This window comes from Carcharhinus amblyrhynchos, chromosome 30 (genome assembly GCF_965287045.1).
Source record: "Carcharhinus amblyrhynchos chromosome 30, sCarAmb.v2.hapA, whole genome shotgun sequence".
Lineage (NCBI taxonomy): Eukaryota > Metazoa > Chordata > Chondrichthyes > Carcharhiniformes > Carcharhinidae > Carcharhinus > Carcharhinus amblyrhynchos.
The window spans coordinates 7,113,490-7,379,727 of record NC_137353.1 but is presented as its reverse complement, the minus strand read 5'-3'; the positions used below and the strand labels follow the sequence as shown (position 1 = coordinate 7,379,727).

At 45.1% G+C, this 266,238-nt stretch overlaps 2 protein-coding genes across 3 annotated transcripts; both read left to right on the top strand.

The window, feature by feature from the left end:
• Positions 1-24,028: 24,028 nt before the first annotated feature.
• h6pd (hexose-6-phosphate dehydrogenase (glucose 1-dehydrogenase)) lies at positions 24,029-72,945 on the top strand. Its single transcript, XM_080215276.1, has 4 exons — positions 24,029-24,665; positions 26,358-26,475; positions 54,441-54,710; positions 69,229-72,945. Exons 1-4 carry the CDS (start codon positions 24,042-24,044, stop codon positions 70,590-70,592), a joined length of 2,376 nt encoding a protein of 791 aa, XP_080071402.1. The 5' UTR covers positions 24,029-24,041; the 3' UTR covers positions 70,593-72,945.
• Positions 72,946-95,620: 22,675 nt separating this feature from the next.
• Positions 95,621-177,973, top strand: spsb1 (splA/ryanodine receptor domain and SOCS box containing 1). Of its 2 annotated transcripts, none has more exons than XM_080215103.1 (4): positions 95,621-95,783; positions 147,177-147,238; positions 152,241-153,077; positions 177,778-177,973. In XM_080215103.1, the coding sequence occupies exons 3-4, from the start codon at positions 152,384-152,386 to the stop codon at positions 177,903-177,905; spliced, it is 822 nt and encodes a 273-aa protein (XP_080071229.1). In that variant the 5' UTR covers positions 95,621-95,783; positions 147,177-147,238; positions 152,241-152,383; the 3' UTR covers positions 177,906-177,973. The 2 variants fall into 2 exon arrangements, with proteins under 2 accessions (XP_080071229.1, XP_080071230.1); XM_080215104.1 differs by lacking the exon at positions 95,621-95,783 and adding an exon at positions 96,438-96,457.
• Positions 177,974-266,238: the final 88,265 nt, after the last annotated feature.

Genomic DNA, 266,238 nt, shown 5'->3' with positions numbered 1-266,238 from the left:
AGTGGTTAGCACTGCTGCCTCACAGCGCCAGGGCTGTGTTTCAGTTGTGTTTCTGCCTGGCTTCAGTTCCGGCCTTGGGTCACTGTCTGTATGGAGTCTGCGTGCTCCCCCCGTGTCCACATGGGTTTCCTCTGGGCGCTCCAGTTTCCTCCAGAGATATGCAGGTTAGGTGCATTAACCATGCTAAATTAAAGTTAATTTATTAATCACAAGTCAGGCTTACATTAACGCTGCAATGAAGTTACTGTGAAATTCCCCTAGTCACCACAGCCTGGTGCCTGTTTGGATCAATGCACCTAACCAGCATGTCTTTCAGAATGTGGGAAGAAACCGGAGTACCCGGACGAAACCCACACAGACATGGGGAGAACGTGCAAACTCCACACAGAGAGTGACACAAGCTGAGAATCGAACCTGGGTCCCTGGTGCTGTGAAGCAGTAGTGCTAACCACTGTGCTACTGTTCCGCCCCTTAGTTTCAGAGGGGTTATCAGGGTGAATATGTGAGGTTACGGGGATAGGGAGTGAGTGGAGTTGTCAATGCAGACCCAATGGGCTGAATGGCCTCCTTCTGCATTGTAAGGGTTCTACGATTCCCAAAGACTCAGCTAGACACAGGGATTAGGATGCGAGCTCAGGTCTGTGGTTCTTAGAGGGGGATTTCCAATCTGAACTTGGGCTTTAAATAATGGATCCACAAGAGTAACAGGCTGACGACACTCACATCAAATCCTCCCACTGCAGGATAATACTACTTAGAATGGAATGCAACCGCACAGCTCAAGAGTGTCATTGGCCAAAGGTTGTTTTCATACTTAGACAGCTGCAGCTTTAGGTTTGTGTGGACATACTGCCGACACTATGAAAAAACGGCTAATTTAAGCATGGGAAATGTCGTTAGAGATGGTTTACTGTGTCACACAATGAAGAACATGCTCTGTTCTCAAATCTGAAAGTTAAGTTTGAATCCACAATCTTGTTTCTCAGAGGTACTGTTTTCACCACTGAAGCAAGCCTAATAATCAACTGGTAACACTGATACCCATGGTACACGGTCATTTCTTGGTGTGATACACTAATGTACTCTCCGAGAGTAACAGACAGATAAATTAATAGTGAAGAAGAAGGTTGAAGGTTACAGGAAGATATAGATGGGTTGATCAGATGGACAGAGCAGTGGCAGACTGTATTTAATCCTAATAAGTGAAAGGTGATGCATTTTGGAAGAAGTAACAAAACAGGAGGATATTTAATGAATTGCAAGACACCAGGAAGCTCAGAGGAACAGAGAGATGTTGGGATACTTATTCGCAGATCCCTGAGGATGGCAGAGCAGGTGAATAGGAGAGGCATACGGGACTCTTGCTTTTATCAGCCATGGTAAAAAGTATAAGAGCAAGGAGGTGATGTTGGAGCTGTACACAGCGTTGGTTAGGCCACAGCTGGAATACTGTGTGCAGTTCTGGCCACCTCACTATAAGACGGATGTGATAGCATTACCTGTGGGCCGAAGGGCCTGTTTGTGCTGTAGAAGGGGTACAGAGAAGGTTCACTAGGATTCTGCCGGGGATGGAGCATTTGAGCTATAAGGAGAGACTGGATAGACTTGGACTGTTCTTTTTAGAGAAGAAAAGGATGAGGGGGACATGATTGAGATGTATAAGATTGTGAGGGGTATGGACAGGGCGAGCAGCTGTTCCCCTTGGTTGAGGGGTCAATCATGACTCTGTGGGCGGGATTTCACAGCCTCGCTCGTCCCAAAACCGTAAAAGCCCAAGGTCATCCCATTGTCCGCCTCTCGCCCACTCCGATTCCCGAGGCAGGCAGGGTGGTAAAATTCCAGCCAACGACCATCATTCATCCTTGTGGCGATCCACCTTGTTTCCATTTCAGACACATTTTCTTTTTGGTTTTAATTATTGGTCAATGATATTTTTTAAAAAATTCCTCCCCCTTTGGACAAACCTAAGTTGTACTGATGTTAGATTGTACCCAAATTCTCAAACCACTACTCAAGAGTTAATAAAGCGGAACTTACATTTGTTAAAAATATTTGTCAACCTCAAGGCAGTTGTAAATGTGTAAATCTGGTGAACATTAATCGGATTGTCCCCTTCCTTAAGAGGGTAAAGCTGTAAGAAGTGGTTCAACTTAATTTGGCTGGTTTCTGAGAGATTAGCTTTGATAATTTATCAAGGTATTACCATGGAAACTAAACAGCCTGATTTCCATTCCCCCCAGAACAGAACGAATAACCTAAAATTGAATTGTTCAAAGTTTGTTGACTCAGGCTTGCTACAGTTTAAAGTCACACACAACCCCATACTTAAAGGCTGATGTACCATATCACAGCCCGACCTCCTGGCAGGGAATAATCATTAGTTAAAAACTTCCACCTTGCACGTCAAACGTATATAGCAACTGAACTAACTTAATAATTCCAGCTGCAACAAAAATAAAGCAATGATTAGCACGCTATATTGGCAGAGAATCATTTAGCGGAATCAGCTTTGATGGCCGACTTTACCCTGATTGATTGAGAAAACAGAAAGAAAAGCTGGCATTTACATACTGCCTTTCTTGAAGTGTCGTCATTGTTGTAGTGTAGGAAAGGCAGAGGCCTATTTGTGCACAGCAAGCTCCCACAAGCAGTGACAATGACCAAATTATCTGCTTTTGTGATGTTAATTGAGGGACAAATATTGCCCAGGGCACAGTAATAGGATCATAGAATCCATACAGTGCAGATGGAGGCCATTTGGTCCATTGAGTCTGCACTGATTCTCCAACAGATCATTTAACCGAGCCCTTTCCCCCAGCCCCAGATATTTACCCCAATAATCCTCCCAAATTCACACATCATGGGACACCAAAGGGGCAAGTTAGCATAGGCAATCCACTTAACCTGCATATCTTTGGAGTGTGGGTGGAAATGGGAGCACCCAGTGGAAAGCAACGCAGACACGGGGAGAACGTGCAAACTCCACACAGTCTCCCAAGGCTAGAGTCGTACCTGAGGCCCTGATGCTGTGAGGCAGCAGTGCTGACCACTGCGCCACCATGCCGCCCTTCTCTTAGAATAATTCCATTGCATATTTTACGTCTGCATTAGGGCCCCAGTTTAATATTTCCATCTGAAAATGCGCCTTTGACAGTGCAGCACTCCTACAGTACTGCACTGCAGTGTCAACCTAGACTGCTGAATTTGAGTGCCGGGATGGGGATTGAACTTGGATCGATGTGACTCAGAGAGTTACCAACTGAGCAACCGCTATTTTTAATGTAAATTGTAAGTCTGCTCGAAACAAACTAACAGAGCAAATATTTCCTTTTGTTTCAAAATTAAAATCTAGAAGATGGATCAGGCGGTGAAGATTTTTTGTATGAGAGGCAGCGGGTGACTCATAGGGTCTGTGGGAGGATGAAATTCCCCCTCAAGGAATGGCACCAATTCTACCAGGAGTTGATGGTTTGAATTATAAGGGGAGGTTGGATAGTCTGGGACTTTGTTCCCTGGTGCATAGGAGGCTTAGGGGTGATCTTATAGAGATCAATAAAATAATGAGAGGCATAGATCAGATAGACAGTCAACATCTTACCCTAAAGGTAGGGGAATGTACTTGGAATATTCTGTACAGTTCTGGTCACCCTATTAAAGAAAGGATACTATTAAACTAAAACGAGTGCAGAAAAGATTTACTAAGATGCTACTTGGACTTGATGGTTTGAGTTATAAGGAGAGGCTTGGATAGATTGGGACTTTTTTTCCTTTAGAACATAGAAGGCTGAGGGGTGATCTTATAGGGGCCTATAAAATAATGAGGGGCATACATCAGCTAGATATCCTATCCCAAAGGTAGGGGAGTCTAAAACCAGAGAGCACAGGTTTAAGGTGAGAGGGGAGAGATACAAAAGGGTCCAGACAGGCATTTTTTTTATTCCAGACACTCACCGCAGAGGGAACAAGCTGCCAGAGGTAGTTGTAGAGGCAGGTACAATTTTGTCTTTTAAAAAGCGTTGAGACATTTACATGGGTAAGATGGGTATAGAGGGATATGGGCCAATACTAATCAACTGGGACGAGCTTAGTGGTTGAAAAACGGGGCAGCATGGACAAGTTGGGCCAAAGGGCCTGCTTCCATGCTGTAAACCTCTATGACTCTATTCAAAAGAAAAATCCAAGAACAAAATGCTGGAAATCTGAAATAAAAAGAGAGACGTTCAGGAGGTCAGTCAGCCTGAGTGAACAGAGAGGAACAAGGTTAATCTTTTCAGGTGAATGACCTTTCCTCAGAATACTGCAAAAACCTCCCCAGTCTAATTTTGGACACTGTTTCTCTTACACCTGTTCTGTCTGCAGTTGGAATTTTGTCTCATTTCCTCCATTTGTTAAAGGACGTTAGTCATCGCCAAAAATTATTTGGTGAACACGTTTCCCTGAGTGTTATTTTCAGTACAGTGTCATTGCATGCAAGGGGCATAATGATGATATTTTTTGCCAATTTATGTAACCGCCTTATGTTCTGTGAAAAAAACAAACTCTGGGAAAAAAAACGAAGATCTTATCCCTTTAAGTCCACATTAAATTGTATTTTCCACAATACCTTGCTATAGATTTCAAGAAAACATAGATCTCAAAGATTTAGTGCAATAATTTGGCATTGTTATCCCCTCTGGTGTCCTTAATAACCAGAATTGATTAGCCAATTTTGAAACCTTAACAGGAATCTGAAATGTTCTTATGATTAGATAGGTAGTAAATATCGAATGCTGCCATATTTCATCACATGTCCATCTACTCCGGAACAGTTCGAATACAGTTTAATGCACTTCCTTATGGTTCAAGGCACTGTGCCTGGGTTTTATTACTACTATTTCTGGACCCAACATACATTTCCTGTCTCCTGCATAAACATAAATTTATTTTATTAATTTACTCATTAAGAGTACTGTACTCTACTGGAAACTTTCCCCTTCTTTGTGACTGCAGTTAGAAGATGAGTGAAGGCAATGCAGAGAGTTCCAAACCTGCGATGGAGTTAAACTCGTAACCCCAAAACGCCATCTACTGCACCAATCTGACATTTCCATCTCCACCTTGTGATTCTCTGTGGGATTGCTAAATTAGTACCACGTAAAACCAATTAGGACAAGTTTTGGGCGATTGAATAGAATTCCCACCCAGGCATCTCCCCTTCCCCCCACACATTTAACATTACTAACCCACCTAACCTCCATATTTTGGGACACTAAGGGGCAATTTAGCATGGCCAATCCACCTAACCTGCACATCTTTGGGGCAATTTACCATGGCCAATCCACCTAACCCATCTTTAGGCTGTGGGAGGAAACCAGAGCACCTAGAGGAAACCAACACAGACACGGGGAGAATGTGCAAACTCCACACAGACAGTGATCCAAGGTCAGAATTGAATCTGGATCTCTGGCACTGTGAGGCAGCAGAGCTAACCACTGTGCCACTGTTCTGCCCTAGTTCTAGCTTTGCTTAAAAGATGACAGTTGATCTTGTCAGCAGAAATGCAGTTTAACTTAACTGATCATGATGAGGAGCTGAAAAAAATTAAACGATTGTTTAATCATATTTTGGAATGCATTCTTGCTAAAGGGATTTGGAGCAGGCTTTTAAAAATATTTTTGCTCCATTCTTAAAGTGACAAAGCCAATGTGCTAGAGTAGACCGGGCAAACTCTTAATCCATCTTCTTACTTGCTCTGAAAAGCAAATTCAAATTGAACGCAATTCATGGTCCCAGCAAGAGAGACAAACATGATCCAAGCTGACAAGATGAAGCATTTCACCTGAACTTGGGCTTAATCTGATGCTTGATCTTAGCCAAAAGGCCAAGAAGCGATCAGGGTGTGAATTGTCCAGATTTTCTGTGAGGTGATGCTACAGGAAGGCGAAAAATCCTTGAGAATATACCTCGGTGTCTTAGTGACCCCTGAGGATCACTCAGCATTCTCTTCCTGACACCCTGTATCCCAGTGCCTCGTAATATATTATTGCACATTTTTATTTGGTCCAGTAACTTTATAAAAGAGATCATGCAGCAGAGAAAGGATAACATGCTATAATGAGACAAATCTAAAATGAAATGAACTATAAAATGATACTGATGCACTTCTCAGCTCCAGGGTCAGAGATGGCACTTCCTATGTGTCTAAAGGCACATAGAAAGCATCCTATCTGGATGTACCAGAGCTTGGTATGGCTCCTGCACTTACCTTAACCGCACGAAACTACAAAGGGTTGTGAATGTGGCCCAATCCATCACGCAAACCAGCCTCCCATCCATTGACTCTGTCTACACTTCCTGCTGCCTCGGCGAAGCAGCCAGTATAATTAAGGACCCCACTCACCCTCCTTTCCACCTTCTTCTGTCGGGAAAAAGATACAAAAATCTGCGAAAACGTCCTAACTGACTCAAGAACAGCTTCTTCCTTGCAGCCATCAGATTTTTGAATGGGCCTACCTTGCCTTAAATTGATCTTTCTCTACACCCTAGCTATGACTGTAACATTACATTCTGCACCCTCTCCTTTCCTTCTACCTTATGTGCTCTATCAACTCTACGCTTTGTCTGTATAGCACACAAGGAACAATAGTTTTTACCATATCCCAATACATGTGACAATAATAAATCAAATCAAAAAGTTATTTTGCAGTATCTTCAATATAAACTATTATTAATTAAATCAATTAACTAAGAACATAGTATCAAGAGTAGACCATTCACCCTACGAGATTGTTCGGCCATTTATCTGTGACTTAACTCCATATACTCAACTTTACACCATGTCCTTCAATACCATTGGTGGCATAGTGGTAAGCACTGCTGTCTCATATACCAGGGATCCAGGTTCAATTCCAGCCTTGGGTCACTGTCTGTGTGGAGTCTGCACATTCTCTCCACGTCCGCAAGGATTTCCTCCGGGTGCTCCCGTTCCCTGGTTAGGTGCATTGGCCATGCTAAATTCTCCGTCAATGTACCCGAACAGGCGCTGGAGTGTGGCAACTAGGGGATTTTCACAGTAACTTCACTGCAGTGTTAATGTAAGCCCATTTGTAATTCTAATAAAAAATAACGGAAACCCACAATCTTAGATTTAAAATTAACAGTTGACCAGCATCAACCTTCCAGTTGAGGAAGAGAGTTCCAAACATCCACCACCCTTTGCATGGACAGGTGCGCACTAACTTTACTCCTCACAGTTGCAGTGAAAGGTTATTGACCTGAGATGTCGACTACTGTTTATGTTTCAACAAGAAAACCGGAGCAAGAATGGAGGCCCAAGTTCAGGTGATTTACTCCCCTATCTACTCCCAAGTAAATCACAATTGGCCATTGCCTAACTCAGCTGTCAAAACTGACGACCAAATGATTTCAGGTTAGATTTCCCAGTTGCTCTGGTTACCCCCCCGCCCTCCCCCCACCAAAGTGAAAAGCAGTTATTCCAGTTAAAAGTGGTTGCAGTTTTTGTACTAAGTCTACGAAGGCAGAAGTCCCTTCGCCAAACTCCCTTTATTTACAATTCCAACAGCAGTACACAGGGAGCTCACAGTCAGCAGTCTACCTTTGGGGGTGCCAGAAGTGTGCCATCTAATCTACACATCATTGGACACTAAGGGGCAAATTAGCATGGCCAATCCATCTAACCTACACATCATTGGACACTAAGGGACAATTTAATATGGCCAATCCACCTAACCTACACATCATTGGACACTAAGAGGCAAATTAATATGGCCAATCCACCTAACCTACACATTATTGGACACTAAGAGGCAAATTAGCATGGCCAATCCACCTAACCTACACATCATTGGACACTAAGAGGCAAATTAATATGGCCAATCCACCTAACCTACACATTATTGGACACTAAGAGGCAATTTAATATGGCCAATCCACCTAACCTACACATTATTGGACACTAAGGGACAATTTAATATGGCCAATCCACCTAACCTACACATCATTAGACATTAAGGGCCAATTAAGCATGGCCAATCCATCTAACCTACTCATCGTGAGACACTGAGAGTCAATTTAGCATAGCCAATCCACCTAACATACACATCTTTGACATTAAGGGACAACAAAGCATGGCCAATCCATCTAACCTACTCATCATTGGACAGTAAGGGGCAATTAAGTATGGCCAACCATGGCCAACCCATCTACCTACACACCTTTGGATGGATTAGTTTGTTCAGGCAATGATTGACTTCAATTTATGAATCACTGATTATTGAAGAAATTAGGAGCAGGAGTAGGCCACTTGGCCCCTCCAGCTTGTACAGAAGATCTCAGCTTCGTTCCCTGCTGCCAGGTACCTAAAGCTGAGCAATAGGAACGGGAATGGACTCAACTTCAGGTTCCTGATGATATTGACCGTGATTCCACCATCAATGATGATCGGAATTGGGGATGAGGCTCCAATCTCTTCTCTGATGATTACCGTTCAAGGATGTACATGATGACTAGGTGGAGTTTATTGGAAAGCACATCTCACCCCTGAATCTGTACCCAGCATGGAGTGAACATCTTCCCTGTCTATTGTACAATGGTAATTACACTTCACAAGCACTTCATTGGCTGGAGAGCACTTTGCAACAACCTGAGGTTATAAGAACATAAGAACATAAGAAATAGGAGCAGGAGCAGGCCATCTAGCCCTTCGAGCCTGCCCCGCCATTCAATAAGATCATGGCTGATCTGTCGTGGCTCAGTTCCACATTCCCGCCCTCTCCCCATAACCCTTAATCCCCTCTCTTATCAAAAACCCATCAACCCGCGTCTTAAAAATATTTAGCGAGGCAGCCTCCACCACTTCAACGGGCAGAGAATTCCAGAGATTCACCACCCTTTGAGTGAAGAAGTTCCTCCTCAACTCCATTCTAAACTACCCCCCTTTATCTTGAGGCTGTGCCCCCTAGTCCTACTGTCCTTTCTGAGCGGGAAGAGCCTCTCCACCTCTATCCTATCCATCCCATTCATCATCTTATACGTCTCAATGAGATCTCCCCTCATTCTTCTAAACTCTAACGAGTACAAGCCTAGTTTATTCAGCCTCTCCTCATAGCTCAACCCCCTCAACTCCGGCATCAGCCTAGTAAACCTCCTCTGCACTCCCTCCAAGGCCAAAATATCCTTGCGTAAGTATGGCGCCCAAAACTGCACACAGTACTCCAGCTGCAGCCTCACCAATGCCCTATACAGCCGCAGCAAGACCTGCCTACTTTTACATTCAATCCCCCTCGCTATGAAGGCCAGCATCCCATTCGCCTTCCTGACCACCTGCTGCACCTGCAAGCTGGGTTTTTGCGACTCATGTACAAGGACCCCGAGGTCCCTCTGCACCGTCGCCTGCTGCAGTTTTTCGCCACGTAAGTAATAATCCTTCCTACCATTATTCCTACCAAAGTGGACCACCTCGCACTTGCCAACATTAAATTCCATTTGCCAGTTCCTGGCCCATTCGCCCAGCCTATCTAGATCCTTCTGCAGACTCTCCACACCCTCCACACAATTTGCTGTTCCACCAATCTTGGTGTCATCAGCAAATTTCGACACCATACACTCGGTTCCCTCCTCCAGATCATCTATATAAATGGTAAATAGCTGAGGCCCCAGCACCGACCCCTGAGGCACTCCACTAGTCACCATCCGCCAATCCGAATAGCACCCATTGACCCCCACTCTCTGCCTCCTATTTGACAACCAATCCTCTATCGAAAGATGCTACAGAAATGCAAGTCTTTCTAAAAGGTGAACTTTAAAAAAAGATATGAGTGAGTGAAGGGTGGAACGGTGGCACAGTGTTTAGCATTGCTGCCTCACAGTGCCAGAGAGCCAGGGTGATTCCCAGCTTGGGTAAATGCCTGTGTGGAGTTTGCACATACTCCCCATGTCTGTGTGGGTTTCCTCCGAGTGCTCTGGTTTCCTCCCACAGTCCAAAGATGTGCAGGTTAGATGGATTGGCCATGCTAAATTGCCCCTTAGGGTCAGGGGGACTAGCTAGGGTAAATAAATGCATGGGGTTAGGAGCTGGGTGGGATTATGGTCGGTCAGACCCAATGGGTTGGACGGCCTCCTTTTGCACTGTAGAATTCCATGATCCTATACCTTAGGAAACACCCAACTCCAGAAAACAAAGGGGCATAAGACATTGATTCATAATAAGCTCGGGATCCTTGCATCCTGGCCAACAATACCCAGGACAGATAAACTAATGGCTCAGGACTTTTTTTGAGGGATCTTGCTGTGCACAGGCTGGATGGCATCAATGTTTGTGAAGTATTTTGGATGGATCTCAAAGACTGGATAAAGACAGTGTATAGAGGTATTGCAATTCTACAAATGGCTGCCTCTTGCACTGTAAGTTGAACTCTAATCATCTCTGGGAGAGAGACAGGGAGATGTTGAGGGTGTAAAGAATAGTTCCACTCAGCTAGAATAGCGGAAACCTCAGTGCAAATGTCCACATAAGCAGAGATGCAAGTGTGAAAGTGAAACACTTGTTAAGTGCAACATTGAGGCAGAAACAGGCTCTCTATTTCCCCTATTGGCCGGAAGCAGTAATCGGATGGCAGTTCCCCTCCCACCAATCCCTGATGAGTGTTACACGGATAAGGAAGTGCAACATCTAGCAGGTTGGTGGAAGACTGTAACTTTAATTGTCCTGGCGTTTTGGGAGGGGTGGGTGACACCTGTCCAGATGTTGTATAGCGAAAGGCTTAGAGCGACTGTTAATGCAAAGACAGCGGGAGCTGTGTTGGAAATTCCCAATGAATGGGACCGGGGGCAGGGATACAGTAACCATTCAATGTAGCAGGTACTTACTGCTGTGCTTTTGGACTGGGGTTTGAAGCGTTGCGGTGCACTTGTAAAGGATTCAATTCAAATTCATCCAAGGTTTGAGTTTCTCTGAAACCTGCAGGAGACGCGGAGGTGTTTACCTTGCAGGTGTGACCGTGTCAACAGAACAGGATGTGTTAGACATGTTACACGTGTCTTTTCTGACCATGGATCTGAGTGTTTCTAGTCTTTACTGCTTTCCGTTTTTGAACACGTAAGAGGCAAGGAGTGTTCATGATTATGCGAGGGTCCTTTTTTAAAAAAAAACCTACACACACGTGGGTGCAACTGAAATTGTCAAACCCTTAATCCAACTTTGTCCCTATGTGAGATATTTCTGTATGTACAGTATTCCTTTGGAGGGACCTCTTCTGTCCCTTTAGATGTAGTGAGGGCTATACATGCCTAATCTTTGATTTATTATTGTCACATGTATTGGGATGTAGTGAAAAATATTGTTTCTTGTGCACCGTACAGACAAAACCTACTGTTCATTGAGTATATAGGGGAGAAGGAAAGGAGAGGGTGCAGAATGTAGTGTTACGTAGAAATCATAGAATCCTACAATGCAGAAGGAGGCCATTCGTCCCATCGAGTCTGTACCAACCACAATTGCACCCAGGCCCTATCCCCATTACCCCATAATCCCATGCATTTACCCTAGCTAATTTCCTTGGCAGTAAGGGGCAATTTTAACATGGCCACTCCTCCTAACGCACACATTTTTGGAATGTGGGAGGAAACCAGAGTACCTGGAGGAAACCCATGTGGACATGGGGAGAATGTGCAAACTCTACGCAGACAGTCACCCAAGCTAGGAATCGAACCTGGGTCCTTAGCACTGTGAGGCAGCAATGTTAACCACAGTGCCACTGTGCTGCCCCAGCCATAGCTAGGGTGTAGAGAAAGATCAACTTAGTACAAAATAGGTCCATTCAAAAGTGTGATGGTAGCAAAAAATTCTTGAGTCATTTGGTATGTGACCTAAGACTTTTGTGTCTTTTTCTTGATGGAAGAGAATGGCTAGAACATTACCACCTCGCCTGCCATGGAATCAGCAATGGAAATGTCCGGTAACCTCGGGCAGGAGTGAGACTGTAAAATTCCGCCCAGTGTGTCAGGGGTGCGTGGGGTCCTTGATTATGCTGACTGCTTTTCCGAGGCAACAGGAAAGTGTAGGTGAACCTCAGGACCCTATCCCCACGTTAGCATCACTGAAATCCTCCCCCATGTATTCATCACTTCCCCAACACTCTGCAGCTTGCTTCACTCTGCTCCGCCATCCATCAGTTGCTACACAAACACCCTGATCCACGTGAAGGTCTGGGCAAGGTTTTGAATGGGGATGATAGTGGGGGTGACCAGGTATGGATCTGGGCTAATTGTTCCTTGCCCCTAATACCTCCCCTTGGCCAACTTTCATTGACTCCATGATCTGCCCACAATGTAATGGATTCAAGACCCTTGTTAACAGATCCCTCCTTGGCTTTACCCCGAGATCTAAGCGTCCTCCCCTCTTTTCTGACCCTAGCCTTTGTGTGATTGGCAGTAAAACCCTCCACGGTCAAAACTGAGATGAGGAGGAATTTCTTCAGCCAGAGAGAGGGTGGCGAATGTGTGGAACTCATTGCCACAGAGGGGTGTGGAGGTCAGGCTATTGAGTGTATTTAAGATAGGTTCTTGAGCAGTACGGGGATCAAAGCGTTACAGGGAGAAGGCAGGAGAATGGGGATGGGAATCATATCAGCCATGACTGAATGGTGGAGCAGACTCGATGGGCCAGGTGGCCTAATTTTGCTCCTGTATTGTATAGTCTTATGGTGCCATTGTCCTTGGCTAGCAAGTCATATTTTCTGGAGTATTGAGTCTAAACCTTCCTGCCCCTTTTCCCCATCTTAATAAGAACTAGGAGCTGGAGTAGGCCATCTGACCCCTCGAGCCTGCTCCGCCATTCAATAAGACCATGGCTGATCTTCTTGTGGACTCAGCTCCATTACCCGCCCACTCACCATAACCCTTAATTCCTTTACTGTTCAAAAACGTATCCATTCTTGCCTTAAAACCATTCAATGAGGTGGCCTCAACTGCTTCACTGGGCAGGGAATTCCACAGATTCACAACCCTTTGTGTGAAGAAGTTCCTCCCCAACTCAATCCTAAATCTGCTTTCCCTTATTTTGAGGCCATGCCCCCCTAGTTCTAGTTTCACCCCCCCCAGTGGAAACAACTTCTCTGCTTCTATCTTATCGATCTTCAACATCTTCCTCAAAACACGTATCTTCAGCAATGCCTTTGGTGTTCTCATTATTTTACGAGGTTCCATCTCTGAGAAAGTTTTTGGAGAGCTCACTGAAGCAACTCATCTGATACAAGTTGCCTAAAGATCCTACCTGGGACTGGGACCGATGTGCCACTGTTTGTACGATACTGACGCAAATTTACATTTGAAAAACATGGATCTTGCAAAGTTTAAATTTCTCTCCTGTTCACACACAGTGCGTGCATTGATTTCACTGGCATGTTTGGTGGGTCAATTGGGTGTGAATTGCTTTCAGAAACTGCAAAGTTTAGAATTACTCCAGTATTATATTTCTCCAGGGTTTGCTTGCTGTTTTTTAAGATGGGTTGATTGAATCACGGAATTGTTACGGTGCACAAGGAGGCTATTCAGCCCATTGTGTTCGTACTGGCTCTCTGAGCATTTTTTTCTCATGCCATTTCCCCGTCTTCTCCCCATAACCCTGCGTATTCTTGCACCTTTTAGTTGGGCAATTTCTTTTGCTAAAACTGATGAGAGTCTTAACAATGCAAAGCGTTGCTGCACAATGCAAATCCTGTTTAAAATTTAAGTGTCGCAGGTAGACTTATATTAATATTGCAATGAAGTTACTGTCACAATCCCCTAGTTGCCAAATTGAATAGCCTCCCAATACTCATTTGAAACTTGCAGAATACTTAAGTTTATTTATTAGTGTCACAAGTAGGTTTATGTTAACACTGCATTGAAATTACTGTGAAAATCCCTTAGTTGCCTGTTTGGGTACACTGAGGGAGAATTTAGCATGGCCAATGCACCTAACCGCATGTCTTTTGGACTGTGGAAGGAAACCGGAGCATGCAGAAGAAACCCATGCAGACACGGGTAGAACACGGGCGGCACGGTAGCACAGTGGTTAGCACTGCTGCTTCACAGCTCCAGGGTCCTGGGTTCGATTCCCGGCCCAGGTCACTGTCTGTGTGGAGTTTGCACATTCTCCTCGTGTCTGCGTGGGCTTCCTCCCGGTACTCTGGTTTCCTCCCAAGGTCCAAAGATGTGCGGATTAGGTTGATTGGCCATGCTAAGAAATTGCCCCTTAGTGTCCAGGAATGCGTAGGTTAGAGGGATTATTGGGTATAATATATAGGGATATGGGGATAGGGCCTGGGTGGGATTGTGTTCAGTGCAAACTCAACGGGCTGAAGGGCCTCTTTCTGCTCTGTAGGGTTCTATGATTCTAGAACATGCAAACTCCACACAGACACCCAGGCAAACACTGGGTAGAACATGCAGACTCCACCCAGCCAGTGACCCAAGTTCTTCTGTCTGCGGCAGTCCATTGGGATTGACACTGACTTGCTTCTGGTGCCTAGCTCTGAGATAGCTGACGAGTCTATGATCTGCAGACTCTGCCACAACGTGGTGGAAAACATTTTGGCTTTTACAACCACTTTTAAGAGCCACTCAACGCATGAATTGGCGTGGTGTGGAGCTGTAACCAACAACGAGGCAATCCGTTCAGTTTGTGGGCGGTGCTGATCTTGTGAGCAGAATGTTGGAGGCTGCCTTTGACCTCAGCTACTCTTGACTTAGAGAAAACTCAGGCTCCCTTTCGGCTACAGGGAGTGTCAGCTCTGGAATAGATAAACGTCGATCGCAAGCGTTTAGTAATTTGATGATGCAGTGCCCCTATCTCTGTGTTTGTAACCCTGCTGAAGCTGGGTACCCTGGAATGGATCTGAGTGGGCATCTGGAGGGAGGTGGCAAGGGGTGGGGTGGATGTAGACAATGGGAGGAGCTGGGTTTCCAATGTTAGAATTAACGGGGTGAAGGAATGAGAAACAGATTGGTGTCGGAGGACCCCAGGCTTTTCTGCAGAGCAGAGCTGATAAGATCTGCTGCCATGGAAAGGTTGGCAGATGAGGATGGGAATCTTTAAAGTGTTTGTTTGGGAGCATTGCTAGGGCAGGGGCTTTGTGTTGCAGAACTTAAGATGAGTGAAGGCAGGAGATGGTATGTTCTGATTCACATGTAGCTTATGCTACAAGAAGCAGAAAGGTGATAAATGGTTAGAAGCAAAATACTGCAGATGCTGGAATCTGAAATCAAAAGAGAAAACGCTGGAAAACCTCAGCAGGTCTGGCAACATCTGTAAGGAGAGAGAAGAGCTGACGTTTTGAGTCCCTTTGTCAAAGTTCTGGACAAGAGCTCCAGCTTTGACAAAGTGTCATCTGAACTTGAAACGTCAGCTCTTTTCTCTCCCCACAGATGTTGCCAGACCTGCTGAGACTTTCCAGCATTTTCTCTTTTGGCCCCAGTGGTTAGCACTGCCGTCTCGCAGCTCCAGTGACCTGGTTTGTGTCGCTATCCGTGTGGAGTCTGCACGTTCTTCCTGTATCTGCATTGCTTTCCTCCGGGTGCTCCGGCTTCCTCCCACACCCCAAAGATGTGCGAATTAGGTGGATTGGCCGTGCTAAATCGCCCGTTAATATCCCTGGGTGCGTAGGTTAGTGGGATTAGCGGGGTAAATCTGTGGGGTTAAGAGAGTAGTGCCTGAGTGGGATTGCTGTTGGTGCAGACTCAATGGGCTGAATGGCCTCCTTCTACGCTGTAGGGATTCTACAATTCTGATATGGTTGTGTGTTGATACATTCATGATAAGGAATTTTTTTCTCCAGAAGTGGAGATGCAGATAAGTGATCTTAGTGATGGATGGGACTGTGGGAAAGATATTGAGCTGCCAGCGCTGAATCTCTGGGCTAGGCCTGAGATGATGGCCGGGGAATGTACTGGGAACAAGGCCAGGGCTTATGGCTGCTGCTCAGGCAGATGGGGATAGATAGCTAGACTTTTCCTAATTGGAAAAGATTTGGGCACATCCAGAGTTTGACGTTGAACTGGTAGTTGGGTATGATTGCGGCGGCTGTCACACTGTTGGAAGAGATAGAAAGATAGAAAATGGAAGCAGGAGAAGGCCATTCGGCCCTTTGAGTCTGTTCTGCCATTCATTTTGATCGTGGCTGATCATCAAATTCAATACCCCCCCCCCCGCCCCCCCCCGATATCACTTGCTTTCTTTAGCCCCAGGAGCTATAGAGGAAGAGGTAGAGGAATGATCTGAGTGCCACATGGATGGGAATGTTTATGCAAACGAAAATCTGCCTTCCTGTTTCAGGTGCTGACGTTGTTTCCTACGCTGTCGTCCATTTTTAATCGGAAAGTTGGATTCCCTGAACTTTGACCAGGAGTAATTAGGTATCCAGTCAAAGGGGGCGTGTCTCTGGCGCAGCAGGAAAAGCTGACAAGACAAGGGTGAAAGGTCGCAGGTGAGTGGTCAAACCTTACTGTTGCTAAGAGGGGAGTTTGTTGAGTTGGGTTTGCAGCTCCTCAGCACTGGAGGGTAAGTGTGCAGTTGAATTTTATGTGGTCGGGCGAGTGCAAGTTCTGTCCTGGAGCCGGACTTTGCCAATCGAGGAAATCAGACTGACCGATTGTTGTAACTCAGTGATATTCTCAAAACCTTTGGCACCAAGCCCGTACCTTTTACTGCAGAAAACATTGTTTTTATTTGAAATCTGGATTCAAGCGTTGCATTCCTGCCTCACGCTGTCAATAATCTTTCTGCCCCATTCTCTAATTTTAGTGTTTCTTCCTCCTGCTCTGTTGTAGGTTCCTGTCTCATATTCCCCTTTTCTGTATCTCTTGAGTTTCACACCCCTTCTTGTGGGATCTCTGTCTTTCTGTGTGTCTCCCTGTCTCATGCTCTGTCTGTGTAATGGTGTAATCTCTATTCCTCTTTTCCTGTCTTTCTGTCTCTCTCTGTCTGCTGCTTGCTTTCTCTCACATCTACCCCCCCTTCTCTCTCTGTCTCCCCCCAAACTTTCTTTTGCTATTTATTCAGCCTCTCTCTTCCCTCTCAAGGCTTTCCCCCTCCCTCTCTCCCCTTCCTTTCCAATCCCCTCTGCCCTTTTCTTTTCCTTCTGCCCACCTCTCCCCCTCCACGCCCTCTCTTTGCTCCCATCTCTGTCTCCCCATCCTGTTCCCTGGTCCCATCTCTCTCCCTCTCATTCTCCCCTCATCTCTCTCAATCACCCGCAGCAACTCCACCCCAGCTTATTACCATCTTTCCTGCCCCAGGAACTGGTAGCGCTGAAGGTATGTGTTTAGCTCAGCTATATCAGCACAGTGGTTAGCACTGCTGCCTCACAGCATCAGGAACCCAGGTTCGATTTCAGCCTTGGGTAACTGTGTGAAGTTTACACGTTCTCCCTGTGTCCGCTTGGGTTTCCTCTGGGTGCGCCAGTTCCTTCCCACCCAAACAGGCGCTGGAGTGTAGTGACTGGGGGATTTTCATAGCAACTTCATTGCAGTGTTATTGTAACCTACTTGTGACATTAATAAATAAAAAAACTTTTTGTGGCTACGACTCATCTTTCATTCCCTCCCCCTGCAGTGTAGATATCTCCCACTTCCTATGGGCTTTTAGCTTTGACAAAGGGTCATCTGGATTCGAAACGTCACCTCTTTTCTCTCCTTGCAGATGCTGCTGAGATTTTCCAGCGTTCTCTCTTTTGGTTTCCGATTCCAGCATCTGCAGTAATTTGCTTTTATTGAGTTTATCCGAAAGCTCATGCTACCAAATAAACCTGTTGGACTTTAACCAGCGAGAGTATTTTTCAGCAGAATAATATTGCCACGTTTATATTTTGAAAGTTACGGTGGCCTTTCCATAAAGAACAAAGAACAAAAATCAGGCCCTTCGGCCCAACGAGCCCGCGCCGCCATCTCAACACCACCAGTCCCCCTCTCCACCCACGACCCCTGTCTAATGTTTTATGGCCATCCAGATTGAGGGAATCGGATTTAGGGACAATTTATTCCTGCCAATCAGCCTAACAGCACATCTTTGGGGTGTGGGAGGAAACCGGAGCGCCCGGAGAAAACCCACGCAAGCACGGGGAGAATGCGCAAACTCCCACAGACACTGGCCCAAATCCATGTGTCTGCACGGCAATCAGTGATAGTCACTGAGCTGTCGTCTTGCCCAGTATCTGGTCCAGTTTAGGCACACACTAACGACACGAAGCACTAGGCCAATCTCGAACGACCAAGAGCAGCCCCAGTACGACCCATCGCGTGTATGCCCCTCGTTGGACACGAGGTGGACCGACTTAAAACCTGTGAATGAAAACCTTTGAATGTTTTCAGACGATGTGAGAGGTGAGATTGCTGTGTCAGTCCAATGACTTTAAGGAGTCTTCCTCTGCGATGAAGTTGCAAAAGAAATTTAGTATTGAGTGGCAAAACTGTGGGCTGCTATTGGGCAGGGAGTCCAAAGTTCTCTTGTTGTCATGGATTATGAGATCTCAGAGATGAGACGGGCAGAAGGGTGGGTCAGTGCAGTACAACTTTTCATTTGCATGGATCTCCAACCCATTGACTCAGTCTACACTTCCCACTGCCTTGGCAAAGCAGTCAGCATAATTAAGGATCCCACGCACCCCAGACATTCTCTCTTCCGTCGGGGAAAAAGATACAAAAGTCTGAGGTCACATACCAACTGACCCGAGAACAGCTTCTTCCCTGCTGCCATCTGACTTCTGAATGAACCCTACTCTTCATTAATTTGATCTTTCTCTACACCCTAGCTGTGATTGTAACACTACATTCTGCACTCTCTCCTTCTCTATGTACGGTACGCTTTGTATAGCACACAAGGAGCAATACTTTTCACTGTATACTAATACATGTGACAATAATAAATCAAATCAGTTACTGATACGGAAAGATTTTGGTGTTCTGGGTTGGGATCTACCACGTTAGAGGCACCAGCAGTGATTGCAAATCTCCAAACCCACTGCATTCTAACAGCCCCCTGAGTGGGAACATGCTTACAGAACTGAATCACCCAGCCTTCGATAAGGAAAGTAAAGAAAGTTTTGCCTTCATGTAGTGCATCTCACAAGCTGAAACCACCCCAAGCTTTGCAACCAGTGAAGTACGTTAGAGGTGTGGTCATTGTAGGGGAAACAGCAGCCAGTCGTCACACAGCAAGATCCCACAAACAGCAATAGCGGGTAATCTGATAATTGAGGAATAAATATTGGCCAGGACGTTGGAGATGCCTCCCCTACTCGTTTCCAACATAGTTCATGGGATTGTTTATCTCCATCTGAGAGAGATCACTGTTGGTTTAACATCCCAGCAGGAAGCAAGTTCTCCCAACAGTGCAGCACACCCTCAGTACTGTACTGGATGGTCAGGTTAGATTTTGGAGTGAAACTTGAATCCGCAGAGTTGTGACTCAAAGGCAAAGGAGAGAGAGGAGGACAGGTTGCCAAGGTTTGAGAGGAGGGGGCACGAGTTGGAGAAACCTGGTTTGTTCTCAGTGGAATGATGCAGGTTGAGAGGCGACGAGATAGAGGAGCATGGACGGAGTGGATAGTCAGAAACTTCTTCCCAGGGTGGAAGAGTTAATTACTAGGGGGCACGGGTTTAAGGTGCGAGGGGCAAGGTTTAAAGGAGATGTATGAGGCCAGTTTTTTACACAGAGGATGGTGGGTGTTTAGAACTCGCTGCCGGGGGAGGTAGTGGAAGCGGGTATGATAGTGACTTTTAAGGGACGTCTTGACAAAGACGTGTATAGTCATTGGATATGGGAGTAAATGAAGGATTAAGGCTGAGATGAATTGATGATCGAGCTGGGGAAGATTATAGGGGTTCAGTGTAAAGTTCAAAGAGGGAACCTAGAACATTACAGCGCAGTACAGGCCCTTCAGCCCTCGATGTTGCGCCGACCAGTGGAACCAATCTAATGACCCTCTAACCTAAACTATTCCAATGTTATCCATATGCCTATCCACTGACCATTTGAATGCCCTTAAAGTTGGAGAGTCCACAACTGCTGCAGGCAGGGCATTCCACGCCCTTACTACCCTCTGAGTAAAGAACAATAGGGTAATGTTGGGGGCCACAAAGGAGGGGATTAGTGGGTTGGGAGGTGTTAATTTCAATGTCAGTATATGATGGAGAAATAATACAGCAGTTTGTCTCTTACCTTCAGCAAGTTTTTCCTATGTACAAACGCCTTATGGATTCCCCCACACCAGGTATTGGGGCACCTGCGACATTGATGGGGGGGTGGGGGCACTTGGTGCGACATCGAAGGGCGCGGGGGCACCGGTGACATTGACAGGGGGTGGGGCACTTGCTGCGACATTGACAGGGGGTGGGGCACTTGCTGCGACATTGACAGGGGGTGGGGCACTTGCTGCGACATTGACAGGGGGTGGGGCACTTGCTGCGACATTGACAGGGGGTGGGGCACTTGCTGCAATATTGACAGGGGGTGGGGCACTTGCTGCAATATTGACAGGGGGTGGGGCACTTGCTGCAATATTGACAGGGGGTGGGGCACTTGCTGCAATATTGACAGGGGGTGGGGCACTTGCTGCAATATTGACAGGGGGTGGGGCACTTGCTGCAATATTGACAGGGGGTGGGGCACTTGCTGCAATATTGACAGGGGGTGGGGCACTTGCTGCAATATTGACAGGGGGTGGGGCACTTGCTGCAATATTGACAGGGGGTGGGGCACTTGCTGCAATATTGACAGGGGGTGGGGCACTTGCTGCAATATTGACAGGGGGTGGGGCACTTGCTGCGACATTGACAGGGGGTGGGGCACTTGCTGCGACATTGACAGGGGGTGGGGCACTTGCTGTGACATTGACAGGGGGTGGGGCACTTGCTGCGACATTGACAGGGGGTGGGGCACTTGCTGCGACATTGACAGGGGGTGGGGCACTTGCTGCGACATTGACAGGGGGTGGGGGCACGTGCTGCGACATTGACAGGGGGTGGGCCACTTGCTGCGACATTGACAGGGGGTGGGGCACTTGCTGCGACATTGACAGGGGGTGGGGCAGTTGCTGCAATATTGACAGGGGGTGGGGGCATCGCGATAATAGGAAGGTTTAGAGGAGGAAAGAGTGAAACATTCAGGAGGAGCGTGGGAAGGGAGCCATGAGAGTTACCTCTTCCTTTGAGTTCTCCCCCATGAGTGGAGCCTGCTGTTGTTATTAAATACTTTTACCTCCACGGTATACCATCTCCCACTGCAAAACCACAATGAGGACTGTAAAAGGACAGATAGAAAAGCAGAAGGGGAGTGGCACACTGGTTAGCATTGCTGCCTCACATCACCAGGGACCCAGGTTCAATCCCGGCCTTGGGTCACTGTCTGTGCAGAGTTTGCACATTCTCCCCGTCTCTGCGTGGGTTTCCTCTGAATGCTTCTGTTTCCTCCCACAGCCCAAAAATACGTGGGTTAGGTGGATTGGCCATGCTGAATTGCCCCTTAGTGTGAGGGGAATTAGGAGGGACAGTATGTGGGGTTACGGGGATAGGACCTGGGTGGGATTGTTGTCAGTGCAGACTCGATGGGCCAAATGGCCTCCTTCTGCACTGTGCAACCCAGTGGGAGATTTGATTGCTTTGTGGGGAAGGTGTTTCAGTGGAAACCTGTTTCGCCTCTAGGTGGTGCTGTGGTCTGCCTTTTCGTTATGTGTCACACTGTGTGACAGACAGGGTGGGATCTTGTGCTCTCACTCGGGGCTGGGGGTGTGACGGTGATGTGGGGTGGGGGGGGCGGAAACGCAGTTAATCAGGTAGGAAGGAGACGGGTGGGAACACCCTGATAAGTTCAGTCACGGGAAGGCCTGTGTTGACCACCTTGCCCTACCACTGCTGGCTTGACCTAGCATGTGGGGTGTGGATGGGGACGGGGACCCTTGTTTCAAGGCGTTCGGTGCCCGATCATTGGGAAAGGGGAGGGTCCTGCTGAGAGCCATGTCCTTGCTGTTGAACCCCCTCAACACCCCTCCCCCGCCGCCACCACTCCCCTACAGTTGCCTGGGACCCTCTTGGACTTCAGGTAGTTGTAGTACTGGCAGCGGCCTCCTCCTCCCCAGTGGCGCTGCTGAGTCCAAAATGGCCCCTGAGTGGCTGGCAGCTTTTCGTGGGTGGAACTTCTGGTTCCTTGATCCCAGGGAATGTTCCGCTGCCTTCCAGATGACTGAGTGGCACAAGATGTGACTGGTTTTCTCAGAAAGAAGTGACGCAGGGTCTAGCTAGCTATCCAGCCTGCGGCCAAGACCCCTGTCACCTCCATAAGACTCTGCCCCTGGTGGATATTTACGAGTGAGACAGCACAGTACCACAGTGGTTAGCACTGCTGCCTCACGGCGCCAGGGACCTGGGTTCAGTTCCGGCTTCGGGTGACTGTGTTGTGTGGAGTTGGCACATTCTCCCCACGTCTGCCTGGGTTTCCTCCGGGCGCTCTGGCTTCCTCCCACTGTCCAAAGATGTGTGGATTAGGTGGATTGGCCATGCTAAATTGACCCTTAGTGTCAGGCAGATTAGCAGGGGAAATATGAGGGGGTAGGGCCTGGGTGGGATTGTTGCCAGTGCAACCTCGATGGGCCGAATGGCCTCTTTCTGCACCATGGGTTCCTACAATGTCACCATAACGATCACACAATCTAGTGACTGAATTCCCACAAATCACTCCAGGCGGTCGATTCCAATTTTTCCGTCAATGAAATTTCTAACGTCCAAATGAAAGGTTTAGAGACAAAAATAATTGATGTTTTTCATGTAATGACAGGAATAACTGCATGGCTGAATTGTTTTCTGCGTGTTATAATTCCTCTATTGAAGTTTTTATTTGAAGGCCTAAGCCTCTCATTGAAGCCTAGGCTTTGATTTTGATATTTTTATCCAGTGTTGTGAGTTTGTTGGATTAATTTGGATGGTGCAGTGCCGTGTGCCAAATTTCTCTGGTACATTGGCTCTCCCGATGGGTTATTCCTTCTTCACTCTTGCTTAAAGAGCGTTTATCCCTGGTACGGTGATTGCCAATGTGTTATTGATAGATACAAGTGTAAAACACATTTCATTGTATTGATACTGCTTCCTAGCCCAGTGCTGAGACATCCGAGTTAGGAACTGCCTGAGGAAGGATGGAAATGATCAAAACTTTGTTCGCCATTCAAATGGATTGCAAATCACTTGGAGCCACATGGGATAGGTTCATGAACTGCTACTTTTTAATTTGTCTGCTTTTCTTTTAACTGAATTATTTATGGAACACCACTATGTATTAGTAGCTTAGTGATTATCCCAACTAGCAATTCAGAGACCTGGGCCACAATTCTCTGGTCTCGTGCACCCTATTACCGCTGCCAGCGAGAACGGAGTATTTGGAACTCAGCCAAATCTTCATTCGCAACAGCGGAATCGGATGATCCCAGCCGCGGACGAGGTGACTGCTGGTGCCCCGTTCTCCTGGTAAGGCAGCCATTAGAGATCTTAGAATCGCTACAGTGCCAAAGGAGGCCATTCAGCCCATCGAGCCTGCACCGACAAGAATCCCACCCAGGCCCTACCACCGTAACCCCATGTAGCTACCCTGCTAATCCCCGGACACTCAGGGCCAATTTAGCATGGCCAGTCATCTAACCCTGCACATCTTTGGAGTGTGGGAGGAAACTGGAGAACCCAAAGGAAACCCACGCAGACACGGGGAGAATGCGCAGACTGCGATCTGAGGCTGGAATCGAAGCTGGGCCCCTGGCGCTGTGAGGCAGCAATGCTAACCACTGTGCCACCCGAGATGTAAAGGATTACGATGAGGAACAGAGCGAGATGTTGCCAATCGGATGATAACAAGGGACACAAATTTTAAAATAAGTACGCAAGAATGAAATAAAATTTGTATTTCCTGTATATTGTCATTGGGTGTCGCAGAGGTGAAAGGTTTTCATTATTTTGGTCAGAGCTGAGATGGTAAACTGTTTGTTTTTATGTTTCTTTAAGGTGCCCAGATGACACCCGATGCAACAATGATCTCCGTTGTATACAGACTGCTCCTCTGTGCGTCATTGCAGGTGCTTACTACAGAATCCAAGTCCCACATTTCCGTTGTCTTGGTGGGGGCCACCGGTGACCTGGCTAGGAAGTACCTGTGGCAGGGCTTATTTCAATCCTACGTGGAGCAGGATGGGGGCGCGCACAGCCTGAGTTTTTACGGTGGCACTCGACTCAGTTCCTCCGAAGGCTCACCGGCGATGTACGAGATACTGAAGGGCCTGACGTGTTTACCAAACGTGCCGTCGGTCAGGTGTGCGCTGCTCAAGGACCAGTTTCTCAAATCGACCCAGTACCATCAGTTGGACACCCAGGAAGACTATTCCTCCCTGGATACGAAGATTAAGGAAGTGTTGGCGCAAGAAGAGCTCGAAGAGGGTGGCCGTCTTTTTTACCTTTCTGTTCCTGCTTTTGCCTACGCTGACATAGCGACCAAAATCAACGCAACCTGCCGCCCCAGAACAGGATCCTGGTTACGTGTTGTTCTAGAAAAACCCTTTGGACACGACCTTAATTCAGCTCAGCAGCTAGCTGAGGAACTGCAGAAGGTACTCCGAGAGGAAGAGATGTATCGAATCGACCATTATCTTGGTAAACAGGTGAGTCTTTTTACTTCTTTATTCATGGGACATGGGTGTCGCGACTGGCCAGCATTTATTGCCCATCCCTACATGCCCTTGGAGGGCAATTGAGAGTCAACCCCATTGCTGTGGTTCTGGACTCACGTGAAGACCAGGCTGGGAAAGGACGGCCTAAAAGTAGGCCTAAAAGTAGGCCGTCCTTACCTAGTCTGGCCTACATGTGACTCCAGAGCCTTCCTTCCCTAAAGAGCATGAGTGAACCAGACGTATTTCTCCGACAGTAGTTTCATGTTCATCCGTAGATTCTTAATTCCAGATAAAAGCAAATTACTGCAGGAATCTGAAACTAAAAGAGAAAATGCTGGAAAACCTCAGCGGGTCTGGCTTCTCTGTAAAGAGAGAAAAGAGCTGGCGTTTTGAGTCCCTATGTCAAAGCTAAAAGGCATAGAAAGTGGGAGACGTTTCCACTGCAGGGGGAGGGAACGAAAGGTGAGTCATAGACACAAAAGCCAGGGGAAAGGCTGCTAATGGCAGCCCAGAGAGAGAATAGAAGGTGTGAACGGCCAAAGGGCAGAGAAGCTGACATCAGAGGGTAAACTGTGACAGAGGAAGATGTGGGGGTGAGGGGGGAGATGGGAGAGAGGTAAAATTTGAGGAAAAGGGAAGCAAGGGAGGATAAAGTAGGGGGACAGACTGGGGGAGAGGAAAATAAAGCAAAACGATAAAGAAATAAAAGATATTTTTTACTGAATTCAAATTTCACAATCTGCCATGGTGGGATTTGAACCTGGATCCCCAGAACATTAGCTGAGCTTCTGGATCAATAGTCCAGTCATAATACCACTAGGCCATTGCCTCCCCAAGTTTCGTTTGTCATTCGTCTCCATTCTGGCTCCCGTCATCAAACAAACACATTGCAAATCACTTCTTGCAGCCACGTGGGAGAGGTTCATGAACTGCTGCTTTTTAATTTGTCTATTTTTCTTTTAGGTATGGTAGCTTAGTGATAATGTTAACTGCACTAATCATTCAGAGACCTGGGCTGCAATTCTCCAGTCTCTCGCACCCCGCTGCTTCTGCCAGTGAGGAAGGGAAGTATTTGGAACTCAGCCAAGTCTTCGCTCACAGCAGCGGGACCGGATAATCCTAGCTGTGGGCGAGGTTGGAGAATTCTGGCCCTGGGCTAGTATCCAGCGATGCAAGTTCAAATCCAAAGTTTATTAAATCTGGAATAAAAAGTCAGTTTATCAAAAAATCCAAAGCATATTTCTGGAGATATCTGAGTTTAACTCGCATCCCAATCATTCTTCACATTCCAATCTGTAATTATCTTGCGATTGTGTCTTTGCCTATATATGCCGTGTTTGAGAACCTACCTCCACTCACCTGATGAAGGGGCAGCGCTCCGAAAGCTCGTGATTTCAAATAAACCTGTTGAACTTTAACCTGGTGTTGTGAGAAGGACAGGGACAGTAGACAAATGGAAATGCCACCACCTGCAAGTTCCCCTTCAAGTCGCACACCGTCCTGACTTGGAAACATTCCATCACCAGGTCAGAATTGTTCCCCCACTTATCAAATCAGGCAGAGTATTATGTGAGTGACAAAAAAAAGCTGGAATCCCTTGGGGTGGGAAAAGAAATCGAGAGCGTTTGTGTGCCTCAATCTTTCCCTCCGTGACTTTTTTCTCCTTCTCAATCATGGTTTCAGGCAATTGCCCATATTTTACACTTCCGGCATGATAATCGGCATTCCCTGGATCCCATCTGGAACCAACATCACATCGAAAGGGTAGAAATTGTCATGAAGGAGACCATAGACTCCAAAGGTAAGGATAGCACCTGTGCAGGAAATTGTTCTGAACATAATGGACATCCCACTTGGTCAGTTCTCAACCTCACCCCCAATTTGTTTTGGAAAGCTTCGCCTGAAAATAGTCGCCTTTCGTCGTATTGCCTGCTGCGTCCACAACCCAGAACTAATCATCGTTTACTAACCTCGTTCAGAGATGCTTGCCATAGAATCATCAGCAGTGCAGATGGAGGCCATTCGGCCCATCGAGTCTGCGCCAACCGCAATCCCACCCAGACCCTATCCCCGTAACCCCAAACTTTTACCCCAGCCAGTGCCCCTGACACTAAGGGGCAATTTATCATGGCCAATCCACCTAACCTGCACGTCTTTGGGAGGAAACCGAAGTGCCTGGAGGAACCCCACGCAGACACGGGGAGAATGTACAAACTCCGCACAGACAGTGACCCAAGCCGGGAATCGAATCCTGGCCCCTGGCGCTGTGAGGCAGCAGCGCTAACCAGACCCCAGTGATCTTGATTGCTCTGGCCATGTTGTTGGGGCAAATCAGGAGCTTTATTCTGCATCTGACATCTTACCACCGAGCTAAATAACAGGGCAAGTTCTTGTTAGTTTTAGAGTGGCAACGGGGATGAACACTGATGGTTTCATCATCATTACTGCTCCAAATTTGCATGGAATCTCTAGCAGTGCTGAAATTTGGATATTGTTTGAGAGGGGAAATGTGAACATATAAATTAGGGCAGGAGTAGGCCGTTGGTGGCATGGTGGTTGGCGCTGCTGTCTCACAGCGCCAGGGACCCAGTATCGATTCCCAGCTTGGTGACTGTTGGTGTGGAGTTTGCACGCTCTCCCCGTGTTTGCATGGGTTTCCTCTGGGTGCTCCGGTTTTGTCCCACAGTCATTGGACTGAGGGTTAGGTGGATTAGTCGTGTTAAATTGCCCCTTATTGTCAGGCCACTTAGTCCATGCCCATCTCCAGCTTAATCTCACCTCACCATATCAGCGTGTTAGGAGGGCCATCTGCATCTTTCAACGTCGCTATGAACTAGTGGGATAGAACAGTGAATGGTGGAACAGACTCGAGGGGCCGAATAGTCACCGTGTGTTCCTTTTTCAAGTCCCTCTGTTATCTAGAGAGTGGTTAGAATGTAGAAGTGGCTGTTACTCCAGTGTAGTTGAGGTGGATGGCAAAAGATATGTTTAATGAGAGGCTAGGCAATTGTCCATGCTAAATTGACCCTAGTGTCAGGGGGATTAGCAGGGTAAATGTTACAGGGATAGGGTCTGGGTGGGATTGTGGTTGGTGTAGATTCGATGGGTCAGAGGGACAAGCGAGGCTAAATGCGTGGGGTAATGGGGATAGGGTCTGGATGGGACTCGATGGGCCGAATGGCCTCCCTTTGCACCGTAGGATTTTGTGATTTGGCCCCTGGGCCTCCTGGTATACTTTCAAGATTACTTCCAGTGAGAAAGGGATATAATGTAGAATGAACACGAGAGCAGAAGGAGATAGGTTAGAAGAAAGGCTCTCATTTCAAGGGTTGTTAGAGTAGAAAGGGCATTGAAGCCTCATCCATCAGAATATTTCAGAGGAAATTAGAGAGAATTATTTGAAGATGAGTATAAGGATGCTGACACGGTGTCAGAGTAGGCAGCTGTGATATCGAGCTAATACAGTCACAATGGGCTCCAACTGTGCTGGAATTGCTATGACAATATCTAGGACATTCTAACTCTCCGCATCTTACGGCAGAATTATCTGACAGGCAGGCTTTTACTTCATTCCATTCCATTCAGTGGAAAAAAAAAGAAATCTCAATCATTGCAGGAATCCCACCGAGAGGGTGATTGGAAAATCTTGATGCCATGTGGATGTCGGGACTTGCTGTCTGCTCGCGAATGAAACCTTTCTGTTTTAATATTTAATCTTTGCCAGTGAAAGCTTCAGTCCGTCTCTGACCGTATTAATTTCAATTCTCCAATAAATCTTTCACCTCGTCCTTCAAAAAAAGCAAACAGCTTAACTTCAAATCCTGTGTCCCTTGGGTTGCTGAGGATAGATTTACCTAGAAATTACAGTGCAGAAATAGGCCACTTAATCCGTGCCCAACTCCAGCTTAATCTCACCTCACCATTATCAGCGTGTTAGGAGGGCCATCTGCATCTTTCAACATCGCTATGAGCTAGTGGGATAGAACAGTGAATGGAGGAACAGACTCGATGGACCGAACAGTGATAGAACACAGTGATGGGATAGAACAGTGAATGGCGGAACAGACTCGATGGACCGAATAGTCACCGCCTGTTCCTGTTTCAGGTCCCGCTGTTATCTGTTAGAATGTAGAAGTGGCCGTTACTCCAGTGTAGCTGAGGTGGACGGCAAAAGATGTGCTGAATGAGAGGCTAGATAAGGATATGATTGGCCATGCTAAATTGACCCTCGGGGATTAGCAGGGTAAAATGTGTTACAGGGATAGGGCCTGGGTGGAATTGGGCCGAATGGCCTCCTTCTGCACTGTGGGGATTCCGTGAGGCAGAAAGAACGAGAAGGTTATGCTGATTGAGGTGGTGAAGTTCTTGGGGCTTCACATAGCAAGGGATGAGTCAGAATTCTAAGCGCGTGACCAAACATGTCTCCGGTATCCAACAGTCAGTGGGATTTTTGTTCATTTATGGCTATCGCTGGCTGGCCAGCATTTATTGTCCATCACTAGTTGCCCTTGAGAAGGTGCTGAGGTCAACAGACCTTTGTGTGGTCCGCCCTTGCCAGCTACAGTTCCTGATGGGAAAGTTCCACCCATCATCTCCCTCCCCTCCGCTTCTGTGTGCAGGCTCCCTCTGCTGGTACCATTCCATATGGCAGCTTCAGCTGAACCACATTACCCGTCCCGCGTTGCCATTGGCAAGGCCATTTCAGAGGGCAGCTGAGAGTCAACCCCATTGCTGTGGCTCTGGAGACGCCTGTAGGCCAGACCAAGTAAGGAAGGCAGATTTTCCATCCCTAAAGGACATTAGTGAACCAGTTGGGTTTTTTTTCAACAATGATTTCATGGTCATCGGTAGATTTCTTCGTTCCAGATATTTTTTATTGAATTGAAATTCCACCATCTGCCGTGGTGGGATTCGAACCCGGGTCCCCAGAACGTTAGCTGAGTTTCTGGATTAATAGTCTAGCGATAATACTGCTAGGCCATTGCCCCCCCTAAATTCCTAGTTTGATCTCGCATTGCACTTTTCAAAACACTACAGGATGGGATTTCTGTGGCTCATATAAACAATGGCATGGATTAGTGATGTGTTCCTATCCTGTGTTCTGTGTAGCTGTAGGCAATAAGCTGATACGAGTTCCATCATCTTGAACTGCCCAGCTTAGTTCAGTTTATTTTGTTAGTGTCACAAGTAGGCTTACATTAACACCGCAATGAACTGTGAAAACCCCTTAGTCGCCACACTCCGACGCCTGTTCGGGTACACTGAGGGAGAATTTAACATGGCCAATGCACCCTAACCAGCACATCTTTTGGACTGTGGGAGGAGGAAACCCACGCAGACACGGGGGGAACGCGCAGACTCCGCACAGACAGTGACCCAAGCCAGGAATCGAACCCGGGCCCCTGGTGCTGTGAGGCTGCAGTGTTAACCACTGTGCTGCCCTGGTAGCAGACAGACAGTTTCCAGGCCCATGGACACGCCTCAAGCATCAACCCAAAATTTCAACCTTTATAAGATGGGCGATATTAGGAAGAAAATTCACGCAGACTGAACGAGACGAGGAGTTGAGCATTAGAGGCTGCTGGGTAATGAAGCAGAAAAGCAATGTGACAGCTGGTTAGGAATTTTGGGGGTGAGGTGATGGCCTACTGGGATTATCGCTGGATTGTTAATCCAAAAACTCAGAAAACGTTCTGGAGACCTGGGTTCGAATCCCACCAGGGCAGATGGTGAATTTTGAATTCAATAAATAATATCTGGAATTAGGAATCTACGGACGACCATTGTTGAAAAAGCCCATCTGGTTCACTAATGTCCTTTAGGGAGGGAAATCTGCTGTCCTTAGCTGATCTGGCCTATATGTGACTCCAGAGCCACAGCAATGTGGTTGACTCTCAACTGCCCTCTGAAACCAAGGGTAATTAGAGATGGGCAATAAATGTTGACCAGTCAGCGACGCCTATGTCCCACAAATGAATAAAAAAAAATTTGTTTACGAGAAGCCAAGTGGATGCGAGAACGGAATTGCTTCCACACTGATTTTGGTTTGATTTATTATTATCACATGTATTAACATGCAGTGAAAAGCATTGTTTCTTGCGTGCTATACAGACAAAGCACACCGTTCATAGAGAAGGAAAGGAGAGAGTGCAGAATGTAGTGTTACAGTCATAGCTAGGCTGTAGAGAAAGACCAACTCAATGCAAGGTAAGTAAAGCATTATTGGAGAGCTTAAAAGAGAATAAAGTTTTAGAAGCATAGAACAAAAGTGAAAGATAGAATTAGAAGATATGCTGGGCACAGCTTGCAGGAAGTTGCCTCGCTCTGAATAACGCGTGTGTGTGTGTGTGTGTGTGTGTGTGTGTGTGTGTGTACGTGTGTAAAGAACCTCAGCTTATGACTACAAAACGGATAAAACAATCTAAACAGGAATAAACAAGGAACAAATTACTGTCAAAAATCAGCAAGTGTTAGCCTCTGTGAAGAATCATAGAATCCCAACAGTGCAGAATGAGGCCATTCGGCCTATCGAGTCAGCACTGACCCCAATCTCACCCAGGCCCTATCCCCATAACCCCGTGCCTTTACTCTAGCTAGTCCCCGTAAAACTAAGGGACAGTTTAGCATGGCCGCTGCGTCTAACCCGCACATCTTTGGACTGAGAGAGGAAACGAGAGCACCCAGAAGAAACCCACGCAGACACGGGGAGAACATGCAAGCTCCACACAGCGACCCAAGCCGGGAATCGAACCCAGGTCCCTGGCGCTGTGAGGCAGCAGTGCTAACCACTGTACCTCCCCTGGAGAGGGAGCAGTCAAATTCACGTTTTTGGGGCCCAGATTGGGAGATGTGAATAATGAAGAGGATTTAGAAAAGAAAGGGACGTAGCAAGGGGAATGATATTGTGGGGGGTTGGAGTGGAGGAAGAGAGTAGACATTGAGGAAAAGGATTCGAATTACCAGTAATGTGCTTAGGTAATGGATAAGGGATGATTATCAGGCTGAAGAGGCCAGCATGAGGAAGTAGGATGTATAATGATAGAAATGAATGAGATATATGCGAGATACAGAGTGCGTGCGGATGTCTGAAAGGGCAGGGATCAGCAAGTGGAAACGGCTCATATTGAGAAACTGCTTCAGTGGACAGGTATCCTGGGGTGGCACAGTGGTTAGCACTGCTGCCTCACAGCGCCAGGGACCCAGGTTCAATTCCCGGCTTGGGCCACTGTCTGCGTGGACTCTGCACATTCTCCCCGTGTCTGCGTGGGTTTCCTCCAGGTGCTCCGGTTTTCTCCCACAGTCTGAAAGGCGTGCTGGTTAGGGCGAACTGGCTGTGCTAAATTCTCCCGAATAGGTGCCAGAGGGTGGCGACTGCGGGATTTTCACAATAACTTCATTGCAGTGTTAAGGTAAGTCTACTTGTGACACTAATAAATAAATAGAAGTGAAAAGCAGATTGACGGAGATTGTACCAACTCTTCCGGCCGACACACTGACCTTGGGCGGGATAGAGTCACGGATATTGGCGTTAGGGACTGGGTAGGTAATGGAACCCTTGACGGAGCTTGAAACCACTCAGTAGCAGTTACCTGACACCTTGCCTATGATTCTGGCAACTTGGAGACGTGGAAATAAAAATTCAGCCCTTTTTTGCTTTACTTGTGATTTGCACGGTGCTGTCTCACAGCGCCAGGGACCCAGGTTCAATTCCAGCCTCGGGCCACTGTCCGTGTGGAGTCTGCACATTCTCCCCGTGTCTGCGTGGGTTTCCTCCAGATGCTCCGGTTTCCTCCCACAGTCTGAAGATGTGCGGATTAGGTGGATTGGCCGTGCTAAATTGCGCCTTAGTGTCAGGGGGACTAGCTCGGGTAAATGTGTGCGGTCCCCGGGGATAGAGCCCGGGTGAGAATGTTGTCGGTGCAAGCGCGATGGGCTGAATGGCCTCTTTCTGCACTGTCGGGATTCTATAATGAGTCAGGTATCATCGAGAAATGTTCTGGCTCCCTGGAGTATCAAACTGTACTAAAAAAAAAATTACAAGTTGTGTCCTTGAAGTCTAGCGCAGGATAATCACACTTTCCATTAAAATGGCTTCTCGGGAAGCACTTTGTGCACTGCTTTATTTCAGGGGACACATTGAACACTGGAAGTTCAGCCTGGCTGGCTGTGTCAGTGCTGAGTCAGTCTCTCTGCGTCTAATCAGCCTGCACTGGAGGATCCGCAGTATTGATTAATTTAATTAGTCTTTCAGGCATTGACACAGGGAAGCAGCGCAGACCTGCTGACGTGGATGAGTAGAGCCGAGTGCAGGAGGCACCGTATCAGCAGTCTGCTTGCAGAGCCCCGTCCACCTGGCTGGTCAGCTGTCACTGACTGTGATGTACGGACACCCCCTGTTCACGCACTCCCCCAGAGTGCTGCTTCACCCCTGTCCTTGACCACACAACCAATCTCCGATTCTTCCCCCCCCGAGTTAGGAATCGCCGGTTCCGAGTCGAGCTGACCTCTATTTCCCTTTCTCGGAACCCATTAGTCGACGAACGAGTGAGACATCAGTGTTGCTGCAGAACGGGAACTTCATAAAACTGGGCCAGAAAAAGTTCATTATTGCTGTGTGTGTGGGTGGGTGTGAGTTTTGTCCACTTTCCTCTCTTGGCTGCACACCGAATGAGAAGGTGGACATGCGCTCCCCAGCCTCTGCCACCGTGGCTGCAAACCAGCTTAGGAAACTCTGCCTGCTCCCAGATGTGGAGATGCCAGCGTTGGACTGGGGTAAAACAGAAAGAATTCCCACAACACCAGCTTAAAGTCCAACAAGTTTATTTGTAGCAAATGCCACAAGCTTTCGGAACAGGCTGTCCCTTCGTCAGGTGGCTGGGAGTTCTGATCATAAACAGGGCACAAAGACACAAACCCAATTTACATGCGTAATGATTGGAATGTGAGTCTTTACAGCTAATCAACTCTTAAAGGTACATCGCCCTCGAGGCGCCAGGGTATTTTCCCATTGACACCCTGTCCGCTCCCTAAAGTGACATGAAGCTTTCTGAGCCACAGCTGGAGCACTGTATCCACTGGCTGGGGAGGTACCTCTGGCATCAACCTCTCTACAGCCAGTTTTTATCCTGTTACTCCAGGGATTCAATTTTATCCCAGTGATGGGGCAACTTCAGCGAGCGATGGCTCTCCTTCATCTCAGCGGGCCCCAAGATTGAAATTGGACATTGAGGCTGGAATTTTACAGGCACGCCATCCCGATTCCGGCATTCTCCGTTGGTCTCGGGCAGGATCGTACAAACCTCGGGGCGGACGTGCCAGTAAAATTTTGCCTTAAGTATGATCCATGAATAATAAATCATTTAATGCACGCCAAATATTTCACAACGAGTTATGGAAAATGCTTCATCATTTATACATTAATAGAACGGTTATCAACTTTAAATAGGAAAAACAAGTGACATGTTGACACTTTGGACACAGAGGGAGCGCACGCTCTCACAGGCAGTGTTGTAAGCAATCAGCACCCACCTCAGTCAGGGAACCGTGGGCCTGTACTTGTTGGAGTTTAGAAGGCTGAGGGAAGATCTTATCAAGGCGTATTAGATAATGAAGGGGCTAGATAGGGTAGACATAATGTGGATGTGCCGGTGTTGGACTGGGGTAAACACAGTAAAAAGTCTGACAACACCAGGTTTAAGTCCAACCGATTTATTTGATAGTAAACTCACAGGCTTTCGAGGTTTCCCTCTTCTTCAGGTGAATGGAGAGTTCTGGCCTCAGACAGAGCATATAAAGCACAGACAGTTTACAGATTACTGATTAGAATGCAAATCTTTACACCTAACCTGCTGTTCAAGTCCTAAAGTGGCCGACAGTGTGAGTGGAAGGAGCACTGATTACAGGTTAAAGAGATGTGTATTGTCTCCAGACAGTACAGTAAGTGAGGCTTTGCAAACCCAGGCAAGTCACGGGGGTTACAGATAGTGCGACATGAACCCAAGAACCCTGTTGAGACCGTCCTCATGTGTGCGGAACTTGGCTATCAGTCTCTGCTCAGTGACTCAGAGCAGAGACTGATAGCTGCACACATGAGGACGGTCTCAACAGGGATCTTGGGTTCATGTCGCACTATCTGTAACCCCCGTGACTTGCCTGGGTTTGCAAAGCCTCACTTACTGTACTGTCTGGAGACAATACACATCTCTGTAACCTGTAATCAGTGCTCCTTCCACTCACACTGTCGGCCACTTTAGGACTTGAACAGCAGGTTAGGTGTAAGAATTCGCATTCTAATCAGTAATCTCTAAACTGTCTGTGCTTTATATGCTCTGTCTGAGGCCAGAACTCTCCATTCACCTGAAGAAGAGGGAAACCTCAAAAGCTTGTGCGTTTACTATCAAATAAATCGGTTGGACTTAAACCTGGTGTTGTCAGACTTTTTACTAGATAGGGTAGAGGCAGAGAGATTATTTCCACTTAGAAAGGAAACCAGAACTAGAGGGCACAGCCTCAAAATAAGGGGGAGTTAATTTAGAGCAGAGTTGAGGAGGAACTTCTTCTCCCAGAGGGCAGTGAATCTCTGGAATTCTCTGCCCATTGAAGCAGTGGAGGCTACCTCATTAGATGTGTTTAAGTCACAGGTAGATAGATTTCTGATTAATAAGGGAATTAAGGATTATGGGGAACAGGTGGGTAAATGGATCTGAACCACTATCAGATCAGCCATGATCTTATTGAATGGCGGGGCAGGCTCGTAGGGGCTAGATGGCCTACTCCTGCTCCTATTTCTTATGTTCTTACCTCACTTCACTCGCCCTTGCGTTACATAAAAATCACTTCAGTCGTAGGAAAGGAGTTACACAGGTAGAAATCAGTGGAATGTGGCAGCTCTGTGCATAGGCAACGGTCAACAAAATGTCTTGTGGGTTGCACTCAGAGCCCTGATGGGCTGCGTTTGTCCATTGGGGCACGAATTGCCCACCACTGTCTCATTCAAAACCAGCCACTAAAAGTAAAAAGTTTATTTATTAGTCACAAATAAGGTTTATATTAAAGCTGCAATGAAGTTACTGTGAAATTCCCCTAGTCGCCACACTCTGGCGCCTGTTTGGGTCAATGCACCCTAACCAGCACGTCTTTCAGACTGTGGGAGGAAACTGGAGCACCTGCAGGAAACCCACGCAGACACGGGAAGAATGTGTATACTTCATACAGACGGTGACCTGAGGCTGGAATTGAACCCGAGCCCCTGGTGCTATGAGGCAGCACTGTGCCACCCTGCTATCCCAGTGACTAGTTCAGTGCACCCAGGTCCGGAGGCCAGTTGACCCACATTATCAAGGCCTTCAGTTGTGTTGAACAGAAGGTCGAGACAAGAACTATGGGATCTATTTTGGGAATTTTTAGCCTGAAGCTTTCTCAGCTCTTCCTCACCCTCAATTGAAAGAATTTTTGGGGGAGTCTTGCAGTGTAGTTGAATTTAATTTAGATAATGTGGGAAACGCTCGTCGTTTAAACTGGGTCAGTTTGGCAGAATGTAACTGGGGACATGTTTCCTTCTCGGCATTTTGGCAAAGGTTTCTGACATCTTCAGAAAGGAGATGATTTATGGATGTGAAAGTTTACAATTGGTGGTGTTGCTGCAGTCATGAAGATTACAGTTTGGTGTTTTCTGCCTGCTGTGTAATTTGTGAATCAGTCAAGCCGGCCGTAACAACTTGTTCCAGGGTCCTCTTAAAGAGCTATCGGTGGTTAAAAATGACAACTTTATCATTGACTCCTTGAGTTTTTACTTCCTTCGCGCCATGTTTGCTGGGAGATAAGTTATGTGATTGGGCAGGCTGGTAAGGGATGCTAACTGGGCAAAGAGGTGGCTTGTGTTATTGAGTGAGCCTGTTTCTCACAGAGCCCCTCTCAATGTCATTTCTGAGTAGATACTGATCATACTTTTCTCACTGGATGTGTTGCTGCCATTTTATGTGTCCATTGACCTGGATGTGCTAAAGCTGTCTCATGACCATTTGAAACAGGTTAACTCTCTGGATGTAGAACTCTTATAGGGCAATGCCCATTCTTTGGGCTTATCAGATGAATAAGATTGAAGCCAGCCACTAGGTTTCTACTCCATGCTCAACTGTGCCAGACCCATTTCCTGCCCCCATCCCCTCCCTCCCAGAACTAAGATAGGGTCCCACACCTTTCACCCCACCAGCAAATGGGCCTTGCGATGGCATGGACTGTGAGCTTGTCAACAGGAAGGAAAGACTTGCCTTTATTCAGCATTTTCACAACCATAGTTTGTCGCAAAGTGCTTAACAGCCAGTGAAGCACTTTCTATGGTATAGTCACTGTTGTATCATCGCAGAATCCATAAGGTACAAAAGGAGGCCATTTGGCCCATCGAGTCTGCACTGACTACAATCCCATCAGGCCCTACTCCAATAACCCTGCATGTTTACCCTGCTAATCTCCCTGACAGTAGAGTCAATTCAGCATGGCCAATCCACACGTCTTTGGACTGTGGAAGGAAATGTGATAATGTGAGATGTGAATATGACTGGATCACCTGTTTTATTTTTGTGAGTTGATTGAGGGATAAATATTGGCCAGGACACTAGGGAGAAGTTTCCTCGCTCCTCTTTGGAATGGTGCTTAAGCATCATTTAGATAATGTGGGAATCGCGCGTTGTTTAAATTGGGTCATTTGTGGCAGAATGTAACTGGGGTCATATTTCCTCCTTGGCATTTTGGCAAAATTTTCTCAAATCTTTGGAAATGAGCACATGGAGGTGATTTACAGATGTGAAAGTTCACCCTTGGTAGGGTCGACGGGGCCTTTTACATCTACCCGAAACAATTAGGACCTCGGTTTAATGTCTCACCTGAAAGACAGCACCTCAGACAATGCAGCGCTCCCTCAGTAATGCACCAGCCTCGATCTTTGAATGCTGCTGTGCATGCAGCCTCCATGATGTCGAGCTGAGGTGAGATTGGCTTTTATCGTAAGGCCATGCCTTAGCAAGGTGAGTCACTCAATGAAGGAGCAGCGCTCCGAAAGCTCGTGGTTCCAAATAAACCTGTTGGACTTTAACCTGGTGTTGTGAGACTTCTTACTGTGTTTACCCCAGTTCAACGCCGGCATCTCCGCCTCATTCTCAACAACAGCAGTCCTGTTCCTCCCACACTCCTTTGCTGCCTCGCTCGAGTGCTCCAAGGAAGACCCAGAAATGGGGGGGAAAAAAATGTGAAGCTCATCTTTTGTTGTGCAGATCAGCTTTTTAAAAGTTGCTGAGTGGGTGGATTTCTTATCCTGCGCACGGAGAGATCACTTCCTGCAAATCAGCCAGCCTGTGTAGCAATGAGTTAGATAATTGCGGTTATCTGCGCACAACACTTGTACTCGGTCCTCACAGCCGTAATTCTGGGACACTGTAATCAGCCCCAAGATATTTGTGTCGCTGCCACAGACCCTCTTTAAAGGGGATGAATTATTTTGAGGTTTTATTTTTAAGTGGCCAAGTATTCAGAGTTAATGCATCACCAGTTTATTTCCTGCTAACTATTTGGATGAATCGCCCGTCGACTGAGTTTGCCAATCGTGCAGGCAATTGCAGTCTGAGGACAAGGAAACTCTCTTAACTCCGAGGCAGTTCCTGGGAGCAAATGCTACAAAACTGCCGACTCCGACACAGCTGCTTCCTTTAGTTGTGACAAGTTGAACACTGTAACCTTAATTCTTGCAACTCATTTTGAGATTATATCCACTACCACTGAGGAATGTGTCCTTTCCGAGAATTACTTCATTCCTGGTTCTGCAAGAAGAACTCCGATACCGCACACCGATTAACCTCAGAAATTATACAGTATTGGTGGAGTATTTCCCTTTTCCACTACTGCTCACTTCTGAGAATTTCCTGTAGGAATAAATTTGAGTAGTTTAGTTTGGTTAAAACATGTACCCAGTGGTGAGACAGTGAAATATGACATCTTGTAGAATGCTACAGTGCAGGAGAAGGCCTGTGCCAACCACAATCCCATCCAGACCCTATCCCCATAAACCCATGCATTTACCCTAGCTAGTCCCCCTCACACTAAGGGGCAATTTAACACGGCCAATCCACCTAACCCGCACATCTTCAGACTGTGGGAGGAAACCGGAGCACCCGGAGGAAACCCATGCAGACACGGGGAGAATGTGCAAGCTCCACACAGACAGTGACCCAAGTCGGGAATCAAACACGGGACCCTGGCGCTGTGAGACAGCAGTGCTAACCGCTGTGCCACGATAAAAAGGATTGTTTTCCCAGTTGGAACTATCTCCCGAAAACACATGAGATGAAGTTCCAGATTGAAGACAGTGTGGGCTTGCCAATGGAAATTGCTTTTTTTTTTGCAGGAAGAGCAATGGAATAGATTGGCCATGAACCGGGGATATTAAAGTGCCATTATTCAGAGGAAATGTTTGGCACATACATTGTAAGTTGCTTGGCAAATGGACAACATATTGATGCAGGTTGCATTAATTTGCAGTTTGCATGAACTGCGGTGGTGGATCAAAGTCTTCTGTTTCTCTTGTTCCCTGAGTAGATGAAGATTTGCTGAGTAACTTTCCATGTAGCTTCTTCCTTCTGAGACTGGCTAGACAGAGCCAGTTTACACTGAGGAACTGATGGTCCCATGACCAGAGTATGGAGGCTGACATCCCTTCCTCCTCCTCCTGGTCCTCCAATCCTTCTTCCCTCCGACTGTTCTTGATGGACACTGCCCCTCGATGGGACCAGTACATCACCAGCTGCCCTCTGGTATCTGTGCCAGGTATTCAATACTCATCTGTGATACAGCCAGGCTTGGAGGCGTTGAACTGGTTATTATTATTCAAGCTCAGTCCTTCTTTCATTGAATATCTACACTTTCAAGAGCTATAACCATGCTGGTTTTTCCTGTCTTATAAGTGCTGAGGCTAATTGTGGCTCCCCTGTTGTTGCTTTAGCTGAGGTTATTCACCTCAGTGCTTATCAAGGATTGAAAGAAGGGCTTTTCCAGCATGTGTGGGTCACTAGATAAACTGGATGAGCCATCAACAGAGCCTTTGCACCTTGCTCGTAGAAGAGGTTTTGACCCAGCCAATATATAATCCTGTCTATTCATTACTGATTCCATAGAATCCCTACAGTGCAGAAGGAGGCCATTTGACTGATTGGCTCTGTACCGACCACAATCCCATCCAGGACCTATTCCCATAACCCCACATATTTACCGTGCTAATCCCCCTGACACTAGGGCCAATCAACCTGACCCGCACATCTTTGGACTCTGGGAGGAAACCGGAGCACCTGGACACAGGGGAAATGTGCAAACTCCACACAGACAGTGACCTGAGGCTGGAATTGAACTCGGGTCTCTGGTGCTGTGAGGCAACAGTGCTAACCCACTGTGCCACCCCAAAACAGACTGCTCAAAACAGAGACTATAGTCGTGGGACACCAAGGAGCAGGGAGGAACAGCAACAGGATATGTTGGAGAGTGGGATATGATGTGGCTGGGAGATGATGGAGTGGTGGCAGTGTCAAAGGTGGACTGCAGCGATTCAAGAGTACAGCTCACCACCACCTTCTCAAGGGCAACTAGGGATAGGCAATAAATGCAGGCCAGCCAGCGATGCCCATGTCCCACAAATCAATTTTAAAAAAAGGGCTAGTAATCCAAAGGCCTGTGTAATACTTTGGGACATGGGTTCAAATCTCACCATGACAGCTGGTGGAATTTAAACTCAGCTAACTGGTGTGAAATTGCCAAGCAAGTCAGAGTAATGGTGACCATGAAACTATCATCAGTTGGTTTAAATATCCATCTGGTTCACCTACGTCCCTAGGGAAGGAAATCTGCCGTCCTTATCCGGTCTGGCTTACGTGTGACTCCAGACCCACAGCAACATGGTTGATTCTTAACTGCCCTCTGAAACATCTCGTGGGGAGGCAATGCCTAGTGGTATTATTGCTAGACTATTATCCAGAAACTCAGCTAATGTTCTGGGGACCCGGGTTCGAATCCCACCACGGCAGATGGTGAAATTTGAATTCAATAAAATATATCTGGAATTAAGAATCTACTGATGACCATGAAACCATTGTCGGAAAAACCCATCTGGTTCACTAATGTCCTTTAGGGAAGGAAATCTGCCATCCTTACCTGGTCTGGCCTACATGTGACTCCAGAGCCACAGCAATGTGGTTGATTCTCAACTGCGGTCCAATAGCAACTAGGAATGGGCAGTAAGAAATCTCACAACACCAGGTTAAAGTCGAACAAGTTTATTTGATAGTAAGCCCACTAGCTTTTGGGATTTGCCCCTTCGTCAGGTGAGTGGAGAGTTTAAATAAACGTATTGGACTTTAACCTAGTGTTGTGAGACTTCTTACTGCGTTTACCCCAGTCCAATGCCAGCATCTCCACACCAGTAAATGCTGGCCAGCCAGTGACGCCTGGGCCTCATGAATTAATGTTTTTAAAAAATGGTCTAGCAAGCCACTCCAAGGGCAGTTAGGGATGGGCAATAAATTCGGGACTCGCCACAACGCTCACATCCCACAAAAAGACAGATCCTGAACACTGGATCAAGGTGATGATTCCAATCGGATATTTGTAGCACCAGGAGTATGTTTCTGTGTCTCTGAGGAAAGAGTATTTTCCAGATTTCAGAGAAAGGTCTCCCATGATAAATGGCACTCTGTTCTGTTCAGTACAAAAGGTTACAGAGCAAGCACAAATGTTGAATTGGAAATGAAGACACTTCAGTGAAGCCATGGATGTTATGAATCAGTGTGGAGTTTGTGATTAGCCACACTGTAATAGGCAGTGACTTCAGATTCACACAAGGTGAACTGAGTCCAGAAAAACTAGGTGGTCGGCAAACCCCTAAAAGATAAAGACTAACGTGAGGTTAAATGTGGGATTACCCGTTCCACGTTTGTTTTTAGCAGACGTTACACAGAGACTCAACTCTTTAAAGACGGTTTCAGTCTTGGCACTGGAATTGGCCTCAGTGCCTCTGAATGGGTGGCGAGGGGTGGGGAGGTGGGCATTGGGAATGCAGGGGTGGAAATCAGCCAGAGATGGTGTTCCTCGTTGATGTATATCCTGATACTGGGGCCAACAGATGGGAACTGGGTCAAGCAATGGAAACCCACTCAGTTGAATAATCTCCCAATACTCATTGTAACTTACAGAATGTGGAAAGGACTGGGTAAAGTTTATTTATTAAGTTTAAATTTTTTTATTAGTGTCACAAGTGTGATCTGAATGCAAATGTATCCACCTGGTCCTTTTTTGCGCGCTAAAATCATTAAAATCCCTACAGTGCCGAAAGGGGCCATTCAACCCATCGAGTCTGCACCAACCACAATCCCACCCAGGCCCATAACCCCACATATTTACCTTCCTAATCCCCCTGACACTAGGGTCGGTTTAGCATGACCAATCAACCTAACCCGCGCATCTTTGGAGTGTGGGAGGAGACCGGAGCACCCGGAGGAAACCCACGCAGACCCAGGGAGAATGTGCGAACTCCACACAGACAGTGACCTGAGCTGGGAATGGAATGCAGGTTCCTGGCTTTGTGAGGCAGCAGTGCTAACCACCGTGTCGGAGTAAATAAGGGAGAAGATGTTTCCATTAGTCAGAGAGACTAGGACTTGGGGGCACACCTCAGAATAAAGGGACGATCCTTTAGAATGAGAAGGAATTTCTTTAGCCAGAAGGTGGTGAATCTGTGGAATTCATTGCCACGGAAGACTGTGGAGGCCAGGATATTGAGTGTATCTAAGACAGAGATAGATAGTTTCTTGATTAGTAGGGGGATCATGGGTTTAAATACTCATCAGCCATGGTTGATTGGCGGAGCAGTCTCAACGGGCTGACTGGCCTAATTCGGCTCCTATATCTATGGGCCTTACTCTCAGTCTAAGCTCACATGTTGACCCCTTGGGGTAATTAAGGTTTTATTTGGCTTCAGGTGATCATGGAACTTTCCCCCAGTGAAAGTCAACATCAGTGTCAGATTTTTGTATTTGAGGATATGAAGGATTTCCTGTTAAGGTGGGCCAAAGGATTTAATTGAACGGTGGAACAGGTTCTTGGGGTTGAATGACCCCCCTCCTCTTCCGAAGGTACAAAAGATCCTATATAGAGTGGTACAGTGGTTAGCAGCACCAGGGACACGGGTTCCTGTCATTATCTGTGTGGAGTTTGCACATTCTCCCCACGTTTCCTCCAGGTGCTCCAATTTCCTTCCACAATCCAAAAGATGTCTGGATTAGGTGGACTGGCCATGCTAAATTGCTCTTTAGTGTCCCAAGATGTGTAGGCTAGAATAATTAGCCACAGTAAGTGGGTGGGGATAGGGCAATGGAGAGGGCCTGTGTAAGATGTTCTATCAAAGAGTTGGTGCAGACTCGATGAGCCAAAATGGCCTCCTTTATGGAGGTCCTATGAGGAGAGACTGAGGGATTTGGGGTTGTTTTCACTGGAAAGAAGGCGGCTAAGAGGGGATCTTATAGAAACATATAAGATGATTAGAGGTTTAGATAGGGTGGATGGTGATAGCCTGTTTCCTCGGATGGAGAAATCTAGCATGAGGGGGCATGGCTTTAAATTAAGGGGGGGTAGTTATAGGACGGATGTCAGGGGCAGGTTCTTTACCCAGAGGGTGGTGAGGGACTGGAATGTCCTGCCTGCTGCAGTTGTAAATGCGCCTAGTTTGGGGGCGTTTAAGAGATTGGTGGATAGGTTTATGGACGAAAAGGGAGTGGTTTAGATTAGTGGGTCAATGTTTTTTTTTAAAAATAAGACTGGTCGGCGCAACGTTGTGGGCCGAAGGGCCTGTTCCGCGCTGTAATGTTCTATGTTCTATGTTCTGCACCGTAGGGATTCTATGATAAAATCTTCTACGAAGTTTCTGTACAAAAGATCAAAGAAATTGAGACGGGAACTGAAGAAGATAGAATCCAGTTCCTGATAGTAAGTAGTAGTCTTTAGATCAGAAGTTCCCAAACTTTGCGGACCAGTAGAACATCATCAAAAATTTTTGTGGACTACACATTTTGTTTTTAGCCTATGGTTGATGGGAGTCAAATTTGTCATAAGGCCATAGCATGGAAACAGACTCTTCAGCCCAACTTGTCAATGCTGCCTTTTTGTTTAAATCACTAAGCTAGTCCCAATTACCCACCTTTGGCCCATATCCCTCTACATCTGTCTTACCCACTTAACTGTCTAAATGCTTTTTAAAAGACAAAATTGTACCTGCCCCTACCACTACCTCTGGCAGCTTATTCCAGCCACTCATCACCCTCTCTGTTTAAAAAATTGCCCCTCTCGACACTTTTGTATCTCTCCCCTCTCACCTTAAACCTATACCCTCTAGTTTTAGACTCTCCCACCTTTGGGAAAAGATATTGACTATCTAGCTGATCTGTGCCCCTCATTATTTTATAGCTGTCTATAAGATCACCCCTCAGCCTCCTACACTCCAGAGAAAAGAGTCCCAGTCTATCCAGCCTCTCCTTATAACTCAATCAACGGGTGTCAAAAATACAGCTCTTTCTGATAGTATATGACTCGCACTCAGAAATGCATTGCACTGGTCACAGCACATTTATCTGCAGTATGCTTGCTAGTGGAAATAGATAATGCTTCTCTAATGAGAATCATAGCATCATACAGTGCACAAGGAGGCCATTTGGCCCATCGAGTCTGCACTGACCACAATCCCACCAAGGCCCTATCCCATACATTTACCCTAGCTAGTCCCCCCGATACGAAGAGACAATTTAGCATGGCCAGTGCACCTAACCCAGACATCTTTGGACTGTTGGAGGAAACCGGAGCACCCAGAGAAAACCCATGCAGACACGGGGAGAACGTGCAGACTCCACACAGACAGTGACTCAAGGCGGGAATAGAATCGGGTTCCTGGAGAAGACTGATTATTTTTTCCAACAACTCATTATAGGGCCATGGGTTGGGAGCCATTGCTTGAGATTCAACAGCGTCTTAAAACTGATAGAAGGAAGGTAGCGAGGAGCTGTTAACAGCGTTTAGGACATCATTAACTTGTTCGGTGCACTTTGCGTCTGAGTGCTGGTTAGGTTCCTCAGACAGGTTCAGGGAGGAAGCAGTTACACATTAACACATTCGGTGGTTCAGTTTTCCAGGGCTGTTCTCTGGCGTTTTATGAGCAGTTATGGCTCAAGAGGACGATTGCTGATTGGAAATTGGAGTGGATGTGAGCATGTCCTCACCATGCACCATTCCTCAGAATGGGCTGCTGTCCACAGGGAAGTCATGATGTGGGTATGCCGGCGTTGGACTGGCGTAAACACAGTAAAAAGTCTGACAACAAGGATTAAAACCTGGTGTTGTCAGACTTTTTACTGTCCACAGGGAACACAGACAATCAAACTCGCTCTGAAAAACATGTCCAAAGACCTCACATGAATTCAGTTCAATCCAGGCAGGTGAATTATGTCAGCTGATGGCTCGAGTGAAGTGAACTTTTCTTGACTGGATTACTCTGTTTCGAACCCAGAACTCTCCATTGCTTTTTATCTAACCTTTTTGCTATTTCCCAGCACACACCATAGTAATAGCAGGGTGGAAGATGTTTGTTTTTCCGGAAAGCCTTCCCGTTACAAGACGCAACTTAACAAGTTTGCAGTCGCGTTCTCTCTTTCACCTTCTTCCGTCAGGAAAAGGATACAAAAGTCTGAGGTCACGTACCAACCAACTCGAGAATAGCTTCTTCTCTCCTGCCACCAGACTTTTGAATGGTCCTATCATATATTAAGCTGATATTTTTCTTCGCCCTACTTATAACTGCAACACTATATTCTGCACCCTCTCCTTTACCTTTTCCCCTATGTACTCTACGAACGGTATGCTTTGTCTGTACAATGTGCAAGAAACAATACTTTTCACTGCATTCCAGTACATCTGACAATAATAATTCAAATCATCTCTGAACCCTTGATTATGAAATCTATTCCAGTGGAAAGTAGATTATTCAGCTGAATGTGTTGTCGTAGGACCCTGTGACAGAGACTTTCCTTAGTATTCAGGATGCAGCACGGTGGCACAGTGGTGAGCACTGCTGCCTCACAGTGCCAGGGACCCGGTTCGATTCCTGGCTTGGGTCACTGTCTGTGTGGAGTTTGCACACGCTCCCCATGTCTGCATGGGTTTCCTCCGGGTGCTCCGGTTTCCTCTCACAGGCCGAAAGACGTGCTGGTTAGGTGCGTTGGCCGTGCTAAATTTTCCCTCAGTGTATCCAAACAAGTGCCGGAGTGTGGCGACCAGGGGATTTTCACAGTAACTTCATTGCAGTGTTAATCTAAGCCTACTTGTGACACCAATAAATAAACTTTAAACTTCTAAAACTTCTTAAAAACCTTCAGATCGTGTCCTATGATTGCGCACTGTACAGATGAATCATACTGTTCAGAGAGTACATAGGGATAAAGATAAAGGAGAGGGTGCAGAATGTAGTGTTGATGGGCTTTCGTTATCAGACACTGGCTGGGTGAATATTGATTTGTGTTAAGAAGTTGTTCTGTAAGCAGAGCCGTTTCTACATGTTGCAATCCAGCCTTTAAACTTTATCAGATTCCCTCTCACTGGGTAGCACAGAGCTTCCTGTGAGCAAATCACTTACCATCTGTACTTCTCAGAAGGCACAGCCTTGAAATTGCCCGCAAAATCCCGGCCTAACAATCAGTGCGCTTGTGTTAGATTGCCAATTGCAGTTTACGTGGAATTACACAGTATCATCAGTTTAGCTGGAACGGTGGAAATATCAAAATGCAGAGAGTGCCTTGAGAAATAAAACATTTACAGATAAATCATTTTACAGCCTTCAGCCCATCGGATCTGCACGAGCCATCAAGCACGTGTTTATTCTAATCCCATTTTCCAGCACTTGATGCTAAATAAAATATAGAATTATAGAACGCTTACAGCACTGTGGGAGGCTGTTCAGCCCATTGATCCGTTGCCAGCTCCCGCAAGAGCAATCCAGCTGGCCTTCTCTATAACCCCTGCAATTTCTTTTCCTTTCAAGTATTGATCTAATTCCCCTTAGGTTTCCACAATTGATTTTCCTTTTTGATTTGATTTACTATTGTCACATATATCAGTGTACAGTGAAAAATATTATTTCTTGCACGCTATACAGACAAAGCATCCTCCACAGAGAGAAGGCAAGGAGAGGGTGCAGAATGTAGTGTTACAGTCACAACTAGGGTGTAGAGAAAGATCAACGTAATGCGAGGGAGGTCCATTCAAAAGTCTGATGGCAGCAGGGAAGAAGCTGTTCTTGAGTCGGTTAGAAGAGAGAGTGTCCAGGATGTGTGGTGTCTTGATTATGTTGGCTGATTTTCTAAGGGAGCAGGGAATGTAGACAGATTCAATGGGTGGGAAGCTGGTTTGTGTGATGGACCAGGTTTTGTTCATAGTCTCTTGCATCTTTGGTAGAGCAGAGACATACCAAGTTCTGATACAACCAGAAACAAGACTTTTTATAGTGCATCTGTAAAAGTTGGTGGGAGTTGTAGTGGACATGCCAAATTTCGTTAGTTTTTTGAGAAAGTAGAGGCATTGGTGGTCTTTCTTAACTATAGCGTCAGTGTGGAGGGACTGGGACAGGTTGTTGGCGATCTGAACATCTAAAATCTTGAGTCCGCCTCCACCACCTTTTCAGGTAGCGCAATTCAGATCATAACCAATCACTGTGGAAAAATGTTTTCATGTTCCCTCTGGTTCTTTAGCCGATCACCTTGAATCGGCATCCTCTCGCTCTGACCTTTCCCCCAGTGGGAACAGTTTCTCCCGATCTACTCTGTCTCGTTCCTTTACGATTTTGAACAGCTCTATCAAATCTCTTCTTAGCCTTCTCTCCGAGCAGAATGGCCCTTGCTTCTGGATTAATTAAACTGGGGTTAGCACTGCTGCCTCATAGCACCAGGGACCTGGGTTCGATTCGCGGCTTGGGTCACTGTGCGGAGTCTGCACATTCTCCCCGTGTCTGCGTGGGTACTCCCACAGTTTGAAAGACATGCTGGTTAGGGTGCAATGGCCATGCTAAATTCTCCTTCCGTGTACTCGAGCAGGTGCCGGAGTGTGGTAACTAGGGGATTTTCACAGTAACTTAATTACAGTGTTAATGTAAGTCTATTTGTGACTAATAAATAAACTTTATATCCAGCCCTTAATGAGACTCCTAATGAAGCCAAATGCCTTTCCGGTTTGTAGAGGTGGGTGGCCTTGCTGAGCCCTGAACCTACATCAGCCAAAATGAGAACACTGCGTGGAAACTGACACACTTATCACTTGTCCAGTTCACCTCCATCCCTGACCTTGGTGGGGCCGAGATTTCCAGCCTATATTTTGGTTTCCTGGCAAACCCTGAAATAACCGACCCTTTGACCAACCTTCAGGTCAGCATCTGGAGTGGCCCTGGATGGGCAGCCATGAGTGACCTGACCGCCCCACACAGGGCCTGTACGTCATAGTCATTGTCAGCTCTCCCTCAGTACAAGGATGTCTTCTGCTCAGGATGGCATAGAAGCAGGAATAGACCATTCAGCCCATCAGACCTGCTCTGCCACTCATTTCGATCATGGCTGATCTCAAATTCAATATCTTGATCCCACCTCCCCTCCATATCTCTAGATCCCTTTAGCTTCAAGAGCTATATCTAATTTCTTCTTGAAATCATGCAACATTTTGGCCTCAACTACTTTCTGTGGTAGTGAATTCCACACATTCACCACCCTCTGGGTGAAGAAATTTCTTCTCACCTCAGTGGCGAGTTTCTGCCCTCGGTCTTTGGGTGATTCGTCAGGGCACAGATGGTAGGATGGCCCACGACGCAGTGGGATTTGGAGCATAGGATCCGCTTCCTTGTCTTTTCTGCTGCAGCTCTGCCTTGTCATGGAGACGTCGGGACTCGATAGTGAGGCAGCTTGATAGACACTCCGAACTATTGTTAGCGAGTCATTAACATCAACTCTGCCACGCTGCGGAAAGCTTCAGTGTATCTTTGAAGCATTTGCTTTATCCTTTCCTGGAACACTGACTATTTGAGGCTTGAGAAAACAGGACCTTGTGGGGAAGGTAGTTTTCTAACCATTGGACACAGTCCAGTCCATCAGAGTTGATATTACAGGCCTGTTTTTTTTTCATTTATTCATTGATGGAGTGCGGATGTTGCTGGTTAGGCCAGAATTCATTGCCCATCCTTAATTGCCCTTGCGAAGATGATGGTAAGTCACTTTCTTGAACTGCTTCCTTCCATATGATGGCGGTACATTCTAGAGTAGCGAGGATAGATTCCAGGATTTTGATCCTGTGGCAGTGAAGGAGCAATGATGTATTTCCAAGTCAGGATGGTGAGTCACTTGAAGGTAGTGGTATTACTGGAGAAGCGACATAAGAACATAAGAAATAGGAGCAGGAGTAGGCCATCTAGCCCTTCGAGCCTGCCCCGCCATTCAATAAGATCATGGCTGATCTGAAGTGGCTCAGTTCCACTTTCCCGCTTTCTCCCCGTAACCCTTAATTCCCTTGCCTACCAAAAACCTATCTACCCGTGACTTAAATATATTTAGCGAGGTAGCCTCCACCACTTCAACGGGCAGAGAATTCCAGAGAGTCACCACCCTTTGAGTGAAGAAGTTCCTCCTCAACTCCATTCTAAACTGCTCCCCCCCCCCTTATCTTGAGGCTGTGCCTTCTAGTCCTTTCTGAGCGGGAAGAATCTCTCTACCTCTACCCTATCCATCCCCTTCATTATCTTATACGTCTCTATAAGATCCCCCCTCATCCTTCTAAATTCCAACGAGTACAGACCCAGTCTATTCAGCCTCTCTTCGTAGTCCAACCCCCTCATCTCCGGTATCAGCCTAGTGAACCTCCTCTGCACTCCCTCCAAGGCCAAAATATCCTTGCGCAAGTATTATGGCAAGTATTATGACACTTAGGCTAGACTGTTAATCCAGAAACTCAGCTGATGTTCTGGAGGTGTGGGTTCGAATCCGGCCACAGCACATGATGGAAAAAGAATCTGGAATTAAAAATCTACTAATGACCGTGAAACCATTGACGATTGTCGGAAAAAGCCATCTGGTTCACGAATGTCCTTTAGGGGAAGGAAATCTGCCATCCTTACCCGGTCTGGCCTACATGTGATTCCAGAGCCACAACAATGTGGTTGACTCTCAACTGCCCTCCAAGGGCAAGTTGGGATGGGCAATAAATGCTGGCCAGCCAGCGACGCCCATGTGCCATGAATGAATAAAAAGACCGTTGTCATTCCAGGGGGTAGTGTCTGTGAGGTTTGGAAGGTACAGTCGATGCTGTAGTGTACCTTGTAGATGTTGCGTGCTGCTGTCATTGTGGTGTGGGGAATGGTGAGTGTTTGACGTGGTGGATTTTCTGCCAATCAAGTGCGCTGCTTTGTCCTATTCGATACGATAAAGACACTCCTTGCATGTTCTTGGCATCCTGTTGACCTCCTGCCTTGTGGCGTGAATCTGCACTGTTCCCCTTTGTAGAATCCATCTCCCCTCGCGATTGTTAATTTTCTAACTCAGTTCAGCATTTTCTTGGACCTTTTCCTAATGAGGAACTCAGGTGATCATCACTGCCTGCTTGGCAAACAGACTACCCCGTGATTAACAGCGCTAATGTGCTCAACTGGGGATTATTACCCAAGCTGCCACTGTATTTTGGCTGTAATAAACCCTAATTAGGATGTAACGCTCTCTCAACCCTTCTCGTTTACTTGCTGAATGAAAGGAAAGAACTTGCATTTATATAGCACCTGACCCCAGGATATCCCAAAGTGCTTCACAGCCAATAAAGTGCAGTCCCGGTTGTAATGCGGGAAATGGCGCAGCCAACTTGTGCACAGCAAGCTCCCACAAACAAAACACCTAACTAAATTATTCATTCGTGGGACATGGGCATCGCTGGCTGGGTCAGCATTTATTGTCCATCTCTGGTTCAGAGGGCATTTGAGAGTCAACCACGTTGCTGTGGCTCTGGAGTCACTTGTTGACCAGGCCGACAAATGGGGGAGGCGGTGGCCTAGTGGTATTATCACTAGACTATTAATCCAGAAACTCAGCCAATGTTCTGGGGACCCGGGTTCGAATCCCACCACGGCAGATGGTGGAGTTTGAATTCAATAAAAAAAATCTGGAATTAAGAATCTACTGATGACCATGAAACAATTGTCGGAAAATTCATCTGGTTCACTAATGTCCTTTAGGGAAGGAAATCTGCCATCCTTACCCGGTCTGGCCTACATGTGACTCCAGAGTCACAGCAATGTGGTTGACTCTCAACTGCCCTCCAAGGGTAACTAGGAATGGGCAATAAATACTGGCCAGCCAGCGATGCCCACGTCCTATGGATGAGTAAAAAAGGACTGGATAAGGATGGCACATTTCTTTCCCTAAGGGACATTAGTGAAGCAGATGGATTTTCATGGTCATCAGTGAATTCTTAATTCCAGATATTGTTTATTAAATTCAAATTTCACCATCTGCTGTGGTGGGATTCGAACCCGGGTCCCCAGAGTATTAGCTGAATTTCTGGATTAATAGTCACGGTGGCACAGTGATTAGCATTGCTGTCTAACAGCACCAGAGACCGGGGTTTGATTCCTGGCTGGGGTCACTCTCTCTGTGTGGAGTCTTGCATGTTCTCCCCATATCTGCATGGGTTTCCTCCAGGTGCTTGATGTCCTCTCAAACTCCAACGATGTGTGGGTTAGGTTGATTGGCCATGATAAATTGCCCCTTAGTGTCTGGGGGACTAGCTACAGCAAGTGCACGGGGTTATGGGGATAGGTCCTGGGTGAGATTATCGTCGGTGCAAACTTGATGGGCCAAATGGCCTCCTATTACACTGTAGGGATCCAATGACTCTATTATCATAATACCACTAGGTTATTGCTGGCAGGTCAGGGGAATAAATGAGATTCTGGTTACCAGGAGATGTCTCCTGTTTTCCTCTGAATTTTTTTTATTCATTCAGGGGATGTGGGCTGTGTCAGCATTCATTGCCCATCCCTAATTGCCCTTGAACTGAGTGGCTTACTTGGCCGTTTCATAATGATCTGGAGGAGGGAACCGAGTGTAGGGTGTCGAAATTTGCTGATGACACCAAGATTGGTGGAACGGCAAATTGTGCAGAGGGTGTGGAGAGTCTGCAGAAGGATCTAGATAGGCTGGGCGAATGGGCCAGGAACTGGCAAATGGAATTTAATGTTGGCAAGTGCGAGATGGTCCACTTTGGTCGGAATAATGGTAGGAAGGACTATTACTTACGTGGCGAAAAACTGCAGCAGGCGACGGTGCAGAGGGACCTCGGGGTCCTTGTGCATGAGTCGCAAAAACCCAGCTTGCAGGTGCAGCAGGTGGTCAGGAAGGTGAATGGGATGCTGGCCTTCATAGCGAGGGGGATTGAATATAAAAGTAGGGAGGTCTTGCTGCAGCTGTATAGGGCACTGGTGAGGCCGCAGCTGGAGTACTGTGTGCAGTTTTGGTCGCCGCACTTACGCAAGGATATTTTGGCCTTGGAAGGAGTGCAGAGGAGGTTTACTAGGCTGATAACCGGGGTTGAGGGGGTTGAGCTATGAGGAGAGGCTGAATAAACTAGGCTTGTACTCGTTAGAGTTTAGAAGAATGAGGGGAGATCTCATTGAGACATATAAGATGATGAATGGGATGGATAGGATAGAGGTGGAGAGACTCTTTCCGCTCAGAAAGGACAGTAGGACTAGGGGACACAGCCTCAAGATAAAGGGGAGGCGGTTTAGAACGGAGTTGAGGAGGAACTTCTTCACTCAAAGGGTGGTGAATCTCTGGAATTCTCTGCCCGTTGAAGTGGTGGAGGCTGCCTCGCTAAATATTTTTAAGACGCGGGTTGATGGGTTTTTGATAAGCGATTAAGGGTTATGGGGAGAGGGCGGGAATGTGGAACTGAGCCACGTCAGATCAGCCATGATCTTATTGAATGGCGGGGCAGGCTCGAAGGGCTAGATGGCCTACTCCTGCTCCTATTTCTTATGTTCTTATAATGTCACATAGTGACCGACAGAATCTGTGTTTCAATGACTTATCTGGAGGGGCGCACCTTTGGCAGTGCAGCATACCCTCAGTACTGCGTCGAAATGTCAGTGACAGAGTATCCATTCTAATCTCTGCAGCGGGGTTCGAGTATTACAACCATCTGGCTGAAAGGTGTGAGTTGTAGCTCCGAGCACAGTTGACACCCCGATAGCCGGTTGAATTTCAGCTCAGTGCCAGGTCTGACGTTGACACTTCCTGTTGTACAAACGTCCCAACTGCAAGGAAAATGGTTAATTCAATCATTATATCCACCCCCTCCACCCCACCAATAAATTATTTGGTGGTCTATTCCAATAAGTGAACACTTCCTCCATGTCCTTCAAAGGTTAATGGCTTTGACCTTAACTCAATAAATATTCTCACATAAGTATCCTGTTACTAAATGAATCATTTCATAAGTACTCCTGTATCACTAAACACCAATAAATTGCTTGAATCATACCTTCAGAATCTTAATCAAATGCAATTTATTATCATGAATTATTCTCTCTGATCCGCCTCAGAAAATTAGTACTATAAATATTCTGCTAATAAATTACTAAATTGCAATAATCTCTCTGGCATCCAGGAGATGAGGATAAACTGGGACAATTTTAAATTCTCATCAAGAAAATAAATCTCTAAAGGAATCTTTGGATTGGAGGTTGAAAACCTGGAACTGTAAACTGGATTTCCAGTGCCAATACAATTCTGTTTCCTTTTTTAAACCAAGCTCTTTGTCCCGAACCGTGTGGTACAGTTAGAATATAGCTGGAATGTTGGCGTCAAACAAAGATTTAAGCCCAAAGGTGTATGGGTTAGGTGGATTGGCCGTGCTAAATTGCCCCTTAGTGTCAGGGGTAGGGTAAATGCATGGGGTTATGGGGATGGGACCTGGGTGGGATTGTGGTTGGTGTAGATTTGATGGACCAAATGGCCTCCTTCTGCACTGTAGGGATTCTATGATTATTTTTACGGCATCTGCACAGCCTCAGGTTTCCAGCCGCTGAAATACTTCTTTACACGTAGTCACCAGTGTAATGTAAAAATTAAGGCACCAATTTGCACACAGCAAACCCAACACACACATAATGACCATAAAGTCCATATTTTGTAGTCTGTACCCATTGGAGTTTAAATGAATGAGAGATAATACCTCCATGGAGGCGGAAGTCCCATCACCAAGTTACTTTATTTACACCATACATCTGTACACAGCCAGCTCTTCAGTCACTCCCTGCTGAATGCAGGCTGAGAGTCTGACAGACCTGCTTTAAATAGGGAGCAAGAGGCTCCCTGATTTAACCATCAGTTGGGACTCATCAGGCAGTTCATACTCCAACAAGCCAACCTCATTGGCCTGGCTGAAGTCATCACCGGGGTGATCCTATTATATTATTAACTATGACCCCCTAGTTCTGGACTCAATGTTGACGTGAGATGTTGAGTAGATTTTTCATCACCGCCCAACAACAGATTCTAAAGCAGCGAACCGCGAATGCCCCGAGTCCTCTGGCTGTTAAAATGTATCTTAATTGTAAATTGGCAGCCGCCTAATTCTGGATCATTAATGTCTCGCCTTGCTGCCTTCCTCCAGGTCGCACAAGCTTTTACGAGCAGTACGGCGTCATTTGTGACGTTATTCAGAACCACCTGACCGAAATTCTGACTTTTGTCACCATGGAGACCCCGGTGAACATCAGCGACTCGGAAGAGATTCACCGGAACAAAATGAAGGTGTACGCCAGCTTGGAAAAGCTGGATGGGAGGAGCGCGGTCATTGGCCAGTACCAAGCGTACAACGCTGAGGTCAGGCAAGAGCTCAAGAAGCCAGCTGACTACACAAGCAACGTCCCGACCTTTGCTGGTAAGTGTATTACTTACTCACCCTTGAACCTACCCCCACCTCACTGATTAACACAGCACACAACTGGGATGCAGCAACTCTCTTGCTGCTGTGAGGCATCAGAACAGAAACTCCAAGGTTGGTTATGAAGTTAGCCTAAACCCCAACCTCCATTCAATTTTGGCATTAGGGTGAGCGTAAGGTGTTTCTCTCAGTTGCAATTCTAAAGTTTATTTATTAGTGTCGTAAGTAGACTTACATCAACACTGCACTGTGAAAATGCCCTAGTCCGTCACACTCCAGCACCTGTTCTGGGACGTTGAGGGAGAATTTAGCATGGCCAGTGCACCTAACCATGTTAACCCACTAGGAAGCATTTATTAAAACAAACTTCATTTAACAACGCAGTTAGAATATAACAAAATGAATTAGCGTAACTTTTACCAATTAAAATACTTAAACGTGACAAAGTATAATTCTTAACTGCTAATTATCTATTGCATGTATCTCCAATTAAACATTATCCCCACAGACATATATCCTTCTTCAGAATCAGTTAACACCAAAAACAGATCTGTTCACATGGATGCTAGATTTCCAGTCTTTTAACCCCTCTAGACAGATACAGAAAGACGTCTACCTTCTGACTCCTGTATAGCAGTCTCCAGAGAGAGATTTAACTTCAAGCAGCAGACCTTCACAGAAAGAGATCTAGTTTCTGGCAGATCCCAGTTTCCAGATTCAGAGAGAGAAAGAGCTACCTCTCTTTAAAGATCCCTAACAGTAACTCAATTGGGTTTCTCTGTGACCTCATCAAACCCAACTCTGAAAAACTCCAGGGAAAAAGACTAAATAGTCCAGATTAAAACAAATATTCAAATAATTGTGAGCAATTATGCTGCTGCAGTATCAATGGGGGCCACCAGATGCAGACAAGACGTCACTGATAATACAACAAACTGCCAAAATATATCCTGCACAAGATACATGACCCAAATACATTTCTTAAAGGCACAGTATCGTCACACTGTTTGCCTGGATATGCTGCTGAACTTGGGGAGATAGAGTTGTTCGCATTCCAGCATTATTACGCCCAGTTTGCTGCAATACTGATGATGGTGGCTTTCTGCATCCAGCTGCCCTTGTTGTCAGACCCAATCCTCAGAGCCAGGACTGTGGGTTAGAAGCAGATCAACGTTAACAGCAGCGCCAACTTGCATTTATGTTGTGCCTTAATCCAGCAAAACCGTCACCAGGCTGTTCACAAAGAGCTTCATCTGATAAAGGTAACAGTAATGAAGAAGATATTAGAGCAGGTGATCTGAAGCTCAGTGAAGAGCCAGAACGTTTGATTTGAAAGAGCTATTCAATTATCCCATGTCCTTCCTAATTGAGGCATACAAGATGATCAGAGGGTTAGTTAGGGTAGACAGTGAGAGCCTTTTTCCTTGGATGGTGATGGCTAACACGAGGGGACATAGCTTTAAATTGAGGGGTGGCAATTATAGGACGGATGTCAGAGGTAGGCTCTTTACTCAGAGGGTAGTAAGGGCGTGGAATGCCCTGCCTGCAGCAGTTGTGGACTCGCCAACTTTAAGGGCGTTCAAATGGTCAGTGGATAGACATATGGATAACATTGGAATAGTTTAGGTTAGAGGGTCATTAGATTGGTTCCACTGGTCGGCGCAACATTGAGGGCTGAAGGGCCTGTACTGCGCTGTAATGTTCTATGTTCCTCATTTCCCACAGCTCTGAAATTTTCCCAGTTCAAGCATCTAACCACTTCCCTTTTGAAAGTTCCTGTTGAATCTGTGTATCTTCCTGGCCATGCATTCCAGATATGATGTGGAGACGCCGGCGTTGGACTGGGGTAAACATGGTAAGAAGTCTGACACCAGGTTTAAGTCCGACCGATTTATTTGATAGTAAACTCATAAGCTTTCGAGGTTCCCCTCTTCGCCAGGTGAATGGAGAGTCATGACGGAGAGGGGAACCTCGAAAGCTTGTGAGTTTACTATCAAATAAATCGGTTGGACTTAAACCTGGTGTTGTCAGACTTCTTACTGCATTCCAGATATAACAACTTGCTGCATTCAAAAATAATTCCCCTCTACTCTCCTCAATTCTCTGGCCAATTCTGCCCAATCTGTGGACACTGGATGCTGACTGCCCCAATGTTAGCCAGGGTGACTCTGAGTTGAGTCAACACAAAATGAAACACAAGGCTGAAGACAGTTGTCAAACTGCAGAGATCGCTCTTCCAAATCTATCGTAACGCAATCGGAAGGAAAGCCTAGGATATATTAAGACGTGTCTAACAGGAGGGTACGTAATAATGAAGCTCCAGCCCCTACCCCTGAGATGTGCTTCAAGGAGAGATCTAAAGGAGCAGAGAGAGAGGAGGTTTTGGGAGTGCATTCCACAGCCTGGGATCAAGGCAGCGCGGTCGTCAATGGGGGAGATGATGGCCTAGTGGCACTAATACTAGACTATTAATCCAGAAACTCAGCTAATGCTCTAGGGACCCGGGTTCAAATCCTCATAGCTAATGGTGGAATTTGAATTCAATAAAAAAAAATCTGGAATTAAGAATCTACTGATGACCAGGAAACCATTGTCAATTGTCGGAAAAACCCATCTGGTTTACTAATGTTCTTTAGGGAGGGAAATCTGCCATCCTTACCTGGTCTGGCCTACATGTGACTCCAGCAATGTGGTTGACTCTCAACTGCCCTCCAAGAGCAACTAGGGATGGGCAATAAATGCTGGACTAGCCAGCGACGCCCATGTCCCATAAATCAGTCCCAAAGAGCAAACTTTTGCAAAGTAACAAATATTTTAAATGATAAAATCATTGAATTCCTACAGTATAGGCTACAGTGCAGTAGGAGGCCATTCTGCCTATCAAATCTACACTGACTCTCCAACAGATTATCACAACCAGGCCCATCCCCCTGTCCTATCCCCGTAACCCCAGATATTTACACTGATAATCCCCCTAACATACACATCTTTGGACGTTAAGGGTCAATTTAGCAAGGTAAATCCACCTAAATTGCACATCTTTGGGCTGTGGGAGGAAACCCACGCAGACATAGTCAGTCACTGAAGGCTGGAATCGAACCTGGGTCCCTGGCGCTGGGAGGCAGCAGTGTTAATCACTGTGCCGCCATGCCTGCCCGTAATGCTCCCATCAGAAAAAACAAACTCTTGCCTGGAAGGTTTGGCGTACATACGTTGTCACATTGCCAGAAGATGAAGTGCAAGAGCTGAAATGGGGTTTGGGTGTTGCCAGTGTACAAAGAAAATTACAGCACAGAAACAGGCCCTTCGGCCCTCCAAGCCTGCACCGACTTAACTAAGATCCCCTACTGTTCCAGGGACCGTATCCCTCTATTCCCATCCTATTCATGTACTTGTCAAGACGCCCTTCAAAGTCACTAATGTATCCGCTTCCACTATCTCCCCTGGCAACGAATTTCAGGCATCCACTGTCCTCTGCGTAAACAAAAATCTGCCTCGTACATCTCCCTTAAACCTTGCCCCTCGCACCTGAAGTCTATGTCCCTGAGTAATTGACTCTTTCACCCTGGGAAAAAGCTTCTGACTATCCACTCTGTCCATGCCCCTCATAATCTTGTAGACTTCTATCAGGTCTCCCCTCAACCTCCATCGTTCCAGTGAGAACAAACCAAGTTTCTCCAACCTCTCCTCATAGCTAATGCCCTCCATGCCAGCCAACACCCTTGGCAAACTCTTTGTCAACTCAGGAGTGACTCAGCCTCAAGAGCCCTGGACGGAGCAGTTTACTTTCTACTGAGCTCTGGGCGTTATGCAGTGGTTAATGCACTCGCTTTAAATTTCTACTGCAGAATTTGGTGGAAAGTAGCACACAGAGACAGTGAATCTCCACCGCGACCTCCTTACAGCAGCTTGTCCGAGAGAGAGTGATGGAATGCCTTTCCGAGTGATCCCTCAGGGCGACGCTGATACCCCATCACTCACAACCCAAGGTATCAGCTCATTTCCTGTGCCAGAGCTGCTGCAGTTGGTCAAAGTGGTATGCGAGGCAGAACCAGGGGCAGCTGGAGCTGGCAAAGTCATCCCTTCACAAGTCATCCCTTCACTTAGAATGGACCCAGCTAAAAGAGGAACATGTTTCTTCCCAGCCACCACCCTTCCACACGAGCATTAGTGAAGCCAGATTGCCATAGAGTCCCTACAGTGCAGGAGGAGGCCATCGAGTCTGCACCGACCACAATCCCACCCAGGCTCTATCCTCATAACCCCACACCTTTGTTCCATTAATGCCCTGACACCAAGGGGCAATTTAGCACCGCCAATCCACCTAACCCACACATCTTTGGAGGTGGGAGGAAACCAGAGCGCCCAGAGGAAACCCACACAGACACGGGGAGAATGTGCACACTCCACACAGACAGTGACCCGAGGCCGGAATTGAGCCAGCGTCCCTGGCGCTGTGAGGCAGCAGTGCTAACCACTGTGCCACTCGAGTTACTTCTGCACAAGCTCACCAGTTACTGCATGAGTCAAATAAATCCTTGGGAACTGGGATACACTGCTAGCCGCGTTGTGCTGACATGTGGATGAACAGTTATTGGACCTCTGTGTAGGTTAACATTCATGTGGGATGGATTATTTGATCAACAGCAGAGTCTCACTGTTGGCGCCCAATCAGAATTGTACAAAGTTTTAAAGTTTGTTTATTTGTGTCACAGATAGGCTTACTTTAACACTGCAATGAAGTTACTGTGAAAACCCCCCAGTCGCCACACTCGGGCACACTGAGGGAGAATTTAGCGCGGCTAATGCATCTAACCAACACGCCTTTCGGAATGTAGGAGGAAACCAGAGCACCCGGAGGAAACCCACGCAGACACAGGGAGAAACTCCTCACAGACAGTGACCCAAGCTGGGAAGCAAATCCGGGTCCCTGACGCTGTGAGGCAGCAGGGCTAAGCATTACGACTCTATGACTATTAATGTGAAAGTGTATGCGATTGTCAAGGGAACACTTTGGGCCTACATCGCAAGGATGTGACGTGCTGTTTCATCGAGCTGTATAAATGGCAGCTTCACTGGGCACAGGGCAACCTGCTGAGGATAGAAACCTTGTAGGTAGACCTCTTGGCGTGGCAGGTCAAAGAACAAAGAACAACACAGCACGGGAAACAGGCCCTTCGGCCCAACGAGCCCGCGCCACCGTCCCATTGTCTCAGTGACCTATTCATGATTTTAGTCTACGCCTAATGTGCGAGGATCAGGGAGGTCCAATATAGGGACAATTTGTTACCCAATCAATCAGCCTAAAAGCGCATCTTTGGGATGTGGGAGGAAACCGGAGCACCCGGAGGAAACCCACGCAACCACGGGGAGAACGCGCAAACTCCCACAGACACAGGCCCAAATCCATGTGTCCGCACAGCAACTTGCTTGCTTATTGGTGCCCGTTTTGCTGGTTGGCCTAAGGTGATGGCTGTCTCTCCAACACTGAGCTCTTCACCATGAGACCAGCTGTCTGTCACCATTAATCCCGAACTTGCTGACTGCTCCCAGCAGTGTGCTGCTTAGTTTGATGGTAGGCAGAGGAGACACAGTGCTGTAACCCATCACTACACATAGACTCATCATCATTTACCATCTCTTCTGGAAATTACTTCCAGGTTTGCTGGGATGATTGTTAATTACCCCACCAGCTTACAAAGCAGTTACTGGTTGGGCACTTATTATGTACATGGTTTTGGCTGGGATGGAGTGGGGGATCTGTGGAAGGTGACGTCAGTGTTACTGATCGAGTGGCAAATTCTTCAAGCACAAGGACGTGCATCAATCTTCAGCGGGATTTGTGCTGTGTCTACCAGAATTTAGGTCAGTTGATTTGTGTAAGTAAAAGTCTTATAGGTCGCACATGTGCGAATGTAGAATTACAGAATCCCTACAGTGTTGGGGGGGGCCATTCAGCCCATCGAGTCTGCACCGACAACAATCCCATCCAGGCTCTATGCCTGCAATATTTACCCTGCTAATCCCTCTAACCTACGCATCTCAGGACACTAAGGGGCAATTTAGCATGGCCAATCCACCTAACCTACACATCTTTGGACTGTAAGAAGTCTCACAACACCAGGCTAAAATCCACCAGGTTTATCTGGTAGCAGGAACTTTTGGAGCGCTGCCCCTTCATGAGTGGCTCACCTGATGGTGCTCCAAAAGCTTGTCCCGCCAGGTAAACCTGTTGGGGACTTTAATCTGGTGTTGTGTGAGGCTTCTTACTGTGCCCACCCCAATCCAGCATCTCCACGTCATCTTTGGGCTGTGGGAGGCTGCCTTCAAAGAAACCAATCGGATCCCAGCGGTTCAAGATGGCGGCTCACCTCGGGAGAGTTCAAGAATGGGCAGCAAGTGCTGCTTTGCCAGCGATGCCCATATCCCATGGAAGAATAAAAGAAATGGAATGCTGAAACAGCTGACTCTGAGATGTGTTTGGTAACCAGGGGCTGGGTTTAATGCTCTCCCGCTGGTGGGTTTGATGCCAGGGTGGGTGGCTTGTGAAATCCAGCAAGTATCTGCCCACCACCTACTTGCTTTCCCCCTTGTGACCCATCGCAACTAGGCCACCAGTGGGGGTGGTATCAGACAGGCCAACCACCAGTGGGCTTCATCGTGCCGCCATTGGGATTTAACCGGCAGTTAAAGAGAGAGGCCCACAGCGAGTGAGCAGCCCTGCCTTGCCAGCTTGGCACGGAGCTGGGATTCCCTAAACAATTCTTATATTGGCCGCAAGCCTCTGTCGCAAAGTGTCGCAGAGCTGCTGGCCTCTGATTGGCCGGCCTATCTCTGAGGCGAGACTTCCTGGTCCATAAAGATGGAAATCCCGCTTCCAGCTTGTTGATGGTCAGTTGACGGCAGATTACCCTTTAGCAGAATTCTGTGCCTTGTATAATTAAACCCAATGTTGGGCCACAGTAGAGAGCTCCAAAAGGCACATTGACAATCCAGCACACTCAACACCACACCATGAAATCATTGGGAAGAATTCACTCAATTCAGTTTCTTTTCCTTTGACCTACACTTCCCGCCCGAGACCAGAGTCTGTTCAGTCCTGGGTTTCCTCCTGATCTGCAAACCTAAAGATTGAGGCTGGGTGGGTAAAGGCTCTTAAGGGTCTTAATTGGCGCAAGGGTGATGGGGGGGTGGTGGTGGTGGTAAAAGCAGCACGGTGGCACAGTGATTAGCACTGCTGCCTCACAGTGCCAGGGACCCGGGTTCAATTCCACCTCATTTCACTGTTTGTGTGGAGGCTGCACATTCTCCCCATGTCTGCGTGGGTTTCCTCCGGCTGCTCCAGTTCTAAACACAGTCCAATGATGTGCGGGTTAGATGGATTGGCCCTGCTAAATTGTCCCTTAGCTTCAGGGGGTCTAGCGAGGGTTACGGGGATAGGGCCTGGATGGGATGTGGTCAGTGCAGGATTGATGGGCCAAATGGCCTCCTCCTGCCCTGTAGGGACTCTATGATTCTATAAAACTAGTGTTAGTAATGGTGACCATGACAACTATCAATTAATGTAAAACTCACCCTGTTCATTAATGCCCTTTAGAGCAGGAAATCTGCCAATTTTTACCTGATCCGGTCTACACGTGACTCCTGACTCATGTCACCGTGACAGACTCTTCGCTGCCCGTGAGGTGGGTTTAAAGGATCGAGGGACGGGCAGCAAATGCTGGCCTTGCCAGCGCTGCCACATCACATGAAAGAATAAAGAAAATCACAGGCCAGTCAGGCTGAATGTCCAGTTTGCGTGCGCTAATCCAATGTAATAATGTATAATTCACGCAATGCATTAAGCTCCTTTGTATTGTGCCAGTCACCACAATCTTCCCTTCGAACATCTGTCATAAAATCAGAGCGAGTGCGCATCAGACTCTGCACGCCTGTCGATTAAAAGGAACCCGTGTCATGGGAAATGTGCATAAAAGCACTCTGCTGCCTCAACAACTGTGTGACGTGCTGCCTTGGTTAAAAATCCCCTGGCATTAACCCATTGTTATAGAATTATAGAATCTCTACAGTGCAAGAAGAGGCCATTCGGCCCATCGAGTCTATACCGACAACAATCCAACCCAGGCCTTATCCTCGTAACCCCATGCATTCACACTAGCTGGTGCCCCTAACTCTAAGTGACAATTTAGCATGGCCAATCCACCTAACCCGCACATCTTTGGAGTGTGGGAGGAAACCGGAGCAGCCGGAGGGAACCATACGTCTGTAGGTGTGCAGGCTCCACACAGAGTCCAAGCCGGGAATCGAACCCAGAATCATCCAAGTACCTTTTAAAGGTTGCGAGAGTTTCTGCCTCAGTGACCCTCCCAGGCAGTGCACTCTAAGCTCCTCTGGGTGAAAAATAATCTCCTGAAATCCCATCTAAATCTCCAGCCCCTCTCCTTAAAAAAAATTCCCTCTCGTTATTGACCATTCAACTAAGGGGAACAGCTGCTTCCAATCCATACCCCTCGTAATCTTCCACACATCAATCAGGGCGCCCCGACCCTCAGCCAAGCCTATCCTGTCTCTTTTCATAGCTCAAACGCTCCATCCCAGGCAGCGTCCTGGTGAATCTCCTCCGCACCCCCTCCAGTGCAATCACATCCCTCCTATAGTGAGGTGACCAGGAACTGCACTCAGTACTCTAGCTGTGGCTTAACCATCATTCTATACTGCTCCAACATAACCTCCCATCTCTTATAATCTAAAGGCAAGTCTAAAATGCCTCTTAAATACCATATTAACTGGTCCTGCGCCTACAGGGATCTGTAGACAAGCACCGACAGATCCCTCTGTTTCTCTGAGCTTCCCAGTATCCTTCCATTCACTGAGTGCTCCCTTGTCTTGTTAGTCCTTCCAAAGTGCATCACCTTGCATTTTTCAGGGTTAAATTTCATTTGTTGCCCATCTGACCAACCCGTCTGTTATCTTCCTGCGACCTAAGACCTTTTTCCGTGGGCAGCACAGTGGCACATTGGTTGGCACTGCAGTGCCAGAGATCTGGGTTCCATTCCCAGCTTGGGTCACTGTATGTGTGGAGTTTGCACGTTCTCCCTGTCTCTGTGTGGGTTTCCTCCGGGTGCTCCAGTTTCCTCCCACAGTCCGAATGATGTGCTGGTTAGGGTGCATTGTCCATGTTAAATTCTGCCTCAGTGTACCCGAACAGGCGCTGGACCGTGGTGACTAGGGGATTTTCACAGTAACTTTGTTGCAGTGTTAATGTAAGCCTACTTGTGACACTAACAAATAAACTTTAAAAACTCCTTACGTTAACTACCCTGCCAATCTTCATGTCACCTGTAAACTTATTTATCATGATTTGTTTTTAATTCATTCGTGGGACGCGTGCATTGCTGGCTGGCCAGCATTTATTGTCCATCCCTAGTTGCCCCTGGAGGGCAGTTGAGAGTCAACCACATTGCTGTAGTTCTGGAGTCACATGTAGGCCAGACCGGGTAAGGACGGCAGATTTCCTTCCCTAAAGGATATCAGTGAACCAGATGGGTTTTTCCAACAATCGACAATTGTTTCACGGTCGTCAGTAGAATCTTAATTCCAGATTTGTTTATTTGAATTCGAATTCCATCACCTGCCGTGGCAGGATTCGAACGCAGGTCCCCAGAACATTAGCTGAGTTTCTGGATTAATAGCCTAGCGATAATACCACTAGCCCATTGCCTCCCTGTGTTTTCCGTCAGTTCACAGAAAAGCCATTGGCATTTAAATTAAAAAATCTTGTTCAAGTATTTCCATACAGTTAGCAAATCCACAACAGGAGAGGACTTTTGATTTGATTTATTATTGTCTCATATTAACATAGAGTGAAAAGTATCGTTTCTTGTGCGCCACACAGACAAAGCATACCGTTCATAGAGAAGGAAAAGAGAGAGCGCAGAATGTAGTGTTACAGTCATAGCTAGGGTGTAGAGAAAGATCAGCTTAGTGTGAGGTAGGTCCATTCAAAACTCTGACAGCAGCAGGGAAGAAGCTGCTCTTGAGTCGGTTGGTACGTGACCTCAGACTTTTGTATCTTTTTACCGATGGAAGAAGGTGGAAGAGAGAATGTCTGGGGTGAGCGGGGCCCTTGATTATGCTGGCTGCTTTGCCGAGGCAGCAGGAAGTGTAGACAGAGTCAATGGATGGGAGGCAACCTATTGTAAGTCCTTGTGCTCTTGGGAAGAGCAGGAACCATTCCAAGCTGTGATACAACCAGAAAGGATGCTTTCTATGGTGCATCTGTAAAAGTTGGTGAGCATCATAGCGGACATGCCAAATTTCCTTAGTCTTAGGCTGGCGGGGGTGGGATTAATGAGCAAACTGATTATAAACATAAATGCTACAGTGTTGAATGCTACATGGAGAATGCAGGGAGGAGGCCAACTCAGCGAGAAAGCAAATGATCCTCGACTGAGACCAACTGGATCACTGGCAGCACAGAACCGAGGCAGGTAGTGCGCCAATGGTCAGAGAGAGAGATACCTGGAGGACTGCAGCTTAAAGGGTTAAGTGAATACCTCACTGAAGAGTATTAAATGTCATAGACAGGGTGAAACAATAATAGTCTTTAACATTAAACTAATCTGGTTGAGCTGGAAGACATGAATTTCAATGAGCAAAACGATGAGAAGAAATGTAATTACTCAAGGCTTGTAAATGCCAGGCAGAATAATCGATTAAATTACATTAGGCTGTTCAAAGTGCAGTTGGATGCTCATCTGGTAGATCGAGAGGGTGGAAGTGGTGAGGTTTAATGGATCAAATATCCCTTTCCTGTCATGATCTTTCCTTACGTTGACACTGAGCCCAGAGTTAAGTGAACATTTATTGGGCGGTACAGTGGTTAGCGCTGCTGCCTCACTATGCCAGGGACCCGGGTTCAATTCCAGCCTCAGGTCACTGTGCAGAGTTTGCACATCTCCCCCGCCCCTATCTGCGCGGGTTTCCCCCAGGTGCTCCAGTTTCCTCCCACCGTCCAAAAATGCGCAAATCAGCTGGATTGGCCATAATAAATTGTCCCTTAGTGCCCCAAGATTTGTGTAAGTTAGGGGGTAAATGCATCATTGGGTTACTGGAATAGTGTCTGGGTAAGATGCTCGGAGAGTCAGTGCTGACTCAATGAGCTAAATTGCACATTCTCCCCCCTGTCTGCGTGGGTTTCCTCCGGGGGCTCCGGTTTCCTCTCACACTCCAAAAGTGTGTGAGTTAGGTTGATTGGCCATGCCAAATTCTCCCTAGTGTCAGGAGGATTAGCAATATTAGTAAATATGTGGGGATAGGGTCTGGATGGGATTGTGGTCAATGCAGACTCGATGGGCCGAATGGCCTCCTTCCACACTGTAGGAATTCTATAAAATATGGAGCTGGTTTGTCCAACAGGCAACCTGCAGGCTGGAATGTAGCAAATGGCAAGGAAGTTTTTAGCCTTATCTGCACTAGAGCATAAGAAATCTGAGGAGGGATAGACCATTCGGCCCATCGATCCTGCTCCACCATTCAATACACTGATGGCTGATCCTGGTCTTTAACTCCACTTTCCTGCTCATTCTTCATATCCTTTGCTTCCCCAAGGTTCCAACGTACCCGCCCATCCCAGCCTTAAATGTTGTCAACAATGAGAGCCATAACCCTCTGGGGTAGAGAATTCCAGAGATTCAAAATCCTTTCATATGATATTGAAAGGATTTTGAATCTCTGGAATTCTCATCATGATAGAATCTCTACAGCGCAGAACGAGACCATTCGGCCCATTGTGTCTGCACCGACCACAAACCCCATTCCTGTAACCCCACATATTTACCTCGCTTGTTCCCCCCCCACGACACTAAGGGCAATTTAGCATTGCTAATCAACCTAACCTGCACATCCTGGGAGGAAACCGGAGGAAACCCACGCAGACACGGGGCTAACATGCAAACTCAACACAGACAGTGACCCGAGGCCGGAATTGAACCCTGGACCCTGGTGCTGTGAGGTAGCAGTGCTAACCATTGTGCTGCCCATTTCTCCTCTTCTCAATCTTAAATGTGTGGCTTCTAATCCTGAGGCTGGCCCTGCCAATTCTGCTCCCCAAAACTCTCCCTAACACTCCTGAGTGCCAGATGTGTCCCTTTCATTACCTGCTCCACCAGGCTTTGGCACTACCCCTCAGTCTAGTGATTTTGGGGTGGCCCGCTCTCAGCCTCAGCCCCTCTACTCGTACTATTGCCACTCGAGTTAAAATTGAGACTCTTTATATCAGGAGAATGAATTGGAAGAAACACTTAGGAACTTGCCAGCCTTTTGATTTATATTTAGCAAGTGAAAATCTCTTGGAGGAGAGAAACAGCCTCACCGTTTGCTGAGGTTAAGGTGGGGGAACTCACCTTGGTAACGTGCAGCATTGTTTGTGTCTCTGCGCCAATGTACTGGTGATTAGTACAGAGGCTGCCGTGCTGGTGGTTGGCTGCACAGGGGTCCTCTCCTGTCCTGAACCTGTTTAGCAAGGCCCACTCTTGCCGTGGGAGTTCGAAGCCTGTCCTCCGACACATGGGTATTTGTCACAACAAGCTTGACTTTCCTCGGTTCCCATTCCCTCATCCAAGGGGTGTCTGCTGGTAGATGTTGCTCTGGAAGGCAGCTCCACAATACTTCCAGTTATGGATAGAGAGAATGAAAATCACCCAAAGCACAGCCATAAGTGTAAACTTCAACACCACAGTGCGGCATAGGCACAAAGTTCAGGGTAGATCTCGAGGAACATGTCATCAAGTGAAGAGTGATGTTAATTAGTAATAGTATGTGATTAATTAATATTAGTATATAAATTAGTATGTGAAAACTTTCAAAGGAGATCAGATGCTGTGAGGATGGGGTGTGGAATAACTAGGATAAATGGAGATGGGGAAAATGATTTGTTAGCTTTGCTACATTCAACCCGAGGGTCAGTTCATTAAGTTTATTTATTAGCGTCACAAACAGGCTTACATTAACACTGCAGTGAAGATACTGTGATAATCCCCTAGTCGCCACACTCCAGTTCCTGTTCAGGTACACTGAGGGAGAATTTAGCACAGCCAGTGCACCTAACCGGCACATCTTTTGGACTGTAGGGAGGAAACCGGAGTGCCCAGAGGAAATCCACGTAGAAACAGGGAGAAAGTGCAAACTCCATAGAGTGACCCAAACCAGGAATTGAACCCAGGTCTCTAGCACTGTAAGGCAGCAGTGCTAACCACTGTGGAACCATGTTGCCCTAAATCAACATCACAAAGACAGATTGTCCCATCAGCATCACATTGTCGTTTATGGGAGCTTGCTGTTTATCTCAGATGGCCAGTGTATGGTGTTGTTACCTACAGGATTACATGTTCAGTCACTCACTTGGGCTTGCTACTGTGTGGTAATCTACATTCCTGCCTTGTGTTTTAGCTGACTCATTTTTTCCTTCATGCTCCATCACTGGGTACATTCAAGGCTGGAATGGATGGATTTTTGCCCTGAAGGGGAATGGGTGGGAATGTGGAGTTGAGATAGAAAATCAACTGTGATGGAGCAGGTCTGGAGGGGCTGAATGGTCTCCTCCTGCTCCTATTTAACCATATTTCTTTATGTGCGTCAATGTGTTGTCCATATTGCATCAAGGGCTATCCTATAAAACAGCAACCTACGTCCCTGGGGCCACATGTGACCTATCTGGACCCTGAGTGCAGTCCCACCGGATATTTTGTTGAATGCTGCCCGTGCACAGGGTTACCACGTTCCGCTGATTTCCACCCGCGTTGTTTTTTCCCTGTTGATGTGAGTGAAGTGATTCGTAAATAACGCGAGGGCGAGTGAAGTGAGGTGCGTGCCGACTACGCACAACACTGACCGTGAGAGCTGCCACTCCCTCTGTGTCCAAAGTGTCAATCTTTCTTTGGTTTTTACCATTTGTAATTGATGAGAGTTGTATGAATATTTAAATGATTCAGCAATTTCTATAACTCGTTACGAAATATTCAGTGCGTATTAAATGTATTTAATCTTACCCATGGAGTCACGGGCAGTGACCAAGCCCCATTTCAATCTTGCGACCCAATGAGATGAAGGAAGGCCACTCACTAGTCTAGGTTACCCATCATTGAATGAAAAGTAAAGTGGCCATAGTTCCAGATGACCATCGGTTGGCTGGTGGTGATTATGCCTGAGGGTCACCCCAGGGGCAAGGTTTTAGAAGGCTGGACCTTCATGAATAACCTCAGCCGGTCTGGGAATTGAACCCGCGCTGTTGGCTTTACTCTGCATCGCTAACCAGCCGTCCAGCCAACTGAGCTAAACGGACTCCCCCCCCCCCCCCCCGCATTGAAACAACATCACTAACGGTAAAGTGCTTTGGGACATCCTGCGGCTACGAGCGGGACTGATTAAATGATTGGATCAGAGAGGCACTGTGTCACTTGTTTCCACAGATATCTTTGTATGTAGTGACTTTGTCAATTTTCTGTCCGTGTTTCAGGTATAGCGGTGTTCCTAGGCAGTCCCCAGTGGGATAACGTGCCTTTTATCCTGACTGCTGGGAAGGCTCTGGATGAGAGAGTTGGCTACACTCGAATTGTGTTCAGAAACCAAGCCTTCTGCCTTCAGAACGAGTCAACAAGAAAAGCCGAATCTAGTCAGTGCAAGCAAAGACAGATCATCTTTTATGTTGGTCACGGAGACTTGAATTTTCCAGCTATTTTGGTCAGTAAGAATCTCTTCAAACCAGTGATGAAAACATCAGGCTGGAAACAAGTGACAGAATTTCCAGATATCCAGATGTTTGGCCTTCCGTTGTCAGACTATTATATCTACACCCCTGTGATGCAAAAGGATGCCTACGCGGTGTTAATACCACAAATTCTCCAGGCTAAACGGGACTCGTTTGTCAACACTGAGGATCTCTTAGCATCGTGGAAAGTCTGGACGCCCCTACTGAAAAAATATTCCAGTGTGAACCCACGCATTTACCCTGGGGGGGCTCAGAACGGAGACCTACTGGACTTCACCGTTGCTGGGAGGGCGGTAACGTTTAGCAGGGCAAACCCTGTGCAGATCATACCACGGGACTCGAGCCATCAAAACATAGGCGACTACAAGGTGACGGAATCGAGCTTTCGCGGGAGCGCGTTGGTCTCTGCCAAGGCAGAGGAGCTCATCGCCAAACTGGCTTCCCACCTGCACCGAGTAGCTGACACCACCACGCAGAAATTTGGCAAGTTCCACCTGGCCGTCTCGGGAGGCTCCAGCCCCGTCGGCCTGTTCCAGAGACTGGCCACGCACCACCACACGTTCCCTTGGAAACACACCCATTTTTGGATGGTGGACGAGCGGTGTGTCCCACTCAATGACCCCAAGTCGAACTTCCGAAGCTTGCACGACAACCTCCTGCAGCACTTCAAGATTCCTTATATCAACATCCACCCCATGCCTGTTCACATGAACCAGAGGCTGTGCGTGGAGGAGGACCACGGCGCAGACCTCTACGCAAACGACATCAGGATGTTGGTCAACAGCACGAGTTTTGATTTTGTTTTACTGGGGACGGGCGCTGATGGTCACACGGCCTCGCTGTTTCCAAAGAGCCAGGCTCTAACCTCGGATGGCGCACTGGTTCTATTTTCAGAGAGCTCAGAGAAGCCTCACCAGAGGATGACCCTCTCTTTAACTGCGATAAATAAAGCAAAAAACGTTGCCATCTTAATAACCGGGAAGAGCAAGCATGCAATTGTCAGTAAAATGAGTAAAGAGGTGGAGAAACCCCACAAATGGCCCGTTACAATGGTCCAACCCTCAGATGGTAAACTGGTTTGGTTTATTGACTATGATGCACTGTTTGGTTGACCAAGGTTCACAAGGTGGATCTTCACTGCCCTATCCTCCAAAGTTCAAATCTCCTGGTGTAACAAATTTTCTGAGGTTACTCTTTGTCAAACAAAGTGATATTTTTATTTTTCTGGTGGTGTGGGGGGTGTTAGTTCTGGGCATAACTATCAGGTTGGCAGACAATTTTAAGAATAACTTTACAAGCAAATAAATAGGTTGGGTATCTTCGCAAAGGTTATTGCTTGCTATGGAACCCACTTGATTTCCATTCTCTTGATCCTAATTGAATGAAACTCGAGTCTGCTTCATAGCAGCTGATAGTCCTTTTCACCAGATCCCTACACCCAGGTGGTGAAACCAGAAATCTCTCTCAGGTAACGATGAATCCACAACCTTTTCTATGTTTTATTAAATCTTCAAATGGGTGCCATCTTCATGTGGAAGAAGTGTCAGGTAACCAGCTGTGTTTGCGGTTCAGATTTCTGGTGACGATACCCCTTCTATAAATTAAGCTTGATTTTTGTTTTTGCAAACCAGTTGGTCCCAAATATTTAACCAGGATTAGAGGAACGTGAATGTCACCCATGTGCCATCTTACTTAGATACCTTTTTATGAACAGAAGCCAGAGACACTTAACCATCGCTGCAATGATAAGAAACAGATAAATCCAAGTTACAAAATACAGAGAAAACACTTTTTTTTGGTCCGACTTCTGGCAGACTTTGGCAAAGGCTCTAAGTATCTCCACCAAAAGCACTAACTTAATCTTGTGGCCTTAGCTGTCACAGAATTGTGGTTTGTGTACTCAACACTGGAAATTTATTTGAGCCAAAATGTAGTGCGGATCTCAGGGAATGGGGAGAGGAAACCCCTCACCCTGTGCTCGCAAGGATACAGACACAGGGTGTTTGCCTTGTTGAGGGCGGTTACAGCCCTATCACTGACTCACATGGGGGCCAGTGTTCCACTCTGGATAGGCAGCTGGACAGAACTGGAGCCAATCCTTAGGCAGTTTTTATATTTATTTACCAAGTTACATGTTACAAGCACACACCTGCTAACCCAACAGCAACAGTTTCCGTCTGCGTCTATTTATGTTTGCGTTTTGTAAGTGAAGGACAGACAATTAATGTACGATTACCATAGAGTTACGCTGCATCGGCTTTTGTATTTCGTATTTGGGGCGGATAATTTAGCATAGGATTTGAAATTGGCCAGTTGAGCAAGACTTGCTGTCCAAGCATTCTAACTTTGCACTGAATGTTTTAGAGACACGGAAACTGCCAATTTATATCTGATCTTGGAGGGTAACAGTTCAGTTCCCTGAGCCATATTTTAATGAAGAATACAGCCAACGTACTGCGCCAGTAACATGAACAGGATGGATATTTCTGCAGCAGAGGGAAAGATATATACAAGTTGCCAATCTGGTCATGTGTGTTATGTCTATATGAAGTTGTGTTGGGACGTTGCTATTGTCTAGTTTTGTTCCTGATTTGAAATCTTTTGCTTTTGAGCCGTGTCCGGTTAACCTCGATCCTGGATTATTTACCTACCCTAACGTGCTGCATGTGTAATACACTTTGGGTTGACTTTCTCTCAGTGCCAGGTAACACATCCCTGAATAGGATGTGGTGAAGAGAAGTTTCCAGGCCTTCAAATGTTAAAACTGAATGGGCCTTTGGTTCTCTAAGCCAGACGTAAGCTGCTGCATTCACCTTATGCAACATGCAAGTTTAACAATTGCAGGCGAAGTGTTTTGAGACATGGCTGAGAGAGTCAACGATTTGCATTGTGTCAGAGACAGAAAATTCTGGAAAATCTCTGCAGGCCTGACAGCGCCTGTGGAGAGAGAATGGAGCCAGCGTTTTGACTCAGGATGCTTGACTTGAAACTGGTTCTGTTCTCTCGCCACTGATGCTGTCACACCTGCTGAGATTTTCCAGCTTTTTTCTCTTTTGGTTTCAGATTCCAGCATCCGCAGTAATTTGCCTTTAACTTGCATTTGTATGGCGCCTTTCATGACCTCAGGATATCTGAAAGTGCTTCACAACTGATGAAGCATTTTAAAGTGTACTAACCTTTGCATTGTACGATGTGTGGCAGCCAATTTATACAAGACAAAACTCATCATAAACGCTGTTCAGATGACCTGTTTTGCGATAATGATTAAGGTGTAAATGTTACCTATGACCCCGCTCTTCTTCAAAATTGTCCCAAGGTACCTTATAAGCCTGCCACCAGGAATGCTGACAAGACCCACAATCTAACGTGTTGCATTAGAATGGCAGCCTGCATTCTGGGTTCAGCTCTTTGCAGTGGGAACCTTCAAACCCACAACCTCCAGACTCGGAGGTGACAGTGCTACCACTTGGCTATGGGTGGCACAGTGGCACAATGGTTAGCATTGCTGCCTCGCAATGCCAGGGTCCCAGGTTCGATTCCTGCTTTGGCTCACTGTCAGTGTGGAATTTGCGCGTTCTCCCCATGTCTGCGTGGGTTTCCTCCAGCTTCCTCCCACAGTCTAAAGTTGTGCAGGTTAGCTGGATTGGCCATGCTAAATTGCCCCTTGGTGTTCCAAGATTAGGTTAGGGGAATTAGCCATGGTACAGGGATAGGGCAGGGGTCGAAGCCTTGGGTAAGATACTCTGTCAGAGAGTCAGTGCAATATCAACTGGTCACATTACCTCTTCTGCACTGTCAGAATTCAATGATTTTCTAACATGCAATCTGAATGCAAATGTATCCACCTGGTCCTTTTTTGCTCACTATAGAATCATAGAATCCCTACAGTGCAGAAAGGGGCCATTCAGCCCATCGAGTCTGCATCGACCACAATCCCACCCAGGCCCTGCCTGTGTAATCCCACACATTTACCCTGCTAATCCCCTTGACACTAAGGGTCAATTTAGTATGGCCAATCAATCTAACTTGCACATCTTTGGACTGTGGATGAAAACCAGATCACCCGGAGGAAAGCCACGCAGACATGGGGAGAATGTGCAACTCCACACATACAGTGATCTGAGGCCGGAATTGAACCCGAGTCCCTGGCGTTGTGAGAAAGCAGTGCCAACCACTGTGCCACCATGCCAATCCTATCTATTCCTGTCTTGTAAATAAACAATTTGGAGCTCTGAACTTAACTTTTATAGGATCTTAATTCACTCAGTCCTTAATCTGTGCTGCATTTTCAGTTCTGAATTGTACAATTCAGTAATCTTACCTCTGCCTAGGTGAAAATATGACCTCAGAACTACCAAAGGTGGTGAATGTAGCCCAATCCATCACGCAAAGCAGCTTCCCATCCATTGATTCTGTCTACACTTCCCATTGCCACAGCAAAGCAGGCAGCATAATCAAGGACCCCACGCACCCCAGACATTCTCTCTTCCACCTTCTTCCTTTGGGAAAAAGGTACAAAAGTCTGAGGTCACGTACCAACCGACTCAAGAATAGCTTCTTCCCTCCAGCTGTCAGACTTTTGAATGGACTTACCTCGCATTAAGTTGATCTTTCTCTACACCCTAGCTATGACTGTAACACTACATTCTGCACTCTCTCCTTTCCTTCTCTATGAACGGTATGCTTTGTCTGTTTAGCACGCAAGGAACAATACTTTTCACTGTATGTTAATACATGTGACAATAACAAATCACTGTTAAGATTACCCATGAGTGTAAATGTTTGTTGTATTGATGTAGTCACTGCGCTGAGGCTGTTGCCCTGTAATAATGTTGTACTTGGTAATGGCGCACGACTTTACTCGAATTCATCAGCTGACACCCGGTGTGAAGTAGAAGTGGAAGAAAATGTTGGTGTTGGAGAATTCATTGAAAATCCTGGGGTCAGTAAAGCCTGGTTTAAAATGGAGTAGTTCTGAGAATCCGTGTATTCATGTACAATGGCCAACAGTATGGCCTACAGATTCTCAGTTGGATCTCCAGTTGGAAGGCTCCTCAAAGTAGGGAAGCACCGGGAACTAGGAATCTGACGGCATTGTCTCAGCAAGTTCCCAAGGCCAAATATTAGTCATTGATGGTACTTGCGGAAATCAGAAGCACTCTCTGGAATCGAGCATCTTTTTGATTTGATTTATTGTTGTCACATGTATTAGTATACAGTGAAAAGTATTGTTTCTTGAGTGTTATACAGACAAAGCATACCGTTCATAGAGAAGGAATCAAGAGGGTGCAGAATGTAGTGTTACAGTCAGAGCTAGGGTGTAGAGAAAGATCAACTTAATGCGCGGTAGGTTCGTTCAAAAGTCTGACAGCAGCAGGGAAGAAGCTGTTCTTGAGTCGGTTGGTACGTGACCTCAGACTTTTGTACCTTTTTCCTGATGGAAAAAGGTGGAAGAGAGAATGTCCGGGTGTGTGAGGTCCTTGATTATGCCGGCTGCTTTGCCAAGGCAGCGGGAAGCGTAGACAGAGTCTCAATGCGTGATGGATTGGGCTACATCCCCGACCTTTTGTAATTCCTTTTGTAAAGCTTTTGAAATGAAGGAGATGTCATTGTAAAAAGCAAACAGCAGCAAGTTACACTCAAAGAGATTATCTTCAGTCTGATTCTGATAATCCTGGCTGTGTAGTTTTGGGGGACTTGCCATTAGTGCCTACTGTCAGTTTTGGAATTACTGACACCACGTTTGTGGTATAGCGATTTTGTGTGCAATCTACTGCAATTACTGTCCTGACTATACCCAATTACTTTGAGTCAAACCTTGTTGGTCTCTTTTTGAACAAATGTTTTTCATCAGGATGTGATTACCCGTGAGAATGTATTTTTTTTCAATTTGGGTACTTTTAAATGTTCTGGGAATTTCTTGATGGATTTGTTTATACGTAGCTTGAGAATTTGTTACAAATTTGTTACAATCGCTGTGGATTTAAGTTCAAATAAAGCTTTTATTTTTAACGCAGTTTGATTTGGGGTTTGTCTTTGCCAAAGTGATGTCTGATTTTGAAGGGAGGAAGGTTTGCTGGCCAGGGTTCAGTCACTGAGCAGAGTATTCCCTATTTATATTCCAGCAAAGCACATTCTGCCTCCATTCATGAGAAATATCATATTGGATCAGTGAGATCCACTATTAGCAGTAACATTGCCGCATGCGTATGAGAGGTCATCCATTTCTCCTAATTTAACAGCAAATTTAGTATAAGGTCATAAGACATAGGAGCAGAATTAGGCCACTTGGCCCATCGAGTCTGATCCGCCATTCAGTCACGGCTGATATTTTTCTCATCCCCATTCTCCTGCCTTTTTCCCATAACCCCCGATCCCCTTATTAATCAAGAACCTATCTATCTCTGTCTTAAAGACACTCAATGACTTGGCCTCCACAACCTTCTGCGGCAAAGAGTTCCACAGACTGCTCCCCATTGGGAAATCCTCTGCAGTGAAGGTTATCTGCTTTTTTTACACAAAATATCTAATAGGACAGAACAAAACATTTCAAAATGGCCATCACAAGATGTTCAAATTTTCTACACTGATCATGTTGCCTGAAACGTTTAAAAACATGTTTTACTCCATCCTTAAATTTACAAAGCCGATACTCAGACTGGACCAGGCAAACCCAAATCCATCTTTGCTTGCTCCAAAAACCAAATTCCAATTGGATCCAATTCGAGGTCCCCAGAAGTTGAACAAAAAGACCCAAGCTGACAAGATAAGGCATTGCATTCCATCTTAGGTTTGATCTCGATGCTTGTTCTTAGCAAGCGATTCCTCAAATGGCCCTTGATCTTTTTCGCTCTTGACAGATCAGTCATACATTCTCATCATTTTCCACTTCCGTTTTACACTTGGAGCAACATTACACACGGTGGCACAGTGATTAGCACCGCTGTCTCACTGCCAGGGACCTGGCTTTGACTCCTGGCTTGCGGAGTCTGCATGTTCTCCCCATGTCTGTGTGGGTTTCCTCTGGGTGCTTTGGTTGCCTCCCATAGTCCGAAGGACGTGCTGGTTAGTTGGATTGGCCGTGTTAAATTCTCCCTCAGTGCACCCAAACAGGCACTGGAGTGTGGCGACTAGAGGATTTTCAAAGTAACTTCATTACAGTATTAATGTAAGACCACTTGTGACACTAATAAATAAACTTTAAAACATAACTTTCACCCTGTAGCAGCCTTCTGGATCGCAACCAATGTGTCTACAGCTTTAACCATCATATTAAATTCAGACGCAAAAAACTTATCATACATGTCCTGGTGTGAGTCTGTTTCATCTTAAAAAACCTTTGTTCCATATGGTTTTATTAGACAATGTGCAATCAGGCACAAGTTACCAGCAAATGGTTTCTCTCACTTTCTCTCATGGACAATCACAACATTTTACATTAATTCAGCACTTTTAATGGGAGTAGAGGAGATTTTGTGATGCAGTGGGTTAGCGTCTCTGCCCCTGAGCCAGAAGCCCCGTGTTCGAGAGCCAGCCCAGGGCTTGATGGCCAAGGAAGGTGCGTTTATAACGCAGCCAGACAGGTTGAATGTTAGCCTGCAAATCCTTCCAAACCGTTTGGTAAGATTGGGAGAGAGTTCTGGTCAGCCACGCTTGATGCGGAGTGATGCCCCTCAAGCTATAAGTCTTTGGCGACAGATTAGCAAACAGTTCTGGGAATTACGAGCTATGAAAACAAACAAAAGTCTGCCTTAGTGCACCACCAGGTGTGGGAAGGGTATTGGAATGGAATTTTAGGCAGTAAAGTGTCCTGACATGTTTCACAGGAGCAATTATCGAGCAAAATCTGACATCTTTGGCACATAAGAAATATTGAGGAAGGTGGCCAAAGAGATAGGTTTTAATGGAGTGTCATTTTTAAAACTTGTTTATTAGTGTCACAAGTAGGCTTACATTAACACTGCGATGGAGTTACTATGAAAATCCCCTAGTCACCAAGCTCCAGCACTTGTTCGGGTACATTGAAGGAGAATTTAGCATGGCTAATGCACCTAACCAGCACGTCTTTTGGACTGTGGGAGGAAACCATAACACCCAGAGGAAACCCACGCAGACACGGGGAGAAGGTGCAGACTCCATACAGTGACCCAAGCTAGGAATCGAACCCAGTCCCTGGCACTGTGAGACAGCAGTGCTAACTTTGTAGGAGAGAGGGGGAGAGAGATTAAGGGAGGGACTTCCAGAACTTTGGAACCAGACAAATGAAGACATCAATGATGAAGTGATTGGAAACAGATGAGTGCAGAGATTAGGGAGGGTTGTGGGGTTGGAGGAGATTACAGAGAGATGATGCCACTGAGGGATTTGAATTTTAAAATCAAGGCCATGCCATGGAACAAAACCTGATGAGTGACAAATTGGCCATCATCCTGGTCTGGCTTACAGAGAGAATGCACAAGAGTGTTTTCAGCTGGTGTTACTCACAGGAGACGGGCGTCCCCGTCATGTTTGCGGACACTCCGAAGTCAGACACTGGGATCTGCTCCTCTGAAATCTGCTGGGATCAATTTCTCCATTGACATTTCTAATTGGAGGATATTTCTTCATCATTAATGCCAGTGTGAGGAACACTGGGGAGGGGAACTTTATTTTACTCTTTAACCTATTGCCAGAGTTCAAACTTTCTCTTTAACATTGAATCTCTGCTCATATCAACAAACTATACACTGATTTTCATTGATCAGTACTTACAACCCACAGTCTAGAGCAAACGAGTTAGCAAGATAGATTTTACTGTGATATTTTGCAATCCAATAATACATCTGAGACAAAATCTTACCAAAAAGAAATGGCAGCGCGTTGTGTCAAGTGAGAACACATCTGTCTGTATCTCAAGACCTTATAAATCTCTGCTTAAAAAAAATCAGGGGGCGTGATACACACTTTCAATAGGGGGAGGGCTGCACAGAACCTGAGTAAACACCCCCCCCCCATCTCTCCCCAGTCCATCTTAGAGGTCTTGGGGGCCCCTCTCCCCACCCCAATTAGAGTCAGCACTTCTCCACCTCCCCCATTCCCCCGGATCCTCTTCCCCTCGACCACCAATCATCAGCCCCTTCCCCCCTTCTCCCGATCATCGGTCCCTCCTTTTACCCATCCACCCCCCACACACCCCCATGGCATTCCCTATTCCTCCGTGCACTTCCTGGCCACAACCAAATCTAACTAAGCCCCCCGCCTCCCCCCTGAGGCTTCCACTGGGGCCTGCCCCCTTGGTACATGTTGGTATTGCCAGGTTGGCATGGGCATGGTGTCAACCTGGTGGTGCTAACCTGTGCCAGGGGGCATTGCCAAGCCACTGCCTGGCCATCTCCCTCTCCCCCAGGGACGACACAACTTTACGCCCCTCGAAAGACCCCTGCGACAGGTTCACACCAAGGTCATGTCAGTTCCTGTTGTCAATACTTGGCAGCCATGATATGGAGATGCAGTGCAGAAGTAGGCCATTCAGCCCATCGAGTCTGCACCGACAGCAGTCCCAGCCAAGCCCTATCCCTGCAACCTCACATGTTTACCACGCTAATCCCCTGACAATTTATCATAGCCAATCTATCTAAATTGCACATCTTTGGACTGTGGGAAGAAACCAGAGCACTTGAGGAAACCCACGCAGATACAAGGAGAATGTGCAGACTCCACACGGGCAATGACCCGAGCAGGAATTGAACTCAAGTTCCTGGCACTGTGAGGCAGCCGTGCTAACCACTGTGCCAACCTGCTGCCCTGTGTGTGGATTCTACATGCATTTAGATTGGATTGGATTGGAGAATTGAACACAGAGAGGCCAAAGTTGATATTTTGTTCCCAATTAAAACATTATAGCTTCACAGTTGTGTAATAGGGAGGTCTTGCGGCACGGTTAGTATTGCCCTACCTGTGAACGAGGTTTAAGTCCCATCTCAAAACTCAATGCCCAAGGGAGGAGCATTCGTAATGTGGCCAAACAGGTTCCTAATAGCTCCAGTGTGCCCATGAACCCGGCTCTTTTGGATATCACAGTACCATGGAGGATTGGTCTGCTTTGAGTGCACGTTGCTGTAAAGGATGAAGAGAAGAAAGTGGGTGCTGGTGGAACTGTGGAATGATGAAGAGGTTGGTATGGGCTTACTCTGCGACCAATGGTTTCTGCTTCAAAGCCCAGTGAATGGCGAGTGGTAAGGGCGAGAGAGGTTCTTGGGCAGCAATAAGAGAGGAAACAAGTTGGAGTGTCTAATATCAACTGTCCAAATTCCCAGGCTACAACATGTATGTAAGAGCAACTCAGAACTTCCTGAGCGAACTGTATTGCCAAAAGTGGTGTCATAGTTTGTAGCAGTAGATGGCAGTGTGTCCACATTAAAGTTAAATAGCGGCAAACTTGACCAATAAAGCACTTTGCATTTTTGACGGGGTCACTCTTATTGGGCAGAGGACACACGATGTGTGCAGCAAGCAGGAAATAGCAAAGGCAAACATTTACGCAATTACTGCTGTGCCTTCTATTTCAGGAACTGAGATCACTGACTCAGTAACATTCACGTGAATGATCTTTCTCAATTGTGAAATGCTGATTTTATTGCACCAAAACACATATAAAACACGTGCAGGAAATGATTCAAACATGAATTATTTCTCATCGGAAAGAAATCAAAATGTGAGGGACTCCTACACTTAGGAAGATACAGATACTGGAATTTTACCAGCCCAGAATTGAGGTGGGTGAGGCTCGCGGAACGGAATTCTCCATAGGCCCCGGGTGGGATTTTACGAGCCTCGCCGGAACAAGGTCATAAAATCCTGGCCATTATGTCCCATTGTTCAAAAGCATGTGGGATACTAGCAAACTGCAATAGGAGAGAAAACTCGGGAAATACTCAGCAGCTTAGGCTTTGGAAAGAGAAAGGGAGTTAATATTTCAGGCTGATCATCAGAGGAGATTGAGGGGAGAAAGTACACCATAGTCACGGTTAGAAGTGATTTCTTTTTCCTGCTAGCGAGAAAATGATTAACTTTTGATTTGATTTGATTTATTATTGTATTAGCGTACAGTGAAAAGTATTGTTTCTTCCGTACCATACAGACAAAGCAGACATTTCATAGAGTACACAGGGGAGAAGGGAAGGAGAGGGTGCAGAATGTAATGTTACAGTCACAAGTAAACTGGCACAATAGAATGCTAACCACCGTGCCACTTCTAAGAGTCTCACTGTCTGTTGCATCAATAAAGCATCAAACCCATTATGCCCTTAAATCTTTGCTCTTTTCGCTCTAGGTAAAAAATGTTTGCCCAGCATAAGAAGAATGAGGGGAGATCTCATTGAGACGTATAAGATGATGAATGGGATGGATAGGATAGAGGTGGAGAGGCTCTTCCCGCTCAGAAAGGACAGTAGGACTAGGGGGCACAGCCTCAAGATAAAGGGGGGGGCGGTTTAGAACGGAGTTGAGGAGGAACTTCTTCACTCAAAGGGTGGTGAATCTCTGGAATTCTCTGCCCGTTGAAGTGGTGGAGGCTGCCTCGCTAAATATTTTTAAGACGCGGGTTGATGGGTTTTTGATAAGCGGGTGGATTAAGGGTTATGGGGAGCGGGCGGGAATGTGGAACTGAGCCACGACATATCAGCTATGATCTTATTGAATGGCGGGGCAGGCTCGAGGGGCCAGATGGCCTACTCCTGCTCCTATTTCTTATGTTCTTATGTAACATTACAGCCAGGAGACATATTATGAATCTGAAGCTTTTCTAGTCTGTGCCTTGGGAGTGGAAGGCACCTTCCGTGCACTGCGATCTGGAGCAAAACTGATAAACATGTTTATGATTTCAGCGTGGGTGGAAAATCTTCTCCTGGAAGCCAGAATATTTGTGCAATACCAGGAGGTGGCAGTGTGTCTGCATTAAACTTAAACCGTTGCTAAGCAACTAGTAAAAAAAGTGCTTTCAGTTTCAGGTAGGATCACTGCCGTCTCTTTTTATTGGACCGAGCGCATTAAATAGATATAAGAATGAGGAACGAATCCAGAAAAGAGCAAAGAGAAACATTTACATAGTAACTGCTGCTCCTTCTATTTTGAAAATTAAGATTGTTGATTCAATTGTATTAATGTGAATGTTCTTTTTTTAACTTGTTTGGCTGTGAAGTCTCCAATTTTGTTTCATTCTTTGATGGAATCTGGGTGTCACTGGGCAAGACCAGCATCCGTTACCCATCCCTAATAAAGTTTGAAGTTTATTTATTACTGTCACAAGTAGGCTTACATTAACACTGCAATGAAATTACTGTGAAAATCCCTGTGTCGCCACACTCCAGCACCTGTTCGGGTACACTGAGGGAGAATTTAGCGTGGCCAATGCACCCTAACCAGCACCTCTTTCGGACTGTGGGAGGAAACCGGAGCTTCCGGAGGGAACCCACACAGACACGGGGAGAATGTGCAGACTCCACGCAGTCATCCAAAGCCAGAATCTAATCTGGGTCCCTGGCGCTGTGAGGCAGCCGTGCTAACCACTGTGTCACTGTGCCATGTCACTGTCCCACCCCACTGTGCCCACCCCCCCTCCGAATTGCCCCTAACCCGAATCTTGGCTTTTCTGACTGGCTGTGGGTAAGCCAAAAGACTTTCAGTAGGATGGGCAATCCCAGCATCAGGAGGGGCTGGAGAATCCCATCCTGAGTGGCTCGCTGGGCCATTTCAGAGAGCTGGTGAGAGTCAACCACTCTGCTGTGGATCTGGAGTCACGTGTAGGCCAGACCGGGTAGGGACAGCAGGTTTTTCTTTCATGAAGGGCTTTTGAACCTATTTTTGACAGCGGTTTCACCGTCACGATTACCAAGAATAGCTTTCAATTCCAGATTAACTGAATTGAAATGGCTACTGCCAAAATGGGATGTGATCCCATGTCACCAGATCAGAGTTTCTAGATTACGAGTCTAGTGACGTTATTGTTTCTTGGCCGTTTGGTGAAGATCCAGCGTCAGATCAAGCCCAAGGTGGAGTGCAATGCCTTTTTATAGGATAGAATCATAGAGTCCCTACATTGCAGGAGGCCATTCAGCCCATCGAGCATGTACATAGAATCCTGCAGTGCAGAAAGAGGCCATTCGGCCCACTGAGTTTGCACCAACCACAATCCCACCCAGCCCTATCCTCGTAATCCCATGCATTTATCCTAGCTAATCCCCCTGGCACAAAGGGAAATTTTAGCATGGACAACCCACCTAACCCACACACATCTTTGGACTGTGGGAGGAAACTGGAGCACACGGAGGAAATCCACACGGTCACATGGAGGATGTGCAGTTCCACACAGACCCAAGCCGGGGACTGAACCCAAGACCCTGGCGCTGTGAGGCAGCAGTTCTAACCACTGTGCCACCATGCCACCAAGCCTGCCAACCATCTTTCTCAAGCCCAATCACTGTGGCCCCACATATTTACCCTGCTAATCCCCCTGACACTAATTTAGCATGGCCAATCAACCTAATCTGCACATCTTTGGACTGTGGGGGGAAACAGGAGCACCCGGTGGAAACCCACATAGACATGGGGAGAACATGCAAACTCCATTGAGACAGCTCCCTGAATTGAACCCGGGTCCCTAGCACTGTGAGGCAGCAGTGCTAACCACTGTGCCATCATGCCATTTGAATCCTGTGTGTCTCTCTTGTGGGGGCCATGAATTAAATTTGTATTTGAGTTGGTTTTTTGGAGCCAACAAAGGGCTTGCCCTGTTCACTCTGCACATTGGCTTTGTAACTTAAAGAATGAAGTAATTTTTGTAAACTAATCCAGTGACATTACCACTGCACCACCATCTCCCATCAAAAATGTTCACTTAAACATCCATTCCCTACATGGGCGTTGGATTATTATCACAATAAATTTCAATAATGCAATTACAACAATACTCCATCTACCCATTGTACAATCAAATCCATTGAGAGTGAATAGGACTGGCCAACTATTAGTCAGCAAAGAGACTAAATAGCCTGGGTCTGATCTTATTCAAATATTTAAAATCCTGAAGGGGCTTGATAGGATGGATGGTGAGATGTTTTCATTTGTGGGAGAGTCCCAAACAAGTAGACACAGGTACAAGATAAAGGGTTGGTTATTTAAACATGAGATGCGTAGAAGCTTCTTCTAACAGTGGGTGCTGAATCTTTGGAATTCTCTATTCCAAAGGGCGGTGGAGGCTGGATCATTAGACAAAATTAAAGTGGAGGTGGATAGATATTTGATAGATCGAGGAATAAAGGGCTATGGGGAAACGGCACAGAAAAAGAGTTGAGTCTGGCATAGATCATCCATGATCATATTGAATGGCAGGGCAGGCTCGAAAGGTTTGGTAGCCTCCTCCTGCCTCTATTTCTGGTGTTCTTGTGTTTGGATAAGGAGAGCGTTCACTGACAAGTGAATTCCAATCAATAACTGTTCAATTTTAAACATTAGTCATTAAGAGTGCAAACAAAATTATTAACATTTAATACTAAACCATCTTCAGTCAGTTTAAATGATCACTCCTTAATTCTTTCGCCATAGCGATTAAAATTAAACCCATCATCCAAGTATTTCTGCTCTTCCTTTATTAGATTCACGAGACTTGCCAAATCTTGTAGGGTCCTCAAGTCCTCGATTTCTCTGATTGTTTTCCTAAGTAGCACATCCATTGCTCAATAATAATTTCAGTGCTTTTAACCGATCAGGGCTCGAATTTGATTGAATACAGCACTCCTATAAGTTTTCCCCCAATTTTACTATGTTAGGAATTCATTTATTTTTTAAGCGCTTTTCACCGCCTGCATTTTCACATTTATCTGCCAGTGATGCAATGTTTAAGTGAACATTTTTGATGGGAGATGGTGGTGTCGTGGTAATATCACTGGGCTAGCTTTTAAACAAAAATTGAATTCTTAAAGTTACAAAACCCAGGCCCATCCTCATATTTACCCCTCTAATCCACCTAACCTACACATTTTGGACACTAAGGAGCAATTTAGCAAGGCCAATCCACCTAACACTAAGGGGGAATTTAGCATGGCCAATCCACTTAACCCGCACATCTATGGACTGTGGGAGGAAACCGGAGCACTTGGATGAAACCCACGTAGACATGGGCAGAACAAGCAAATCTCACACAGGCTGGAATTGAACCTGGGTCCCTGGCGCTGTGAGGCAGCAGTACGAGCCACCGTGCCACGTGCCGTTTCTAAGAGTCGCGAAATGTTGTGGAAATCTGACCTGCTTAAGGGGAATATCTGAAAACCAATCTGTCATGTCCTTGAGGGACATTTGATATGCCTAAGTATTGGAAATCTGTGTCTACCATTCTATTGTGGTTAGTCCATTGTCTGCACGCTAACTCACTCCCTGGGGCTTTTTTTTTTAATTGTTCTTTGCAAATTGTCACTTAATCTAGAGACCCAGGTTAATATTCTAATAACATGGGCTCAAATCCTCCAGGGCAGCTGGCATTTCAATTCAATTAAGCTACAGGAATTATTTTTGCCAACTCTACATCAAAGCCAGGCCTGCCCACCACCTGAAGAAGCAAACAACACAGTTTGGCTTTCATTGGTGTGTCAATATTAGGAATGCAATAGTCCTGCATCGAGCTGTTTAACTGTCTTGGATTCCTGCTTTTATCAAATCCTCCCATCAGTTAGAGTACAAAAATCCATGATGGAGTTGTATAGAACTTTGGTGAGGCCACAGCTGGAGTACTGTGTTCAGTTCTGGTCACCGTGTTATAGGCAGAATGTGATCGCACTGGACAGGGTGCAGAGGAGATTCACCAGGATGTTGCCTGGGATGGAACATTTAAGTTATAAATAAGAGATTGGATAGATTTGGGTTGTTTTCGTTGGAGCAAAGAAGGCTGAGGGGCGACCTGATGGAAGTGTACCAGATTATGAGGGGCATGGACAGGGTGGATAGGGAGCAGCGGTTCTGCTTAGTTAAAGGGTCAATCATGAGGGGATATAGGTTCGAAGTGAGGTTTAGGGGAGATTTGAGGAAAAACATTTTTATCCAGAGGGTGGTGAGGATTGGAACGCGCTGCCTGGGAGGGTGGTAGAGGTGGGATGCCTCCCATCCTTGAGCACTTGGCACGCCATAACATTCAGAGCTATGGGCTGGGTGATGACAGATGGGATTAGATGGGAATTCAGGTGTTCCTAATGTGTTGGTGCGCACTCGATAGGCCGAATGGCCTCTTCTGCAGTGTGTGATTTTACGGTTCTATGACCTGAATTTGATTTGCTTCCTTTGCGACAAAGAGCATTATATTATCAAAGAATTTCAGTGTGCGCCACGGTTTAAGACTTGATTAACGTGTAGATTGCATCAGAATTGTAACGAGATCAATAATTTCACACACTGAAATGAAAAGGAAAAAATCTTCCCCTTAGATCAACAACAACAATAATCTCAAGGAGATTCAAACAACATCCTCAAAATAAAGCGGTGACTCACAATGCTTTAAAAGGAGACAATAACAAAAGGGGAACAGAGCAGGGAGGACAAACTAAAAGTGTCGCTGCCAATGTTCATTTTGAGACACTTTAGAGAAGATGGAATGGGTTTCGAAGAGGAACGCCAAAGGGCAGGATGATAACTCAGCCTTCACTTCCCCCGGCCTATCCACAGACATTACTCTCCTTTTAATATTGGGTGTTCCCAATATTAATTCCCAGGGAACATTCACTAACAGGGATCTCCGTTTCTTGACTCACGTTATTTTACACTGGGGTATACTCAACGCAAATTGTCATGGATTGCTCGCAGTTTCATTGGCGATACTACCACGTTTTACCTAACGGTGCAGTCCCTTCCTCTCAGAAGCAGCGAGCTACGTGGAGTTACTAACCAGAGTTTGGTCAATGCAGACGTCACTCTGGCGCACATTGCCGGCCACTGCTCTGCGTGGTTTAGCCCACTTGAAACAAATGTTAACGGGGCTTTATTTTTGTCTCAGAAGCTGAAACTAAACAGTCAGGATTCTTCTTACAAATTGTATCGAGAAAGTCAAGCTGACACAGAATGAGCTTGTTTGCGTGATTACAAGAGGACAGCGTTTCCATGGCCACAAGAAAAGAAAAAGGGTTGAGAATGTAGCCCAACCCATCACGCAAACCAGCCTCCCATTCGTTGACTCAGTCTACACTTCCCGCTGCCTCAGGAAAGCAGCCAGCATAATCAAGGACCCCACACACCCCGGACATTCGCGCTTCCATTTTCTTCTGTCGGAAAAAAAATACAAAAGTCTGAGATCACGTACCAACTGTCTCAAAAACAGCTTCTTCCCTGCTGCCATCAGGCTTTTGAATGGGTCTACCTTATCTTAAGTTAATCTTTCTCTACACCCTAGCTATGACTGTAACACTGTATTCTGCACCCTCCCCTTTCCTTCTCTCCTATGTACTTAATGTAAGGTATGCTTTGTCTGTATAGTATGCAAGAAACAATACTTTTCATTGTATGCAGTTGACAATAATAAATCAAATCAACTATTGTGGGTAGTAACTCTACAATAGGGTCATTTACACTTCTCATAATATCATAGAAACCCAATGGTGCATAAGAGGCCATTCAGCCCATTGAGTGTGCACTGACTCCCTCACAGAGCATCTTATCCGGGCCCTCTCCCAAGTCCTATCCCTGTAACCCCACACATTTACCATGGCCATTCCACCTAACGTGCACACCTTTGGACTGTAGGAGGAAACCGGGGCATCTGGAGGAAACCCATTCAGACATGGGGAGGACGTGCAAACTCCACACTAACAGTCACCCAAGGCCGGAATCGAACCAGGCCCCTGGCGCTGAGCGACAACAGGACTAACCATTGTGCCACTGTCTTCACCATGCCGACTTCTGACCACCAGGCAACTGGAGTGCATTAGTCTCAGATCATGAGTCATATCATACTAACCTCGCTACCTCGCTGAATATATTTAAGTCACGGGTAGATAGGTTTTTGACAGACAAGGGAATTAAGGGTTATGGGGAGAAAGCGGGAAAGTGGAACTGATCCACTTCAGATCAGCCATGATCTTATTGAATGGCGGGGCAGGCTCGAAGGGCTAGATGGCCTACTCCTGCTCCTATTTCTTATGTTCTTATAAGGTGCCCATTGAAACCGGGGCAGGGATATTTCATCTGTCCCACTTAGCTTTGGAAGAAGCCACTGAATAACCAAAGCAGACGTGCTATTGTTAGTTTTTCCTGTCACGCAGAAGTAGCTGGGTCAGGGTTGTAAATGTTCATTTTTAAGACATTTCTGAATATCTGGAAAGGGGCTTGGTGGGGTTTGTTAAAGAACAAAGGGAAAGCAGCATGCGATTTTGTCAAACAGATGATTCACCTTTGATATTGACTGAAGCAGAGTTCTAATAACAGCCCTTTATTCCAAGCAGTTTGAGTCATAGCAAGCACTTCTCCCGGTGTGGACTCGTAGAAAGGTGCTTCACTCGGAAAATCATTACACAGATTAACGTCTCCTGAACCCAATGACTGGCAGTAAAGAGAAAACAACAGCTGGAACCAGTTGACTCATTGCTGTAATTTTCCTCTATGCTGCTCCCTTTTATTTATTTTTCTTTTCAGAGGCACCAAGGGGAGACATGGTACCGTGACTACCCTGTTGGCAGGTGTCACACTTTCCTGGGTGACACGGCATTGAACCAGTGATGTAATAAATCGAATAGGTAACATTTCCAACTTATCCCACCACCGAGGAAAGGTCACAGATCTGAAACGTTGGGTGGAAGTTTACCGGCGTGTCCGCCCAAAGTTGTACGATCCCACCTGAGGCCAAAGGAGAATGCCATTCTCCGAGCCTCGCCCACCCCCCCGGAATTGGAGTGGGTGAGCTGGTAAAATTCTGGCTGTTATCCCTGTTTCTCACTCCACAGATGCTGCCTGGTCTGCTGAATAATTGCAGCATTTTCTGTTTTTATTTTGCTTTTGTGTTACAGTTAGGCATTGACTCATTATGTTACTGTAGGTGTTGACTGCATGTAATACTGGGTGTATTATGGTAAAGGTTTGTGGCACTACTGTGCCTTTATGAAATGTATTTTAATCATGTTTCTCTACTGGATGTTTTAGCAAATCCTAGGATTTTGTCGGCAGCTCGTGCTCTTTATTGATATTCAAACAACATGATTGACATTATGGTTGTTTTAATCTGAATTAATGCAGTGTTCTGTGATTTTAACATTCCTCTGGGATTGCAGAATAGAACTTGATTTGAGATAATTAACAGGTCAGGTGATATGACTGAGGCGGCTATTTTCCACAGCACACCCCAGTTTTAGTTACAGTTTTCAGACGCTGCTTAGAGCTAAGAGGAACAGCAGAGTTTTTCCCTTCTGTGACGTCTGAAGACTGTAACCTGCCAAAGACTAAGTTTACGTCTCTGATGTTTGGCTGTTTTGAGGATATATATCCTCCTCTGAAAACTGCTGGCTTGGATTTCTGTCCGTAGGTTTACAAAGCTGGAAACGTATTTATTTTTGTGCTAACAGAGTCTGAAAAAGGATGTATATCTGTGCAATGTCGCTTTACCTTGGAACAACAGAGATAGTCAGCTGTTAGGAGTTACACTGTGTCACATTTAAATCTTGTAATTGGTAAAAGGTATGCTATAACTTTTGTTATATTCTAACTGTGTTCTTAAATAAAATTTGTTTGATAAAAGCTTCCTAGTGGGTCACTTGAATCATACCCAGAGTGAAACCTCTTATGGTTACCAATGCCAAAATCAAATGCAAAACTTAGGGTTTAGGATAATTTCACAAAATACCTTGGCATTTCTGGCCTGTGTCTTAACAAGTTACCAGGTGTATTATGACTGGTGTTAGGCGTGTTATGGGGAATGGTGTATTATTTACTGTTTTCGGTAGAAATTGAGGGGGTGTATTATTTGGTGTTTTACAGTAAGGACTGAGAGATGTTATACATGGTGTATTATGATAGGGGTTTTTGGGTGCTATCCTCAGCACATTACAACAGAGATTGAGGGGGGTGTTATACTCAATGCATAATAGAGGCTTTACTCAGTGTATCAAACTCTGTGTTCAATCAGTGTTGTAGTCTGAGTTTTGTTGTGTTTTACGCTTGGTGTAATAGAGTAGAGATGGTAGAGGTTTGTTAGGGGCTAGGATTGAGGTGTGATGTATTATGGTACAGTTTTGTTGGTGAGTATTTTATAGTATTTTGAGTGAGTGTTGCACTCAGTGTTTTATGGTACAGCTTTATTGGTTCTATGCTTTGTTTCACAGTAGGGTTTGATGGAGTGTTGTACTTGGTGCAATATGGTAAAGATTTATGTGATGCTATACTCAGTGTTTTATGGCAGGGAGTTGCGGGGGCAGAGTATTTTATGTATTATCATAAAATCATAGAATCCCTACAGAAGGAGGCTATTCGGCCCATTGAGTCTGCACCAATTAGGCATTTTATGCCAGTAATTGTGTGTGTTGTATTCAGTGTATTATGGCAGAGGTTCAGTGAGGTCCTATACTCAAGTGTTTTACAGTGGATGTTTGGTGAGGTTCTATACTCCATGTTTTACAGTAGGAGTTGGGTGTGTTATATACTGGTTGTATTATGTAGAGATTTAAAGGAGGTGTTATACACAACGTTTTACAATAGGAATTGGGTGTGTGTTATACTGGATTTATTACAATAGAGGTTTAGTAGGTGTTATACTTGGTATATTATGGTAGATGTTTAGTGCGGCGCTATGCTTGGTGCTTTATGATAGAAGTTTAGTGGGGTGTTACACTGGGTGTTTTACGATAGTGGTTTGAGAGGTGCAATACTTGGTGAATTATGGTAGAAGTTTAGGGAGATGCCATACTCAGTGATTTATGGTATCGGTTTCATGGAGTGTTATACTCGGTGCATTATGGTAGATGCTTAGTGCGGTGATATGCTACATTGTGTTTTACGGTAGGAATTGAGTGTGTGCTGTACTTGGTGTTTTATGGTAGATGTTGTGGGGATGCTACACTTGGTGTTTTATGGTAGCAATTTGGTGTGTACTATACTGGGTGTTTTACGGTGGAGATTTAGCGTGGTGCTATATTGAGTATTTTACAGTAGGAATTGGGTGTGTATGCTATACCAGGTATATTACGACAGAGGCTTAGAGGGGTGCTATATTGCATGTAGTATGGTAGAGGTTCAATAGGGTGCTATACTGGGAGTATTATGGTAAAGGTTTTGAGGGTGCTGTACTTGGTGTAATATGATAGAGGTTTAGGGGGTGCTATATTTGGGCATTATGGTGGAGGTTTGTGGTTGCTATACTGAGGGTATTATGGTTAAGGTTTAGTGGAGTGCTGTACTGGAGTTATTATGGTAGTGGCTTAGAGAGTGCTGTATTTGGTGTATTATGATAGGGGGTTTGGGGAGGTACTGCACTCAGTGTATTATGGCTGAGGTTTGGGGGTGCTGTACTTGGTGTATTATGGTAGAGGTTTAATGGGGTACTACATAAGAACATAAGAAATAGGAGCAGGAGTAGGCCATCTGGCCCTTCGAGCCTGCCCCGCCATTCAATAAGATCATGGCTGATCTGTCGTGGCTCAGTTCCACTTTCCCGCCCTCTCCCCATAACCCTTAATCCCCTCTCTTATCAAAAACCCATCAACCCGCGTCTTAAAAATATTTAGCGAGGCAGCCTCCACCACTTCAACGGGCAGAGAATTCCAGAGATTCACCACCCTTTGAGTGAAGAAGTTCCTCCTCAACTCCGTTCTGAACCGCCCCCCCTTTATCTTGAGGCTGTGCCCCCTAGTCCTACTGTCTTTTTTGAGCGGGAAGAGTCTTTCCACCTCTATCCTATCCATCCCATTCATCATCTTATACGTCTCAATGAGATCTCCCCTCATTCTTCTAAACTCTAATGAGTACAAGCCTAGTTTATTCAGCCTCTCCTCATAGCTCAACCCCCTCAACTCCGGTATCAGCCTAGTAAACCTCCTCTGCACTCCCTCCAAGGCCAAAATATCCTTGCGCAGGTGCGGCGCCCAAAACTGCACACAGTACTCCAGCTGCGGCCTCACCAATGCCCTATACAGCTGCAGCAAGACCTCCCTACTTTTATATTCAATTCCCCTCGCTATGAAGGCCAGCATCCCATTCGCCTTCCTGACCACCTGCTGCACCTGCAGGCTGGGTTTTTGCGACTCATGCACAAGGACCCCGAGGTCCCTCTGCACCGTCGCCTGCTGCAGTTTTTCGCCACGTAAGTAATAGTCCTTCCTACCATTCTTCCTACCAAAGTGGACCACCTCACACTTGCCAACATTAAATTCCATTTGCCATTTCCTGGCCCATTCGCCCAGCCTATCTAGATCCTTCTGCAGACTCTCCACACCCTCCGCACAATTTGCCTTTCCCCCAATCTTGGTGTCATCAGCAAATTTCGACACCCTACACTCGGTTCCCTCCTCCAGATCATCTATATAAATGGTAAATAGCTGAGGCCCCAGCACCGACCCCTGGGGCACCCCACTAGTCACCAACCGCCAATCCGAATAGCACCCATTGACCCCCACTCTCTGCCTCCTATTTGACAACCAATCCTCTATCCACGCTAACACCCTACCCCCAACTCCATGTCCTCTGACCTTCTGCAGTAACCTCTTGTGAGGTACCTTATCAAACGCCTTCTGAAAATCCAGAAAGACCACATCCACCGGCTCTCCTCTATCCACCGCCCTAGACACATCCTCATAGAACTCCAGTAAATTTGTCTGTATTATGGTAGAGTTTCAGTTAGGTGGTATACTTGGTGTATTACAATAGAGGGTTGAGATGCTATTGTGGAGGGTATTATAGTAGAGGCTAAGGGGTGCTGTATTTAGTGTATTATAATAGAGGTTTTGGGGGAGTTGTACTCGGTGTATTATGATATAGGTTTGGGGTGCTATAATGGGTGTAATACAGTAGAGGTTTAGGGTGCTATATTGGGGGTATTAAGATAGAGGTTTGGGTTGCTGTACTCAGTGTATTATGGTGGAGGTTTGAGGGTGTTGTACTCTGTGAATTATGGTAGATGTTTAGTGGAGTGCTACACTAGGTATTTTATAGTGGGGTTTAGTGGGGTGCTGCACTTGGTGTTTTACAGTAGGGGATTTAGTAGGATGTGTACTTGATGTTTTGTGGTAGGAGTTTAGTGGAATGCTTTAGAGGGCGTTTTAAGATAGGTGTTTAGTGGGATGCTATACTTGAGGTTTTATGGTAGGAGTTTATGAGGTGCTGTACTCGGTCTTTTATGGTAGGCATTTATGGGTACTGTACTCAGTGTTTTATGATAGGAGTTCAGTGGGGTGCTATATTGGTGTTTTATGATAGGGGTTTAGGGGGTTGCTGTATTTGGTGTTTTATGGTAGGGTTTAGTGGGGTGCTATACTGGGTGTTTTATGGTAGGAACTTATAGGGAGCTGTACTCTGTGTTTTACAGTAGGGGGTTTAGTTGGGTGCTGCACTCGGTGTTTTACATTAGAGGTTTAGTGGGGTGCTGCACTCGGTGTTTTACATTAGAGGTTTAGTGGGGTGCTGCACTCGGTGTTTTACATTAGAGGTTTAGTGGGGTGCTGCACTCGGTGTTTTACATTAGAGGTTTAGTGGGGTGCTGCACTCGGTGTTTTACATTAGAGGTTTAGTGGGGTGCTGCACTCGGTGTTTTACATTAGAGGTTTAGTGGGGTGCTGCACTCGGTGTTTTACATTAGAGGCTTAGTGGGGTGCTGCACTCGGTGTTTTACATTAGAGGTTTAGTTGGGTGCTGCACTCGGTGTTTTACATTAGAGGTTTAGTTGGGTGCTGCACTCGGTGTTTTACATTAGAGGTTTAGTTGGGTGCTGCACTCGGTGTTTTACATTAGAGGTTTAGTTGGGTGCTGCACTCGGTGTTTTACATTAGAGGTTTAGTTGGGTGCTGCACTCGGTGTTTTACATTAGAGGTTTAGTGGGGTGCTGCACTCGGTGTTTTACATTAGAGGTTTAGTGGGGTGCTGTGCTGGATATTTTACAGTTGGCATTCAGTGGGGTACTGTACTCAATGTTTTGCAGTTGGAGTTTAGTGGGTATGCTGAACTCAGTGTTTTATGGTAAGAGTTTAATGGGGAAACTGTACTCAATATTTTATGGTAGGAGTTTTGAGGGGGTGTTGTATTTAGTGTTTTATGGTAGGAGTTTATAGGGTGCTGTACTCAATGTTTTACAGTGGGGGGTTTAGTTGGGTGCTACAGTGGATGCTTTGCAGTAGTCAGTTTAGTGGGTGCTGGAATGGGTGTTTAGTGGAAGGGGATTTAGTGGGGTTCTATACTTGGTGTTTTATGTTAGTGGTTTATTGGTGTGCTGTACTCTGTGATTTATGGTAGGGGCTTAATGGGATGCTGTACTGGGTGATTTATGGCAGGAGTTTAGTGGTGTGCTATGCTCGGTGTTTTACGGTAGGAATTAGTGGGGCGCTGTTCTCGGTATTTTACCGTAGGAGTTAGTTGGGTGCTGTGTTTGGTGATTTATCGTAATGTTTAGTGGGGTGCTGTGCTCGTTGATTTACGGTAGCGTTTAGTGGGGTGCTGTGCTCGGTGATTTACAGTAGTGTTTAGTGGGGTGATGTGATCGGTGATTTACGGTAGTGTTTAGTGGGGGTGCTGTGATCGGTGATTTACGGTAAGAGTTAGTGGTATTGCTGTGTTCAGGGAGTTACGGTAGTGTTTATTAGGGTGTTGTTCTCGGTGATTTACGGTAGTGTTTAGTGGGGGTGCTGTGCCTGGTGATTTATGGTTGTGTTTAGTAGGGTGTTGTGCTCGGTGATTTACGGTAGTGTTTAATAGGGTGCTGTGCTCGGCGATTTACGGTAGTGTTTAGTAGGGTGCTGTGCTCAGTGATTTACGGTAGTATTTATTAGGGTGTTGTGCTCGGTGATTTACGGTGGTGTTTAGTGGGGTGCTGTGCTCGGTGATTTACGGTAGTGTTTAGTAGGGTGTTGTGCTCGGTGATTTACGGTGGTGTTTAGAGGGGTGCTGTGCTCGGTGATTTACGGTAATGTTTAGTAGGGTGTTGTGCTCGGTGATTTACGGTAGTGTTTAGCAGGGTGCTGTGCTCGGTGATTTACGGTAGTGTTTAGTAGGGTGTTGTGCTCGGTGATTTACGGTGGTGTTTAGCGGGGTGCTGTGCTCGGTGATTTACGGTGGTGTTTAGCGGGGTGCTGTGCTCGGTGATTTACGGTAGTGTTTAGCAGGGTGTTGTGCTCGGTGATTTATGGTAGTGTTTAGTAGGGTGTTATGCTCGGTGATTTACGGTGGTGTTTAGCAGGGTGCTGTGCTCGGTGATTTACGGTGGTGTTTAGCAGGGTGCTGTGCTCGGTGATTTACGGTAGTGTTTAGCAGGGTGCTGTGCTCGGTGATTTACGGTAGTGTTTAGCAGGGTGCTGTGCTCGGTGATTTACGGTAGTGTTTAGCAGGGTGCTGTGCTCGGTGATTTATGGTAGTGTTTAGTAGGGTGTTATGCTCGGTGATTTACGGTAGTGTTTAGTAGGGTGTTGTGCTCGGTGATTTACGGTGGTGTTTAGTGGGGTGCTGTGCTCGGTGATTTACGGTAATGTTTAGAGGGTGTTGTGCTCGGTGATTTACGGTAGTGTTTAGCAGGGTGCTGTGCTCGGTGATTTACGGTAGTGTTTAGTAGGGTGTTGTGCTCGGTGATTTACGGTGGTGTTTAGCGGGGTGCTGTGCTCGGTGATTTACGGTGGTGTTTAGCGGGGTGCTGTGCTCGGTGATTTACGGTAGTGTTTAGCAGGGTGTTGTGCTCGGTGATTTATGGTAGTGTTTAGTAGGGTGTTATGCTCGGTGATTTACGGTGGTGTTTAGCAGGGTGCTGTGCTCGGTGATTTACGGTGGTGTTTAGCAGGGTGCTGTGCTCGGTGATTTACGGTAGTGTTTAGCAGGGTGCTGTGCTCGGTGATTTACGGTAGTGTTTAGCAGGGTGCTGTGCTCGGTGATTTACGGTAGTGTTTAGCAGGGTGCTGTGCTCGGTGATTTACGGTAGTGTTTAGCAGGGTGCTGTGCTCGGTGATTTACGGTGCAGTCTCTCTCGGGCTGGGAGGCACTGCCTAGCGGAGTTAGATGAAGGCGGATAAAAGCTGGAGAGGGGACGGGGGGAATAGTTTGCCGCCATAACTGCAGCTGGAGAGCGGGGCTTTGGTGCAGGAAGCGACCCTTCGGGCAGGTGGACTGATCCTCAGGTAACTCTTTGTGTGAATGTATCTCCTGGAGCTGCTACATTGTAACCAGCCGGCGGCCTCTGGCATCTCAGTGGCTACAAAGTGTTCAGCGTGAGGCTGCAGGAGCGAATGGCAACTCCTGGCAAAATGTGCCTTTAACTCGCTTTATTCAGCATTCAGCCTGTTCGGGTGAAATGCTGCTGTGTTCAATGGTCCAATATTGCTGCTGTTTCAAAACTAAAAATTGAGCCAAGTTTCTGTCAGAACTTTTAATGAACTTGGGCAATTTGTTTTTGGCGGGGGGGGGGGATGCGGTGGTGTTGGAAAATGTTTGGATCTGAATAGCAGCCAGTTTGAGTTTAAAGATAGATGAACTTGTGACCCGGAGCCGGGCTGTCGTCCTCTTATTTTATAGGGAATTTGATAAAAGAAGTCGAGGGTTTTTCTTTGTGAGACAGAGATCCGCGGTGGTTTATTTTAGTCACCTGGCAACGGTTTGCCTGCCCAGTGGGGAAGCACTTTCCCAAAGTCTGTCTCTGCTGCTTTGCTGTGGATTCTGACATCCCCCCCCCCCCAACACTTTAAACTGAGATTAACTCCTAGTCCCTCAGATACCATCCATCCTGCACCCTTTGTAGAACTCTTCATATGCGAATCTCAACAAGTCTGCCTTGAAAACATTGTCTCCACTGCAAGTCAGTAGTGTGTTTTGTTTCACAGCTGTTTTCTTTTGACATGCTGACATCTCCCTGCAGCTTCTAAACCTTGTGTGTGCTTTTTAAAACTGTGCAATTGTTCTGTATTTTTGGCAAACGTGAGGCTGCCTGGATCTTAAGTGCTTCTAAAAATAGCGCAACTGCAGAGGACCAAGGGGGAGAAGGAGGGACAAGTGTTGGGAAGGCATTTGTCGAGTTTGTTTCCCTTATTCGGTTCGTGATCGCTCAGGACAGCACCGATGTTCCAATTGCTCCCATCTAACCAGTTTTGATGTGTCACCTCGCCCAACATGAATTTATCCCTTGTGTCGATATCCACTTTTTTTGGGGGAAAAAATCGGATTACACTGTTTATTTGCTGGTGAGCTTGAACCAACAGAAGGTAATGGTTGTAACTGGGTCCATGTCCTGACTTCCAGGCATATTTGTTTACCCTCTAGGTCCAGAGAGGGTGTGACTGAGAGTAGCTTACTTGGATTTCCTCGGCATCCTTGTTCTGTGCCTTTTGGTGAATGTATACGATTACTGGCAATGACAGGACTTAAATGTGGGGTTTTTTTTGTATAAACAACAGATTTATCATGATTGAGTCATTGGCAGTGACTGTCTTTGTACATTTTTTAAACTTGTGGGTCACTTCTCTGGAATGATCCTTGGCTAGATGTACAATAGGGAATAAATTGTTCTGTTGCAACGCAACTAGTAGTATTTCTCCCAGTGTTCTGCTGATCATGTTATTTTTAAGAAATTTCTCAGGAATGAGTATCCAATTCTGGTAGGGCTGCCTAATTTTTTTCACTGTCCTTTTTGTTAGAACTACAAAATGGATTAGTTTACAATTGTGCAATTTTGACTAGTGAGCATGTTAATTCAATCTTTCCATTGTGGTGGGAGCTCAAAGTTCCTGGGTGGAAGTTTTCAGATTTTTGGCTTCTTCATGCATAAGGTTAGTGAATTCATTAATGGGATGGGACATCATTGGTAAGGCCAGTATTTGTTGTCTGTGCCTAATTGTACTTGAATTGGGTGGCACAGTGGTCAGCATTGCTGTCTCTAAGCACCAGGGACACAGGTTCCATTCTGGCCTTGGGTGGCTGTCTGTGTGGAGTCTGCACACTCTCCATGTTTGTATGGATTTCCTCCCACAGTCCAAAGATGTGTGGGTTAGGTTGATTGGCCATGCTAAATTGCTCCTTGCTGTCAGTGGTATGACAGGGTAAATATGTGGGGCTACGGGGATAGGGCCTGAGTGGGATTGTTGTTGGTACAGGCTTGATGGGCCGAATGAATCCCTACTGTGCATGAGGTGGTCAATGAATAGTTTGCTAGCTCATTTCAGAGGTGAGTCTCAAGTAGATCAGACCAGGTGGCAGATTTTCTTTCCTGAAGGGCATTAATGTACCAGATGGATTTTTGCAACAACCATGATAGTTATAACAGCCATCTCCATATTTATTGGTGAAATTTAAATTCCACCAGCTGCTGTGGTGGGATTTGAACCCACGTCCCCAGAGCATTAGGCCCGTGGATTAATAGTCCAATACGCCATTTGTTTTCCCAGTACTATTTTTATGTTGGCATTGCCAAAATACATCTTTTATAACTACACTTAACATGAGCAACTGCAATGTTGCCATTGTCTGCACTTTGTGCTGCTTCTCAGTGTGGATGATTGCGTGGTGTTGGTTCTAGCCGCAAGGTGTTTCCTAGATCGTGTGGTTGCCTCTTGCCCTTTTGCTTCTTTTAGTGATGTTAGATCATTGGGGTCAAATTAATTTGATTTTTGGCTAGCTCTTCTCTCCAGGTGCACATCATTTTCTTTCGATCAATATTGATCGAGTGTACAGTTGGATCTGGACATCCATGTCCTGCAGTAGGAAACATCTGCCCCAGATGGGTTTTCTTTGCAAAGAAAGTCACTCGGCAGCTGCAACAGGTTGTTTGAAATGGACAGGGGACTTGTAATGGTGAGCATCAGAATATTAACACTTCCCCTTCTCAATATGTAGGATCCCTCGCCTCTCAATATGGTACCTTGTTAATTATCTTTGCATCGGGACTGGAGTATATAATCCAGGATCACATTCCACGCAGAAATCACAACTCTGGTTGTTTGCTCCACTTTAGTCCTGGCAGAAAATCCAAATTTTATGCATGAACGCAGATTTGTATTATCCACATCCACCACATCTGGAGGGTTTATCAAAGAACAGACCACACTGATCCAAAAGTCCCATTGCATATCATGCTCACCGTTTTATTAACCAGTTGTGAACCGATTGTATTGCAACATGGTTGACTCTACTACCTTTGATTTGATTTATTATTGTCCCATGTATTAACATTGTTTCTTGCACACTATATGGACAAAACATACCGTTCATAGAGAGGGAAATGAGAGTGCTGCATGTAGTGTTACAGTCATAGCTAGGGTGTAGAGAAAGATCAACTTAATGCAAGATAAGTCCATTCAAAAGTCTGACAGAAGCAGGGAAGAAGCTGTTCTTGAATCAGTTGGTATGTGACCTCAGACTTTTTCACCTTTTTTGCCCAAAGGAAGAAAGTGGAAGAGAATGTTTTGGGTGCGTGGGGTCCTTGATTATGCTCACTGCATTGCCAAGGCAGTGGGACATGTAGACAGTCAATGGTTGGGAGTTGGTTTGCATGATGGATTGGGCTATATACTTGACCTTTTATAGTTCCCTTTGTGGTCTTGGGCAGAGCAGGATCCATACAACCAGCAAGAATGCTTTCTATGATGCATCTGTAAAAATTGGTGAGAGTTGTAGCTGACATGCCAAATTTCCTTTGTCTTCTGAGAAAATAGAGGCATTGGTGGGCTTTCTTAACTAGTTCTCTCAGGGCAACTAGGGATAGGCAATAAATGCTGGACAGTGACACTCATATCCCATGAATGAATTTTAAAAATTGTGTATCTTGTGGCTCTTCAATGTGCAACATATGACTGCATAGTCTTCAGCTATTTACTATCAGTGTGATCTGTCAACATCTGTTGATCATGTCCAAACAGCCCAATATGCTGGTTCAGTTTTACTCTATTAGGATTGAACTAATGGAAATCGCCAGGGAGTTGTATTTTAGGCTAGTGTTGAGCTTGCTACTTACCTGGGTGAATAATTGGGAATACAGAAATGCAATTTGCCAGGCCTGATTAGTAAATAAATGTTGTTGTTATTGGGCAGGTTTGTGCATGTAGTGTGTGAACTAGCACCTTAATGTTTTTTTGTCTCTTTCCTTGAATGATGACACAACTGGGTGAGTTCTTGTGTCATTGAGTGCTTTATTTGGTTACTGGATGATGGTTGTTTGGTAAATATACACCTACCCATGTTGAGTGTAGGCATGTTATTTTCTTAAGCTTGATGTATGCTGATAAAACTGATCCTTTTTATGATCAGTTAAATGTTTTGTGACATAGTGTGCGTGAATGTGATGACAACCAGAGGAATTAATTTTCTTCATGAAACTGGGAACAGCTCCCCTTAATAATATTAGTCATTTGTGTGCACAGGACTTCAGTTTGGTGTTGGTCACTGCTGAAAGGTGGCTTCTTACTTTTTTATGGGATGTGGGTATTGCTGGCTAGACCAGCATTTATTGCCTATTCCCTAATTGCCCTTGAAGGTGGTGTTGACCTGCCTCCTTGAACAGCTGAAATCCCTGAGGTCTAGATACACTCAATGCTGTTAAGGAGGGAGTTCCAGGATTTTGACCCAAAACAGTGCTGCACTGGAGGGTCACTGTACATTTTCGTGATCAAGTAGCAACCATTTTCTGGTTTATTTAAACCAATTTTGGAGATGGGCAAGAGATATCAGGCCAAAAACACTATAGATATCAAACTGAAAACTATCTGGCTAAGTTACTACCAACTGAAAAACAGAATCACCGGAATTCTGCTGCCCCGCCCACTACAGAATCGGTGTGTGTGAGTGGTTAACAATAGAAATGCCTTTTGACCTCTGGGAATTTCTGGTCTCTCACGAGCGAAGTTGTAAAACCCCACCCATTGTCTGTGCCTTGGATACCTATTGACGAAGGAAATGTCAAATAACTTGAAACTTTGGGGGAAACCAAACTGTCTGACTTTAAAAATAAAAGGGAAAATTGGAATTTAAATGGAAACAGATTCAAAAGACCATCTGTGCAGAGGGTTCTGGGTGTCCTTGTGCAGGAGTATCAAAGTGGGTGTGTAGGTGCAGAATGTTACAAGGAAGGCAAATGGGGATCTTAGCATTTATTGCAGAGGGCTTAGAATATAAAAGTAGAGAAGTGTTACAATTGCATAAGAAATCAGTGAAACCAAACTTGGAGTATTGTGTTCCATTTTGGTCACCTTCTTTTGAGGAAGGATGCAGTAGCACTGGGGGGGGTGCGGTTCAGAAGATGTTCACTAAATTGATTCCAGGTTTGAAGGGGCTGTCGTACAGGGAGCAGGTGAGTAGCTTGGGCTCATACTCGCTGGAGTACAGAAGAATGAGGGGAGATTTGAGGTATATAAAATAATCAACAGGATTGATGAAGTAAATGTTAGTCAAATGTTCCCCCTTCTAGAACCGTTTAGGACAAGAGGTCATAGTTGTAGAGTAAGGGGAGGGAGGGAAGGCTCAAGACAGATGAGAAGTTACTTTTCAGTGGGTTGAGAGTCTATGGAACTCAGTACCCTGGAGTGCAGTAGATGCAGAATCAATCAGTGGATTTAAGAAAGAGATAGATACTCATTGGGATGAAAGGCTGTGGGGGAAAAGGCAGGGAAGTGGAGTTTGGATGAGATGGAAATCAGTCGTGATCATATAGAATGGCAGGATGCCTACTCATTCCTAATTCCTATGTTGCTATTGACTTTTTTTATAACTCTAGGTATGTGCAGTATATCCTAGGAGCCACTAGAGTTGTCTAAGCTGCTGTAAGCTTTGATGTTGGTCTCAAATGAGAGTAGACCTGAGTATCTCTTTCTGGTACCTGTTTAGGGACAGTACATATAGGTGACAAGTTTCTTGTGGCTGTGGGTGGTCTGAATCCTTGGGCCTGTGTTTGAGCTGCTGCTTGGACTTGTTTGTTTTTAGAGTAACAAGGTCACCCCTCTAGGTGGTCCTGTGACCACCTTTTTGTAATTGCAGGGCTGTAACTGACATTTGGACTGCTGTTGGGGATGCACATTCCACCATCTGCTCTGTCTAGACATGGGGCTGGGTTCCAAAATGTTATCCATGGTGATATGGAAGAGGCTAACTAACAGAGGAGCAATATTCAAGCACAAAGTCTCAGTCACACATTGTGTTTTGCGAAATACTTTATATCCCTATGGAAGGGTTTGGAAATCTGTACACATGGCTGCTGAGTATTGGGCTGCAGACATAGAATAGTTTGTATGGGTGAGGAAAAATGGTGTCTAATATATACCTTCGTTAATGGACTTGAGTGTGATTGCAAGAAATTTTGTGCTGCTTTTTCTGATAGGTGGCACGTATATCAACAACTTTAATATCGCTGGTTTGTTTTCTCTGAAGGGTGAGGGGTTGAGGTGAAAGAGCAACGAGAATTCTGATCACCTTGCTATCAGCTGGCAGCTTTTGTAATTAATTCACTAGGTGTCAGGTCAATGTGGCACCGTTACAAGGAACTGTACGTTCATTCTGCAAGCCCAAGAGTAACAAGCTTGCAAGGGTCAAAGTTGATATGACCATCGTTAATGCCTGGCCACTGGTTTAAATGTCATATGAACTCTCTTGAATTTACCTTGGGCTTTCTCTGGCCAAAGAGCAAAAAAAATTACAGCACAGGAACAGGCCCTTTGGCCCTCCAAGCCTGTACTGACCATGCAGCCTGACTGAACTTAAAACCCCTTCCCTTCCGGGGATCATACCCCTCTATTCCCAGACCTAATGATTCAGAAGAATACAATTGGTGATTTGAGTCACGGTAGATCACAATACTGGCAAGGGTAGATTGAAGGAATGATGTTAATTATGTTTGGTTTTAGCAATGATTTTCCAAAATGCTAATGCGGAAGGGGAAATGAATTGAGGTTACTAGGGGTATAGTACTGGAAGGGTGCCTGTCCTTTTGTCTTGGCTTCTCTATGTAAAGCTATTAGCCAGTTACTTGGATGTAATTGATTCCACAGGACTCCAACATAATGGCTTATGTTATTATTCATGCAGTTGATGCAAATCTCTACCATTCAAGTATAGCAGTGTTTCTTCTGCTGAAAGGTGTGCTATAATTAATTGTTGTATGCAATCCTTTGAAACTAGATCTTTGGTGCTTTTCACTCTTAATGTTCCTGAATCCATGTTTCCACTGACCTAATTCTCAAAGGTTGAATGAATTTGCTGCTGTTTTTCAATCCTTTTTTTTAATATATACATATTTTGGCTCCTGAAGCTGAGATGGTGACAACTGTATCTGGGCTGGGTTTTTCTGCACTGACAAGGGTTCTGAATGGATTACTCTGACATGTTCCCACCTCTGCTTGAAGAAATGTATGGCAGCCTTCACGACACACGACAGCAGAGTCACTGAGCAGAGGCGGATAGCCAAGTTCCGCACACGTGAGGACAGCCTCAGCTGGGATCTTGGGTTCATCTGGAGACCATACCATCTCTTTAACCTGTACTTAACACTCTCCACTTGCATTGTCTGTACCTTTAAGACTTTTTTTAGCTGTAAAGACTCATTCCAATCATTATTTTGTAAATTGAGTTTGTCAATGTATGCCCTGTTTGTGAATAGAACTCCCACTCAACTGACAGAGGCAGCAAGTGCTCCAAAAGCTAGTGGTGTTTGTTACCAAATAAACCCATTAGACTTTAACCTGGTGGTGTGAGACTTCTTACTGAAGTAATGCATACCTGTGGGTCAATCCAACTGCTCAGTGTACACGGAGGGTTTATTGAAATGGTGTTCCAATGAGTCATAAGGCCATAAGAATTGTACAGCACCCAAGAGATCCTACGGCCCTTCACGCAGGAGGTGTCATTTTGAACCCTGGTGATCCTTGCCTCTGGAATTGCAAGGTTTTAGTTAAAATGGCAGAGTATAGTATCATAGTGTTAGTGTACCAACATACACCACCCCTCCTAAGGATCTCCCAAGGCCTGCCACTGCAAATTGCAGTCCCCGCTGCAAGGAGATTTCAAGGCAATTTGGGGAGCTCCTTGACCCTAGATGTCTGGAAATCAGATGGGGGTTTACCTGGAGGAAGTCTAATGCGTCCTGTGTACAGTTGTGGGTCCAAAGCACACTTTTTGGTCAGTCACTGCAGGTTGAAATTTCAAGCTTGGATGAAACTTTGAACAGCAACAACAGATTTGACGTGTGCGTGTGACCAAGAAGGCTCGGTTTATAGGTTCAAGTCCCAACAGGCTTATTTGTTGTCACGAGCTTTCCGAGCACTGCTCCTTCATCAGGGGAGCGCTCTGAAAGACTAATACCAAATAAACTTGTTGGACTATAACCTGGTGTTGAGACTTCTTACTGTGCCCACCACAGTCCAGTGCTGGTATCTGTATATCGTAGGTTTATAAGGACAGACTGACTAATCAGGGCAAGGTAAAAGTTAAAAGCAAAATACTGTGGATGTTGGAATCTGAAACAAAATGCTGGAAAAATCAGCATGTCTGATAGCATCTATGGAGAGAGGATGAAGGATCATCCAGACTCCATGTTGTGCTCTATTCTGTCTCCTCAGATGCTGTTAGACTTGCTAGGGTTTTCTGTTTTTTTTGTTTCTGGGCAAGCAATTGCAAGCTCCAATTTAGACTTGAGTGGGAAATGGGGAGGGGGGAGGGGTGTCCCCCCCCCCCCCCCACTAGAGACCAGCATTTGTATAACCAAGAGCTCAAGAGGCCAAGTTCAGATTAGATGAAGCAGTTGAGAAATTGGTCTGTACTTTGACACTGATCCAAGTCTGCTGGATGGGTGATATGGGGGTGGGGGGAGGGTGCAAATGACAGTTTCTGATGGACAGAGGTTCTCTGGAGGTTAAGCATGTGGTAATGCTTCACTTGTGTGACAAATGACCTTTGCTGAGATTGCTTCATGTACCTCCATGAGCTTTAGTCTCTCCTTGCAAGGTTTGATGTTTTTTGTCATGTGTCCCTGGTCTTTGGTTATGAATCCATGTTGGCCATGAGTCAGGTACTTGCTTTATATTAAAACTCCTTCTTTCTCTCTGATCATTAACCAACTTGCAGCCTAGACAATCTTATTTGGAGAAGTGATGATACAAGTACAAAGATGTGTGGGTTAAGTGGATTGGCCATGCAAAATTGACCCTAGTGCCCAGGGGATTAGCAGGGTAAGTTTTCAGGGTTATGGGAATAGGGCCTGGGGAGGATTGTGGTTAGTACATGATGGGCCAAATGGCCTCCTTCTATACTGTATGATTCTATGAAACTAATGTTACTGGTGGAACTGAAGACTGAAGGAGGGTGGTGAGAGGGGTATTCTGGGCAAATTATACATAATTGAAACTTGGTCAAAGGTGGTGCTGATGCACAATGTTTTGGCTGGTCCTGATTCATTTTATTGTTTAAAGAGTGATTCATCTTGGCAACTGGGTAGTATATTGTGCTATGTGTGGTGTAATACTTATAGCCTTGTATTGCTGTAAGCAATGCCATGGGAGACCTGCTCCAGCTTGTCTCTTGATGCATCTCTTTGGTGCTGATGCTCTAAAACCGATGTTACATTCAGCATTTTGCTGAATGTATCTTTGATATTCTGGCTAACCCTGTGTGGGCTCCTAGATTATGGTGACAGTTTGGCCAAGTTCTATTTGTCCCACCTTGAAACACTTATGGGATGTGGACATTGCTGCATGTACCAGTATTTATTGCCCATTCCAAACTGCCCTGTAATTCAGAGGGCATTTGAGTCAATCACATTGCTGTGGGTGTGAAGTCGTGTCACATCTCAGCCTGACCAGGTGAGAATGGGAGATTCCTTTCCCTAAAGGACACCAGTGAACCAGACAGGTTTTTCCAATAATTGACAACGGTTTCATTAGATTTTATTCAAATTTTGCCATCCACCTTGGTGAGGTTTGAACCCAGGGCCCCAGATCTTGCTATGCACTGTGGACAACTAGTCCAGTGACAATACCACTGCCTCCCTCTATGACATGAGTGACCTCAGTTTTTGACATCTGAATCTTTGCTTTAAATGAGCAGTTGGAAGATTTTGGGAAGGGGTCAAATTTGTGCACTAAAATTAACACCCACGTGCATGTGGCAGTATGGAGCCAGGCATCGTGAGAAGTTTGCATTTTGGCTGTAAATAGTTGTTTCTTGTATGCACGTTGTCACTTGTGTAACCAGATAGGAAGGATACCAACCTCACGTCAGCTTGGCCGAGATTCAGGGCTTGTCGTAAAGGCAACATGAACCTGTATTTTGGTAATGAGCTGTGACATGGTACATTTTGAAACGGTGGTGGACCACATTTTGTTTCTGCACAGCTTAATTAAACCAGATTTTTAAACCAAATATTTCACAAATGATTTTCTAACTTGAGTTTGTGTTTAAGGAAGGATTTTGCAGCTTCTGTTTTTGGTAACGTACTGAAGGAGCCTGTAAAATGATTTTAGAAGTTGAATTAATCACTTCACAAAATTTCCTTAAGTGCCTCCTAAATACAGCAGTTCTTTCAAGATGACTATTTCACAGAAGCAGAAAACTAGTGAATAGATGTATTAGTGTAATACAATAATATGCAGCACTGTGTAGCTAAAAGCTTCAGATGCACTATTCCCATCCTATTATGAAAACTGGAAAGTCCCACCACCAACATCAAAACCAGAAATTGTCTTGTTTCCCTAAAAAATCTCTGGACAGTGTTCAGGAGCTGCTCAGTGTGGGCAGGACTGTGGGTGCAACTGACTGTCTGATCATTGGCTTCAAAAACAATAGGCTTTTGTTAATTTAGCTGGAATAACCACATCCTCCTAGAAAAGACAGTTTAAAGCTGATAAGCATCTGCTGCCATATAGTTCTCAGCTGGGGCCTCGCTTTTGATTCTTGTTTTTAAGCCTTTTTCAAACTAGTCACAGTTCAGGTAGGGACAACTTGGCTTGAGGCTATAAAGAAAAGCCTCTCCTTGTCTTGGTTTTCCATTGGCAGTTCAAGCGAGGAACAATATTTGATCTTAAATGTAATGACTTGAACAGTCATGCTTGGAAATACTGAGATTCAGAAAATTGTTGATGCCACTCACCATTGTTGCTCTGTTGGGTTTGAACTATTTGACTTTAGAAAAGTTTCATACATTCTGCTTCAGGTATCTGGTTCACTTCAAATTCAATTTGAAGCTGCCCCCCCCCCCCCACAAAGACAAGGGGAGGCCATTGAGTCTGCACTGATCACAATCCCACCCAGGCTCATGCATTTACCCTGGGATAGTCCTGCTGACACTAAGGGTCAGTTTAGCATGGCCAATCCACCTAACCTGCACATCTTTGGAATTTGGGAGGAAACTGGAAGAAGCCCACACAGGGAGGACGTGCAAACTCAGTCAGTTACCCAAGCCAGGAATCAAACCCAGGTCCCTAGTGCTGTGAAGCAGCAGTGCTAACTACTGTGCCATGATTCAATTGTGATTCAATTTGGAATTGTCCCTGAAATTACAGAATAAATCGTTTTTTGAGACAGATGATTCTGCAGTAGTATTTGCATTTGGACACATCACAATTTATTTGAAGGCTTCTTCTCTCCTTTTCCCCTTCCTGTTGCACTGAAGTAACAATTCCAAAAAATATGGTGCTTTTCTCAGCCTTGTTTCTTTTTTCATTTTGGTGAATGGTGACGTTACAATGCTGAATGATTCTGCTTTGTTGGCTTTTTATATGCCAGCAATGGCATATATATTTGCAATGCCCTGTCTATCCAGCTGCCTTTTATAATGGATGGTGCACTTGTTGCAGGAGTCATAGAAGCAGAGGAATATTTCTTCAAAGTTGGCTGGTGCAATTTCCTCAATGACTCTTTTTTTTTTTCCTGACTGCTTTTTAATGTACATGGCATGGAATTTTACCATGCTTGCATCTATTTTTGATGAAGGTGAACTCTAAACAGGTTACAAATTGGTGTTTTTCTTGCAGTATGTAATACAGAATCAACAACCTAGCTGTTTAGTCATGGTTCTAGTGGAGTTGCCTTTTACAAGCTGCGCAGGGAGTTGTGGGAAAGTTTGCATGCCTCTGTGTAGAGAGTGATGGAATTGGAACTGACAGGTTAATTTTTAGAATGGATTTTATTGCTTGGTCATTGCTTTTCAGAACAAAGGCTTTTCACTTTCCTGCATGCCTCATTTAAGCAAGCGACTTCAGATTGTGTAATGGTAGTTAGTTGGTATTGTTTTTCTGCCTGCCTTGCATAAGAGTTCTTGCTCTCCTTGTTATGTCTCTTGCCTGATGATTGTGAAATGGAATTTGCATTATTTTCCTTCAGAATTGGAAATGATCCTTGGAATTGACATTCTTTCCTGCACTTTAATGTTGTGCAATGACTGTCATTTAGTGAATCACCAGAATTGGACCCATTGGCAATAGGTTTTTTTATGCAACCTACTTGCTCAATGAGCGAGCCGTCCAGCAAGGCTTTGTTTTTAATTGCTTTAGTTACGTTAAACCGCTTATCTCCTTGGGCAAGTGTGAATGAACCCAGCTTTATATGTGGGAATTGATTAATCTTGGAAGAATAGATTTCATGATTGGAAATTGGATGACTTGTCAAAACTGAAAACTATTGTAGTGTTGTAAATCAGTGTGGGATGACTTTCCCTTTTAACACGAGCCTTTTTATCTCGGCGTTTTGAAGCAAAAGCTTCCTGGCTCAGCACTTTACAGCCTTCTGAACTCAAACATTGAGTCTAACAATTTTGTCATAACCTATGCCTCTACCTTTGTTTTGTATGTGGCTGCTATCAGATCTAATCTGATTAGAACTATTACTGTTTTTTTTCTATACCATGAAATGTTTTCCATTTTAATCTCCTGCTTTTCAATCAGACCCATTTCTCTTCTTCCTCCTCACCTGTCACTTGCTTGAAACTGATTACATTTCAGTCTTTTCTGTTCTGTTGAAGGATCATCAACCTGAAGCATTGGGGTAAACGTTTGTCTTGCCCACTGTGGGAAAACTCTTAATGGACCAGTGAAAGATCCGTTAACCTTGAGTGGGAAGTTCTGGTCTCCTGGCATGGTGGACCATAAAATCCTGCCTTTTTAACTCTCCCCAAATGCTGCTTAATCTGGAGTGCTTCCAGCATTTCTGCTTTTTGTTTCAGATTTGCAGCAACTGTAGCATTTTGCTTCATAAAAGTTAACGGTGACTCAGGAGTCCTGTGCAATGGTGTCACCATGATATCTGATGTAATAGAGCATGTGTGCAGTGCTTTAATGCTACTTCAGAATATTCTGACCACTTTTCTCCAGAAATGAAAATGAGTAGAATTTTTCGTAATGTTTTCCTGGTGCAAAACTCATTCTCGTAGAATCCCTGCAGTTCAGGAGGACGCCATTTGGCCCATTGGGTCTGCACTGACTCTGACACAGCATCTTGCACAGGCCCTATCCCTGCAGCCCTATGTTATTACCCCACTAATCCTCCTAACCTCCATATCTCTGGACACCAAAGAGCAATTTAGCATGGCCAATCCACTTAACTTGCACATCTTTGGACTGAGATAGTTGAAGGGTGGTGGGGTTCATGTTGACAAGGAGGGATCCCAGATGATGAACAGCTTGTGTACAAGCTAATTTCCTTTAAGACCAAGTCATCAATTTGTTAGCTTGTCATTGGCAATTGACGTGGGGAGGGAAGCACTCTCCATGTTACATTGCTCTTGCAGGAGGAGCATTTTGGGCAGCAGATGGAACAGTCAGATAGCAAAAGGAAGGGTTGGCATGAAACTACCATGGGTCAGATTGAACATAAGAACATAAGAAATAGGAGTAGGAGTAGGCCATCTAGCCCTTCGAGCCTGCCCCACCATTCAATAAGATCATGGCTGATCTGTCGTGGCTCAGTTCCACTTTCCCGCCCTCTCCCCATAACCCTTAATCCCCTCGCTTATCAAAAACCCATCAACCCGCGTCTTAAAAATATTTAGCGAGGCAGCCTCCACCACCTCAACGGGCAGAGAATTCCAGAGATTCACCACCCTTTGAAGAAGTTCCTCCTCCAACTCCGTTCTAAACAGCCCCCCCTTTATCTTGAGGCTGTGCCCCCTAGTCCTACTGCCCTTTCTGAGCAGGAAGAGTCTCTCCACCTCTATCCTATCCATCCCATTCATCATCTTATACGTCTCAATGAGATCTCCCCTCATTCTTCTAAACTCTAACGTGTACAAGCCTAGTTTATTCAGCCTCTCCTCATAGCTCAACCCCCTCAATCTGGTATCAGCCTAGTAAACCTCCTCTGCACTCCCTCCAAGGCCAAAATATCCTTGCGTAAATGCAGTGACCAAAACTGCACACAGTACTCCAGCTGCGGCCTCACCAATGCCCTATACAGCTGCAGCAAGACCTCCCTACTTTTATATTCAATCCCCCTCGCTATGAAGGCCAGCATCCCATTCGCCTTCCTGACCACCTGCTGCACCTGGACTTCAGGACAAACTACAAGTATGTTGTCCAAGTTAAAATCAGGAACTGAACTGGAGTGACCTAGAACAGAGGATGCTGGTAAAAACAACTAAGCAAATGTGGCAGCATCTATTAAGAGAGAAAGAAAGCAGTGTTAATGTTTCCAGTCCATTGACCTGGACACTTTCTTCCTTATGGACACTGCCAAAGCTGAGTTTTTCTAGCATTCCCATCTTGTTTCAGATTCCAGCATCCACAGCATTTTGCTTATTTTATTGGTATGGTCTAGTGCTCTGTTTATTTAATTGATATCAACATTAAACCTGCACAGAAGTTGTCCACATGTAGCATGGGATAAAGCAGCTTAAGCCTTACTCAATCGGTGGTGGCTTGATTTGTTGTTGCAGGAATACACATACCAAGCACACTATCTGGTTCTGATCTTGCAGGGATGTTATTTTGCATCATTGAGCTATGCTGTCACCAACGAATGTGCGGATAAGCCAGTCTTGAGGGAGTGGCTTCCTTGAATTTGAGTTATAGACTCACTATTTCAACTTTGGAGAATCTCCCACACTGGTGACGTGATGTTGTGGGTTGTATCTTGTTACCAAGTGGAGAAAATTCTGTGGGACCCTTCAATCAGCTGATAAGTCTCTGATGTTTTAAATTGGGTTCCCAGCTTCAGTGCAGACGTCTGGTTTTTCCTTTGGGCTCAAGAGATTAGGGTTAGAGATTTTAAACTGAACGATAGAAAGTCTAATGGTCGAGGAGGTGTTTTAAATATTTGGCACAATGTGCTGGTTGAAGTGAGAATGCAGTAAGAAGTCTCAACACCAGGTTAAAGTCCAACAGGTTTACTTGGTAGCAAACACCACTAGCTTTTGGAGCACTGCTCTTTCATTGGGTGACTCACCTGACAGGGGCAAAGCCCCAAAAGCTAGTGGCATTTGCTACCAAATAAACCAGTTGGACTTTGACCTGGTGTTGTGAGACTTTTACTGTTTACCAGTCCAACACTGGCATCTCCACATGAAGTCAGAATGAACAGAGTTGATGAGGAAAGTGAAGACTTTTGAGATCTTGCAATGGTTGACCCTGGATTTATGCTTGTTTTGCTTGGAAGTTACTGTTTTGTGTGTTTGCCTCATCTTTGGCAGGGCCATATACAGGCTGTTTCTTAACCTATTCCCCTTATTTCCAGTTTCTGGCCTGCCTCTGTTTCCTATATTGGAAACTGAGACCATGATGATGACTATTCCAGTCTTGTGAAAACTGCATGTTACGGGTTAATTGAGTGGCTGAGGGGCTATAGGAGAGTGCTGTGAGGGAAGTTTGTTTAGCTGGTATATTAAGAGTATTAGTACTTGGGGTCTGTTCAGATTATGAAGTGTGTATTTATACCTACATGGTGGCACAGTGGTTAGCACTGCTGCCTCAGTGCCTGGGACTTGAGTTCAATTCCAGCCTCTGTCTGTGTGTGGCATTTGCACATCCTCCTCCCCCCATGTCTGTGTGGATTTCCTCCATCGATCAAAAAATGTGCAGGTTAGGTGGATTGGCCATACTAAATGGACTCTTGATTAGTAGAGCAAATATGTGGAGTTACAGGGATAAGAGCTGGGTGGGATTGTTGTCAGTGCAAGCTCGATGGGCCAAGTGGCCTCCTATACTGTATGGATTCTATAATTCTGTATTTGATTGCAGTATAAATATGATAACTCATGATTTTTTTCTGTCCTGGTGAGAGACTTTACAGAATGTTGTAGTGGAGTAGTGTTCCCAACACTTGTCTATTACAAGCTATTTTGAAGCAAAATATTGATTTGACAGTGAGTAACGTGTAGCATTTGTCTTTAGTGTGGTCTTCACTTATTTTCTTTAACCATTGTCTGTGTGTCCTTTTGCCAGCTGGACCCCATGTCAACTGGCATTGCAGACAGGATTTCTTCCAGGGTGTTGGTTTCTCTTCCTGATCTTGCAACCAGAATATGTCGGTCAGACAGTCAGCTGGACAACTCTTCCTTCTGACATTTCCTGTTAGTTACTGGGTCACTCCAGCTGCTGTCTGGTGTTACAGACTTGTGCTGTCGCTCACTGTCTCTCTCTCCCCACCTTTCTTTCTACCCAGCACGACAGGAAGCAACTGACTTCCTAGCTTGCAATTTTACTCCAGATGCAACACTTTCTCAGCAAAAGCTTGGGTGGGGGAAGAATGCAAAGGATCAAATAACACATATTTATTGTGCCTATTAATGCTGAAAAGGCTTCCCAAGATGTAGGCATGAATGCTGAATGCAAAGCGATCACAGAATCCCAACAGAGTGCAGAAGAAAGACGTTGTGGCCCAAGGCAATTCTCAGCACTTACCCTGTTAATCCTATTAGTTTATATATCTTGGGACACTAAAGGACAATTTAGAGTAGTCAATCCATTTAATCTGTACATCTTTAGACTGCAGCAGGAAACCCATGCAGACACAGGGAGAACATGCAGACTCTGCACAGTCAACCAAGGCTGGAATTGAACCTGAGTCCCTGGCGCTGAGGCAGCAGTGTTCACCACTGCTGCTGAGTTGCTGGGGAATGTAAAATGCAGATGGCTGGATTTTGAATTGGTTCAGTTTGAGAGATGGGAGACTGACTGGGGTAACGTTGATGTAGTTTGAGATTGAAGGTGATACAAGCACACAGGTTTCTGTTTGGTTTTGTGGAAGGAAGCTTGTAGTGAATATGGGATTGGAAACTTAAATCAAATTTAATGTTGGTGGTTTGGTTTTGCCAGAGACAGTGGATGTAATGGAATTTTGAGGTCTAGATTACGAAATTTGTGATGGGGGGCGGGGCACGGGACAGCGAAAGATGATGACTTCAGTCTTTCTCATGTTTAAACTAGAGGAACTTGTGGCTCTTGCATGGATGAAGGGCACAGACTGGGAGCAGTGAACTAGATTGGCTATCATAAACATGTAAAAGCTGATGCTGTGCCTGTGAACTGGGTATTATAGGAGGAATATATGGGTTAGGTGAACTTGGGTGGGAAGAGGTTTGTGTGGGGTGGGTGGAAATCACAGTATGAACCTGTTGGTCTGGATTTCCTGTTCTGTGCTCTAAGCATGTACTGGCATCAACATCTGGCAGTCACTGGGGCATTGAACTGAACCAGCCACACACTGTGGCTACAAGAGCAGTTTGGAGATGAGTTTTCTGTGGTGAATGAGTCAGGGGGTGAGTCAAAGTCTTTCCACCATCTGCAAGGAAAAAGTCAAGAGTATGACTGAATACTGTCCCCCTTCTCTGAATGGATGGAACTCCAGCAACATAGCTTTGTGCCAAAGCAGCCTGCTTGATTGACACCCCATTCACCAACTTAAACATTCAATCCCCCCTGCCTGCTGTGTGCCATCTAGAAGATGCACTGCAGCTAGTTGCTAAGACATTCTGGTAGCATTGCCTCCTAACAAGGGCAGCAGGTGTATGGCAGCAGCATCACTTCCCAAGTTACACAATCATGCTGCTTTAAAAATATATCTCTGTTCCTTCATTGTGGCTTGGTCAAAATCCTGGAACTTCCTAAGAACCTTGTACTTAGGACTGCAGCAGCTGAAGAAAGTATGGTGAGCCACAATATTGGGTGATTAGTGATGGACAAGAAATGCTGGCCTTGCCAGCAACACCAATCCCATAAGACCACAGTGAAAAAAGCCCAAACAAGGTGGGAAAGCAACTGAGGTAGCTAAATAAAATGGTATCATCACAACGTTGGTGAAAAATGTCCATGGTCCCCAAACAAATAACATACATTTTCCTTTCGGTTCTCAATAGGGGCAGCAATGGCCTAGTAGTATTATTGCTAGACTATTAGTCTCAGTTAAAGTTCTGGAGACCTGGGTTCAAATCCCAGATCGCGTAATTTGAATTCCAGTTTTTAGGAAAAAAAAAATCTGGAATTAAAAGTCTAAACCATGAAACCATTGTCAATTGTCTGATCAACCCATCTGGTTCTTTTGGGGGAAGGAAATCTGCATTTCTTGCCTGGTCTGGCCTACGTGTGACTTCCAGAACCACAGCAACGTGATTAACTTTCAACTGCCCTCAGTAGGAATGGAGAATAAATGCTGCCCAGCCAGTGATGCCCATGTCCTTGAAGGATTTTTTAAAATGCTTGATGGCAGTTTAAAAAGTAGGGTTTCAGTAGTTGAACCAAGGGTTGTGTGGCAAGACGTGAGAATATTTTCAATAAACCATCTTTCTTTGAGGTTTGTGATGAGGGCTAGTGGTTAGGTACAGACACTGAGCACTACCACCTGTATATCCCAGAATGGCTTAAGTAAGAATTTTTGTGCTGTTGAAATAATTGGGATGAGCAGTAAATGAGCACAGCAGTTAAGTACCAGAGTCAACATGCAACAGGCTACTGATGCAATCGTTGATTGATGTGTGCAGATGGGTTTGTGGGAAGAAGTCATAAGCTATTGCGATCCCTAGTTTTTTTATTTTTGAATTCCTTTTAGTGTTTTAAGTTCTCACTTTCTTGTGTGAGGTGAGATGATTGACTCTCTAATTCCTGTCTAGCAACCCTTCTTTGTCATTTCACTGATTCTTAACTGGACACTTGTGACCTGCTTGTCTGTGTGGTGTATCTTGTGTCAGCTTGGCTGCCAATGCTTGCTGTCCAGTCTCTGGCATGAAGATTTGGAGTGTCTGGTTGTCTGCTTCTGCCTTAGCATCAGGGATCCAGGTTCAATTCCTGGCTTGAGACACTGGAGTTTGCACATTCTCCCCATGTCTGCATGAGTTTCCTCCCACATTCTGAAAGATGTGCTGATTAGTACATTGACCTGAGCAGGTGTCACTGACAGCTAGGGGAATTTAACAGTACTTCATTGCAGTGTTAACGTAAGCCTTCCTTGTGACTAAAGCTTTTCTTCCTCTGCCCCATCAAGGAGATGAAACATTCTATTTTATAAGTTGGGTCAAACTGTACATCCTTGGAGATGTGATCTGAATATTGTGTGGGGGTTAATGCATGACAGGTTTTATTCCTCTGGTGTAATTGTGTACTGTGGGACTGCATTTTACTCGCTCTGAGCAAAGCTCACTAGAATAGCATGCATTAAGCGGGGTTGTTGAGGGTGGTGAGTGATACTAAAGTTCTTGCAAAGTTGTTGCTTTTTATGCCAGAAACTGGACAGCTTTTGTTTCCAATAAATCCTCCATTTAATTTTGAACAAAAACAAATGTTCACTTCAGTTCATTTCAGAAGAATTTTCCAAAGCATTGAGGGTGGCCTCAATCTTTTTTCTATAGTTTATTTTGTGTTTTCTATTTACATTTGGTGTTTCGGAAGTGATAAATAAACAATGACCATGTTTATGTGCAACATCTGTTTTACTTATGGTATGTTTGAAAGGGGCAGAAGTGGCATTGGTGACTGTAACAACAAATTTTGTTCTGATTGCGAGAAGTGAACTGAATATTTTTATTACCTAATCTCCAAGGTGTGAGGTAGTGAGGAGACTTTTATGCTGTGATATTAAGGGATCCCATCCAAGTGTATAGAACAGTTTAAAAGGCAAATGCTGCAAGTCCTAAATATAAATAGAAGATGCTGGGAAAACTCCATGTCTGTGCTGAGAGCAGCCGTTACCTCAGCAGGTCACTGACCTGCTATCAGAATGGAAAATGTTCAGAGCAAAGTTGAGATTTTGCAGCGAAAATGTAAGTCAATAGTTAATGACCAATTAGTAGTTAGTGAGGGAGTAGTACTGGAACAAAATATTTTACTTGTCCCACAATAAAGGCAGGCATAACCAGTCTGACCTGCTGAGTATTTCTTAGCATCTTTGTATTTCAGATGTGCAGTATTTAGCCTCTGTGTTGGTATTTGAGTGACGTGCTGGCTCAATGGTTAGCTGCCTCAGATTCTGGCCTCCGGATAAATACGGGGGATAGGTTTTGGATGGGATTGTTGTTGGTGCAGATTTTGAGCTGAATGGTCTCCTTCTGCACTGTAGGATTCCATGAAGACCAACCCTTGAGAAGCAGGTTCTGCCACAAGTGCAGTATTAAATAGTAATTTGGCAAGGTCACTGATCATTATGGTGATGCATGTGGACTTGTCAATGATGTCACTGGAGTGGTGCTATGAGTGACATGTACAAACATTTAACACTCTAAGGTGCTATGTAAGGATAGCTGTTGAGGGGTATGCATTTTGTTGCCCAGACACACATTTCCATTACCTACCTTGTCACCAATTGCATTAGCTCTTTGAGGAGCGCAAACTTTAGACAAGTTGTCTGGCCTCAATAGGATTGCACTGAAGGATGGGTGATCCATATTGGAACTTATTCTCAATCCATCCAGTATGCTATTTTAATTCTTTTTTACTGGTGTCCCTGACATGTAACTTAAACCTGGAGGCTTGAGATTTATCTTAAATTTTTTTGCCTCCTTTTTTCTGCTCTATTTCCCAAGCTGCTGCCACACCACCCCACCCCAACTCATTTTAAAGGAACTTATGTTCCAGCATGTAGCCCAAAGGTGTTTTGAGGGGAGTGAGTATTTGGAGTGCTTGTATAATCTGAATTCAAACACCATTGGCTTGTTTCTGAAGAGGTTGAAGTTGTTCCAACATCATACCAGCAGTGACTGGGCAGATTCATTTGAAACATAGCACTTAACAGAAAAAATGACCATTTTTCTATGATGGAGTATTAAAAGAACAGGTCTTGGCCTGGTGTTTTTTGTAAATGACCTGTTCTGCATTAATTTTAAAGGTAGCAGGTATTTTTGCCATGGGTTAACAAAGTCAAATTTTAATATTCAGCTCATGTAAGATTCTTGAAGTCCTTTTTTATGCAGAAGATTGTGGAAAAGTGCCAAAGTAATCTTGCCTTCTCGTGATGGAATTCAGACTTGGGTGTGTTCCAGTAATTGTTAGTTTTTGTCATGTATACGTAGGCTTTATTTTAATGTATTTGAATAATAATAGTTTGTCGTGGCACTGCTGAAGTTAACTCCTTTCTCTCTCCACCCTAGCTTTGATTGTAACACTACCTTTTGCACCCCTCCTTCTCTATGAACAGTATGCTTTGTCTGTAAAGCATGCAAGAAGCAATATTGTATACTAATACTTGTGACAATAAATCAAATTTCAGCTCTTTACTGCAGTTGGAACCTTTTTTTTCTTTCCCTGTTCCTGAACTGGAATTTCTGAAGCGTTGAACTGCATCAACGTAGACTGTGGTGTTCAAATGTCTGGACGGGGCTGCTGAGTGAGGTAAGAGAACTGAGTCACTGAGCCGAGGTTGGCACCTTGGAGTGGCTCGAACGTAGACTTGTGTGGAACACCACTCACCACATCCTCAGTCTGACAAGCTTCCTTTCTACCCTGTATCAATGTGACCACATCCTCTGCAATTTTTCTCATGAGCCCTTTTTTCTGTGGTATCTTATCTGATGCTTGGTAAGTGCATTTTAAATCTGTACCACCCCCATGTGTTTTAGTTATCCTGCTTCATTCTTCTGGATGTGTTTTGAGAAAGTACTTGTGCTTGATTCAGAAATTGACTTCAGTGTTTAATAATTCTACCCACCCTCTACTGTGCCCAGTTTTTAACAGCAGGACCCATACTTGCCTAGTTTATTCCTGTCTATATCATCTGTATCTTACCTGGCTTCCATTTGGATCCTCTGAGCTGGTTGGTCCCAGTGACTAGTCTACCCTCATGCATATTAATTACCTGCCTTTGTTCTGCGCCAAGTGTTGCCCAACTGACATTTGTGGGCTAGCCGCACCTACAGAGATGCCACTTTAACCACTGATGGTAAATTAGGTAGAATTTGGATTCCGTCAGTTATACTCAGTTTGTATTTCCTTAAACGACTGCCATCAGTCATTAACCACAGGTAGGGAGAGCTTGCATCCAACTGCATGTAAGCTAGTCCAATATGACTGGGATCAAGTACTCAAATGCAGTAAATCAATGAAGTATTGAATGTTAATGAATGCAATTGGCCACTTCTGGATTTCCAATTAGCCAGAAAGTGAATTAAGAATTGGGAGACCGATTTGTAAGGGAATAGGAGAAATATTACTTTGTCTGAATTTTTAGGGAAGGTGGGTGATTGTGTGCAGTTTATTTAGGTCTACGATGTTGCAGGACAGTATTGTCTGAGCACCTCCTGCAACAATTGTGATTCCTAATGTACCCTGCAAATGTGGCCAATCGCTGCCAGAGCTGTTGCAAATAGGTGATTATTACAAACATAGTTGATGCTTTGCTACTCAGCTTTTTAATTTTTTTTATATTCAGAAATCAGATTTATAAGAAATTGTGATATTATTGATTTTGAATTTGAGACCCAGTCATGGATTGTTGAGTGGGGGGTGCAGGGGGGAAACAGTGCAATATCATTTGTGCTCTTAAAGAAGACTTCAGTTTTTCCTATGTACTGAAACACATAGTGGTTAGCACTGCTGCCTCAGTGCCAGGGGCCCAGGTTCAATTCCTGACTTGGGTCACTGCCTCTACGGAATCTGCACATTCTCCCCCATGTCTGCATGGGTTTCCTCCAGGCGCTTCAGTTTCCTCCAACAGTCTGAAGAAAGACTTGCTGGTTAGGTGCATTGTACAATTAGTGAGTTCCAGGATTTTGACAACCGCCTGCCCCCAAGTCCAGATTGGAGGACAACCTCAAAATGCTGGTGTTCCCAGGTGTCTGCTGCTCTTGTCTTATAAATGGTGTGCTTGTCAATTTGAGTTCCTGCAGTATCTTGTAGATGGCACACACTAAATTCTCCCTCAGTGTACCCAAGCATGCACCAGTATGGCGACAAGGTGATTTTCACAGTAATTTTGTTTGCAGTGTTAATGTAAGCCTACTTACAACACTAATAGTTAGACTGATGCAAGGTATAAAGTAGAATTCATTTTTATCATGAACAGGCAACTAATTTTGCATCAAAAAAGCATTTGGTTGTTTATGCCCAAACTGTATTTGAACCTTTCCGAAGTTGTTACGGAGAGTCCAGTTCCAATGTTGCCTCAGCAATTTGGTGAAATCCAACTGGCAGTCTGGAGAATTGGGCCACTTGTGTCCTGTGAGTGTGGAAACAATTCCTGAAATGTGTTCCCTCTGTCTCATTCTGTTGTCTTCTGGAATGTAAGTTGTACTCTTTATTTGTCACAAGTTCTAATTAACGTGAATGCTACAATGGTTTCCTTGTAAACGATGCCTGCTCACGTGACAGAACAAATTGGAATCAGTGTCGATCTTAAAATACAAGTTAGTAAAATGATGAGACTATTTGTTATGTAATCCTTGTTGCCTGATGACATACAGCTTACTTTGCAGGGCTTTTTGAAAAGCCTTTGTGTTCAAATTGCAAAGATGAGTTAAATGAGTTTTTGTTTGAGAAATGTTGGCTAAAAGTTGACTTGTGCCAGCTATATGCCCTTGTGGCAGCTGTGTGACCTTCAGATCCTTGAGGCATATTTCCAGATCCAATCAGCAAACGTTTTGGAGCAGTGAAATTAGTTGATTTACAATCCCCATGACTGTTAGAATGGAAATGAGGACATTGATATGTAAAGAGGGGAAATCAGGTGGTTGGGGGAGGGGGTGGGTGGTGGTGCATGTGACACATGGAAGACTATCCAGCTTCATAGAATCCCTACAGTGCAGGGGGAGGCCTTTTGGCCCATTAAAACCTGTAGCAATAACAATCACACCCTGGAACCCCGCACTTACCTTGCTAATCCCCCTGACGCTAAAGGTCAATTTAATATGGCCATCAACCTAACCTGCACATATTTGGATTGTGGGAGAAAACCCACGCAAATGCAAAGAACGTGAAAACTCAACTCAACACAAGTTATCCAAGGCTGGAATTGAACCAAGGTCCCTGGTGCTGCAAGGCAGCGGTGCTAACCACAATGCTGCCCACGTCCCTGTAGTTCACACAGGAAATAAAGCCATGCTTCCTGCTCTCCAGGATGTTGAAGCAACACACTTTTATTTGTATGTGACCTTCTTGGCCCTTGCAATTGATTCAAATTGTAAACTTGCCCATATGCACCCAAATGTGATAATCTGGGGTCTTTTTGACTCTCTTGATGCTGTGGAGTGATGTACCCCCTTCCAGTTACATTGGTAACGTCACCAAACTTGTAGTCAAGGCTGAGGCTAATGCTCTGGGGACATGAGTTCAAATCCCACCATAGCAGCTGGTGTAATTTAAGTTCAATTAATAATAAAACAGATCTGAGTTCCAAGCTAGTAATGGTGACTGTAATCAAAAAGAAACTCCATCTGGTTCACTTGTTGCTTTGGAATGAAATCTGCCCTTTTTGTCTACATGTGACTCCAGACCTACTCTTTGCTGTTCCAAAAGGTCCAACAAACCACTCCATTATCAGAAAATTAAGGGTTGGGAAACAAACAGTGGCCTTGCCAGAGACACCCACATCCTATGGAAGAATAAAGTAAAAAGCTTTCTCATGGCTGCCACAGATTCTGCAATCTTCCCACTGGTAAATACATATAACACACAAGTGATTCCAGATACTCTGCAGCAGTGTGGGGGTGGGAATAGGTTATGCTTCCCCAGATTGAAATCCAACCCAACACAAAAATTTTGCCCCCTCCCTGTAGTCGAAGTTGCCCTGAAGTGCGCTCCCTAGGAGAGTAGTTGAACCAACGCATCTGTTACATTAGACCTACATTTACATAATGGATATGCAAAATGCTTTGCTGGGCTGTAGCCAATATTGTAATATATGGCAACCAAGCTGCAGACAGCAAATTCCCATAAATGACCTAGAAGGGTAAATATTGGGCAGGACCCAATAGTGAATTTGCATTGTGTTTTTTTTTAATGGATAGTCTCATGGGGTCTTGAGAGGGCAGGGGCCTTCTTTAATATCCCATCTAGAATCTTCTCAACAGCACAAGGTTTCCTCCACAATGAACAGTCAAGCCAGTAGACTGGGAGTTGAACCCTTGCTGATGGACCAGACCAGGGCAAGAGTGCTACCAATCAGCTGTGGCATTCCAAACTGTCAAGGTGTTGCGCTTTATTCTTGGAGAATTGCATTTGAGTTGTGATCCAATGTCTTGGTGTCACTTGTTCAGAGAGGGTAGGAAAAGAACCCATAAAATTGTGACTGTGCTGCCAGATTTTCAGAGGTTTTATTGAGAAATCCCATTTGATAGGGGAAAAACTGGATGCCCGACTACCAACGGTATCAAGTTATCAAGAGGTTGTGATATTCAGGCTGAGGACAGCTATGTGACAATGTTGGCCCCTTTATATTGCATTCCTGGTACACTTTTTTTAAAAAAAGTTTTCCTAATTTTGTTTACTTTAGTGGTTCACTTATGATGTAACTATAGCATGATTCAGTAAGTAAATCCTCAATTCTTGAGACTAAATGAATAGTGCAAAATGCACAGGAAGTGAAACATTCTCAAAAGTTTTATGAAACTTTTGGCAGATGGTGTACAAACTTCATGTGACTTTGTTCCCTTTTCCTTGTTCTCTTTCCTGCCCTCCCCCCCCCCCCCCCCCCCTTCCCCCAGCCAGCCTTCGACATCTGTTAATCACATTGGCAAGGTAGAACAGGAGAGGAATTGTGAAGGGGACTGTAGAGGTCTAATACGTTACTAGCGGTTTAATGATTTGCCGTAGTTGTTGTCTGATAGAAGTTTATTCCAAACTCTTAATTACCCATTTAAAAGGGGTCCCCTTCTCCCAAATGTGCTTCATGCTTTAAAACTAGCGCAACAACAATCTCTCCCTCATTTTCAAAATGAAGGAGATAGTCATTGACTTCAGGAAACTTGGTGGAGGACATGCCCCTATCTACGTCAATGGGGACAAAGTGGAAATGGTCAAGAGCTTCGAGTTTCTAGGTGTCCAGATCACCAACAACCTGTCCTGGTCCCTCCACACCAATGCTATGGTTAAGAAAGCCCACCAATGCCTGTACTTAAGAGGCTGAGGAAATTTGGCATGTCTGCTATGACTATTCAACTTTTACAGATGCACCATTTTCTGGTTGTATCTCAGCTTGGTATGGCTTCTGCTCGCCCAAGTCATTCTCACAATCCAGTCTCCCATCTATTGACTCTGTCTACACTTCCTGCTGGTAAGAAGAGTCACTGGAAATGTATGTCAATTTCCCCCCAGAGTTCAGATACAGGGTAACCTCAAGTCTGGACATGTATTGTTTGGAAACATCAGGTTGTCCTGAAATTATTGTGAACAGACCCAAGCAACTTGTGACATCATTTCAGTACCGTAATGAGTGTGTGAAATATATTCGTATTTGGATATTGTTTCTGGTTACAAACCAGGAATCATCTAAAGAACTTGGTCCCAAGCATTTGGAACTGGAGAGGTTAACATTACTGTAACTCCCAAGGGCATGCTATTAGAGCAATATTCCTGGAAATCCTCCCCCCCCCCCCCCCCCCCCCCTCCAATCAGTGGGCTTCTGGACATGATGTTGCTTACATTTGTGGGGTTTGTGAAAAGATGTTTCAAAGACTTCTTTGTGTGCATATGGGAAGGCTGACTTGCATAATCTTTGATTTTCTTTTATTCACAATAGAAACAATGGATAATATTTAACTCCAACTGGATTTGCAGGGAGTTTCCAAACTCCCACAAGTAGGGAAATTCCAAATCTAACTTTTCTCAGCACTAACTCTTAAGGACCAATGTGGTTCAGCAAAATCTTTGGAGTCTAGATTTATGAAAAGCTTTTGCTCTTTCTGCAGATGTTGCTTGAGTGTTTCCAGCCATAATGTTTGTATTCTTGCATTCCAGTATTGACATTGCATTTTGCATCTAGTTGGATTGTCTCCTCCTTGGTTCAAAAAGTCAGGCTGGATCCTTACAAGTCCATAAGTGTTTTTTATTTATGCAAGATCCTAGTATCACAATCAAAATGGTTCACTGAGCCTCAGGTTCTGAGTTCAACGTCCACTCCAGACCATGGCCAACTCTCTCTAGTATGGTACTGAGTAGAGTACTGCACTATTGATAGTGCCACCTTCCCAGATGAAACATCAAGCTGGGGTTCTGTTGCCTGCTTGGGTGGAGGCACTGTTTTGAAGAAAAACAGACCACTTCTCCCCTGTGTCCTTATCAATGTATATCCCACAATCAAAATCACAAATACAGATCTGGTCACTATCACACTGCTGTTCATAGGAGTTTGCCATGTGCAAATTGGTTGTCGTGTTTTCCTATAACTGCAACAATGACAACACTTAGACAAGTTGTGTATAAAGTGCTTTAAGATGTCTGGTGGCTTTGGAAAATACTGTACAAACGCAAGTACTTGATGTGGTTGCTGTTTACATGTTCTGCATGCTGTTCATATTTGGTTAAACATTTTGTAGTTAAATGTCAAGTCAGTGCCATGAAATAGTTGAGTTGGAGTGAAGGTTTCTCTACAGTGTAAGATGAAGATGTACAAAACACGGTTCTACACTCTCCTCCAATAGTGAATGGTGCAGCAAAGGGTGACCAGTTTTTATACAGGCAGTTTTGATTGTACTTTTGGACATAATTTACACTGGGGAATAAATTTCATGATTTTTAACTTAATATACATGTATTAATTTATTAATGTTTCTAATTGTGAGGGGAAACCTCAATCACCTATTTAAGTGAGCACTGATTATTGCTTTAATCAGAACCGCAAATATTCCCATTTGGGTAACTCTTAATACAATTGCTATCCTGGGAGGGTCAAAATCTTATCCTGCTGCATGAAGTGTTAAGTTGAGGTTCTTATTACATCTGAAATGTGCATTAAACCATGAACTCGGTATATCCGTTACATTGTCTGCCAGTCACCTATGCCTGTGAAAAGTGTTCAACTTTTTCCAGAAAGAAAAGCACCCTTGTGTCCTGTCCTAACAGTGACCTCTAATTTTTCACTGGGAATTGTCCTGAACTAAAGCTGTAATTTTCACTGCACAATGTGGGAACATCTGTGTAAGTGATCTGTTAATTGCAAATCTGCTTTTTGCATTTTTCCAATAATTCTGCCGAACTTTGCCTAACCTTCGTCTAAGTTGGAGAAAAGTTGGTCAGAAGTGTAAGTGTTGGCATAATGACAAATGTGTTTTATTTGAAGAGAAATGTACTTTTACTGTGTATTTGCAGGTTGCACATTTTGAGTTGATGATGCATTTCTATGCTTTTAATTTCTGTGGTTGCAGAACTCTATCCATGGATTTTTAGTCTTGTTAGGCAGCATTCAGCTGTACTCAAGTGATGTCATTGTTGGGAGAGTGAAGAATTCTCGCAAAAAAAAATTAAGTGCTGAAAAACTAGAGTAACTCCTGTTTTGGAGGCAGGATTTTCAAAATTAATCTCCCACACTCTGAGCACTGCAGAGTGGGTCTATTCCCATCCAAGATAGCACTGCATGGGCCATTGTGTATGTGCCAATCTATCAGAACAGAGATTGGCATGTGCACAGTAGTCTCATGCTGCCAGCCAGCACAGCTACCCTCCATCACAGCCCCTTGGATTCCTTCCCCTCCACCCGCTCCTCCAAAAACAACCCCCCTGCCAGGTTGAGAATCGCCTCCATGTATGTTTTGGGGCTTGGTCTGAAATGGGACCATTTTATTATCTGTTAGTGCTCCATCTACAACATGCACTGCTCCAGTCTTCTGTTATCAGCTGTGTCATGTCCTCAATGAATCAAAGCTGCAAAATGATTTCCTAAAAACATTGAAATGGCTGAGTGACAGCAAAATATGGCCATTTCTGGCATCTTGAGACAAACTTGATTTTGTTCCAGAAGTGATTTTTCTATGCAGTGATGTCAACTTTTAGTTTGTTAAATCACTATTTTCTTCCCCTTCCCACGGCTAGCCTGAGATTGCTGTTGTCTACTACAGCTACAGCATGTTCACGTACTGTACATGGTATCCATTCTGTATCACTTTAGTGTTAAATTTGACACTTGGGATGCTTTAATTACTCACCATTGCAAACATGTTTGGCACATATTTTCAAAACTTGCTCTTATTAAATTTATAAACTTTTTAACTGGGCAATGATAACTAATAGGAGCTGAACTTGCAAAGCTAATAAGATAGCAGTATACATTGGAGTTCAACTTGTTCCTCAACTGCTCTTGTCGGACTGGAACCTTGGAACGGTAATTAACTGACATTGCCAGTGATTTTAATCAATTGTTGAAAAACAGACATGCAGAAGTTGATTTTAAAACAAATGTGAAATTCAAGAAAGAGCAACTTAAATTGAGGAAAGGGAGATGGAGATGTTAAGGCACATGTTCTGATTTTTGTAGGTTTTGACTTGTCAGATTTTCAAATTTTTTGGGAGCGCTTTGCTTCAAAAAATCACCTGGCTTCAGGGGGTGTAAAGGATCGTGGAATCCCTATAGTACAGAAGGAGGCCATTCGGCCCACTGTCTGCACCAATGACAATCCCACCCTGGCCCCTTTCCACATGGGCATTTACCCATGCTAATCCCCCTGACACTAAGAGGCAATTTAGCATGGCCAATCAACTTAACCTGCACATCTTTGGACTGTGGGAGGAAACCGGAGCACCTGGAAGAAACCCACGCAGACATGGGGAGAATGTGCAAATTTCACACACAGTGACCTGAGGCTGGAATTGAACCTGGACCCCTGGCGCTGTGATGGCAGCAGTGCTAACCACTGTGCCATCTGTGCTGCCCTCATGGGGCATATAGCCAGAAAAATTGTGGCTTTAAAAACATCTTTCCTACCATCACAATTTTTAAAATTCATCTGTGGGACATGGGTGACGCTGGCTGGCTGGCCAGCATTTATTGCCATCCCTTAGTTGCCCTTGAGAAGGTGGTATTGAGCTGAATCGCTTCAGGTCATGTTCTGTGGATTGACCCACAATGCCAATAGGGAGGGAATTCCAGGATTTTGACGCAGCTACTGTGAAGGAATGGTGATATATTTGAGTCAGGATGGTGAATGGCTTAGAGGGGAACTTGCACAGGAACTTGTTCCCATGTATCCCTTGTCCTTCTGATGGAAGTGGTCATGGGTTTGGAAGAATCTTTGGTGAATTGCTGCAGTGCATCTCGTAGATAGCACACACTACTTAATTTACCCTTGTAGATAATAAAAGCATGAATTAATACATCTGAGGAAACGTAACAAGAACTTGCTCTTGTGCCCACAGATGACATTGTCTGTGCTGAGATAGGTATCCTGCAGTGTTGTGATCTCTGTCTGGGAACTGTAAACCAAAGTAACTAAATTTACAATTGAACGCCAAAAATGGGTGACATGGTGGTTAGCATTGCTGCCTCACAGTGCCAGGAATCTGGGTTCAATTCTCGGCTTGGATGACTGTGCCTGTCTGTGTGGAGTCTGCACCTTCTCCCCATGTCTGCATGGGTTTCCTCCCACAATACAAACAAAAATGTGCTGGTTAGGTGCATTGGCCATGCTAAACTCTCCCCCTCAGTGTACCCAGACTGACCAGGGCTCAGTGTGGTGACTAGGGAATTTTCACAATAACTTCATTGCAGCTGTAATGTAAGCCTACTTGTGACTAATATTTAAACTAACTTTAAATGAAGAAAGTTATCAACAAGATTGCAAAACTGCAGCATGCCATATAATTATATGTACATCACCACCACAAATGTCTCGTGCTCTAATCCTCTACAGCTGCTTTGTCTCCTGTCTGCAGCTCTCCTTTGCGTCTGCCAATCACATGTCATCTGACTCAATCTTCCATCCAGTGGATACTGCCTTTGGGTCAAAGTCCAGTATTTACTATGCAAGAAAATTTAGAATTGATTCCATCTTGTTGATAGAAATGCTCCAGTCCCTTTTCGCTTGTTCTTTATTTTATGGAAATCCATATTTATTACATAAGAGCAGAATACGGCTGTTCAGTCCATCGAGTCTGCTGTGCCATTCAATCGTGGCCTGATATGATTCTCATCCCCATTTTCCTACCTTCTCCCTGTAACCCTTGCTCCCCTTATTGATCGAGAACCTATCCACCTCGATCTTAAAGACACCCAATGACCTGGCCTCCACAGCCCTCTGTGGCAATGAGTTCACCACCCTCTAGTTGAAGAAATTTCTCATGTTCCTTTAAAAAAAGGAAGATCCTTACTGTGCTATTTCCAGGTCAGAGGTCATAATACATAATTTGTGCTTAAAATTGTTATCTTTTTAAGCCGCTTATTGGTTTGTGCTCTGACCTGCAGTTACCTCCAGGTAATAATGTGGAAACTTCCATTCCAACCTTAGAGTTTGAGAATTTGGGATGGGGAGAGTGGGTGATATTAATTACAAGGAGAACTTGCACATTCCAGGTGTGTAATTCCTGAAATTTAAGAGTTGGAAAACCACTCGAGTGGAGTGAAGTTACTGAGAAAATCCCTGAGCTGCCACACTCTGGCGCCTGTTCGGGTACATTAAGGGAGAATTTAGCATGGCCAGTGCACCTATCGAGCATTCTCTTTCAGACTGAGGAAACCCCCACAAACATGGAGAACGCGCAAAGTCTGCATAGACAGTGACCTAAGCTGGGGATTGAACCCAGATCCTTGGTGCTGTGAGGCAGGAGTGCTAACTACTGCCTTTATTGCCAGATTTTTCCAGGAGTGTGGCTAGGAAATAGTTGAAACAGTACAATTTGGGTGACCAGTTATCCTGTGCCCTGGGCTACATGGTGCCAGGTCACTAGATTTTAGTCATTAATTTGGACCCCACCAGCGTGTCTGCCTTCTCACAGCTCTGGCAAAATATACACACCACTCTACATAACCCCCAGTCCTACAAATCCACATGCCAGGCTGACCCTCAATGTTTCTCCAAGGTGACAACCCAATGTGGTTCCAAACCTCTACCAATCTTCAAATGGCAGTTGGCATTGGGCCAATTAATCCTGAGATCACAAACAAAAATCTTAAGTGCTCTGGCACATGAGGAGCAATGGGTTCACTGACCAACCACAATCTGACAGAACAGGCTCCAGGGCCTGAATAGGCTACGCTGTTTCTGCACTATTGCAAATTGACTGTCGCTCTGAACTTTTGCTGCTTACAATCCAATAGTATGAATAAGCAGCATTGCCACACCATGGTATTTTAAATGTTTCCCTTTTCTGGGAAATGGGGTAATCATTGCACACTGGTTTACATTGAGATTTGCAAAATGAAAATCTTCCACTACCACAGATGTGATGATGTTCCAGCGTTTACAGATGAGAGCTCACAACATCTGATGTGTGACTGAGGGAACACATGGCACTGCCATTCCAGGAAACTGTTGCCACAGCTCACCTCCTCTTTTTTGACCCCCTGCTTGGGGTGACCTCCTGGTACGGAAACATCAGTTTCCTTTTTCTCGCTGCATGTATTGCCGTGTTTCCTGAGCCAGTGAGAGGATTTCTGTGCCTTTTTTTTAAATTCAGCTGATGGAGGAATCCTGTACCAGTTAAAATATTCACTATATTTATCAGGCAGAATCCAAACCCATCTGCATGGCTCGCTTATCTAAATTGTTTGTATTCTCCACTCATCTGGCATCCCTTGACAATGTTTCATAGAAAATAAATGATTTGCTCACCCAGAACTTGAGGTAGTTATTACCCCTGCTGCCTCATTTGGCTGTTGGGCAGTATATTTTTAAGACAGCTGGTTCATGAATGTCCTTAAGGAAAAGTTCTATTCTTATCCAGTCTGGTCTGTCTGAGCCATTTGATATCAAAAACAATTGCAAAGATGGCAGCCCATCATAAGATGGGAGCAAGGGTGTGGCGTTAGGCTTGTTAAGCCTGCTCCACCATTCATAAGGTCAAGGCTGAGCTGATTGTAGCCTTGTCCACTTTCCTGTTTGTTCCCTTTTAACCCTTGACTCTCCTTGATATGGAGATGCTAGCATTGGATTAAGGTGGACACAATAAGCAGTCTCAACACCAGGTTAAGTCCAACAGGTTTATTTGGAATCACAAGCTTTCGGATTCCAAATAAACCTGTTGGGCTTTAACCTGATGATATTAAGATTTCCTACTTGACTCCCTTGTCAGTCAAAAATCTGCCTAGCTCAAATATTCAATGACCCAGCATTCGTTACTCACTGGAGCAAAGAATACCAAAGATTAACCTGAGAAGAGACCATTATGGGTTTTTGATAAGAGAGTGGATTAAGGGTTATGGGGAGAGGGTGGGAATGTGGAACTGAGCCACGACAGATCAGCCATGATCTTATTGAATGGCGGGGCAGGCTCGAGGGGCTGGTTGGCCTACTCCTGCTCCTATTTCTTATGTTCTTATGTTCTTATTATCTTTTAAACTGTGCCCCCTGTTCTAGACGCAAAGATCATCTCTGTCTATCCTGTCGTGCCCCTTTAAAATCTTGTTTTAATATGATCACTTGAGTACAAGTCCAACTTGCACAACCTTTCCCCTCAAAACAACCTCTTCATCCCAGGAATCTTTGAAATTTTTTTTGATTTATTATCACATGTATTAACATAGTGAAACAAGAGTGAATCAACTTGGTGAATATTCTCTGAACTGCTTCTAATGCACATGTGTCCTTCAAGGTGACAGACTGCACACTCCGTACATGCCAATGCCCTGTACAACTAGCGAGACTTGCCCTACTTTTATATTCCATTCGCCTTCCCGATTACTGGCTGTATCTACATACTAACTTAGAGTGAGTCTTGTATCCCACATCTGAAGTGAGATGCAATGTCTTGCTGCTGATGCTTCATCCTGAGACTTGTAAACCTTTACTGGGTAATTGCAAATTGTGACATTTGTACTTGTGACTCTTAACTCAGGCACTCCTAGTAGTGCCCACTATGGGCAGGTGTCTCATGCACCAAAACTCCAGCAGCCTAATGCTCTGGATCACAAAGCTCTAACCATTCAGAGGTTGTCTGCAGGACGTGCTTAATTTTCAGAGACACAACTAGTGCTTAAAATTTCGAGCATGGCTAATGTGGATTTGTTTCCCAGATGGTCTGAAATTTAAAGTTGCAGGATTGAACTAATGATTTTAGTGTTTGATATTCTTAAAGCCTTCTGGTACCCAGTTACCAAACTGAGTCAAACTTCACCTTCCTCTTCCTTCATCTCTCTCACACACACACACACACACACACACACACACACACACACACACACACACACACACACACACACACACACACACACACACACACCCCCACCTGTGGTAGTGGAAGATTTTCATTTTGCAAATCTCAATGTAAACCAGTGTGCAATGATTACCCTATTTCCCAGAAAGGGAAACATTTAAAATACCATGGAGTGACAATTTGTATGGCTCCTTGTAAAACAGCACACAGTTTGATCGGGGGCACCTGTCACACACTCTTACAATGCCAGCAGCAAGATTTGATGAGCTTGGTAGCACGTTACAAGAGTTCAAGAGAAGCATTCCTATTGTGCAGCAGAAGAAAGGGGAGTGGAAAGGAGATTCCAATTGGTGTAAGGTGCACATGAAACTGAATGGTAGGGAGAGGCAAAGCCATGGATGTAGAAGAACTTGCAAATTTAAAGAAGATTATTTGAAATCTCCTGAGGCGCACGTGATGGAATGAGAGGGTGAAGCCTCAATCGGTTGTAGTTTGGAGGCTTTGAAGAGCATTGATTTTCTATTTTAAGTGATTTAGTAACAGTGGGAATTGGAAAGCAGGGGGTGAAGGCAATGTCTAGTGGCTGCGCAGCTTGAAGCTCAGTCAGTTCTGTGGAGTCTGGCTCCCCTTTTTTTTTAGCTGGTCACTAACCAGAGAAATGCAGTGAGTTGTGGTTAGCATAGATGGGGGAAATGCTGCTGGGGCAGAATAGTGGGGCCACACAGGAGACTAATCATGCTGTAGAAGAAATTCTAGTTGTGTGGTTACTGTTGGCAACAAAATCAAGCTCTCTGACTATGAACCAAGCAATCAAGTAGAGTTGATGATGGAGGAGTCTGGTATATTTGGATACCCCCCAACCTAGAGTATTGGCCATTGAGAAGGGAGGAAGATGTTGAAAATGGAGTGGTGTTAGGCGACCAAGGACCTGAAAAAGGGATTGAAGGCTTTTTATAGGGTATTTTGGTGGGTGTGGTTTGAGTCTGAGTCACATTGACTGTCACCAGAAAGGTGTGGTTGTACCTTTTTTACTCCCTGAACATAATCTCATGGGTGAGGTGAGTTGGTTTCGAGGGTTTGGGGTCAGATGCTGGGACACTATGATTGAATTGGGATTGGAAGGTAGGTGGCTCAGATGGGTGATCTTTACTTCACCAAGGTGGTGATTTGAGTAAAAATCTGAATATGTATTAGGTAATGCTTTACTACTTTGAGCCAATCCTGGTGTGAATAAACTAACCAAGCTTGCAAGGGTATTGTTGCCAGCAACCCTTGCTGCAGAGATGAAATCTTTGCCAAGGTGATGCTTGACTTTGCAGATGACTACAGCAATGAAGGCTGAAATGGAAGTTGAGAATTTTTAGTGGGTTTCAGACTGGTTACAAAAGGGACTGCATTATATGGCTCTTGTTTTTTTGTGCTATCATCCCCACCATCTCCAGACTAGGAAAGCAAGTTCACCAGATCAGACATGGTCCTAACCTGCCTCCCTCCATTAAACATTGGAAACTGAAGAGTGCAGTGATGACTGAATTGGATGCAGAGCCTTTAGTACAGTAGTGTACCTTGTAGTGATTCTTGTTTATATCTTGATGCAAATGTTTGAAGGCCTAGTGTGGGCAAACAGTGCTGAACTATACATCTAAAGAACATTCCTCCCTCCTTGCCAATGTTCTTTCCCTCCTGGTAATCAATGTTTCATTGCATTGTAACCTTGCAGAGATAAGATTTGCAATTTATACTCTCTTTTAAAAAGTTTGTTGAATGGCATATTGCATTTCACCAGTTCAAAGCTTGCCTGCTAGTTATATGGATTAGTAGTGACCTTTTTTGTTGATTTAGTGTGTGACCCCAGATAGATTATCACTGCTACAATATTTAATCTGGAAAATACTAGGTTGCTCAAGATGCTAGAATTGCCTAATCACGTTGGGCTTTTGTAAGGAGTCCAGAGAGATTTCCATTTGAGTCTTGGATATTAGTACCTTTCTGATATTACAACCATTCTGTTGTCATTGCACAATTCATGGTTGCATCCATAGCAAAAATGGCTTGTTGAATAGTAGTGTTTGGGGAAAGTGGAAATGGTACAAGTAATCTTGTAGTGCTGAGTTATGGTGTGTTAGAATGGGAAAATAGAATCCCTACAGTGCAGAAGGAAGCCATAGGACCCATCAAATCTGCACTGACAGTTCCACCTATGCCCTATCCCTGTAATTCCAATTATTTACCTCGCTAATCCCTCTGACCTACACATCACAGGACACTAAGGGACAATTTTAGCACGGCCAATGAACCTAACTCTCATCTTTTGGACTGTGGGTGGAAACCAGAGCACCTGGAGGAAACCTACACAGACATGGGGAGGGTGCAGACTCCATACAGACAGTGACCCAAGCTAGGAATGTTGGAACAAGTAAAGGTTAATTGCCTTGCAGGCATTGTTGTGCAGTCTGCACATGCAATCAGATTTTTAACCTTTTAAAGTCCCGAGAGGAAATTTCGATCTAAGGTTAACACTGTCCGCAAAAGGCAACTACTCTTTCCTTTTGTCGCATAAACAGAATCTGAGGAAAGTGTTATTTAAGTATTTATTTGGTAGGCCCACTGTATATCTGACCTGCATGTTTCAGATTGAGACTCAATACAAAACTATTTTAAGTTTCTTCCACCATTTAACACTAATTTCACTTTTTTCCGCCCCACAAAGGAAAACGTTATTAGTCCTTAGTTCCACATAAAGTCTGAATTCTGATCAAAATTTGGTATTTTACCCCCCGCCCCACACACAATCTTGAGTGTTCTACAAATGACTTGGCTTAGATGTGAAGGTGTTCATTTGTTTCTGAAATCTGCTGTTCCCAGTGAAAACCCCAGATGCCCATGACCTGCTCGTAATGGGCAAATGATTTACCATGTCAAATTTAGTGGGTCTTGCTGAGGAAGACTGATATTAACCATGGCTCTTCCTGATCCTTAATGACTTCCACTGGGCTGTGTAACAAACCGTGAACATTGAATGAGAAGCACTGTTAACTTCTCCTTGGCCTGATGTGAATGTCAGATAGCTTGCCTATGATTGGCTGGCTGTTTTTTGAATAACCGTGCGCTATATAGGAAACTGCTGGCTCCTGCAAAAAAAAATGCAGACGTGCATTTGTATAGTTCATGACCACAGTGTTTTATTGCACCGTCATAACATAGGAAATGTGACAGTCAATTTGTGCACACCAAGCTCCCGCAGTGGTTTGGTGACTGATTGTGGTCTGGATTGAGGGGTAAATATTGATCAGGTCACAACCTTGCTCTTTCTATGCATCCACCTGCTGGTGCAGGTAGCATCTCCATTTGCTGCGCACCAGAAAAATCAACTCCATCAGGGGAAGCAAGATGGTGATTAAACTCCCTCTTTTTTTTGAACTGGTGGTTTGCTCAATAGTTTTGCACCAAAGATGGTAAACATATGCTTCTTGTAGTGGAGGATATTCACAGAAGGAGGAACTTTCAATTGATTGCCAGTATCTGCAGAAGATTGGTGCTGCTTAAATATATCTAGAAACCTGGTTGTGAAGTAGATCTATAATTTCAAGTGACATTTCCTGAAGGCAACTCCTTATTCATTTTTTTCTTTCTCTTCACCACATTTTGCAGCTTTATAAGGTTTGATTCTATTCCTTATCTTGGGCTGGTGTACTGTCTTTTTCTTTGGTGTATTCAGGAGCATCCAGGATTCCTGCTCATTTGAGGGTCCTTGAACCCCTGGTCTTGTTGACCTGGACAAGCAAAAACTACCTGTACATGAGTATTTTCCAGTTGTTTTGGGGTGGTACACACGTGATCAGAAGATTTGAGTTTACTATCAAATAAATCGGTTGGACTTAAACCTGGTGTTGTCAGACTTCTTGCCACCAGAAAATTGTACAGAATGACTTGTGGGAATGAATTCTCTCCATTTAGTCTTTTTTCCAAAAGAGTCAGCCCAAGCATGATGGGCCAAATGTCCTGCTTTTGATCCAATCTCCTTAGCAACTTGGGTGTACTGATGGGTAGAAACGTCATACTTGTTCCTAAGGCTTGACCAAATGCTTCTTCACCAGTGCAGCATCTTGGATGTTATGCGAGTGTGACGGCCACTTTTTATGGTGGTGAGTTATGGATGTTTGTGGTGTAGACTTTTCCCCTGAGAGCCTGGGTTGTGGCAGCCAATGTGTCTTTCATGTAGGATGAGTTCTCATGAGGCAGTGGAAGAAATTCTCCTGTTGGCTCAAGCTGAATTTTGGGGTTTTCTGATGAAGTGATGGTGGTTTTTAACATCTGAATCTCACTTTACCCAGTTTTCCAATTTGCTCCCCTGTTCCTGTAACAAGTCCTTTCACTGATTCTAATTTTAATAACTAGGCTGGAACTCTATCAACATGGCACGATCCACAGGTGTGATCAGAAAGGAAAATTCTAGACCGTGGAGTATTTGGGTAAACAAAGTCACATTTGACAGAACCTGTCCAAGTTGTGTAGGATTTGTGGTCAACAGCTGTCAACTGGTTCCTTCAAATTGGCAACTGATTGCACAATTGGCACACTAAATATTGCGACTGTGGATGATTTATGCAAGGTTAACAGAATATGAGGTATTTTGCATGTAAGGCAAGAACTTTTATCCAATTTTACCTATGCCAATCATTTTGCTTTGATTTTAATCCTGTGCCCAGAGCTGTTGACTCACGGGTAATGTTTTTTTCAACATAAGTGAGGAATTAGCTGAACCACCTGGGTAAAAGTGATAAATGGAATTGCTCTACAATCTATTTACACTTCTCCAATGGACTTTTTGGTTTCTCAACATACCTCTCCAGTGGAGAAGCTGAACCCTTGTCAAGTACTATTTTTAAATAGGAGTGGGGTACATTTGTAGTGCAGTTGCTACAGCAATTGGTCCACTCTGTGTATTAGCAAACTATTTTTAAATGATTATTGATTGAGGTAGAAAATGTTACATTGTCAACTTTTCAACACTACTCGTGCTGTGAATTTCCAACGGTCATTGTTTTGGAAACTGACAAATTGTTGTTTCCCTGTTAGTAACAGTTTGGAGCCCTAATGAACATTTTTGAAGTGGTCATTACGATCTTGGGTTCGTGTCACACTAATTTGTAACCCCCCCCCCCCGACTTGCCTGGTCTTGCAAAATCTCAAGCTGGAGACAATTCACACCTCTTTTTAACCTGTGCTTAACCTCTCTCCTCTCTGTCTGCACCTGTTAAGACTTGCGTAACAACCATTATCTTGTAATTGAGTTTGTCTGTATATGCCCTGTTTGTGAAACACATCCTCCACTCACCTCACCTGATGAAGGAACAGTGCCCCGAAAGCTCACGCTGCCAAATAAACCTGTTGTGCTTTAATCTGGTGTTGAGACTACTTGTTGTGCTTACCCCAGTCCAATGCCGGCAACTCCACATCAAAGTTTACCTTGACATCACTAGTGACAATATTAAAAAAGCCATTAGGAACTATAGCAAATGTGAAATTTTCATTTCATACCCACTTAAACTGTAAAAGATCCTTTCTATCATTCCAATCTATTATCATTCCAATTATATTGAATTTGTGTAGGTTGCTTCTTACAGGTCTGCAAGATTACTGCATCACCTAAGGTCTAAAGCTTTAGCGTCAGAAATAGGCTTACATTTAACACCGCAATGAAGTTACTATGAAAATCCCCTAGTCACCACACTCCAGTGCCTGTTTGGGTATACTGAGGGAGAATTTAGCATGGCCAGTGCACCCTGACCTGCACATCTTTTGGGTTGGGGGAGGAAACCCACGGGGAGAAATGTGCAAACTCCACACAGTGACCCAAGCTGGGAATTGAACCCAGGTCCCTGGCACTGAGGCAGCAGTGCTAATCACTGTCTCTGCCATATTAGTTAAATTGCTTGAGAGCTTTTTTTTTGGGAAAGCTCATTGGCAGTGCTGAAGAAGACTCTGATTTCTGATCTGAAATCCTCATGGTGATATTTGTAGTCAATATTTTTAGTCAAGTTGCATTCAGTTCAAATGTTAATGGGTAAACCATGTCTTCACTCAAAGGATGGTGAATCTCTGGAATTCTCTGCCCGTTGAGGTAGTGGAGGCTGCCTCGCTAAATATTTTTAAGACGCGGGTTGATGGGTTTTTGATAAGAGAGGGGATTAAGGGTTATGGGGAGAGGGCGGGAATGTGGAACTGAGCCACGACAGATCAGCCATGATCTTATTGAATGGCGGGGCAGGCTCAAAGGGCTAGATGGCCTACTCCTGCTCCTATTATGTTCTTTCGTTCTTATACCAAAAGGAGTCTGGTACATGGCATTGCCCAGTTTTTTGCAAAACTGCAAGCTCCCAATGTGTATATAGAATACATTTGGATGACTGTATCTTGCTGTTGAGACTTCCTATGCACTGGCTTTTTTTCGTCTGGTGCTGGCTGATCTTTTGAAATGGAGAAATTGTTCAGAGAAGTTTTTTATTGCCATCCAACTTGTTCAGCAAAGACGAAACTTGCCCCTGGCAGTTTCTGTTTATCTTTCCTGTTGCCGCTTGTTAACACTCAGTCTTTTTGATTCCTGCTGCCCATTTAAGATCTAAATCAGCCAGTCTTTCAAGCTGACTGCCTTGAAGGCCAACAATTGTTTTTATATAGTTTTAAAGTTTATTAGTCACAAGTAAGACTTGCATTAACACTGCAATTAAGTTATTGTGAAATTCCCCTAGTTGCCACATTTCTGGCACCTGTTCAAGTTGATGCACTGAACCAATATGTCTTTCAGACAGTGTGGGTTTCCTCCCACACTGTCATGGGGAGAATTTGCAGACTCCAACAGTGATCCATGCTGGGAATCCTTCCTGGGAACTGAGAGGCAGCGGTGCTTGCCACTGTGCCACACGGGCTTTCCTGGGCTCCAGTAAACGTGCAGTGGCAATACTTCACTTGCTAGTCTAACAGATCCACTATCCAAATTGTTTACTGTTAAATATCCATATCTAAATGCAGAATTAGTTGATCCTCCATCTATGTTGCAGTTTGACCATGCTGTGTCTGACTAATTTGTGGAAATGAAATGGCATTTGGTTTTTAATTGCCTTTTTGAATATGAATTCTAATGTATTCACAGTGGTTGCTTCATCTAGGTATGATCGTTGTGATTCAGTGCTGCGTCAGCAGTGTGTGGGTCATATATTCTATTGTAGTCTCAGACATGCAGTTTGACACTAATGTCCTAACTGTTCAGAGTTGCAGGTTTTAAACAGAAAAGCTGTGGTTTGTACTCGGGTTCAAATGAACAGATTTATTGAAAGATGTTCTCTGCACTGCACAAAAGTACAAATAAACAGCAGTCTGTGCCAACACCCTAATGACATCAAATACCATGATCTGCTGTTAAAGCAAACATGTAACCCTTTTTTTAGACGTGTCCCATTTGAGTGTTGCACTGTCACAGATGCTGCCTTTTTAAGATGAGATGTAACAGGTTGTCTGTCATTATCTCACTGTGCCAATTGGAATTGCCCCACTTCCTCCATGGTTACTAGAGAAAAATGCTTAATGAACTTCGGAACATCTAAAGAGGGTGGCACAGTGGTTAACACTGCTGCCTCACAGGACTAGGAACCTGAGTTCAATTCCCAGCTGGGGTCGCTGTCTGCGTGGAGTCTGCACATTCTCCCCGTGTCTGTGTGGATTTCCTCCAGGTGCTACGATTTCCTCCCACAGTCCAAAGATGTGCTGGTTCAGTAAATTGGCCATGCTAAATTCTCCCCCTTTGTACCCGAACAGGCACCAGAATATGGCAACTAGGGGATTTTCACAGTAACTTTTCATTATAAGACTAATTGTGATTAATACATTAACTTTAACTGATGTCATGAAAGGCATTATATAAATCCAGAAAAGTGCTGGAAAAGGATCATATTTGACTTGAGTTAATGTTTCTCTCTCCCACAGATGCTGCCAGACCTGGTGACTCATTTCCAGTATTTTATTTCTGATTTCAAGTATCTGCAACATTTGGCTTTCATTATGCAAATCCCAGTCTTGCTTTGTTAGACATTGCCCACCCCATACCTTTCAAGGAAATTTATTGCAATAGGGGTTTATATAAAAATATTGCAATGAGTATAAATTTATTGTATGCTATTACCTGGCTGTGGCTTTGTTTGCCAGTCAAAGTACTTGAACTAAAAGATGACATTCAATTTGTCAACTTTCAGCAAAACAGACCCAAGGTAACAGCTTATCATTTTGAAGGGCTTGGAATCTTATTTATAAAATCTTGTTCAATGCCTGTGGAGTTGTAATTCACTTCATCTGGTGCCTTGCATGCTCATTAGAAACTTGGTTTGTTCTCACTGGGATGACAGAAGTTGAAGGGTGACCTAATACGGTAGCACAGTGTTAGCATTGCTGCTTCACAGCTCCAGGGTTCCAGGTTCGATTCCCAGCTCGGGTCACTGTCTGTCTGTGTGGAGTTTGCACATTCTCCTCGTATCTGTGTGGGTTTCCTCCAGGTGCTCAGGTTTCCTCCCACAGTCCAGAGATGTGCAGGTTAGGTTGATTTGGCCGTGCTAAGAAATTGCCCCTTAGTGTATAGGGATGTGTAAGTTGGAGGGATTAGTGGGTAAATATGTAGGGATATAGGGGTAGGGCCTGGGTAGGATTGTGTTTGGTGCAGACTCAATGGACTGAAGGGCCTCTTTCTGCACTGTATGGTTCTATGATGAGGCTACAAGATTGAAGCATGGACAGAGTGGATAGTCAGAAGCTTTTTCCCAGGATGGAAGAGCCAATTATTAGGCGGCATAGATTTAAGGTGTGAGGGGCAAGGTTTAAAGGAGACGTAGAAGGCAGAGAGAATATTGGGTGCCTGGAACGTGTTGCCGGGGGAAGCAGCAGAAGCAATGCCATTTGGACAAATACGTGAAAAGGGTGGGAATAGAGGGATACGGTCCCTGGAAGGGTAAGGGGTTTTAGTAAGTTGGGCAGCATGGTCAGTGCAGGCTTGGAGGGCCAAAGGACCTGTTCATGTGCTGTAATTTTCTTTGTTCTGATTGTTATCCAGGTTAAAAATGTGGTGTTGCTTTATGAAATCTATGCTGTGGTAGATTTTCTGAAGCCTTTAATATAACCAAACCATGAAGTTTTCTTTTCCTCAACTTTTCTATTCAACCTCTCCAAACTTTTTATTACTATCGTGCATAGGCTTATTAACACTGCAATGAAGTTACTGTGAAAATCCCCTATTGCCACACCCCAGCTCCTGTTTGGGCACACTGGCTGTGGTAAATTCTCCCTGTGCTCTTTCATGAAATCAATCAGCATGTCTTTCAGGCTGTGGGAGGAAACAGGAGCACCTGGAGAAACATCTTCAGGCGTGAGGAGAACATGTAGACTCTGTGCAGACAGTGATCTGGGAATCGAACACAAGTCCCTGGTGCTGTGAGGCAGCAGTGCTAGCCACCTGTGCCACCTTCTAGTTTTTATCTCCGATTTAGGGTTGGCTTTGATCCTGCTCCAACATTTTTCTTGTGTGGATCCACCCACACACTGCTCTTTATCTGACTCAGCTTTTTGTAGGCCATCACATGACCCTTCCCTCATCCTGGCCAAATAAATGGTGTGGGTGTGTAGTCTATCTTGGCATTGAGTCTCAGCTGTTACCTCCCGACGTGAGACTTGGCTCAACCTGGGAATGCCTTTCTTCTAGAAAGAAGGGGAGAAAACTGTAGAATTCTGGTCTCAATGTCTTGCTGTTGAGTGGTGCTGTTTAGTAAAGTACACAAGTATCCCCTTGCTTTTGTAGCCATTTTTAAGTAGTGAATGATTTTTGTGAAAGAACATACATTTTTAGAAGTCAATCAGTCCCTTTTTCCAGAAGTGAAGAATTCCATCAAAATGGAAACCTAATGAGAGATTTTTGCCAAACTTTGCCTCTGCTATAAATAAGTCTCAATGTGTTACAGATAACTGGTCAATGGCTAATAAACAAGAATCAACATCAAAAACTTAACTGAATACTAAACTGTTCTGTGCCATGCAGCCGTCTGGCTTTGGGGTTCTGTAATGAGATGTTCCGATTAAAACTACTATTCCTTGAAATTAAATAATACTAATGTGCACCCTGGTGCCAGACCTGTTCAACAACAATCAGTATTACACCACAAAAATGCAGCTTGTCACAGTTCTTGTCAGATTGGAGCCTGATCTGACAACATGCATTTAGAATCCTTACAGTGCAGAAGGATGGGTTTTAGCCTGTTGGGTTTGCACTGACTCTCCTGAGGCCCTCCCCCTCTGCCCTCTCCCCAAAACCCTGTGCATTTGCCATGGCTAATCCATCTAATCTGCACATCTTTGGAGACTGGGAGCAAACCGGAGAACACAGAGGCAATCCACGCAGACACGGGGAGAATGTGTAAACTCCACACGTCACCTGAGGCAGGAATCAAACTTGGGTCCCTGGCATTGTTGGGCAGCAGTGCTAACAACTGCTGCTAAGTACTAGCAACACATGAACTGCAGGCTAATTATATTGGAGTGTATGATGCCCTTGCAATGGGCACTAGATCCCACCAATACTGCAAATCCTCATTACTAGTCAAAACAAGCCACTGTGGTAATTTTAACAACTGTTTCTGCTCCTAAAGCCATCCACAAAAGGTGGTATTTATCTAACCCTGGCAACACATTCTTGATGTAGCTCGAGGGACTCTTTAACTCACTAAATTTGCTACCTGGTGTTGGTAACCACCAATTGGCATTAGGCTACCTGGAGTAATGGGGAGTTGCAAACTTGTTCTCATTCTCCTTTTTCTCCACACACACACACACACACACACACACACACACACACACACACACACACACACACACAAACTTGGATAAACATAACCTCCTTGGTGTTCATCAAATACCTTCACTCGAGTCAAAAAATCCAGAAATGACAGCTGCTTCCATTTATTGGAATTTTTTTCCCTTCATCTTTATTCCTGTCCACACCTCCAGCAATTGTTGTTTTCAGTTGATGGAATAAAACTGAATTTTTCTTTAATGTCAGCTGTGGTCTGTTTTCATGCAGTGAAGCGACCTTCTGAGTCAGCACTTTGTGGGTTTGGAGTCTTTCTCCAGTACTTGATGCACATCTGAAGTAATATTTTATGCTGTGGGAATGCTTCCTTATTGGTCTGCCAGTCTGACTGGATTTGATTTATTATGTGTATGGGATATAGTGAGAAGTATTGTTTCTTGCACACTAAACAGACAAAACATACCGTTCATTGTGTACATAGGGAAGAAGGAGACGAGGTTTCAAAAAAATATATAGTGTTTGCCATAGCCAGGGTGCAGAGAAAGATCTGCTTCATACAAGGTAGATCTAGTCAAAACTCTGACGGCAGCAAGGAAGAACCTGTTGAGTCGGTTGGTACATGATCTCCGACTTTTTTCTCAAATGGAAGAAGCTGGAAGAGAATGCCCACGGTATGTGGGGTCCTTGACTATGTGGCTGCTTTGCCGAGGCAGTGGGACGTGTAGACTGAGTCGATGGACGGGAGACTGGCTTGTGTGATGGGCTAGGGTACGTTCTCAACCCTTTGTCGTTTCTTGTAGTCTTGGTCAGAGCAAGAGCCATACCAAGCTGTGATGCATCTGGAGAGGGTGCTTTCTATGGAGCATCTGTTTAAAAATTGGTGAGGTATAGTGGACATACCAAATTTCTTTACCTCCTGTGAAAATAATGTTGGTGAGCTTTCAGAACTATAGTATGGTATGGGGGGGGGAAAGAGATCTGCATGAAAACTGCCTTTCCATGTGTCAGTTGATATGCATGTTTTTCCAACGCAAGACTATAATTCATTCCAAAATGGCCTTCCAGCTTGTTTTGTTTGTAAATGGACACAGTTCAATTTTAAGGTGTTGCTGATTTGTATGCTTCTGGGTTCCCCTTTTTTGTTTTATTTTTAGGTAATAAGACCCTGCCAACCTAATGTGATGCTATTTGGCATCTCAGTGCATGAATAGAAAATCCCTTGTGACTTGTTATGAGAATCTGTAAGCCTGCAGAGGTGTGACAGTAACGATGCTGTAAATAGCTGAGTTGATAAAAGGCTGTCCTTTTAACTTGAACAATAATTTCTCCTACAAGTACAAAAAGCTATTAGCTAAAACAAACTGTTCCAATTTAGACAGCTAATGGAATTCCACACGCAGGAAAGATGGTTCAATTTGGTACAATGCCAGGATGTGAAATCACACCTGATGGTGACTAATTTTGAGCTCCAAGTGATCTCTCTTTATTGCAGTTTGGATTAGACTGCTGCCTTTGCTTTTCAAATGAATTCGCTGCAGTTTAGAATCGAAGGATTCTAACTGCAACAAAAAAGTCTTCAGTTGCTGCCTTGGAGGATTCTATCACGCTAGCTATGTGAAGATGATGTTGGTCTTGGAAGTAATGTTCAGTATTTGAATTGACCCAGAATGTTTAATTGAAGCACATGACCTTTTTAAAAGGCGAAGAAAGAGGAAATGGCATAAACTATACACCAGCTGGTGGTATAAAATTGGCAGTCATACCTCCCTTGTAGCACTCTTGCCTCCAATCAGAGGTTGTGGGCAGAGCAAATGTCAAAGCCGGCACTCTTAGAAAAACAGCCAGCATAATCAAGGACCTGTGCACCCTGAAAATTCTCTCTTCTAAAAGTCTGAGGTCATGTACCAATTGACTCAAAAGCAGCTTCTTCCCTTCTGCCATCAGACTTTTTAGTGGACCTACCTTGTACCAAGTTGATCGTCCTCTACACCTGAGCTATGCCTATAACACTACATTCTCTCTGGTGTACTAATATTTTTACATATGAAGTGCACCTTTACTTAGCAAGCTATTATTGTGTACATTATGTGCAAATTAGCTGCACTTTTTTCCAACATCAAAACAGTGCCTGCATATTAGAACTTCTTTGACTGTGCAGGAAAGGTGCTATGTTTAACGTATACATTTCTGGCTAGAAGAATGTTTTGAGTTCCCAGAGGTCAGTGTTAGGACTCTTGCTTTTCCTGATATAAATGATGTAGACCTTTTTGTGTAGGGGACAGTTTGCAAATTGTACGAAACTTGGAAATATTGTAAACTCAGTTCACAAGTGAGATGATGCATTTGGTAGGAAAAATGTGATGGGAGAGTCAAAGTTCTTGAGTGGGTGCAGGAGTAGGGGGACCTGGTGTGTTTGTGTAGATTATTGAAGGTGACAGGACAGATGGAGAGAGCAGTTGTTTTGCTCTGTGGAGGGAGCAGCTCCTCCAGCCAATTCCTGATGAAGGTTTTCCAGAGTCTTCACCACAGCTTGAGTCTGAAACCTGACTGGAAAATTGCAGCTTTCAATTATCATCTAATCATTGATCTTGGAAAATTCATGGAGTCGGGAGCAATTGGAACACTGCATTGGCTTACAAGAAACTGTTCCTGCTTGGAAAAGCTAGAGTCTATCTCTCTATATCCTGAATGTGGTAGGTGGCAGGATGACAGTGGTTAGCATTGCTGCTGCGCAGCACCAGGGACCTAGGTTTGATTCCTGGCTTGGGTTGTTATCTGCGCATTCTCCCCATGTCTGTGTGGGTTTCCTCCCACAGTCCAAAGATGTGCTAGTTAGGTGCATTGGCTGTGGTAAATTCTCCCTCAATGTACCTGAACAGGTGCTGGAATGTGTCAACTAGGGGATATTCAGTAACTTCACTGCAATGTTAATAAGCCTACTTGTGACACTCAAACTTCACTAATTGATTTGTGCTCAGGAATTGATTGCAGAATAACTAAAACTGGTTTCAGCACCAAAGAAACTATGCAATTGGATGAATATTTGCATCATAAGACTTTGCATAACTAACCTATCTCTTCAATACAACTATAACAAGAGCACCTTTTTAACAAAGGAACTGAAAAAATATCTTAACCAGAAAACATGCAGTTTGAGCTCCTGTTCCCAGTGGTCCAATGGCAAAACCACTAGACCACTCCTGGTGCTCTTAATAGCTTAATCTGGTTTGGTGGTGGTTCTGTATTGAATTGGTCATAACCTGGTATTGAGACTTACTTGAATTGGTCAGTCAGGTACCTTGGCATCCCAAGTGTTTACACTACAATAGGTGACTGAATCTTGCAGCACACATGAATGAATATTCTTTCCCATCTTGTGTGTTGATTTTTGATATTAAGCACCCTAGTTATACACTCCTCAAGCTTGGTCCATTATACACTAAATATGGGAAGAAATTTAATTCTGGCCAGCGAGAGCTGTACTACATTGTGAAGACGACATGGAGACTGCAGAGAAACACGTTAAGTAAGTGGACAAAAGGGGTATGTGCTGTTCTTCACTTCTGAAAATATTCTGCCTTTCTGTTCTTACAACAATGAGAATTGCATATGTTGGTGTTCAGAGTGTCTTCTGTGCTCCTACAAGAAGCTGCACTGGCATGCGTGCACAACATGCAATTAGGAAGGCAAATGATATGTTGCCATATGGCACTTTCTAAGGGGATTAGAGTACATTAAGGAATTTCTTGCTATGATGGCTTTGGTAAGACCACTGCTGGAATACTGTGTGCAACTTTGGTTTCCATATCTTAAGGAAGATGCACTTGCATTGGAGGCAGCACAGTGAAGGTTCACTAAATTTGGTCCCTGACATGAGGGATTATCTGGAAGAAGCAGAGTAAAATATTTGTGAAATGAGATGATTTCAGTGAAGCAAAAGGTCTTGACTGGATTAGGGAGTCTAAAGCACAAAGGCAGCTAAGGAGCTGATCATTTTGAAGTTAAGGAATTTCCCCTCAAACCCAGAAGTGTTGTGACTCTGGAATTTCTATCCCAGGGCATTGTGGGTGCCCTATCATTGACCATGAATTAAGACTGGTACAGATTTTTGAAGAATTGAGCTGTATGGAGAACAGGTGATATGTTGAAACCCAGACCATCCATGGTCACATTGAATAGCAGAGTAAACTGCATGGTCTTCTACTCCAATCTTTGCACTGCATATTCGAGCTCTAATTCTGTGCAAAGTAAATTTCTTGTGTACCTGATGCTTTACTGAATTTAATCATTTCCTGAGTTTCAGCACCATTTAGAACCCTGTTCTACTCTCTAGAAATTTACTGCTCAGGATTTAAAAACTTAATCACTCTTGTGCATCATAGAGACCAGTTAATGCATCTTGCCTATATCTACTGTCTGAGACCCCTATCTATTTGGTATTCCTCCTATTCCAAGTACACATTCTTTGTATTTTTTCGAATTATTTTTTGATCACTGGTCCTGGTTATACACTTTCTTTCCCTGTGTTAAAACATGCATACATTTTTAAATCTTTGGTCTTTGTTCTGAGACACAGTGCTTGTGTAATTGCTGTGGTTGAAGTGGGTTTGGTTAAATTTTAATAATTTAGATATTTAATTGAAAACTAAATTTATGGGGAGTGTCTTTAGGCTGGAACTCTTGGGTATTTACATCTCTTCAATTCTAGCCTTGAACAATACAGCGCCTCAAACCTGCTCTGCTGTTCAGGATTTCCCCCCCATATTTCTCTTGCTCGAGTGATCAAATACCTATCTGTTTCAACCTCAAATAAGAGTATCAATATTCACAACCTACTTGAAGAAATTTAGTTGGTCCCTTTTTAATCCTGAGTCACTGCCACCAATGTTCTAGATTTCCCCCAGCTTGGGTCATTCTATGTGGAGTCTGCGTGGGTTTCCTCAGGGTGCTCCAGTTTCTTCCCACAGCCCAAAGATGTGTGGGTTATGTGGATTGGCCATGCTGGATTCTCCCTCAGTGTACCTGAATGGGTGCTGGAGTGTGACGACTAGGGGATTTTGACAGTAACTTCATTGCAATGTTGATGTAAACCTACTTATGACACTAATCTTTCTTGGACTGAAGAGACCAAAATGTACAAGACCACAGCAATGCTGCGTGCCAATCATATCAAGGCTTCCTTTATTCTGTACTCTCGTCCCCTTGCAATAAGGAACTACATGCTCTTTGCCTTTCCAATTTGCTTACTGGACATGACATGATGTGCCAAATATTATTGAAGTGAATTGTTAAAACATTCAAAGTTTTTAAAAAGTATCCATTAACACTCTTCTGTAGTAATAGCGTGTGTGTGTTATATATTCGCGCTTGCCCTTGCCCACCCCTACACAATATACATCAATGCTTTTGATCCATTAAAGCTAGTCTAGCAGTAAATGTCAAGTCAATTTTGAGGTATTTTCAAAAATGTTTCCTACTGGATAGAAGTGACTGATTTCATTAGGTTTCTGACCATTGTTTAGGTGTGGTCATGTTGGTGATTTTAGTTTCATCTGCATCTTGTGTCTCTGACTCTCTTGTTTTGGTTGGCCTGGAGAGTCTTGTCTACATGGTTCTTGGTACCTTCAGGACTGGGTGTGTCTGATTAGTTTTGGAGTTAATATAACCTGGTATATGTGCACATAATCATGCTGCTTTTAAAAGCTGGTGGATGCTTCCTTACAAAGGGTATTTTTGTTGCTGTTGCAGACAGGCTGAGCCAGCCTCCTTCCAGCCATGTCTGTAATTGTGTCTTTTGACGGTAATTATCTTTATGGTTTGAAATTGCTGTGTAAATTTGAAAAATTAATGTTGGATAGTTGCCTAAAACTGGGTGTATTTGCCAAAAAAATTTAAATTTTTTTTGAAATGAGGGTAAAACTCAACTTCAATTGTGTACATGAATGAATTTTTATTGCAGCTTGGGTGTACAAAGCTGGTGGCACTTGTATATTCCAGGCGGCTACTACTGAGACTGATCATCCCTTAATTCAGTTACATACCTTGTTTTGTTTTTTCTCTTGCAGACGTTATCATAGAATGTTTCAATCCCGCGGAGCTTAACGTACAGTGGTAAAAGCAATGTGAGGTATGTAACCCTACTGCATTTTGAAACTGCTAGACGTGTATAATTTCATTGAGGGCAGACAATCTGCTTACAGTTGGACGTAGATAAATTTTATCTGTAATTCTATACTGCTGTCCCAAGTGTGGATTGTTCAAGGTGACCAACTCTTGCTGAGAAGAAGGGGCACTTTGGCATGGGGGTTCAAATTGAGTATTTAGTGGGGGGGGGGGGGGGGGGCAGAATGTTGCCAGCTGTGCAAGCAGGTAAACCAGGATGCAATGCATACTGCACAGGCAGAAGGTTGGTGTTACAGGACAAACTATATGTCCCAGCAACACGCAACCTAGAACATAAGACGATGGCCTCAAATGCAGGACCGCCTTGTAAAATGAGGAATGGTTGGTCACTCGGATTGTCCCATTGTTCACTTTTAATAATGAGTTAATCTGAAAGGCCAACATTTGGCGTGAAAGCGAAATACTGCACCAGCTGTAAATAATATAGACCAAATACCCAGCAAGTCCAGTGGTGGGCAGAGTTGAGGTTTAACCTTAAACATGAACCGTTCCCCCCTCTAGAACATAGAACGTAGTCTTCGGCCCACAAGTTGCACCGATCACATCTATACCTACCAAGCCATAGAACTATCTAACTTCCAATGCCATTAGATCCCATATACTCATCCAGAAGTCTTTTAAAAGACCCCAGCAAGTTTGCCTCTACCAGCACCGGCAGCCGATTCCACTTGCTCACCACCCTCTGAGTGAAAAACTTTCCCCTAACGTCTCCTCTGTACTTGCTTCCCAGCACCTTTTTAAACCTGTGTCCTCTCGTAGTGGCCATTTCAGTCCTGGGAAATAGCCTCTGAGAATCCACCCTATCTATTCCCCTCAACATTTTATAAACCTCTCAGGTCGCCTCTCAACCTCTGTCTCTCCAGGGAGAAGAGCCCTAGCTCCCTCAACCTATCTTAAGGCTTGCCTCCCAATCCAGGCAACATCCTTGTAAATCTCCTCTGCACCCTCTCAATAGCTTCCACATCCTTCCTGTAGTGAGGTGACCAGAACTGCGCACAGTACTCCAAGTGGGGTCTGACAAGGGTCCTATAAAGTTGCAGCATTACCTCCCGACTCCTAAACTCAATCCCTCGATTTAATGAAGGCCGGTACACCATACGCCTTCTTGACCACATCCTCCACCTGTGAGACTGATTTTAAGAGTCCTAGGGACCTGGACCCCAAGATCCTTCTGCTCCTAAACCCAGCTAAGACTCCTACCCTTTGGTCCTGCCAAAATGGACCACTACACATTTATCCACATTGAAGTCCATCTGCCACTTCTCCGCCCAGTCTTGCATCCTATCTGTCACACTGCTCCCTGATTTTTTTTTCCTAAACATCACATAGTAATTTGTGTGTTGAACTCCATCCTTTTGAGGATTTTTTTGTATAAAACGAAATTTCAACATTAATCATGAGGTGATTGGACTGGATTGGCAACCTTTTGCAGGAAATTGCAACAGACAACTGCCGGCTCATTACCCTTGTGTGTAGCAATTGGGCTTTATACCACCAAGAAGGACAAGGGCAGCAGAAACAGCAGCACCTAGAAGTTCCTGCTCCATTGCCATTTCTTCACCTGTGGCTGGGTCAAATCCTGGAACTTCCCTCTCCTCTAGCAGCACTACAGGTGTACCTACACCCACGTGGATTTCAGCGGTTTTCAAGGTAGCCCACCACCACCGCCTGGGCAATTTTGGGGATTAGCAAAAATGCTGATCCCATGAATGACTGGATAAATCAAAAAAGAACAGCCATGTATAGTGGCTTTGAACTGTGTTCCAGATCTAAAATTGGAAGTAGGGAGATGGGGGTGGAAATCCTCATAGCTTGACCTTGAGGGAAGATTGAACTTGAGTGGTAGCATCACAATAATGTTTTCCGTATGACATGGTATAGTAGCTTTTATGACAAATATTGAATGGCTCAAGCTAAAAGCTTAAAAATGGCAGCCCATATGGCCCTTGGCTCAAATGTAGCAGAATTAAGTTCTACAAATCTGACGCCCTAATTTGGGCAAATGAAATCAGCAATATTCAGACCAACCAGTGTGTACTATCTACAAGATGCACTGCAGCAATTCTCCAAAAATCCTTAGACAGCACCTTCTAAACCCACAACCGCTTCCATCGAGAAGGACAGGGCAGCAGATGCATGGGAACACCACCTACAGGTTCCCCTCCAAGCCATTCACTCTGCTGACTTGGGAATATATCAGCTGTTCCTTAGCAGTTGCTGGGTCAGAAGTCCTGGAAGTCCCTTCCTAATAGCTTTTGTGGGTCAGTCCACAGAACGTGGACTGCAGAGAGGCTGCTCACACCACTTTTCAAGGGCACCTAGGGATGGGCACTAACTGCTGGCCAGCCAGTGATGCCCACGTCCCAGAAATGAATTAAAAACCCAAATCTGGGAGTATTTGAGACCAAGAACTTTGGTTGCATCATGACTGGATTTAAAGTGATGGTGCAACCAATATCCAATGTTTGGGAAACTGGTCAAATAAAAGTGAAATAGTTGAGCAAGAAATCAAATGATCTCTATTTCCTAGCTCCATGACTAATGTTGACTTGGCTGTAGCCAAGAGGGCTGAAGTTGATGAAACCGTCAAAATTCTCATTTGCATTAGTATTGTTTGAGCGTTCTGGGATTAATATTGGGTTCCCAGGCAGTTTTCTTCAAACCTATTCAGTGACGAATGGCTGATTTTTGAATGTGGCAGCAGTACTGATTTTCCACTCTACCCCATCAGGTAGATGTGGTTACACATCCCACACTGGAGGATTTTCACAGTAGTTTCATTGCAGTGTTAATGTAAACCTACTTGTGACAAAACTCGCTGCAGATTCTGGGGCTCTGCAATTTAAAACCTCAGCAGGTTCCCATCAGCTCAGCAAGTGGATCTAGAGTTGGGCTTCAACAATTTAAGTTTGTAATGAGCTTGAATTAAAATGGTACTGTAATTTAGCGCAAAAACAACATTTTGTCTACTGTCACCTACCTGTGTAAATGTGATCAAACCTTCCTTTCAATTTTTCCCAAACCTCAATTCTACCATGGGTCCAGTAATAGCAACCCAATTGTCAATATTTTTTCTAATTCCTGCAGATTTCAGATTAAATTTTATTAACTCCACAACCCACACCTAAAGTCTCTTTCTTTTTAAGGCAGGAGCCTAGGTCTTAAATCCAACAGTGTCCAGCCTCCCCACTGCCATCCCTGTACTACTACATTCCTGCCTGTTGCTTTGTTCCCAGCCACCTGGAGGTTGTAATAACCCACAGCAAAGGTCTGGTGCAGGAGGCAGCAGACGCATTCACCTTCCATTGCCATAGGACCAAAGGCTTTGTCTGAAGAGGTCCATTATAAGAGTTGTAGGTGTTTTACTGGTCAGTCGCAGGAGGGGTAGGGGCAGGAGGGGTAGAGAAATGAGCAAAAAGCCACACGTGCTCACCTATTGGGTTTTGATAAGTGGGTCTGTGACCACAAGGTCAGTGAATTCATTAATCACACTCCACTTTGAGATATTTTTATAACATTAAAGTGCTTCACAGAAACATTGTAAAACCTTCTTTGAGTGCCCAAAGGGGATGCACTCATTTGTAAAACTGCAACACATAATTGGTGGACTAGAATTATTATTCTTGAAAACCCATTTTATATGTAAATCAGAATGATTGCTGCTGACAGTGACTTATGAAACTGGGAAGGGAGCCACAGCCTGACCTCAAATCTTGATTTTGTACATGGATTGAGTTGAGCAAGCTCAGTGCTGTAATTTTTTACCTGCTACAAGTGTGTGTGAGAGATTACTGACTGGGGGTATATTGCTGGCTTGCTAAAGGATTGTCCCCATTGTGAAGTAATTTATGTCCAGCTGTCTGCCTCCACCTCCCCAGAAATGGCTGTTCTATTGTATTTAAAGTTTTATTTTATGAAAGGCAGGCTTGAATTTACACTGCAGTGAAGTTACTGTGAAATTCCTCTAGTCACTACATTCCAGCATCTGTTTGCATCAGTGCACCTAACCACATCTTTCAGAATATGGGAGGGAACTCATGCAGACACACAGAACGTGCAAACTCCACACACAAGTGGCCCAAGCTGGGAATCAAACCCAGGTCCCTGGTGTTGAGGCAGCAGTGCTAACCACTATGCCACCCACTAGGAGTGGACTGTGACTATCCCACAGACGTAGTGCTGATTAGATCAGAAATGTCCATCAGAACTGGGGGATTTGATCTCTCCAATGAAAGGCCACTGCTGAAACTGCATTTCAGAGAGTTAGTTTGAAATCAGATTGGAGAGCTGTAATAGGCAGGAATTTCTGGGAGGTTGCACTGTTTTTTTTTAGTTTGATTGCAAGTCAGCAAACACAACACACACTCAATCGAGCATTTCAACCACAGATTACATCTAATGTAAATAGTTTACACTGTGCTAATTTAACTAACTCAACAGGCAGACGTGGTTCCTATCTACCCTATCAAACTCCCTCCTAATAAGGACCTATTGGGTCACCCCACCATTCCTCTCTTCCAAAGAAAAGATTGGTTATAACTTCTCTTGTTTCCTGTTGGGAGGACTTTTTTATGTTGGGCATTCATAGCACTGTAGAATGCCAAGTGCAGAAGGAGGCCACTCAGCTCATCACATCTGCACCAACTCATCAGCATTATCCCTGTAATCCCACATATTTACCCTGCTTATTTCACCACACACACATATATACATTGGGGCATGAAGAGACAACTTAGCATGGTCAATCCACCTAATTTCCACATCTTTGAGTGTGGGTGGAAACCCCTGTAGACTCCGCACAGTGACCTGAGGCCAGAATCAAACCCAGGTCCCTGGCACTGAGGTAGCAGTGCTAACCACTGCACCACCAGGTTGTAATGTGGTTTGAGACTGAATGGAAGACTTTTATTCAACCAGTTTTTAATAATTTTGCTTCTGTATTTTAGGAAGTCTGGCTAAGTGTCCATCTTCACCTGGTGTTTGTCCTAACTCGAACATATTTGAGCAAGTGAATTGGAAGACTGAGCAGGGCTGGGGGGCGGGGGGAGATTGGGTTGCTTTTGTTTACTATTGTCCTGGAAATTGAACTATGGGCCAGAGAGTTACTGTTGGTCTGAAGACAGTGGATGTGAGGGATCCTTCTTACAGGCCTCTACGTCATGAACAGCAAGGACTTGACTATTGCAAGCCTGCCCGACTGGACATGTTGCTGGACATGCCACCGGCCACTTGCGAGGTCCAGCTATTGCACTCGTGGAACAACGATGATCGGTCGCTGAATGTGTTTGTGAAAGAAGACGACAAGTTGATATTTCATCGACACCCAGTGGCGCAGAGTACTGATGGTATCAGAGGCAAAGTTGGATATACCAGAGGACTACATGTGTGGGAAATCACCTGGGCAATGAGGCAACGGGGAACACATGCAGTGGTTGGTGTAGCCACAATAGATGCTCCTTTGCACTCTGTGGGTTATACAGCACTTGTTGGCAGTAATTGTGAATCCTGGGGCTGGGACCTTGGACGTAACAAACTTTATTTTGATGGTAAAAATCAACCAAGCCAGACTTATCCAGCTTTCCTGGAACCCCATGAAACCTTTATAGTACCAGATGTGTTCCTGGTGGTTTTGGACATGGATGAAGGAACTCTAAGCTACATTGTGGATGGACATTACCTGGGAGTTGCGTACAGAGGACTTAAAGGGAAAAAACTTTATCCTGTTGTAAGTGCTGTTTGGGGTCACTGTGAGATCAGGATGCGCTACATTAACGGACTGGACCGTAAGTAATCTCCAGCTATTTACATTTTGCATATTTTTATCCAAAAATTAATTTTAACACTTGAACATTCTCTTTTTAGCTTTTTTGTTCAGGTAAGTTTGAGCAGTTTTTTTGACATTTATTGGACTCTTGTGGATTGTTGAATTCTGACTGGTTATTTTTTAAATCAAGATCCTCAAATCATCAAAATTAATATTATAAATGATTTTAAATTTTGGGGTCAGTAAAACTTGTATTCAATCATGCTCATTCTAAAGTAGAATGTTGGCAAGACTAAAATAATGACCAATGTTTTGAGTGAAGTGACCAGCATTACTGTCCTTTTTTATTCTTTGTTTAAAATGTAATGTTACAGGTTTATATTAACGCTGCAGTGAAGTTGCTGTGAAAATCTCCCTAGTTGCCACACTGGCACCTGTTTGGGTACACAGAATTTAGCATGGCCAATGCACCCCAACCAGCTTGTCTTACGGACTGTGGGAGGAAACCAGAGCACCCGGTGAAAACCCATACAGACAGGAGAAGGTGCAGACTCCACAGAGACGCTGACCCAAGCTGGGAATTGAACCTGGGTCCCTGGCGCTGTGCTGCAGCAGCAGTGCTAACCACTGTACCGTCCTTTTTTTGGTGGAAAGGAGCTAATTTTCGTGACCATGCCACTAATGCACAATAGCCTGTTTTCTCCCCACCCCACCCTTCGAACATTTTCTAAAGCTGTGGTTTGTGGACGTTAATTTAATTTGAAAACAAAATCCTGCCCTCCACTGTTAAGAGTTTTCATCGTACAGTTTTTTAAAATTTTCTGGAGTTGCTGAAAGCCGTGTGTGGTGGTGAACTCCTTTTCATAACACACCATTTGAAACATATCTAACGTTCTGGGAGATGCTGTGTTTTATCAGTGAAACTTGCAGAAATCCTTCTCATGTTGTAGGGTTACGTGCTGGCACAGTGGTTAGCACTACTGCGTCACAATGCCAGCTACCTGGATTTGATCCCTAGCTTGGGTCACTGTCCGAATGGAGTTTGCACATTCTCCCTGTGTCTGTGTGGGTTTCCTCCCACAGTCCTAAAGATGTGCTGGTTTGGTGCATTGGCCATGCTAAATTCTCCCCCAGTGTACCCAAACAGATGCCAGAGTGGCGACTAGGGGATTTTCACGTAACTTCATTGCACTGTTAATGTAAGACAATTTGTGACTAATAAATAAACCTTTAATTCTTTGCCCTGCTGTTGATGTGTTCTAGAATCATTGCACAGCAGCAGATTTTCAATCGCTCACAAAACATGACCATTCTTCCTTTTGGTGCTTGAATGAACAAAAGGCAGAATACTGTAAACTGTGGAAATCCGAATTTTAAAAACAAAATTCCTGGAACACTCATGGGGCACTTGCAGAGGGCTGGTGTTTTTAAATGTGCGTCTTTAATCAAAACTGGAATAATGCTAGCGAAACAACATGAGGAATGGAGCCAAGAGGCAGGAAGTGGGTTGATCAGATGCATGGAGGTATCAGAGTTGAATCCGATCTCCTTGTTATACTGCTGCTTGAGGTCAATGAATAGCTGCTGAGAAAGACAATATGATTTGGGTTCCTGCCATTGTAGCCCCAGAGATATCAAACCTGTAACTTTCTGCTCTTTACAAAATCAGATGACGGGTAGGAATTCGATCTCTTGCTGAGATCACCCATCACCCTAGTGCTTGTTGACCTGCATTGGGGCCTGGTCTGAATTCCTCCTCAACTTTAAAATCCTTTGTGTTCAAATCCTCCCCTGCCATGACACAAATCTGGGTGCACAATGGTAAGCACTGCTGTCTCAGTGCTAGGGATCTAGGTACCATTCCTGGCTTGGGGTCACTGTGCAGAGTTTACACGTTCTCCCCATGTCTGCAAGGATTTTCTCTGATTTCCTCCCACAGTCCAAAGATGTATCGGTTAGGTGGATTGGTCATGCTAAATTGCCCTTTTAGGCCCCCTGACACTAGCCAGGGTAACTGTATGGGGATAGGGCCTGGGTGGGATTGTGGTTGGTGCAGACACGATGGGCCGAATGGCCTCCTCCTACACTATGATCCTGATTCTGTGACGCTAATCCTGCATTATCTCTCCAAACCTGACTGTAAAACTTCCCCAGGTCATCTTACTCCACTAGGTCTGGTCCCTCTCTGCCATTGCAGGGGGGTCTTGCCAGGAGGTGCCTCTGCCCTAAACCATGGGATCCCCTTGTCAAATCTCTACTTGCTCCTCCTTTTAAATTGCTCTCTTTAAAATCTGTCTCTGAATTGATCTTTTGGTGATCTGTACTGATATCTCCATATTTTATTTGAAACACCTGATGCTTTTGCAGTGTTATAAAACTCTCAAATTGCCATCGTCCAGACAGATAACATTGGGTAGAGCTTAACTCTTGTACTCTGTGCTGGTGTGGATGAAAGCAATGCTTTGTGCTGAAAGTACATCCCCCAAGTTACTGAACAGCCATAAAAGCAGCTGTTTTTAAACCTTTCTCTGACTCTTTTCGGAACAACTTGAGTGCAAGGTTCAGGATTTCGGTTAATGGTTCACCTTCTGCCTGGTACTTTTTGAGGTAATTACTAACATTACCCTTTGCCTGTGCTGCTGTTTGTTGAAATCATTTTAAGTGCAGGAAAGTGCCCATTGAGATCCGACACTTCACTCTGCGGGCAGGGAGGGGGTGTGTGGTCAACCTTTTAGCACTCCTGTGTAATTTTCAAGCACTGTAAATGCAGGTAGGCTGAAATATTTATTGCTATTTTGGCCTTGTATTAAAGAAGCAGCCATCGTTTTAAAAGCAAAATACTGCAGATAAAATTGCAATTCTGAAAATACTCAGTGATGCCTGCAAAAAGGAGATTGTGATGTTCATGGGTGGGGGAACCCCCAGCTCCACTGTCTCCCAGCGGCAGGACTGGCTTGCCATTGACCGCCTGGCAGGAGCTTCCTGCCCCGCCATTCAACCTTCCCCATGTATGAAGTCTTCCTGGCTTAAACTGAGTGTACAATACCCTTTGGCTAGGGTCAAGCTCAAGGTGGAGTGCACTGCCTCCTCTTGTCAGCTTGGTTCCTGTTTGTCTCTCTTGTGGGGACCTTGAATTGTACTTTGAATTTTTTTAGTTTCTGGTGCAAGCAAGAAATGGATTTGAGTTTGCCTGGTCCATTCTGAGCATTGGCTTTAAGGATGGTGTAATAAATGCATAACTGTGCACTTCATCATACTTTTCTAAAAAAAAAAGTAAAATAAAAGGTAAATATTTAATGTGGAACCTCCTAAAATGCCCTTTTCTTACAAACCCAAAGTCTTTCAGAAAGCCATGCACACAGCTGCTTTTTGTCTTTCCCCAAAATTATTTTGTACAGTGAACTGTCCCATGTAAGTGGCAACTCAAACACATCCCCTTTTTGTTTTTGCCCAAGGGATAGTGAGGGCTATCGAAAGACACTTTTTAAAACCAGAGAAACCTAACATTTTTAAAGTCCAGTAGCTGTGGGTTTACAAGACAGTAAGAAAGTCAGAGGCATTGATCAAACCACCCCAGACATGGGTGGAAATGGCAAACCACTGGCCGCAATGCTGGAGATAAATGTCTGTAAATTACTCAATGTTATTTCAGATGTTTCAGAGCGGTGATGGGAAGAGGAAAGAACCGTGGAATGTGATACTAGGCTTCCCAAATCCTCTGTCTTGAGTTATTTAACCATTTATGGTTAATCCCCCACCCAAATGAACAAAATTATTGAATTAGCATTTTACTTTTTCTGCTGACCTTTTAACTTTAGAGTCACAAGTAGGCTTGTGTTAACACTGCAATGAAGTTACTGTGAAAATCTCCTAGTCACCACATTCCGGCACCCACTCAGGTACACTGAGGGAGAATTTAGCATAGCCAGTGCACCTAATCCCCACGTCTTTTGGACTGTGGGTGGAAACCAGAGCACTTGGGGGGACCCAGGCAGACACTAGGAGAAGGTGCAGACTCGACACAGTCACCCAAGCTGGGAATCGAACCCGAGTCCCTGGCACTGAGGCAGCAGTGCTAACCACTGTGCCACCATATCTGTCTTTTACCATTAGAAATTCAAGCAAAGTGCCCATATCTGCAGAGTTGTGAATATAATATTCCTTGTTCCATCTTTTATAAATAGTAATAGCTGGAAACTTTTTTCCTCCGGGTTTCCCAGTAATTGCAGTGTGTTTATTTTTTTAATTGTATTTTAGGAGTGCACTTGCTGAGTTGAAATTGGGAGCTCAGAACTAGGGAGTCTGAGGATTAAGGGGCTGAGGTGAGAAGAAATATTTTTACCAAAGTGGTGAATGTGTGGAATGCTCTACCACAGTAGTTGAGGCCAAAGCATTGATTACATGAATCATAGAATAGTGCAGAGGGAGATCATTCAGTTCATTTGAACCTAATACTGACTGCAGTCCTATCCTAACCCCCCAAGTATTACCCTACTCATTCTCCTGACATTTGAGGGCGATTTGACATGGCCAATCCACCTAACCTGCACGTTTTTGGAGTGTGGGAGGAAACCCATCCAAACACGAGGAGAATGTGCAAACTCTAGACAGTCATCCAAGGCTGGAATCAAAACCCAGGTCCCTGGTGCTGAGGCAGCAGTGCTGACCACTATGCTATCATGCTGCCCAGATATAGCTCTTGGGGCTAAAGGAATATGAAGGGGGCAAGGTGTGAAGGGATAGGGAATTTGATCAACCATTATCAAAATGAATGGCAGAGCAGGCTTGAAGGGCTGAATGGCCTCTTCTGCTTTTAGTCTCTATGAAATTGTGTTTATGTTGCCTTTTCCCATCATTGATGCAAAGACCAGATCCCTTGCTCCTTTTGGGAATAGGTAGCTTGTTGGTTTATTTGCTTCAGAAATATGACTTTCGGCATTCAAATGTACCTAGTTTAACTTTTATTATGAACTGTAATTAACTGCTACCCCCTTCTCCAGGATTTTGTATCTGTTGCCTTTCTCTACTAGGACTTGTATGCATTGCGTACATGTTACTTGGACAGGAGCTTTGCTTGACAGGTGGAGCACCCAGGCTTGCGTTCGCTATCTGTAGGCAGACAGGAGGCAATTCTTAATGTGTGGAACCAGCAGCTGTTCTATGCAAATCTGAAACAATGGCCCATTTATTAACTGTCTGGCCATTCCGGAAGACAACAAGCACTTCAATGACAAACTCTTTGATCTCTGCAATTCTTTGAAGGGAGACTTTTCAAGAATTGAGTCCAGACACCACGTCAACTGAGGAAGAGGAGAGTCCGGGAGGGATGAATAGTCTTTGCCATCTAAAGCAGGGCAGCTAGCAGAAGGAACTGTTTATTCTTGTGGCAGAATAACCCGTCTGCATATGTTGTTCATCTTGGTGTCAGCTGTGCCTCTGGAGCAGAACTTAAACCACGAGACAAAAGTGCTACCCACTGAGATTTGAGCATAAAATCTGAAGCTGACTAAGTTGTTAAACTGGGGCTTCAGGCATGAAAGATCTTGTGGCATGGTTCTGAAGAAGAGCAGGGGAATTATTCCCAGTGTTGTGGCCAAAACTAATTCCTTAGTCAACATCACAATGATTGTCTAGTCATTATGACTTTGTATGGAAATTGGCAGCTGTGTTTCTGATAGTAATATTTCAAGAAGTGATTAAGTTAATTAATAGCTCTGGTCAGGACAGATTTTAAAAGGGGCAAACTCTTTGCGCAGAGGCTGGTGCACCTATGGAACATCCTGCCAGAGAAGATGGTTGAGGCAGGTGAAACAGCAACTTTTTAAAAAGCATTTGGATAAGTACATGGATGGAAAGGATTAGAGAGATGTGATTTTTAATTTGATTTATTATGGTCACATGTATTAACATGGCATGCAAGAAACAATTGTCACTATACAGGCCAAGCATACTGTTCAGAGAAGGAAATGAGAGAGTGCCAAATGTAGTGTTACAGTCATAGCTAGGATGTAGTGAAGGATCAACTTGAGGTAGGTCCATTCAAGAGATTGGCAATAGCAGGGAAGAAGCTGTTCTCGAGTCAGTTGGTATGTGACTCAGACTTTCGCATCTTTTTCCCAATGGAAGAAGGTGCAAGAGTATGTCTGGGTGCGTAGGCTCCTTGATTATGCTGGCCGCTTTTCCGAAGCAGTGGGAAGTGTAGACAGCCAATGGATGGGAGGCTGGTTTGCGTGATGGATTGGGCTACGTTATGGGCCAAATGTGGGCAATTGGGACTAGCTGGGAAGGCACTGGTTGGTATGGACTTTGGACTGAAGAGCATTTCCATTGGTGTTTGACTCTATGAAAGGCAAGTTTTTTTTTTGTAGCAGTGCACAAACTGAATTGTACCAGTTAATTTCTATCAAATGCTTTAAAGTGTGCATCTTTGCTGACAGTACTAACATAACCTGGTTTGTTGGCTCTGGAAAGATTGGAGGCTTGAGAGACTGATCCAATCCGCATCGCAGAGTAGTTCCCTGTACAGTTGCCAGTAACACACTTCCAAGAGCTGACTGCTGTTTTTAAACCGATAAGCCAACCATGCCACTTCAGGCAGTGATTGATGCTGTTGAACCCAGGCAGATACCCAATGCAAATTGAAATTTGTTTCTGATCGACTTTTCTGCATTTTATCTGGAGGTTAGAGAGAATTGGCCTTTAATCACCTGCAAAACTGACTTGGACAGCAATTAGAAGCATTGATCCACAATATTGGCCTGCAAGTAATTAACCAAATAAGCTATTTGGCTATACAGAAAGGTAATCTCGTCAGCAGTGTTTTGCAACTTCTCGTTCACTTGTTGCAGTAACTGCATCCTGACTATCCAGCTAGAATCATTGGGCATTATCTACCTTTTTTACATTTTGACATCGAGTTTTATGTCGTTTCCAACTGACCTTTTTTATTTAGATTTCTTTGAAGAGGTACTTAGATTATTATTATTATTATTATTATTATTATTATTATTATTATTATTATTATTATTATTATTATTATTATTTTATTGTTATATTTACATTATTATTATATATTTTTTTCACTTACTACCAACCTGGCCAAGGTTGTGGATTCCCTGATAAAACATCACCACCTCTTTTTTAGATTGTGTTTTAAGATTTAGAATCCTTCCCTTGAAGTCCTTGTTATATCGAAATAATAACTGTTAGGTACTCTGAGCCTGCACCAATGACAATTGCACCCTGGCCCTATTCCCATAACCCCACATTTGCCCTGTTAGTCCCCTCTGACATTTAAAGGGCAATTTAGCATGGCTAATCAACCTGAACTGCATATCTTTTGGAATGTTTGGGGGGGGGGAAAAACCAGAGCTCCAAGAAGAAACCCATGCAAACTCCACGCAGTCACCTGAGGCAGGAATTGAATCCAGGTCCCTGACACTGGCAGCAGTGCTAGCCATTGTACCAATGTGCTGCCCACTATTCTGGGCTGTTTGCTTAATGCTTTAGTGATCTAGGTATACTTAATAAGTACTTCTCCTAGAATGTTAAGTGGCTGGGATAAAGTCCATGGATGCAAGTCCTGCTCCCTTGGGAACTTTAAAATTTTTTTGAACATGGATGTCCATTAGGGTCCAGTGTGCCTTGCACCAGTGCAGCCCACATAATGGAGATACTCCACAGTGCATTTGGAGTTCTGGGATCTTGATCCAGTTAAGATGAAGGCATTGTGGCATGAAAGTTGATGGAATTTGGGTAGGGGTGGTGTTCCCACATACCTATCCTGCTTGGCCAGAGTGCAGCATGTAGACAGCAGCAGTCAGAGCAACCATAATGCAATGGAGAGAGTTAAGATTTTCATCTTCTCCAGAATGGTGAAGCTACAAAAACCAGGCTGAGGTAAAAGGTGAGCATTCTATCACTCCTCCTGCTATTGTGCCTTGTTGGTAGTGTTGTATTTTATCATAATTCTAAAACCATGCAAGAATTACATTGACTGGCTGCACGTCTTGGGAAGAGAACAAAGATTTTGCCAATTTAAATAGGCAGTTTATTTGGTTCAATGTTTTGAGATAAAAGATCACTGTGCAAACTACAACTGCTGATTTTTATCCAGGATCTAGCAAGCTAGTTTTAAGAAGCTTGTGCCGTCTTAGCCTTCATGTGGTACATGACTTCTTGCGATTTGAAAGCAAAATGATGCACTTGACTCCCTGAAATGTTCTGATCCCTTACAAAATGCCAGCAAGCAGTGGGGCGGCTGCTGCTGCTGCCTTTATAATTTTTAAAACTTGAAAATAGAATTCTCGGCACAGCCCACTATACTTTAGCAAGTGCAGTTAGCTGAGTTGTAAGTTGAGATGGGAGGGTTGCCTCCTGTTGCTGGCCTTGACTTGGCTAGTCAGGAAATACAGTAAGAAGTCTCAACACCAGGTTAAAGTCCAACAGGTTTATTTGGTAGCGAAACACCACTAGCTTTCGATGCTCCTTTATCAGGTGAATCACTTTGCCACTTGCCTGACAAAGGAGCAGCGCTCAAGCTAGTGGCATTTGCTACCAAAAAAAAAATCTGGACTTTAACCTGGCGTTGAGAGATTTTTTTACTGTGTTTACCCCAGTCCAACACCGGCGTCTTTACATGACTAGTCAGGAAAGAGGCAGTGTTTTCATCTTTGATGTAACCTCGGGTGATCCTGAAAGAGACCTAGCAGTAGGTCTCCGCTGCTTCCTGTCGACTGGCTACTGACTCATGATATTTTGGGACGGGGTTCCGGATTGCCGCTGGAGGGAGGGGAAATTGCTTCAGAAAACTACATCTGGACTGAGTGCTGTTGATGCCTGGTTTGTGGCACTGCTGCAGTGTAGCTTTTAATTAACTGCTCACTGTGCTGCTATTTAATGAATGATGCACATGTCATCAACCATCCCAGTTTTGGAATGTAACTTCAGGTGAATATAGTTAGACGCTGCTCGGACTATGCTTAATGATTCGCTCTAAAGAATTGGATGAATGGCTTGTAGGGTACAAATTTGGTGATAACTTGTGTCTCAGGACTGAGCTGTAGGATAAAAGAAAAGGTTGCATGAGGAGAGAGAGGGAGACTTGCAGTTGTCGCGGATCACTGGATATCTCCAATGGCGTGTAGTCACTGTTGTAATATATGAAACGTAGGGCCAATTTCCAAACTCCCACAAACAGTAGTGAGATTGACTTGAGAAAGGCAGCCTGTTGAGCAATGGGGTCTTTTCATCAACCAACGTGCTGACAGCCTTTACCTCTGTGCTTGGACCCAGAAGAACCCCATGACTCTTGAGCTGGGAGTATTATCCACTGAGTCAGAGTTGACACTCCTTGAGGGCCAAGTGGGATAATCAAGGTAATTTTTTTGCTGGTGTTTCCTTCAAGGACTTTTGCCCCCACGAGAGGATAAAAGTCCACATGTAGAATGAGGATTGGTGGTAGTTGTAAATTCCAGTTCCTGAATTTAAGGTGCTAATTTTTCCAACTTCACATACAAATAAATCCTAATTAAATGCAGGCAGAACTTCAATTCCATACTTGTACTTACTAGAGGGGAAGATTTAACAAGGACCTGAGAGGCAACTTCTGTGTGTGTGTGTGTATATATAGAGTAAAGCTGCCAGAGTTTGGTTGAAGCAGGTTCAATTGTAACATTTTAAACGTTTGAATAAGTGCATGGATGGACAAGGATTAGAGGGATATGGGCCAAATGTAGGCAATAGGGACTGTCTGGGAGGACAGCATGGGCCAATTGGGCCTTGAGGGCTTGCTTGTGCTGGACTACTCTGACACGTTGCTTTTGTTATGCTTGCTTTTGGGAGGGTATAGACACTGCTGCTACTGTCCTATGTTTAAAAATAAGTCCCAAAAGCAGGGTGGCTTGGCTGTTTTTTTTTAAATATCAATTTTGGTTGTCCTGCACTTTTTGAGTTGATGAAGGAAAGCCTGCCCACCATCTACAAGGCAAAAGTCAGGAGTGTGATGGAATACTCCCCACTTGCCTGGATGGGTGCAGCTCCAACAATACAAGAAGCTTGACACCCCATCCAGGACAAAGCCGTCTGCTTGATTGGCACCACAACTACAAACATTCAATCCCTCCATCACTGACACTCCTAGCAGCAGTGTGTGCTATCTACAAGATGCACTACAGCAATTCACCAAAGATCCTTGGACAGCACCTTCTAAACCCACAACTACTTCCATCTAGAAGGACAAAGGCAGCAGATAAATGGGAACACCCACCTGCAAGTTCCCCTCCCAAGTCACTCATTGTCCTGACTTGGAAACATATTGCTGTTCGTTTTGCAGTCACTGGGTCAAAATCCTGGAATTCCCTCCTTAACTGCAATATGGTTCAACCCACAGAACATGGAATGCAGTGAAATGAAGACAGCTCATCATCACCTCAAGGGCAACTAGGGATGGGTGATAAATGCTGGCTGGCCACCAGCAACACCCACATCCCATGAATGAATAAGAAATCTTCTCAGGTGATGGCTAAAGTTATTAGTAACTTGTAAAGTTCGCAACAATTATGACAATAGAACGATGGGACTCTTATTTGAAAAAAAGACAAGATATTTTGGGGGGTGGGGGGGTTGTAAAAGTTGGGTTAAAGACAGTGACCAATGTTTTAGTCAACAATCCTAATAATTGTGGCCTGAGGTCAAATTTTTTGTCAGCTCCTGTGAAATTCTGTTTAAAGGCATTGTGTAAGTAATAGTGGTGGTTGTGTTGGAATGTTGGTCTTTCCCAATTCAGGTGTTTGCATCATGACCTGCGTATTCTTTCATTCCATTCAGAAGTAGTGTGATTTTTTTTTTTCCCCCCCCTTGTAATTCAATAGCTGAATGTTCTGTGCACCAACTTGACCTGGAATGTGTATCTTGGTCCTTTTTTGGATATCCTGTCTTAAGTGCCTGTGCCAAACGAATTCATTTTGGAATGGTTTGGACTATTTACAAAGTGGATTTTTTGTTCTGAATTCTCAAGTCAGTGTTCTCATTAATACTGATGTGCTCCTTTTCTCAATAAAGCTAGAGCCAGCTGCCACCTGTCCTTCGAGAAATTTTATTGGTATCACAAGTAGGCTTACATTAACACTGCAGTGAAGTTACTGTGAAAATCCCCTAGTTGCCACACTCCGGCACCTGTTCGGGTACACTGAGGGAGAATTTAGCATGATCAATGCACTTCCTTTGGATTGTGGGAGGAAACCGGAGCACCCAGAGGAAACCCGCGCAGGCACAGGGAGAACATGCAGACTCCGCACTGACAGTGAGCCAACCCAGGCCTATGGTGCTGAGGCAGCAGTGCTAATCACCCAAATTCAGTACAGACTAGCTGTATGATTTTCAGCAGGACCCATCTTCTCTGTAATCATCCATGGAGGAAACTGGGTGCAATAGTTCTGTAATAATGCAGGAAATCCTTGGTTGAGGAAGTAGGATTTGATTGTCATGTGTATTGGGATACAGTGAAAAGTATTGTTTCTTGCGCACTATACAGACAAAACATACCATTTAGAGTACATGGGGAAAAGAATAGGATGCTGGAAATAGTGTTACAGTCATAGGGTATAGAGAAAGATCAACTTATACATCCATTCAAAAGTCTGGCAGCAAGGAAGAAGCTGTTCTTGAGTCAGTTGGTACATATTCTCAGCAAATTTCCTTTTTTCTGATGGAAGAAGGTGCAAGAGAGTATGTTTGGAGTGTGTGAGGTCCTTTTTTTTTGATGCTGGCTGCTTTCCCAAGGCAGCGAAAAGGTGTAGATAGAATCAATGATGGGAAGCTGGCTTTAAGGGTGCCTTGAAAGGCAAGGTTTTAGGGTTAGGGCTACTTTTATATATTTACCATAGAAAGCATCCTTGTAGCATCACAGCTTGGTATGGCTCCTGCTCTGCCCAAGACCACAAACTACAAAAGGTCGTGAATGTAGCCCAGTTCATGACGCAAACCAGCCTCCCATCCTTTGACTCTGTCTACACTTCCTGCTGCTTCGGCAAAGCAGACAGTATAATTAAGGAACCCTTCGCAACCCAGACATTCTCTCACTTCTACCTTCTTCCACTGGGGGGAAAAAGATAGTATGAGGTCATGTATCAACTGACTCAAGAACAGCTTCTTCCCTGACGCCATCAGACTTTTTTGAATGTTCTTACCTTGCATTAAGTTGATCTTTCTCTACACCCTAGCTATGACTGTAACATTGCATTCTGCTCTCCTTTCCTTCTCTGTATCCTTTGTATAATGTGCCAAAAAAAAACTTTCACTGTATCCCAATGCATGTGACAAATCAAGTCAAAGGATGGAATTTGAGTGTTGGGTTGAAATAAAACTGAGGAAAGGGAATTGCATTAAGTTTGCTGTGACTGTGGAGTTTTTGAATTGGCAAGCAGCTAGTCAAAACATGACAGAACTATCGTATCCAGATTTCTCCATGGATGCTTACAGAGAAGATGGGTTCTGCTGAAAATCACACAGCAAGTCTGTACTGAATTTGGGTGGCAGTGGTTAGCACTGCTGCCTCAGTACCACAGACCTGGGTTGGCTCACTGTGCAGACTCCGCGTGTTCTCCTGCAGTTCCCAAATCGCAGGCTGTTTAGTCTGAAGGTAGAATGCAATTGCAGTCAGAAATTTGTAATCACGTCACCTATTGTTTAAAAACGGAGCCTGACTGTACCAGAATCCTTTCCAGACTCCAGACAACTACAGAGCAGCTTTTAATTTAATTCTGGTTTTGTCTCCCTGCTTTTCTTTAATTGTAAAAAAAAATACAGAAACCAGTGTCAGCAATAATGAAGATTATATGGCAGGAGAGGGAAGCTTGATGCTAATTCTTGCGTGACGAGGGTGGGGGGGAATAGAAAGAGGGAAATGATGTAATTCTGTCAAGATCTTTTAAAGCCCTGTATCATTAGTTGCAATGTCAAACCACCACATACAATTGTTTTTGAGGCATTGCATCTATTTACAGTCAAGTATTCTTCTGAAAAATGAGGACCAGCCCACTGTCTAGACTTCTTGTGAACTAACTCCTAACTTCCTGGCATGGTGTCCGAACATTTCTTGGTATAGCATTTGTGGGTGGTTTATTCATGAGAGACTCAAAGTCTGCTAATTCGAAGCTTGTGAATTAAGGTTTTTTTTAGTGCGGCCATCCTAGTGCGTAGGTGGTTTCGAATTTTTTTTAAAGCGGAATTTAAAAACCGCCCCCTGCGTGACCTGTGAATTTGTTAAACCAAATGCAAGTTTGTCAAGGAAGCACTATATGGGTGGCACAGTGGTTAGCACTGCTGTGTCAGTGCCAGGGAGCTGGGTTCAATTCCCAGTTTGGGTCACTCCTGTGCAGAGTTTGTACATTATCCCCATATCTGTGTGAATTTCCTCTGGGTGCTCTGGTTTCCTTCCACAGTTCGAAGTGCTGGTTTACTGTATTGGCCATGCTAAATTCTCCCTCCATGTACCCAAGCAGATGCCAGAGTGTGGTGACTAGGGGACTTTCACTAACTTCACTGCAGTGTTAATGTAAGCATACTTATGACACAAACGTTAAAAAACTTTGATTGGTGTCCAGCTCAACTGTTGGTTAATGGTACCAGTTTCCAGGGAGGGGGAGAAAAGCCAGACTTGTTGCTGATTTGTTGAACTGTCTAACTCTGATCCAATTTGTCTGGTACACCTGGTTAGCAATGGGTGTGGATTGCTATGCTGGTAGATGTCAGTCTACATGTAATAAAGAGGCTCACTTGTGTGTTGTTTGGGCTAATAATGCTTTGGTGATGTCAGTTTCTGCTGTGAAGGTCACAGTTAACTGTTTTTAATTAGCTTTGCTTTGCATTACTTTGCAAGTCAGTCCATTTCTGAAATGCTTAAAGTTTATTAGTGTCACAAGTAGGCTTGCATTAACACTGCAGTGAAGTTGCTGCGAAAAATCCTCTAGTCACCACACTCCAGCACCTGTTCAGATGCACTGAAGGAGAATTTAGCTTGGCCAATGCACCTAACCAGCACATCTTTCAGACCGGAAAGAAACCGGAACACCTGGAGTAAACCACGCAGAGACACAGAACGTGCAAATTTCTCAGTCACCCAAGCTGGGACTTGAACCCAGGGCCCTGGTGCTGAGGCAGCAGTGGTAACCATTGTGCCATCATGCTGAAATGATCTGTACAAGGGTGATTGGATGGCTGGCAAATTTTGGTTTTGTAATGTTCTACAAGTGATGGTTGAAAAATTGGACTGGATGTAATTGTGAATTTGTGCAACTTATTCTGGCAGGAAGGTTGAGGAACAGTTCATCTCTCTTGGAGATGCATTGACTCCAACTTTCCATTTCACATTGTGCTATTGTGCACAGCCAGTTGGTTGTCCAGGGAAATTTGTTTGTATGCGCAATGGATTACATGTTTACGGCCATAAAAAGATGGTGCAAACAAGCTGTCAAAATACCCTGGTGTGAGAAACAATGTTGAAAATGAATTGAGTCAATGACTTGAACTGTTCCCCAAAGAGAATGTGACCCCAATGTTTCACCTTCAGCAAACGCATATAAATGAAATGTTGGTCTCATTCGTGCCAGCAGTCTTAACATTTGTACACTTAAAAAAAGCAATGGAATTCTTCATTGTCCTAGGGGAGATCTTGTAAGCACGAATGGATTTATGTGCTAATCAGTTACATTTCCTTGTAAAATATGTTATTGTATTTGTGGGAATCAATCTACACAGTAATATTTGCAGCATTATACTATGAAGGAGCTCCTGGAAAATGCAGTTTGATACCATTCTGCATTTATTGGTGAATAAATCATTAACAGCCAGTGAAGGGACAACACAGTTTGTCCTTGCGAGCTGGCAATACTAAAATGAGAGAAACTTGCTAAGATGAGAGCTGGAAATATAAATGGAAGCTCAGTTGGGGTTTTGAGCTTAATTGGTATGTTTCACTCGCAATCTGAAAATATATGCCAGCTACGTGGAAACCTTGATTTACCCCTATTCTGTCAGCCACTCAGTGGCCAAGACCAACTTGCTGTCTGGTGGCAACACTGAAGGATTAATAATAGATGATGACAAATTGTGGCATTACAACTGCATTGTTCACGTACGACTGGTCCCACTTGGTGACATTGGCCTTGTGATGTGGGGTCTGGAGTGCAGTTTGATCACATCCTGCAGCTCAGTCACTGATCTGATGGTTAATAAACATACAGAACAAGTTAATGCCAACATGTTCCATAGCCTGCGTTGAGAGTAAAGTTAGCCATGCAAAGCAGCAGAAGTCTGACTTTTGTGGAGTTTTTCTGGTGGCTTTCTTACCAATAGTCATTGCATTGCAATTTAAAACAAAACACAAACTAATGGCCCACATTGGAAGCAAATTCAAGTTTTGTAACTTGAGAAGGTTATGCAGTATGAATAACTTGCGTCACTAGCCTGGGATTTGCATGCCTAGTGCTGTAGCATGACCAGCAAAACCATGTGCTTCCTAGCTGTGAAGTACGTACTATGAAGTTTTTAATTACAGCAAAACCAACCAAGTGTAACCAGATGTATTTTCCATGTTAGTTTCTTCACCCGTGATTTCAAAATTGGAATTAAAGTTCAGTTTGTATAAACAAATCACTTGAGAAACATTTCTCGTAACTAATCCGTTAGAATCCAAGCGTCACGGGATTTTGTTGCTTGCTCTCCCTACACCTCCATTAAATAACAAGTATATCTATTGATCAGGAGTACTCCCAGTATGAGTGCTGCTGGCTGAAGAGTGGCGACAGGGGTGTAGTAATTCATTTTGGTATCTCCTGGATTACATTGGGAATAATCTGCCACAGTTTCCATTCTGGGTCACCAGTCAGGGACTGCACTGAAATGCTGAGGGGCGGGGGGCAGGGGGTGAAGAGTAAACATTAGTCCATGTTTTGTCATGCTTTTTGTACAGTAAGCAGTCTCTCAACACCCAGGTTAAAGTCCAACAAGTTTATTTGGTAGCACGAGCTTTGTGTGCCTTCAGGTGAGTGAGGAGTTCAGCTCACAAACAGCATATATAGACACAGACTCAATTACAAGATAATGATTTGAAATGCGAGTCTTAACAAGTAATCAAGCCTTTATAGGTACAGACAGTGTGAGTGGAGAGAGGGCTAAGCACAGGTTAGAATTATTATCTCCAGCCAGGATGGATAGTAAGACTTTTGCAAGCCCAGGCAAGGCATAGGGGTTACAGGTAGTGTGACAAGACCCCAAGGTCTCAATTTGAGGCCGTCCTCATGTGCGGAGCTTGGCTATCAGTTTCTGGCTCAGCAATAAGTGTTCCGTATGGCCCTTGGTTCCACTAAGTACACGTCATTTTGCCTCAAGTCAGAAGGTGGTGGATTCAAGTTTGACTTGAGCACAAAAGCTTAAGCCCAGGCTGACTTACCAGTGCAGTGTTTAATGGTGCTGCAATACTGGGAGCATCTGCCAAATGTGGCATTAAACCAGACTCCATCTGTATACTCGTGTTATCCCTGCTGATATTTATCCCTCCAACATCAGGAAAAATGATGATTTTTCAAATTGCTGTTTATGGGAGCTTGCTGTGTACAAATTTATGTCACATTTTCAACATTGTAACCATGACTATACTAATTTTTTTGAAAATGCTTTGGGTTGTTGGTGGTGGTGGCGGTGGTTTTCTCTGAATACACATTCCACTGTTCTGTGAATCTGTTCTGGTTTCCCCGAGTTGCTGAACATTAAGCTACAATGCGTGCAAGTACAGGTCAAAAATGTAGGGAGACGCTATTTGAATTGCCTTTGGTTAGAAACTCCACCCAATCTAATTGGTAAATTCTTTCAGCCAAATTTTTCCAGTTGGGAGAACATTTGGAACAAAAGATAATTTGCCCTCAAACAACTTGTTTGATCTCTGAAGATCCCCTCTAACTTATGTAAAGCCAATACCTTGTGTTTGTCTTCTGCTTAGAAGCTAAAATGTTCAGTTGGCACCAATCTTATTTGAGCCATTAACGAACAATGTTAGACATTTGGTGTCAAATGCTGTCACGACATTCAGCCTATGTTTGGAACTACGAAGGACAAAGTTTTCTCCTTCCACCATCACCTCGACATGTTTTTGGAGGTACTCTACCATTGGCCACTAGTAGGATCTTGTCTCGCCACTCAGTTTTTTGGTTTCATCATCAGTGGGTCTGGAAAATTCCAGGCAAAGCTTTTTTTATTTCACAGTTTATTCTGTTCCTTTTTAGGATGGCACAGTGGTTATCACTGCTGTCTCTTGGCATCAAGGAACAAGGATTCAATTCTGGCCTTGGGTGACTGTGCAGACTTCATGCAGATGTTCTCCCCATGCCTGTGTGGGTTTCCTCCCGCAGTCCAAAGATGTGCAGATTGGGTTGATTGGCCAGGCTAAATTGCCCCCGGGTGACAGGGATGGGGCCTAGGTGGGATTGTTGGCACAGGCTTAATGGGCTGAATGGCCTCCTGCATTGTAGGGATTCTACGATTCAAAGTCCTAATGTTTTAGAGTGGATTTTCTGATGCTTTCCAACAGGGCCTGGAACCACACCTCCAAACCTGGTCCACATATGATTTGAAATGGTTTTGGGTGAGGCAGAATGAGCATGCCAAAAAGCTTGCTTTCTTTTAATGGAGTTTCTGAAGTTGGACTTGAATGTGTGACCTGATTCAGAGTAGGAATGAACCACAGTTCACCCCCAGAAGTTCCGCTTGGCCCTAAAATTAAGCCTCTGGGTTTCATAGTTGGATTGATCGAGTCCCAATACAGGTTGATCAGGAAAAGTTTACAAATCTTGTTGCTTCATACATATAGAACAATATCAAAATGTGAGAATGAAGATGGCACTGTGTAAATGTAAGAGGAAGTTGGCAGGCTACACAATGAAGCAATTGGCCAGAGGGATTTGTCTTGTGACAGTTCCTGTCTATAGTTGGGATGGCAGCTAATTGTCTGAAAATTAAAGAGTCTGTATTGTAACTTGTCTGCTTAAGTCTTGTAAAGGTTGGCTGACTGCCCTCAGTGATGCAAGGGAATCTTTTTTTTAAAAAATGCTTTGGTGTACCCAAAGCTTTGCGTTTATTTGGCTGACTGGTTAAACGGTTTGACATTGCCTGTTCTGGTCTATAGCTTTTACTTCAAGTTATTATGGGAGCATAATTTTGGGTGAACCCTAGTGATATTCTGTTGAAGGTTAGGCTGGACCGCACTGTCCTGGGCTTAGTTCTGATCCTGCTGTGAAGCATCAGAGTTGGATTAACCACCATCTCATTCCCATCACTCACAGTTCAACTGTGAAGAAACTGACACTAATATCCAGATCTGACTAAGAACCTATTACTAAAAGGATCAGTTCTGATATAAGGTCATCCAGACTACATGCTAGTTCCACTCTCCACAGATGTCAGACCTTTTGACATTTTCCAGCATTTTGTTTTGTTCCAATATAGAGTTTCAAAACAAGATGGCACTGGAGTGAGGTGACTTCTTGCAACCTATGCCCAGCCTACCTTCCAAATCTATCTTTTCCACTTGTTCTATGCTTCTAAACTTCATTCCAAATCTTAAACTCTCTAACAATGTTCTTTCTCTACACCCTAACTATGACTAACACTACATCCTGCACTCTCCCCTTTCCTTCTCTATGAACAGTAGCTTTGTCTGTATAGCGCTCAAGAAGCAATACTTCTCACTTTTTAATACACGTGGTGATAAATTAAATCAAGATGATGTGGTATTGGCCTTTGGACTGAATCGAGCTATTTTGAATTACTCCTGGTCACTTGGGTAGTATAGAACTGAATACTGTTGGAAAAGAACCATCCCATTGCAGTACAGAGTTTGTGCAGTTGGAGGTGGCTTCTCCTTAAGATACAGGCTGCTGCTGTTGTAAGTTTTAAATACCATCAGAACAGATGTCCCGGAGAGGCTGAATTAACACAACTTTTTGTTTTTTGTCAATGAGTTTGACTGTTGCACTTCTTGGGTTCAGGATCTGTCTAGAAAGGTCAGTCTGCTTTTCTTGGCAGCGTGCCCTGGATTCATCGGAACAATGACTGGACTTTAGCCGTCACTGAACAGTCAGTTTCTCCAGGAAGGCGTACAGTGGGGTCAGCTGCTATTCCAAATCTCTAAGTCAATCCTTTTTGAGGGCATCCATAGAATTTTTGCACCAGCTCACAATTTCAAAGATTTGTCCCCTACAAGTTCTTTAGGGTTAGTGATTCTTTTTGTATTTGACTTAAGAATTTTACAGAGCCTGTTCCATGAATATATTCTGTTCCATTTATTCCTCCCTGAAGCTTTGCAATTGTTCTGTTTGCCAGTTTTGTTTGGGTAGTTGGGCTGTTTACCTACAAAACATTTGCTTTGTATACTCAGTGTACAAATCAGTCATCCTGTCCCTGGGCGATAGAGCTATTTATCTATATAACCATTGCTTTGTACATGTAGTGTGTGATCAGTCATCCTGTCCCTGGCTGATGAACTAGGATATGATCAGATTTCCAGAGCTGATTATTAAGATTAGCGGCAATAGGCAGCTGGACACCAGCTGTTTGGTTCCTGACCCTAACTAAAAGCACTGGTTTCACATGTAAAAGTAAAATTTATTAACCACAAGTAAGACTGTCATTAACACTGCAATGAAGTTGCTGTGAAATTTCCCTAGTCGTCACACTTCAGAGCCTATTTGGGTCAATGCACCTAACCAGCATGACTTTTAGAATGTGGGAGGAAACCAGAGCACCTGGAGGTGCAGACTTGGGGAGAACGTGCAAACTCCACACAGTGACCCAAGCTGAGAATTGAACCCAGATCCCTGATGCTGTGAAGCAGCAGTGCTAACCACTGTGCTGCCCTGTAACTTGCTTCTGTGACAGGCTCTTTTGAACATAGTGGCTTTTAGAGGCATTTTGGGGAGGGAGGGGAACATGAGCAGATTGCAATGACGTATGTTAGTAACTGAAGTATGAACATACGTACAGGTGTGTTTGGGACCATTTCCTAGAACAATGTTTACACTGCCTCTTGTGAAGGTTTCCATGCTGCCACGGCACCAGGACTTGGGATGTAAGCCTAGACCCCTGGGTGTGAATTGTGGATTGGCATCTTGGCTTGAGATGGAAACTAGTCGGCTTATTTCCTAAGGGTGCTGGTAATATCAATTTTCCACTTCTCTGAATTCTATAGGTGGCTATCTGCACCTTTTTCGAGTTTTGATTTTAGAAATTGGCAAGGGTACACCTGTACTGGTCTCCCAGTTATCTTGGTAAGCTGTCTCCTATCAATAGGATGATTTACACCTAGTTCTGTCTAGATGCCTGCTAATCTTGTTACTGGGAAAATCAAATCTTGTGAATGCTGGTTACTGCTGTCTCTAGGCAGATTTCTACTTGTTGCTGGACATCCTATCATGCCTTGTTAAATTCTTACTAGGTGGATCCGTGACAGTATTATTGACAAGTTTGTGGATGACACCAAAGTAGATGGGAAGGCAGAGTCTACTGAGGGATGTAGACAGCTTAGATGAGTGGGTTAAAAAAAAAAGCAGATGGAATGAAATGTAGGTAAATGAGAAGTCATGCACTTTGATAGGAAGAAAAGGAGCTGAATATTAAATGGATAAAGACTACAGCTCAGGGATTTGGGGATTCTCATGTATAAATCACAAAGCTAGCATGTGAGTTCAGCACATAATTGGGAAGGTAATATTGGCTTTAATTTTAAAGGGAATGGAATATAAAATTGAGAAGTCCTGCTAAAACAAGGCATTAGTTACACCATGCCTGGAATACTGTGGGTAGTTTTGTGCCCCTTACCCAAGGAAAAATATACTGATATTAGAGGCTTGGCAGAGAAGGTTCATTTAGGTTGATCCTAGAAAGAGGGGGAATTTCTTGGAGAGGTTGAATAGATTGGGTCTGCACTCGTTGGAGTTTGGAAGAATGAGAGGCAGCCTTATTGAGACATTAGGATTGATAGTTTGCACAGAGGTTGTTTCCTGTTGAGAGAAGAGAAAATCTCCAAGTAAGGGTTATGTCGAGAGGGCATAATCTGAGTAAGAAGTTACCTGTTTTAAGACCAAGAAATTTCTTCTCTCAAAGGGCAGTGAAACTGCAATTCTTTACTGTAGAGACTGGGTCATTAAGTATGTTCAAGGCTGAGTGTGTTTTTATAAGGAGAAATCAAGGGTTCAAGGCAGGAAACTGGGGTTGAGGATTATATCAGGTGAATAATCTTGCTGAATAGCAGAGCAAACTCTATGGGTCAAATGGCCTACTTCTGCTCTTTTGTCTAGTCTAGTGGCCTTGGGTGCAAGTTGCGGCCATGTGCTGTCTCTGACTTGTCTCTGGTTATCTATTTATTCCTAATTCACCCATTCATTTAATGCCCTGATTCCAGACTCACCTTGAAGATTTAAGATTGCCATCTCCACTACAAGCATTTTTTTTTGAGATTATTGGTTTACAATAAAAATGGCCATCATTAATCTATTTGGCACGTAATTGGCCAAGTCATTTGGGCCACAAGGTCGGCTGATTTTTGGGGGGTGGGGTGTGAGCAGGCAGAAGAGAAGTCTATTTTTAGGTTGTTTTTCTTCAGCTTGGAGTGAGTGTCCTTTGGAACAATGGAAGGATCTTCACTGGCACAGATCACAACTGATTTCTGGAATGTTTGATTCTGATACTGACCAACCTATGACATGAAGGATGTTGAGAAAAGCAAAATTATCCACAGGTGTAAAGATTAACATTCAGTTTACTTTGATAATTAAACTGCACTGAAGCGGTTAATGGGACCTTTCCATGAAAAGTCTGAACTTTACTCCAATGGCTGCATTTAACTTGGATGGCATAGTCTGTAGCGCATTGTAGGTGCTACAGAATTAATCTGTTTCTGATCCTAGCCAGGCTGTCAAACTGCCAAGGGGGAATTAGACACTTGTTTCTGAAAGCAAGGAAAATTTGACTTGAGCAAGTGTAGCACTATATTATTCAACTCTCAATATAAATGATTGATTATACCAAGGGCTGAGAGGCTGTGGAACACATTACTAGCATTGGCAATGAAAGCAGAAAGACAAATGTTAACATACAAGGAGAGTTTCAGTCTGATGTTAGGTTATAATGAAATCTTGGTTCGTGTGTGTGTGTGTGTGGTGCTGTCTGCAAGTTTGCTTGTGCACACAGCTCTGTCCAACACTAGATTTAACCCCCTTAGCTGTGGGTTTTTCTCTTGCTTCCGTGTGGGCAGTGCTGTACTTGGTCCCACATTTAACCTTTTTGTACGGAAGACCCTTGTACGTGCTCCAAAGGAAAAGGGAATACAAGAGTGTGGGACCCAGGCAGACAATCCATGGGGAGGATAACCATCAATGAGTGGGTGAAACAAGCTATTTCTGTTGTGCTTTCTCTAACAGCTGAATAAAAAGATCCCTTTGGCTGAGGTCAGTTAACAAGGCTTGGTTTATTGACTGGGTAGATGGTCTTTTTAAAACAAAATGCCAGCAAGGTCAAGGATGATTACCTTTTGCTGTCTGTTAAGCTTATGTAGAGTGTTGCAATTGGATATTTATGGAACAAAAGCTACCCCCATCTAAGTGTTTTAAAAAAAAATGGAAATCCAACAGTTGAGCCGTCATGTGCAGCTTTTTCAGCCAGTATGTTATAACTTTTCCTATTTTACTTTGCTGTTCTGTGTGCCCACCTGCCTGAGGTGGAATTGCCAAAGTCTAGAAACTGAACCAGTGTTCAAGACCAGGGCTAGAATTCTCTGACCTTGCCCACCACTGGGATTCTCCAGCTCCATTGCAGCAAATGGAGATTTGGTCGAGCAGCAAGTTCACTGTTCTTGCTGGCGGCAGGGACTGGGTGTGCGAGACTGGAGAACTGCAGCCCTGGTGATGTGACCAGGTTACCACTGGGTAAGTGTCCTTGTTTACAACTGCACTCCGACAGGAAAACTCAAATAAATACCTTTACTCAGAAGTGGGAAAAGTTAGACCTGTAATAGATTTTAAACAAACTTATCCATTGTTTTTGATTCAATTTTGTAAAAAAAAAAGTGCAGTGTCATCAGATTACACTAAGTTATAATTTTGTGGTTATTACAATTCCATGGTCTGATTTTTTTTATGATGGCCTCCTTTTTTAAATCAGGCTTTGTTGTAATTAAGGAAGGAACTTTGCTTCAGTGTCCAAGTTGCTGGTGAAGTAATGGTATTTTTTAACTGAAACTGCTGCTGAGCTTGTGATGAATAACCTTTTGTGGGAATGGAGCCAGGTATGGTAAATAGTTAAAAGGGCAAGGACAAATACTTAGAATATTTACCTTTGCCAACTTGCCTATTTTAAGATTTGGGAACTTCTCTTTGGTTTTGTTACTATCTGTTGTTTTTCAATTCCTTCAATGAAGCCTTTTCAGTACTGAACATTCTCTCACAGCCAGCTGAAGGGACAGTTCCTCCCAATTGATTTGGAATGAAAACTATTTTTCATTGCTAAGTACTTTAATTCAATTTCTCTTGTGCAAAACTGATTTAATCATTTAGGACTTGCCCATAATCTGATAGTGTTACTTTTCCTGTAGTGTGACCATTCATGCAACCTCCTTTTTTTAAGGATGTTAAATGTCACAAACGTTCCACCCATTGCAAGATACAAGGTGGGAGCAGAAAGCAACATAATTGAATTTAAATTGAAACATATGTACAATCCCATAAACCAAGCTGTGTGTGCACACAAGTACCTACTATCAATGCAACTTAATGTCATTAACCTTTTGAAAAGTTACCCTAGTGTAGGGAACACCAGGTTATTTCACATGGAAATATTTTTGCATTTCCTAACTGGTGTTAACAGTTTTGGCACATGAATGGATAGTATATATGATTGTTATATGTCAAGAGTGGCAAGCAATGATTTGAGGGGAATAAGTGTGCAGTAGGAGATGTTTTTAATTTTGCATCTTTGAAATTGGTAATGTGTTTTGAAGTTGAAACACATTCTGAATAATTTACTTTTAGAATGGATATGCTAGACACTAAAGATACAAGTGTGGTCATGTACCAACCAAATCAGGGAACAACTTTTTCCCTGCTGCCATCAGACTTTTTGGATCATTTGGTATTGATTTATGTTGGGTAGAGGGAAAGGTGGAGCCAAGCGGCACAGCAAGGTGCTCCATGACAATTTTCAAGGCATTACCAAGCCTGCCATCGGGCATCTGGCTCGCTGCGGAGGCATCAAGCGTATCTCCTCTGGCTTGACCTACAAGGAGGCCCACGGGGGGGTTGAAGGTGTTTTTGGAGAATGTGATCAGGGACTCAGTGACCTACAGCCAAATACCAAGTGCAAAACAGTGACTGCAATGGATGTGGTGTATGTGCTAAAGTGCCAGGGGCGGACCCTGTATGGCTTTGGTAATTGAGGACAGTGTAAATGGGGAACAGAAACTTAAATTTATCTTTCCCTACACTCTAGCTACGAGTGTAACACTACTTCTGCACTCTCCTTTTGCTGCTATGTACTCTATGAACAGTATGCTTTGTCTGTATAGCATGCAAGAAACAATACTTTTCTTTGTACGCCAAGACAATAAATCTCACCAATATAATTTTACGTAACAAAAAAACCCTGTGTTCACACTTTTTCCCCCTCTTTTTTTTTAGCTGAACCACTGCCGCTGATGGATCTTTGTCGACGTTCAGTACGGGTCGCTCTAGGCAAGGATCGCTTAAATGAAATCCACTCGCTACCACTACCAGCCTCCCTGAAGAGTTACCTTCTGTACCAGTGACAGTTTAAAACAATGGACTCTTTTAAAAAGATATGTATGCAGGCAGTTACGATGCTTATCCTCCATCCATCCATCCATCCATTATGCGGTGGGCATTATTTTCAAACTCCTCCGACCATCATTCCCCCTCCACCCCACCTAAGCTCAACAAAATATTTTTGTTTAAACTTTTAAAAATACAATTATTTTGAGGGTCTAAGGAGGTTTTGCGTCTCGTGGGGGGAGGGCGTGTGAATATTTTTGGCGTATTGCCAATGCAAACCTTTCCATTAATCTTTTTCCGAAATCAAAATGCAGAACTAATTCTTCCAATTTGAGGATTTGCTTGTTGTTGATTTCAGAATCTGCTTTTCCTTTATTTTTAAATTTGGTGCAAAAATTCTTACATTTTCAAAAAAAAAAATTAGAAATCTATCCCTATTTTCTGCTGTCAGCAAATAGCGCTGAGCGTCCAGTATATTAGCTGCTATAGAATTCTTTAAGGATCAATCGTGACAGATGGTAATCGGGATGGGGCAGGGAGGGGAAGAAGGATTGATGAAACTTGCATTGGAGATTTTTCAAATACAGGGGAAATTTTTGCAGACTGGTCCAAATTTAGCTGAGTCCTTGAAGGACCCAAAGGGAGCCGTTACACTATCTGACATTGATTTCCTTACCTCTGTGGTTTTTTTCCAGGTAGAAAACTAAACCAAATCTGTTTTTAAATTATTAAATTACCTCACCTCTTTTGGTCCAATTTCTTTTTTAGATGACTTACTGCTTTTTTTTTGTGGTAACTGCAATGCACAAGAATATATCTGCATTGTGAATTAAAGAACTGCTATCTCTTTTCAGCCAAACACTCTATTAAAAGTCAAACAACCCACAAAGAATCTTACTAGCAGGTCTGGTAGAAAGCCTCCTATAATAGCTTCACTTCACAAACTGTATAAGTGACTAGTTTTGGGGACTGTACCTGATGTGTCCGAATGTGATGCAGCATCTATTGGTTTTAAATGTGCAATATGTGAATGAAATGGTTGTTTTAAAGCTATCTTGAAATAAAATTTAACTTTTCAGTTGGGTTTTGTTTACTTCTAGAGCAGAAAGTGGTTGCGATGGAGTTGAAATCCTACAGATGTCTGCAATAAGGCATCGACAGAATGCCTATTAAATATGCCTCTTGCTCTGTTTCCTGCCATTATCCAATGCTTTCCATATATATATTCTCCAACATATAACAGTGCTAATCTTTTTCGCTACCTTTGCACTATCTTGCTGTTTTCCAAATATCTACCTTTTTTCTATAAAGGCACTACTGATGCAAGTTTGTACAATTGCTTTGTCTTTGACCTGTTTCAGTTTAGCAGCAAGGTGTTAACCTGATTTAAGAGAACAGCCAAAATACTCTTTACAGGCCAAGTATAGAAGGGTAAGCATCCATTGAAAGCTGCTGTCGGGTGCCTTTTTTAGTAAGCCTTAAGCAATTTAATTTGCCATGCATCTGGAAGTGTACCCAGGGAAGGGGAAGATTTTTTTTTAAAGGGGGAATTTTAAGCTGAAGATTTCACCAAGTGATGTCTATAATTAAACTCTCTGCATTAAACAATATTGAGAGAGGCTGGCCAACGTAATTTACGGTCAGCATGACAATGTACCTCGTCTAATGTGACAACAAATAAAATGTTGGTCCAAATGCTTAAAGCTCCAATATGGAGTACATCAGGCCTGCAGAATAATTTGATTTGGATGTACACCTGATTTATTCAATTTTCCTGATTCCTTTTGGAATACAGTATGTAACTGCCTGAACTTGCATCAAATGTTAACTGTATATACCTACCAACTTCATCCTTTACTGTAATCACACAAAGGGGTGTCAACTTAAGGGTTTTTTTCTTTTGTGTACTTCTGGTCTGGGGAAATGAAGAACTGCCATCTTCCATCACCTCTGATATCCTCCCTGTGTAAGTAAGGAAATGTCTGCCAAAAACCTTTTTGAAGAATTCTCCACCTTTTTCATTCATCTGCTCCCTCTTTTAAAATGAACATTTTCTAAAAGGAGCAGTGTTGGAGTCTCAAAGCAAAGAATTTTAGCCTATTGGCTGTCTTACAAGGAAATGAAAATCTATCTGACACACAGATGGTTGCAGTAATTGCCGGGTGAACTCTAAGCTCTCTGGAAAAAAACCTGAAAGAGAATCTCATCAACCAGAAAAGGTTTTGTACTAGTTGAATGCTTTTCTAATTGTACCTTTTTTGAAAAACCTCTAAGAAAATCCTGCTGTTCCTTGAACATCCTGAAGTGTTTGAGTGACTGCAGCAGTGATCAGGATCTTTTTAAATCCATTTAAACATCCTGCTTGTGGCAGGGATGAGAGCGGTCTATGCCAATCTAGATTGCTGAAACCAGTTTTAATTTATTGCAAGACTATCTAAGTGGTTACCTTGTGTTCCCCTTGGAATGTAACACAGACTGAAGGGATGCATCTGTTCTTGATTTCAGCCATCATTGTCTGTCGTTTGAACTTGCTTTTCACTAATCCCATGCAGCATGTACATGAACTTGAATCTATTGAGCTGTCCTCAACAATATTCCATCATTGCAGTCCTGTTTGATTTGGAAACATTAACTCTTTATCCACTATGCTGTAGATATTGTATACAACCTAATAAAGTCTATTAAGAATAGAAAAAATGTGGTGTTCTTCATTGCAAATGTCTAATTAATAGTTTGCTCTCAAATTACACTAGTTGAATTATGATGAATGTGCTGTAGTTAGTAAGATGTTGACATCTGCAGCAGCATATTTCACCCCTCCAATCCAATATCTTCCTCCTCTTTCCCTCCTCACCCAAAACCTATTGCACTCCTATAGTCTGGTAATAGGGATATCTAACAATGCTGCCAATTCCTTTTTGTTCTCCACATAAATTTTCATTTCATTAGAACCTAGCTGGAATGGCCAGTTTGTGTTTTTTTTTGTTTTAATTAGTTCTTGAGATGAGCATTGTGGGCAAGGCCAGCACTTATTGGCCATGAGCAAGTGGTGGTGAACCACAGCTGTTCACGTGATTATAGGTACATCAACCAATTTGGACCTGTTGAGCGTTTCCAAGATTTTCATCACCTAGAGTGGCAGAACAGTGTTTACAGTTCTAAGTCTTGGTGGTGGTGGTCCCATGCATTTGTTGCCCTTAGTCTACCACCCAAAAAGAATGTCGTTTTGGAAGGTGCCTTGGTGAATTGCTGCAATTCATGGTGGGGAACACTGCTGCCATGGTGCATCAGTCATGGAAGGAGTTGATGTCTTTTGAGGTGGTAGATGAGGTGTTGATCGAGCCGATGGCTTTGAGTGTTGTGGGAGCTGTGCTTATCCAGGAAGAGAGAAGCACCAAAAGAAAAGACATAACTAAGTCTAGTGTTGCCCACTAATAACCAGCCAAACTCATCCTGTGACTCATTTTGTACTTGTTGGAAGTGACGCACATTCATACGCCCAGACTTGTCTTCTGCAAACAAAAGAAATATGTTCAAGTCTTGCGCTATGCCCAGGAGCACATTATCTCCATGATGACACTTCAGCCATTTGAAGTTGACTTGCTAACCAATTGGCACCCTTTCCTCCTGCAGTGCAAATTGTTACAATTGTTTTGGCGTTCTTGCATCTGATCTAACCTGATCAGTGCGAATTGAAAAGCTTCATGTTTTGTTTTGGCAAGCAATGCTCCAGTTGAGTAAAGATTCTTGGTTCAGAGACTGGGATGGTTTTGTTTTTGAAGATGCATGACTAATCGTGTCTCACCTTTGTTCCTTTGTCCAGAAAAGGTACATTGAGGACTCCAACTTGAATGCAGACTGAAACATTTGTATGCAAAAATTATTTTGTCCACAGAATCCCTGCAATGCAAAAGAGGCCACTTGGCCCATTTGAGTCTGCACTGACTCTGACTTTTTTTAACCCAGGCCCTCTTCCCCTGCCCTATACCTGTGACCCCACACATTTTACTGTGGCTAATCCACCTAACCTGTGCACCTTTTGGAATTTGGGAGTAAACTCAGACATTGGGAGAATGTGCAAACTCCATACAGTCACCCAAGACTGGAATTTAGCCTGGGTCCCTGAAGCAGTGAGGTAGCATACTGCCACCATGCCACCCTGATCAATTGGAAGATGATGCTGGATTAAATTAGCTTTGCAGTGTCTGCAATGGGTTCCTTATTTCTCATCTCCTAAGGCTTAAGTCGCTATCTTAAGATCAAGTTGATTGGAACGCATTTCCATCTGAATGCGATGGTGTTTTTGTGCACATGTTGGAATCTGACTTTCACTGCTGCAAATAGGTGAAGATAGAGTTGGGTTGAACTTCCCATGCAATATACCTTTGCTGCCATTTGCTCTTGAGGCAATACAAACAGGAGTCTGAACTGTGATATCATGAGCCTATATCACAGGTGCCAACACATTTCAGGGGATTGATATTTAAAACACTGAACAGAAAAAAATAGTTGACATCAGGTAGGTGTAGAACGTGCACTAGATATGGCATAGGCAAAAATAGTATTAAATAAGAAAATGACATTTTGCTCATCAATACCACTCATTACCTTTTTATGGGTAGGGACTGTGTTGCATTGAGATAGGATAATTCCATAAAGTAGATGACAATTTCAAAATTCTGATTTGAAAATGTTTTTTGAACTGATTTTTAAACAGTTTGGGCTTGTACTTGCTGGAGTTTAGAAGGATGGGGGGGTGGGGGAGGTGCAGGGGATTTGATCGTGGTGTATAAAATTTTAAAAGGGATTGATAGAGTAAATGTAGACCAAATGTTTCCTCTTATGGGGCAATCGTAAACAAGAAGTCACTAGGTGTAGGTTAAGAGGCAGTAGATTTAAAACTAACATGAGGAGGAGCTACTACTCAGAGGATGGTAACTTTGTGGAACTCGATGCCCCATCGCACAGTGAATTCTGAGTTGTTCAATGATTTCAAGAGGGAGATAGATATCTGTTTTTTTTTAAATTATAATTGAGGGGAACAGGGCAGATTTTGAGTCTGGGGAGAGATTAGCCATGATCTGAATGAATGGTGGAGCAGAGTTAAAGGGATAAATTTGCCCACTTCTGCTCTTAATCCCTATGTTCCACCCATCACAAATGGGCTTGGGTATCTGTATATACCTGTGGTTGGGAAATAGTGAGTGGAGCTTGCTAAATGCTTAAATTAGCACGATTGGAGAGTTAACCAACCTAGCCTGCCAGGTTTTTATCGGCTTAAAAGAACCACCTGCTCAGCTGCACTGCAAAGGGCAACAGCAAACCCTGGGAACACTCCACGTATAACCATTGACCTATCCAAGGGGAGTCATGCCCTCGTGGTGTACAGCACCTAAACCTCAAATCCTCCTGCTTTATTGACAATACGGTTATCCCTAAGGCACAACTAAAAATATTCAACATTTTGATCAAAACATTCTCTCACCCTGAATTTACTTTTTGGATGGAACAACATGGTAATGTGGGTGGTAGTGATTTGCCCAAAGTTGGCCCTTCTTACCATTCCTTGGTGGTGGTTTCCTCTAGGTGCCTGTTTGCTTTCAATTTCAGTGGGCAAGATAACAAAGGAAAAGCATCGGAGGTGTTTCCTGTTGCCTTTGCTTGTGGGCTTGAACACAAATCCTCTTCTGGGAGGATCCATCTGCTTGCAGACAGCGAACATCCCTCGATTGTAATTCTTCTGCCACCATAATTGGAAATTTTGCTGGTTCTGTCATTGGCCGTGGATTGTAACCCATGAGGGGGTGACACTGTGTGGTGAGTACTGCTACCTCACAGCACCAGGGGCCTGGGTTCAATCCCAGCCTTGAATGATTGATTGTGTGAAGTTCACATGTTCTCTGGTGCCTGCATGGGGGTTCCTCCCTGGGTGCTCCAGTTTCCTCCCCCACAAGTTATGTGGGTTCGGTGGATTGGCTATTGTCCCAAGGTGTGTAGGCTGAATAGATTAGGGCGGTAAATATGTAGGGCTACAAAAATAGGGCCTGGGTGGGGTAATATGTTGGAGAGTTGGTGCAGGCTAGATGGGCTGAATGGCCTCCTTCTGCACTGATAACCCTGAGTATGGGATCCTTGTCCAGAGCAACTCTTTAAAATGGAAGGGGTAAACAAGCATTGACAGTTAAAATCCACTCCAGGGAAACCCCTTTTGTCACGTCACTGTCATCTTCAACAGACTCCTGCTCTTCAGGCTACTAAGGAAAATATTTTGGAGATTAGGCCTGTGCTACACATGGCAATGATGAAAGTAACATTCAGTAGAAATACCTGAGAGCTAATTCTCCTGCCACTAACTGAAGTTTTGCAGATTCCATCATTGGCCATGGATCATACCCATGAGGAACAGCTCAAGGTATGGCTCCTTCTCTGGCCAAGACTGCAAGGAACTACAGAGGGTCGTGAATGTCGCGTGACAACACTGACTAGTTACTACACTAGTTTAAGTAGCCATGGATTTTTAAATATTCTGTTTTGGAATGAATCTTGCATCGGGGGTGGTTGAGGGGAGGGGCTAGTAATAAGATATTGTCAAATAATCATAGATTCCCTACAGTGCAGAAGGAGGCCATTTGGCCCATCGAATCTGCACCAACCACACTCCCACCCGGGCCCTATCCCCATAACCCACATATTTATCCCAGCTAATCCCCCTGACACTAAGGGTCAATTTAGCATGGCCAATCCATCTAATTCCCTGTGTCTTTGGACCGTGGGAGGAAACCAGAGCACCCGGAGGAAGGCCACATAGACACGGGGAGAAAATGTGAACTCAACACGGATGGTAACCTGAGGCCAGAATTGAACCCGGGTCCCCGGCACTGAGAGGCAGCAGTGCTAACCACTGTGCCCGAATAACATTGACTTATTTTGGTGTGTATGTTGTTGGTTGTCCCCTAGATTTGAAGATGATGTCTATTCAGGGTAGCAAACCCCATGTCATGGGTCTTCATGGGACCGAACAAGTTAATTTGTGCCCCACAGCTGATCATTGGGTATTTGAGGCAGGGCGTCCCACCAGGGAGAGGGATCCCAGGTGCATTATTTTGTTTGCTCTGCTGCTGCCCTGCCTCCCTCAATGACCCGTTGGGATTAAAGCATGATGCAACTTGATGGTTAAGTTGACATTTTAAAGAAGTGCATGCTTTAATAATGTAAAAACTTGCCAAGGCACTTCATGGAATATAATAAGGTTTTAAAACATTGATGTCAAGCCAAAGAGGGAGTGGTTCAAACAAATGCCCAAATGTTTGATCAAAGCGGTAGGTTTACAAAATGCTTTGAAGGAATAATGAGAATTTCAATGTTTTGAAATGTGAAGACGGCTGCTAGTTTTTTTTTATTATTCATTTATGGGACGTGGGCATTGCTGGCTGGCCAGCATTTATTACCCATCCCTAGTTGCCCTTGAAACTGAGTGACTTGCCCAGCCGTTTCAGACAGAGAGTCAACCACATTGCTGTGGCTCTGGAATCACATAGGTCAGAATGGCAGATTTCCTTCCTCTAAAGCACATTAATGAATCAGATGGTTTTTCCAACAATTGGCGATGCTTTCATGGTCATCAGTAGATTCTTAATTCCAGATTTTTTTTTTATATATTGAATTCAAATTCCACCAGCTACCGTGGTAGGATTTGAATGCGGGTCTCCAGAACATTAGTTGAGTTTCTGGATTAGTAGTTAATATCACTAGGCTATCGCCCCCCCCTTAAGTGCTGGAGTGAAAGAAATCATGAATGTACAAGAGACCAACATTGGAAGGCAGAATTCTTAAGCGGTTGTCGGGCTGCAGGAAGTTATAGAAATTGGAAGGAGTGAGGCTATGAAGTGACTTAACTGCAAGAGTGAGGATTTTCAGTTTGAAGCATTGGTGAATTGGGAGCCAGTGAATACGGGTGATGACCTTGATTTGATTTATTATTGTCACGTATTAACATACAGCAAAAAGTATTGTTTCTTGCGCACTATACAGACAAAACATACCATTCATAGAGAAGGAAACAAGAGAGTGCAGAATGTTTAGAAGCATAGAACAAGGGTAAAAGATAGAAGGTGTGCTGGGCACAGCTTGCAGGAAGTCGCCTTGCTCTGTCGCCATCTTGGATTCACAGTTCATAATGAGCTAGAAATGTGAGCTGGCACACGAGCAAGAGAGTTTTAGATGAGCTCAAATTGGTGGAGATGGGAAGATGGGATAGTCTAGTCTGGAGGGAGCAAAAACAATGAGATTTTCCACTGCAGATGGACTGAGCTAGGGCTGGAGACATAATGGAGATGGGTAAGAGTTAATGGTCTTGAGGATTGGGGTTAAATAGGACACCAAGTTTGTTAAGAGCCCAATTCGGCCTGAGACAGCGGTGAGGGAAGTTGTTGCAAATGGAGTTTATGGCGGGGTCCAAAAGACAATGGCCTCAGTCTTGCTACTGTTTAATTGGCTGGTATTGAGAACAGTGTAGAGCCTTGTTAACAGAGTGTTAGTTGTCCTTTATGGAATCTATCCATCTACATGAAACCTGTCAGTTGTTTTGAATGGAACAATTCCAATATAAATCTCATATGGGGAAAGAGCAGGGGACTGGACCTAATTGGATAACTGTTTTCAAAGTGCGTGAAGAATTGAATGGCTGTTTTTTGTGCCGTACAATTTTATGATTAAGTGGAAATCTAACTTTCAGAGTGGACTTTTTTTTTTGCAATTTTTGTTTAAATTGCTTTCAGTTCTGACTTGCAGAATGTGCCTTATTTTCATTGGCGGCAGTGCCTCCAGCTGCCTGGATCCTTAACCTGTGAATTCCCTCCCAAACTTAACCTCTCTGCCCTTTTCACTTCACTGCCTTCCTGTAAGACACTCTTTTTAAAGCCTATGTCTGTAACTCGGCCTTTAGCTATCTAGGAAGCTGGCCCCAGTTGTAGCCTCAAGTATTTTGAAGTATGAATCATGGAATTTCTCCAGTGCAGAAACAAGCCGTTCGGCCCATCAAGTCTGTACCAACAACAATCCCACTCAGGCCCTATCCCCAACCCCACTTATTTACCCTAGTAACCCAACTGAGTGTAGAGTCAATTCAGCACGGCCAATCAACCTAACTTTCTTTGGAGTGTGGGAGGAAACCAGAGTACCCGGGAGGAACCCACGCAGACCCGGGGAGAATGTGCAAACTCCACGCAGATAGTGATCCAAGCCGGGAATCGAACCCTGGTCCCTGGTGCTGTGAGGCAGCTGGGCTAATCACTGTGCCACCGTGCCGTGTGATCTCGTTGAAACTTGCAAAATTCTCTCAGCTGGATGCAAATAGGAAGTTTCCCCTTGGCTGGTGAGTCTAAAACCAGGGCACGTCGTTTCAAAATAAGGGGTAGGACATTAAGATTGAGAAGAGGTGGAATTTCTTTGGCCCGAGGGTGGTGATTCTTTGGAATTCTACAGCATGAGAGCTGTGGAAGTCCCATCATTGAGTGTGTTCAAGAAAGAAATCGGTAGCTTTCTGGATACTGAAGATATCGCGGGATATAGGACTAGTGGGGAATGTAGGGTTGCGGTAGATCATAGAAACTCTACAGTGCAGATGGAGGCCATTTGGCCCATCGAGGCTGCACAATCCCACCCAACCCCTATCCCTGTGACTCCATGTGTTTACCCTAACAATCCCCCTGACACTAATGGTCAACTTAGCATAGCCAGATCAGCTATGATCTGTTTGAATGGTAGAGCAATCTGATGGACTGAATGGCCTATTCCTTCTATTTCCTATGTTCCTAATAATATTGCTTTTTATGTGGTTACAGTGTTTTGCTTAAGTGCCATGAGGTATTTTATTACAGTAAAGGTGCTATACAAGTTGCATTATTAGGTAACTATCTCTAGTCATTTATATTGTAACTGGAACACAATTGAATTCTGGTCCTCCTCGACTTTGAAGGTCATGTGGGTGGCATGGTGGCACAGTGGTTAGCACTGCTGACTCTCAGTGCCAGGGACCTGGGTTCGATTCCTGGCTTGGGTCAATGCCTGTGCGGAGTTTACACACTCTCCCCATATCTGCATGGGTTTCCTCCGAATGCTCCTGTTTCCTCCCACAGTCCAAAAGGCTGGTTAGGTGCATCAGCTGTGCCAAATTCTCCCTCAGTGTACCTGAACAGGCGCTGGAGTGTGGCGACTAGGGGATTTTCACAGCAACTTCATTACTTGTGACATTAATACATTTTTAAAATGTATTAATTTCATCTTTTAGGCTTTAGGTAAACTGTGACGGTTCTATCTTGAAATTGGGCCTTAACAATTGGGTTAAACCATGTGGGATTCTGCAGGTACACTTTTTACATTTCTAAAGCTAATTATTAGTTAATTATTGCCCATGGAGGAGTTTGCCTCTTCTATGCATCACAGCCTTAGTGATTCTATGACCCTGGATTTCAATGAGCTTTCTTGTGGGAGTACATGGAGAGCACAGTGGTTAACACTGCCACCTCTCTGCGCCAGGGATCCGTGTGTGATTCCAGCCTCGAGTCACTGTGTGAAGTTTGCATGTTCTCCCCCGTGTCTGCATGTATTTACTTTGGGTGCTCTGGCTTCCTCGCACAGTCCAAAGCTGTGCAGGTTAGGTGCATTGGCCGTGCAAAATGGCACCTTTAATGTCCCAAGGTGTGTAGGTTAAGGGGATTAGCAGGGCAAATGTGTGGAGTTACAGGGATAGGGCTTGGGTACGATGCTCTGTTGGAGACTTAATGCTGGACCAATGACCTCATTCTGTAAGGATTCTGTATAAAATGGAAAGTATTGACGTGTGCAATCAAACTTAATAAAAGCAAAATACGAAGATGCTGGAAAGCTGAAGTAAGAACATAAAATGTTGTAAATACCCTGCAGGTCAGGGTGCATCTGTAGAGAGAGAGAGAGAGAGATAACGGGCAGGATTTTCTGTTTGTGCCTACCCCCAGTTATTCCAGAAATTCCTGCTGAAGTCAGAGGACATTCTAAACATTCCATCCGGTTGTCTGTTCAGCCCATCGCAATTCAGATGGGACCAGAATATTTATCCCAATGTTTCAACTCCAAAGCAACTCCCACGTGTCCACTTTGTTACCCGGTAGGTTTGGAGAAGGTGAGACAGGTACTTTCTCCTTTTTTTATATAATCCATGGGACGTGGGTGCTGCTGGCTAGACCAGCATTTCTTGCCCATCCCTAGTTGCCTGAGGGCAGTTGAGAGTCAACCACATTGCTGTGGCTCTGGAGTCAGATGTAGGCCAGACCGGGTAAGGACGGCAGATTTCCTTCCCTAAAGGACATCAGTGAACCAGATGGGTTTTTCCGACAATGGTTTCATGGTCATCAGTAGATTCTTAATTCCAGATTTTTTTTTTTATTGAGTTCAAATTCTACCATCTGCCGTGGTGAGATTCGAACCCGGGTCTCCAGAACATTAGCTGAGTTTCTGGATTATTAATCTAGCGATAAAACCATTAGGCCATCGCCTATTATACATTCAATCTGATGTTCGCTCTCCAGAGTGGGTGTGTGAAGAATCGCACAGTAGATAAAATCTAAACTGATTGCTTTCTGCTTGAAAGATCTTCCTGAATTTAATCCCTGCGCAGGGTGGGTTATTTTCGTGGTGGGACAATGAATCCCCCTGGAATAAATGACTATTTTCTGCTAATTTGTTGAAGAGGGCAGAGATGGACTGTTGCTTTACTTCTGCTTGTGTGCCTGTTAACTGTGCACCGGCTAAAGCAATGTTAATAATACTTTCTGATGCCCCTGGCAAGAGATTTTGAGAGGGGGATGGTGTCCCTGTGTCTGATTTGGGGAGGAGGGAGGTGGGATGCCTGATGATGCCATCCAGTTGGTGTGGATCAGACTGGTGCCAACACCACCAGGTCTGAGCCCTGTTCCAGTTGGGAGATAGGTTTGGGATGATCCTCCCACCTCCTTGCCTCCTCTCTGGTGGAGGTAGCCACGCTGTAGGCCCAACCACCCCTCAAAAACTGAAGGAGAAGCTTCAACTGCTTAACGCTAGTGGTGGGATTCTCTGCCCCTGCCACTGCCGATGGGAATTCCCATTGGAGTCACCCCCATGCCGGTGGGAAGCCCGTGGAGGAGGGAGGAGCTGATGGGACCGGAGAATCCCGTCAGAGTGAACGGCCAGAGATTTCCAGTCAATTTTTTTTTTGAAATGGACAAAAAGAAGAGGAACACAAATGGAATTTTAATCTGTGAGGCTTGGTTTTAAAGTTCAATCAAGCTGGGAGGTTTAGATCAGCGGAGGGGGTAGAATCATAGAATCCCAACAGGGCAGATAGAGGCCATTCAGCCCATTGAGTCAGCATCATCATCAATCCCATCCAGGCCCAATCCCTGTAACTCCATGTATTTACCTTAACCTGTCACCCATTTGATTTGATTTATTGTCACATGTATTGGTATACAGTGAAAGGTATTGTTTTGTGCACTTTTATAAAGACAAAGCATACCGTTCATAGAGAAGGAAACAGAGTGCAGAATGTAGTGTTACAGTCATAGCTAGGGTGTAGAGAAAGATCAACTTAATGCGAGGTAGGTCCATTCAAAAGCCTGACAGCAGCAGGGAAGAAGCTGTTCTTGAGTCGGTTGGTACGTGACCTCAGACTTTTGTATCTTTTTCCCAACGGAAGAAGGTGGAAGAGAGAATGTCCAGGCAGCATGTCGTCCTTTTGTTATGCTGGCTGCTTTGCCCTGGCGCTAAGGGTCAATTTAATATGGCCAATCCACTCAACTTGTACATCTTTGGACTGTGGGAAGAAGCTGGAGGGAATCTGCACAGACACAGGGAGAACGTGCAAACTCCATACAGACAGTGACCCAAGCTGGGAGTCGAACCCAGTGTCCCTGGCGCTGAGAGGCAGCAGTGCCAACCTCTGTACCACCGTTATTGCAACTGCATTCCCCAAATGACACTTTGCAAACCTTCGCATAGTTTGTAAATAAAAAGTTTTGATCAGGGTGTGGATGCCAGCAAGTGAACCTTGATAAAGTTAAGAGGAAAGCAGTTTATTAAAAGGAAGTTACGGTCAGAATTAAAATCCAAGTAGTGCATCACTTGGAAACACAGCAATGTAAAGTCGCCAGTGTTCATTTTATAAACTGTCTCGAGTTGCAGGAAAAGCCCCCAAGTTAATCCAATTCTGTCAGTGGTTAAGTTCCCGTTTTGCCATATGTGGTAAAATAATCAGGTTCTGTCTTTTTTTTCTTCCTAAAATGTTTTCTCTGGAATGTCTGTTTTTAAAATCTGAAAGCTGTCTCAGAACAAAAAAATTGCACTGTCGAACCCAGACACCCAAACAGGATTTGGTTCCAGTTACGCTGAATATTTGAAATGAATGACCTCTTCTCTTAGTCTGACGTGTTCACTGTTCAAACAGGACAATGTAGCAACCAAGCATGCAGTCGTCAGTTGTTCTCAGACATTTTAATTGGCAATTGCTGTCGAAGTCTATCTATAAACAGTTTTTAAAGGAATCACATGGCCAGATCTGAAATGCTGACACATTACCCAAGTGTAATTAACCTCTGGCAGATTCTCCGACTGTCTCTTCTAGTTTAGCTGAGCTGCTGGGCGTCAGTGTGAGCAGTCCAGCCTATGATTTGGCAGGAGTCCTTATCCACCCCAATTTCTTCTGCTTATCTCACTGCTGGAAATTTTTTAAAGTTTATTTATTAGTGCCCCAAGTAGGCTGACATTAATACTGTCGTGGTGTTACTGTGAAAGTCCCCTAGTCGGGTAGCACGGTGGTTAGCACTGCTGCCTCACAGCACCAGGACCCAGGTTCGATTCCCAGCAGTGCACATTCTCCCCATGTCTGCATGGGTTTCCCCCGGAGTGTTCCAGTTTCGTCCAAAAAGACACACTGATTACTTGCATCGGCCATGCTAAATTCTCCCTCGGTGTACCTGAACAGGTGTCGGAGAGTGGCGACTAGGGGATTTTCGCAGTAACTTTATTGCAGTGCTAATGTAACCCCACTTGTGAAACTAATAAATAAACTTAAAACTAGTCACCATGCTCCAATGCCTGTTTGGGTACACAGAGAGAAATTAGCATGGTCAATACAACTCACCAGGTCTTTCAGACAGTGGGAAGAAACCGGAGCACCCAGAGGAAACCCACACAGACACGGTGAAGAAGCGCAGACTCCGCATAAACAGTGACCCAAACTGGGCATTGAACCCAGGTCCCTGATGCTGTGAGGCATCAGTGCTAACCACTGTGCTGCTGTGCCGCCTATGTAAGTATAGTGACGATTTGATTTATGTATTAGCATACAGTGAAAAGTATTGTTTCTTGTGCACTATACAAACAAAATATACCGTTCATAGAGAAGGAAAGGAGAGAGTGCAGAATGTAGCATTACAGTCATAGCTAGGGTGTAGAGAAAGATCAACTTAATGCGAGGTAGGTCCATTCAAAAGTCTGATGACAACAGCAGGGAAGAAGCTGTTCTTGAGTCGGTTGGTGACCTCAGATTTTTGTATCTTTTCCCCGACGGAAGAAGGTGGAAGAGAGAATTTTTGTTGAAGCCCTGGGTGTTCTTTAAACTTAGACCTTTAACATCTTCTAAAAGGAGACCAGAACAGAGTATTTTACTATTTGCTGTCATTTCAGCAATCAGAATTTAGCCCCCCACCCCAGTCCTACCACCAGGAAATACTGGCACCTTACTGGGCTGTAGTCCCCTCAGTGTATACCTTGTGCCCTACAAGGTGCCATCATTTGTTGTGTGAGCCTTGGTGGGAGATTGGCAGGTGATTTGGTTGCAAAAGCTGGTATGAACACCGCCTAACAAATTCAAGCATCAACATATTATAATGGGTAACTGGATTGCAATCAGGAGAATCTTTGGAAATCTCCTGTATGTGTAGTGGCTGCAGTTAATTGTGAGGGTGATTGATTGCATTGAGGGTGCGATGAATTAACTCTGCACAGACTCTAGACTGAAATTGGGAATTAATTCCTCTCTCTCTCTCTCTCTCTCTCTCTCCCTCACTCTCAGTTCCTGCTGTTGGAACTTGCTGAATCACTGAAATATTTGCATTTATATCGCACATTGCGAGACACAACTGGCCACTGAATGAGACATTTAGTGCAACACTTCCCCTGCATTAGCACATCAGCTTGAACTGGGCAGGGAGAGGGAGAGGGCTGGGGAGGGGAAGAGAGAGTTTTCAACCCATGACCTTCTGCCTTAAAGGCAATTGTGCTCTAAACCCTGACCCGCTCTCCACCTCCCCCCCCAACTGAGCCATGGCTGACGTTGAGGGAGCTGTGTTTCTTTGATCTAAAGATTGGTGACTTGCTCCTCTGACCTCGCACTGATTCCATTATTTAGCAGTCTGCAGAGAGAATGAAGGAATGACTACACGGATTCAATAAGGGGTGGGTGGCACAGTGGTTAGCATCACTGCCTCGCAGCGCCAGAGACCCGGGTTCGATTCCCGGCTTGGGTCACTGTCTGTGTGGAGTCTGCACATTCGCCTCATGTCTGAGTGGGTTTGCTCCGGTTTCTTCCCACAGTCCAGAAATGCGTAGGTTAGATGGATTGGCCGTGATTAATGTGTGGGGGGTGGACCTGGGTGAGGTGTTCTTTTGGAGAGTGGGCACAGATTTGATAGGTCAAATGGCCTCCTTCTGCAGTGCAGAAATTCTGTAGATCTAAAACTGCCTGTTTGGAAGAAGAATTAAACAATGGATTCATACAGGGTAAAAGCTGGAAAAAAGCTCTTTTCTCTCCTTACAGATGCTGCCAGACCTGCTGAGATTTTCCAGCATTTTCTCTTTTGCTGAATGGATTCACACTTTCTGTTTTACAGAATTTACACTTGGCAAACACCTGAGGACAGAATCTGTTCCATTTAAGCTGCAAACTCTACAGTTTGTGGGAGGCATTTGCGAAGAGAGAAATAACTTTTATAAAATATACAATTATTTTTCATTTTGAAAGCTTGAAGACTAAGCTGGATATTTGTCACCATGGAGAGTAAGGCTACAAGTGATAACCCTGTTAGCCACATAACTGAGCTATTCTAAAGTTAAAGAATGGGTCTAAGTATTTATTTTTCGTTCTCTATTTGCAAACCACTTAACAGCCCACCGGAGATTGAAATTTATTTCTGAAGAAAATCCAATTCTAATTTTTTTTTCCAAAGCTGGAAACCACCTACACTCTCAATCCATCTAGCAACAAGTTATCACACAATAGCAACCAACTTAATGTTTCACATCATTTTCAAAGCTGTAGTTCCGATCGATCATAAGACACTGGAGAAGAATTCGGCCATCGAGTCTGCTCCGCCATTCAATCATGGTTGATATTTTTCTCATCCCCATTCTCCTGCCCTCTCCCCACAACTGATCCCCTTCTTAATCAAGAACCTATCTATCTCTGTCTTAAAGACACTCAATGACCTGGCCTCCACAGTTTTCTGTGGCAGAGAGTTCCACAGATTCACCAAAAGTATTGTTTCTTGCGTGCTATACAGACAAAACATACCATTCATAGAGGAGGAAACAAGAGGGTGCAGAATGTAGTGTTACAGTCATAGCTAGGGTGTAGAGAAAGATCAACTTAATGCGAGGTAGGTCCATTCAAACGCCTGACAGCAACAGGGAAGAAGCTGTTCTTGAGTCGGTTGGTACGTGACCTCAGATTTTTGTATCTTTTCCTGACAGAAGAAAGTGGAAGAGAGTGTGAATCTTGACTTTGCGTGAATCATTTCTTTTTTGAAGGTTGCCCATTGTTCTGCTACAGTTTCTTCCGCCAACCTTTGACTCTAGTCTATTTGGCCCGGCTCCCATTGAAGTTGGCCCTCCCCCAGTTAATTCTTCTTACTCTGAATTGTCCTTTGCATTTTTCTACCTAAACAATTTCATCTTAAACCCTTTTATGATGCAATGACCGCTGTGCAGAGGAGAGTCACCAGCTGTCTGGGATGGAACATTTTAGTAACGAAGAGAGATTGAAGAGGCTTGGGTCGTTTTTGTTGGAGCAGAGAAGACTGGCAGGCCACCTGATTGATATGTACAAGGTTGTGAGATGATGTGGAGATGCTGGTCTAATACATATAAGAAATATACAGTGAATGGCAGAACCCTTAAGAGTATTGATAGGCAGAGGGATCTGGGCGTCCAGGTACACAGGTCACTAAAAGTGACAATGCAGATGGAGAAGGTGGGCAAGAAGGCATGTGGCATGCTTGTCTTCATCAGCTGGGGTATTGAGTTTAAAAATTGGTAAGTCATGTTGCAGCTTTACAGAACCTTAGTTAGGCCACACTTAGAACATAATGTTCAATTCTGGTCGCCACACTACCAGAAGGATGTGGAGGCTTTAGAGAGGATACAGAAAAGATTTACCAGGACGGTGCCTGGTATGGAGGGCATTAGCTATGAGGAGAGGTTGGAGAAACTTGGTTGGTTCTCACTGGAATGAGAGAGGTTGAGGGGTGACCTGATAGAAGTCGACAAGATTATGAGGGACATGGACAGAGTGGATAGTCAGAAGCTTTTTCCCAGGGTGGGAGAGTCAACTACTAGAAGCACCGGTTTAGGGTGTGAGGGGCAAGGTTTAAAGGAGATGTGTGAGGCAAGTTTTTTGCACAGAGGGTGGTGGGTGCCTGAAACTCACTGCCGGGGGAGGTAGTGGAAGCGGATACAATAGTGATTTTTAAGGATCATCTTGACAAATACATGAATCGGATGGGGATCGAGGGATATAATCTCTGGAAGGCTAGGGGGTTTTAGTTCAAATGGGCAGCATGGTTAGTGCTGTAATTTTCTTTGTGGAGTTATGAGGATGGGGCCTAGGTGGGAGTATTTTCAGTACAGGCTCGATGGGCCAAATGGCCTCATTCTGCACTATAGATTCTATAACTGACTCTATTCGTAAATTTGTAGATTAAAATCATGAGGGATTTCAGCATTAAAGCTGTTTGTTTCTTAAGCTGGAAATAGGTTCATTTATTGCCTCAAAAATACAAATTTTAAGATCATTTCTCGACAGGAGAAAGTTAATTTTGCCGCCACTGTAAGGTTCTATTACTCTCGAAATGTTTAACCTTTGATCTTCCCAGGTCGAGACGAGTTAATATTTTCAACCATCTGCTCCGTGCCTATTGAGGACAGGACTCCATTAAATTGCTTGCAATGCTAATTAAAAACTCCCATTTTTTTTTGGGGAACCGAACCTCCTTGAGAAGGAAAGACAGCTTCAGAGAGGGGTTTTTGGAATGTGCTACATCATTCCCCAGCCCACGTGGCCGCCTGCAGACCCCCTTCACACTCAGTGTGTGAGATTATCCAATTTGTTCGCTGTCTGTCTTTCCATGCTGTCTGTATTTCATTCACTTTGCTGGTCTTTTTTTTTTAGAAAGAAACATGTTTTAATGGTATCTTTCCCCGGGATGTTTGGCCTCTGATGTGGAAACAGCCTTGGCAGACTTTAACAACTGCTGTAAAAGCTATGTTGTTGACAGATTAAGATGTGTCTGGGGTTTATAATTCGCTGCTCGATATTTTTTCCAAGAAAGATGATAATTATTGTTTTAGCAGGTTTGGTTGGATGTGTTTCAATTTGGGTGTTAAAGATCCTCAAACACAGGAGAAAAGGGAGTGTAATTGTCGACCTCTCACCACTGGCTGGTTAGATTCTCAAATTGCTGACACGTGAGTATTTGGAAAGATAGTAAATTTCTAAACAGGCTATTTGGTCCGTGGAAAGTGTAAAACAAGCACCTCATTAAACTGAGCATTCCCCAAATCAAATCATAGCTTCACCCCACTTGCAAAAATCCAAAGCTGTCCTCCTTCAAGTCTTCAGCATCCATTTCAATGGGACATTGATTCCAGTTGGCACAGTGGTTAGCACTGCCACCTCACAGCGCCAGGGTTCCATTCCAGCCTTGGGTCACTGTCTGTGTGGAGTTTGCACATTCTCCCCATGTCTGCATGAGTTTTCTCTGGGTGCTTCAGTTTCCTCCCACAGTCCAAAATATGTGAAGGTTGGGTGGATTGGCCATGTTAAATTGACCCATAGTGTCAGGGGACAAGCAGGGTAAATGCATCAGGTTACTGGGATAGGGTCCGGGTGGACTTGTGGTCAGTGTAGACTCCGATGGGCCTCCTTCTGCACTGTAGGGATTTTATGATTCTAAGTGTTAATGGTCCAGAGTTTCAAGTTTTTAGATGTCTAGATCACCAACAACCTGCCCTGGTCCCTCCAAGCTGACAGTATAGCTAAGAAAGCCCAGCAATGCTTCCACTTCCTCAGGAGGCTAAGGAAATTTGGCATTTCAGCTACAACTCTCACCAACTTTTACAGATACACTATGGAAAGCATTCTTTCTGGTACTACCACAGATTGGTATGGCTCCTACTCTGCCCAAGACCACTAAAAACTACTAAAGGGTTGTGAATGTAGCCCAGTCCATCACGCAAACCAGCCTCCCATCCATTGACACTGTCTACACTTCCCGTTGCCTCGGGAAAGCAGCCAGCTTAATTAAAGACCTCGTGCATCCCGGACATTCTCTCTTCCATCGGGGAAAAAGTCTGAGGTCACATAAGAACCGACTCGAGGACAGCTCCTTCCCTGCTGCTGCCAGACTTCTGAATAGACCTACCTCGCATTAAGCTGATCTTTCTCTACACCCTAGCTATGACTGTAACACTACATTCTGCACTCTCTCCTCTCCTGCTGCCCTATGTGCTCTGTGAACAGAATGTTTTGTCTGTAGAATGAGCAAGAAATAATATTTTTCACTGTATCCCAATACATGTGACAATAATAAATCAAATCAAATAAAAATATTGAAGCAAAGACCATTGTCCAGTAACACAGCAGCAGTAAATGAGCTGCGTTACTGCGCATCTCCTGTTTTTTTTTTGAAGCTTAATGACTCATCCAGGTGATCTGCTTAGCTCAGTTGGCCAGACAGCGAATGTGTGGTTCTGGATAATGCCAACAGTGTGGGATTTGATCCCAGTTCCTGCTTCCTGCAGTGTAAACGGCGGTTTGATGACCATTAAATATTCGAGGATGTGACCTGGCGAGGAAGAAGGAATGATGAATCTCTTATTCATTTTATTCTTTTTCCTATTCTGATTTAACTCAAAGTGCCTCAGTGATTGGCCAGAGTTAGTTGGGGCCCGGCACGGCACCAGCAGATCCAGACAAACCATTGCTGTACACTCCGGCGCCTGTTTGGGTCAATGCACCTAACCAGCACGTCTTTCGGACTGTGGGAGGAAACCCACGCAGACACGAAGAGAATGTGCAAACTCTGCACGGACAGGGACACAAGCCGGGAATCGAACCTGGGTCCCTGGTGCTGTGATACAGCAGTGCTAACAACTGTGCCACCCTGCGACCCATTGCACACGCACATCCACACAATTATACATGCACATGCACACATACACACAATTACACACACGCTCACATACACACACACACACACACTCAAGTACACACAATTACACAAAATCGCACATGCATGCACACGCACACGCATACACTTACACACGCACGATTACACACGCATACACTTATACACACAATTACACAACGTACACACACAATTATACACAATCGCACATGAACACAGACAATTACAGACACGCACACATGTACACACCAATATCGCACGTGCATATACACACACACAATATTACACACAATTACACACTTTCGCACATACACAAACAATTACGCACAATTGCACATGTGCACACGCACATGCAATCAGCTGTAAGCAATACAATGTGACGTGTACAATACATTTTCGTCACATTCAGGTGTCAGAAGCATGAACAAGATCAAGAATGCCAATCACTTCCTGCATCGTTTCCGCTCTCCATCTTTGAATTTGTGAATTCGAGTTGGCATCTCTAATCTGCAGGGCACTGTGCCTTCCTCACAGTGCTGTCCACACTGTAAACAGGAGCACAAACGGTCAACAACCTGTGTTTCTTACTGAAAGGAATTCTTCAGTTTTGATGAGATCTCTTGTGTGCTTCAGCATTTTCTTGCTTGCCTGTCAGAGCTCCGTCTCGCTCTCCACCACCCACCGGCGCAGCTCGCCCTCTGACCGAGCGTGTGGCCAGTTGTCCTGAGAGCAGACATCTACCCATCCAATCAGCAGCTCCCATGACTCACCGTCCAGAGCTAGTTTGCCTCTGGGGAAAAATGCACAGACTTACCAAGGATGATGGAAGTGCCAGAAAATTAACATAACAAGGCAGGAGTTCGATTAGAATTACTGCCTTTCCAGGTTAGGCCAAAGTTGTTAGAGAAGATTTGCATTTATACGGCACCGTTCCTGACAACTTTACAGCAATCAAGTATTGATACTGTCAGAATAATGAATGAAGAACATCTGGAAAAATTGGACTTTAAATAAGAACCGGGGTGGGGGTGGGGGGGGCAGTTTTTTAAAAAAATAGCCCAAAGATGACTGAGGATCTACAATCATTCATTGGCTGACTGCTGAAGGGTGAAAGGTGAGGGGTGAGGGGATTGGGTGGGGGGGTGATACTCAGGAGACAATAAAACCACCCTATTTCCAGACTAAGGGCTGCGATTTTCCCTTTTTTTTAGTGCAGCGGGTCAGGAGAATCTTGTGGGGGCAACGCATGGTGTTTGCGCATGTGTTTCCACCCCAATAGAATCCCAGTGTCGGAGTTCCGGCAGTGTCTGCTCTCTGTCGGAAATCAGCGGGGAGGATGGGAGTAATTTCAATACTAATTTAAATAAATTTTTAATGTGATTAAAGAGCCCGGGACTGAGATCTCTGGCCCCAGGAGCCTCTCCCAACACTCCCCTGCCAGCCAGAGTGGTTCACACCAGCGGGGTTTACAATAGCTTCCCAGTAATGGGGAACTAATGGCTCCTCAGAAGGTTGGATGGTGGTGGGGAGTGGGAGAGTAGGCAGGGGCGCCCACTGGACATTGGCACCTTGGCAGTGTCAGCCCATGCTCCCAAGTGTCAAATTGCGATGGGCAACTGTCGATGGGGGGCAGCTGGAGACCACAGTGGGCCGGGGGAGGGGGAGAAGGTCAGGGCTGGGCCTGGGAATTATTAGGAGCCAGTGATCAGGCCATGGGGGGTGCGGGGTGTGGTGAACTGGCATTGCAGGGGTTGGCCAGCGATCGGGAGGCCAGTAGTGCGAGGCCACTGCGCATGTGCCAATCTCAGCGCTGACAGATCTCGGCACTGACAAATCGGCGCGTGCGCAGTGGCTCCCTCAGCACACTGGTTTCAGCCTCTCCAGTGGGAATAGGCTCCATCCCCTGAAATCTTACGATATTCACGCCGGTGACCTCTGCAATGCACAGAGTTTGGAAGATTCTCTGAAATCCTGCTGAAAAAATTACTGCAGTTTTCACACAAATCCAACACCTAGAACTTTTTGGGGAGAATTCCAGACAGGTGGTTTGAAAACATACAGAAACTAAATCACGATCCGGGAGAGAAAATGGGACATAAAAAGAAATAAGTGTCATCTCATCAAGAGACAATTTGTGCATAATTGTGTGCATGCACATGTAATTAAGTGTGTGTGCACATGTGCATATGTGTGGAATTGTATGTATGAGTGAGTGAGTGTGTGTGTGTGTGTATGCATGTGTGGGCAATTGTATGCATGCGCATGTGTGTGTATATGTGCATGAGGAGATGTATGTGTGCACCTGGGTGTGCATCTGTATGTGTGTGTGCACATGCATATGTGTGTTATTGTGTGTATGTGCGCATGTGTGTAATAATGTGTGTTTGTGTGCGCACGCACGTGTGTAATTCTCTATGTGTGTGTGTGCATGCATGTGTGTGTAATTGTTTGTGTGGCTGTGTGTTTGTAACCATGTCTGTGTATAATTGCGTGTGTGTGTGTGTGTGTGTGTGTGTGTGTGTGTGTGTGTGTGTGTGTGTGTGTGAGTGAGTGAGTGTGATAGATGCTCTCCGTACCATTACACAAATAGATGATCAGCAAATTAGCAGTAAAGCCTCCACCTTTATTTTCAGAGCAGCAAGTACGCACCAGAAAGTGATTAGTGTGATCATTTGAGTGACAACAATTGTTCCCACATTAGCAGCAGTTAGCGTTTGTAACCAGATTCAACGCATGTTATTCATTGTTTTGTCTTTGTAATTTGTCATTGTTTCTTCCTGGGCAGCATGGTGGTTAGCACTGCTGCCTCACAGCGCCAGGGACCTGGGTTCGATTCCTGGCTCAGGTCACTATCTGTGTGGAGTTTGCATGTTCTCCCTGTGTCTGCATGGGTTTTTTCTGGGTGCTCCTGTTTCCCCCCACAGTCCAAAATATGTGTGCGTTAAGTGGATTGGCCATGCTAAATTGCCCCTTAGTGTTAATGTCCCCCGTTAGACAGGGTTACGGGGATAGGGCCTGGGTTGGATTGTGGTTGGTGCAGACTCAATGGGCTGAATGGCCTCCTTTTGCACTGTAGGGATTCTATGATTCTATATTGCGAAGGAGCTCCTTCTATGAGAACTATTTTGTCAGCCAGTAAGTAAGTCCTAAAGTCCCTCTCAACCCGTACAATGGGGGAAGGTGGCACCCCCACCTTTCCCCCTTCCCACTCCTCCCCAATCCCACTCACTGGTCACAACTATCCCCACTGGACGTTAACGCAGCATTTGAAACGTGGGCAACTGTGTCCGCTCACGGGAGTGTCTGAAATCTTGCACCATCTGACTCAAGAGGCGAGCGTGTTACCACAAAACCAAAGACTCACTCTGTCAACTGTTTCGTTATAAAGAAACTGTCAGTGTTTCTCAGACTCATTTGTCTCTCGCATTACTGAAATCTCAATTGGATGAGTTTTGCATTTGGTGTGTCAGGCCTGGCTCAGTGGACAGCACTCACCCTCTGAGTCAGACCGTTGTGGGTTCATATAACATTCCAAAGGCCTGGGCACAAAAATCTATGTTACCCTGGGGAGATTTTGATTTGATTTATTATAGTCATGTGAAAATATACAGTGAAAAGTATTATTTCTTGCACGCTATACAGGTAAAGCATACTGTTCATAGAATACATAGGAAAGGAAACGAGAGAGTGTAGAATGGAGTGTTACATTCACAGCTAGGGTATAGAGAAAGATCAACTTAATGTAAGGTGGGTCCATTCAAAAGTCTGGTGGCAGCAGGGAAGAAGCTGTTCTTGAATGTGTCCTTAGACTTTTGTATGTTTTTCCCAATGGAAGAAGGTGGAAGAGAGAATGTCCGGGGTGCGTGGAGTCCTTGCTTATGCTATTCCGAGGCAGCGGGGAGTGTAAACAGAGTCAATGGATGGGAGGCTGGTTTGTGTGATGGATTGGGGCTTCATGCATGACCCTTTGTAGTTCCTTGCGGTTTTAGGCAGAGCAGGAGCCCATACCAAGCTGTGATACAACCAGAAAGAATGCTTTCTATGGCGCATCTGTAAAAGCTGATGAGAGTTGTAGCTGACCTGCCAAATTTCCTTAGTCTCCTGAGAAAGTGGAGGTGTTGGTGAGATTTCTGAACTATAGTGTCAGCATGGAGGGACCAGGACAGGTTGTTGGTGATCTGGACACCTAGAAACTTGATGATTTCTACTTCATCCCCATTGATACAGACAGGGGCATGCTCTCCTTTTACGCTTTCTGAAGCCAATGACTATTTCCATTGTTTTCTTAGACATTGAGGGAGAGATTATTGTCGCTGCATTGGTTCGCCAGATTTGGATGTTCAAGCTGGAAAGGCAACATGTGGTGAATCAACATTGGTGGCAACTGAAGTTTCTACTCAATATCTAACACAATGAGACTTGTTTTTGCCTGTGCCCGTGCTGGCCCACCAGCAACTTTCATACCGCTTGAAAGAATAGAAAGACAGAATAATGGCAATAGGTGAATTGTTCTCTTCGGGGATCAGTATAAATATGATAGGCTGAATGGTCTCCTGTGCTGTAACCATTCTATGTCTGATTATCTTATACAGTCCTACAGATGGTTTATTTGAGTTTAAATTCCATGATCTGCCGTGGTGGGATTCGAACCCAGGTGCCCAGAACATTACCCTTGGATTACTAGTTCAGAAACAATAAGCACTGCGCCACCTCCTGCCCTGGATCTTTTCCCTGAAAACTGCTCCTGTTCGGATAACAATCCAATTCTCTTTAAGAAGGCGCCTCCGCCACATTTATATTCCAGATCCTAATCCTGGAATCTCATTAAACATGAAAGAAAGATTCTGAAACAGGACAACACAGCTAGGCGAGACCAGTTGCATGGACCAGTGGATATTTTACTGTCCGATATTTTACACGTGTTTGTAACTTGTTCTGTGGGCTCATGTTCGGGAGAGAAAGCGCAGTAAAGCGTTGGGTAACTGGAACTTTATTGCTGCCTTCCTTGTTTTCCTTTAAGCAGTAGACCTGTTGCCCTTCGTCTCTCCATTTGAGAGTGGGGCTGATTGTTGGCCGAGTCCCCATTTCATAAAAGTATTTTCCAACATTGAAAGTTTTTAACTTGGAAGTGCAAACACCCATTCTGGCTCGAACCTTCCCTTTGAGGTGTTTTGAATAAAAATATTGAATGGTATTTAATGGGCGTGAGGCCACTCAATCTTCGTTTCCAGCTGAAAACCAACACTTAGTCTGTGAGCCTTTGGAAGGTTAAACAGCAAAAACCATACCACTGGCAAAGTATTAAATACATAACAGCGAATTTTCCACTATCCAGCAGTCTGTAAGGTTAGAACTGTACTCTCTATGGGATAATCAGACATGGAGTCATAGAATGGTTACAGCACAGAACGAGACCATTCAGCCTATCATATTTATACTGATCCTCTGAGAGAGCAACTCACCTAATGCCATTTTTCTATCTATCTATTCTTCCATAGGATGTCAGCATTGGCTGGTGGGCCAGCGTTTATTGCCCTCATTGTCCTTGAGGGGGGTCATTTAAGAGTCAACCACGTTGCTGTGACTCTGGAGTCACGTGTATACCAGACATGTACAAGATAATGAAGGGGATGGATAGGGTAGAAGTAGAGAGATTCTTCCCGCTTAGAAAGGATAGCAGGACTAGAGGGCACAGCCTCAAGATAAAGGGGGGGCGGTTTAGAACGGAGTTGAGGAGGAACTTCTTCACTCAAAGGATGGTGAATCTCTGGAATTCTCTGCCCGTTGAAGTGGTGGAGGCTGCCTCGCTGACCAAATTTCGACTGGTTAATGACTTCCCCGACACTCCAGCAGCTGCGGCTTTGTGGTTAATGAATTGGGACGTCTTGTTGAAGTTGTACAAGGCATTGGTAAGGCCACACTTGGAATACTGTGTGCAATTCTGGTCACCCTATTTTAGAAAGGATATTATTAAATTAGAAAGAGTGCAGAAAAGATTTACTAGGATGGTACTGGGACTTGATGGATTGAGTTATAAGGAGAGGCAGAATACAGCGTAGGAGGCTAAGGGGGATCCTATAGAGGTCTATAAAATAATGAGGGGCATAGATCAGCTAGATAGTCAACATCTTTTCCCAAAGGTAGTGGAGTCTAAAACTAGAGGGCATAGGTATGATGGGTATAGCAGGATATGGGCCAAATGCGGGCAATTGGGATTCGCTTAAGGGTTTTAAAACAAAAATAAGGGAGACGTGGATAAGTTGGGCCGAAGGGCCTGTTTCCATGCTGTAAACCTCTATGACTCTGACTGTCCAAATGGGGGACTTGAAAATAAGTCATTCTCCCAGTTTTCTCTCCAACCCTCACGAATGCATCTTTCCAGCAGGGATCGGGATGAGAACGCTAGCTGTCCATTTTTTTTCTGTTGGATCTTTGGCTCAGGGATGCTGTGCCTGACCGAAACACTTCTGGGACTTTTGCTTTGAAAAGAAAGTTTAAACAAAAAAGGCATCTCAACATTGAAAACTGCTGCTTGACGTGTAATTCAAGTCATCACTTGCATCGATGGAACTTAGAACTCACACAGCGGGTTAGTGTACACGCCCACTCTTAACTGTATTTAAACTTGGGATGTTGGTTTGGTGACGTCACCATTTGGTTAATGGGGTGTGGTGAACAAATAGAAACGCGGTGGGTCACGCTTGTTTGGATGGATGAGGGCATGGAACATTATACTTGGTCTGTTCATGTCCTCTAGACTGTACTGGAAACATTATTCTAACAAATGTAGAATAAGATAACATCTCATTCTCCTCTTCATGTGCATAGCATAGAATATATGACACAGGCTGTTCGGCCCAGCGGGTCCATGCTTGTTATGGTCCGTTTGAAGCTCTCCTCATTTTTCTCATTTAATTGTAACCCTCTATTCCCTTCTCCCACCCCCCCTCCCGTCCTGATGGGTTCTTGATAAGAGAGGGGATTAAGGGTTATGGGGAGAGGGCGGGAAAGTGGAACTGAGCCACAACAGATCAGCCATGATCTTATTGAATGGCAGGGCAGGCTCGAAGGGCTAGATGGCCTACTCCTGCTCCTATTTCTTATGTTCTTATGTTCTTATGTTCTTAACTGTGTCATACAAGATGCAAGGGTCCAGCTGTTTTGTCAGGGCAGCCAATCCCGTTTCAATAGGCTCACAACCCAACGACTCAGGGTAATTCTCTGGGGACCCGGGTTCGAATCCCACCACAGCAGATGGTGAAATTAGAATTCAATAAAAATATCTGGAATTAAGAATCTACTGATAACGGTGAAACCATTGTGGGAAAAACTCATCTGGTTCACTAATGTCCTTTAGGGAAGGAAATCTGCTGTTCTGACCTGGTCTGGCCTACGTATGACTCCGGAGCCAGAGCAATGCGGTTGACTCTTAAACACCCTCAAGGATGGGCAATAAATGTTGGCCCAGCCAGCAATGGCCACATCCCACGAACAAATAAAAAAAATGGGATGGAGCAGTGAAGAGGATAAACGTCAAAGAATCTGAGCTTGTCTTAGACATATGGTTTTCATGTTCACCTGAGCAGGATATAGGAAAGTACTGTGATGAAAGTGAGGTGGAATTTTGGACCGAACCACGCAAAGGCCTTTTGACCTCAAAGAACAAAGAAAATGACGGACAGGAACAGGCTCTTTGGCCCTCCAAGCCTGCACCGACCATGCTGCCTGACTGAACTAAAACCCCCTACCCTTCCGAGGACTATATCCCTCCATTCCCATCCTATTCATGTATTTGTCCAGACGCCCCTTAACACTCACTATCGTATCTGCTTCCACTACCTCCCCAACAGTGGGTTACAGGCACCCACCATCCCGGGACACTGAGGGGCAATTTAGCATGGCCAATCAATCTAACCCACACATCTTTGGACTGTGGGAGGAAACCAGAGCACCCGGAGGAAACCCACGCAGATACGGGAAGAATGTGCAAACTCCACACAGACAGCCACCCAAGGTTGGAATTGAACCCAGGTCCCTGGAGCTGTGAGGCAGCAGTGCCAACCACTGTGCCACCCAACATACTTCAATGATTGGAAAGGGAGAAGTTGCAAGACCCCACTGAATTCAAGAATTTGATTGTGAGCAGTATCTGGGAGATGGCAGCAACGTTGCACACTGAACTCCTTTCATAACTGGAGTACGAATAAATGTGAGTCAAACATTTGAGTAAAATGTACTGGGCACATCGCAGAAAGTCAATACTTTTCAAAGCCGATATCCTTTCGTGAAAAGGTGCTGAGCAAAGTAATAGGAAATTCGGTGTTAATTTCTGCATCTTTTGCCAACGTCCTTCCATCAATAGGAATTTCTGCCTTTGCAATCCAAAAATATTCCCCGGATACAGATTCGAAAGGGCAGTGTCTAAAGTTAAATTTTACCGTTGCGTCGCACCCATTTCCGGGCGCTAAAACATGGTAAAGTCGGGTGTGAGGCCATTAACGCAATGCGTGTCTGTGTCCACAGAGAAAGTAAAAAGTCTGACAACACCAGGTTTTAGTCCAACCTATTTATTTGATAATATTCTCACTAGCTTTCGAGGGGACAGCCTCTTCGTCAGGTGAATGACCTGACCCCCCCACCAACCTGACGAAGAGGCTGTCCCCTCGAAAGCTAGTGAGTATATTATCAAATAAATAGGTTGGACTAAAACCTGGTGTTGTCAGACTTTTTACTGTGTTTACGCCAGTCCAACGCCGGCATACCCACATCATGTCCACAGAAAAAGCCACTTTACGGAGAGCCGGGAATGGCTGGGATCCGATTCGCGCTTGAAACAAGCGCTACGGCGATTTAAATACATTTGCACGGCGTTTAAATTGAATTAATGGACTGCTCGCCCAATTTTATCAGCGTTTCCCCCTTTACCACTGCGTTCGCCGATCCAGAACCGCGCCAAAATGAACCTGCGGAGTAACAGTCTGAATTGGGCGCTCCAGCTATTGAAGAGGTGAGTTCAGAACATCCAACGGCTCCCTGACCCAGATCGGTGCAGAGAGGAGGGAGGTGGGTCAGATCATTGTCTGGTGAGGGGGTGGAGAGGGAGGAGGAGGAGGAGATAGGTCAGATGTACCTCTGTGTGTGTGTGTATGGGTGTGTGTGTGTGTGTGTTGGCATGGGGGCATTGGTGGTGGTGGGCAGTGAGACCAGCTCATTGTCCGGTCAGGGTGACGAGGGGAGGGCCGATCGTTTTCTGGGCGGGGGGGGGGGAGAGGGCTGGTCGTTGCCTGGTTGGGGGTGGGAGGGAGGTGGGCCAGATCACTCCTTGGTGAGGGGGCGGGGAGGGAGGGGGAGGAGGCGAGTCAGAGGTTCCTCTTGGGGGGAAGGGGGGAGTGAGGCCAGATCATTCTCGGAGGGGGGTTGGGGGGGGGGGGGGGCGCGGGGAGGGGGGAGGACGGAGGTGGGTGTGATGTATCGCTGGGGGAGGTAGGCCCGATCGCTCATTGGTTGGTGGGGGGGTTGGGGTGCAGATGGATCTCTCATGGGGGACAGGGGGTCCACTGCCACTCAGTGGGCAATTGGTGGTGGGGGAATAGGGGGTCGCGATCGGTCCGGATAGTGGGGAGGTATGTGGATAAGGGGGACAGTGACGTCTTCGGGGCCTATCGCTCCCTTTTTTCGCTGTTCCGGGTTGCTTTCTCCACTTCCTGTGGCCGGGAGCGATCTGACATGGGTGCGCTTTCTTCGAATTTTTTTTCTAACTGCACACGCGCAGTTCAGAGCTCCGATCGTTCCGGGTCCACTGAGCCCCGCCCACAGCGCGATTCAGATCCACGATTTCCTTTTCGGGCAAAGTGCGTATGGGGGCCCCGAAAGCAGATTTCCAAGCCGGACCTGAATTGAGCCCAGATTCAGCGAAAATGGTAAAATCAGGCCCAAAATGTATTTATTAGTGTCACAAGTAAGGCTTACATTAACACGGCAATGAAGTTACTGCGAAATTCACACTCTGGCGCTTGTTTGGGGACACTGAGGGAGAATTTAGCACGGCCAATGCACCCTAACCAGCACGTCTTTCGGACTGTAGGAGGAAACCGGAGGACTCAGTAGAAACTCTACAGGGCAGAAAGAGGCCATTTGGCCCTTTGGGTCTGCACCGACCCACCCAGCCCCTATTCCCCTAACCCCACATATTTACCTTGCTAGTCCACTTGACACTACAGGACAATTCAGCATGGCCAATCAACCTAACCCACATATCTTTGGCGTGTGGGAGGAAACCGGAGCACCCGGAGGAAACTCGCGCAGACACGGAGACCCTCAACTGCTTTTTCGTTGCGTGTATCAGCGTGTCGGTAAAAAGCAAAGCTTTGTTTTGAGGCCTTTTTAACTTCTTGGCTTGATGAGCAGTGTTATCCAGTCCTGCAGCTAAGAAATTGGCTTCATTAGGATCTCTTGCGCTGGCACTGAACGCAACAGGAAACCTTTAATTACAACAACACTATTCCCAGTTTGGCTGCAGTTAGGCAGCAGATGTAAAGCACATTTAACTGAGAAATGAAAAGAGGCTTCTTCACGTTGTTTACTGATTCCAGTCCTGTGACACTCAGGGTGGGATCAGCCCCCCACAATCCCCCGTGGTGTGTTTTGCAGTGGAGACCTTTGGCCACTGGCAGGATCATCTGGTCCCACCAACGTCATAGAGTCACTACAGTGCAGAAGGAGGCCACTCAGCCCATCGAGTCTGCATCAAACACAATCCCATCCTTGTAATCCCATGCATTTACCCTAGCTAGTCCCCCTGACAATGAGAGGTAATTTAGCATGGCCAATCCACCTAACTCACACGTCTTTGGACGGTGAGAGGAAACCAGAGCACCCGGAGGAAGCCCACGCAGAGATGGGGAGAATGTACAAACTCCACGCAGACAGTGACCCGATGCTGGAATTGAACCCAGGTTCCTGAGGGGCAGCTGTGCGAACCACTGTGCTGCCGTGCCACCCCTATGGCGCTCTGTGTGGCTCGCCCATCCCGCCTCCTTCGGCGGAACTGGATATCCCAGCAGTGGGAAGGGCAGGAAAATCCCTGTCTCGGTTGTTGCGGGCACAGTGGTGTTTGTTGTCCAGCGAATGCAAATCCCTGTAACCAAGCGACAATCTCCTCATTTGCTGAGTTGATGGTGATCAGTCCCACCGCTAAGAACGCAATTTTCCAGCCGCGCTCATCACAAGGTCAGAAAATCCTGCCCGAGATCAATGGACCTTTCCATGGTCCACACCCCCGAGCAGGCGGGACAGGAAATTCCCGCTCTCAGAGCCTGCAGAGAGGATCACTGTTTGTGCCTCTCCACACGTGCATCAGGGGTTTGTACTGGTGGAGATTGGAGGGTCCTGTCCTAATCCTGTTTACCAATCTTGCTATGATATTTCGAAGCCTATCGCTCAACAGATGCTGTAGTGTAGAGTGTACAACAGAGAAAGCAGCCGTTTGGCCCCCCTCAGCCTTTCCTGGTAGTTGTGCTCCATTTGTACCTCCCCCCTCACCATCCTTTCCTATCTAACTCTTACCAACGTTCTCTTACGTGCTTCTCGAACTTCCTCTTCATTGTATCTACGTTCTTCACCTCCGTTATTCCTATGGCAGCAAGTTCCACATTCTCACCCTTTTGCCAGGATGGATATAGACTTCTCAGTCTCCAAATGAGTGCAGCTAGTTGCTCTGAAGCCCTTGGAGGAGGCAACCAAGGCACAGAATTCAAGTCGTCCCTCTAAATGTTGAAACAAAATCTGGTATTGTCTGCCCTGTCAAAACATCTGGGTCCTTGCATCTTGTATGACAGGGCAACATGGTGGCACAATGGTTAGCACTGCTGTGTCACAGCGCCAGGTTCAATTCCGGCCTCCGGTCACTGTCTGTGTGGAGTTTGTATGTTCTCCCTGTGCCTGCGTGGGTTTCCTCCGGGTGCTCCGGCTTCTTCCCAAAGCCTAAAGATGTGCAGTTTAAGTGGATTGGTCCATGCTAAATTGCCCCTTAGTGTCCCAAGATGTGTAGGTTGGGTGGGTTAACCATGGTAAATGCATATCTTTTTTATTCGTGGGACAGAGGCGGGGCTGGCTGGCCAGCATTTATTACCCATCCCTATTTGCCCTTGGAGGACAGTTCCTGTGGCTCTGGACAATTGACAATCAGTAGATTCTTAATTCCAGATGTATTTTATTAAATTCAAATTCCACCATCTGCCGTGGCAGGATTCGAACCCAGATCCCCAGAACATTAGCTATGTTTCTGGATTAATAGTCTAATGGTAATACCATTAGGCCATCGCCTCCCTAGGCTATGGGGATTGGGTGGGGGAGAGAGCCTGGCTAGAATATGCTTTCAGAGAGTCAGTGCGGACTCAATGGGCCGAATGGCCTCTTCTGCACAGTAGGGATTTTATGATCCTGACACTACATCATGAGGAATATCATCAGTATCTGAGTATTTACCCTTTGTCAGGAGGGCTGCAGTTATAATACAGGCTTGGTGGGTGATATGGCACGTTTAACGTATTAACTTGCTGTGTGGATTGTCAAAAGTTCATTCCTTGTGAGCCCACACCAAGAAAATTCCGGAACTCAGCAAAGGAATGGAAGAGCAAATTCTCAGGAGAGGCCAACCTAAACCATTCTCTCACAGCTCCAAGTGTTGAGCTGAAGAATAGTGTAGCCTCAGATTGAAGCCTTGGGCACTATATCTAGGGAGAGGTGATGGCCTAGTGGGATTGTCGCTAGACTATTAATCCAGAAACTCAGCTAATGTTCTGGGGAGTTGGGTTCGAATCCCGTCACAGCAGATGGTGGAATTTGAATCCAGTACAAATATCTGGAATTAAGAATCTTCTGATGACCGTTGTCAATTGTCAGGAAAAACTTATCTGGTTCAGAATCTTAGTTAGGCCTCATTTGGAATATTGGACACAATTCTGGTTGCTACACTGCCAGAAGGTTGGGGAGGCTTTGGAGAGGGTACAGAAGAAGTTTATCAGGATGTTGCCTGGTCTGGAGGGTATTAACTCTGAGGAGAGGTTGGATAAACTCGGTTTGTTCTCACTGGAATGACAGAGGTTGAGGGGAAACCTGATAGAGGTTTACAAGATTGTGAATGGTGTGGACAGAGTGGGCAGTCAGATAATCTTTCCTAGGGTAGAAAAGTCAAGTACTAGGGGACACAGGTTTAAAGTACATGGGGAAAAGTTTAGAGGAAGATGTGCGAGGCAAGTTTTTTACACAGAGGGTGGTGAATATCTGGAACCTGCTGCCCAGGGAGATGCTGGGAGCAGGTACAACAGTGGCATTTAAGGGGCATCTAGACAAATACGTAAATAGGATGGGAATGGAAGGATATAGATTCCATAATGCATACCATTTTACTTTAGGCAGGTATCATGATCAGTGCAGACTTGGAGGGCTGAATGGCCTGTTCCTGCACTATACTGCTCTTTGTTCTAATCTCCTTTAGGGGAGGAAATCTGCCGTCCTTACCCGGTCTGGCCTACACGTGACTCCAGAGCTACAGCAATGTGGTTGAATCTCAACTGCCCTCGGGCAACTTGGGATGGGCAATAAATGCTGGCCAGCCGGCGAAGCCCATGTCCCTCGAATTAATTTTTAAAAATTTACAGTTTGAACAGTGCAATTCTTCCAGAAGATGATTTTGAACGAGGCCATGTTTCGATTCCGATCCAATCCGAGACTGACTTGGGGTAAACATTAAAAATACCATAGTGAAGGGTTCAGGTCAACCCTCAATCTGAGAATGCTTTATATGGCAAGATAGAGATACCCTTCCAGCTCCTTATTATCTTGGCTGAGTGATCAGTGAGTCAGGTGCCTGCCTTATGCGGCTGAAATCTTGTGAGGGAAACTGAGACCAACGTCCGCTTAAACACACAATGTGGACACATCTTGTGGTTTGCGCCTCCTTAAATAAACAATATCGTGATCATTGAGTCACTTGGCAACCCATCAACTTGTTTATCTCTTTTTTTGATGAGGTGACTTATTTCCTTTGACCTCTACCCTCTGTTGGCTTTGATTAGAGTCCAGTTCCGTAGAGTTCTGTAATACAGACCCATCCCACAGCTCAACACAGGGGGGAAGAAAACACGGAGGAGACCCACATATTAAAAAAAAGTCAAAAAGTTGAACAATTGCCATTGGTAACTCACTGTAATTATCTGTCTCGCTAAACACAAATGTAATTTATAAAGTGTTTTTATATTTTGATTCAAGTGCGTGTAGTTTCATTTTTAGAAATGGCCAGAGTCAAACAGTTAAGAAAGCCCACCAACCATCCACTCCATGTCTACTTTATCCATACCTTTTATCATCTTGTGTACCTCAATCTGATTTCCCCTCATTCTTCTAAATTCTGGGGAGTATCGGCCTAAACTGTTCAATCTCTCTTCATACAACAAACCCCTCATCTCTGGAATCAATCTCGTGAACCTCCTCTGAACTGCCTCCAATGCCTCTACATCTTTCCTGAAGGGGACCAAAACTGTGCACAATACTCCAGGTGCGGTCTCACCGATGCCTTATACAATTGCGACAATACTTTCTTCCTTTTATTTCCTATTCCTTTGGCTATAAATGCCAACATTCCATCTGCTTTCTTTATTATCTGCTGTATCTGCATGCTAGTTTTCATGAACAAGGACACTCAGATCCCTCTGCACCGGAGCACCCCGAAGTCTCTCCCCGTTTAGATAATAAGTCTCCTTCCCATTTTTCCATCCAAATGCACAACCTCACACTTTTCCACATTAAACTCCATCTGCCACATTTTGGCCCACTCTCCTAACCTATCTATATCCATTTGTAATGTCCTTATAGACACAAATTGCTTTGAGGGACATCGCTGTCACATGTTTGCTGCTGCACTTTGGACTGCGATTCATTTTCACAAGTAATTAGTTGGTCACAGGGCATGCCAGGACGTCCTGAGGACTGGATTAGGAGCTACATGAATCCTGTCTCGCAAGCACTGCGTAACATAGGTCACAGCCTGATTATAAAAATACGTGATGTGGAGATGCCGGCGTTGGACTGGGGTAAACACAGGAAGAAGTCTGACAACACCGGGTTTAAGTCCAACCAAATTGTTTACCCCAGTCCAATGCCAGCACCTCCACATCGTGACTACGATCAAATTGGTTGGACTTAAACCTGGTGTTGTCAGATTTCTTACTATAAAAATACACCCATGGGTTCAAAATATGACTTTACTTCATTAGCTGGTTAGAGGGAGGTACCTGGTGGTTACCCTCTGGAAAGATCCTCAGCGATGCTGCGGACATCTGACTCTGTGCGCTAAAACACGACACATGTTTAAATCATTCGAGCAAAGTCTCATTTCACCACCGTCAGAATAGACTCGATCCCCGTGGGTGGGTTCGAGGCGGAATGTGTCATCTCCTTTTTCAGTTTAGGATGTTGTTACAGACTTTGGACGTGGGTTCCAGCACACAGGCTGAGCCAGCAGCCTGCTGGATCTTCTTTTTTTGGCTGTCACCAAGTCTAGTGAGTGAACAGCTCAACTGGCAATAGTCCTGACCCCTGTTTGAACCCCTCTCCCCCACCCCCGGCCCTCCACTTGCTGGATTACTGCTGCAGGTAATCTTTTTTTTTATAACGGTTGTTTTTGCAGTCCGCGTTAATTTCGCACCAGAGGCAGGGGAAAGGATGAGCGCTCGAAATGGGGAACAGGAAGAGGCCATTCAGCCCCTCGAGTCTGTTCCACTACTCAGTGCTAATCACAGCTGATCTGTATGGGAAGGGCAGCGCTGATTTTGATTTGATTTCTAATTGTCTGCGTGGGTTTCCTCAGGGAGCTCTGGGTATTGGATTTGATTTATTATTGTCACATGTATTAACACACAGTGGAAAGTATTGTTTCTTGTGTGCTATAGAGGCAAAGCATACCGTTTGTAGAGAAGGAAAGGAAAGGATGCAGAATGTAGCGTCGCAGATCAAGGTGGAAGAGACAATGTCCGGGATGCGTGGGGTCCTTGATTACGCGGTCATGCAAACCAGCCTCCCATCCCTTGACTCCGTCTACACTTCCTGCTGCCTCGGAAAAGTAGCCAGCATAATTAAGGACCCCACGCACTAGGAAAATAAACTTCTTTAGCAGAGGCAGGTTTCAATCGAGCGCTTCAGAGAGAAGTTATTTGAAGAGATGTGCAGGTTAGGTGGATTGGCCATGGTCAATGCATTGGGGATAGGGCGGAGACGAAGGCCGGGGTGGGATGCTCTATCTGAAGGTCAGTGAAGACTCGATGGGCAAATGGTCTCTTTCGGCACCGTTAGAGGTTTTATGGTTCTATTCAATGGTTAAGAAATGTTTGCAGGGCCAGGTGGGGGTGGGTGGCAGAAATGGGGAAGAGCTGGGGAGTGGGACGAGGTGAGTTTCTCTTGCAGTGAGCCAGCACAGTATTTGACAAGCTGACCATGGATGGCATGGCAGCACAGCGCTTAGCACTGCTGCCTCACAGCTCTAAGGACCTGGGTTCGATTCCTGGCTTGGGTGACTGTCTGTGTGGAGTTTGCATGTTCTCCCCATGTCTGAGTGGGTTTCCTCCGGGTGCTCCAGTTTCCTCCCAGAATCCAAAATGTGCAGGTTAGGTGCATTGACTGTGCTAAATTGCCCCTTAGTGTCCCGGGATGCATAGGTTAGAGGGATTAGTGAGGCAAGTGTGTGGGGTTAGGGGGATAAGGCCTAGGTGGAATTGTTTTTGGTGCAGACATGATGGGCTGAATGGCCTCCTTCTGCACTGTGGGGCTTCTATGGTTTCTATGACTGTTTGGTGCTGTAACCATTCTGTATTTCCACATCGTGAAGAAACTACTTTTATTGGGCTTCTACTAATCACAAACATGTGAATTATAATTACAATGAGATGTTTGGGAGATGCGAACTAATTGTTGTGGTGTTATTGGAGAAGGATCCTATATATGCCATGCAATTTGATACGAGACCTTTTGATCTTCACGTCTTCTTGCTGTGATCTTCAGTTGCCCCCGGAAGCGTCTCATAAATCACTTCACCAGCCCCCCTCGTGGGTGGCGCGGGTTTATTTTCACTCAGTGCCCAGGCAATCCAAAATTCACTGACTTGTCACGAGCAAATCATCCACTGGTATGTTCATTCACCCAAATAATAACGGGAGCAAGTGCTCTGGAAATGAATCACTCAATCATCGTCCCAGTAAGATCTGGAAAAAAATATCGGAATAAAGCGAGGGAGGGAGGGAAGGGGAAACTACTCATCAAAGTATTTTGTGGGGAACATTTAAAAAAAATTGTTGGCAGAATTAACAGTTGAGTATGGATGAATCAGACCTCCTACTCTGCAATAGGACCAGAGAAACCCTACAGCGGAGATGGAGGCCCATTGAGTCTGCACCGACACCAATCCCACCCAGGCCCTATCTGTGTAACCTCACATATTTGCCCTGATAATCCCTCTAACTTACTCATCCCTCAATCAACCTAACCCGCACATCTTTGGACTTGTGGGAGGAAACCAGAGCGACCGGAGGAAACCCACACAGACACGGGGAGAACGTGCAAATTCCACACAGATAGTAACCCAAGCTGGAAATCGGACTCAGGTTCCTGGAGCTGTGAGGCAGCAGTGCTAACTACTGTGCCACCGTTTTCTTGGTGTTCCAGGCAATGTTCTACTCTTAATCGACATTACCAAATATCCAGTAACGGGCAACATAGCTCATTGTTCTTTGTGCTATCTTGCTCAAGGGAGGGTGTAGCATAGTGGCATTGTCACAGGATTTGATATCCAGAGACCCAGGATAATGCTCTGGGGGCCTGAGTTCAAATCCCACCACAGACTGAATGCAACAAAAATCTGGAATTAAAAGTCAAATGATGACCATGAACCCAATCATGATTGTCATAAAAACCCACCTGGTTCACTACTGTCCTTTAGGGTAGGTAAGATAAGGATAGAAATTTTTGAACAGTAATGGAATTAAGGGTTATGGTGAGCGGGTGGGTAAGTGGAGCTGAGTCCATGAAAAGATCAGCCATGATCTTATTGAATGGCGGAGCAGGCTCGAGGGGCCAGATGGCCTAGTCCTGCTCCTAGTTCTTGTGTTAAATCTGCTGTCCTTACCTGCTCTGGCCTACATGTGACTCCAGACTCACAGTAATGTGGTTGACTCTCAGTTGCCCTCTGATCAAGGGCAACTAGGGAGGGGTAATAAATGCTGGCCAGCCAGCAATGCCCACATCCCGTAAAATGATTAAAGAAGCATAAAAAATCTCTCACTTTCTCAACATTCGGTGAGTTCAACATCATTTTTTGTACAAGTGTTTTGGGATAATTGAGAGATATTGATGCTGAAGTGTAATTTCCTTCCTTGCTGCGTGTCTGATCCCGGGAACTCTTACCTTCATGAAGGAATTGAGGAACAAAGTTCCTCGATTCCCAAAAAGGAAAAGATGATCTACTTCATCATTTTAGAGACAGGAAAGGAAGAACAAGGGTTCTTCTTAAAGGGTGGCATGGACAATTAACATTAACATTGACATTAACCCGATGAAGGGGCAGTGCTCCGAAAGCTAGTGGATTTTGCTACCAAATAAACCTGTTGGACTTTAACCTGATGTTGTGAGACTTCTTACTGTGGAATGAAAGGCGCCAGTCTCAAAGAAATTTCTAGAAAGTTGTTCAGATTGTCAGTGCACAGGCACATAATGTGACGTCAAATTGAAGCAAGGTGTGCGAGTGAGTGAGTGAAATCATAGAATTGTTACAGCAGTGAAGAAGGCCATTCGGCCCATGCTGTCTGTGCTGGCTCTACTAAGGAACAATACACATAATATCACTCCCCCGTCCTCTCTTTGCATTCTTGTACATTCCTCCTTTCCAGGTATTTAGAGCATTTTGAAAAATGTAGAAAGATTCATGGCACAGAAGGAGGCCACTCTTTTGGGTCTGCATTGGCCAAAACACAAGCCCGCCCCCTAGCCCCCTCACCCCGTCTGCAAGCCTAACCCCCTTTTCCATCACTTCGTCTGCAAGTTACGAGGCTCAAGATACAAATCCAGATACCTTTTAGGTGAGTTAAGAGTTTCTGCCTCTGCTACCCTTTCAGGCAGTGAGTTCCAGACCCCCCACAACCCCCTGGAGGAGAGCAATTTCCTCACCTCCCCCCAATCCTTCTCTCAATCACTTTAAAGCTATGCCCTCCCCCCCCAACCCCAGTCACCAACCCCATTACCAAGGGAATGAGGTACAGGTGCCATATACAGAAAATGCCTAAGCATGTATCTGTGTTTAATGTATAAAATTGTGTATTTTATTCCTTTAGATGGGCATAAACTAGTACATTGCATTACTTTTGAGTGCAGTGACTGTTCTGCACATAAATCATAGCAGCCCTACACTACAAAAGGAGGCCATTTGGCCCATCGAGTCTGTGCTGACCACAATCCCACCCAGTCTCTAATCCCATAGCCCCATACATTTACCCTGCTAAACCCCCTGACACTAAGGGGCAATTTAGCATGGCAATCAACCTAACCTGCACATCTTTGGAATGTGGGAGGAAACTGGAGTACCCAGAGGAAACCCACGTAGACATGGGGAGAAAGTGACCCGAGACCAGAATTGAACCTGGGCCTCTGCCGCTGTGAGGCTGCAGTGCTAACCACTGTGTCACCTTGTCACCCACAAAACAACCATTCAGTCAACATGACATATAAAGTATTAAGCTAGGTGACCAATGACTCACTCCCGTATAGAGGTTTATCAAATCCTGAGGGGTGTAGCTAAGGTCAATCGCCAAGGACTTTTTCCTAGGGTAAGGGAGTCCAAATTAGTAGGCGTAGGTTTAAGATGAGAGGGGAGGATTTAAAAGGGACCTGAGGGGTAACTGTTTCACACCGAGGCTGGTGTGTATGTGGAATGAGTTGCTAAAGGCGTTTGTAGAGGTGGGTACAATTACAATATTTAAAATACATTTGGATAGATACATGGATGGGAAAGGTTTTGAGGGATATGGGCCAAACACAGGCAAATCATCACACAATGCAAAATCACACAAACCAGACTCCCATCCATTGACTCTGTCTACACTTCCCGCTGCCTCAGAAAAGCAGCCGGCATAATTAAGGAGCCCACGCACCCCAGACATTCTCTCTTCCACCTTCTTCCATCGGCAAAAAGATACAAAAGTCTGCAGTCACGTACCAACTGACTCAAGAACAACTTCTTCCTTGCTGCTGTCAGAATTCTGAATGGACCTACCTCGCATTGAGTTGATCTTTCTCTACACCCTAGCTATGGCTGTAACACTACATTTTACACTCTTTCGTTTCCGTCTCTATGAACGGTATGCTTTGCCTGTATAGCGCGCAAGAAACAATACTCATCACAGTTTTCTAATACACGTGACAATAATAAATCAGATCAAAACAATAATTGACTGATAGAAAGAAAGATGAGGAGAGGGGATTTTCCTTCATGGAAATCGCTACTGGAGGTCATTAGGCTTCATGTTTGTTGGTTTGATCCTGTCCTATTCAGAGTTTAATCAACTGGCTCCCCACACTCTGGATGATACTAATACAAGTGACAATAATAAATCAAATCAAATCAAATGGGACTAGTTCAGTTTAGGAAATCTGGCTGGCATGGACAAGATGGACCTGTTCTCGTGCTGTACGTCTCGATGAATCAGTTGTTTAAATGATAATGGTTTGCGAATGTTTGTGCCCCAACAGAAATCCATCTGAGTTTGTTGAAATATCTTAATTTCGAATCTGATCTGAAAAACAGCTTCTCTGACAGCGAAACACCATCCGATATTACAGTGAGGTGTCAGCCTCGATTCTGGTGGTGACTTCGGCCGCTGACCCCGAATCCTTTGACCTGGAGGCAAAGAACGATCCAAATATTCGATTTAGACTAGAGTGAGGTTCTTGTTGTAAAACATGGCTGGAAGTTTCGGTGAAGCATTCCCCCCTCACTGCTCAATCTCGGTTTAATTGGTTCTGAGTGATAAGTAATAACTATCCGTTCGTGCTGAGTGACGTCTGAACTGGGTCAGAAACCAGCTGTGTACCTGCAGTCCAAGAATAATAGCCAACGTTGTTAATCCACCAAAATCAATATATCACTCGGGAAACCATTGACGAATGTAACCAAATCCAAAATTTTCATGAAAAATGGACAGAATTGCTTGATTATCAAAGATATAGATCAAAATTCTGTCAGCATATAAGTAGAAACAAGACACATTGCAGAAACTTTTCATCTTACACCCATCAGGACAAACACAAGAATGCCAAATTTCAAACAATCACAACGATTTGTACTACAGGGTAAGTGTGCTGACTGGTTGGCACATTGACTGTGGCTGAGGTGTTAGTGCAGAGAAAAAAACAGGGAATGATAAACTCTCCCCAAATTCCCAGGTAATTCTAAAAAGGCACAAGGCTGGAACATAATCAGTCCCTCTCTACAAATATATGTCGCCTCTAGAAAATGTAAAGAAACCACATTATGAGCTCAACTGATCACCTTAAAACTGGTTGCTAGTGTAGTTATTAGCGCACTCAGCATTGTTCAACAAGTGTTGCCCAATGGTGGAATCACAGCTAATGGATGTTTTATTTTGGGTTTTACAAGCACGAGCTGGTTGAGTACAGCCTGCATTCTTCCAATCACAAAGGGACACACTGCTTTATTCGAGAAAGAATTACCCTAGAAAGGCAAAAATACCTGTATTTGAATAACGGGCTGCTTTATGCTGCTGCTACGCAGTGGCTATGCGAATGGTATTTTTCACTAATATGATACTGCCTTCAGTCCAAAAAGACACATCCCGCTTACCAAACAGTGTAGCAACATCATGTATGAATTTCAATGCCTGTATGATGCCAAATATGAACGAAGCTCAGTCCTTCATTCAAACCAGCCTCCCAACCATTGACTCTGTCTACACTTTCCGCTACCTTGGAAAAGCAGCCAGCATAATTAAGGACCCCACGCACCCCGGACATTCTCTCTTCCACCTTCTTCCGTCGGGAAAAAGATACATGTACCAACCGACTCAAGAACAGCTTCTTCCCTGCTGCCATCAGACTTTTGAATGGACCTATCTTTTTTTAAGTTGATCTTTCTCTACACCCTAGCTATGACTGTAACACTACATTCTGCACTCTCTCCTTTCCTTCTCTATGAACGGTATGCTTTGTCAGTATAGTGCGCAGTAAATAATACTTTTCACTGTATACTAATTCATGCAACAATAATAAATCAGATCAAAATCAAATTAATATTTGACTGATAGAAAGAAATATGGGGAGAGAGGATTTTCCTTCATGGAAATTGCTACTGGATGTGGTCATTAGGCTTCATGTTTGCCGGTTTGACCTTGTTCCATTTAGAGTTTAATCAACTGGATCCCCACTCTGTGGAGGATATTTAATGTTTACAACAGTGACCTTATCCACTGGACTGAGAGTCATCAAAAGCCCCGTCACCTCCTTCCGAGGAGGCCTGTTGAATGAAACATCTCTGGCCAATGGTGGCTTGCCCCCAAATCAAGGGTCATGGAGCAGGAGCTGCTGACCAATCAGAGGGGGGCTGCTGTCCACTGTGTGCTGCGCCACTGGGAGAGCGGTGGCAATGGCCAGCATTGCATCCTGGGGGAGAGGCCTAGGATCCACAAGAGGTGAGTGAGGAAGGGAGGGAGAGAAGGCAGGGAGAGATTGGAGAGGAGAAGTTGGAGGGGAAGTTGGGGGGAGGGATTGGAGGGGAAGTTGGGGGGAGGGGTTGGAGGGAAGGTGTGGTGGGGAGGGGTTGGAGGGGAGGAGTGGTAGGGAGGGGTTGGAGGGGGAGAGTTGGAGGGGAGGAGTTAGAGGGGAGGGAATGGAGGGGAGAGGTTGGAGGAGAGGAGTGGGGGGAAGGGTTGGAGGGGAGGGGTTAGCGGGGAGGGGAGGGGAGGGGACGGGTAGGGGGAGGGGTTGGAAGGGAGGAGTGGGGCAAGAGTTGGAGGGAAGGTTTGGAGGGGTTTGGGGGGAGGGAATGTTGACAACAAGAGCTCTCAGTGGATCCCTCCTTTCTATCCCTTGGTTAGGCTTGAGTATCTTTAAACCCAGCCCCTCCCCGAAGACCATCGAAAAATTAATCAGCTAGAATTAATTGAGGCAGATACGGGTAGGCCAGATTTCCAGCCTCCTGCCCCATTTGATCTCCCCCTGCCTCCAAACTCATTTTGGGAGAGGCATTAAATTCCCCCCTCCCAGCAGAGCCCCTGACTGCAGAGAGTGGACATCACACACTCCTGCAGTGGGACACCTGAACCGAGCAGCGCAAAGGGCAAAGCTCCCAAACTGTTGTAAAATCAAACATTCCAATGGCACTGAATGAGCAGCCAAGGAACCGGCAACTTGAGTTGTGCGGTGAGAGTAACTTGGTGAAATGAAAAGAGGGGCAGTGTTTGAGAAATCCAAATCGGTTAATAAGACTGTTACTTGCCTCAGGATTCCCAGCCAGTGACCTGCTGTTGTGGTCACAGAATGAATATGGATTAGCGATATAAATACTGCGTCTACAAGAGCAGATCAGAGGCTGGGAATCCTGTGGCGAGTAACTCACCTCCTGACTCCCCAAAGTCTATCCATCATCCACAAGGCACAAGTGTGATGGAATACTCTCCACTTGCCTGGATGGGTGCAGCTCCAACAACCCTCAAGAAGCTCGACACCACCCAAGACAAAGCAACCTGCTTGATTGCTACCCCTTTCACTAACATTCACTCCCTCCACCACCAATGTGCAGTGGCAGCCGTGTGTACCACCTACAAAATGCACTGCAGCAACTCACCCAGGTCCTTAGGCAGCACCTCCCAAGCCCATGGTTGCTGTCACCTAGAAGAAAAGAGCAGCAGGCACGTGTGTTCCACTCCGAGCCATTCACCCATGTAGACTTGGAAATATATCGCTGTTCATTCACTGTCGCTGGGTCAAAATCCTGGAAGTCCCTCCCTAACAGTATTGTGGGGTGTATCTACACCACATGGATTGGAGCGATTCACTACCTTCTCATTAGGGGTGGGCAACAGTTGCTGGCCTAGCCAAAGACACCCACATCCCTGCAGTGAACAAAATAAAGATGAAATAAGTCTGTAGAAAGCAAAGTTAGGAAAACCTAACGTATGGTAGGCCCAAAACCTATTGTCTATCTTGTCCAGTTACTGAAGGACCAGTAAAAATAATGGTAGGAAGCCTGTACAGAGGCAAAAGTGGGTTATATTATCCTGCAGTCCACTGCTTAGACAGAGATCTCTGAAAAGTTTTGTAATCCAGAGATATCTAACAGCAATTTTTTTTTATTCATTTGTGGGACGTGGGCCCAGGTATTTTACTATTTGGATGGTACAGCGGCACAATGGTTAGCACTGCTGCCACACAGCGCCAGGGGCCTGGGTTCGATTCCTGGCTTGGGTCACTGTCTGTGTGGAGTTTGCATGGCCAGCATTTATTGCCTATCCCTAGTTGCCCTTGAACTGAGTAGCCTATTTCAGAGGAGAGTCGAAATTCAACCTCTTTGCTGGGGCTCTGGAGTCACACGTAGGGTACGGACAGCAGATTTCCCTCCCTAAAGGACATTAGTGAACCAGATGAGTTTTTCTGACAATCGACAATGGTTTCAATGTCATCAGCAGATTCTTAATTCCAGGTTTTTTTTACTCGGATGGCACAATGATTAGCACTGCTGTCGCAGAGTGCCAGGGTTCGATTCCTGGCTTGGGTGACTGTCAGTGTGGAGTTTGCATGTTCTCCCTGTGTCTGTGTGGGTTTCCTTCAAAGACTCCAGATTCCTCCCACATTCTAAAAGACGTGCTGGTTAGGTGCATTGACCCAAACAGGCGCTGGACCGTAGCGAGTAGGGGAATTTCACAGTAACTTCATTGCGATGTTAATCTAAGCCTTACTTGTGACTAATAAATAAACCTTACTGAATTCAAATTCCACCATCTGCCATAGTGGGATTCGAACCCAGGTCCCCAGAACATTAGCTGAAGTTCTGGGTAAATAGTCTAGCAATGATACCACTTGGCCATCGCTTTTCCTAGCTATCTGGAAAAACTCACTTCTAAATGGCATCGGCTAATTGTAGTTTCATCCTGTACAGGAATAGAATCTAATAGAACAAGACACCGTTACCTAACTCTCAGTTTCTGACTGTCAGTTTGTGGCTTTCCATTTTACGAGCTGTTCTCTCTCACACTATGTTGCCATAAAAACTGACTTCAAGAATCCAGTATGGCTACAAGTACTAACACCAGCTGTCTAGACTGGGTCAGACACATTGACATTGCAATAAATTAAACGAGGTTTGCTTTTACTCTCAACAATAAAAGTCAAATAACTTTGCTTGATGCCTTGCTGAACAGAAGAACAAGACTTCCTTCATTTTGCTGATAATAGATCATTTACTTCAGCTCAGACTGAGTCTCCGGGCTGAATAATGGACCGTGGCTGTAACCCCTTGAATTAGATCCCGGCATCAATTTCTAATGAGCGTGACGGGGTCCATATTTAGCTAAAGGTTTGATTCTGATGAACACCAGGTCAACACGATCGTGTCTGAGTCAAAGACGGCATTCACTGAACTTGGAGCCAAGTGTTTTTCTTCTCTTCTGCCTTGACCTTGTAGTAATGGGCGGCACGGTAACACAGTGGTTAGCACTGCCACCTCACCACCACCACGGACCCGGGTTCAGTTCTGGCCTGTGTAGAGTTTGCACCTTCTTCCTGTATCTGTGTGGGTTGCCTCCCACACTCTGAGAGACGTGCTGGTTAGGTGCATTGACCCGGACAGGCACTGGGGTGGGGCGACCAGGGGAATGTCACAATAATTTAATTGCCTACTTGTGACACTAATAAATAAACTTTACTACTCCTGGGCTTGGCAAGGCGCGCCATCTAAAGGTCCAGGCAGCGGGCAATCGAGAGGGTCATCTAAACTGACTGTCTGCCCCTCTACTCTGGCCATATTCACCAGTGGGTGTCCCTGGAGAGGGAACGTGCGGTGTCGGAGGACACAGTTGATGCCTTCCATGCCTGTCGGATATCGCAGGGCTTGGGAGTGCATTATTGATCCCTTTAATCACATCTTAATTTGATGATTTAAGTTTCCTTTCCGCTTAATGTTTTGTTGTGGGCGGTCCCCCTCCTTTTAGGGAGCTGCCCCTTTGGGTTGTCGCTAAGTTAATTTGATTTTGTTTATTTGGTTCAACACAAAAAGATGTCCCTGATTAAGGATCCAAATGCTGGGCCAATCAGGGGGTCTTTGCCTTGTATTTAACCGGGAGTGTCAGTTCCTCTGGCACCCCCCCTACCCGGGATAGACTGCTGACTGCGAGCACTCTGTGTACTCCTGTTCGAGTTTGCAAATAAAGGGATTTTGATGAAGGGACTGTTGTCCCTGTAAGCTTAGTACAATTGGCCACACTAAATTGCACTAGGGGGCTAGCAGGATAAATAGGTGGGGTTACAGGGATAGGGGCTTGGGTGGGATTATTGTTGGTGCAGGCTTGATGGGCTGAATGGCCTCCTTTTGCACTGTAGGGATTCTATGATTCTAACTAGTTCTTTCATTCAGACGCCTTCTCCCATTGTTGCTACTGATGGGAACAGGAGTGGGACATTTGGTGTCGAACCCAGTGCTCGCCAACCTTTGTAAAAACAAAATCGCTTTTAGCATCAAAATGCACCATGAGATCCACTCTTAAAAATTCGACTTTACTCAAACCCCCCCAAAAAATACACTTATGTGTAACACTCACCACACCCTCGAACAACAGTTCCACCCTTCCGACAGCGGTTAAAGAACCAAGTGGTACTCTCTCGATGGCTCTCATTATTTCATTTCTTTTTAAGTCTTTGAACAAGATGTTTGTTGGCAGCGGCCATCGTAACCTCCTTTCGATTTCTGGCTTTGGCTACTGTCTGTGTGGAGTCTCTCCTTGTCTGTGTGGATTTCCTCCAGGTGCTCCAGTAGTGGGGTGCCCCAGGGGTCGGTGCTGGGGCCTCAGCTATTTACCATTTATATAGATGATCTGGAGGAGGGAACCGAGTGCAGGGTGTCGAAATTTGCTGATGACACCAAGATTGGGGGAAAGGCAAATTGTGCGGAGGGTGTGGAGAGTCTGCAGAAGGATCTAGATAGGCTGGGCGAATGGGCCAGGAAATGGCAAATGGAATTTAATGTTGGCAAGTGTGAGGTGGTCCACTTTGGTAGGAAGAATGGTAGGAAGGACTATTACTTACGTGGCGAAAAACTGCAGCAGGCGACGGTGCAGAGGGACCTCGGGGTCCTTGTGCATGAGTCGCAAAAACCCAGCTTGCAGGTGCAGCAGGTGGTCAGGAAGGCGAATGGGATGCCGGCCATCATAGCGAGGGGGATTGAATATAAAAGTAGGGAGGTCTTGCTGCAGCTGTATAGGGCATTGGTGAGGCCGCAGCTGGAGTACTGTGTGCAGTTTTGGGCGCCGCACCTGCGCAAGGATATTTTGGCCCTGGAGGGAGTGCAGAGGAGGTTTACTAGGCTGATACCGGAGTTGAGGGGATTGAGCTATGAGGAGAGGCTGAATAAACTAGGCTTGTACTCGTTAGAGTTTAGAAGAATGAGGGGAGATCTCATTGAGACCTATAAGATGATGAATGGGATGGATAGGATAGAGGTGGAGAGACTCTTCCCGCTCAAAAAAGACAGTAGGACTAGAGGGCACAGCCTCAAGATAAGGGGGAGGCGGTTTAGAACGGAGTTGAGGAGGAACTTCTTCACTCAAAGGGTGGTGAATCTCTGGAATTCTCTGCCCGTTGAAGTGGTGGAGGCTGCCTCGCTAAATATTTTTAAGAAGCGGGTTGATGGGTTCTTGATAAGAGAGGGGATTAAGGGTTATGGGGAGAGGGCGGGAAAGTGGAACTGAGCCACGACAGATCAGCCATGATCTTATTGAATGGCGGGGCAGGCTCGAAGGGCTAGATGGCCTACTCCTGCTCCTATTTCTTATGTTCTTATGTTCCTTCCATCGGCCAAACGTGTGCTGGGTAGGTGGATTGGCCACGCTAAATTGCCCGTCAGGGGGACTAGCTGAGGTAAATGTTTGGGGTTGTGGGAATACGGTCTAAGTGGGATTGTGGTTGGTGCAGACTTGATGGGCCGAATGGCCTCTTTCTGCACTGTAGGAATTCTATGAGATGGCTAAAGTGAAATAACACCTCTTTGCTGCCTCGCCCTTAGGAAGAGTGAATGTTGAACCTGCATCATTCCCTTTAACTCTCTACTCTCTTTTAATTCACAGGTTTTAAGTCAGTCCGCCTTGTTGTCCAATGAGGGGCATACACGCGATGGGTCGTACTAGGGCTGCTCTTGGATGTTCGAGAATAGCCTAGTGCTTCATGTCATTGGTGTGCGCTTAAACTGGACCAGATACTGGGCAACACGACAGCTCAGTGACTATCGCTGATTGCTGTGCAGACACATGGATTTGGGCCGGTGTCTGTGGGAGTTTGCGCATTCTCCCCGTGCTGGCGTGGGTTTTCTCCGGGTGCTCCGGTTTCCTCCCACACCCCAAAGATGTGCTATTAGGCTGATTGGAGGTAATAAATTGTCCCTAAATTAGTTTCCCTCAATGTGGAATGCCATAAGCATAGATAAGGGTCATGGATGGATGGCGGCGCGGGCTCGTTGGGCCAAAGGGCCTGTTCCCCGGGCTGTTCTTGTTCTTTGTTCTTTGTCTGAATGGCGCTGTTTAAAGGGGAGTTTTCTTGGAGTGTTGCATGCATTGCCATGTGAAGCCATTCTGAATGACCTCTTCTACTCAGGACTGTCCTCCATGGATAAATGGGACAGAGGAGCCAGAATGCTCCAGCTGTTCTCGTTCCGCTGTTGCTGCCAGCGAGGACGGAGAATTTGGCGCTCAGCCAAATCTCAGTTCACAGCAGCGGGACAGGAGAATCCCACTGGCGTGAACAGCTGGAGAATATCAGCCATGGTCTTGCCTTTGACATTCGTATAAAGAAATTCATTTCTGACGGAAGTGGGAGGTTTTTGCCCACTTGGAGAGCACTGGCTCCTCACTCGTTCACCCAACTTAGTCCACATTTGCTACCTGTGGTTTGGCAGCCAGTGAGCTTTATTTGTTTTGATTTGGTTTATTATTGTCACGCGTATTGGCATTCAGTGAAAAGTATTATTCCTTGTGCTCTCTATAGACAAAACATACTGTGCATAGAGAAGGAAATGAGAGAGTGCAGAATGTAGTGTTACAGTCGTAGCGAGGGTGTAGAGAAAGATCAACATAATGCAAGGTAGGTCCATTCAAAAGTCTGATGCCAGCAGGGAAGAAACTGTTCTTGAGTCGGTTGATACATAACCTCAAACTTTTGTATCTCTTTTCCAATGGAAAAGATGGAAGATTGTATGTCCAGGGTACGTGGGGTCCTTAATTATGTTGGCTGCTTTGCCGAGGCAGTGGGAAGTGTAGACAGAGTCAATGGATGGGAGATTGGTATGCGTGATGGTCTGCATTCATGACTTTTTGTAGTTTCATAAGAACATAAGAACATAAGAAATAGGAGCAGGAGTAGGCCATCTAGCCCTTCGAGCCTGCCCCGCCATTCAATAAGATCATGGCTGATCTGACGTGGCTCAGTTCCACATTCCCGCCCTCTCCCCATAACCCTTAATCCCCTCGCTTATCAAAAACCCATCAACCCGCGTCTTAAAAATATTTAGCGAGGCAGCCTCCACCACCTCAACGGGCAGAGAATTCCAGAGATTCACCACCCTTTGAGTGAAGAAGTTCCTCCTCAACTCTGTTCTAAACCGCCCCTCCTTTATCTTGAGGCTGTGCCCCCTAGTCCTACTGTCCTTTCTGAGCGGGAAGAGTCTCTCCACCTCTATCCTATCCATCCCATTCATCATCTTATATGTCTCAATGAGATCTCCCCTCATTCTTCTAAACTCTAACGAGTACAAGCCTAGTTTATTCAGCCTCTCCTCATAGCTCAACCCCCTCAACTCCAGTATCAGCCTAGTAAACCTCCTCTGCACTCCATCTTGCAGTCTTGGGCAGAGCAGGAGCTATACCAAGCTGTGATACAACCAGAAAGAATGCTTCCTACAGTGTATCTGCAAAATTAGTGAGAGTCATAGCTGACATGCCAAATTTCTTTAGTCTTCTGAGAAAATAGACGCATTGGTGGGCTTTCTTAACTATAGTGTCAGCATTTGGGGGGGAGGAACAGGTTGTTGGTGATCTGGAGACATAAAAGCTTGAAGCTCTCGACAATTTCCACTTAGACCCCATTGATGTAGACAGGGGCATGTTCTCCGTTATGCTTCCTGAAGTCGATGACAATCTCCTTTGTTTTGTTGATATTGAGGGAGAGATTATTGTTGCCGCACCAGTTCACCAGATTCTCGCTCTCATTCCTGTACTCTGTCTCGTCATTGTTTGAGATCTGACCCACTATGGTGGTGTTGTCAGCAAACTTGAAAATCGAGTTGGAGGGGAATTTTCCGCAGTTATAGGTGTCTAAGGAGTTTAGTAGGGGGCTGAGAACACAGCTGATTCGCTCGTCATTACGAGAAGCCTAGTTGCGTGCATGTTTGGTGTCATTCGGCAACCAATGAGCTGATTCGCTCATTGCAATGGGAAGCAAGAGTCTCTGCATTTTCGGTAGCCAACGACAATTGACTTTTCGAGATTCCAGGATCGATCTGTCGATCGTGATCGACTGTTTGGAGACCACAGAATTGGATTGTAGTTGATCTGCATGTTCCCTCCATCTACTTTCCATAGTTCTGTAACTCTTTAAAAATGGCATTTTTATAGCAACAATAATGATAGTGACCAGCTCATCTGTATATGTGATTCCTGAGGGATGAATAGTGACCAGGATGTTGGGGATGGCACTGTTGCTCATTGGATCTCTTACTTCCATCTGGCGGGGTGCGGGGCAAATGGGGCTTTGAATTAACATCTCCTCCGATGGACAGCACCTCCATCAGTGCAGGACTCCCTGAGCACTGCACCAAAACTGCAGCCTTGATCTTGTTTTGTGCTCAACTCTCAGGAGTGGGACCTGAATCTGCCTGGAATCTTCCACCGTGTAAGGCAGGGGAGGCAGACCCTCTGATACTCCGCTGGCACGCCTGTGGTCTCTGCTCTCTCTGTCAATGGGAGCAACACGGACTTGGCGGAGTTTGCACATCTCCCGTGTCTGCATGGGTTTTCTCCGAGCGCTCCAGTTTCTTCCCACAGTCCAAAGGTGTATAGACTAGGTGAATTGACCTTGCTAAACTGACCCTTGGTGTCCTAGGATGTGCAGGTTAAGTGGATTGGCCATGCTAAATTGCCCCTTAATGTCCAAAGATGTGCAGGGTAGGTGGATTGGTCATGCTAAATTATCCCTTAGTGCCCCAAGATGTGCAGGTTAGGGGGACAGGCCATGCTAAATTGTCCCTTAATGTCCAAAGATGTGCAGGTAAGGTGGATTGGCCATGCTAAATTGTCCCTTAGTGCCCCAAGGTGAGCAGGTTAGGGGGACTGGCCATGCTAAATTGTCCTTTAGTGTCCAAAGATGTGCAGGAGGTGGACTGGCTATGGTACATTGTGTCCAAAGATGTGTAGGTAGCCACAGAAAATGTGTATGGGGATAGAGCAGGGGTAGGGCTTGGGTTAGATCCTGTTTCGGAGAGTCGGTGCAAACTTGATGGGCTGAATGGCCTCCTTCTGCACTGTAGCGATTCTATGGACTCTTCCAAGCAGTTTGGAATGTTTGACCTTTTTAAAGATGCCATAAAAATGCAGGCTATTGTTATAGGTGCAATGCCTGTTCCCCTGATCCGCAGGCTAAGGGCTAGAATAGAAGCCAATATTAGTGTGGTGAAGCTGAACAAACAAAACGACATTTGTGTTTTTCTGTCCATTCAATTAAAACTACACTTTCCTCGTCTTTTCAATCTCTGAGACAGAATTCCGCTGATCAACCTGAGGTGCCCTCGCTTATAAAGAACTTATACTTTTTGCATTTATAAAACATCTCATTAAAGTGGCTCGAGGCCCCTTTTTGCAACGGAATACTTCTGAAGAGCAGTAGCTGTTGTTTCAGGAACTTATTTGGCTGAACACCTTAGTTATTTTAAATAGTTACAGATTGAAATTTCTTCATGATCAGCAAGAGGTTTCTGTTTCGAGGGGATATTAATTGGAATCAGATCTGCATTTCGCAAAAATCTGCTTTGTCCCTATCTGACCTACTGAACTATTTTTGGGAAGGAGATGGTTTTTTTTCAGTAAAGTTTATTTATTAGTGCCCCAAGTAGGCTTACATTAACACTGCAATGAAGTTACTATGAGAATCCCCGAGTTGCCATACTCCGGCGCCTGTTCGGGTACACTGAGGGAGCATTTAGCACGGCCAATGCACCTAACCAACACGTCAGGTTGAAGAAACTTGGTTTGTTCTCAGTGGAGCTACGCAGGTTGAGGGGCAACCTGATAGAATTCTACAAGATTATCTGGGGAATGGACAGAATGGATAGTCAGAAGCTTTTTCCCAGGGTGGAAGAGTCAATTAGTAGGGGGCACAGGTTTAAGGTGCGAGGGGCAAGGTTTAAAGGAGACGTACAAGGCAGATTTTTTACACAGAGAGTAGTGGGCGCCTGGAACTCTTTGCCAGGGGAAGTAGTGGAAGCGGATATACTAGTGGGTTTTAAGCGGCGTCTTGTCAAATACATGAATAGGATGGGAATAGAGGGATATGGTCCCTGGAAGGGTGGGGGGGTTTGTTTGTTAAGTCAGGCAGCATGGTCAGTGCAGGCTTGGAGGGCCGAAGGGTCTGTTTCTGTGCTGTAATTTTCTTTGTTCTTTGTCATTCGGACTGTGGGAGGAAACCAGGGCACCCAGAGGAAACACGCGCAGACATGGGGAGAATGTGTAGACACCACACAGACTGTAACCCAAGCTGGGAATCGAACCCAGGTCTCTAGTGCTGTGAGGTAGCAGTGCTAACCACTGTGCCATCCACCATATTTCCATTATGGTCTGGATTACAGGGCTATTCAGCATCAAGGGGTAGACTTCTAGCCCACATTAGGCAAGTTCCTTTCTCTGCCAGGTTCACCTGGATGTTGCCTCATTTGGAGGGTTTTAGGTACAAGTTGAGATTGGATAGACTCAGATTGTTTCCACTGGAAAGACAGAGACTGAGGAGCGACATGATAGAGGTCTACAAAATAATGAGAGGCACGGACAGACTGGATAGTCAGAAGCTTTTTCCCAGGGTGGAAGGGTTGACTACAAGAGAGCGCAGGTTTAAGGTAAGAGATGGTAAGTTTAGGAGAGATGTGCAGGGTGGCATAGTGCCTCACAGCTCCAGAGACCTGGGTTCAATTCCTGTCTTGGGTGACTGTGTGGAGTTTGCACGGTGTGTGTGTGTGTGTGTATTTCCTCCAGGTGCTCTAGCTTCCTCCCACAGTCCAAAGGTGTGCAGATTAGGCTGACTGGCCGTGCTAAATTGCTCCTTAGTGACAGGGGGATCAGTAGGCTAAATATGTGGGGATATAGGGATAGGGCCTGAGTGGGATTGTGGTAGGTGCAGGCTCGATGGGCCGAATGGCCCCCTTTTGCACTGTAGAGATTCTATTCTATGATAGTTTTTCACACAGAGGGTGGTGAGTGCCTGGAATTCACTGCCAGTGGAGGTGGTGGAAGCAGGCACATTAATGACATTCAAGGTATGTCTTGATAGGCACATGAATGGAAGGTGAACAGAGGGATAGGAACCATGTATCGGCACAGGACTGGCAGGCTGAAGGGCCTGTTCCTGTGCTGTATCGTTCTTTGCTAATGTCGCCTTCACAATCTAGACGGCAATATTCAGATCTTGGCTAGGTTTTATTCTACGGATTGGTGTTAAAAGAAATCCCCAAATTAAACTGCATTCGTAGCCCAGCGATCCACAGTGGAGCTCAGTGGTACCTGTGAGAATGCAAGCCCAATTAAACTTGCATTTACGTAAAATCCCAATAAAATTGAGGTCCTTCATTCAGTGAAACGTTTTTGAAGATTAGGAGCTGATTTGGCTGAATGCCTTAGTTATTGCTTGAATAATTGCTGTCTGCTTATAACACAATACTTGATGATAGCCTTCTCCCTTTGTACACAGGGAGCACCAGGCAAATAGACGCAAAGTGTCAACAATCCTTTTATAACATCGGTAAACATTCCCAAGCGCTTTATGGCAGCTTCATCCAAGATTCAGCCAAAGAAGGAGATGGCAGAACCTGTGAACAAAAGCTTCGCCAGCGAAGTAGGTTTTAAAGAGGTTATGAAGAGAGATGGTTCGAGAGAAAATTCCAAACTTAAGACCTAAAAGACTGCTGCCATGATCTCCGATGATGGAGTGCAGGATGTGAGGAATACGAACAAGAATTGGAGGAATGAAGGGTTCTCGTAGGGTTGTCAGGCCTATGGAGTTACAGGATAGGGAGGAGACAGACAAGATTAACTGAAATATAAACCGTGGATAAAAGCAAATTACTGCAGATGCTGGAATCTGGAACCAAAAGAGAAAAAGCTGGAAAATCTCAGCAGGTCTGGGCAGCATCTGTAAAGGAGAGAAAAGAGCAGATGTTTTGACTCCCAATGATCCTTTGTCAAAGCATAAAGTATAAACAGGATGGATAAGGGTAAACTGTTTCCACTAGTTGAAGGCTTTAAAATAAGGTGGTATGGTAGCACAGTGGTTAGCACTGCTGCCTCACAGCGCCAGGGATCTGGGTTCAATTCCTGGCTTGGGTCACTGTCTGTGTGAAGTCTGCATGTTCTCTCCTGTATCTGCATGGGTTTGCTCCAATTTCCTCCCACAGTCTGAAAGAGGTGCTAGTTAGGTTCATTGGCCATGCTAAATTTTCCCTCAGTGTACCTGAACAGGCGCCGGAGTGGGGCGACTAGGGGATTTTCACAGTAACTTCATTGCAGTGTTAATATAAGCCTACTTGTGACACTGATATTTAAACTTTAAACCAGGGGCCATAGTCTAAAAATTAGGGTGAAGCCATTCAGGAAAAATGTTAGAAAACATTTCTACATCCAAGGAGTGGCGAAGGTTTGGAATTCTGTTCCTCAGGCAGCGCTGGATGCTGGTTCAATTGTTAGGTTTAAGTCTGAGGTAGGCAATGCTTTAGTGAGTAGGGGTATCAAGGGATATGGGCCTAGGGCAGGTACATGGAGCTAGACCACAGATCAGCCATGATCATATTGAATGGAGGGCAGGCTCAAGGGGCTAAATGGCCAACTTCTGTTCCTATTACCTGATTGCAACCTCAAGAGAAAGTCCTGCCTATTGTAACATTGCATTGGTATATGACTGACTGTTCTGCTAATTTGAGTATTGTAGAAAAAAGAGACATGCTGTCAAAGATTTTCATCTTGTAATCATCAGGACAGATTCAAGAATACCAAATTTCAAAGTGGTTGGTGCATTCTCTAGGGCAATACCACAGTTAAGGATGTCTTGCCAGCCAATCAGCACTCTTTTCTCATGTAACATAAATTGTCGCTCCCTTTAAAAATTTGGCATTCTTGCACCTGTCCGATGCAAGTTGAAAAGCTTTGACAGCAACACTCTGTACCACTAAGCAACTCATCCTGCTAGCCATTTTAACTAAGATAATACACCAAAAAAGAACTGAAGTGCCCCAACTCACCAAGGAAGTGAATTTTCCAATGAGAAGGGTAGAGAAGACTTCAGAATTGGAGGAACAAGAGGTGGTCCCCTGATTCAGCCCCTGGTGTCTGCTATTCCATTGAAGTAGAATTTGGGTTCCCTGTAATTCAAAATCATAACTGTCGTAGCAAAATATTTTTTTCTATCCTTACCATTCATTTAGTGAGTAATTTTTTTTATTGCAAAAAGAAAAGTAAAACTGGCCAATTTTCACAAGTAATACACGTGTCAAAATAACTAAGGGGAGACCTAGTGATATTATCACTGGACAAGTAATCAAGGGACCTCGGTTCAAATCCCACCATGGCAGATGGTGAAATTTGAATTCAATAAAAAATTGATTTGATTTATTTATTATTGTCACATGTATTAATCCACAGTGAAAAGTATTGCTTCTTGCACGCTATTCAGACAAAGCATACTGTTCATAAAGAAGGAAAGGAGAGAGCGCAGAATGTAGTGTTACAGTCATAGCTAGGGTGTAAGGTAGGTCCATTCAAAAGTCTGATGGCAGCAGAGGAAAAGCCGTTCTTGAGTCGGTTGGTACATGACCTCAGAATTCTTTATCTTTTTCCTGATGAAAGAAGGCGGAGGAGAGAATGTCTGTGGTGTGTGTAGTCCTTAGTTATGTTGGCTGCTTTGCCAAGGCAGTGGGAAGCGTAGACAGAGTCGGTGGATGGGAGGCTGGTTTGCGTAATGGATTGAGCTACATTCACAACATTTTTTAACTTCTTGCGGTCTTGGGCAGAGCAGAAGCCACACCAAGCTGTGATACAACCAGAAAGACTGCTTTCTATGGTGCATCTGTAATAGTTGGTGAGAGTCGTAGCTGACATGCCAAATTTTCTTAGCCTTCTGAGAAAGTAGAGGTGTGGGCATGTGGGGACCAGAACGGATTGTTAGTGAGCTGGATACCTAAAAACTTGAAGTTCTTGACCATTTCTATTTCATCCCCGTTGATGTAGACAGGGGCATGTTCTCCACTACGCCTCCTGAAGTCGACGACAATCTTTTTTGTTTTGTTGACACTGAGGGAGGGATTATTGTCGCTGCCACCAGTTCACCAGATTCTCTATCACATCCCTCTACTCTGTCTCATCATAGTTTGCGATCCGACCCACTATGGTGGTGTCGTCAGCAAACTTGAAAATTGAGCTGGAAGGGAATCTGGAATTAGCAGTCTCAAGATGACGTGAAACCATTGTCGATTGTTGTAAAAACCCATCTGATAGGGGGCACAGCCTCAAGACAAAGGGGGGGCGGTTTAGAACGGAGTTGAGGAGGAACTTCTTCACTCAAAGGGTGGTGAATCTCTGGAATTCTCTGCCCGTTGAAGTGGTGGAGGCTGCCTCGCTAAATATTTTTAAGACGCGGGTTGATGGGTTTTTGATAAGCGAGGGGATTAAGGGTTATGGGGAGAGGGCGGGAATGTGGAACTGAGCCACAAGAGATCAGCCATGATCTTATTGAATGGCGGGGCAGGCTCAAAGGGCCAGATGGCCTACTCCTGCTCCTATTTCTTATGTTCTTATGTAACTTTCTGAATTTCTTTTTGAGATGCTGTTTCAATGGAATTTATAGCATTCTTATAACTAGAATCTTGCATTCTAGTGAGTGAATACAAATCTCATCGCACTCCTGTCTGAATTGCTCCAATGATTTGACCTTCAGCTCAGTTATTTTTGACAGGGCAGGTTTATTTAAAAACAGAATTCTTGACTTTTTTTATTTTCCTTTAATAAGCTTATGATTAAGCTACAAAGGCAAATCTTCAAAGCTGTCACAAATCAAAGCTTGGGCTTTTATTACTTGCCAGCATTTCTGATAACACATTTAAAAACTTTGCAAGGGAAGAGGTGGTCTGCATTTACAAAATTACTGCCGATCTTCTCGATTGCATTTATGCAGTCCACAAAAAAATAAACCATTTAACATTCTTTTATCGAAGTCATGTTTTCATGTGGGCAAAAAGTATACATTTTCCCGTTGAAAGTTGTTACGGATCTGAGCACTGGGGGAGATTTCTGAGGCAAAGAATCCTGTTCAAATCTGCAAAGCAGTAGGATCATACAATCCCTACAGTGCAGAAGGAGGCCATTCAGCCCATCGAACCTGCACCGACCACAATCCCATCCACACCCTAGTCCCATAACCCCACATATTTACCTTGCTACTCCCCGCAACATGAGGGTCAATTTAGCATGGCCAACCCACCTAACATGCTCTTCTTTGGATTGTGGGAGGAAACCGGAGCAGCCGGAGGAAACCTATGCAGACACGGGGAGAATGTGCAAACTCCACACAGGCAGTGACCTGAGGTCAGACTTGAACCCGGGTCCCTGGCGCTGTGAGGCAGCAGCACTAACCACAGTGCTACCGTAAATTGGCTGGGGATGGCTGGTCGCTATTCGCATTCAATCCATTGTTGTTTCTCATGGACAACTTTTATCAAGACTTTAAGATAAGGGTAGTGGCTTTTTCCAATGACGGCCAGTCAGTACATTCAGGCTCCATCTTCAAGGCAGAATGATTCAAAAACTAATGTTATCCTAAAAACCATGACATGTCCAAGCTTTACGCAAAGTGTGGGTTGAAAGACTTGGTGAGTTACCAATGTCAGCAATGTGTTTCAAATCAAATCCACTCTTGTTTATTTAAAAAGAGCAAAAGGAAAGGTTTGCATTTCTGTAGCATTTTTATGACTATCGGAAGTCTCTCTTTTACAGTCAAGAAAGTACTTACGACAGTGTAGTTAGTCTTTGATGTAATACAGGAAATGAGTGTAAGTCTTTTGTTATCTAACTGGAATATAAAATAATGGCTGAATGTTATCACAGGTGAAGATCAGTGTTCACCAATACGCTTTTGAACCTTCACTGTTTATCATAGAATAAAACTCTTATCATAGAATAAAAGAATCCCTACAGCACGGGAGAGGCTTTTCGGCCTATCGAGCCTGCACCGACACAATATTTTACTCAGGCCCTCACCCCCACACCCTATTTTGGTAACCCCACACACTTATGATAGCTAATCCATCTGGCCAAAGATTCTGATTTGATTTGATTTATTATTGCCACATGTATTAGTATAAAGTGAAAAGTACTGTTTCTTGCGTGTTATACAGACAAGGCATACCATTCATAGAGAAGGAAAGGATAGAGTGCAGAATGTCATGCTACAATCATAGTTAAGGTGTAGAGAAAGATCAACTTAGTGCAAGTGACACTAAGGGGGCAATTTAGCGTGGCCAATCGACCCAACCCGCACATCTTTGGACTGGGGGAAGAAACCGGAGCACCTGGAGAAAACTTACGTAGACACGGGGAGGGGGGAAACGTGCACACCCTGCACAGTCACCTGAGGTTGGAATGGAACCCCGGTCCCTGGCGCTGTGAGGCAGCAGTGCTAACTATTCTGCCACCATGCCACCCATGGGGTACAAGGAGGAAACTCAGGGCAACTGAAGGCACCAGTGCTCGAGCAATGAACTTTGGGATTGTCATCAGGCCAGGTGAACGTGGGTATCTCAGAGGGATGTTAGACTAGAGAAGATTACAGAGATAGGCACCACATTGCTGTCGGAACAGAGATTTATCAGAGGCACAGGATTTGTGTTGTGTAACCATCAGATGATGGTAATCACGACACTATTATTTATTTCCTATGCCATGTTGTGGGAAAAACGCTCATGAGACATCACTATTTTAGACTAGATTTTTAAAGGAAAATAATTTAGAGTAAAAGAATTAAAGTGATAAACATTTAATCTCATCTTTCCCAATGTCTGTGCCTTGAGGATATTTGTAAACTGATTTTTGACATTAAGTTATATAAATACGTCTTTTTTTAAAAGTTTCCCCAGTTCATCTGCCTTCTGAAGTTGCGCTGAAAATTGCGATGCGTATTAATCGAATTGGATAGAATGTCCCGTCAAATCAAGTGGGAATATTTCCCACTTTGGTGCGTGCCTGAAAAACTTGCAAAACCAAGCTGGCCCACTGGCTGGGAGAAGTTGATGTCAAAAGCTATAACATGTTAAGCTGTGGCGTATTTTCCCTCAGGTGATTTTGGTATTATTTCTTTTGAGGCAGCAACGTATTCAAGCGACACCCTCTTTGATGACGCTGTCAAAACCTTTCCTGGTTTTCAACGTCTTTGTCCAATTTCCCCTTAACTTTCTGTACTCCAAGGAGAGCTTCTCCAGTTCAGGAATCTTGGTGGAGGACATGCCCCTGTCTACATCAATGGGGAAGAATTCTGCCCAATCAAACTCAGTCTTGGAAAAACGTAGCTTGAAAATATATACCTCTTGGGGCTTAAGGGATCAAGGGATATGTGGAAAAGTGGGGATTAGGATATTGAATTTGATGATCAGCCATAGAATCAGTGCAGAAAGAGGCCATTTGGCCCATCGAGTCTGCATCAACCACAATCCCACCCAGGCCCTACCCCCATATCCCTACACATTTTACCCACTATCCCTCTAACCTATGCAAATCATGACACTAAGGGGGCAATTTTAACACAGCCAATCAACCTAACCCGCACATCTTTGGACTGTGGGAGGAAACCGGAGCACCCAGAGGAAACCCACGCAGACACAAGGAGAATGTGCAAACTCCACACAGACAGTGACCCGAGCCGGGAATCGAACCCAGGTCTCTGGGGCTGTGAAGCAACAGTGCTAAACACTGTGCCACCGTGCCGACCATGATCAAGATGAGTGGCAGAGCAGGCTCAAAGGGCTGAATCGCCTCCTCCTGCTCCTAGTTTCTATGTTTTGAGGAGGCGGGTTCCTGATTTCTGCATTATTGTGTGAGAGGGTGCTTTCCAATTTAACTTTGAAGTGTTTTAGTTCTAATTTTAAGATGATCCCCTTTCTGTGTGACTTCCTTATCTTTGTTCACACTTCCTCTATCCTTACCTTTAACTGTATCCTTCTGCATCCATCTCCCTGTCCATCTATCCTCTTCACTTACCTTCATATCTTTATCTTGCTATTGCTATCTTTGTTCTTTCTCTCCCTTTATCACTTTTTTTTTGACTTTTTCTTTTTATTTCTTCTCTTCCATGTGCAGCATTCTTCTGTGGTAGAATTTGGGTCTTTGTTGCGCTGTCTGAGCAATGGGAGGCCTCCATTCTACCAGACATACTCAGGGAAACAAAACCATTGTTTTGGCTTTCTTGCTGTGCTGTTGTGATTGATTAGAACATGACGCACAGAATTCAGCCAACAATGAATGTGGTGGTGCACCTTCTGCTTTGCCAAGTCCTAACGAGAAGGGCGGCACAGTGGTTAGCACTGCTGCCTCACAGTGCCAGGGACCCGGGTTCGATTCCCGGCTTGGGTCACTGTCTGTGCAGAGCTTGCACATTCTCCCCGTGTCTGCGTGGGTTTCTTCCAGGTGCTCCGGTTTCCTCCCACAAGTTCAAAGATGTGCGGGTTAGATTGTTTGACCATACTAAGTTGCCCCTTAGTGTCCCGGGATGTGTAGGTTAGAGGGATTAGGGTGGTAAATGTGTGGGGTAATGGGATTAGAGCCTGGGTGGGATTGTTGCTGGTGCAGACTTGATGGGCTGAATGGCCTCCTTCTTCACTGTAGGGATTCTGTGATGGTTTCTATGACAACAAGCAGCTAGAATAGGATGCTATACCTTACAGTGGCCTCCAGAAGGTTGTAGGGGGCCCTGAAAAATGTGGAAGTATTAATTGACTTCTTTAGTTTTGCTTTGCAGAGATGTTTTGCAGCAGCAATGATCGTGCCTGGAAGGGCAGGGATTGGCGGGGGGGTGTGGGGTGGGGTGGGGCGGGTGGGGGCGGGTGGGGGGTGGAGGGGGGTGGGCAATGGAATGCCAATTTAGGTTAGGTGGATTGGCCATTCTAAAATCGCCCCTTAGGGCAGGGGGACTAGCTGGAGTACATGCATGGAGTTATGGGGATAGGGCCTGGATGGGATTGTGGTTGGTGCAGACTTGATGGGCCGAACGACCTCCTTCTGTGCTGTAGGGAGTCTATGATGCTTGAAAAAAAAATTGGAGAATTAGAAATTTGCAGACGACACGGAGATTGGCTGTGTAGTGGGTGATGTAGCATAATCTACAAAACAATCTCGCTGGGTTAGTTGAATGGGCAGTAAAGTGGCAGGTCGATTTTAACACAGAGAAGTGTGAGGTGATGCATTTAGGGAGCAATAAATGGAATTATACTAAGAGGAGCAGGCGAAGTGAGAGATCTTGGCGGACAAGTACACGGTTCCCTCAAGGTTCAAGTAGACAAGATTGTAAAGAGGGCTCATGCTGTTAATTCACACAGCTCTTCATTCTGCTACAACGCAATTAAAGTGGACACTGACCGCAGATAAAAAAGAGGCTTCCACATCTTAAGATGAAACTCTAGATCCCACCAGATATTTCACTCGTTTTTCCTTCCAGAAGCATTTTAAAAATCCACAGGTTTAAGGGAGATTGCTGCGTACAAATTGAGTGTTGTGTTTCCTGTGTTAAAACAGTGACTTTATAAATTATTTCATTAGCTTTAGCGTTTTGAAATGTTAGGTGGTTGTGAAAAGCGCTGTATAAATGCAAGTCTTATTTTGCTTTTGCTGAGGGCAAGTCAATGACCAATAGTCTTTGCCATATACTACCCGCAGGAGAGTGCTTCCTGTTCTTGCTGCCTTTCGTTGGATGTTCGTAAACACCGGAGGACTTTGGGACCAATCAGTAGGAGCCCGAGGTCGCCAACACCCTTTTAGGGCAAGGTTCATAAGATATAGGAGCAGAATTAGTCCATTCGGCCCATCGAATCCACTCCGCCATTCGATCATGGCTGATACGCTCCCCATCCCCATTTTCCTGCCTTCTCCCCATAACCCTTCAACCCATTACCAATTAAAAATCTGTCTAACTCCTCCTTAAATTTACTCACTGTCCCAGCATCCACCGCACTTTGGGGGAGCGAATTCCAGCAATTCACAACCCTTTGGGAGAAGTAGTTTCTCCTCAGCTCTGTTTTAAATTTCCTACCCCTTATCCTAAGACTATAACGTCTCGTCCTAAAATGCCCCACATGAGGAAACATCCGCTCCGCGTCCACTTTATCCAGACCTTTTATCGTCTTGTGTACCTCAATCTGATCTCCATTCATTCTTCTAAATTCCAAGGCGCCTGAAGGCGAAGTGTCTCTTTGAGAGAAGAAATTTCTCCTCATTTCCATCCGTAACGGAGACTCCTCATTTAAAAGGAAGGAAAGAGAAAGAAAAAGGAAAACAGATGGTCGATCTGTTTCTGTCGGTTCCCCATCTGGTGAACTGTTAAAATTGATTATCTCGGTGTTTTTTAAAATCTGTAACTTTGTGTACACATCCGGCTGTGATTCTGTGTTTCCACATGTATGTGCTATATGTACCTGTGTATTTTTTATATTTTAAAAATATGTGTGTGTGTGTGTGCAGGATTTTAACTGTGTGTTTACATGTTTCAGTGTGTGCTAATGTACAAATGTAATTGATTCTGTGTGTGTGTATTTATCTGGGTGCCCCCGTGTGAGATGAATTGTTTTGAGTGTGTGTGAATGAGTGACAGTGTTGGCTTCATGGAATCCCTATAGTGCAAAAGGAGGCCATTTGGCCCATCATGTCTGCACCGACTGTCCGACAGGGTATCTTACCTAGTCCCTGCCCTCCACCCCGTTACCCCACACAATGGCTAATCCACCTACCCAGCACATCTTTGGACATTAAGGGGCAACTTAGCCTGGCTAATCCACCTAACCTGCACATCTTTGGAAATTAAGGGGCAATTTAGCATGGCCAATTCACCTAACCTGCACATCTTTGGACAATAAGGAACATTTTATCATGGCCAATCCACCTAACCTGCGCCTCTTTGCAGTGTGGGAAGAAACTGGAGCACTTGAAAGAAACCCACGCAGATATGGAAAGAACATGCAAACTCTACACAATCATCCAAGGGCAGAATTGAACCCGTGTCCCTGGCTCTGTGAGGCAGCAGTGCTAACCACTGTGCTACCGTGCTTCTTGTTGGCGACATGTGGTTGTCACAATTTCTTTGGCTAGCGGAGTGGGGGGGACCACTTTCCTTTAAACCACCCCCAGCAGGACCTCAGTACCTTTGAATTCCACAGGCTCTGCAGACCAGGGCATTTTTGCTGTAGTTGTGTAAACAATTCGCCCGTTGTTCCGCATCCTGTCCTTTGACACTTGCAGCTGTGAGAATGTGAGCTCCTAGTTTACCTGTAGCGTCAGTTTAATCTGCACCCATGGACCAATACTATTAGGACTAATGCCTTTACTTCTGAGCTGCTTGGGGTCAGTGGCCGACAAAAGCAGAAGAGGTTTATGTGCCCATTTCTGTCTACACTGGGCTGGGAAGAGTCATACTGTCTCCAATTAATTTTCCACTTGGCAAAACCCTGGAAAATCAATGGGGATTTTCCCTGTATATTACCTGGTCTTTATAAAATGCAAATTTTGATATTCTCTCTGCAACACACCTCCTGACAGGCAAGAGCAGGCAAGACAATTGCAGTTTCCAGCATAATTTACACTCCACTTACTGCTTTTATGGTGAATCATTGCGGAAATCTAAAGCTCCACCCCCCTCCAACCCAGTTTCCTGGCTCATTCTGCCAGCTCATTGTACAGCGAGCTTCAATTCTGCATTGAGGTTCACTTTTAGTTTTCAGGGAGGAATTGAAATTTGCACAGTCGACCCACAGCTGCAGTGCCCCGTCACTCTCACTCCTCTAAGGCAGCTGTGATGGTTATTTCTGCCGTGGGGAAGTTGTGGAGATAAATGTTGATGGGGACCTGACTAGAACCTCACCTGCAATTTGGGACAACGTCAGCCTTACAGAAACATAGGGGGTGGCACAGTGGTTAGCACTGCTGCCTCACGGTGCCAGGGACCCAGGTTCGATACCCAGCTCGGGTCACTGTCTGTGTGGAGTCTGCGCATTCTCCCCGTGTCTGCGTGGGTTTCCTCCCACAGCCCAAAGACGTGCAAGTTAAGCCGATTGGTCGCGCTAAATTCTCCCTCAGCGCGCCCAAATAGGCCACAAAGCGTGGGACTAGGGGATTTTCACAGTAACTTCATTGCAGTGTTAATGTAAGCCTACTCGTGACTAATAAATAAGCTTTACTTTAGAAGATATAAGATGATGAATGGGATGGATAGGATAGAGGTGGAGAGACTCTTCCCGCTCAAAAAAGACAATAGGACTAGGGGGCACAGCCTCAAGATAAAGGGGAGGCGTTTTAGAACGGAGTTGAGGAGGAACTTCTTCACTCAATGGGTGGTGAATCTCTGGAATTCTCTGCCCGTTGAAGTGGTGGAGGCTGCCTCGCTAAATATTTTTAAGAAGCGGGTTGATGGGTTCTTGATAAGAGAGGGGATTAAGGGTTATGGGGAGAGGGCGGGAAAGTGGAACTGAGCCACAACAGATCAGCCATGATCTTATTGAATGGCGGGGCAGGCTCGAAGGGCTAGATGGCCTACTCCTGCTCCTATTTCTTATGTTCTTAAGATAGGAGTAGGAGGAGGCTCTTCGAGCTGGCTCCATAATTCATCACGATCATGGCTAATCATCCAATTCTAATCCTTCTTTTTTCCTATAACCTTTGATCCCATTTGCCCCAGATGCGCTCAGTCATCTTACAGGGGTCTAGGTGTCATGGCCGTACTCGACTATTTACAAAGAGAGGAGTTAACACGGTACGATAGCAAGTGAGCCTGAGGAATTAATGATGGAGAATTCACAGATGTAAGGGTTACATGGATTGGCCATGCTAAAATTGCCCCTTAGTGTCAAGGGAATTAGCAGGGTAAATATGCAGGGTTAAGTGGATAGGGCCTGCATGGGATTGTGGTCAGTGCAGACTCGATGGGCTGAATGGCCTTCTACACAGTAGGGATTCTATTAATAAGGTGATGGCAGATGAATTGAATGGGTATTTTGCATCAATCTTCATTATCGAGCGTGCAAGTAACAAGTGCAAAAAAATCTGTAAACCAGGGTCAGGATTTTCCAGACCCGGCCACTCCAAGACTGGAAATTCCCGACCGAACTCAATGGACTGTTAAATGGTCTGCCAAATTTTCTACATTTCCCACGGCTGGTGGGAGGGGAGATTTCCAGTCCACGAAATAGGAAGCAGGGAGGAACTCAAGAAAATTACACTCACTGTGGAAGTGGTTCGGAGCAAAATGCTGGGCGTTGGGCTGATCAGGACCTGATTATTTCATCCGAGTGGAGTTTGGGTCACTGTCTGTGCGGAGTCTGCACATTCTCCCCATGTCTACGTGTGTTTCCTCCAGGTGCTCCGGTTTCCTCCCACAGTCCGAAATATGTACTGGTTAGGTGCATTGACCATGCTAAATTCTCCCTCAGTTTTTAGTTTCATCTATTTATTCGTTTCACAAGTAGGCTTATGTTAACACTGCGATGAAGTTACTGTGAAAATCCCCTAGTCGCCACACTCCGGCACCTGTTCGGGTACACTGAGGGAGAACTTAGCATGGCCAATGCATCCTAACCAGCATGTCTTTCGGACTGTGGGAGGAAACCAGAGCACCCGAAGGAACCCCACACAGACATGGGAAGAACATGCAAACTCCACACAGACAGTGACCCAAGCTGGAATTGAACCTGGGTCCCTGGTGCTGTGAGGGAGCAGTGCTAACCACTGTGCCATCATGCCGCACTATACCTGAACAAGCTCTGGAGTGTGGCTACTAGGGGATTTTCACAGTAACTTCATTGCAATGTTAATGTAAGCCTACTTGTGACACTAATACATAAACTTTGACTTTATTTTAGGCTCTGAAAAGAGGTGGCTCGTGAGATTGTTGTTGCACTGGTTTTAATTTTCCCAAATTCCCTTGAATCGGGGAATGTTCCAGTAAATGGAGAGTGAATGGAGAGAAGACAAAAAGCTGGAAACTATGGGTCAGTTAGCTTAACATCTACCAGAGGAAAAATGCTACAAGCCATAGTTAGAGATGTAATGGCAGCACATACCATTCGCCAACTTTTTCCGACTTCACTTATCAATATCTCTTTGTAAACTGTATCCTTCTCACAACTTGCCTTTCCAACTATTTTTGTGTTACCTGCAAATTTGGCTACAGTGCATTTGCTTCCTTCCTCCAAATTATTAATATATATTCTAAACAGTTGCGTGTCCCGGCACCCATCCCTGTGGTTACAGGTCACCGACCTGATAAAGAATCCTTTAACCCCGCTCGCTGTTTCCTGCCCATTAACCAATCCTCTATCCATGTCAATATACTACCTCCAAAACCATAGGCTTTCTTATCTTATGATTTAATATTTTGTGAGGTACTTTGTCAAACACCTTCTGGAAGTCTAAATATAACACATCTACAAAGATGACAAAGGGTCATCTGGACTTGAAACGTCAGCTCTTTTCCCTCCTTACGGATGTTGCCAGACCTGCTGAGATTTTCCAGCATTTTGTCTTTTGGTTTCAGATTCCAGCATCTGCAGTAATTTGCTTTTATCCAAGATCTTGGAGGATATTGACAGAATGAATGTGGATGGGATGTTTCCTCTTGTCGGACAATTTAGAACTAGGGGTCACTGTTTAAAAGTAAGGGATCGCTCATTTAAGACGAAGATGAAGAGAATTTTTTTCCCTCTCAGAGGGCAGTGAGCAGCTGGAACTCTCTATCTCAAAAGGCAGTGGAGGCAGAGACCTTAAATGTTTTTAGTTCAGAGCTAGATAGATTCGTGATTAACAAGGGTGAGGGGTAAAAGGTTACTGGGGGTCGGCAGGAATGTGTGGTTGAGGTTACAATGTGATTGAATGGAATGGCAGAACAGGCTCGAGGGGCCAAGTGGCCTACACCCACTCGTAAGGAGTATGTGCGTATATTCATAGACTATCTGCGCCAGGATAGTTTGCCAACTGATTCAGCTCCCACTTTGTGTAATGTTCATCTGGTTTTGGTTGAAGACAACAGTCCCAAACGCTGCATCAAACCATATGGGCTGGGAACATAGGAAGAGGAGTACTCCTTTCAGTCCTCCAGACTCTCCTGACATTCAATATATTATCACAGGTGCGATAAAGTAAGTCAGCTGCGGTTTCATTGAATAGTAGATCCAGCATGAGGTGTTGTATTATCCGTTACGATATTACCTGGTATGATATTGCCTGGTGCGATATTGCCTGGTGTGATATTGTCTGGTGTGATATTATCTGGTGTGATATTGCCTGGTGCGATATTGCCTGGTGCGATATTGCCTGGTGTGATATTATCTGGTGTGATATTGCCTGGTGCGATATTGCCTGGTATGATATTATCTGGTGTGATATTGCCTGGTGCGATATTCTCTGACAGGTGAATCAGCATCTTCAAGGGAGAGAGCAGAACAGGGACAAATCAGCCAAAATTAAATGAAATTTCACACCCAATTTTACATTCCCAGCACAGTGTCATAAACCTGATTCATTTCCTTATTTATGCAGCATGTGACTGCACATTTACTGACTTTACAGGTTTATCATCTTGGCTAAATTGCAGCAACTGGTTGAACATGAATTGTGCAGAACTTTATATTGAGAGTCTTTAACAAGGTTCATATTTTACCTCAAGATATTCACTCAAATACAACAGTGTGGGACAGTGTATGAGGCAATGTAGGGCAGTGTGTGTGGGGCAGTGTGTGTATGGGGCAGTGTGTGTATGGGGCAGTGTGTGTGAGGCAGTGTGTGTGTGGGGCAGTGTGTGTGTGGGGCAGTGTGTGTGAGGCAGTGTGTGTGTGGGGCAGTGTGTGTGTGGGGCAGTGTGTGTGGGGCAGTGTGTGTGTGGGGCAGTGTGTGTGGGGCAGTGTGTGTGTGGGGCAGTGTGTGTGTGGGGCAGTGTGTATGGGGCAGTGTGTGTGGGGCAGTGTGTGTGTGGGGCAGTGTGTGTGGGGCAGTGTGTGTGTGGGGCAGTGTGTGTGGGGCAGTGTGAGTGTGGGGCAGTGTGTGTGTGGGGCAGTGTGTGAGGGGCAGTGTGTGTGTGGGGCAGTGTGTGAGGGGCAGTGTGTGTGTGGGGCAGTGTGTATGGGGCAGTGTGTGTGTGTGGCAGTGTGTGTGTGTGGCAGTGTGTGTGTGGGGCAGTGTGTGTGTGGGGCAGTGTGTATGGGGCAGTGTGTGTGTGGGGCAGTGTGTGTGTGGGGCAGTGTGTATGGGACAGTGTGTGTGTGGGGCAGTGTGTGTGAGGGGCAGTGTGTGTGTGGGGCAGTGTGTGTGTGGGGCAGTGTGTGTGGGGCAGTGTGTGAGGGGCAGTGTGTGTGTGGGGCAGTGTGTGTGTGGGGCAGTGTGTATGGGGCAGTGTGTGTGTGGGGCAGTGTGTGTGTGGGGCAGTGTGTATGGGGCAGTGTGTGTGTGGGGCAGTGTGTGAGGGGCAGTGTGTGTGTGGGGCAGTGTGTGTGTGGGGCAGTGTGTGAGGGGCAGTGTGTGTGTGGGGCAGTGTGTGTGTAGCAGTGTGTGTGGGGCAGTGTGTGTGTGGGGCAGTGTGTGTGTAGCAGTGTGTGTGGGGCAGTGTGTGTATGGGGCAGTGTGTGTGTAGCAGTGTGTGTGTATCAGTGTGTGTGGGGCAGTGTGTGTGTAGCAGTGTGTGTGTAGCAGTGTGTGGCAGTGTGTGTATGGGGCAGTGTGTGTGTAGCAGTGTGTGTGGGGCAGTGTGTGTGGGGCAGTGTGTGAGGGGCAGTGTGTGTGTAGCAGTGTGTGTGGGGCAGTGTGTGTGGGGCAGTGTGTGTGTGGGGCAGTGTGTGTGGGGCAGTGTGTGTGTGTAGCAGTGTGTGGCAGTGTGTGTATGGGGCAGTGTGTGTGGGGCAGTGTGTGTGTAGCAGTGTGTGGCAGTGTGTGTATGGGGCAGTGTGTGTGTGGGGCAGTGTGTGTGTGGGGCAGTGTGTGTGTGTAGCAGTGTGTGGCAGTGTGTGTATGGGGCAGTGTGTGTGGGGCAGTGTGTGTGTGGGGCAGTGTGTGTGTGTAGCAGTGTGTGGCAGTGTGTGTATGGGGCAGTGTGTGTGTGGGGCAGTGTGTGTGTGTAGCAGTGTGTGGCAATGTGTGTATGGGGCAGTGTGTGTGGGGCAGTGTGTGTGTAGCAGTGTGTGGCAGTGTGTGTATGGGGCAGTGTGTGTGTGGGGCAGTGTGTGTGTGTAGCAGTGTGTGGCAGTGTGTGTATGGGGCAGTGTGTGTGTGGGGCAGTGTGTGTGTGGGGCAGTGTGTGTGTGTAGCAGTGTGTGGCAGTGTGTGTATGGGGCAGTGTGTGTGGGGCAGTGTGTGTGTGGGGCAGTGTGTGTGTGTAGCAGTGTGTGGCAGTGTGTGTATGGGGCAGTGTGTGTGGGGCAGTGTGTGTGTGGGGCAGTGTGTGTGTGTAGCAGTGTGTGGCAGTGTGTGTATGGGGCAGTGTGTGTGGGGCAGTGTGTGTGTGGGGCAGTGTGTGTGTGTAGCAGTGTGTGGGGCAGTGTGTGTGGGGCAGTGTGTGTGTGGGGCAGTGTGTGTGTGTGGCAGTGTGTGTGTGTAGCAGTGTGTGGCAATGTGTGTGTGGGGCAGTGTGTGTGGGGCAGTGTGTGTGTGGGGCAGTGTGTGTGTGTAGCAGTGTGTGGCAATGTGTGTATGGGGCAGTGTGTGTGGGGCAGTGTGTGTGTAGCAGTGTGTGGCAGTGTGTGTATGGGGCAGTGTGTGTGTAGCAGTGTGTGGCAGTGTGTGTGTGGGGCAGTGTGTGTGGGGCAGTGTGTGTGTAGCAGTGTGTGGCAGTGTGTGTATGGGGCAGTGTGTGTGTAGCAGTGTGTGGCAGTGTGTGTGTGGGGCAGTGTGTGTGGGGCAGTGTGTGTATGGGGCAGTGTGTGAGGGGCAGTGTGTGTGTAGCAGTGTGTGTGTAGCAGTGTGTGGCAGTGTGTGTATGGGGCAGTGTGTGTGTAGCAGTGTGTGTGGGGCAGTGTGTGAGGGGCAGTGTGTGTGGGGCAGTGTGTGTGTGGGGCAGTGTGTGTGGGGCAGTGTGTGTGTGTAGCAGTGTGTGGCAGTGTGTGTATGGGGCAGTGTGTGTGGGACAGTGTGTGTGTAGCAGTGTGTGGCAGTGTGTGTATGGGGCAGTGTGTGTGTGGGGCAGTGTGTGTGTGGGGCAGTGTGTGTGTGTAGCAGTGTGTGGCAGTGTGTGTATGGGGCAGTGTGTGTGGGGCAGTGTGTGTGTGGGGCAGTGTGTGTGTGTAGCAGTGTGTAGCAGTGTGTGGCAGTGTGTGTGTGGGGCAGTGTGTGTGTGTAGCAGTGTGTGGCAGTGTGTGTATGGGGCAGTGTGTGTGGGGCAGTGTGTGTGTGGGGCAGTGTGTGTGTGTAGCAGTGTGTGGCAGTGTGTGTATGGGGCAGTGTGTGTGGGGCAGTGTGTGTGTGGGGCAGTGTGTGTGTGTAGCAGTGTGTGGGGCAGTGTGTGTGGGGCAGTGTGTGTGTGGGGCAGTGTGTGTGTGTAGCAGTGTGTGGGGCAGTGTGTGTGGGGCAGTGTGTGTGTGGGGCAGTGTGTGTGTGTAGCAGTGTGTGGCAGTGTGTGTATGGGGCAGTGTGTGTGGGGCAGTGTGTGTGTAGCAGTGTGTGGCAGTGTGTGTATGGGGCAGTGTGTGTGTAGCAGTGTGTGGCAGTGTGTGTGTGGGGCAGTGTGTGTGGGGCAGTGTGTGTGTAGCAGTGTGTGGCAGTGTGTGTATGGGGCAGTGTGTGTGTAGCAGTGTGTGGCAGTGTGTGTGTGTGGGGCAGTGTGTGTGGGGCAGTGTGTGTATGGGGCAGTGTGTGTGTGTGGGACAGTGTGTGTGTAGCAGTGTGTGGCAGTGTGTGTGTGGGGCAGTGTGTGTGTGGCAGTGTATGTGTGGAGCAGTGTGTGTGTGGGGCAGTGTGTGTGGGGCAGTGTGTGCAGGGCAGGATGTGGGGCAGTGTGTGTGTGGAGCAGTGTGTGTGGGGCAGGATGTGGGGCAGTGTGTGTGGGGCAGGATGTGGGGCAGGATGTGGGGCAGTGTGTGCGGGGCAGGATGTAGGGCAGTGTGTGTGTGGGGCAGTGTGTGTGTGGGGCAGTGTGTGTGTGGAGCAGTGTGTGTGTGGGGCAGTGTGTGTGGGGCAGTGTGTGTGTGGAGCAGTGTGTGTGTGGGGCAGTGTGTGTGGGGCAGTGTGTGTGGGGCAGTGTGTGTGTGGAGCAGTGTGTGTGTGGGGCAGTGTGTGTGGGGCAGTGTGTGTGTGGAGCAGTGTGTGTGTGGGGCAGTGTGTGTGGGGCAGTGTGTGTGGGGCAGTGTGTGTGTGGAGCAGTGTGTGTGTGGGGCAGTGTGTGTGGGGCAGTGTGTGTGTGGAGCAGTGTGTGTGTGGGGCAGTGTGTGTGGGGCAGTGTGTGTGTGGAGCAGTGTGTGTGTGGGGCAGTGTGTGTGGGGCAGTGTGTGTGGGGCAGTGTGTGTGTGGAGCAGTGTGTGTGTGGGGCAGTGTGTGTGGGGCAGTGTGTGTGTGGAGCAGTGTGTGTGTGGGGCAGTGTGTGTGGGGCAGTGTGTGTGTGGGGCAGTGTGTGTGTGGAGCAGTGTGTGTGGGGCAGGATGTGGGGCAGTGTGTGTGTGGAGCAGTGTGTGTGGGGCAGGATGTGGGGCAGTGTGTGTGTGGAGCAGTGTGTGTGGGGCAGTGTGTGTGGGGCAGGATGTGGGGCAGTGTGTGTGTGGAGCAGTGTGTGTGTGGAGCAGTGTGTGTGGGGCAGGATGTAGGGCAGTGTGTGTGGAGCAGTGTGTGTGTGGGGCAGGATGTAGGGCAGTGTGTGTGTGGAGCAGTGTGTGTGGGGCAGTGTGTGTGGGGCAGTGTGTGTGTGGGGCAGGATGTAGGGCAGTGTGTGTGTGGAGCAGTGTGTGTGGGGCAGTGTGTGTGTGGGGCAGTGTGTGTGTGGAGCAGTGTGTGTGGGGCAGTGTGTGTGTGGAGCAGTGTGTGTGTGGGGCAGTGTGTGTGGGGCAGGATGTAGGGCAGTGTGTGTGGAGCAGTGTGTGTGGGGCAGTGTGTGTGTGGGGCAGTGTGTGTGTGGAGCAGTGTGTGTGGGGCAGTGTGTGTGTGGAGCAGTGTGTGTGTGGGGCAGTGTGTGTGGGGCAGGATGTAGGGCAGTGTGTGTGGAGCAGTGTGTGTGGAGCAGTGTGTGTGGGGCAGTGTGTGTGGAGCAGTGTGTGTGGGGCAGTGTGTGTGTGGAGCAGTGTGTGTGGGGCAGGATGTAGGGCAGTGTGTGTGGGGCAGTGTGTGTGGGGCAGTGTGTGTGGGGCAGGATGTAGGGCAGTGTGTGTGGGGCAGTGTGTGTGGGGCAGTGTGTGTGTGGAGCAGTGTGTGTGGGGCAGGATGTAGGGCAGTGTGTGTGGGGCAGTGTGTGTGGGGCAGTGTGTGTGTGGAGCAGTGTGTGTGGGGCAGTGTGTGTGGGGCAGTGTGTGTGTGGGGCAGTGTGTGTGGGGCAGGATGTAGGGCAGTGTGTGTGGAGCAGTGTGTGTGTGGGGCAGTGTGTGTGTGGAGCAGTGTGTGTGGGGCAGGATGTAGGGCAGTGTGTGTGGAGCAGTGTGTGTGGGGCAGTGTGTGTGGGGCAGTGTGTGTGTGGAGCAGTGTGTGTGGGGCAGTGTGTGTGGGGCAGTGTGTGTGTGGGGCAGTGTGTCTGTGGAGCAGTGTGTGTGGGGCAGTGTGTGTGTGGGGCAGTGTGTGTGTGGAGCAGTGTGTGTGGGGCAGTGTGTGTGTGGGGCAGTGTGTGTGTGGAGCAGTGTGTGTGGGGCAGTGTGTGTGTGGGGCAGTGTGTGTGGGGCAGGATGTGGGGCAGTGTGTGTGTGGAGCAGTGTGTGTGTGGGGCAGTGTGTGTGGGGCAGGATGTAGGGCAGTGTGTGTGTGGGGCAGTGTGTGTGGGGCAGTGTGTGTGTGGAGCAGTGTGTGTGTGGGGCAGTGTGTGCGGGGCAGGATGTGGGGCAGTGTGTGTGTGGAGCAGTGTGTGTGTGGGGCAGTGTGTGCGGGGCAGGATGTGGGGCAGTGTGTGTGTGGAGCAGTGTGTGTGTGGGGCAGTGTGTGCGGGGCAGGATGTGGGGCAGTGTGTGTGTGGAGCAGTGTGTGCGGGGCAGGATGTGGGGCAGTGTGTGTGGGACAGTGTATAAGGCACTGTGGGGCACTCCTGTAGGCAGTCTTTAACACAAACTCGTGCTGTTGAAGGATCTGATTTTGCAGAAATAAATTGCAATTACATAAAAACTTCAATCTCAAAAGCCTTTCCAAAATGTTTCACTGGGCACCAATAGCAAGGATATGTAATAATAATTTGGTCAAAGTGGTCCACACTCTGGAATTGTCTCCTCAATAAATCCCTCTACCTCGCCAGCCCCTGTCTTAGTGCAAGCTTTTCATTGCTTCTCCTAAAGTTCCTGTATTTTTATTTGATTGTTCCTCAGTGTTTTAGTCACTAGATGATTGCAGGTTCTATGTTAGATAATGGACCAAGATGAGGCGGAATGTAGGGGATAATTTCAATCAGTGTCTAAATGTTGACCGAGGTGGAAAAACATTTATTAAAGATCTCCATCAGAGTTTCAAACATCCGTTTCTCATTTTCCGAGCCAACCTTTCACGGCTCTTGAAGGGTCATTGAGGCTCCGTTCTCACCCCACAGGTGCTGTCAGACCGACTGAGATTTTCCAGCGTTTTCTGTTTTGGTTTCAGATTCCAGCATCTGCAGTAATTTATCTCACTGCTGATGGTTTAATCTCCTGTTAGGGCTGGGAAGCTGGAGCTTGAGATTTGCTGGTTTAAACAGCGTGGAGAAATCCTCCAGGAACCGGTGTCTGCTTACATTCTACTGACACATCATTATTGGGTATCAGGGCAGGGGGAGATGTTGGCGTAATGGTTTCTATCATGAGACGGGTAATCTGTGAAGCCCAGACTAATGTTCAGGGAACATGGGTTCAAATCCCACCCAGGCGGAATTTACATTCAATTAATAAATCTGGAACTGAAGCTAGTCTCAGTAATGGTGACCAAGTCCATCGATGGTCAGGAAAACCCATCTGGCTCACTCATATCCTTTAGAGAAGGAAATCTGCCATCCTTACCTGGTCTGGCCTACTCCAGAGCAGCTCACCACCACCTTCTCAAGGGCAACTAGGTTTGGGCAATAAATGCTGGCCTGCCCTCCCAGGGCAGTCCCATACGCAAGGTCGCATAACCCATCCCCTTAAAGGGACCACACCCCCAAAATACATAACAGTTTTGTTCTCGTATTTTGTACAAACCAGCTAAGGCACCCTTTATAGAATGGGACAGCTTTGAAATTTCAATGTTGCAATGGTTACAAAGCACCCAGCCTAATGCTGTTGATGCATTTTTCACCTATCTATAATTGCCCTCTGAAATGGCCTACCAAGCCATTCAATTCAAGGGCAATTAGGGACAGGCAACAAACACCCACATCTCATGAAAGAGTGAAAGTAGGTCGATATTAAAATTCACATCCGATTTATTACACTGGGACATCAGTGGAGTGTGGCTTGTGGAGAGGTTTCTGAATTTTCTGCTAATGTGGTGTAATCCTCAAGGACTCACTGACCAACAGGAATCAGGGAACTCAGATATTTATTGCAGATCTTACTCACTTCACCCTCCAAACTACAACTGCCCTCCCAGGGTGATCCCACACCCAGGATCATAGAACATAGAACACTACAGCACAAACAGGCCCTTCGGCCCACAAGTTGCGCTGATCACATCCATACCTACCAAGCCATAGAACTATCTGTAACTCCCAATCCCATTAAATCCCATATACTCATCCAGAAGACCCCCAGCGAGTTCACCTCGACCACCACTGATGGCAGCCGATTCCACTCACTCACCACCCTCTGAGTGAAAAACTTACCCCTAACATCTCCTCTGTAAATGTGACCCATTCCCTTAAAGGGACTACGTCCCCAAAATACATAACAGTTTTCTTCTAGAGTTTTGTATAAACCAGCCTAGTGACCCTTTGTAGAATGGGACCGCTTTGAACTTTCAATGTTGCTATGGTTACAAAGCACCCAGCCTGATGCTGTTGACCTGAGTGTCGTCACTGTACAGAGTCAGGGGAACAACACAAAGGTAAATTTTGATGCAGCCTTTTCTGGTGATTCATATTTTGAAGGAATGTCAGTGGCATCACATCTACAGACAGTCCACTTGTTGTGCCTTTGTTTAAAAAGGGCTTCAGGGAAAAGCCTGGGAATTACAGGCCGGTGAGCCTCACATCTGTGGTGGGTAACTTGTTGGAAGGTAATTTGAGAGACAGGATCTACAAGCATTTAGAGATACAAGGACTGATTAGGGACAGTTAGCATGGCTTTGTGAGTGGAAAATCAGGCCTCACAAATTTAATTGAGTTTTTTGAAAGGGTAACCAAGAAGGTAGATGAGGGCAGTGCAGTTGACGTTGTCTACGTGGACTTTAGCAAGGCCTTTGACAAGTCCCACATGGTAGGTTGTTGTATAACGTTAAATCTCACGGGATCCAGGATGAGGTATCTGAATGTACAAAATTGGCTTCTTGACAGAAGCCAGAGAGTGGTTGTAGAGAGTTGTTTTTCAAACTGGAGGCCTGTAACCAGTGATGTGCCTCAGGGATCATTTATATTAATGATTTGGATGAGAATACGGGAGGCATGGTTAGTAAGTTTGCAGATGACACCAAGATTGACGGGCATAGTGGACAATGAGGAAGGTTATCTCCAATTGCAGCAGGATCTTGATCAATTGGGCCAGTGGGCTGATAAATGGCAGATGGAGTTTAATTTAGACAAATGCAAGGTGATGCATTTTGAGAGATTGAACCACGGTAGGACTTACCAAGTTAATGGTAGGGTGTTGGGGAGAGTTACAGAACAAAGAGATCTATGGTTAGGTGTTCATAGTTCCTTGAAAATGGAGTCACAGGTGGACAGAATGGTGAAGAAAGCATTAGGCATGCTTGGTTTCATTGGTCAGAACATGGAATACAGGAGTTGGGACATCTTGTTGCAGTTGTACAAGATATTGATAAGGCCACACTTGGAATATGTGTGCAATTCTGGTCACCCTATTACAGAAAGGATATTATTAAACTAGAAAGAGTGCAGAAAAGATTTACTAGGATGCTACCAGGAGTTGATGGATTGAGTTATAAGGAGAGGCAGAATAGAGCGTAGGAGGTTGAGGGGTGATCTAGCCTAAAACTGAAGGACGTAGGTTTAAGATGGGAGGGGAAAGACACAAAAGTGTCCAGAGGGGCAATTTTTTCACACAGAAGGTGGTGAGTGTCTGGAACAAGCTGCCAGAGGTGGGTACAATTTTATCTTTTAAAAAGCATTTAGATAGTTACATGAGTACAATGCGTAGAGAGGGATATGGGCCAAATGCGGGCAATTGGGATTAGCTTAGGAGTTTAAAAAAAAGGGTGTCATGGACAAGTTGGGCCGAAGGGCCTGTTTCCATGCTGTAAACCTCCATGACTCTATGACTCTATAACTCTATGACTCTATGAGTGAGAAAAGACGGCAGGTGGCACAATGGTTAGCATTGCTGCCTCACAGCACCAGAGATCTGGGTTCGATTCCAGCCTTGGGTGGAGTTTGTAGGTTCTCCCCGTGTCTGCGTGGGTTTCCTCGGGATGCTCTGGTTTCCTCCCACACACCAAAAATGTGCAGGTTAGGTGGATTAGCCATGCTAAATTGCCCCTCAGTGTCCCGAGATGTGTAGGTTAGGGGGATCAGCAGGGTAAATACATGGGGTTACGGGGAGTGGTCCTGAGAAAGGTGCTCTGTCAGAGAGTCGGTGCAGACTCAATGACCCGAATAGCCTCTTTCTACACTGTAGGGATTCTATGAAAGTATCGACTTGCCTTTCGAAGGAGCCAATTTCAAAGTCAACAAAATTGTTGGTCAACAATTCTGATACCTTCGGTTCCTGAACTTCAAAGCCATTCATGGGTTGAGATTTTGACTTATTCAAAAGCCATCCGCTTGCACAGAGTCGAAATTGGGCCGCTGTGTTCATCTCTTGGATGTTTCTGAGAGTTGTAATAGGGTGCTATATAAATGCTTTCATCAGAAATTTGGTTAGAGGAATACTCAGGTATCTGACCGAATAGACTATAAATAGTATATTTGGTGTTGCTTGTTTCTTGTTGTACTTGTCAACCTCTGTGCAAGTATCTCCCTGATAAATAAATCTGACAATTGGCTGTAATCTGATTTTAAAAGCACAACAGTGTGGCATTTATTGGACACCCCAAAACACTATTCTCCACACATATTTCTAAACCATGACCCCACCACCGCCCCTCCCCAAGTCGGCCATCTTTAACTTGCTCACAGTCAGCACATTTGGTGGGTAGCCCTGCTCCCCCTCCCTCCCGCCCCCCCCCCCCCCCCCCCCCCCGCCAAATCTAGGATTGATATCAAGAATTCCTTCTTAAGAAAGCGTGAACAATGGCATCATTCAGACAACGATCCGCAAACCGCTGACGGAAAGATCTTATCAGGACTTCTTTCAGGATGGCTGACTGAGAATGGACCACGTAACCTTCCTCATTTTTCTCAATCTTGCGACATTGCGTTAACTATTTTAACTGGCAGTTATTTCCTCATACTCACTGAATGGTTTTCCTTCCCTCAATGTGGGGTGTTACAAGAGAAAGATCTCGGAGTGACATTATATTTTATTTTTGTGTGTTTTTTTTTGTAAAGTTTCAACTTGCTCAAGGCTCGTTCGCACACAAGTTGGTCTTGACAATAAATCTGGAAACATTCTGCTCCAGGAGTTCAGAAAACTTTTACTTTCTTTAGAAATTGGTTTCAGGGAAAGTAACCTATTCTCCCCTAATGGAGGCACTCCATGGTGAGAGAGACCAGAAAGCCCCAGCCAAGGTAGATTCATAGAACCCCTACATTGCTGAAGCAGACCATTCAACCCGTCAAATATGCACTGGCTGTCCGACAGAGGAACCCAGCTACGCCCTATCCCCGTAACCCCACTTACTTTCCCCACTAATCCCTCTAATTTATGAATTGTTGGATACTAAGGGGCAATTTACCATGGACACCCACCTAAATGGCACACCTTTGGATTGTAGGAGGAAACTAGAGCACTCGGGGAAAACCAACACAGACATGGGAAGAATATGCAAATTCCACATGGACTTGTGGAGTGTAGACAAAGGTCATGGGTGGAAGAGGGAACTCACAATGTTAAGATGGCGGCACAGGCTCGTTGGGCCGAAGGGCCTGTTTCCTGTGCTGTGTTGTTCTTTGTTCTTTGACAGTCAAGGCCGGAATTGAACCCAGGTCTCTGGCATGATCAGGCAACAGTGTTAACTAACCACTGTGCTGGTATAAAGTTGATAAAAAAAACTCTCCATTTCCCATATCCACCTTTCTTTCCTCCTTCACTTTCTCTCTCCCCACCATCGCCCATGGTCTTAAGCTTCCGAGCAGCTTCACCTCAGTGAGCCGGAACGGAGAATTTGGCGCTCAGCCAAGTCTTCATTCGCAGCAGCAGGACTGGAGAATCCCGGCCACTGAGTCCGAAGATTTGTGGCTTGAAATCCAGGTACCTGAGCATCAAAATCCAGACTAACAGCACAGTGCAGCACTGAGGGAGTGCTTCACTGGCTAAGGTGTCTTTTCAATAAGATGTTAAATTTTGCTCAATTTGACACAAAATGACCCATGGCAACATTAAAAAGAAGCAGGGTGAGTTATCCCCTTTTCAACTGTCATAGAATCCCTACAGTGCAGAGGGAGGCCATTTGGCCCATCGGATCTGCACCAATCACAATCCCATCCAGGCCCTATCCCCATAACCCCACTTATTTACCCTGCTAGTTCCCTTGACACTAAGGGTCAATTTAGCATGCCCAATCAACCTAACCCATACATCTTTGGACTGTGGGAGGAAACTGGAGCACCCGGAGGAAACCCACGCAGACACGGGGAGAATGTGCAAGTTCCAAACAGACAGCCACCCGAGGCCGGAATCGACCCCAGGTCCCTGGTGCTGTGAGGCAGCAGCGCTAACCACTGTGCCACCCATAAAGACAAGCTCAACAAGCTTGTCCATGTCACTCGGCCTCTGTCATCATGACCTACCCATCATGCAGTGGGGTCCTAGTGGACGGTGAAGAATAGGGAGATGCTGGTTGAACTGGTGCCAGGCTGAGATCTCCCGCACGTCAACAGACACTTGAAGAATGTGAGACATTTGGCATGGAAAGGAGAGATTGGAGTGATCTATCTGCCCCAGGCACCTCCAGATGTGAGAGTAACATTTCTAAAGAAGTCTTTCCATTGAAACAGTGACTATACTTCAAAAAGTACGTCATTGTTAAAGAATTCATTCACAAGATGCGGGCGTCACTGGCTAGACCAGAATTTATTTTCATCGTGGGCCGAAGGGCCTGTTCTGCGCTGTAATGTTATTGCCTTCCTTAATTGTCCTTGAGAAGGTGGCGGTGAGCTGCCTTTTGATTTGGTTTATCATTGTCACATGTATTGGTGCACAGTGAAACGTATTGTTTCTAGCGTGCCACACAGACAAAGCATACCGTTCATAGGGATGGAAAGGAAAGTATGCAGAATGCAATACCACAGTCACAGCTAGGGTGTAGAGAAAGACCAACTTAATGCAAGGTAGGTCTATTCAGATGTCTGACAGCAGCAGGGAAGAAGCTATTCTTTAGTCTTTTGGTACGTGACCTCAGACTTTCGTGTCTTTTTCCCAACGGAAGAAGGTGGAAGAGAGAATGTCCAGGATGTGTGGAGTCCTTAATTATGCTGGCTGCTTTACATAGGAAGCGGGAAGTGTAGACAGAGTCAATGGGTGGGAGGCTGGTTTGCTTGATGGATTGGGTTACATTCATGACCTTTTGTAGTTTCTTGCAGTCTTGAGCAGAGCAGGAGCCCATACCAAGCTGTGATACAACCAGAAAGAATGCTTTCTACGATGCATCTGTAAAAGTTGGCCAGAGTCATAGCTGACATGCCAAATTTCCTTAGTCTTCTGAGAAAGTTGAGGCTTGAACTGCTGCAATGCCTGAGGTGTAGTTACACCCACAGTGCCGTTAGGGAGGGTGGCCCAATATTTTGACGCAACAACAGTGAAGGAATGGCAGATATATTTCCAAGTCAGCATGGTGAGTGAATCTGGGGCTTTGGAAGGTGCTGAAATATCAAAAGATGCTTTGCAAGAGCAAGTCTTTCCCACAGCCAACCTGACAAATAACACATGGGCATAGATGATGGAAATGTTTAGTGTTACTGAGGCAACAGACCTGCCATTATGTATGGAATCTTACTAGTCACAACTGGACATTGCTGGTTGTGAGATTTTGTGTGCTTTTGACTAATTGACGGTTGAGTCAAGAGGAAGTTTAAATATTTTTCTTTCTGAAGTGATTGCCTTCCTCAAGAAATGGAGAAGGTTTGGTAGATCCCAGGGGGTAACTAATTGTTCAGTGACCGGTGGAGAGCATTGGGCTGATGGGACCACATAGATTTACCATGTTTTATGAATTCTATGCTTACATCCAATCCAGCCTCCCATCCATTAACTCTGGCTACACTTTCTGCTGCCTCAGCAAAGCAGCCAACATAATTAAGGATCCCACGCACCCTGAACATTCTCTCTTCCATTGGGAAAAAGATACAAAAGTCTAGTGACATGTACCAACCAACACAAGAGCAGCTTCTTCTCTGCTGCCATCAGAGTTTTGAATAGACCTACCCTGCATTGAATTGATCTTTCTCTACACCCTTACTATGACTGTAACATTCTGCACCCTCTTGTTTCTTTCTCTATGAACGGTATGCTTCATCTGTATAGCGTGCAAGAAACAATACTTTTCACCGTAAACTAATACATGTGACAATAATAAATCAAATCAAATTCTACCCTCCTTACTCAGTCAGTTGTCTGACCACGTATCAGTAAGCACAGTTAGAAGTCTCACAACACCAGGTTAAAGTCCAACAGGTTTATTTGGTAGCACGAGATTTTGGAGCGATGCTCTTTCCTCAGATGAATGAAAGAGCAATACTTCGAAAGCTTGTGCTACCAAATAAACCTGTTGGATTTTAACCTGGTGTTGTGAGACTACATACTGTGCCCACCCCAGTCCAATGCTGGCATCTCCATGTCATGTATCATATGCAATGAAAAGTACTGTTTCTTGCATGCTATACAGACAAAGGGTGGTATGGTGGCATAATGGTTACCATTGCTGCCCTACAGCCCTCTAGCTCTTGAGGATGCTGTGCAGTTGTATGATTTACACCATAAAAACTGAAGAAATGAGAGCAGGATTAGACCACATGATTCATTGAGAATCTGCCCTGCCGCTCAACATGACCATGGCTGATCCTGGCTTTCAACTCCAAAGCCGGAATCTTACCACTCTTCATGCCAACGGGATTTTCCCACCCTGGCCGCAAGGAACGGAGATTTGGCTGTCCGCCAAGTTCTCCAGCCTCGCTCCTACAAGGGCGTGAACTGCTGGTAAGGTCACGCTCCAGATCTGGAAGCATCTGTGGAGAGAGAAACAGAAGTAACATTTTGAGTCCGTGTGACTTAAAATCAGAGCAACCAAAAATAAACTGAGGAAAGGAAATATATTTTTAAATATGTCTGCGTTTACTGGCTGTTGTATACCTCTGAGACTGTTAATGAGTCAAATTACAGTAGGTTTTATTTCAAAAGCTTTTGGGAGAAACCTGGCCCCTAACAGTGGCTTCTCACTGAACACAAATAAGTGTGGGTATTTATACATCATGATTCTCAGCACCAGTCATGGGCAAACACTGGTATCAGTTAGGACCCGCGACGTTTCTGCTTCCAGCCAGGATGAAGCCCTCGGCTTCAACCAGGACTCGCAGCCTGTCTGGCAGTTTCGATCACGATGCAGAGATCGGTACCGTCACGATTCACAGCCTCTCCGGTCGTAGAACACAGAACGTTATAGCGCAGTACCAGTCCTTCAGCAGCTTCTCCACTGAAGTTACTTGTGCGGTCGTGGCTATCCCAGCAGGACTCCTCCTGTCAAAAAGCTGGTATCGCAATCTACCATCTGCAGCTGTTTAACGATGTTCAGTTTAGCACAAACAGGTACATTTGCAATGCCTGCAAAATAACATTCACATTTTACTATCTGTCTTTATGGAAATAAACAAGTAAGGAAAACATGAATAAATAATTTATATTGATACCAGGAGTAGTATAAGCATGAGGAGATCAGCCACGAGGAAGGGTTGTGTTTGCGATATATGCTAGGTACAAAATGCATTAAATTCATTAACCCTTTCCCTTCTTCACTGGCAGTAACAGTGCGGAGTGCACACACAAAAACCTACAGAGCCAACTCAAACCAGTAAAACCAGCAGAGCAAGTAGCACAAACCGGCATTGTGGGACAACAATGCAAATCTGCATTTGAAAATGGCAAAGAAATGTGTATCTGTGTCAAAGTGCCCTGGTATCCAAAGGCTGACGCAGGAAGTAGCAAAACTCATTGCTTCCCTGCTGCCGTCAGACTTTGGAATGGACCTACCTTGCATTAAGTTGATCTTTCTCAAAACTCTAGCTATGACTGCAACACTACATTCTGCACTCTCTCCTTTCCTTCTCGATGTACAGTCATAAAATCATAGAATCCCTACAGTACAGAAGAAGGCCATTCGGCCCATCGAATCTGTACTGACCATAATCCTACCCAGGCTCTATTCCCATAACCCCATGCATTTACCCTAAATGTATGCCCCTAACACTAAGGAGCAATTTAGCATTGCCAATAAACCTAACCCGCACATCTTCGGACTGTGGGAGGAAACCGGAGCACCCGGAGGAAACCCACGCAGAAATGGGGAGAACATGCAGACTCCGCACAGACAGTGACCCGAGGCCGGAATTGAACCTGGAGCTGTGAGGCAGCAGCGCAAGCCACTGCGTCACTATAGCACTCAAGAAACTGTATTTTTCACTGCACACCGATACATAGGACAATAATAAATCAAATCAAAATCAATGACCTGCAACTGTTGTTAACATGTTCTCCTGGTGTCTGCGTGGGTTTTTCCGGGTGCTTTGGTTTCCTCCCACAATCCAAAGAGGGTTAGGTGGATTGGCCACACTAAACTGCCTCTAGTGTCAGGAGGATTAACAGTGTAAATATGTGGGGTTACAGGGATAGGGCTTGGGTGGAATTGTCCTCTTTCTGCACTGCAGGGATTCTATGGTGTATTGTGAACCAATGTTTGGCTCCACCTCTATTTGTATTTAAGGGGCACAACTGCTTAACAAAAAGAGTAGTCGGAGCTTAAACATCTAAATCCTGTTCCACCACTAATATAGTGAACTGAAATTCGATGCATTGTTGACCTGCTGGTGAATAGCAATTATACCAGACTAATCGCAGCAACTCTCCGGTAACACGATTCCTATTTATACAGCAATCTTTTAATAAAAGATGAACTGCTTTGTGCATGTTTCAAACCTGTTTCTTTTCACTCGCTGTCAATAATTTGAATGTTTTACAACTGCAAGGAAAATAGCCCATTCACTTCCCGAGTCTTGGTTCATTGCTGACTTACTTGTGGTGACTATTAACAGCGCTGCAACTCAACATGTTACGGGGAACAAAGTGGTCTCTACGCTTCTTTCCATCTGTGGTCATCCGCCAATAATCTTGCCCCTTCCCACCCCCTCTCCCCACCCTCCTCTCCCCAGATTTCTCTTCTGCTATTAAACTAAACTTGCCCCACACCACGTTAGGAAGTCTCACAACACCAGGTTAAAGTCCAACAGGTTTATTTGGTAGCACGAGCTTTTGGAGTCTCACTCCTTCTCCGAGTGAGTGGAGAGTTGTGTTCACAGACAGAGCATATATAGACACAAACTCAATTTACAAGATAACTGGTTGGAATGCGAGTCTTTACAGGTAATCAGGTCTTTACAAATACAGATAATGTGAGAGTTAAAGAGGTGTGAATTGTCTGAAGCCAAGTCAGTTAGTGAGATTTTGCAAGCCCAGGCAAGTCGTGGGGGGTTACAGATAGTGTGACATGAACCCAGGATCCCGGTTAAGGCCACGTATGCGGAACTTGGCTATCTATTTCTACTCGGCGATTTTGTGCAGTTGTGTGCCAAGCCTTTCCCCAGCTCTCTGAACGTCACCCGGATACTGCTGAATCAAAGGACAACACAGCACGGGAAACAGGCCCTTCGGCCCAACGAGCCCACACCGCCATTTTAATATTGTGGGTGCCCTCCTCTACCCATGACCTTTGTCTACACCTATTGGGGAATATTGAGGGAAGACTAATTTAGGGACAATTTGTTAACACCAATTGGCCTAAGAGCATGTTTTTGGGGTGTGGGAGGAAATCGGAGCACCCCCGGAGAAAACCCACGCAATCACGGGGAGAATGTGCAAACTCCCACAGACACCGGCCCAAATCCATGTATCTGCACAGCAAACAGTGATAGTCACTCAGCTGTCGTGTTGCCCATCAGATGGTCCAGTTTAAGCATACACTAACCATGTGAAGCACTAGGCAACTCTCGAAGCAACATCCAAAAGCAGCCCTCGCATGACCCACCGCGTGTTTGCCCCTTGTTGGACAACAAGGCAGACCGAGTCTGCACTGAATACAATCACACCCAGGCCCTACCCCCATATCATCAGTTTAAGTTTATTTATGAATCATAAGTCGGCTTACATTAACACTGCAGCGAAGTTACTGTGAAAATCCCCCAGTCACCACACTCCGGCGCCTGTTGGGGTACACTCAGGGAGAATTTAGACAGCCAATGCACCCTAACCAGCACGTCTTTTGGACTGTGGGAGGAAACCAGAGCACCCAGAGGAAACCCACACAGACACGGGGAGCACGTGCAGACTTTGCACAGATAGTGACCCAAGCCAAGAATTGAACCTGGGTCCCTGGCGCTGTGAGGCAGCAGTGTTAACAGCCCCACTAGCACTTTGTTCTTACATTGTAGCTACACTCAGTTGCCCGGGCAACCCTCATGATGCTAAATTGACCCCCTTGACTGCTGTATTCAATCCAACTTGTATCAGAGTTTCGATGTGTTGGCCCTTAGCCTTGAGTCTCTGCTCCGTAGCTTTTCCCTCTGCTTTCTGAATGCTTTCCTTGTTGTCCTGGGCTCCATTCCTCTAAGGCTTCCCCGGATTAATCCTTCCTCTCCCAGAGGTATTCCCCATTTTTAAATTCCTGACTGCGGTTGACAGGGTGCAGGCTGTGAAATCACCCGGATTTGTGCAGCATGGGATTTTAACTTGCCATTTTAATTCCCTGCTGGTTCTCCAGCTCTGAACGTATCTGTCCATTCCACCGCTCACCCACTGTTACTGGGCAAGCCTTTCACTCAGTGATGGGCAACACTCGCCCCGGGGCTCACATGTGGCCCAACTGAGATCTGAGTGTGACCCGTGAGACATTTAGTTGGCCGTTGTCCACATGCAGGGTTGCCACATTCTGCTGACTTTCACCCGTGTAGTTTTTTTCCTACCGGTGTGAATGAAGTGATTTGAATGTAACACAAGGGACGAGTGATGTGAGGTCTGTGCTGACTGCTCACAACATTGACTGAGAGCTGTACACTCCCTCTGTGTCCAACTATCCAATATTTCTTTTGCTTTTACCATTTAAAGCTGAGAGGTCCATTAATATAAAAATATTTAGGCATTTTCTACAAATCATAGAGTCAAAAAATCCCTACAGTGCAGAAGGAGGCCATTCAGTCCATCGAGTCTGCACTGACCACAATCCCACCCAGGCCCTACTCCCATAACCCCACATATTTACCCTCTGACACTAGAGTCAATTTATCATGGCCAATCAACCTGACCTGCACATCTTTGGACTGTGGGAGGAAACCAGAGCACCCGGTGGAAACCCACTCAGACACGGGGAGAATGTGCAGACTCCACACAGACAGTGACCTGAGGCCAGAATTGAACCTGGGTCCCTGGCGCTGTGATGCAGCGCGTCACTGTGCCACCGTGCCGCCTCACACATCCAAGGACCTGGGTTCGACTCCCAGTTTGGGTCACTGTCTGTATGGAGTTTGCACATTCTCCCCATGTCTGCGTGGGTTTCCTCCGGGTGCTCCGGTTTCCTTCCACCATCCAAAGATGTGCAGGTTAGGTGGGTTGGCTATGCTAAAATGCCCCTTAGTGTCCCGGGATGTGGTTCGAGGGATTAGTGGGGTAAATATGTGGGTGGTGGGGTTGGGGCCTGGGTGGGATTGTTGTTGGTGCAAAGTCGATGGGTCGAATGGCCTCCTTCTGCACTGGAGCGTTTCAATACTTTCACCATGAAATATTTGGCACATGTTAAACGTATTTAATCTTATTCCTGGGATCATGGTTTGTGAATATGTCCAATGCCAATCTTATGGCCCATTGAGATAACAGATGGCCACTCATGTGCTTCACTCACCACCATCGCTTGCCTATTTTAATTGCTATCTCCACATTCTGAACGCTCTCCCTGAAGTTCTTTGCCTCCGCTATTTTCTCTCCAGTTTTAGAAACCTTCTCTAAATCCATCTATTTAACCAAAAACTGCAGGGAAAGATTTTCTTTTATCCATTCATGGGCCAGCATTTATTGCCCAATTTTAGTTGCCCTTGGAAGGCGGTTGAGAGTCAGCCACATTCCTGTGACGCAGGAGTCACATGTAGGCCAGACCAGATAAGGACAGCACATTTCCTTCCCTAAAGGCCATTAGTGAACAGGATAGGTTTCTCCCAAGCAATCAACAATGGCTTCATGGTCACCAGTAGATTCTTAATTCCAAATATTTCTTATTACATTCAAATTCCATTATCTGCCGTGGTGGGATTCGAACCCGGGTCTCCAGAACATTAGTTGAGTTTCTAGTCAAGTGATAATACCCCGAGGCCACTGCCTCCCCACTCCTTGTTTTCCCACATGACTAAGTGTGTGTGTTCCTTTGCCTTTCTAATCTAGATTTTT

Coding starts and splice junctions, on each gene's coding strand:
- h6pd (XM_080215276.1), top strand. CDS start 24,042: ATGATCTCCGTTGTATACAGACTGCTCCTCTGTGCGTCATTGCAGGTG. Junction 24,666..26,357: donor ACCATTATCTTGGTAAACAG/GTGAGTCTTTTT, acceptor TCATGGTTTCAG/GCAATTGCCCATATTTTACA. Junction 26,476..54,440: donor GGAGACCATAGACTCCAAAG/GTAAGGATAGCA, acceptor GCCTTCCTCCAG/GTCGCACAAGCTTTTACGAG.
- spsb1 (XM_080215103.1), top strand. CDS start 152,384: ATGGGCCAGAGAGTTACTGTTGGTCTGAAGACAGTGGATGTGAGGGAT. Junction 153,078..177,777: donor CTACATTAACGGACTGGACC/GTAAGTAATCTC, acceptor CTTTTTTTTTAG/CTGAACCACTGCCGCTGATG.